The sequence below is a fragment of the Perca fluviatilis genome, chromosome 12 (assembly GCF_010015445.1).
Source record: "Perca fluviatilis chromosome 12, GENO_Pfluv_1.0, whole genome shotgun sequence".
NCBI lineage: Eukaryota > Metazoa > Chordata > Actinopteri > Perciformes > Percidae > Perca > Perca fluviatilis.
Genome location: NC_053123.1, coordinates 26261453 through 26509937, shown reverse-complemented (window position 1 = coordinate 26509937; position 248485 = coordinate 26261453). Strand labels below are relative to the sequence as shown.

The window sequence follows — 248485 nt, the reverse complement described above, 5'->3', positions numbered from 1 at the left end:
ACAAAAATATAAACATGTATGTCTGTCATATACAGTACATATAAATTAGAGGTTTGATAAAATGTGTCTATACACTGTATGTGCACATATTCTAAATATTGTGTGCGTCTCCAAAAAGTGCACGGACCTTCATCTACTGACAATTGATAAGTAGAGTTTAAATTATTTCTTTGATGCATCACTAATTATGATACATATTAGTAAGGGTCAATGCCCGAAGGGGTGTCCATTGTCAGGACTTAATGGACGACAGGGAGGCCAGAAGCGTCTGAACCGTGTTGAAAATAACATATTACGATTTAATTAAATTTTGCGCATTAATTTAGAATTTTCACCGTAACGCCTTTAGTAGGTGTCCTATATCACTTTTTAATGAACACCCTGCAGCCAATCAGAATTATATATTCACCCAGACCAGGGGTCAGCAACCTTTATTATCAAAATAGCCATTCTCGGCAAAAACATTTTTAATCTGTCTGGAGGCGCAAAACATATTTGAGCCTTATAATGAAGGTAACCGTCTATTAAGTCTAAATTAGCCTATCAACAAATCAACATTGCTAATAGTTTTAAATGAGCATTCATTAATTATGGTGATGTGTGATTTTTATGACCCTTTCTTTGATGGTTATGTAAATTGATTATGTAAGAATCACTTTAGGCCTTCAACAATGATACATGAAAATGTATATTTATTTATTTCCATATAATTTTTTTGTCAAAGCTATAGGGGGCCAGTGGAGAGGGCGTCTGGAGCTGCAGGTTGCAGACCCCTGACACAGACCATGGTATAATATAATATATATGAATCTGAAATGGGCCATTCTGCTAATGAGTACTTTTACTCTTGGTACTTTAAGAATATTTTGATGCCAAAACTTTTGTACTTGAATTAAGTGAAATTGTAAAATATTTTACTTTTACTTGTAACAGAGTATTTCTATCCTGTGGATGCTGCTACTTTTACTCATAAAAGATCTGAGTACTTCTTCCATCACTGACTGTACCTACATTTAAAAACTGTAGCTCTTATGCTCCACCACTGCGGTTTAACCCAATGAGATGTTTAATTTTTCTTATGAATACGCATACAGTTTAAAACGTATATCTGCTGTTTATGAAACTGTCTTGTCATCATGCACAACACAAAAAGAGAAAGTAGGCCTTGATGTCTCTTGGGTGTCTGGCTGGCCGCACCCCTCCCATCTCCTCCCCTCCCCTCCCCTCCCCTCCCTGTCTACAGGAGGGACGATGAAAACCCTCTGAAGACTCAGGTGCGTCTCACACTCAGCTGGAAGACGGGGCGAGACAAACGTCCCCAAACGAGCTAAACTCTGATTCTGTTGGAGCGCAAGGAACAACTTTCTTCGCATCCCAAAAATAATTAAGGATTAATTGATTTTCTCTTTATGGAAACTTATTGATTGATTTTTGTATAACCCCCAAAGAGACAGGTGAGTTATTGGTTTAGGTTTGTGAACTCGTTGCACTTTGCCCTTTTTCTTTTTTTGAAATCATCTTAAATAAACGGATGAAAACAAACAGCAACAACAACAATAGGCTACTACTACTACTACTTATACTAATTATAATAATAACAGCATTAGTTATAATGTCGGTCCTTATATAGCGTTATGTATATCTGATTCGCAAATAATGGGCGTATTTTACACTTTTCTTTCTAAAGATTGTATTGTAGGCTACATTTATTGAAAGTAAAACCCCATTCATTGTGCGCAAATTGCCTTTTAATAATCAAATGCGGAGAGTAGGCCTACTGCTCTTATTTCGATTTTCTTTTACATTGTTTTACTCATTAGGGAGTTTCATCGATATTTCGTTGTGTTGTCTTGCACACCAGTATGACAATAAGACAAGATTAGAAGACAATATTGTTCAAGATAAGGAAAAGAGACAGGGTTAATGGAAACCAAAGACGCTGGCCCTCCTCTTTTGCGATTTAATCCTGCCCAAAACACCACATCCCCTTCATTTCTTACCACTACTTTAGCAATTTCACCTCTGTATGTACTTTAAAATAAATCACTGCCATGAAGTACAAACGGGTGAAAGAAAAAAAAGTAAAGCTCATTTGAAAGTAGGCTACATCACAATGTAATACAATTTAAAGTGATAATCGTGTTCATAATGAACAAATAATATTAGCAGTGGTGATACAGAGTAGAATATGCTGACGTCTCTGTGGGGTATAACAGGGTCAGTAGGGAAATTCCCCTGCACTTTCTGACTTGGGTGCAAAAGTGCTCTATATAATAACAAATGATACATTTTCCATGTTGCCCGTATCATTATGTGGCTGCTATTAAATGAACGCACTGGGCTTATAGGCTTAATAAAGTTGGTCACACTGACCTTTTTCACTCGGTAGTGCCGCATCTATCTATCCATCCATCTATCAGCTGTAGGCCAACACGTCTGTACCTTCAGACAGTTAGAGGTTCTGTGAGAAATGCTCACTTGTTCTTTATCAACACAATGCATTTTAGGTTTTCTAGGTTGTTAACCTTCTGCTGAATTCCTTCCCTATAAAGGTGCTCTGAGCTTCTCGAGTCCTCTTCGCCACGATGAGTTGGGCTGCGCTCTATTCTCAGCTGGGCGGCGTCAACAAACACTCCACGAGTCTAGGAAAGATTTGGCTTTCCGTCCTTTTCATCTTCCGCATCACTATACTGGTTCTGGCCGCCGAGAGCGTCTGGGGGGACGAGCAGTCTGACTTCACATGCAACACGCAGCAGCCCGGCTGCAAAAACGTCTGCTATGACCACTTCTTTCCCGTGTCGCACATCCGCTTGTGGTGCCTGCAGCTGATCTTTGTATCCACGCCGGCCCTGCTGGTGGCCATGCACGTCGCCTACAGGAATCGTGGGGATAAGAGGGTCATGCTGGCCTCCAACGGCAACGAGAAGATGACGGAGAATGACCTGAGGACGCTGAAGAGGAGGCGCCTGCCGATCACAGGCCCACTGTGGTGGACCTACACCTGCAGCCTGTTCTTCCGCCTCATCTTTGAAGGTGGCTTCATGTACGCACTGTACTTTGTCTACGACGGCTTCCAGATGCCCCGGCTGGTGAAGTGCGAACAGTGGCCTTGCCCCAACAAGGTGGACTGCTTCATCTCCAGGCCAACAGAGAAGACCGTCTTCACCATATTCATGGTGTCCTCATCGGCCATCTGCATGGTGCTGAACGTGGCCGAGCTGTGCTACCTCATCGCCAAGGCGCTCGTCAGGTGCTCCTCCAGGTCAAACAAGAGGAACCTCTCTTACAGCCACGCAGACAGCGTGACCCGGGATAATGCCCATCTGCAGAACAAGAAGAACGAGATGCTGTTGTCTTCCACCACAGATTCGACCAGCAACAAGATGTGTTGAAGGACAGCCACCATGTGGTCGGGTGTCCTTAGAGAAGAAGGAAAAGCATAAACTGTAAATATCCAAGCACCTAAAATGGTCACAGTTTGTATCAGATTTTGGGATTGTGGGAAATTCAAATAGCCAACAGAGATTAATTTAGCTAGACAGCAGTGCCGGGTGGCTGAACTTCTATGCTCGTGTGAAGGGAAATCCCTGTATAGGCTATCATATGTATTTGCTCTATATTTTCCTACATGCCTCTGCCCCTAAACGCAGTCAGATGTTTTTCCCTGGTCAAGGCATTCCCATGAACAGGTTTGTATGATATCGTACGAAAACTATGCAAACCAGTTCATATGATAGGCTATAGCCTACGAAATTAAGCGACCTCCAGCCGTTCATCTGACAAATGGTATAAATTCAGCGGTCTTTGCAGTTAAATTTAACCGAAAAAGGGGTTACTGTCAGCCGGGTACCAGTCACCATGAAGTGCTGGTCTTTTCAACCTTGCAGTTTCGACGTTACAGTTGAGTTTAGCCGACAAAAGTTGATCATCATGCGTCAACAGTTACGTTTGGGCACCAAAACAACTAGTTAAAATTAGAAAAAATTGTGGTTTGACACCGGCCCCTTAAATAGTAGGCTACTCCCGGGACATGACAAGCGTTTCCTGGGTGAAAGTCTTGCGTCTTCCCCGGGACACAAACTCCGCTCCCCCGCTTGAAAGCGCTGTGTTTTTTGTGTTTTACAGTGCATTACTTTTCGCAGCTCTATGTACAAATGGTTCATGAGAACACCCTGTCCTTGTGCAAAAAAAAGAAAAAAAAAGTATGGATAATTTTACATCTGGTAGAATTCCCACCAGTGAGTGTTACTAAGAGTCTGTTTCAGGCAGCGTTTTTCATACAAACTAGTGTTTTTGTATCTGTGGATCATCCATATTATATATATAATATAATAATAATAATAATAATGTTACCTTACTTTTCACACAGTGGATGTTCAATAGCGTTAGATGGAGGGTTTTCATTTTTTTGGTCACAGTTTGAGGTTGCCTGAATGCTTTGAACCAGACAAGAATGAGTCTACACTGACATCTAGTGGTTTTAAGTGGAACCTCTAGGAGAGCAAACACCTTCCTCTAAGCCTGAAGGATTTGTTTGGTGTTGAAGAAGAGACAGGAGAACAAATTAAATCGTGAAAAGTGAAGCAATAAAAAGTGCCTTTGTCATTACGTTTTTAGTGACTACTTTACATGCAAGAGCTGAGATTTGACTTTAAATGTGGTTGTTACAGTAATTGATAAAAGCAGATGAGTTTTTATGATCCTGCTGTGTTGAATCAAGTGACTGTAGCATGAAGTTAAGTTTAAAAACCCATAGTTGAATAACTTTTTATAAATGATGCTAGAGTTTTTCATGTTTGTGTTTATATTTACTGAGAAGTGTGTTGCACAAGATTATGCTGATAGACTTTTATATAACATAATGGAATCTTACCTACCACACCACAGTGGTTTAGAAGATGTGATGCTCTTTGCTGTTCAATCAAATCACAATGTCTTTTGTCTTTTACTTGAACTGAAAGTATTTGAAGTGTTGGGAATGTGGCAAAAATATGTATGTTTGGTGTGTAAAATGTGTTTTAAGCAATATGTTTTTATTGTGCAGTCAGCAAGTGCTAGAAATCTCCCCAACTAATCATATTGCTTAATTAAACTGGTTCTCAAAGTCTAAAAAAAGAGGCAGACGAATATGATTTTGTAGAAATATGAATTCAGAAATACTGAGTGGTGTTGAAACATACAGAACATTATTTTTGACTCCAGTCGAGATGCTTGACTAGAAAAATACCAAATCTGTCACACTTTTAGTGATTTCTAGATATGAATCAATGAATATTTGACTCAATATTTTTTCATTTTGTAACATTTGTTTTTGCCCCCCCCTGAAGACGTTTTTACCCTACAAGAGTTTATTTCAAAAAGCAGGATTGTCAAGTTAGACCGACAACTACAAAACGTGTTATGGGTTTGCTTCTGAAGGACCTTTGTTATTATCATCAGCCGATTCCTTAACATTCAAGTTACGTCAATGCTCTTAATCCTGCTTTTTGAAACATCGTCCAGAAGCTGTCCTGTTCAGCCCAGACCTGGTATGTTATTTGGACTTGTGGTGTTGTTGCAGTGTGTACTGACCCCAGCTGGCTGTATCAGCTTTCAGCATGTGCCTTATTTTAGCCACCACACTAATCACTGCTCGCCCTCTTAACGTTAGGAACTACGGTCCGATCTCAATTTGAAAATGTCTTTGTCCTCCCTCCCATCCAGGAATAACTGAGTTGGATTAGTTACATCTGTGTTGTTAAAAATAATAAATCAGCTTCTGTGAACAGCGAACAGTGATTAGGAGAGATTGTAAAAGGGTATGTTGAGGCAGTTTAGACAGCAAACTCTAAAAAGAAAATCTTGAAGTCATATATTTACATTACATAACTGATGCAGTTCTGTGGAGTTACAGCATGAAGTGAACTGACATTTTTTTAAGTGGGCCACAATATTGTTGACCAAAGATCCAAAGTCATGCATCTTCGCAGACAAAGTAATCTGTATGCAGATTTAAGAACAATATTTGTGATTGTTTTGTATATCTGCTCTGCATTCACCTTTGACCTCTTGCTTTCTGTAACAGCCGAAATGACATTTTGATGCAACATTTATCATAGCAACTATGTGTTTTTAAGGGACGAGCCTGATCACTCCAGTCCCAAGATTCTTTTAAAACATTTTTCTATTCAGATTTCTTCCACAATCTAGTTTTAGTAGGATGCTTTTAACAGCAAACAACATACTAATGAACAAACAGCTTTCTGAGCAAGAAATGAAGATATTACATTTGTTGTACTTGTGTTTTGTACCTGAGATGTTTTTATCACACCCGCACTTTGATCCTTGAAGTCCTTTTGCTTTGTGAGACCTTTTTTTTCATAAATCAGTAAAAACAAAACTGTGTGGTTCTTTGTTTTGTGTAGATACAGTATGTCTGTTAGTGTTTCACACTCATTGCCTCATATAATGCCATGCCTTCCTGCAGCTACCCATTGGGTGGGTGGGGGGGGGGTGGAGGTTTTTTTTCTGTTCTTGTTTTTTCTGGGTGATGCCCTAAAATATTAGTCTGCTCAGAGAATATGTATTATGCGCACTTTGTCTTTTTTTCTCACAAAGCTCAGCATATATCAGGTTTTCATGAATCTCTCAATGTAAGGTTTTATTTGGACAGAGAGTTTAATAGTGACCCTATATGTTCTTTTTTTATTCTTTATTTCAGACCCAGAGGGGATCCATATCATATCCAAACTATGACCAATCAATGGCGCTTTCTCTTAAATTACAGTAGTTATTACTATTTTTTAAATGGACTATTGCTGGAGTTTAAGGGGATTGGGGCAGACTTTTGGGACGGTTTTCTAGTAGTTTTCACGGGATACTTTGGAGAAGTTCAGAGCATGTACATGTTTTTGGATAAGTTGCGCGAAAGTTTTGGGAATGGTTTTGGGGCACATTTTCGCCAATACAACTTTTGCGCACATTTCTGACAGGTTTTGGGGAGGTTGGCAGGGGCGTGGTGTGACACCGGACAGGCTGATGACTCTGTGGATTCACTCATGCATGGTCACACAATGTGACAGTCCAGACATGGCTGGAAACGGGAGGCAGCTCCGTTTAACAGAGCCCCATCTCCGACTCCAAGCCGCCTCCAAAAACTAACAACAACAAAAGGAAAACTTTGCCTTGCGCAAGTTAACGGGCCCGGGACAGACAGCGTGCCAGGCAGACTGAAGACGTTTGTGCATGAATGAGTTTGAGAGGCAGCATTTAAAAAAGAAAGAAAGAAGTTTGTTGGGTTGACAGAGAGGCGACAGGTTGCGGGTTTGGGATCAGGGAGACAGAGGGAGGGTCGCTGCAGCCGCGGGAGGTCTACACGCTTTTCAACGCACTCAAATGATGGCACCAATGATGGCAGATGGATTTGCTTTTCGTGTTTAAGTATGACATCTCCGGTCTAAAGGTATGACGGATAAATACTGCTGTGAATGCTTTCCTGTGCTTAACTGGGAGTAAAGTGAGATCAAGTAAATGAAGAATGCCATCAGGTAATTAAGAGTTGCTTCAGTTTTACTAAAGAAGAGTGAAAAAAAAAAAAGCCTGACAAAGCTTAAAGGGAGTCTGGGTACTCTGGCACAGTCTGTATTGTCAGCCTGGCAGGTATGGCTTTGTATTTGAACCTGGCTCTGTCTGTTACATTCATCACCAGCCGACAGAAATGCCACAAATACCTGTACAACTGAGAGACATGTATTCAAAGTTTGCCACTAATAATGAAGTCATCACAAGGTCAAATGATACACGACATTCTGACTCTCTCTGGGTTTAATTGCTGCTGTATGCCCAATACTTACACCACTTATTATACTACATATTACCTTTATTTATATCAGGTATTTCAGATGCAAACTGGTTTTGTTTGTATAGAAAACTATTCTTTTTTTGATTTTCAGCTGGTCCTAAACTTTTTTTTTATTTTAAAACAACCAAAAGTGTTATTGCTATAATCTGGATACATTTGAATTATTGATCCAAGCATGCACAGGACATTTTATGTGTTTGATTCACTAGTTTTGATCAACTAACTTCATTCAAAGTCTCAAAGAAAGGAAATTCATTATTGTTTGACTAATGTTTTTTCTCTTCCAGGTGTCATACATATTGTGAACCCTAGTCGATGGATTTATTACCTTTAATACAAGAATATTTTAGTAAGTTTGTCCTTGCTCTGTGTTTCTTGAATTAGTTGTATAACTAGTGTTTCATGTGCATAATACTGTCTAAAAGATGTGAAGAATAGCAACAAGCTCTACCTTGCTCAAAACACATTTATCACCCGTTTATCCCATAAGAGGGCAGAAGATATCTATAAAAATAAATCTGTTTTACTTAAACTAAATGTAGTTTGAAAAGCCTGTTTAAATGGCAGTTATAAACTTAGTATTAAATCTGTCCATTAAATAATAGATGCAGAGCTAATAAGATTAGTCAATCAACAGAAAATTATTATACAACTGTTATATATAATTGATAAATTAAGTCATTCATCAAGCTCTTATCTTATCTTCTCTGTTTATATAATTTGCTGTATATATTTAGGATTTTTTGAACAAATCAAGCTATTTCAAGACATCAACTCAGATTTTTATGACATTTTAAAGACTATATAATTTGAGTAATCCCCCCCCAAAAAATTGAAAGATTAATTGATAATGAATATAAAGTTTTAACGTCTTTTTTTGAAACTTAAAACCAGCTTATCTATTAAATCATAATTGTTCACACTGTTATTATATTATTATTTTTCCTTATTACAGTTAAACGTTTCCATCTGATCCCTGTGGCTTTAGTGTTACAGTTGACAGTGCGAGCGAGGAAGGGAGGGTGGCGTGTGCGTGTGTGTGTGTGTGTGTGCGCACGCACGTGCGCGCATGTGTGTGTGTGCCACACTAGAGCCCCATCTCTGCTAAATGCTGTTTTCGAACATTATAATGTTGATCTCAGCACATGCCTGCTGGGCAGTGGAGCGAGCAGGTGAGAGAGAGAGAGAGAGAGAGAGAGCGAGAGAGGGAGAGAGAGAGAGAGAGAGAAAGAGAGTGAACCAGGGTTCAGTCAAACAGGTGGCCTGTACAGTATACGAGCTTCTAAAAAGCATCAGTGTTGAAGCGAATGCTGTGTTTCGATTTGTTATCAATATCCGACGCCTACGTGGCAGTTTTCGATAAAGACCTTGTTCTGCTAAGCGTTTTATGAAAAAAGAGAAATATGTCAAAGTCTAGTCGACACCTCTACTCTCCTCCATGTCCTTGACCCTGTCTCCTTGTGTGTTCGTATGTGTTTAACCTCGGGGTAAGGCATGTCATTACATGATAAATGTTCAAACTAACTTTGAGTACAACTTCATACACATTTCTTTAACTTTCTCTTTCTGTCTGTTTCTTCTGTTTTTCTTTTGCCATTTCCTCCTTTCTTTGTCTACTCCAGCCTGTACTTTCTCCATAGGCTAGAAATCTTGAAGCATGGGCGACTGGAGCTTTCTGGGGCGGCTGTTGGAGAACGCTCAGGAGCACTCAACGGTCATCGGCAAAGTCTGGCTGACTGTCCTCTTCATCTTCAGGATCCTGGTGCTGGGGGCTGCGGCTGAAGAAGTCTGGGGAGACGAGCAGTCCGACTTCACCTGTAACACGCAGCAGCCCGGTTGCGAGAACGTCTGCTACGACGAGGCCTTCCCCATCTCGCACATCCGCTTCTGGGTGCTGCAGATCATCTTCGTGTCCACGCCGACTCTCATCTACCTGGGCCATGTGCTACACATCGTCCGCATGGAGGAGAAGCGGAAAGAGAAGGAGGAGGAGCTGCGCAAAGCAAACAGGTTCCAAGAGGAGAAAGAACTCCTTTATAAAAATGGTGGAGAAGTTGGAGGAGGAGGAGGAGGCGGCAAGAAGGAGAAGCCGCCAATCAGGGACGAGCATGGCAAAATCCGTATCAGAGGCGCATTGCTGCGGACCTATGTGTTCAACATTATTTTCAAGACTCTGTTTGAAGTGGGATTCATTTTGGGCCAGTATTTACTCTATGGCTTCCAGCTGAGGCCCCTGTACAAGTGTGCACGTTGGCCCTGCCCCAACACCGTTGACTGCTTCATATCGAGGCCCACTGAAAAGACAATTTTTATTATATTTATGCTTGTGGTGGCTTGCGTGTCTCTTTTGCTGAATTTGTTAGAGATCTATCACCTTGGATGGAAGAAAGTTAAACAGGGCATGACAAATGAGTTTGCCCCCGACCACGAGTCGCTGCGGCGTGTCAACATTGCAGAGCCTGAGTGTTTGGCCTCGGCCTCCAGAACTGCCCCATCCAGCCTCAGCTACCCTACCAACTACACAGATGTGAAGGCGGGCAGCGGGGCGTTCCTGCCGCCCATGGGGCCGGCAGCCGTGCCCTCAGCAGCGGAGTTCAAAATGGACGAACTCCAGCAGGAGGAGTCCCACCGTCGGCCCTCCCCCTCTTCCCACTACTACATAAGCAACAACAACAACCACAGGCTGGCCACGCAGCAGAACTGGGCCAACTTGGCCACCGAGCAGCAGACTCGGGAGATGAAGGCCACCTCCCCATCCCCCTCCTCCTCTTCCTCCACCAGCACCAACAAGCAGCAGCAGCAGCAGCAGCAGCAGCAACCCGTCGATGCTGCACCGCTCCAACCAACCAGCAACACCACCAGTAACACCAACATCACCAATTCAACTGCCACTGCCGCCTCCAGCAGCAGCAGCAGCAGCAGCAGCAGCCATGGCACTGCATCCAACGCAGGCAGCTGGAGTGGAGGGAGGAGCGAGCAGGAAGAAGGCCACGTCACCACCACCACTGTGGAGATGCACGAGCCTCCGGTAACGGTCAGCACAGACCCTCGGCGGCTCAGTCGGGCCAGCAAGAGCAGCAGCATCAGGGCCAGGCCGAGCGACCTGGCTGTCTAAATCTCTTCAGCCCTTTCATGTCCCTAAACCCTCCCTGACCAACACCCCGCTTCCCCCAGACCCCACCCCCAAAACACAGTGATTCTCAGACAAAACGATCTCACACATGCATAGAGCAAAAAAAAAACTAACACAAAAAAAACGCAAAAAAATCAAAAAACAAAAGAAGGCAAGATGACAAGAGACAGGAAATCAGAATAACAGAAAAGGTTTAGGCAAATGTGAAATGACTTGATCATCAGCAGTTGTTGATTTAGTGCAATCGGTGAGTTGCAGAGTATTTGAGGCAGGTTTTATTTATTTTATTTTTTTACAATTTGATCATGCAGTGCTATGAAGTCAGAAGGCTCTGCGCACAGTGATGGATGGAGAGAATGACACTGTAATGTCATAATTTTGCATCAAAATGGACACTTCTCACCAACGTGTTTGGTTTGGGGGGAAGATCTCATGGTGTTCCTCTATTTTCTTCTTTTTGTTGAGGCTAAAGGACTAACGATTACAAATGAAAATTATCATTTGTCAAAACTATGACTGAATATTTTTTTTTTATCTGGAGGAAGCACAGGTAGCTGGCATTGTTGTACAGATCAGTTATTTGATGTGTAGCCAGATGATTCGCTCATATATCTTGTTCATCAGTTCTATCTGGTTTCACAGTCAAATCGGCAGCGCAAACGTGCACTGCGTGTTGCACTACGTGTCAACAGCTTGTTCCAGCGTTTGTCCTTTGACCTGGAAGGCCTTTTGTTGCAGCACTTCCTGAATGTTACGAAACAAACACCTTTTACGTTAAACATAATTCATCCAGGAAGAAATTTCATCAACAAACATTACATGTATTGTCTTCCTTGTAGTTGTGCATGCCAGCATGTGCAGCCCTACAACTCACCGATTCACTGATCAATTTTCATGGCAAAGCTGGCTAGCTTGGTTTTACCCATGATCCATTGCAGCGCTTCTTGCACAGAGACAATGCATATTTTAATTAAGATGGAATGGACTGATGTGATACTCCCAGAGTCCTAAAAATAAACGGACAGGATATGGGTCAAAACTGCTGGTAGAAGTCATCACTGTGATGCCCAGAATGCACCTGGATCCTTACGAGCACATAGTCAATAACATAGAGATCTAAACGTTCCGACCAATGCTGTTAGTTTACAAAAGAGGAAAATAGGAGCAGGGTCCCTTGCGCCTGCGTCTGTCAGCGTCGCCTTCAGTCAACAAAAATGCTTTCCATTAAATGCACAAATGACAAGATATTGCCTTCAAATAATCTTAAAGCAAATACATGGAAGCCACCGTCTGATATAAAGAAAAAACATATTCCCTGTGTTCAGTCAGACAACCTCCCAAAGCTCCTTTGGTCAGACTTTAAACTGCTATTTCCTTTAGTTAGATTTTTGGCAGATATTTTTGCCCTCAAACGTACAATCAAACTTCATCACATCTCAAGATTAAGAGCAACTTTGGGAGTGATTTCCGCCATCACACATTTCACATGCTTCGTCATTGGTTTTATTCTTAAAAGTGCTATTTTTTTTAAATTGAATTTTACTCATAAATTGCATACTTGTAGTAGTCAGTTTGTGATTGCGAAACAGCTACGATTTATTCAAAATAGACAACATGACTTGGCGTTGCGAGTATCAAAACGCCACGGTGCAGTCTACCTTGACGGCTTCTATTTTGTTGTGTTCATCTTGATACTTAGAGATCTTTAGAAACCCAAACTTTTAACTGAATTTACGAGCAGCCGCAGTCCTCTGTCTCTGTTGTGTTACTGTGCTGTTTGGTTCGTTCACAACCCAGGCACTCACTTTCAAAAACCCCTTTTTTTTCTTTTTTTTTAGCTTTACAGCAACCAACCACTGTATTATTCTGTGAGTTCACCTCTGGGGCAAAGTTGAAAGTACAAAGTAAGACTGTGTGAAAACTCAATCATCTGCATTGGACATATTGCACTCACAGGGCATAACAGCATGATTAAGTACTAATGTTTGTGCACAGTATTTTATAGGAGCAATACTTTTCCAGCAGTTAATGTGCAGGTTAATACACTGGAGTAAGAGCAAAGTGGTACCAGCTGTTTATTTTTATTTTTAGGGGGGTGGGGGTTAAAAAATGATGGTACTGTATGGTGTAAGAGTATCTGTACCCATATAGGTATAATGTCTCATACTCTAGTTTACTTAAGTTGCTTAAATGACATTTGGTACAAACAGAAACAAAAAGAGGAGAATAAACACCCACACAACACATAGTTAAAAACAGCCTTTCCCAATCCATGTTTCTTGTTCAAAATGACAAAAAAAATAATAATCTGTGTTATCTGCATTTGTTTTTGATCCCTAAAGTTTACATTTTGGTAGTTGATAAAGATTTGCACATTTAGGAAAGAAAAATTGCTGTTCTACAATGCTAATATTGGTAGTGGTAGTAGAGAGAGAGAGAGTGTAAGAGAGAGAGAGAGAGAGAGAGAGAGAGAGAGAGAGAGAGAGTGTAAGAGAGAGAGAGAGAGAGAGAGTATGCGTGATGAGAAAACTGCCAATCTCTATGATCCTCAAAGGAAAAAATGTCTTAAAACTAAAACGCAGTGGCTCTTCCCAGAAAATATTTTTTCTCAAGCTCAGATAATGTTGAGTTTGAAGATTTAAAAAAATAAAAACAGCGAGAGAGAGAAAATGGGGTATTTTTCTGTGTGTTCACTCAGTATGTTCTCACAGACTGGTCGAGACTCTGGTTAGATGTCATATCAGAAGACTCCCCTGTTGAGAGAATGTTAGCTGGGTAGCTGGCCCTTCCCTAACCCCGCATAAGATGCCCTGGCAGGATGTTGTGTTCAAAGCCCATCGTCTGCGTGACTCCTCCAAAACTCTCTCCTCTTACGTTTCATGCAGAGCAAGATATCTCTGGCTCGTCAGGGAGTATAGGAACCATCTCACAATGCTCAGAACAGCAACCTGTTTTCAATGCTGTCTTAAACAAGAGAAGTGCCTTGTGTATGAATGATTCTTTTGTAAGAACAAGTTGATGTAAATGTTCATTTACCTCAAATGTTTACAAAACTGTTACTAAATAAATTTTTTGTACCATATTTGTTGTTCTTGCTTTCACTTTTGCTTAGTGAAATTCATCGATCCCACATACATCAACACAGAGCTGTAGACTGAAGACTTGGGTCCAGACTCCTAAAGTCCTTGTCGTTGACTTGCCCTAAGCAAAAACATTCAAGTTTTTTAAGGTTTAATAGCGTGGTAAAATTTGCGTAAAAACAAAATGCATTTTAGGCCCCAGCTAAAATGGAAAATGTTCGAACACCGTGTCATTTCAATGATCCCCAATATTTGCCTCTGAGATGCAGTGGAGTAGAAGAATAAAGTAGCAGAAAACTACTCATGTAAAGTACTCAAGTACCTCAAAATTGTACTTAAGTACAGTACTTAAGTAAATGTAGGCCTACATAGTTACTTTCCACCACTGTTGAGTTGCACTTTGCATATGAGGACATTGTGACTTTACTTTTTAATTACATTTAATTTGACATTTAGCATTTTATGTATGAGCCTACACAAGATAATGAGTTACAACTTTGTTTCTCATTTCCTGTGCATGTGAAGATAAATAATATTTGATTAATAACTTGTAGTTATAAGCTCAGTTTTGTTTTCATATATAATTCCCAGTCACATAATCTCGTCTTAATCTAATTTTGGCCGCATGTAATTCTTGATCATTTGAACTGCTGGCTTCCTGTTTGCTGCCCACATCAGCATCAGGAAAGCTTGTCTGATGTGTCTTTGGCATTACTCTCTATGTAGACTCTTTGACCTCCGACCTCCCCACCGCTCACTCCCTTGCTCTGCATTCCAACAGCCAATATCAGAATGTGACGCTGAGCTAGAAACACACACACACACACACACACACACACACACACACACACACACACCCAGGCCCACTTTATAACCACATCCAGAAATAATTGAAAGAAGACGGGAGTGTCAGTCTTGCATCAGAGATTCAAACATCTATGACCAAGTCTTAGTCTGCACCCTCTAATAATTTACAACACTGTGCAATACATGTAAGAGGTGGGTGAAATTTACAGCTGCTGGGAAAGTTCATTTAGATCTTTGGGCATGGTCGGCAACAACAAAGCAAGTATATATACAAAGAGATACCAGTGGACCGACTGCATGTTACCCTTTTGGGTCACTGTAAAGCAATGCATTTTTTTACATTACTTTTTGGGACGAGAATCTTTCTGGTGAGCATGAGCTACATTTCTTGTGAGCATCTCGTGAGTATCTCGTGCTCATGAGAAACCAATCTAAGGCTAGCAAAATGATGTTAACAAAGTACTGCTAACGCTGCGTTTTTAGGAAGATGAATACCTCCTCCTGGACAGCATTCTGACTGGTATTCAGATTGGTTTCTTGTGAGCACGAGAAAGAAAAAAATCCCCATGTCCCTTTAGGGGCTCCGTAAAAAACACCTCTAAAGCAGACAACTTCACATTGTATCTTATATCACCATAAATTTCTGAGCTGTAAAATCTAAACAATGAGCTAAAACATTATAATCAGAAAAGCTGAAGTGTTTGGTGAGTTGGTCTCCATGATTGTGGCACTAAAAGCATTTTCAGGCTTTCACATAACATTTTCTTTGACGTCAGTATATATAAATATTATTAAGGCAGGTTTAAATTAGGCTCTTTGAGTCTTTTTCGCTGTCTAAATGCTGAGGAAGTCAGTAATTGTCCTTCAATGTCAATCAAAGATAATTCCAGGATGTGATATCCTTTCTCAAATCTAAGCATGTTATGTTTTCATCCTTTAAACAGTTCATTAGTCTCAAATTTAAGTTGTCTTTTTTGTCTTTATCCTTGACTGTGATGAAATAAAAGCTACCCAGATGAACAGTAACTAAATGTCTATATAATAAGTTAGATAATGAGATAAAACAGCATAAGGCTTTGGAAGGATTACTTGGCACTGGATATTTGGCATTGAGTCTAACAACAGAGTACAGTACATGAGTGCTGGGCTCTTGGGTCCAGTGGCTGCAGAGTGATGGGAGATAGTTGATCTGTTGGCACCACTGATGGAGACCTCAGCCCGTCACTCAGTCAGTAGACTTGTTTCCACTGCAGGGCCAAACAGAGCTCAATGCTTTTCAGTGACATTTTTTAATTCATTTTCTTCATTATTGGCATTATTTGTTTATTGAAAATGTTCTAAAGTAAAATGTATTTTTTGTCCTGCACCTGATGGCTGGTCCTGGTCATTTGAACTTGGTGTTTTTGGGACGGCGACACACTGGTCTGGTTAGAAAGCTGACTGAACGTGAGGTCAAAAAGTTCGGCGGTCACAAAGTGGTGCAGACCTGTCACTGCCAGGAGTGACTTTCTTCTTTGCGGTTATTTACTAAACACCAATCAATGGAAATGAATCTGATCAAAATACTATACTTCCACATTCCAATGGCGCCCCACCCCCCCCCCCAGATGACAGCATTAGACTCATTTAAAATATGAACTGTAATTGTTACACTGCATTCACGTCTGACACCTGTTCTTCGGGTTTGACAGCATTGCATTCACTTTTTAAACTGGACTACAAAATGTGCAGCTTTTCCTGGAGAGATAATTTTCATTTGAACTTTAATTTGAAAACAGAAAGTCTTTTTCTGAGTTTGGAGTTGGGTTTTTACAGATCAAATTTAGAATAACATTTTTTATTGAAATTATTTTATCCCTGAAGACGTGTCTACATTTACTTTGTGTGAATCTCCATACATTCATCACAAATTCATCATAAAAAAAATACAACAATAAAACAATATAACATGTCGAACCATTAAGCAAGTAAAGACATTAAGTCACAAGGTCATGATAGTGGTTTCGGTGGTGTGTTTTTTTAATTCCTTTTGAATCCTGTGGCCCCTGTAAAGCCCCACTTGGCCCTGTGGTGGAAAAGCAACTACTACAGAAAGAGAAGGTCTGCTCACTGAGTCACCAGTCTTCAGCTCAGAGCAGACAGGAGGCTATATTTAGCCTTTAATCACCTCACAAATTCACACTCAGCCCACAGCACAAATACCTCAGGCCCTCTTTATGTATTTCAGGAGTGTGATGAATTTGTTTCTAGGAGGCCTGACCACTGGCTCATGGAAAGATGTTGGTTTGTTTGACAGAAACTTTTCTAGTCGTTTGGTACCAGACTGCTAAACTTTGGACGGCATTTTTTAAAGATCAGATCATGCAACCTCAAAGTTCCTTACAAAAATGATGACAAATAGTCCGAATGATAATAACTGTAATTTCCTTTTTTCAAAATCACCTTTAAGAACACAGTGGAAGAGTTGAGGTTATTGTGATTAAAGAAAGACTTTGTTTTTTTTTAGAGAGAGAAGGGTTTTTCCTTTCTTAGGAGTCCAGTGCCATCGCAAGGATTTCATAAACACTGTGGTCATGCAGCAACTCTAACCTCCTTAGTATGTTTTTAGCCTCCAAAAGAAATTAAGATTTCTGCCAGTTCAATCAAATTCAAATTATTTTCCCTGCATTATGATGTTAATGATGCGAATCTGTATTGTCGCCCAAAAATGAAAAGCTGATTGGACGAACGCGTCACGTGGGTCTGGTTTCTCCGGAAATTCAAAGACAGACTGTCATGGCGGCTTGTTCAGAATACGATCTCATATTGTTTAAGCGACAAATAGGCCGTGCAGTTGCTGAATCTCAGATCAACAAAGGTCAGTTTAAAAGATTTTCGTCAGATTTTGAGAGACTCTAGTCACATTCATCCGCTCCCTGTTTCCGGGTTAGCACTCTACCAATCAGATGGCTCATTTGAGTCCGACTCCCGGCAGTGCCCGCCCCGCCGATTACACGTCAAATCGGACAAAATGAAGGCTGACGGCCCCTCGGCGGACGACGGCACGGAACACTCCGAACAGACTTGAGTCATTGACCTCGCCAGACTGTCCAACGGCCGATTATCGGCTTGGTGTGTCTCGGGCTTTAAACAACTTTTGAACGTACACAAGTTCCACCAAAATAACTTCCTCCCTGAGGCTATTTTGTAGCGGCACCGTTGCTCTGCCCGGCGCCTAACGCCGCCCAAGACAATTGTGATTGGTTTAAATAAATGCAGATAAACCAGAGCATGTTTTAGTCCCATCCCGGAATGCTGTGTGGACTAGCCAGACCCTCCTCCGCGGCGCTGTGGAGGAAGGTCTGGCAAAGCGAGACTACTGGGAGTCTAACTTCAAGATTCAATATATCACATACAATAACTACACCGAGCAAAACAAAAAACTTAAAATGACAATAGTCAATATTGATGCCTTCATGTGCAAAATAATAATAAATGAATAAACAAGTGTTGCCATGGCCATGCTCTCAGCACTTTACAGTGTCATGGAGAGTAAAAACAGCACGTTGGTGATTCAGGAGATAACAGCCTCTGGTTAAGTGCTGTTGCAGAACCTGGCTGACCTAGTTTTAATACTTTTCAGGCTTTAAAATAGGGGAGGAAATAAAAAAGGATGGACAGCGGGGGAGAGAGGAATCTTTCAAGAAGCTTATGTCCCTTTTACCTGTAGAAGAATGGTAGAAATTTCCGCAGGGGATCGTATCTGGCCTATGATCTTTGATCTTTTTTAACCACTTTAAGTGATGAAAACAGAGAACATGCTAAAAAAAAAAGCTTTTAAAAACCTGTCATGTGTAATTTGTGTGTCATTAAAGAATGTAACTCTTTCTCAAGTCATTTAAAAACCCCAGACTCAATACAAGAGTACGTGAGCTCAATGCCCACAAAGGTAACTACTGTACAGCCCTGCATGAGCTCTTGGATTCAGCATTTGTTGGCTTTTTAGAATAAGTGCATCAACTGCAGGATTTTGTTGAAAGTGACTTGTGAACTTCAAAAATCTCAGCAGCTAATCAAATACATCATTACATGTTTTATTATTTGGTGTCACAGGACAGGAGAACCCCTTTGAAAGGTTTTTGTTTGACCATGACTTGACAAAAAGCCTAGAAAGTCCAATTAAGTAAAAGAAAACATCTAATCTAGTCAATTAACACATTTACATTTTGAATTAATTAATCAATTGAATAAAAAAAGGGCTTTCCTACATACACCATGTGGTTGTTAATAGTATAAATGATGTAATGTTGCAGCATTTGTACAGTGTGCGGTCATGTGAGGGGCGGCTTGTTTTGACTGTCTGTTCATAGAAAGAGGAGAGGGGGCCGCACGGGGAGAAAGAGCATTATGAGAGAATTATGTGAGGCGAGGTCAGCTCTACGGGGACACCTACAGGTGAGGCGAGGGTATGGACACAGTGCCCACAATGCACCTGGCTGGCTTCACCTGAATGCACCAGGGTACATTCATAAAAGGTTCTCAACTAAAGGTCTCAAACTGAAAATAAATACAATTAAATGATATCTCCACCTGTCTTTCCAGAAGTCACCTGAAGCACAAATAAACATTTATAAAAACATCTCCTCACTTTACTCTAAACCACACCGACCTTACATGACCCGAGCTCACTCACCACAGAGCTGCAAACAGACTCTGCCCTCAGTTTTCATGTTTTTGATGTTTCCATATTGCAGTCAAACTAACTCAATTTGACAATTTTGGGACGTGGTAACAGATTGTTTGACTATAGGATCATCACATTTAGGTTTCAACAACGTACATTTTTCATGATAGCTTCAACAAAGTTCTTGCACACCATTTGCAGCAACGTAATATATTACATTTATTTCCTTTTATCATAGGACAGTAGTTTGTACGTCCTGTGAATCCTAGTGAATATATTTACTACGTTTTTTTTTCCAGCTGGAAGAGCTCATTAACATTAATTTGGAAGGATGCTTTTTGGCATCACAGGCAATGTTAATTAAACTGTATATAGTGCAAGTGCTGTCTTACGTGATTAAGGTCAACCAACAGATGCTATAAAGCAGCTAAATAAAGTGAGTATACTGTAAAATAAGTGACCAACAGTGTGCAGGATTTCTGTCTCCTTCTAACACCACCCTTGATTTTGCTTCTGCATCACACTTTTTTTTTCTCATCCTAACGAGGAGCATCTTTCAGTTTTGAATCGATAAAATTACAATAAAATCACTGGATGTCGTCACTTGAAATACTTTGCAACACGCCTCTGTGCTTTAGAGGCCAAAGGTCACGGCTACGCTTCACGTCAACAACAAACCCGTAAGAGCTGTTTTAAAATGTTTTCTTCAACTTGTGGAGCAACTTTATTACTTAGGAGAGTAGCTGCTGTCAAAGATTCTGGAGAAGGGAATGTGATCCAGGCTTCAAAGTGTGTGTGTGTGTGTGTGTGTGTGTGTGTGTGTGTGTGTGTGTGTGTGTGTGTGTGTGTGTGTGTGTGTGTGTGTGTGTGGGTGTGTGTGTGTGTGTGTGTGTGTGGGTGTGTGTGTGTGTGTGGTTGTCTGTGTGTGTGTGTCGCTGATGTGTCAGCCGGTGGGCGTTTTGGAAAAAGTTGAGTTTGGTGACTGCGCTGAAGGGATTGTTGCACTCACTGCTTCGCTGTGGCTCACCAAATAGGGTCAGGCCATCCTAATTTTAACTTAATCCAAGCCCCCCACTCTTCCTCACCACAGTCAAAGCCAAGGTTAAACTCTGTGTGTGTGTGTGTGTGTGTGTGTGTGTGTGTGTGTGTGTGTGTGTGTGTGTGTGTGTGTGTGTGTGTGTGTGTGTGTAGGGGGTTAGACAGTTGTTGTGGACATGTGTGGTGCATTTTGCCAAAATAAAAGCATCCAAGAGGATGAAAGGAAGGAACATATTTGTGTTGCACTTTAACCCACATCCTGGCTGTCCCAGCTAAACCTTTTCCCGTCCTTCAGCCGGTCCTGCGCCATTGAGGCAAACAAACTGAGAAATGCAGTTGTCATCCATTCCTGCCCTCTTGTCCTCTGTGCAGCTGTACACTGCATCGACACACACATCGACATTCACTCTCTCTCTCACACACACACACACACACACACACACACACACACACACACACATGCACACACACGCACACACAAGCACACACACACGCACAAACACACGCACACGCACACGCTGGCTCGCTGTTGTTTTATCATTAAATGGTGACATTAGTTCATATCATGTGATTCGAAGAGGATTCATTGCACATTAGAGGCCTTAATCGCCACCTATAGTCTACCCCCCGGGCCTCGCCTACATGACCCTGCTGACCACAGCGCTTTCTTTATGCCCCCTGAAAGAGCTGGGGATTGAGCCCAAACAAAAAAAAAACCCACGAGGGTGAAAAAATGTTTTTACATCCAGCCCGCTCCCTCGCGGGCCTGGCTGTGAGGGTACACAGGGCCGTTTTAGCTTTAGATCAATGGGACAAGTTACTGGAGTCTGGCCAACTCTGACAGATAGAACAGAAAGAAAAAAGCTTGCCTCTTCAAAAAATTGGGTTTTGTCACCATGTTTTGTACCTCTACCGTTCCACCTCGACCAAAAAAAGTGAGGTGAACTAGTGGGAATTCTTTTTTTTTTGTTCTCCTTAAAGCCTCCAAAAGATTTGAGTTTTCATGCAATGCTTCTTTTGTGTGTGTAGGGTGACAGGGCGAGGCTGGGGTTGGGGAGGAGGAGGTGGGGGTGTGCAGAGGCTTATGGGAGGAGAGGGGAGGCCGCCGCACGTCAGCCAGGCGGCAGATGAACCTCTTGTCAGACGTGGGCCCTGACACGGAAGCTGAACAAAGCAGCAGCTCGTCCTGCGGCTAATGACGGGTGTTCTAGTTTAACAACACGTCTGGTGCTGATGATGGCTGATAAACCAGCGGCTCAGGAATACTCAGCTAGTCCCACCAGGGAGGGGTGCACAGCGAGGCCGTAGCGCCCTCCATTGGGAGAGAGAGGACATTGCCCTTTTTAGCTCAGACAAAAGCAGCCTCATTTTTGGTCGTCCCCATATTTTGTCTTCTGTGAAATGTCTTCCTTCACTACAGGATAAAGACGGGGGATATGCTGTCTTTTACGTATTGTCAACAAATCCCATAAAAAAAGACAAAATCCCCAAATGAATTTATCAATGAGTATAAGTTTTCCTCTGCACCACAGAGCTCCATTGATGTCCAAAAACTACTAAAAACACTGGGCGACATGTTCCTTCATTATCATAACCACACACACACACAGTAGTTTATTTTGACTCCCACATGCACCGTCCTGCTGCCCCAAATACTCACGAAAGCAGAAAATGTATATTAATCCGCTGCTGCAAATAGTCCCCACCAAATGTACTGTTTACTCCTGTCTGAGTAAGATTTCCTTAGAACTACAGTCACCCGCTGCTTTAGGAAAATACTGCCTAGCCTTTTTTTTTTTTTTAATACAGTAAAAAACTATATATCTCTGAGTCATTTTAAAGCTGAATGTCTTCAGCAGGAAACAATGGGCTTGGAGCCACAGACAGCATAGAGAAGCTGGAAAGCATTGAGAGATGGACTAATGCATTGTTTGTTCTCATCTGTTCAGGAGATTTGCAGACAGAAAAGTAGAATAACAACATCAACCTTATCAGTTATGAGTTCAGTCATCAGTCATGAGTGAGCTGCGTTGTTCTCTGTATTCAGCTCCCAAAAGGACTAAACTTCATAAACAAAGCGGAATTAACAGTAGACCTAATTGACAAAAAAAATGTCACAAAATGAATGTTTTTGTACATTTCTGTCACAGTGCAACCTCTTTACATTGTATGTATGAAGAAAATATCTTTGTGATCTGGTTATTTCCATTGAATAAGTAAAGATTAGCTGCGGAGACCTTCAGGAATACTTCATAGTCAGTGGTGAAAGAAGTATTCAAATCATGTACTTAAGTAAAAGTAGCAATACCGCAATATAGAAATACTCAGGTAATACTGCTTTTAGTAAAATTACAAAGGTGTTATCAGCAAAATGTACTCAAAGTATCAAAAGTAAGTATTTGTGAGTGTTGTATCATTATACTACTGGACTTTATTGATGCATTAACATGTGAACTGGACTTTAATGTTATGGCTGGTTAAGGTGAAGATAATTTTAAATACTTTTGCACTGTAAAATCTTTAACAAAGCATCATATTTTATTAACTGATCAACTCATGTTGTGTTTGTGAAATCTCAATCTGAAAAGTAACTAAAGCTGTCAGATAAATGTAGTGAAATAGATGTATAAAGTACCATAAAATGGAAATACTCACGTAAAGCACAATTAACTCAAAATTGTACTCAAGTACAGTACTTACTAAATGTATTTAGTTACATGCCACCAGTGTTCACAGTCCCCCTGGGACTCTGCAGAACTTACTTTGAGAACCACTCAGCTCCTCCCGAGTCCGGGCCTCTTTGACCTTTCCAACTCGTCTTCCTGTCTCTTGACCCTGACCCTCGCCTGTTGCACTGACCCCGGGGTGTGGACAGGCCGCGGCCCCTCCTCCTGCCCTGCTGTCCGTCACCTCCCAGATAACACTGCCTGCCTCGGTGTCATGTCTGCCTGGCACCTTGTAAAGAAGAAGAAAAAAAAATAGAAAGAAAATAAGGGGGAAATGATAGTGAGGAAGGTCAGAACACAGTGAAGAGGCCCCCATGTTGTGCCAACGTTAACACACTGTAGTAACTTCCATCTTTGTTGGGAGAATGTTTCTATAATCTTATAGTTTTACATAAGAATAGATAACAAGGTCATTGACCCACGGCCATAGTTGTTCCTTTAACACCTGCCTTTTTACAAAGTTTGACATTTTAGGAAAAATAATGGAAGAAATAATGCGTGAACAATTATTTAAATTGATATATTCAATATCAAAGAAATTAAGAATGACGTACTGCTTTGCCTCGCGTCGTGAGTGATTATGTTACACGGACCAAAAGTATCTGGACACCCATGCACATAAAGTAGTACTTTGTAAGTTGAAGTAGTAATACCACAGTGTAGCAATATTCTGTTCCAAATAAAAGTCCTGCATTCCAAACTTTACTTAAGTAAAAGCACAAAATGATTAAGATCAAAATATACTTTAAGTAACAAAAGTAAAAGTAAAAGTACTCATTATACAGGCTCATTTCAGAATAATATATATATATATATACTGTATTAATGGATTACAATTGTTGATTGATGTATGAGTGCATTAATGTGATCATTATAATGACTTTACATGCTGCTGGGTAGCTTGTGAATTTAGCTCCAAGCATATATGAGCCAGAAGGTCAAAGTTCAGGAGTTCTAAGGCGCAATGTTATGAAGTAGTAGTACAGTATGTCCCCGGTGTATGCATAGTGCATACAACAGCACGTACTTGGTAAGGGCAGCTGCAGTACATACTAAAAGTGAAAAGAAAAATGATGCAATTTGGAACTCAGCCTTACTTTCCATGACTGGCGAAGGCCTTCCTGTTTCAACATGACAACGCCATCAAGCACAGAGCCAGCTCCAAAAGTCTTTCTCAGTTTTGTTGTGGAAGAACTTGACAGTCCTGCACAGAGACCTGACCTCGACCCTGATCCAACACCTTTGAGATGAACTGGAAAGCAGCCAGGTTCCAAAATCTAGTGGAAAGCCTGAAACAATAAGAGTGAAGGCTGTTAAAGCAGCAAGTTAATGTCCGTAGTTCTGGAATGAGATGTCCTAATGGGTGCAACGTTCAGGTGTCCACATACTTGTGGCCGTGTAGTGTGCATTAACAAGTCCCAACCGGTCTTTTCTCCAGCCATTCTGGGGGATTTGCATCGTCAACCTGCTGCACACAACCCTGGTTCTTTAGATTTAAGGGCCAGTTCACCGAAATCTCAGACATTTCTCTTCTTTTACGTTCTGAGGTTTTGATTTGTGGCTTTCTGCTGTTGAACAAAACAATGCGGTGAAGGGAATTTTGTTTAGAAAATGTAATTTAAAAAAAACTCAGCAGAAATTGGTCTCAGCCGTAACAATGTCCAGGGCCCAGTTTTTCCAAAGTAATCCAGTGGGATTTCTGGTCACAGATTGGATCAAATCTTTGAAATGGGTTTTTCAAAAGCAAAAGAGGGATTCCGAACTAAGATCAGACCACGTAATCCGATCTTATTTGATCTGGATCAAACCTGCCCTTTGGGTTTTTCAAAACTTTGAACTCGGTTTGGGACTGTGTATGGGAAAAACAGGATTATCCTGATCCCATCAGAAAGGTGGATTCAGTTGTGATTTTTCGAACCAAATAAAATCAGTTTTTTCTTAAGTGAATGATCACAAAATCAATGTTTACTGATGATATATACATTTCTTCATATTTGCAGCATATGTGTAGCATGTCACATCTAAGGAGAAATGGTAAAAAAATAAAAATAAAGAATGTAAAATGTTTGTTTATTAAAGTTTTTCTGTTTCTTAAAATTAAAACAAACAATGGCTATTTGCGGCCACCGGTATTTTGGTATTTGGATCACAGTGATCCAAACCAATGTTCCTTTAAAAAACTGGCATAAAAGTAAGATGGATCAGGTGATCCTGGAGAGCAAAACATGAGATTTTCAAATATGTACCAATTTGATCCAGATAAATTTTTTTGAAAAACTGGGCCCTGGTTACTCTGGAAAGCCAACCGTTTTCATTGAAACTACGCTCTACTTTGGATGAAGTCCCACATTTTTTGTAATGCTTTGGGTCACCTCCATTATATTGGGTTAGCAGCACAGGTTTAGGGACAATCTCAAAATCTCAGCACATTAAAGTCAAACTTCACAGCTCAACCCCACAAGGGACAGGTAAGAAAATACATGCTTTTTGGTGAACTGGCCCTTTAATGGCTATGTTATTGTTTTATTGCACGGCATACCAAAAACAGCATCATAAAAGGAGTCTGGTTAGAAAATGAAATCATTTATTTAACATGACCGTATCAGCAGATCAGCCCACACACATAGCATCAGCCTCACAATCACTCACTTTCAGTATATACAGATAGGCACATTCACATTCGGCATTAAAGCCAGCCACAGCGTCTAGGTAGGTCCAAACCTGTGGGAGGTTTGGTCACTGCTTCGGGGTCCAGGAGAAAAAAAAAAAAAAAAAAATCAGCCAGGTTTACCAGTGTCCTCTGATCCGGGTTCAGTTTTGTTAACTTCCAAAGTCAAAGTTTAAAAAGATTAGAGGCTGGCGACACTGATCTGGTGCCAGAAATCCAGACCAGTGTTCTCCCTCTAAATCCACAAAACCTCTGTTCCTGAACTGTTACACTGCTAGACCGTTAAATGCACAGACAAGTGTACAAAATAAAACACCTGTCCAAGGTAAAATAAAAACCTGAAAAGGTTTTGTTCTGTGACCTTGTTAACCGCTTTAATCCACTTCAGCCGGGAGAAATCTAACTTTAATCAGTGAGAAATGTAAATGTAAGACATTGTGTTCATGGTGGGTCAAAGTCAACATCTGGAGGGTGCTCCTTATAGTTTTAGCACTGGTTTTAAAAAAGGTACATTTTGTTTGGGTGTAAGTTTGCGCCAGCTTTATAGAGAATTCTCCCTATTCAAAAGAAAAGAAAGTAGAAAAAGAAAATTCTCAAATAATGTTCACTTGATTTTAAACTTATGACACTTTTTCCAATTTATTGAAACATTTAGAAAGCAAAGTCAAATAAAACTCAAACAAAATAAAAAAGTAAAAAAAGGGACTTTAACCACAAAAAAAATTAAATAAATAAACAATGATAGTGTATAAACATAGTTCATAAAAAAAAAAATACATGTCCAACCAATTCGTTATTAGAATATAAGCTTTTGCTTTGCAGTGCTAGCACTCTAAAACAGCCTGGGAGAGATGCTTAGTTTTTAAACTAAACAGTTAAGTTTAAAAGGAGACTAACAATAACAGAAATGCCAGGAAAGTCCAAACACAGGGACAAACGTTCCAAAAAAATAGTCCGTTGAGCTCTGAATGATCCGTGTCCTTCATGTTTAGCAGGTTCCTGCACAAACACCCTTTACAAATTGACAAGAGGCTGCAGCAGGTTTTCAATGAATGACAGTTAAGGAAATGGCACCCAAAAGAATCCCATCCCAACATAAAGAGGATAGTCAAACTAATAAAAAGAAATAATCAGGCTATTTAAAAAGGCCTCACGGGAGGCAGGTTTTTTTTTTTTTTTTCTCAAGCTGAAGGTTTCAGTAGGTGTTTTTCCTTTCCCCCAAACTACACAGTGACCCTCTCTGTATTGACTCCATCTCAATAACAACCTTGTTTCAGAGATATTTACACTTCAAAAGCAACCCAATCTGGGCTTAGTACGCACATAATGCTACATCGCATGAAGGAAGGTTCCCCTAATGTCCTATAAAGAAACTCAGCATGTTGGTAGGTTGCCATTAACCTGCACCACACACAGCGAGTCAGGTCTGTAGAGGCAAGCCTTCTTTTTACTGTCCTGGGATCAGTTTTGGCTCCTGAAGTCCTCTGTGGTGCAAAACGGGTTTGCCTGAGAGTAGTACTGACAGAGGAAGAGCAGTGAGCGGGAAGGAATGAAAGCAGCGCAGTTATAATGGAGATGTGTGATAGCAGTAGGTTGCCCTGACTGAGAGGAAGAGGATGCTGGTCCTTATGCTGTGTTCAAGACATGTTGGAAAAACAGAAATTCCATCTTCAGACTCTACATGGCAAAAAAAAAAAGCTTTTCCTTATGCACTTATTAGACTTTGACACTGTTGTCAGCGGTACATAGCATCACTTAAAATACTGACAAATCAAAAACACACTCATCTAATTGAGTTTAAGTTCAGGCCCTAGACACACCCACACAGCTGATTTCAATTAATTTACCCAATTAGATCCCTTTACTACCGTTTTTAAGCACATTTTTCATTCTTATTGGTACACCGGTTTTTGGGGACCTCACAATATTACCTGCATAAAAAAAAAAAAAAAAGTGCAGTCACATAACATTTCCGTTCGACAAAATTGCCCCGAAGAGCGTGATGTAACTTTTCTGATGCAGGTAATAAGTCAATATTGACCAGAGAAATCACATACAGCGCGCAAGAGAGACACCGCAGTTTATAGTCTGTGATAATGTACTAAATATGGTGATGAAACCGACTAAAGTAACGTTTCTGTTGGCCAATAAATTTCCGGTTAAAGGATGGACTGGAGATCACACCAAAACAGGAAACGCTCATGCCGTTTGTTTACATCCTTACCCATGCCATTTTCTGTCCTGCCTGCTTTTAGCCGCGACCTGGAGCAAATTTCGCCAGCCAATATCTGGCTAAAGACCGCAAAACTTTACCTGAGCACAAGTCTAACAGTTGTGTGGGTGTGTGCACGACCTTTACATCTTCATTTTCTGAACCAAATACTTGCTTACTTAGACATTTTCAAACCCCATAAGTGGACAAGGTACATTGTTACATCACTGATGGGTGAGGTCAAAGATGTGGGCCTGAATCTTTCCAGTATAGATGTATATAGGCAATATATATTCTGCTAGTCAGTGTTTATCATCCTTTAAAATAGAAAAATAGAAAGTAGCACTTATAGTTGTATGATGAGCTGCTAAATTGGAAACAGTGGTGACTATTGGCCCAAAAACCTACCTGGCTATCTGCGTTTCTATTTTTGTACAAATTTAACTACCAATCGCATCAAAAGATAGAATTGTGACCTGCCAACTTTGTAGACACGTCATCAGCCTGGCACTGCCCTCTTCCTCCTCCGCACCACCTCTAAGGTAGAGGTTCTGGTTTCACCCAGACCTTTTGTCTGCCTTGTCCCTCGCTTATCGATTCTCTTTGTATAAAATGAAGTTACTCTCTCTTACCCCCAAGCACACTGCTATCTTTTCCATCCACAGATCGATGGTGAGGAGGACTTGAAGCTTCAAGTAGGAGAAAATAACTCCATGACTTCCTGTCCCTTCGCCTCCTGATGACCCTTGTTAAAAGTTTAAATATTGTAAAGCTGCATGTCTGTCTGAGCACTATAAGCAAGCTAGATCCTTAGCAGCACATCCAATTCAATAGATTATAACCGTCGATACACTTGGTCTGCTACCTGAATGGCAGCTCCACCTCCTTTACCCCTCATCATCCAACACATCAGGACTGATTTGTCCCTGTCCCCTTCTGGTTTAGGACCTCTTCCTCTGTTTGTGAATCTATCAACAGAAGTAAAAGTTCAGGCTGCTCTTCAAGACCAAATTCATCATCCTCTACTTTCTTAAGTTCTGTTGTGGACTCCCCTCACCTGGAGGAAACAGCAAGTCAGCGAGGAGGGTAAGACGGGAGAGGCGCACACACACATATACACACATATACACACATATACACACACACACACACACACACACACACACACACACACACACACCACTAGCTATCCTCCGCTTCCTCCTCCTCTGCTGACTGTTTAGGCTCTGCTAACAGAAGTCAAAGTGACCGCTACTCTCCCCCAACTGCTTCACCGCTGTCCTCTTCCTCCTCGTGTGGTTTGTCTGTGTAAATGTCCCTGACCAGGAGGACTCTGGTGAGGAGGCGCTCCAGGATCTGTCGCTCCAGCGGCGTGGAGCTGAACCACTGCGGGTCGTCGGGACCGCAGGTCGGACCCGGCTGAACGTAGAAGACGTCTAGACGCTCCCGCAACAACGCTGGGCTGGAAGGGGAGGGGGGTGGGGAAAGAGTAAAAGTGACAAGTGGAAGATGGGAAAGAAAGAAAAAAAAAAAGTACAGTGAGACGAGAGAAGGAGAAAAGGGGAGAAAGTGAGCCGATAAGAAAATACAAGAAAGGGGATAAGAAGAAAAAAAAAATTTATAAAAAAAAAGGAGTCATAAAAAGGAAAGAAAGCACAGGAACGTGCAAGAGAAGGAAAAGAGAAAATAATGAGGATGAGAAAATAAAAAGGATTGAAAGGATGTAAACAAAAAGGAGATATATGATTGAAGGAGGGATGTGGAGGGCAAATGGAGGTGGTGATGGTGGGGAGAGAGAATGAGAGTGTCAGTCTATTGTTCTGAACATTTGACAACAGAGTATTTCATGGTAAGTCCTCATCTTTCAATAGTCAACACTGTAGTTCAGGATGTGAACAGCAATGAGTTATAATCACAGGACAGAAAACAAACAAACAATAGAAATCAACCGGTTTAGGGATTAGGGATGCAAAATGGAGCAACTGAAGACAAACAAATTCCCTGAATTAAACTTTATACAAATAAAAACTGATAAGTCATAACATTATCTTGAGAATTATTCAGTGCAACAAAAAAAATTTTATTCCAGAAAATGTAAAATAATAAAATAAATCGAATAATTAATGTCAGGTTTTAATTAGTGATAAAAAGTGAGTGTAAATGAGTAGATTTATTAATTCATCAACAGAAATAACACATTTAAGCAAAATGTTTAGCTTTCACCATATTCCATATTCTCAAGTCTTACTGTTTTCTCAATTTTTCATCATTTTAAATTAAATACCTTTGGGTTCTGGACAGTTTGTCTCATAAAACATGCAGTCAGTATTTTCATTACGCTTTGTTTCGCTGTAATTTTGTCAAAATCATACGCTAAATGTTAAGCAGTAATCAATGGATTAGTTGATAGCAAAACAATCATTTAGTTGCAGCCCGACTAAAACTTCAAATACCTCCTGGAAATAACTTGAGCGTGAGATTAATGATGTGTGTATCTAAAAAGGGGGAATCTTTGTTTTTCCAACTGCTGCCCAATTTGATCCTCTGCAAGGCCACCAGTAAAGCTATGGAACCCACCACTTAGATCGGTAGAGGTCGTAAAGGTGACACTCGTGCTTCTTAACCGGGCAGCGGACAGCGGAGCCTCCCGAGTCATCGTCTGGTTCATAGTCCTGATCGCCTTCCTCCAACTTACGCTTCCTCGACTCGGTTTGCACTAACAGACCAAAAAGACAAAAATAATCAAACATTTAAGATTATGTGTCTGATTAAAAAAAAAAAAAAAAAAAATTAACAATTTATTTAAAAGAAAATCCATCTGAAGTATAAAGAGATGTGTCAAGATGTGATATGTCAAATCTAACCGCTCGGGTCACTGTAGATTGCACAGACAGGAAAGCTGATATTTCTAAAATGCATCAAAACTGATCCAAAAAAAGAAAATGTACATGTTGCCGGTCTCACCGTGGTGATCCTGAGAGATGGAAGGCACGCGGATGCAGACGGCGGTCTCCTTAGTGACAGGATGGACGGTGTCGGGGCCGTAGACGTTGGCGAAGGAGAGGCGGAGGTGCTGCTCCACGGTCCGCAGGCCGAAGTATTTGGTGTTCAAGTAAACCAGAGAGCGCAGCAGAGCGGCCGGACTCTGCTCCCCGAGCTGTCGGCTGCTCCACAGGCTCTGCTCCTCCACTCGACCCCACAGCGAGCCTGGAGGAAGTAAACCATCCTTAGTCTGAAGCTCACTACTCTGTATCCAAGATGGAGCCAAGTGGAGGCTATAGTAATATTTATGACCCTCAAACTGTACTTTTACTTGTTCAGGACATCTTTCTGCAGACTTTAATGACATGCATGTATTTTAAAAATTAGATTTATTACTTCTAACACTTTTTTTGGACCAAAAGTAACTAAATTCACACTAGCACTTTAGTCGTGAATCGTAACAAAAAAAATGAATACAAGCATATCCATATAAACTAATTTCTTTATTTTATTCTTTATATCTTAAAATTTTACATCTCACAAATGCATCTTCACAAGTACAACTTGTTTAACTTGTAAACTTGTTTAACCCGTGTCCTCATATAACATTATAGTGCAATCACAGCAAATCAGGATGTGAACAGCAAGAGTTATAATCATCGGACACTGATCGTAATAGAGAGAAACACTACAGCACTACGCCACCAGGTGGCGCTAAGAGCAATACACTAACTTCACTTGCAGCTATGAAAGCTACTTTCCAGCTCTGGGTTGATTGAGGTCCAATTTGACCTGTGAATTGTATTTCTCCAATTTATTTTTGCTATATTTGTGTGCATTGTGGTTGTTCGGATATTATTAACCGATCGTGTGGCGTTTTAAAATGTGGTCACTCGCTTAACTGGTAAGAAATCAGACAAAATACACTATAAGAGTCATTTGGAGCTAGACAGATGGTGATTTCAGACTCACCATCAGGAAGCACGCTGGGCTGCCAGTCCTTCAGGACCTTGTTAAGCTCCTCTCCAAACTGCTGGTAGCACGGGTCGCTAAATAGGTCATCCTTCCGGCCTTTGGCGTGAAGATGCTTTAAACACACAAAATCTCATCTTTAAAAAAAAATAGGTCAAACGAATAGCTGCAATATGCAGATATCAAAACTTTAGTGTCCTCATATTTAAACAATCATCACTGTTTATCAGGATGTGAACAGCAGAGTTAAACGAGTTATAATCACTGGACACAAATCTGCACATTTAGAACAAAAAGTTGTTTTCTGTCTTTCTGCTAAAACTATCTGAACACCATAAGCTCTCTTCTCAGCAAAAACCCACAAATTACCTATTATTTCTTTTTGTTTAAAAAGGGAGGGAAAAGTTAAAGCAGGCCCAGAAAAGGTACAATACATTTTAAAGTGTTTAAAGCCCACATTTCTTCCTCAAACATCACATAAAACAATCAAATATTTTAAACTTTGTTAGTTTTATAAACGGATAAAACAATCTTACATTTTTCTTTCAGAAAATTCACCCTCCAGTGGACTTTGGACAATCCTGTGCTCCACTCCACAGCCATGCTCCCGCTGCTAACATGTGAGAGGCTCAGGGCATGGACGTGTGAGAGAGGGAAGACTGTGCGCCAGTTATATCTGTCCTCCTGGAAACACTCACTCTAACTTTAGTTCCTACCTCTAAAATGACTACAGATGGAATTCTTATAGAACAAAAAGGAAAGTTAACAAGGTTAAATCGAAAAATGTATAGTTATTTTGTATTACTTTAAGATATTTTGTTATTTTAGTCAGTGAAACAATAATACTTATGGTGGTAGTGAAGAGGAAGTCAACAAAATTAGTATTGTGACAACCCAACTGCTAACGTAACCAAAGATACCATGCCTTTGTATAGCTTTAAAAAATATATATATAATTATTTTCTTATATATAATATGTTTATGGTATATTTGTCGTTATTTGATACTGACAAAGAGGTGACAGGAAATGAGGGGAAAACAAAGGAGGGACCGTAGTCTATGACAGGGGCATGTAACAAAGGGGCGATTAAATGCTCACATGGCCAGCAGGAAGCCCCATTCTTTTTTTCTTTTTTTTAAGTATAAACTAAGCACACTAGAAAGCTGCTCCTCTTCCTCAGTGCGTTCTTTCCCGGGTTAAGTAAAAGGTGGAATACAAAACTAACCAGACTGTAAGGATTGTGATCATTTCAATCAATAGTTTGTTAGAACCATGTTTTATGTTCAATCTCAGCTGTAAAACTTGATTACCATTTGATGCTTTTGGCATGTTATCAATGCTTCAAAAATGCCTGTCCACACATCAGCCACATGATCACCCCCCACCCCCCCCACCCCCCCCCCCCCCACACCCACACACACACACACACACACACACACACACACACACACACACACACACACACACACACACACACACACAGTTTATATTTTGTTTTATTAGAGCTATATATATATCCACTCTTTCCCACATTGTACTGCAACTGCTGCACAACAATTTCCCTCGGGATGAATAAAGTTTTATCTGATCTTAAATTATCTTATGACTGTGCGAGTAATAACCTTCAGATAATAGTTACTGGGCTTTTGCCTCTTGTTGTAGTAGACAGAAAGTGACAGAAACTACGGGAAGATGACATTCAACAAAAGGTCCCCAGCTGGATAAACTGCTGTTGTGTAGCTACCGTTACGTGCCATGCATCTTTGACCAAGGTAGATTGACATGTGAAAATAATTTGCATTAAGACTAGTGTTTTCAATAGTCAAGAAACAACTTGAAAAGAAACCTTTTAAATTGTATCAACTGACATGGGGTGCAATCTTAATGATCAGTGTTCATTTTCAATGTTCCACTTCTGTTCTTATGGCTTGCTGGAGAGGTGCTGGTGTTTCTGGGGTTTGTTTCTCTGGCTTGGTACCAACCTGCTGAATTCCTAGACAGAGGTAGAGGATGCTGTCTGGAGAGTAGCGCTCCCCGCTGGGCCTGCACACCTCCCTGACAAACCGGGACAGAGCAACGTTCAACTCCTCTGAAGTCAGCGACAACAGGTTACTTTTAGACCGAGCTGTAGGAGATGAGGAACAGACAGACTGCTTTCAGCAAACACATCCTACATGTTCTCAAATATGATAATCAACCTTTCATTTTCTGCCAAGCAACTAATACTGAGCCAAAGCAGTAAGGTCATGATCCGGTTCAGCTTACCTGGTTTGAAGCTGTCCTTTACTTTGGGGTCATCTGATTGGTCAGAAGGAGATAGTGCCCAGCGTTTCCAGGCATTGACGCCATATCGAGCTTTGAGAGGCAGCGCCCGTCCCGCTGAGTGTCTGTCTGTTGGATGGGAGGAAGAGGACGAGGCCAGATCTGAGCTCTCCTCCACCGCCAGCCTCTTGTTCCCCTGCAACACAAACACACACACACAATTACTACACAGTAAATTATAGGTTGGCCAGTGCAGTGTTTCTAATTGTTACATGTGTGTATGCGTTTGTGTGTGTGCGTACTTGTCTTCTGGGCTGTGGTCGAGGTGCAGATGCCTCCAACTCTTCCGGCTTCTCCTTCTCCTCAGCCAGGCCCTCCAACTCTTCCGGCTTCTCCTTCTCCTCAGCCAGGCCCTCCAACTCTTCCGGCTTCTCCTTCTCCTCAGCCAGGCCCTCCAACTCTTCCGGCTTCTCCTTCTCCTCAGTCAGGCCCTCCAACTCTTCCGGCTTCTCCTTCTCCTCAGCCAGGACTGGAGGTAGAGAGAAGCCCATGTCCTCGTCCATGCCCTCCACAACTGGAACAGGGTCTGAGGCTGAGACAGGAAACAACATCGGTTGAATTATTTTTATTACAAACCCCAATTCCAGTGAAGTTGGGACGTTGTGTAAAACGTAAATAAAAACAGAATAAAATGATTTCCAAATCCTTTTCAACCTACAGTATATTCAATTGAATACACTACAAAGACAAGATATTTAATGTTCAAACTGATAAACTTCATTGTTTTCTTGCAAATATTCACTCATTTTGAATTGCTGGGACAGTGGCAACAATGGAATGGGAAAAAAAACCAACTCAACTTTAGATTTAGGGGTTTATATATTGTGGCGATAACTCAGCATTCAGTGACATGACTTATTGTTAAGACAGTCAGTGTCTCTCAGCATTTTGGAGTTAAGAGCCTCAGGTACGGTAACACACGGTCAGTCGGTACATTCACATGCACTCAAGAGACCAGGTTATTCAGACAAACCAGTTAATTTAGGTTTAACAGGTTTAGTTAACATGCACTTTTGCTGTGAATCCATGTGTACCTGCAGCAGGTCTGTAATCTAACTTCTCCCTTACCCCCAACTTATTTTGGCAGCTTTACTTAATTATTTCAAACTTTATTTGGGATAGAATTGTAATAATAATAAAAAAATAAAAATAAAACAGGTTCCCACATTAATTTATAAGTCAAAGAATGCTCTTTATGACAGTATTAATCCAGTTTATTGACCAAAATATAATAGAGATAATTGTAACCTTTATCATAATTATTTAACCCTTTAGCATGATTGTAATCTTTCTGCAACCTACAGTAGAACAGGAGTGAAACAAAAGTTCAAAACACAGAGATTTGGCGATATTCAAGATATAAACAATAGAACTGAAAGCTGAATACATTGAGAGGTTTAAAAATATGACTTTGTGGAGGGAAATGCCTTCACGTTTTGGCTCTACATGGCTCAGCAAGGCCCAGCGCAGTTAAAGCGGGTTATACCAGGCCAGTGAAAACAAATACATTTGAATAAAAAAAAAGTCTTATTCCTGGCCTGGCTCATAACTTCTTTGGACAGTCAGCCAAACTTGATTCATTAAAAAGCCCCATGAAGTCAGGTGATGTTACGTAAGAGACGCTTTACTAAACATAATGAATGAGAAGGAAAAATACATAGAGTGAGAGAAAGTGTGACAACGTCAGAGTGAGCGTTTATTTGAATTTAGGAGCATTTCTTAATTTAGTTGCCATTCACAACTTTGTCTTAAAGATACAAGTTTCAGTTCTCTTTCAACTAGTCTACATGGACGACGTTCCACTTCCGGGATTCTTCAGGTGCCGCCGGAAATTCCACCAGATGCCCCTCATTTCGGCCAGATGTCTTTAATTGGTTTAAAGAAATGCCAATAAACCACCAAATTCTCCCATCCCAGAATGCTGTGTGACCTAGCCAGACCCTCCTCCACAGCACTGTGGAGGAAGGTCTGGAAATGCAAGACTATCTTTCAACATCATTCAAGCTTTGGAATGCGGAGCCTGTCAGTACTGTAGAACTATTATTAATTGGTATAGGTATTTCATGGCTTTAACATGTTTTTTTTCTGAATTACATTGCCTCACTAGCCTAGCATCAACAGGCGAAGAACTACATGTACAATAGGCGTTTACCTTGAGGGAAGTCTGCCTCCAGGTCTAGGTCGGGTGCATACTTGTCCTCCTCCTCTCCCTCCTCCTTCTCTGCCATTTCCTCCTGCTCCATTTTCTCTTCTATCTTTTCCTCGTTCTCCTTCACTTCCAATTCCTCCTGCTCCTTTTTCTCTTCCTCCTTCTCAACCTTGTCCTGCTTCTCCTGCTCCTCTTCCTCAGAGCTGCTGCTGGAGAACTTCCTTTTACTCTCCCTCTTCACCTTCACCGGCTTCACATCTGAAACACAGTCAAGTAGGTTCTCATTGTCATCACTTGCTGCAGCTTTCTTTAAATCGAACTGAACATCTTGTTAAATTGAGAATATTGTCACAAGAACACTGTTTTTGGAAGGAGACATTTGTGTTTACAAATTAAGGTTTCTTAATGGTTCATTCACCTCCACCTCAAAAGCTCAGCCAAAAAAAAAAAAAAAACACAGCTACATGGATGTCTACACAGGTAAGCCAGCTGGTTTTTAAAATTAAAGTAGTGCAGATACCCATAAGAGTACTATATTTATATCATTCACGTCACTTAATACCCATAAAATGCCACCACCACCCATCCAAATGATTGTTGTTGTTGTTACACAAATACATCTTTAAAAAACAAGTCTTTAAATGCACTCAACCTTACCAAAATACAGACTGTATGGGTTGTATAGCTGCTGCGATAGGGGGACAATCACACATAGCATTAAATCAAAGAACGCTTGTGATGATTGGCTGCGAGCAAAACCACACATTAATTTGTTTCTAGATCTGGGTACAAAAAGAATCAAATGCAGGTATTTGCAGGTGTGTTTAACTGGAGAGGTTTCGATACTACTTGGTACTTGGTTATTTCTGTCGATACCATTAAAAAAAAAAAGAAAAAAAGAGAAAAGGTACACAGCCCTATAAGTACGTAAGGGAAAAATATGACTTTTAATGTGCCAGATTTAGCAAAATGAGAACCAATCAATTGGACCATATAATATTTGATCAGCTTTAGAGACAAGAGACCAGATTTGGTTCACGAGAACGAGACAAGAAGAAAACTTAAATGATGAAATATGACTGGAAAAATAGTCTTTTATTCAATCGAAAGTCATTTATCAAATGAGCACTGTGAAAGGTTTTGCCACAAACTCAAATGGCTTCTCTCCTGTATAACTAACCTCTTCAGACCTAATAATTGTGGCATCCCTGTCTCCTCCCAAACCCACCCCTACAACCTATTAAATCAAAAGATTATTCATTTCTTACACTGTACTGTAACTTTTATTCTTGTATTTGTATCTTATTCTTTTTTAGCTCGTTCAAGTTTCATGACTGTTTTTAATTGCTCTTTAATGTAAAACACTTTAAATTGACTTGTTGCTGAAAGGTGCTATAGAAATAAAGTTGCCTTGGCTTGCCCTAGAACCACAGCCTGTCAGTCTTTCACCAGGGCAGATGAACGCTTTTTAATTGTGCCTGTCAGTCATTCACCAGGGCATAGAGAACACCTGTCTCAAATGGGTAACATTAACTGCACGGCGATCTCGCCATTATATTTCAGCTAACGCTGTTTGCGTGAAGTTTTACAAACTGTAACCACTTATGTTCGCTTTACCGGCATTGCCGTGACTCACTGTGACTTTAACAAACTGGAGAGGCAAGGCGTAACTTTCGCTCCATCTGCGTGCGTGCGTGCGTCGCAGCTGAGCCCCACTTTCTGTGAAATATGCAGAGAGGAAGCTCACTCTTACGCGCTCTCAGGTAACAGAATTTGGCACCGATTGATTTAAAAATGAATTAGTTCTCAGCAGTAACAAAGTAATTCTGCGCTTGTGTACTGATAAAGCAAGACTACTTTTAACCTCGACGAGAAATATCAAAATGTTTTGATCTCGTCACACCGCTACTATTTTATGTAGCCGATGTTTTGGGCTTTTGCAGTTCCTCTGTCTCAGAGGTGTTGATTTGAACTAAAAAAAATAAATAAACCAGCTCTGATGTTTTGAAAAATAGCTTTTTTTTAGATTAATACAATTTTAAAACTGTGCCAGTTCTCCTGGCTCTAACTGCTGTAACTCATGTAATAACTGTTAGTAATAGAAATAAGTTGTTATTTTTATCTATCTGTATCAAGATAATCCCTTATGAGCGCACCTGGCTTCTGGTCCTCTGTGATCATCTCTGCCATGGAGAGCAGGTGGGCCTCCAGATGGTCGGAGGGCACCTTGTTTTTTAGTTCGTTGATGGTCTGGACGATCTGCTCTGCCCCCTGCAGGGTGGTGGGCAGGAACACAGGCACAGGAACCTAGACAGGACAGGACACGTAGCCATTTGGTTAGTAATCAGACAACTTTAATTAATAAATGTCTCCTTACTTAGCTTTGGTAACACTAACAACACATTTTCAACGTAAAAAATGTGTACACTTAAATTGTTGCGTTTGCCTATTTGTTCATAAAAAAGAGACATTTTAAGCAGCCTGGGATTTTAACATTTATCACACCGGCTTTTAGTAATTTGTCTACTGTATGTCAAGTTTTTGCCTTTTAGCATAAATAAGCCATATGTGTTCATCGTGTCTTACCGGTACAGGCAGAGAGACTGGGGTGGGAGTGATCTGGGAATACATATTCATGGGCATGGGGATGAAGACAGGCACAGGTATGGGTACAGGAATATACTCCCTCTTCACACCATCGTCTACATCTGTGGAAACAGATATGTCAAACCATAAAATTAAATACAAAAATCAGTACGTGTAATAATGGGTCATGAAGTGATGAATTTGAAGGGTGAGTGGCAGGAATTTTGTCAACCTCCACATAATGGTTAAGTCGGACTCAAGTGAAACTGAAAAATGTCCCACTTCCTCGCTAAAGCAAACCTCATAATTTCCCTCTACAGTGTTATGTTATATATATATATATATATATATTTTTTTCCCCCACACACACACACACACACACACACACACACACACACACACACACACACACACACACACACACACACACACACACACACACACACACACACACACACACACACAAATTCAGTTTGTGGAACACTTTTAAGTAAGATTCTTTGTTTACCTGTTTGCAGATGTTTGCTCTGCATGTGTGGCTTGCAGTAGGTAGCCTTGGTCAGTGTGAGTGGCTTGCAGAGCACTGCCTTGTTCTTGACATCTCTCATCAAACCTCCACCAGCATACGCCACAGTACCCTGGTTCACCAGCTGCAACATGGTTGAGAAAAACATAAAAATGTACAGATTTAAATCGCAAAGAACAAATGTGGCTTCTCCTCTGACAAATCAATCTTTTATTAAAACAAATAATGGGGTTGTTTTTAAGGGGCAGCAGGTAAGTAAAAGTCTGACAAAAAAGGAACATTTGGTTAACAAAAAGTTAACACATTTGAATAATAGATAAAGCAACAACTAATGTTTCATAAATTCAAAGCAAACTGTATGATACAGACACCTTTTTCAAATTTTTACTTACCCCAAGTTTGGCCCCTTGCATTTCATATCCTATAAAGAGAAAAATGAAATACATCACATCTTAGCCTCATGAAGAATTGACACATAAAGTAACATAAGAAGGCAGGCATTTGTAGGAAGACCTTAGTTATTCCAAAGGAAACACACACAAAGGGTACACACACACACACACACACTCCGTTTTTTTACCCAGGGTGGTGTTCTCGGGGCCTTTCTGTGTGACCATTATGGGGTCGTTCTGCTGGCAGTAGAACTTTAACAGACACTCCTGGTCACAGAATTGCTTCATCTCGGCTCTCCACATCACAGACTCTGTCAGGTTACCCTGCACCTTACAGCAGTCACACCTCGCCGCCTAGTGGAAGAGAAACATGTCAGAATATTCACAACAACGTAATCCTGCGTACAATTACATTTGTGTTAATTTATTAAGGGATACCTTGTAGTACCAGTCGTGGAACTTCTTGGCACAGGTCTCGCTGCAGAAGTCCCGAGTCATGCCACCGAGCTGCCGGGTCAAACCTCTCTTACAGAGCTGGTTGCAGTGGTTACAGCTGACACACTTCAGACCCAATCTTTTGATAAAATCCTGCTTAAATAACAGCTTACAGCCTGTACAAAAACAAAAAGAGAAGGAAAGCAAAAGAAAATGAAATTGCAAAAGGACAAACAAGTCAAGAAACTGAAAAGCAGTCTCAACTGGAACCAACAAAGCAAAATCCTGAGTACAAATCCAAAAACAAGAACTATGCTTAAAATGGCAAACAAACAATTGAACACACATCTAGAAACAAAAGGCATTGAAAACCAATCAACAAAAGCCATCATGGGATACGATCAGTCTCTCCGACTACTTCAAAACGGTCAAGAAAATGACTCAGATTTATCAAGTGTCCTAGAGGAGAGGATGGGAGATTACTACCTTCGCTGCAAAAAGGTCTCTTGACTCCGGAGAAGTTGACCATCTCATGTAGCGTCTTCTCCTCTTGGCAGTACTCACAGAATGTCACAATGCAGTGGAGCTTCTTGTAGTCCTCGCAGCACGTCTTACTGCAGAACTGGTAGACCTTGTCCTAAACACAGACACATTTGAGAAATTAACACTCGCCAGTCGCCAAATGCGGGCCGACACGCACGCGCACACACACAAACACTAGCGCACAACCCAGACACTAGCCACTACTTTCTTGTTTACTGATAGCTAGCGTTTAACTCAATACATTTGCTAGTAAGTGGCAATTTTTGGCAGACAGCCTTCTAAAAGAAAGCACAATGAAATTAAATGTTACCCAATAATTAACTTTCATTTTGGTAAATCTTCCAATTATTTTCTTGATTAATTTATTAATCATTTGGTCTATAGTCAAATACAAAATGCCCATCACAATTGGCTAAAGCCCACTTGACCTATATAATTTAATGTTATAAGATCAAAACCCCAAATCTTACTACATTTTGTTATCACAGAGGACTGAGAAAACCAGAACATTTTCAAATTTGAGAAGCTAGAACTAGTGAATTTTGGCAGTTATCCTTGTTTAAAAACGTAACTCATTATTTAGATTTTTTTTGGGGAAAAGTATTAACTTTCTATTTTTAATTTTTTTCTTCACCTTTCTCTATTAATCTATATGCATTTATGTCCTTGTGCTGCTCCAACACCCGAAATTCCCCTCTGGGGATCCATAAAGGTTTATCTTATCTTATATTATCTTTGTGGAAGAAAAAGACCTGTGATACCTATGATATCTGAATAAAAAATTGTGCAACTACTTCTCAGGATGGTCTCACCTCCCACTCCAGAGTTTCGGGCTTCAAGCTGAACGCTGATCGACAGTAGTTACACTTGAGCTGGACGTTGTTGTTTGTGGTGGAGAGTGGCGTTTGTCCGTTGGTGGCGGTTTGAAGAGTAGCGTTCTGTAAAACAACAAGAAGGAGGAAATTAAAACTTTTGATGACTAGCAGCTGGTGAGTAACAACATCCGTGTCTAATGGCCTTCCATAAGCAACTTGATACTCGATATATCAAAACACAGCTGGTTGTACTTACAGATGTAATAAACTAAGCTAATTTAAACAGTGACTTGCAAATATTTCTTTTTTGTTTTTACACATGGGTAGTATTATATGAACGTCATAAACAACGATAGAGTCGCGATAGTTTCAAGAAAATCTGTTTTCTCATTAATATGTAAATTTATGCAACATGATGCTAAAAAAGTAATCAGGTCATGGACTCCACTGAGGAAACCTGTGGCGTTTTAGGTTTGTGTTTTTGAGCTGCTGTTTTCATGAGGAATGTGTCAAATGAGTAGATACCGGTTAATCTGGGTTTTATTTTCACAACTTTCATTCCTATCAGGTATAATACCATTTTATGTCCTTACTCATCTGCTCTGCACAACTTCACACTGGAGTACAGGGCGCATTAGAAACACCAACTATCCGAAAGCCTGGTTTGATCCAATTATCTAAAGTATTTACTGCATGAGATTAGTTTTATGTATGCTAATTTTCAACAGCATCCTCCATGCAGCTGCACAAAACAATATGGTGTTTTCAATTCAACAACATCAAAGAATTATTGTGCTAAATAATCCAGAATACATTAGAGGGACTGCGTTCACCAGTGTGACCACTTTATTACCTTTGTAAAATGTAGTTTTTTTTTGTAAAATGACCCAGATTTGTGTCTTCTGGTTTGAAATGACAAGAGTCCCCACCTGGAACTTGGTAACACACTGTGAGCTGCAGAAGTTGAGGATGTTTCCCTCTGGCAGCGTGGCCTGGTACTGCGGTAATGAATTCCTCTTACAGAAGTGACACGTGGGCTCTGTGTCTGCACACACAGACATTAAACATTAAAACTCACACAACAATGCATTTATTACACATGCTTGTGACTTTTTTGAAATGGTCCTTTTTAAGTGAATAGCTGTTTCTCTTACGTGTGCATTCAATGTTTGCTGGGATGAATACTAATCATCAAACAGGTTAACAGGAGCTTTTCTCTGCTGCTTTGTCAAGTCAGTTATCCATCATCAGAACATACAGACCTAAATGCATTAAGACAATGAAATATTTGAATTCCCAACACAAACAGTAGGCTACCGAACTCTAAAGGGCCAGACACACCGACCAGACGGGTCGACCCTCGGCAGAAAAGGCAGTTGGACTGATCAGTCTCCCCGAGTTGGTCAAAAAAAGTGCCTCTGAACACACCAAAGCGACAAAACGTAATCCGTCTCCATAACAGCAGGCGGCGCTAATCTGTATTGTTGCCCAAAAATGAAAACCGGCAGCTGATTGGACGAACGCGTCACGATCTCATATTGTACTACAATAGTTCACCGAAACGTGTTTCTGAAAACATTTTAAGCGAGAAATAGGCCGTGCGGTTGCTGAATCTGTCTTCATTTCAGATCGACAAAAGGTCAGCTTAAAAGATTTTCGTCAGATTTTGAGACACTCTAGTCTAGTCATTCCGCTTAGCACTCTACCAATCAGATGGGTCATTTGAGTCCGGCTGCCGGCAGTGCCCGCCCCGCCAATTATACATGTCAAATCAGCCAAAATGAAGGCCGACGGCCCCTCGGAAGGACGACGGCACGGAACAAACCGAACGGACTCGAGTCACTGACCTCGCCAGACTGTCCAACGGCTGATTATGGGCTTGGTGTGTCTCGGTCTTTTTCCCGCTACTGCCCACTTTCAGCCTTGACAACATGACCTTGTGTCGCTAAGATCTGCTTAACATATTATGGGACCTGTGGAACTGGGCAGAACTCTATCTGAAGGTCCATTTCTGTTCAGAAAAGCTCTGTTTTTGTGTTTTGCAGTCTGGTGACTCACTGATGAAGGAGGTCGACGCCAGCTTGCCCTTGTTCATGCAGTTGACAGAGCAGTAGGAGCCCATGGTGCCACCGGCTCCGAGGCTGTGCAGCACCTCGCCTGTCTTGATCAGCGTTTTGCAAGTCAGGCAGCTCGCAAGTTTACTGTGGGCCTGCGACAGAGAAGGAAAACCCCATGTCAAAATAATAAGTAACATTATGTTCTGCAGTGACAGCAAGGTTATATTAAAATCATTAATAAAGCTAATTGATTAAAAAATAAAAAACGTTTTAATGTCAGCTAAAAAAACAGCTTTTTTCAACTGGACTTCTATCAAGCTTTTTAAGCCCTTCTATTCATATTAGAGTCCATGCAAACACATAAACAGACAGCACCGTAATGTCAAAATATCCAAACATATTGTGAACCGTAGTGTAGGGATATTAAGATGCACCTAAGAGAAAGAAAAATGGATCATTACAAGTTATAGGAAATCCTGATGGATCCTTTTCTTTGGAGAAAGAGGTTTTAATGCGTTTGTTCTGAATTTTGTTGAGTAAACCTTAATGACATATGAGCATTAGATGAGTAAACAGCACGAATCTCCCCTGTACGGTATCTAATAGTCTATATGTTTGTTTTGTGATCCCACTGCTTAGCCACAAAAGCACAGCGATGATTCTCATTGTCCTCTTATTATCATCACAGTGACTAGCAGTAGCAGCATCAGCCCTGGAAATCTATTATTACATTGCTTGATAAAAAAACTTAATAAATATCTTCAATATGTATTGTAAGACCTGGCACCATTCTCACTTTCATTTATTTATACAAAGTACAACAAGGATGATTTGATGATACCCGAGTGAAGAATAAGGTGATTTTCCTCAAAGTGCAAAAATGAATTTATTGAATTGATTATAGTTCTTAAAAACATTATTTAAAACTAAGAGGCATTATAGAATTTAGAATGTGTCTCCTGCTAACATTAGACATAAGTTATGATGTCTTGAAGATTTCTGTACTTTTTATAGAAATGTAGACAACAGAGCTGGTCAGATATAGCAAAGATAACTTATTTAAATGTTCAAATGGAGGCAGGTAACTTCTGTCCACCAGCCAAAGATATTATACACTTAGGTTTCACTACTTAGCCAACTGAGACGGTTTATACGTGATGGCTCATTACTGGACACACTTTTGAATGCCACTGATTCGCCACTCTATAGTTTCATCCACTTATAAGTGAATATTCAATAAGCTAGTGTTGCCAAGCAACAAATACAATTCCAACCTCTAATTTCTGGCTAAAATTACACAATTCCGTCCATTATTCTGTTATCACAGAAACTATTGGGCTCTACATAAATGCTGCCATCAGCTGGGCCCTCGTCGAAAAAAAGTAAAAAAAATTCTGGGGGAAACCCTGCACTTGTCTTACTGAAACTGTACATTTATTAAAAATATATATAAAAAAATAAAAAAAACAGTAAAATGGCCTTGTTACAGTAAAATGGCCTTGTTACTCACCCTCCTAATTTTATATATATATATATATATATATATATATATTATATATATATAGAGGGTGAGTAACAAGGCCATTTTACTGGGGTTTTTTTTTACATGGCAGTTGCTGTGGGGGCAGTTTCTTGGCTATGAGGAGGAGGAGGGGTCACCACAGCTACACTAATGCAACAGAAACTTTGACAGAGCTGAGCAGAGCTGTAATTTTAAATGAATACGGTTGAATGAAATAATGATGCAAATCTAACAGGCATCAATCAGGATAGACATTACACACCTAGGGCCTGTGGTTGGGCCTACAGTACCTGCTTGTACTCCCTGACGCAGTTCTGGCAGCAGAAGCGTTTCTGTTGGCCATCTACCAGCAGGAAGTGGTTGGCTGTTGCTCGGCTGGGCAGGTAGTCGCCACATTGCTCACAGCAGTTCATGATCAACCCGTTGGCCCTGCGGTAAACGTTGAAACATGTGTCGCTGCAGATCTTATGGGTCACAGTCTTAAAGCTAACCTCGTGCCGGATCTGTAGACAGAGAGAAATGCAGAAGGGAGATTACCTAAACTTCATCAAGCTTTTTTTTAAATCTCTCCTCAATCAGAGAGCCTCTCATTATTAGAGATGGCCCGATACCATTTTTTGCTTCCCGATACCGATACCTGAACTCGCGTATCGGCCGATACCGAGTACCGATCCGATACCAGTGTGTCATACATTTTATTATGTTTTAACAACTGTATACTACTATCCCTGTATGGATGTGATTTTGAGGTCGGTCTGGCTCAGGTTAAACTCTTTGTAAAACATGAACAAACACAAACAATGAATACCACAGAACTTTATTTTGTTATCAATTATAAAACGGAAAAAGAACATAAATAAACTACTTTAACGTAGATTTTCTTTAGGGCTTTATTACGTGGTATCGGATCGGTGCATAAACTCCAGTACTTCCCGATACCGATACCAGCGTTTTAGGCAGTATCGGAGCCGATACCGATACTGGTATCGGTACATCCCTAGTCATTATGCGTCACACTTGGTTTCACTTTATTGTAAAGGAGTTCTAGCTTAGTAGAAACAAACTTTTCAGTAAATGAAACAGTGCTTCCCATTGTGAAAACAGAGGCTTCTACTTGAACAGCTGATCAACACCTCTTGCATGTATATGTAGGCTACAGTGTGCCAACTTGGCCTTCAAAGTTGTCATAGGTGTGCAAAATTAAAAAGGAAAAATCCGGCACAAAATGAACCTAGGTTTTAATTACATGTGTGTACCGAGTTGACCGTTCTCTGACACGTTTTCATGCTAATCGAATGTGACTAGTTTCATCGCAAACCGCTAATTAGCTTATAATGCTAGTCGTCGGGGCAAGGGTGAAGTACAGACAGCTTATTAAAAAGATAGTTTAGAAAGACAGTACCGTTCACATATACAGGTGGGCACCATCGTTCGACTGGTTGTGACCGGTTTCCCAAGATGGCGCCCGCCTGTATACGTGAACGGTACTGTCTTTCTAAACTATCTTTTGAGCATGAATACAAACAATAACTAAAGGGCGTGTTCAACGAGCCATTTCAATTCAATGGACAGCCCATACAAAAACTCATGACAGGCTGCAATATGCTAAAATTAAAATCATTCAAATCTAAAGCTATGGGGAATGACAGGAAAGAAAAATCATGTTAGTTAAATTTATACATAGGCGTACTGTCCATGTTGTGTACTTTGCAAATAATTTTGACGTAGCTTGGCAGGGGCATTGCTGTTGCTTTTAAATGCAAATGAAATCAAGAAGGAGACATAAATAATGCAAATGATTTTAAGATGTCACAAATGCAGATAGATGTGGTTGCTAGGTGACAGTAGTACTAGTTAGCAGACAGTGATGCAGGTAACAGAACAACCCCACAGACTAATACTGAATGTAAGTAAGAAAATAACGATACGTTCATTTAATTTGGATACTTTAAGGAGCTAGGACCATTGCCAACTGAATAAATGATATTTTTGGTGCGTGTCATGCCACTAAGTGGCCCATCCCACACGGAATTACACGACACCAATACAAAAGTAATTTCATCCACAGCTTCCGGGCCAACTAATGCTTCATTTTCATGAGGGAGGAATTCTCCAATTTTGACAAAACTGTTTTTAAACTTGGTGGCCATGGAGACTGAGCTGAAGGCTTTCTGCAAATGGGCCCTACTATGCCATACTGAAATGGACGGATGGAGAAAAGAGAGAAGGCAAGAAAGGAGAGTGAACGAGAGAACAGTAAAGGCAGACAAGGAACAAGAAAGAGATAAATATTGAATGAAAGTGGCTTGAGGAAGACAATAAAGGAGAGACAGAGGCAATGAAATGGTGGTAAGAGAACGTTCATTAAGGGATAAGAATAAGATTAAAAAAAATAGAGAACAGGGTGAGAAGATGGAAAAATCAAACACTCAAGCCAAGGATGTAAATAATAAAGAGAAGTTGAAACACAAAAATGCTAAGAGTCTACAGCTATGCTAGCCACTCTGAGGCTCTCTGTGTATTGGACTGCATTACAGCGATGTTTGTAATGTTCTCTGCACCTTGAGGGAGCCAGAGTATTAGAGATACCTCTAGGTTGTAATTAACCGTGATCATACTTCAGTACAGATGCAGACTTTCACACACTTCTATACATAATACATTTGGGTTGTTTCCCCCTTACTTTTTTTACCCATTGCCACTCAATTATTCATTCTATTATCAGTAATATAGAGGCATGTGTTGCTTTGGTTGAGAAAGACAGGTAAATGGACAAGGGAGGAGTATGCGTTGTTAGTTGTGTCAGACAGACTGACCTCTGTGAGCTTGCCGCAGACAGTACATTTTGTTTTGAGGCCTGATTTTGGAGGGTTTTGCTTGTTCTCGTATGCACCGAGGCAGCCCGTGCTGCAGAACTCCTGGAAAGACTCGCTGGAGTCGACCTGGGCCACGATGGTACCCTTCATGTTTGTGATGTCCCTGAAAAACAGAGCACAAATCAATTAACATCTACAGGAAATGTGCATCAGTTAGTAAAAATGATAACAGTTGTCCTTCTATATAAATAATGTGTTTAGGACTTGCAAATATGAGTTAACAGTGAATTAATAATTGGGACAGACAACTCAAAACTGCTGGAAATTCACTTAAAAAAAAAACAACAATACCTATTTTCCTTAATTGAAATTGAAATTTTGGTTTGTTATTACAACCCCGCTACTTTTGAATGTACCTACATGCTTCATTACAATTCTAAATTCAAGCAATAAAATGTCTCTTGTTCAATGTGCAACTTACTTTTTGCACATGGTGCAGCTCTTCTTGGGGGCGGGTTTGTGTGAGAAGGCAGAGAGACAGGTGGTGGAGCAGAACAGGTGTGTGGAGCCTTTACGCTGGTAGGCCGTCTGGCCTTTCTTCAGGGGCTTTTTACAGTTGGCACAGGTCACCTGGGATAAACAAACAAGAACAATGACTTAACTGCAGGGAAGTTTAACAACGACAGTAAGTAATTTATGAGTTTACAAGCACTGCAGATTCATTTTGGTGTAAAACATATGCCCAAAACGACTATACACTTTGGGTCTATACATTTGCACACCTTTCTTCAAAACAACAGTTGGGTCCCATGTAATTGAACAGAAACACAGCAAATAGGACAAATATGGGGTAGTGAAAGAAAAAAATGTTTCAAAGTCAATTAAATTAATTAAAACACTTAAATCTGCTCCAGTGGTGGTTGCAGGGTGTTTGGGAGAATATTTAAATGCATATATGAATTAAAGAAGAGCATATGAAGCAATTAAACAAACAGGACTGCCACAACATGCTTTATATTAAAACATAAAAATACAGATATAAAATTTGCATGTACAGCTGAACCTTTAACTTTGGATTTAAGTAGTAAAATAAAATAACATTTCCAGTTTGTCTATCCTGTTAGTATTAGACTCTCTTTGCCAGACACTCCTCCACCGCTGCGCTGCAGAGGAGGGTCTGGCTAGTCCACACAGCATTCTGCGATGGGAGAAAAACGTGCTCTGGTTTATTGGCATTTCTTTAAACCATTCACAATTGTCTTGAATGGCGCTAAGCTCCGCACGGAGCAACGGCCCCTCTGCCTAGGGAGGGAACTTGTTTTGATGGAACGTGTACGTTCAAAAGTTGTTTTAGTCGTGCAACAGTCTGTCTGTCTGGATTTACCCTGCAGAGATCTGAGGAAAGGTTAACCATAGTCCTCATAAATCGACCGAAGTTTAAAATCCAACACAAAGAAAGCCCAAGGGAATGGATATCCGGCCTAAATGAGTGAAATCCGGCGGAATTTCCGTCGGCAACGGAGCAATCCCGGAAGTGGAACGTCAAGGATATGGACTATGTTAATGTTTACTACACAGGACTTCAATATGAACAGAGTGGATCACCTTGACTGTCCTGGGCTGTGGCTGGGAGCCTGAGGAGGAAGTAGATGAGGAAGACTGGCCTGGAGGTTTTGGTAGGGAGGTGGCTGGGGATGGAGAGTCGACCCCCGTCTGTTTTTGGTTGCGGGGAACTGAAGCTGACTGGGAAATCCACGAGTCTGGAAGGAAATTAAGAAACTTGTCACATCAGTCCCAATGCTCCACTTTAACCTTTTCCTCATTTTGCAATTGCGGTCTTAAAGTTGTCCTCACTATTCCAAAATAAATTACGTGTCATAACTATGTGGACCACCCTGTAAACATAGCTTTGTGTACTTAGGGCCTAGGGCTGTTTTGCTTGGTTTGGGCTGAATCTCTTAGTTGCATGGGGTATCTTAATACTACAGCAGACTACTACTTGTAATTTCCCCACTGGGGATCGATAAAAAAGTATAAATAAAAAAATTAAATAAATACTCCCATTGTGGGCTGAATGGAAGCGATTCCCTGCAGCCAATTTCCAAAATATTGTTGAAAGTCTTCCCAGAAGAGAAGAAGCGATGAGCTCTTCAGAAATATGGATGTCAAGTATGGGTGTCCACAGAACAATCAGAAGTCTGGACATGTCTACCTTCCCTGCATTCCTTACGTGATAATTATTTTTTTAAGATGATTTGTTTAGTATGTTTTGCCTATTTTTTTTATTATTAACAGATGATGGTAGAGAGACAGCAAACAAACAGACATTTGTATGACATGCATACAGTATAAAGGTCCCCGGCTGGTATTGAACCAGGGTCATTGCAGGTATGTGGTATGCTATATGCTATTGGGCCATAACAGAACATCTTGAGTAAAACTGACAACCAGCATATATTAAAAAAAAAAAAAAAAAATCACACTTAAAGAGACACTATTATACTCTTTTTCAGCATCATATTTGAACTCATGGGGTCTACTAGAATAGGTTTAAATCATAAAAAAGGTATTCAGTGGAAATACGGCATTTACATAAAGTAATCCACCACGAATTTGCACTTTCAAGCTGTGCTTCACCAGATGACGTTGCATTATATTGCAGCAAAAGTAAAGCTAGGTTTAACTTTTTTTCAGGATGATCCTGCTTTTTAATGGAGGAGGGGGCTGTGTTTTTTCAAACAATGTGCAAGCGGAACACCTTACACGTATAGCTGTTAATCTCTTGACCCAATTAAGGATAGCTGGTTTCTTGTTGCAGTTACTCTGTTAAAGAACAACACCTAAGAAGTGTGTTTGCCACATTAATTTTACATGTTATGCTAGGTTTTTGTCTGAGGATTTTAAGGCCACGGATCATCTAATGCGGATATCAGCCAATACTGATCAACTGAGCATCCTGAAAGGAACACGCCGACTTATTGGGAATTTAGCTTATTCACCGTAACCCCCAGAGTTAGACAAGTCGATACATACCCTTCTCATCTCCGTGCGTGCTGTAACGCTGTCTGACGGCTCCAGCATTAGCTTAGCCCAGCACAGATCCTGCAGGTAACTGGTTCCAACTAGCCTACTGCTCCAAATTATGACAAAAGGGACAAAATAACTATAACTATATTCTCAGACAGGCTTGCTGCGAGCATATCACTCCGCCCAAGTACTATATTCTTCCGCCTGAGAATATAGTTCCCGGTTTGTTTACAGTTAGAAGATGGCTGTGTCTCATGTTACGTTGTTTTTTTGTACACGCTGTGACTCTACAAATCACAACATGTAAATAGGCACATGTTGGTGTTATTTTGGATATTATTGGATAATTGTTATTCGGAGCAGTAGGATTACTGGAACCATTCACCTGCCTGTTCTGTGATGAGCTGATGCCGCTGGAGACGTCAGACAGCTGTACAGCATGCACAGAGATGAGAAGGGTATGTATCGACTTTGACCGTCGGGTTACGGTGAATAAGCTAAATTCCCAATAAGTCGTAATAAGTGTATCCAGGTTAATGTGCCAGCCTACACTAGCTTTCCTTTTTAGTTAGTATAGTTAGTATGTGTAGCCCTCAATTCCAAATGAGGTGGTAAATTAAGGACAAAGCTCAACAGCGGTTTCACAGAGCGCAGTTTTAAAACAGGACACCACCTCACATGAACACAATCAGGAGGGTAAGAGTGAGGGAGGTTTCTCAAAACAAAAATATGAATATATGAAAGTAAACAGAAACATGTGGCCTGGTACCACTCATGTGATATTGTTGACTAGTCTAAGGCGACAGTGTAACAGGGGTGTAAGCAAGCAAGGGTCTATTTGTTCTGAGAGTTCTGCTTCCCCTGCAAGCCTTGCAGTGACCAAAGCCAAATGTGGCACTTCAATTTGGTCACTATCGTAATACCTGTGAGAACACGTCAAGTTAAAATTTCTTCTTGCCGCATAATTATTTTCTTTACCTGCCCTGTTGTGCGTCCCTGTGTCTCCATTCTGTACCAGCTGGCCCATGGGGGCTGAGCCCCGCCCAGGGTTGAAGGAGGCTGTTGGTCGACCAGATGGGGTGTCAGGATTCAGGCTGAACGCATTGCTAATCTGCAGACCGTTTTCCTCTGCCTGGCCCTCACCTGCCTAGACAGACAAGTTGCTTAGGTTAGTTTTTCTCCTTAGTGACAAAACATCAAAAAACAAGAGGATATGCAACCCCAAAAAAAAACAATGGTGCCATATGCTGTGCAGTCTGTAGAATTGAATCCAACCTCATCTAACTAGGAGCTCCCAGTGCAACTTGGATGAATAAATATTGAAATAAAAAAAATAAAAAGAAAGAAATCGGCCCACCGCAGCGTCATTACAAAAGATATCATTATGCTCTTTGCCAAGAACAAACATGCTACGTCACAGAGAACACCTGCTTTCACCAATGTCTATCAGCAGACAACATCAGAAGAACCAACTTTTCCTGAAACCCATTAGAAGGAATGACTTAAAACTTAAAAAAGGTACAGCGAGAGTATAGGCGAATATAAACTAGTTGAAAGAAAATATGGGGGAAAAAAAAAGTTCTGATGATTCTCACCGCTGTGACAGCCGCCGCCCCGCTCTGCAGTGATGTCACCGAGGTTATCATCAGGTTCAAGTCTTCCTGGACGTCCACTGGATGTGGTGGCGTATTCACTGCAGAAACAGTGGAGCTTCCTTTCTGGCTACTGGAGCCCAGTGTGGTGACACTGGCGATCCTGATCTCTGAATCTGGCTCAGTGCTGCTGAGTGCACCTGGCGAGTGGGATTCCGAGGACCCTGCAGGGCGCGCTGGTGAGGAGGAGGAAGTTTCTTTCTGTTCAGAGTCATCCTCATCATCAATGACAATAGGCTCTGCTTCTGTGGTTGGAGGTTTAGGAGGTGCTGCCACCGTGGATGTGCTGGAAGACGCAGGAGAACCGGGGGTCATCTCTGCCGTGGACATGTCTACAGTTGCCACGGCAGCAGCCGGCTCTAGGCAGTCTGTGCTGGGCGTGTCTTGGGAGAGGGTTGTGGCAGAAGGCTGGAGATCCTCCTCCCCTACGAGAACCACATCATCATCATCATTGTCCTCTGTGCAACCCTCATCATTGTCCTCTGTTCCCCCCTCCTTCGCGGCTTCATCTTCTTCTTCCGTTACCATGGAAAATGCCTCCCCAGCCACCTCGGAGGGGGGCGTGGTCTGTTGCTCGGGGGAGGGAGTGGCATCCATGGGCTCCACCCGCTCCCCTGCCTCTTCTGCTACGGCAGGGTTTGGTTCTGACTCCCCATCCATCGCTAAGGCAACCACCTGGCAATCAACACACAAAAGCCAGTTAGACATGGTAAAACCGATCACTGGTGCTGGCTTCACCTAATTATCTCCTGACAGCTGTACAGGTAACACAGGTATCCCCAGAGGCCAGCTTGCCCCACCACATAGACCCCTAATGCCTGCCTGGTGAAGACTCGTTGTCATTGTCTATTTCACCAAGCCTGTCCTAAATCTACGCCAAACTACGACCCATTTCCCCCAAGACGCAGCTTTAACTGGATGCTCTGCTAACAGTTGGAGCCAAAATGGACGTTGCGTTGCTGCTGGGGCAGTGATGTGACATTTCTGCTGTGTTCCTTCTAGAGCTGCAAAGAATAACCGATTAGTTATCAACTATTAAATTAATTGCCCACTATTTTGATAATTCATTAATCAGTTTGAGTCCTTTTTTTAATGGAAAAGAGGTTGAACTGATTCCAGCTTATTGAATGTGAATATTTTCTAGTTTTTTGTCCCTCCTCTGAAAGTAAACTGAATATTTTTGAGTTGTGGACAAAACAAGACGTTTGAGGATGTCATCTTGGGCTTTGTCACTGATGGACGTTTTTCACAATTTTCTGACATTTTATAGACCAAACAACTAATTGATTAATCGAGAGAATAATCGACAGATCAACTGACAATGAAAATAATTGTTAGTTGCAGCCCTAGTTACTTCGCTCAGGTCATTGCGGTCAAGTCAAACTTTGCCTTCTCAAGGTGACTTACAATGAGCACACGTTCTAGCAAGAGAAAAAAAGGTGATGGTACAAGAAACCAGGACGACACAAGGATATCTCAATATTTCCTCTACCTGGGTGAGAAGAACTCATCAAAAGTGGGTCAACCAACTCCAAAAAGAGCAGGGCCGCAAATTTTCAGACCTCTTCATTTTCGTCTGTACTTGATGACTAAGCTCAAAAGCATTGTACTTCTTTAATCAAGTTAATATGAACAAGTAACCGTAGCAGTTTAGTCATTTATGGGACATAAAACCTGATAACACTCTCAGTATTCTTACTATTACATCATAATAGTGGAACCTGAAATTTTTGTTGCAACCGTTATACAGAGCGGACTCTGAAATCTTGTAAATGAAATGCAAAACCATCTCAGAAACCTTCGGTCTTATCAAAACGGTTTTGCTGGGACAATTTTCTAAAATAATTTCAATATTGATTCAGACAAGTATTATATTACTGATAAGGTTGAAGGATGGTGGATGGCTTGTGCTGCAGAGTCAAGCCTTTCTGGAAAACACTATGAAAGGGGGCAGCTAAGGCTAAACAACAGTAGAGGCGATGTCTTCAACGTAGACCCTCAAGAACTGCTACGTGCCTGCCTAGCAATGGAAGCAACTTTGCTCCTCCTCCTCCTCCTCCTCCTCCTCCTCCTCCTCCTCCTCCATAACGTCTCATCCTTCTTTTCCTGTTCCCTGCACCTCCTTACCCATCTACCCAGCACTTTACTCCTCTCACCTGCCGTCTTTCACATCCCTCCCTCCGTACCCCTGTGTGTCGCTCGACACAGCTTCTCTTTTGTTGCCCCCGGCAACTGGTGAAGCTACACCTTGGTTGCCATGGTGACGGTAAGGCCCACCACCACCACCACAGGGACTCGTTGTCTGTGCTCTACATCTGGGTGCTGTTGAGTTGGCCAACACAATATTCAAATGGCTTATATTTCACCCCGGTGATACTGAACAAATTCATGTATGAAGTCATCAATGCATTTAACAGCTAAATGTTACTAAAACTGGGCTTCTGGATATCTCTACAATACCCAAAAGAGAAGAAATACAACAAAATATGTCTCAGGCAGATTTGGTGCCACACTCTATTAGTTACTATTACTGGTAATTACTATTTAAAGCACTTTTGGGGATGTCTGCACTCTCTACGTTGATCTGTTTCTGTCAAAAACTCCCTTTCATGTCACACAGCAGTGAGCGTGGCTGTAAGCCGCACATCAACTCACTGCTGACAGCTGCAACACACAGACACGCACACACAAACACACACACACACAGCTCTATGTTCTTTACCCCAACAGCCACCGTGACCAGAACACACCTGAATACAGCCTTTAGAGCTACAAGAAAGGACAGTCTACACTACAGAGGAAGCCACTTCACTGGCTTGACATAATTGCGGCGGCCATTTTGGCCATCCAATATAAATCACAGCACCACAGCTACGCTATCTTGGAAGAAACAGGTATGCATATTTAGGTTTTTGTCATATTTTACAACTTTTCACTTTTCCCACATTAGCTTCATGACCGAGTTGAGACTTTACTACATTTTAGTATGGTAGGAAGTCCATCCTTTACCCAGATGACCTGGACCTCCTCCTCCTCCTGATAGGGCTTAATGAACAAACTGGAAGACATCTTTCTATGACTGTCGGAGATGATTCCTCACAACTAACAGCTGTGTTAAGCCACATATAAATGAGATCTGCGATTAATTTCCACCAGTTTGCTTAAAGTATAAAAAGCAGTTCCTGTGACATCTTTGTTTATCTCCTACTTTCAAAAAATACGGAGTTTATTTGCTATTGGCGGTTGACATTTTGACCGTAATTTACTTGACACTTATGCCAAGAAAGCTACTTGGCAATCAAAAAGGAGGTGGACAAAAATACAAATACCTCAAAGACCTCAAATGTACAAGAACTTTGTCTCAATAAAAATCTGTCTAAAATGTACAAACAATACAAATATGACAAAAAAAAAAGCTTTTGATACATAACCATTTCCTATAATCAGTGTTACGGACATACTTCAGTCAGTATCAAAAAAGTATTTATATGTTACATACCAAGCACTACTAAAACAATTCCAGCCAACACATATATGCAAAACAGTAAAACAAACGTATTAAATGCAGTGATTACACTGACTGAAAGACATGTAAGGAGAGGTTTGCTCAGCAACGCTACAAACTAGACCATTAAAACATTAAACACTGGTATTTACAGCAGGGCTATTGTGTTGTAGACCTATTATCAGATGTTTCTGTTGCAGGTTAAAGGTCCAATATGTAATATATTTACTGTAATAAATCCAAAAAGGATCCCAATGAGTAATCAGATATTAAGGAAACATGCTAAGTTGAAATACTATCTTTTCTGACAACGCCGCTAATGTCAGTATTTGATGGAATGTCTGTATTGTGTTTTGTTATCTTATATACTGTCTATGGTTGTTATCAACTGCCCACTTTGACAGCCAGGCCGGGTTGCCAGATATACCTGTAAACACGTAAACCCAGCGCGCTACAGCTGTAACGTTAGTACAGCCATGGAAGCAGCAAACAAACAAACGGGATCAACGGAGATAGATTCTACCGGACCTAAAAAGAAAACAGCATGTTTCTAACAGTTGCGTGACCACAGACGTAACAAACCCCTGGTAAATATTGGAGATGTATTTGAAAGATGGAGACAGCTTAGAGCCCAGAAGGACGCCAAGTTGACTAATTTCCTCCTTAACAGGTAAGCATAGCTTCATGCTAATTTATCACGGCTACAAGGGACGGGCATTTTATGTAATTTCAACATTTGTGTACTCACATTCCATTAGCTATATAGCTAGAGTACCCGAGTTACTTAACCGACAAAATCAATTGAGACACAGCCAGTAAAGTGATCCCGACTGGTCCTGGCTAACGCCGCCTTGCTAACTGCTAGCCAACGTTACCGGAGGACCAGGCAAGCGGGCCACGGCTGTTTAGCAACGTGTAGCCTGTTCAGCGGCCGTAACCAACAACGGTGAGTTATTTGAAGCCAAGAGAGGGGGGGGCTGTAAATCGGGAAGAGAGGACCGTGTGTTTGCAGTGTGTTCAGCGACTGTCCTCTACCTTGCTGTAGAGGACAGCAAGGTAGTGTTATTTTTAGCAGTTCTCACCGTAATTCTGAGCCGAGGAAGTGTGTCTGTCCGTCGAGTGGAGAGAACGGCTAGGTTGTTGTTTTAGCGGTTCCTAGACGACTCTCTCCAGTATTTTGAATTTGTACTGCAGGAACTATTTTAAACACTAGCTGTCAGTATTACATATTGCACCTTTAAACTTCCATGTAACAACAATAAGACACTTGGACCAGGATCATACATACAAAATCCAACAAAAGTGCAATTCAGAATTTTTTTAACTGAGGCTGCATCACTACTGAAGAAACTGTCCTCTAAATGACAGTTAAAAGATATGGGTATTGGGCTACCTTAAACGTGGTTAACTAATACTAACAATTTACTAGCTTCGTCTGGACTGCAAATCTATCACTTCCTATTTTTGTTCCAGCTTTTACATATTTGATGTTTTGATGTAATTAAAGAAGCTAAAATAAATGTTTGAAAGATGTCAATATGCTAACATGTTTTGTATATTTGCTTTTTTCTATCAAAGTAAAATCATTGTTTCATGTGTAGGTTTTGTTCCGAAAATGTAGGGGAGAAATGTCAATAGCTTTTGTGAAACTGCATACATTACACAGCACCAGACAATCATACAGTATGTTTGATGATTGTTAAGATATATCTAAAACACTGAAGCTTGAACAGGAAGAGTTGGTCACGATGACCATGTGACAGGAAGTCAAAACAGCATCACATTTAAGATCAATAAGTTGTTATTGACTGTTCAAAAATAAGATGGGATTCCAAATAGTGACTGTGTAATCCAACTCAAACTTATATTTTAGAAGATATAACCTAACCCTATGTCTAGAGACCATGTGTGTGGGGTTACCTGGTGTCAAAATATTGACAGAGGGCCCAAAGGCACCCTTCTATATGTGCAACACCACCCAGAAGCCAAGCTGAGCTGCAAAGTAAATGCATCACAGCTCTGATATTACACCAACAGAGGGAATCTATGTGCAAAGCAACTCAGTAGTGCTCTGAGGGGGGAAAAATAGCCTGGTCTAGCCTCAGTTCAGACTGCAATGCAGAGCTATGAGCCAGCCTGCATTCACGTGGATGCGAGGGAAACGAGGGTCCTGCATTAATGAGCTCTGACATGCAACCTTGCTCCTAACGTCAACACCAGGTGGACAGAGAGAGGTGGGATGGGGAGGGGGGGGGGGAAAGAGACTCCCTCCTTGCAACAAAACACTCAGCAGACAAGCAGTTAAAATCTGCGCCAGAACAACCCCGGCCACATCATCACCTTACATATGTGCTCCTCTATATTTCCAACACTGTCAGTTTGCGCAAGTTGATCATCAAATGATTTTTTCCCCAGCAGGTCACAAGGTGGAGGCATAGAGCTGTTTGCGCCAGTTGCGCAGAAGACAACCGACTAATACTATATTCAAATAAAACGACTGAGATTATTATATAAGGCTTATGTCACTGAGAAGTGATGCGTAATGCGCAGCCACCAGAACATCCCCCAAGCCAGCTGATGGGCTACAATACAGTCAATTCCGGTTACCTGGCAGCTGAATGCATAACTAAACCCTGGCTATTCTGAGCTCCACACAGTTGATGAGCTCTCCTTTGAAATGTTAGAAAATCAGCACTGAAGGACAGCCTGTACCAAGCTTCCAGGGGCCGCTGAAGTCCCCCTGGCCGTGCCCTTGGTTATTAACACTGGCTAGGAGCTCAGCTCCATGACGAGGACCACCACAGCACCAAATCCGGTCCAGGCACCCGGTTACCGCGGTGACTATCACACGACCTGATCCGAGCTTCCCCTTCTTTTCCCCGTCTCTCTTTTTTTTCAGCAGTGATATTTAACAAACTATGGGAAGCAGGTCCCAAACTTTAACCAAGAACAAAAACACAACTACCTGAGCTGCGCAGCTCTTCCATAAATAACCCAGGTAAATGAGGGTGGTAGGTTGGCTTCCAAGTTGGGATCCAGAAGAAAACGTGGTTCAGGGTGTTCCGTTCCCACCCCTGCCCTTCCTGGCGCAAACAGCCATTGGATTAGCGGCGGATAGAGGGGAGGAGAGCAGGCACAGACTGACTGCGCCATTGTTATAAATAGCACTAAAAATGACCACAACTTATTCGCATTAAATAGCGCTTAATAGTGAACGAGACACACTGTCTGACACTCAAATCTTCACGGCTGGCAGCGTGTGGTTTTAATACACCCCCCCCCCCCATCTCATCCAGTTTATTTTTTCTAGTCGTGCACATGCCAGTGCCACCAAAGCAGACCGGGAAACCGAATAAAAAGCCCGATTTTTATGATACCTGTGACGCTGGGGTTTTAATTGGAAAGTTACCCCGCACAGAGCCCGACCTGGCGCAATCAGTGGCAGATATCCCCGGCCACCGCCAGGGGCGCCCTATGGTTAGTATGAACGGTCTTCATCTGTGTCATGCGGTGGTAAACAACGAGGCGCAAAGATATTTCCACACCGTGTTTACAGGAGTCCCTCGAGAGTTACCGTGACCCAAAGCCGGGTATAAACCCAATAATTTAACAACCACATAGAATAATGGCCCCGTCCTCTTCCTCCCCCAGCGGAAAACAGCACTGCCTGCCGTCCGCCATTAGGGAGCCAACTGAACAATACTGGAGACTAGAGGCGGCAGCAGCCACAGCACACACAGATCAGGGGAGAAAATCTGTTAAAATTGACTGTTTATTGTTCACTACATGTGTCTTTTCGCCCCAGCGTGACTCCTGGGGGAGTCCCTGGACACCGGCGTAACAGCCCGCGCAAGTTCCCGAAACTTTGACTAATTAGGCGTAAAACTGGAATATAAAAAAACGTCTGTGAAATTCGCTTACCGGAGTAGAGCTCGAAACGGTGTAGCGCCACTTTTGTGCCTTGACATTAATCCTGGGGAGCGCTTGCGCAGAACGTAGAACTTTCCACTTTCCGTCCAAAGATCGTGTATTGAGAAGATGACTCACTACGTGCGGGTGGCGGTTCACTTGACGTACCACGCCGGTTGGCTTTACCTTTATATTTTAGTATTGTGAAGACATAGATTGCAATTGATTGGTCTTGCTGCATTATATACACACACACATCTGAGTAGGTTTTGTTTTGGATAATTATTAGTTGACTATTTGATCAGCTAAGTATTATGATCTCAACCGTTCTCTTAATACATCCATGATCTCAACAGACCTTTTTTGTGCACAGCAGCCATTTTGAACATTCAGGATGTTTTTTTTTTAATCTAGCAGGGAAAGTTTGTTATGTAGGTTTCTAAACTAGGCTACTTATTAACTATGATAAACAGTAGGCCAAGATAACCACTTTATTGGGGTTCCTTGATAAATCTGAGAGGTGGCGAGATGATTACAGGAGAAAACGGGGGGGAGGGGATATATTTCTGCTAGCTAAAGTTAGATAGGCTATATTTTCAGACTGATCCTTGTGGGCCATTTATATTCCGGACTCTAACATTTTTTAATAAAGCATGAAAAATCACTCCATGGTTGTGCTGGTCACAGCTGCCAACATGCAACCAGAGATAGAGGGTAGGTAGAAGTTGACATTGTATGCCAAAAAAAGATTAGGAACTAGGCTACTGCAATAATGGATCACAGCTATGCATGTAGGCCTTCATGTAGGCTATGTAAAATGATATAGCCTACCCTTTTATATGCTGTGCTCCTATTAGATTTTATATATTGTTGTGCTTGTTGTGAATGTGATGTGGGTAGCAGACACGTTTATATAGGCTACATGTTTGGGTAGAAGGAGCTCACTCAGCTAAAGCTGCATTTAAACTTAACTTGTAGAAGAAGTTGAGTGAACAATATGCTTGTGAGCAGCTGTCAGGAACTGTTGCCATAAACCTCCACCTTTTTCCTAAACAACACAAGAACACAAACTGAAAACAAAGGTTTGCTTAAGTGTGCTGTAGTGATTCTGATTTTGTAATGCATTTTTTAGTAGTCCTGGCTGGCACAATATTAAAATCAAATGCCATATTTTTTTTATGATTAACATTTTCATCACAAAACACCCAGACAAATTCAAGAAAAGATGACACATAGCTACAACATTCAAGACCACACAACAGCATAATAACAAAATAGACACACTATAAACCAAATGAACATGTAGGCCTATGCATAAATGACAACACCATAAGCCCATCATACACGTCTCTCCCCAGCACAAAGCTTCTTAGGAGCCCTCCAGAAAGCTGAAGTACCTTCCCCATTTCTTAGTGTAGACATCCAATCTGGAAAAATTTTTTTATATGACATCTTTTCAAACACCGCCACCCTAGCCATCTCTCAAGCCCACTCTTGAATTGACTGCACCCATGCAATCCTCCATCCTCTTATAATAATCTGTCTGGTTATCATTAAACTAGTTTGGACCCAACTTCTTATGTGCTTATCCATCCCGTTTAGGATTGATCCATCTCAATCTCAAAATGCATAATCTTGGGATGAGGCGCCGCACCCTCACATCGCGTAACATAGTTTTAATATTACAGATTCTGTCCCACTCCTCATCATCCAGTGTAATACTCAGATCCCTTTCCCATGTCTTCTTGAAGGCTGTCCAGGCTCCATCCCCCAGGTTCTGCATAAGCATAGAATAATACCCAGAAGCCTCATGACCAAATGCCAGATTTTTTTAAAGCAATCTGCATTCAAACTGCATCACCACTTAAAAAATATGAAAATGTTCTTGTTTACTGTAATGACGTTTGAAAAAATCTGCCAATTGTTTTTTCTACTGTGCAGAAAAGCAAGGAAAGGAAATACATGACAAATGCTATCTGAAGTTATGAAGTACATTTACTCAAGCACTGTACTTTTAGTGGTAGCCTACTTGCACTCTACTTAAGTATTTCCATTTTATGCTTCTTTATACTTGAACTCCACTACATTTCAGATGCAAAATTGTAGACCTACTTTTTACTCGACTTATCTGACAGCTTTAGTTACAAATTTCTAATAAAAAAATAGCTCTACATTTACCAGCTGCAACATTAAAGTAATGAACACATTAATGCATCAATAAGTATAATCCAATAATAAAAATGTGCCAAGAGCATTCTGAAAACCTTCTGCAAAAGAAATACTTTTACTTTTGGTACTTAAAGTATATTTTATTGCTGGTACTTTTATGCTTTTATGTAAGTAAAATATCTGAATACTTCTTCCACCACTGCACTTATATACAGTTAACTACCAAAAACACTGGTCTGGTCCTTTAAGTCTTCTTTAATATATGTATGTATAGCCTCTATATGACGTTTATTGTGACCTGAAGTAGAGGCAGAGTGAGACCTCACTCATTTATTAGACTCTCTGACGGCATCCATTCGTATTTCTTTAGTTCTTTTTTCGTCGCGCAAGCGCGCGAGCAGCAATCAGGAGGTTGCATGGTTGGCAATTTAATTGCTCCATTAAGATGATTTAACCTTATCGATACATATCATGTCTCCCGTATAAACTGACTCCAGATCAGCTGGCAAATGACATACTTTGATAATGAAAGGCTTTTAAAACAAGCTCCATTGAAGTAGACACAGCTCGGGTCCAATCAGGAGGGAGGATCCAGGTTGAGAGAGTTCATGCTCAGTTCTGCCGGTGCAACATCGGGTTTCCTCACGTCATTTCATCCAAACATGCAAGGGAAACCAAAACAGCCCAGCAAATAACTAATACACCCAGAACAGTGTGAGAAAAGCAACATAGATGTCCCTGTATGATAAGAGGACGTCACAATAAAATACGTGCAAGAGCGATCAGATCATAAACTGAGCCAACAGACCAATTATCAGTCATTAGACAAACTATGAGGTAGGCCTAATCTGATGATTTTTTGTAGCAGGGAGGCAAAAAGTCGAATGAAGTCATGATCACGTTTTTAATATGGCGGATCAGGTGCGTTCAAGTCCGTGACCAACATCACAGAAACGTGCAGATCGGATTACCTTCAGGGTTTATTCCCATCTCGAGACCCTACACATATCCCCAAACGCACCAGATTAAACGATTATTTCTACACCAGTCTGATAAAGCAAACCGTCGGGTTGCCAGATCTTGTGCAAAATGTCGGAGATTTCCATCTCGGAGATCTCCATGTTCAGACCTTTTTTTTTTTTTTTTTTTTACAGTCTATGGTTCAGGCACACGCAAATTCTGCTGAAACATATTAAAACTGTGACCGTGGATCCAGATGCAGACCGATCCTGTAGCCTACATAACCACCAGTAGGCTATAGCCTTTATGAAACTACAGTGTGTGTGTGTGTGTGTGTGTGTGTGTGTGTGTGTGTGTGTGTGTGTGTGTGTGTGTGTGTGAGAGAGAGAGAGAGAGAGAGAGAGGTGTTTGCTGACTTTATTTAGTTTCCATTTCAGGGCTGCAAAACAATCAATAGGCTACATTAAATTTCAATCCAGTTAGCAGCCTCTTTATTGTAGCCTACCTTTATACATTTACTCTCAATGTAGGTGACTGGTGGCAGATAGCCTATGACATGAACACAGCCACTGTGCATAAATCCTGTTATATTTTTGACATTGTGTAGGCTATATTTTGGAATTGTACTTCATCGATAATTGTTAGTTTATAGGCTATATACTTTTTTATTTGCACTCTTTTCTACTTTGTACTGCAACTGCTGCACAGTAATTTGTAAAAGTTCTTATCTTACAATAACTACACTTTTGCAGTGGGGGAAAGTAACTAAGTACATTTAATCACGTTCTGGAAGCTACTTAAAAAGGATATTCCAGCGATTTAGTGGTGCACTTTCATAAAGTTGGGGTTCTCTCGAGCTGGAGGTATTTTCACTTTTGGGTCCCAGTGTGGGTCAAGATCTCAAAACATTGGATCATGCATTTCCAATAATTCAACGCAATAATATATTTTTGTTAGAGGCTGGTAAATTCCCATGTCTTTCTAGTTTGTAACAATATAGGCTTTCTGATAAAATACAGTATTTAGTCTCCAAAAAAAACATCTAAGCTATCTTTACAATGCGGAGTGTCCCTTTATGATTTTACATACAATATATGATCTGTTAATATATAATGCATTGTAATCAGCTATCATTAATGCTGCATACATATTAATGCCTCTATAATAATAAACAATAATCTTATTATATATACAGATTCAACACTGGCAGGCGCCTTTCTGCTTGCATAATGAACACTTTTTTGACACTTAAAGAACATGTTGCTGATAATACTTGTTAATAAAGTCCTTTTGTTTTTTGCAGCATGTTGTCATCTGGTTTCTGGTTTCCGAGGGAGATGAAACGTGTTAAAAAGCCTCGAGGGTTTTTATGACCTCACCAACCACAGAGTTTGTATTTTTCCTTTTTTTCAGTAGCAGTCTAGTGTGCAACTAAACTAAACTGGTTGATGAAACAAATCTCCATCTAGTAAGTTCTATCTTTTCTGTCATGTCAGAGTTGTCATGGAATTGCAGATGTTAAAATTTGAAACATAAATCACTTCAAGGACCTCTCATCCATGTTGATTTTGAAAGCCGATCTTCATTCTTGACCCTCAAAACAACAGTTAAAGAACTATCACTGCAAGGTCCATTTAGAAACTGATCCACAGCAATGCAACGATCGCGTGATACCTCAAAAGCACCAGAACAGCTACTGAATGCATTTTGTATAAGATTGTTTTGACATAACAAAACACTGAACATGAAGAGTGGAGTGTAGAAGAAGGAGAGGCAGTCTTGAACCCATAACACTGCAAGGCAACATAATGTCTTTTACAACATAGTGTAGTGGATTAAGGTTAAGGATATGTTCATTATCTCCCATAGGAATAAAATGGATCTTGGGTTAAGGGACTTGCTGCATCAAAATCAAACGTCACAATAAAACACATTAAATAAGAAACATTAGCTTGAGATAAAACAACTGTGCAAATTAGCCACAACGCTATTCACTCCGTTGAGAATATTTTTTTTCAAATCAACGGCATACATCTCAACACACACACCTTGGATGGATTATTGAATGTGCCTACCAGGCACAGGCCCAGGGGGTCAGGGGCTCTGACTCACAAAATGTTGATAAAAAAAAAAAAAAAAAATCACAAAGAGATACCAACTGACCACAAACATACAAAAAGTGACTACAAATGATGCAAAATGACTACAAAGAGACACAATACGATGATGCAAAACAATCGCAGAGATGCAAAATGACTACAAGGAGACACAAAATTACCACAGACACCCAAAATTGATAGACAGACACGCAAAGAGATAAAAACGACGCAAAATGAGAGAGAATGGGAGACTTTTTGAGTTTGGGTTTCTATGTAGACAGGGTGGAGGGTCTTACAGTACATGTCTGTGCCCACGGGCATCTTGTCTCATAACACATCCAAAAAATCGATACACTTGAGTATCCCGATATTTTATTTTGCAATACTGTATTGATTTTGAAAAAGGCAATTTTTGATTTGAACATTCAAAAATATTAATGTAAGACAGTGGTTCACGTTTATGTTGTGTTTAAACCCCCTACCGCTAGATGGCTATGCTGAGACGCACCACTAGTGTCCTTGCATAACAGTGCCTAACAGTGCCTAACAGTGCCTAGCAGTGCCTAATAGTGCCTAGCAGTGTCTAGCCGTGCCTAGCAGTGCCTGACTTTTTGCTAGAAGCTAACAGTGTAGCTATGGCTGAACTTTGGCCTACTTTAGCATATAAATATTAGCTCACTAAGAACCTGTGCACCACAATCCCAAACTGGCAGTTTGATTTTCTGTGTACTGAATTGTTTACCTAAAGTAAACTTCTTTGAATGTTATGCACATTGTGTCTTTTTTTTTTTTAAATATTAGTTTTTCTAAAATTATACTTTTAAAAAATCCCAATGTATCGCCTTACGCACAGTATCGAAATATATTGCAATATATTGAATCGTGACCCATGTATCGTGATACGTATCGTATCGCCAGATTCTTGCCAATACACAGCCCTACTATCCTCTAGGAGTTGTCCATTCATCAGTTTAACTAACAGAGGATGTGACTGGGATTTTCCCAAGATTAAATCAAAAGGAAAAAAAGGCAAATGGGTCGACAGTAGTAGAGGCAGCGTTGCCTGTCTATCCACATCTGGATACTGCAGTTACCAAGTCGTGTCTCAAACTCTAGATTGGACTGATGTCTGGACTCTTCAGCTCAGTGGCATTGTTTCATGTACTGCTCACTAGAATACTGTCAGGATGAAAACAAAGCTGAAATAACAACAATAAACAATTTAATGAGAAAATATTAACAGTCCACGTCCAGATAGCCTACGTAAGGAGGATAAAAAAATAAGAAAGGAAGGCCAGGGACGATGACGATGTACAGTATGTACTTATTTATGTTGGATTTTTTTTTATTTTTTTTATCTGATGTACCAAGTTGTTTTTATTGTTATTGTAAAAGTTGTTTTGACAGCTTTTACCAGGATCACAGAACGTTTACTTGTGATGAAGAGATAAGTTCATGGTTAAGAGAACAAGAATAGAAGAAAAAGAAACAATGTGCATAAAAGTAAAAAAAAAAAACTAAAGAAAACCTTTTAAGACATATTTTCTGTCTTGCTGTAAAGTCGTGACTACACCAAACTCCATGATTGTCTAACTTCTGTGAATTCTTTAGTCAATACCTTGTACATTCCTGCACAAAAGCGGTACAGCTCTTTCAATTTAAAAACAGATACTGTATATTCTAACCATTTTATATTTTTATTGCAAATCTTTCTATTTTATTTACGTTTCTTGACTATTGCAGTGCTTGTTTTAGATCTTTTATTTTCTCTTACTATGTTTATAGGGATGCACCTGTTATAGTATGTTGTGATATCCACACGTGATAATGAACACTGTCCTCCGTTAGAGGCACACTTCTTTTTCTACATGTTTTGAGCACCTGGATTAAAGATTTCCCACATGATGAAAGAATACAGGCAGAGAAACCAGCGTGGAAATATATGTAGACATTTTTATTTAGGACAGAGTCACAGCCTCAGGGTAAAGCAGTGACTGGCTGCAAACAACATGGAGACCATGCTTTCTCACACATACCGTAGGTGCACGTCTACCTGCAGGAACATTCAGAGCCAAATATTTGTGTAAGTAAAAGGTGTGTATTCTAGAGGCGAGATAGAAGAATCTTGAAGTGAAGGGGATTGGCAAAGTAGTTAGCAAACCAGTGTTAAAACTATCAGCAAACAAGGAGAATCAAGGCAAACTGTTGGTCTCTTCATACGTCATAAACCAGCTTGTTCACATTTCTCTTAAAAGGACCATACCACTGTTTTACAAGCTTTGTCTCAACTACAAATCCTACATATTGTTCCTTACTACTGACGACTTCTGAATGAATGCTTAGAAGTTTTAGATTTCTTTATTCATTTTTCCTTCTGACTTCTATTCATTTCCATGCATTGTTAAAACCAATTACCAGACTCTTGAAACTTGCTACATATTCCATCACAGTGAAAATTACATTCAATAATGCAGCTTAAAGTTCCATTACTGTAGTATAATAATTGCTTTTTGTTAAAGCATCATTATGGAGGCAGACTAAACAGTTTAAAGTCCAGATTGATTTGAAAAGTCTGCTATAATGATAATAAAAAAAAAATGAATGGCAGATTGAATGCTCACTGTGATGGTTTATACCGTAGTCTACATCTCAAACAAGTTCCAAGAGTCTGTGGTTGATTTTCGTCCCATTTGGCAAAACATGGAAACCGATTACTGCCTGGAAAGTAGGAAAAAATACATTAAAAACTATGAAACACATCAGAGTGATTTGCAAAATGGTTGGTTGCAATTAGAGCTGGGCGATATGTAAAAAATCTAATATCACGATATTGTTGACCAAATACCTCAATATCGATATTGCGGCGATATTATAGGGTTGACAATTGGTGCTTACAAACAAATATTTACACAATGAGATTTTTGATAAATAATCATCATCAATGTGTATATAATAACTAAGTGGGTAAAGGCAAATAATAGAAAAGCCAGAACTGTCTGGTAAGTTCAAAAAAACTACATCACTTTACTGTAATCCAGCCATTAAAACCAGGGACAGATAACACTTCACAGTCTCATATCACGATATTGATATAATATAAATATATTGCCCAGCCCTAGTTGTAATTGTAAAATATGTAATAAATGGGCTAAAACATGCACTGGAGTCATCTTTGTTTTTTCAGACAATCCACAGTCCTCGCAAATCCAAGAGCAGTTTCACATCTTTGTCATTTAAAGTCTAACAATGCCATCACTAATATTCCCATAGTTTCCAATCACACTGATTGATTCTGATCACAACCCCAGATGGCCCCTCAACTATAGAGCTACCCAGATCCTGCTCCTCTCCAAAAACTTACACCAAAACAAATCACAACCTTTTCCACATTCTCTGGAGGGGGGGCTTAACATACATGCATTCACGCATGCCTCCACACTGTCCACAGTGAAGTTAAATAAGTACAAAACTAAAAGTCTAAACTAAGAAACTAAAGAGTGTCAGTATGATAGAAGGTGTTGTTTGGTTAGATTTCTGGAGCATCCATGAAGCTGTTAAAACTAAACGGAGCTCAGACATCATTAGGCAAGAGGTAGGCAGCTCTACAGTGAAATGACTGACATGAATATGCTCAGAAAGTGACATAAAAACAGGATGCGGTAAGAAAAAGACAAAAGTTTGTTTTCTATCTTACATCTGAATAAAGACACAGATTCACGTAAGGAAGAGTATAATAAAACACAACTTACAGGTGCACTTTGTTCTGCCTGTGCTTTGAAAATGGATGGGACGGCCGTATCCTTCAGACGTAGTACCGTCTTTCTGGTCGCATATGCGACAAAGATATGTTGCAATTTTTCAACGTAGTCCTCCGGTGAAAAATGCTCTTCGCAAACACGATACTGGTTAATTTTGTCTTGAGGTGTTGAAGTAGAGATGTCCAGAGCAGCTAGCCATTGATTTCTCCGTACCACATTAGATGGGATTCTGTGAAACATGACATTCGTGTATGTCCTTTGCTTGTTCTCACAACCTTTTGCTATGCAGCAAATGACCATGTTTGCTGTAACTGTAGCTGTAACTTCTCAAACTCAACAATCAATTCACTATTGTCTACTGTTGGAAAAAATTTGCCAACTACTATTCACGCCAGTGTTGCGCCGAAAACAGACTGCCTGCCGAAATACGACTGCACGCCGCTAGAGGGCAATGTTGGTCATGTTGTCCTGATATCCAAACCAAGAGTTAATAACATGTTATTAAAAAAGTGACATTTTTGAGCGATGTTGACGGAAGTTGGGGGGTTTCAGGTGTTGCGTGATATCTCTACGCCCAAGTAGCAGTGCTTCACCCCAATATAGTCCCAAATCAATATCTGCCTGGGAAATCGCCTAGTCTTAATCTGCATTGCTAGCTATTTGTACTTGTTGTGAATACGCAGGCCACAAAAAGTAATACGTTTTTGTTTGTTTGTTGGCGCTCTTTTACTCATGGCATGCTATCCGGCAACAAAGGATTCCATTCACTATGCTAAGCTAAGCTAGCGGCGGCGCATGCACTAAGACGTATGCGTTTGCCCACCTCGGAGAGACGATGAATACCCCATTTCAAAAAACGGTGGCGTATTCCTTTAAAGGGAGGGTTCTTAGGAAAATTTAACTTAAGCCAGCGGTGTTAATGCGAACATGCTGTCGTTTATTCTAAGATATTATGAATAGGCTTTTGCACTATAATGCAAACACAAAAAAACTTAATCTGCATTACCTTTTCACACAAGGCCACAACCTCATTAATCTGGTTCTGCTTCAAACATTGTGTATGTTGTCACCGGGATAAATCACAAAACAGATTAAAACTTTACTGGGGTCAAGATTTACACGTGTCCTTTTGAGCGGTTAGTCATAATCTCAACAGTCAAAAATAGGAAAACTGGGGGTGCCTTAGTAGTTTACTGGGTTGAGCATTTACCAGCAAGGCTGAGTCCTTACCCTAGTGGCCCAGGATCGAGTTCAGCCCATGGCCCTTTGCTTCAGGTTTTCCCCTCCTCTCCACTTTTAATTTTGACAACAAAAAACACAATGAAAACTGTGGCTATTTAGACAGCATGGAGAGGCCTCATCAATTTAGAGTTTCTGACAAAAACAGCAGTTCATTAAACACTGCAAACGGACAATGGAGAAACATTTCAACAGAATTGTTTGAAGACACGTTGCTGTCCTGAGTTATGTTCATAGGCGATATAACACAGTTAAAATCAAGGCGTGTTCCCACAACATTTGGGTTAAAAATTTGGAACTAAAAGATTGTCAGAGAGTGAGGAGAAGCGTTCATTCAGTTTTGATTGGCAGCCTGGGATCGACAGGCTCGGTAGTATCTGTGCAAAAATGTCTGAATTCTGCAGCCATCAGTAGGTAATAAGCTTTTCAATTTAAAAAACCCTAACCTTTTTTTAGCAGGGCGGTTGATGGTAAGGTTTTAGCCCTTAAAACATCAGAGCTTTTGACTGTACACACTAAATAACTTAACCCACTCCTACAGTGGCACGAAAAAGCAACAAAAACATTATCAGTCATCAGATGACGCTATAAAACCGTATATATATATATATATATATATATGAATATGTGCAGTCCAGAAAATATAAACAGCAACTCAGTGTATGGAATTCATTAAAATGTGCAACATCTTTCTTTTCAATCACCTCATTCTGGTGTATTGACTTGTTGAAAAGTGTTTTAAAGAAGACACCGGAGCAGCAGAGGGGGATGTGTGTGTCTGTGGCCCACGAGAGTTGGTGTTTGAACTTCTACCTCTCTTCTCTAAAGTGAGTAACTCCGCTGACGACAAACTGGTCGCCGATTTTGTGAAACAGAAAGATGTTACAATCTAGGTTGGCATGCAAATAGGACAAAAAATGTAAACCTTGTTTGGGTGTAGAAATATACATAATTCTTGTCAGAGGAGCAGTGCCAGATTTAAACATCCAAAACAGATCATAAAATCCTCTGGGGGGCAACACTGGTACACAGGTTAATACACTGAAATAAGTAATAAAGTAACAAGAGCATTAGCTTGGTCCAAGAAAAATGCTAAACAGAGAAATAAAAGTGATGGAAAATCCCCTCTTTATGTTCTTTGAATGCACCCAAAAACTTTGTTAATCTACACACACACGTACAACCTAGCTAGGTCTACAGACAACACACGCATCTATCATATCCACGCTGGCGGAAGGTGGAACTCAGAGAAAGGCACGACCCAGAAGGGTTTCAAGTTTTGAAAGTTACTCCAGAGAAAGAGGAGGGAGTTTTCGGACAGCCTCCTTACACCTGGAAGCTGCGTAGCGATGGTTTAACCAGCGAATGGACGGGCTGCTCGAGGTTTAATCAACAATGTTGAGATCTGATTTGCGCTCCACATGTACGCCGACGCAGAGCAGTGGTGTGGACAGGACTCAGATGTCATCAATTTGAGAATTTGGCTTGGCGTGACCAGTGACGTGTTCATTGCAGCTGGACTCTGTATGCACAGATTAGGAGCTTGACCTGAGGAAGAATGAACAAAAAGAACCAATTAGCACACTGTCAAAGGATCCACAACCGCTTCATTACAATAATAGTAGAACTTATTAGCCTCTTATACTGACTGAGGCAACAAAATGGTAAATCTGTTTTTGAAGCCTTTACATTGGCGGGACCAAAAAGACAAATATGTGTTACATTTTCTGCTGGGAATCAACATAAGAAAACTGGAGAGCTAAATAGCAAAGCTGGTTATATTCTTCATTGTCAACAAATCCCATGAAAAGACCAAAACCAACACTAAAATGATCCCACTAACAAGTATTGTGTGTGTGTGTGTGTGTCTAAAGCCTGGTGTATCCCATTCCTCTGTGCCATAGAACTCCATTGTTGTCCAAAAACTATTAAAAACACATAAATTATGGTGACACATATATGACGATGATGTCTTAGCACTGGGTGACATGTTTCTTTAGATTATTACCATTAAACACACACACACACACACACACACACACACACACACACACACACACACACACACACACACACACACACACACACACACACACACACACACACACACACACACAATCAAATGTAATCGGAGACCATTGTTGCCTTATCTTCCTGCTGTGGTCCAACCCTACCTTCCATCTCTGCACCCACTGACACACTCTACTAGGCCCCCGTCACAAAAAAGAGGATACTGTACTGTACACCGTCCTGCTGCTGGAAATACTCACTAAATGTTTATTAATCCACAACAGAAAATAGTTCCAAACAAATGCACTTCACTCCTGTTTGAGTAACATCTGCTATAAAACTGCGTCCTGCTGTGTTAAGAAAAAAAATGCTATTTTTAAAGCTGTATGTCTTCTAAGTGCCACAGACAGAGTAGAGACATTGGAAAACCGTGAGTGACGGACTAACACAATGTTGGTTTTGGTGTTTTCATGGGATTTTTTGAAAGAAAGAAGAAACGTAGAATAATACCAGCTTCATGCTTTAACATGAGCCACCATCACTGAACAGTTAGGAGTAGAAATTAAGAGTAAAACAAACTCCCTTTTCAATTACTAGAGCTCTTTGTCTGATATGTTTCATATACTAAGAATTACTTTAAGCCCACATAGGGTTTGAGTACATTTCATTCCAGACTGGAACAATGATGTTTCCTCAGCAGTTTTTTTCTCTTTCAGCACATCTATTTATCACTGGAATGTTGCTGTAAAACTGTGGCACCTGAACAATGTCTGAGACACAGCATGAACTCAGAGGGCACACACACATTTGTGGCAGCTATATAACCTTCAAGTGATGCTCCAGCCAAACACTGAAGAAATGTTTTTTTGTTTTTGTTTTTTTTTGAGTTTGAGACTCTCAAAACCTCCAGGATTTAAAATTTGCAGGGTGCTGTGTTGGCGTTCTGCTACAGGTACAGGTAAAGAAGATGAAATACAATCCAGAAAGTCTTCTTTGAGTAATCCACCATTCATAATACTGTGAAACAGGATTATACAACTCCGTAAAGTTGCCACAGCAGAAAAAAATAAATCCTCTCTCCACAATGGCAAGATAACAAAAGTCAAAGTACATTGTTCACGTTACAAAGTGAATGGAACAAATCTACCAGGAAATGAACGCACTTGTCTGGCCAACGGGCTGTATTCTTGAATTGCATAGTGTTGAAACAGGTTTAACGCTTGAAAATGCAGTAGTCTTATTGAAATGAAAGAGGAGGCCGTTTTTTGTGTGATATTGTGATATTGTCAGTCTTAACGGGGCCTTTATGAAGCTATGGGGTCAGCTTGGATTCATGTCAGTTACATTTCAGGGAGAAAACAAAGAAAAAAAAACATTGAACCCACTTAAATTCATCACAGTACACACAGTGTTTTTACTAAAATCGGCTACACAAGTAGCTTCTTTCTCGGTCCTCACTCTACGGGCACGTCTCCTGGCCTCTCTATGATCAAGAGTGCTACTCTGTCGTAGCCATCTCATTCGGACACTTGTCTAAGGACATAGTTAGAGCACATTCATATCTTGACATTACTATTAACACACACACCTGCTGACTAAGGATTACTTATTCTTCCTTTGAAGGGCTAAACGCTAAAATGCTCAACCCCGAAAACCACTTTTAGTCTGTATGATGGCCTGACTGGCAGCAGAGACTTTTATGTTAAAAATGGACTGTTGTATTACTGCACTTGTGTCACCTTGGCTGTTGGTGCCTCTGCTAGACGTATGAAGAGTCGGTTGATGCCTGGAACCGGACTGAAGGAGTAGATGAAGTGACTATCCTGAATGTTTGAAGACAAAAATGAAAAATAAATAAGGAAAAATGAGCAAAAACTTACAGTAACTCTGAAGTACATGCATACACAGTTTCCTGCAGTGTTGGAGACAAGACCACGTCATGACCAAGACCAGTGTGTTGAGACCACACTGCATGACACACTTACGATAAAATGTGGAACAGTACAGAATGTATCAAACAATTATTCAATACTTAAGTCTTCACTTTTCTCTGTCTTTTCTTAAACAATATAGTTGTTTTTTTCTGTCGTTTTTGAATTAACACGCCTTATACAGCCGTCTCAGTCAGCCGTTGCATTGTTTTCTTGTGGACGTGGTTTTGCAGGTGAACTCTTTTATGGTTCAGGTGGCCACATTTTATTACCGAGATTTGGCTGACATCTCCTTCCAGACAGCCACAGCCTCCTCTCCTTTCTCACGCGTTCCCTTTCTTGGAGTGCGTGTGAAGGGGGGCCGGGATGGGTGACAAATTACAATGAGTCAAGGTATTTGTTGCACTTAAAGCGGGAAGTTTTAAATCCAATCCAAGTAATGGTTTTAACAAACATCAGACAATGCACAGGTAAGTTAGTGATAGCCCCACAGTTGGGGTCTTGAAATAAAATTCCAAGTCCTCTTTGTCAGAGAACAAGCCAAGAATGAGTAAAAATGCAGCCGATTCGGAGACGAGATCTTCAAAATGTGGTGGTCTCGAGACCGATCTTTAATACAACACTGGTTTCCTTTGAAACACTTGTGCAGGTCTTCGTAATTTGAATCCCGTGTGGGAATGGAAAACTCCTTCAGTAAAAGTAAAAATGAAAGATACCATATATAGAGATGTAATCAATGAAGGTAAATAACTACTGCAGAAAAAATAACCACAGTGAGTAGTATCAAAATGGGGTTTGATATAAAGAAAATCTTATGGATTGTACAATTTTTTTATTTTTATTTTTTTATGTTTCCCACTTTTGATCGGCTGCTTTTATTTTACCCATTTGTATTTTACCAGCCTTGTTTTTTATTTGTTCCGCTAAACCACTTGGTATATATTGCTTTTAGCTAAGTGCTGTGTAATCGAACTGCTGTTTTTGTTGGGAACAAACCAGGAAGATGGGCAGCTGGAACTTGTCGTTGAGCACCACGGCGTGAACGCTGCAGGGTCCGCAGAGCCTGGCTGTGATTTCATTCTGGAAGTTGGCGTGGAAGATGAAGAGAAGGATGCCCGAACCTGAAATAGGAGGGAGGGACAGAGGTATTGTGGGAGAGGAAAAGAAGGGAAGGATAAAAAAAAAAAAGGTAGAGAGAGTCTTAGAGAGTCTGATTAGGTTGTGTATCTAGAAATGCAACCAACTGTTAACAGAGTGGATGACCTCCAAATTCAAAGTTTGTGGTTTACCCTCTGGTTGTGGCTGTGACTTGAAGCCAAACTCCAGGGAGAAGTCTGGTCCCTCACAAAGCCGGTGGCAGGCAAGAGGGAAGACGGGCTCCAGCAGCACCAGACGAGACTCAAAGTACGCTCGGATGCAGTCCTCCGCCACACTGGACAGTCTGAGGGACAAAAAGAAAAACAAGTCTGAGTGACTTTATGGGCAAGATGCGTGAAAATACAGGACGGATAGAACACAAACACACACTAAAATGCAGGGAGTCAATTTTAAACTGCTGTTTAACCAAATGATTCTATTGTTAATGGTCTGTATTCGTAATAAAGTGCTGTGTGGCTTCAATAAAGTATTTTATCCATCTGTAGACTCCATCCCTTCCCCAGTATCAGTGTTGAGGGAGGCTGGAAGCTGTGGTTAGCACTCACATGCTGATGTGGTCCTTGATGAGGTCGCACACCATCAGGTTGTTGCCGAGCTTGGCAAAGTACATGGCCGCGGTCTTGTTTTTGGACACAATGTTGCAGTCAGCTCCATACTCCAGCAGGAGGCGCACTACGTCAGCGTTCCCTCTTTTGCATGCCTGAAGTGAAGAACCGGAAAACATTTACCAACACGACTTGTGTCCCATGTACCGATCCTACCACCGTAAATCACTCGGGATAAGAAGCCTGAAGGTTCATTCAATGTTCCTAAAGTAAAATAATTATTAAACAATTTAGGAAATACTACTCGCATTCTTGAAAAGAGTTAGATGAGAAGATTGATACTGCTCTCAGACTGGGAGCGTTACTGAGTGCGCCTTACCTTTCATCCCGTAACCCCAATTACCGCTTCCTGGCGTTGCTCAAAGCTCGCCACCCATTTACTCAGACGAAAGCAACAGTCGTCAGCAGATAGAAATTCTGACAGAGGATGGAAATAAAAATAAAGGTGTGAGAAGATACACAGCAGTGATGACTTGGTATGATGTTACCAATTTCAAAAAGTGTATCACTAAACACATTTGTGAAAAGTGCACGAGAAGATAAAACACCTTATTTTGGGAAATAAATGATGGTGCAACAGTAAAGTTTTATACTTTGGGGCAGAGCAACAAGCTGTACGTAACACTGACATATGATCACCTTCTCCAGATTTTATAGCTAGGGTGTTAGCAAACCGTGGCTTATTTAAACATTGAGCAGACATTTGTATTTATTTGGAGTCGTGTCTTTGGCCACCCGATGAATTTAAGTCCAATATTTACTCTCCTTTTCACTTTTGCGTCTCCTCCCAACTCCTGAGGTACACGTCTGAGACATCTATTCTAAATGAAATACAGTGGACAACATCACAGTGAAATCCTCATCTTGGGTGAGAGGCTGTTACCTTTTCAGCAGCGTGCATCAGCGCTGTGGTGCCGTTCTTCTGTCGTCCATTCACCCTCACCCCCTTCTTTATCAGCAACCTGAGAATGTCGTCCTGCCCCCCCGCTGCTGCCAGCATGCTCAGGGACATACCGCTGACATCCTGTGGACAGACAGACCGATAACAAAGCTACAATGTCACAGAAGAAGGGGGTAAAATGAGCAGCTTCTCACTGACCTACTGTTGATTGTTAATTTGCAGTTCGTATTGTATGCTGAAAAGGGAGAAGCACTAAATCTAAAACCTAACATTTCTCAAAGGGGTTTTGAATTCTTGTAATAAGACATTCCTTGTACAACGCTACAATGGCAGACAACATGCAATCAAGGTCATTATTATTTTGTATACATCAACTATAACACTTTTAAAAATCTACAATATCTCAATTTTTGTGTTAAGCTGTGTTAAAGCATGACTTTAGTTCAGCACTTGCAGATGTTAAAGTTCCCATTCCAACATGCATAATGCAGTGAAGTAATAACTCACTTCACTGTTCGAAGGCCTCATAGTTTACTACTGTATTTGAGGAAAACTTTGCGTTTATGTCAATCAGCTTCTGTACAAGATTTATGGATTCCGAAAATCCTGAAAATTCTGTCTGTATTTAAATATTTTTCCATGAGTCCCTCAGCAGAAAAGGCCTCAAGCAGTTTGTCATAGAATATAAAAGAAAACCATCGTTCTCCCATTAATCCACTTTTCTAAACTTGCTTATCCTTTGCAGGGTTGTGGGGGGCAGGATCCAATCTCATATGACATTGGGCCAGAGGCCTTTTACACCCTGGACATGTCATCAGTCTATCACAGCTGACGCTAATATAGACAAAACGACCATTCAGACACATATTTATGTCTGCAGGCAACTGTGGCACTGTGAGGTGACAGTGCTGTCAACACTGTGCAGCCCCTAACTATATATGCTTTACAAAGACAAAACACTTCAACTTTCTAACATTTGTATCTTGCCCTACAGCACAAAGTGACCACTTAATGTTTGTGATAGAAGATCAATATTAACATTGACTCAACCATTACTTGGTCAGCTGCGGAGATTTTGGTTTGTGCAGCATTTACTGATCTACAAATCAATCACTTTTAATGAGATCCCTTGGTCACCAGAGTTTCATGTCAGAATACTTAATGCCTCTTTACTGTAGCTAATATTTTGTCACACTAACGATATGTTTAGTTGAATGTGGCTTGAAAATCAATACTACAATTGCATACTGAAATCTACTAAATATAGTGTCCTTTGGCACTTCATACACGTAAAAGTCTGACGAAGCGGATAAAAAAGGTAAAAACGTTAACATCAAACCCTGTAAAAACAAATAAATAGTTTTCATCACACCAAAATCTTCACATTTGAATACAATAAGCATTTTATTGTACAAGCTGAAGTTATACGTTACTTACAATACTTGATAAGAAGCATTAACTGAAGGCAGCATAATTACAACAGGATGAAGAGTAACACGCACTGTCTGCTTATACAACAGCAATGTAAGAAAGTTATCTACAGAGAAAAAGAACTGTTGCTTTGCAACATCAAACAGCAAGGATAGTGTGTGAACTGTAGAACTTGAAGAGATTTATTTGCCAAACAAAATGAAAATCGGAACATAGATCTAACTCCTTCGCAAGGAAGCGACACTAAAAAAAAAAAACCTGTTTGCTATTGGTGTGATTGAGTTACGGTGCATTCAGACAAAAAAAAAAGAAAAGAAAAGCAATCCGGCAATTTGGGTTGGGCGGCGGTGGGGGGATTTCTATTGATCTATTGTTTATAGATCGACGTTTCCGACTTCATTTAAGGCAGCTTTATTTCACAGGAGAGAGAAAGAAAAGAAGCGAGCGAGACATAGCGAGTGCTTTGTTGTTGCAGGAAACATTCAGCTATTACACTATTAACCCTAACTCCCGGGCAGTTCACTGCTTGCGTTTTGTTTTTAACCCTCAGTGTTTTAAAACTTTCTCGTGGCAGCTATAAAGGCAGTGATGTTTCCTGTTAACTGTACGGGATTCTCACACCGCCTCAAACCACAGCTCAAAACACAGACAAGTCTGATCTCCGCTTACATCATTGGCCACTGCAGCGTGATGTTGGGTCTTCAAAAGTTGAGTTGGTCTCAACTTTTCGCCGCAGGCCCGCTGCGTTTTTTAGCGTGTCCCCCCCTGTGGCAACCCCAACGACCTCCATTAAAAATGAATGGAAAGACCTGCGTTTGTTGCCGGACAGCCGGACCGCCGACACAGGCTGTCTTAACGCGGCCTTAAAATGGGCTTTCTGATGTCTCATGTCTGACACTAATGGCTTTGTTATGAAAGGTTGAACACTGGGTATTCTAAACAGATTCAATACAGCAACCAAGGATGCCACAAAATCGTTGTCCATGACAAACCGCGGCAGTGCATAACTTCAGTTCCTTTTGATCCCAACATTTGTTTTTGTTTTATTACTGTAGACTGCATGTTCTTTCCAGGTGTCCTAATGAAGACATCTGAAGAGCCAACTGACCTGACCAAACAGATCCACACACCTTGTTGACTATCCAGTGTAAAATAAACATTGCAATGACCACGCCTTGAAGCCGAAATGTGACGACCCCGTTTAGCTAGGACTACGGTTTCAAAGCCTGTGAGCCTGTTAACACTCTACTATTGGTAAATGTAGGTTGAAATGTTGTTCAATATCCTTTAAAACCTCAAACAAGGTCTGTATGTGGGCGCCTGGGCAGCTCACCTGTATTAACTTTTGTAATAACACTTTACTTCTTAAAAACAAAAACTGCACTTACTATGCTGTGTGCTAGATGTGATCACATGAATAGGAAAAAAAAATGCAATCAAGCAAATAATCAAAATAAGGCAATCTGATCTTGGCAACTGGATATTAATGTCACAAACATCCACATCTTAAAAGCATAAAACAAAGTAATACAAATGAGACCAATGCAGTGTATTTACCTCAAATTAAAGCATATCAAATATGATAAAGTACTTAAATGTTATACACAGTTGCTGTATAGTGATACAAAAATACAACCAAACCTTTTGGAAGCTGGTTGATACACATGAAAAAAACATAAATGAAGATCATGAACATTTATTTAACAGGATTCTCAAAGAAAAAAATTGTTTTTCATAAGAGGTATACAAATGGAGCTCTTAATTGTCTAACATCAGCAAGGAAGGAATGCCATCACTGCTGCAGGCTATCAGGCGCCATCTACAATATAGGCTGCTGGCTAAAGCAAGAATACAGTACACTTGGGCCAGGCATTTGGGAATCATGTAAAGCAAGTCTATGCACATCTATGTTGGAGGGACTGGATGTAAAGATTTGCTGGTAGGTTTTCTATTGGTTTTTGATGATGATCATGATGATGATGATCATCATGATTGTCATCATGATCATCATGATCATCATCATCATTCATAAAAATGCTACTGAAGTACAGGCAGAAAGATAGATAGGTGTCTCAGTAAGTTTTAAAAAAGGTGCTCTAAGTGATGTTGGGAGACGTTATTCTTGTTGACGTTTTCAAACAAAACAAGACTAGCTCGCCCCTCCCTCCTCCTCATCCCGTCCCTCCCTCCTCCTCATCCCGTCCCTCCCCCTCCTTTCCGTGCTTCAGCGAACTAATCCCCCCCCCTCAAATCCTTCTTGTCGGTTATTGGCTGAACGCTGGAACATGGTTTGTCATGTTTTTGTGGTCCAGGTTGGTCACTTCGTTTTGTTGGCGTTTGTGGACCATGGGCGGTCTACAGAGACCGCGTTTTTTTTTACAGTGTGTTTAGGGGACAGGCAGCTCGCAGATAGTGAGGAGACGTTTGCTGTATGTGACAAAAAATGTTAAAATAAAAAAACACGTGACATCGCTTAGAGTACCTTTAAGTAATGAAGAGGAAAACTCCTTTTGGAAATGTACAGTCACTGAGGCTACCTTTTCTCAGTGCTGGTGGGAAACCACCTGGTCACACATTGGCTGAGGAGTCCCAAACAATTCAGCCATTGCTTTCACCTTTTTTTTCTTCTTTTTTTTTTAAAGAATATTGCATTTGAAATCGTGAAAGCATGTTTGGGTGCCACAGTGGCTACTTGCCACAGCCAATGACTGGTGGGAGGTTGCAAATCCTAGCACATTTACAAGATGATCACATCTAAATTAGAGTACTTTCGAGAGTGTTACATATTTGACTGTGAAACATATGTTTATATGCAATCTAACCATATAAAAACATTAATAGCCTTTTCTGAGCCAAAGCTACAATACAAATGTCCTTGGTTCCACCCATTTCATGTATATTCATGCAACAGTTTGCCAATAGCTTGGTCCGGTGGACTTGATTCCAAATACTTCAGGAACTTTTTAAAAAGTGTGATAAAAAGAATGGCAATGCAGTCTGTAATTGTCAAGATCCGTATGGCTACTGAGACCATGGTTCACTGACAGTACATTTTACAACAATTCACATCCACTGAATTCTTAAGCCCCATATAATGAGAGGTTAAAAGCGCAGCCATCGCACATCTCTAAAATCTCACAGATCACTTATTTTAACACTTATGTTTTGGAAGTCCATGACAAATATTTACAGGGACAGATAAACGGGACCATCCCAATCTGTGTTTGGATTATTATGAGTCTCTGGTTCCTGACCTCCACTTTGTTTGGTGGCGACATCATGCCCTCTTCTTTTCATTGACTGAATTGAGTTATGTACAAAATATTTGACTTCTCTCCATGTTCTGGTGTTCAAGGCAGGTTCAGCAGCTAAACATGCGTCACAATCCTTTTTGCCTGGCACTTTGACCAGTTTACAGAAGTCTCCAAACTGACGCCTCACCGCAGCCTGTTCCTCCTCACTCCACAACCTCTTGTTCCTCTTTTGAGGCTTGACAGCTGGAGTAACTCCTTTTCCTGCAGCAGACATAGTTTCCTGTACAAGAGGTGTTCTGTCAAGAACACTGGGTCTATGGATTGATGGGACAACCTGGGCAGTTGTAGGGGCCCTACATGGTGAAGGGCCTGTGGGGTAAGCTGGTGCACTTGAATGGTTCAGAGGTGTGAATGAAGAAATTATAGGCCTACTTCTGTCATTTAATGTTGAGAATTCAGGGACCATTGGTGCACTTGTAGCACTTGTGAATGTAGGAACCAGTGAGGTGCTTGGAGCAGTAAAGGTGGCAAAATTAGGAATCATTGTTGAACCTGTAGTGTCCTGGGGTATATACACAGAAGATGGTGGCATAATTGTGGCATTCTGTGTATAAGAAGGAGACAATGGCATAATGATGTTGTTCTCTGATGTGTAAGGAGGAGGCATTAGTGCATTTGTAGTGTTGTGTGGAGTAAATGTAGGAACCACTTGTGTATCCGTAGCATTCAATGGTGTGAAAGTAGAAATCAACGGTTGACCTGTATGGATCATGTTTGCACCAGTAGAACACAAGGATGCATAAGTTGAGGTGATCTCTTGAGGGAAGTTGGTTGGAGCCATTGTCATACAACAATGTGAACCTTCGCTCAGGTGATCTGGATGCACTGTTGTCAGACTACAGACGATGTTTGAGTCTTCCAAATCTTTCTCTGTGGTTTGCACTCCAGCTTTTGGATGCATTGGACTCGTATTCCCTTCAGACGGATGCTGGATATTTCTCCTCCTTATTGTCTGTAGAGTATTGTGTACATAGTTTTTGACATCCGTCCAAGATCTTCCACCAAGATCTGGTTCAGCAGCTATGCAAGCATTGCACTCCTTTTTGCCTGGAACCTTCAGCCCTGTGATAAATTCACTCAAATAACGCTTCACTGCAGCCTGCTCCCTCTCATTCCAAGGTCTTCTCTTTAAAGCGGCCTTCTGCACAGTTCCTAAAAAGATAAAGAGTGTATCATGGTTATATAAGAGAAATAAGAATGCAGTAGTCTCTCAAATTAAAATTATAATACTGTTAACGTTAGAGCTTGACAGTTCATTCCTGATCTTGGGAAAAGCAAAATTTGTTTCATCAGCTGCCGTTTCCAAGACAGTTTGATATTGTCTAAAGCTCCAAAACAAACAACTAAGTAGACCTTGAGTGGAGACTGTTTTGTCAAGTCCTGAAAGGGATTAGAAAAACTTAAGTTTGAACATCTACTGTTCCATGACAACTGAGAAACTGAATCTGCCGATGAAGACTGGGTGATACAGTTCAAAGTTCCAGAACAAGCAAGCAAGTGATCTTAGAGTGGAGATTTCTGTCACGTTACCTATACATTGAAAGCACTTAGTAATCAAAGAACAAATTCATGCAAAAGGATCTAAAGGAGCAAAAGGTACTCACCATCACTTGCAGTGCTGGGTGAACCTGATGGCAGTGTTCGATCCATCTTGAGAAGTTGTTTGCTCACTTCCTCCAGCTGTGATGCATTTTTTGAGAGGCTGTAACACTCCTCGCTGCTCTTTCCTAACAGCTTGGCCACTTGATCCACTTCGCCTTCACCGAGGCTCATTAGCTGCCAGCAGCTGGCAATTTGCTCTCTTAATGATGAGGACAAAAGTGCTTCTGGGTTTTTAACTCCACATTCCACTGCAGACCTTCGGAAACAATCCAATCCTCTGATGAAGGATGGACCTTCAGTCCGTGCAAACAGGTATGGGTTTGTTTTCGACACACCCGCCTGTTCTCGATTTTCAATGAGTAAGTCAATTGACAAAACCATCCTTTCCGTTAGCATAACCAGCATGTTCCTCCCATACTGACCCTCTAGTTCTAACCTGGTGAAACTGCTACCAAGGTCAAGCTCCAATTTTGTGCTTCTCCTTATTTGATCTGCAGAGGGCACAAATGTCCCCCTACTCTTTTTGCAAGTGTAAGTTTGCAAGAGCATTCTACCAATATTTCCTACCCTTCCTCTGTTAAACAGACACACATCTGCCAGAGTGGCCTCGCTGAGCTTTTTCCATGTTGACAAATTAGGACTCTCTTTCAACTCCTTTCTAGCTTCCTCTTCTTCCCCTGTGATAAACTTGTGGAGTTTTATCAAATCTTCCGTCACCGTTGATTTGTCTACTTCCACTTTCTTCACCTCTTGCTTTAGAGATAATGCAAGAGCTTTGCGAGAAAAACACTCACTCCATTTTGTATCAAGAAGTTGTATGAACTTTTTCACTTCACTTTCAGTTTCACTGTCCTCTGTCATGCGACTTTCCCCAAAAGCTATTTCCGCAGCTCGTTTCAAAGAGTAGCCGATCTTTGTGACAAGGGAAAAGGTTTTAAACTTACTGGAACTGGGGTCAAAACCACTAGCTTTTTTGGCCCCTTCAACGGCTAATTCAAATTTGGATGGTAGACATATTTCATGCAAGTACTTCACGCTCTTGTCTAGCTCATTTACAGCCACCACGAATCTACCCAGTTCCCTCATCTTTTGTGCAATATAAGCAAACTGGGACTTGTCATGGTCATACTTGGCAGACAACGCGTTGCCATATTTACAAATAAGTGGGTCATTTCTGATGTGCCTTGAGATGTCATCTTGATGCATGATGTGAATAATTTCCTCACAGCCTCCAGTTAAGAACTCAGACATTGGAAGCAGCCGGGAGGCAGCACTGTGGACTCTGCTTCTCTTTGTCCCGTCAGAGGGTTTCTGATCTCCTTTTCTGGCCTTACATGACCGCTCATGTCTCCATAAATCAGTTTTCCGATAAAAAGCAAAACAGTGCTGGCAGGGCAGGAAGTCACGAACCGATACGCTGGGATTTCTAACCTGTTTCTTGGTCACAATTTCCCCCTCGCCACTTTTGAGAACTTGGCAATTATGTTCATAATCTCCTTTATTACGAATTTGGTCAAGCAAAGACTGTCTAACTTTGGAACCTTTGGGAAAGTGTATTGCATGGGCAACATCTATTTCCTCTGCATGTTTCTTTTCCAAGTGCTTTGCAAGTTGGGTAAAAGCCATTTTGCAATATAAACAGAAGTGCTTTTTTCCTGTCTCTTTTCTCTCATCATCCACTGTGCTAGGTATTGTTTCAAACACTTTCTTACAGGTCCTTGAACTGGATCGTGTTGGTTGTTTGTTCTCCACAGTTTTCCTGCTGCGCCTTTTAGGAATCTCCTTTGTGCCCGACTCAGACAGAACTTGATCCGTACCATCTGACTGACCTGCCATCACATGCTCTGCCTCATCACTTGAGTCATTTGCTTCCCCAGAGGACCTTTGCTCGTTAGCTACGCCCTTTTGTTCCGTTTTGTCATTGTCCCCTGTCAGCATCCCTGCATTTCTGTTTAGACTGGAATAATCGAAGTCCAAACTCATTTTACTTGATAAACCACCATTTGTGTCGTCTGACATTGCGTTTTCCTGTCCTTGCTTCTGACCTTCTTTTCCTTGACTTTCCTGTTTGGTAGTTGAATCACAAGCAGCATTTTTGGATTCAGTTATATCCTTTCCACCTGTTTGGACCTTTTCATTTTCCCTCAGTGTCACTTGCTCAGTGTTTATACTGACAAGGCAGCTTGGCATTTTTTCGCCGTCTTTTGGACAATCCAAATCTTGTGGGATATTGTCTTTTACTCTTGGAGTACCCTCTTCATTTCTTGCACTGTCAAGGTTAGAAGTCAACCTAAGAGCATCGCTCGAACTTCTCTCTTCAATCAAGCGCCTCTCTCCTTCAAATGACCTCGTCTCACCAATAGTACAAGCCTGTAAAAGAACAAGCATATGTAAGACTCATTGCCAAATCAGGCCCCATGAATAATTTGATTGAGTGAACTTAAAACACAGACCCATTCTAATGAAAAAAATGTAGGGGAAAGAAAAAATTAAGCTAAATTTTGGTTTGAATTTTGGTTAAGTGGTGGTGAAAAGTCTTAAGACTTTTCTTTTCGTACAGCCTTTTTCAAAATTCTTTGCACATTTTTTAATTGCTTTTTAACGCATCAGCACCTTGGCAATGCCCCACCAAGATCCAAGCTCATTCAAACAGAAGTCAATGTGATGGCCACACATCACTTTTTAGCCCAACATTGATATCAAAAGACTCCTGACACCTCTCATGTCTCCAGTACAAAAACCACATGTGACCCATTCGAGAACAGTTAATGGCTTTATTGGATCAAGCAGCGTTTTGACATTATAAATGTCTAAGTATATGTAGTCATGGGGTGTAGGATGAAATGCTACATGAGAAAAACAGAATATGCACTAATACTACACCTGCATTCATGGCTTGCAATCAAAACAAATAATTATGTTACTTTTGATGCCATATACAAAATGTTTTGGCTTAGCATAGCTGTGTTTTTCCAGTAAAATCTATAAAACTTGTGACTAGGTACAGATGCAAAACATGGCAACAGTTCAATGATGTTCAGCCATTCACATAAAAATATTTAAGTAATATTATTTAGATGTCACATATGCTGTAAAATGATTAATTGATGATAAGATTAAAAAAATAGTCCTGAATACATATTATTTACTAGTGCATGCTGGCTGCACATGTGCTATGATCATGATGATGAAACATGTTCTGAAGTATGCATATGCAGTATGTACCTGCTTCAAAAGGGTTCATCTTGTCCCATTACTTCATGTGTTCTTCCATTGGCGTGTTCACTGCAAGGAAAGATGACACCAGTCTCTAATGTGCACACATTATGATGAATATACAATGATGAATGAATAATATTAGGTCCAAATGACTTAAGTGCATACATTGAAGAGCCATTTTAAACTATGTTATGGTTGATATGATAAACTAGCTTAACTTTAGCTCTTAACAGCAACGAGTTATTAGAGCAAAGAGCATTTTATGTCAGTGGAGAGTTTTCGTTAGCTTTTTACATATTCTAGAACAATACAGTTCAGGTTTAAAAGTTAGCAACATGGTCCTTTAACTTTTCAAGATATTATAGGTATAACTTTAAAACCTAACAATTACCAAACAATTGTTCCTGTTTTATAAAATACAAACAAAAGTTACTATCAAACTAAATGACTACATTAACAAAAATATTTACACTATTACAACATCGCTTAACATGTATCATATATTCGTTTCCATGAAAAATGAAAGTATTTAAGGCCACAATCTTACCTGGGTTTGTTTCAGAAGCAAAGGTGCTTTGGAGTTGTGAAAAACATCTTGAGGGGTTGAATTATTAGTAGATGTGAAACAGTTAAGTCTGTGGATGTGGAACTTGAAGGGACAGATTCCTTGGTGCACAGTTTTGAAGAAAAAAAGAATGTTTTCATCTAACAGCGCTGTATTGGTTAAATATTAAGATCCTTTGAATGTGATGGAATGAAATTATCTATGCCACATCATATAGCTTTAGTCAGGCATGTTTATGGTTCAGTATCTTCCATTCCTGATGATACTATTGTGTAACTTGAACATTTATTACAGGGTTTCCTGACATAAGAGGTTCCATAAGTCTAAAACTGAATGCAGTCAAATCGCATGATTGTATCTGAGACAGACAAATGTCTACATGCATCTGTTATGTGTCATAACAAATACCACATAAGATGTTTAAAGTTTGTGCTCAAAACAGCTACAAAAAAAAGGCTCACATGGAGACATTCTACATGGGACTAAAACAATTGCTGGACAACCGTTGTTTATGTGAAATGCTTCTCAAATATTCTATACAATGTTGCTTCTCGTTCCACAGAATTAAGTATAAGGGATAACATAGAGCGAGCAGGTCATTGTCACGAATTAAACCTCCAACAGGGTAATGCAGGACCTTGACGCAAAGCTCAACATTATCCCACTACTTACTAAAGAAATCAATGATTTGACAAAATATTTATTTAAAAGTAACTATATGTAACTTTTTTTTATGATTATTTTTTTGGGCATTTTAAGGCCTTTATTTTCACAGGACAGATGAAGACATGAAAGGGGAGAGAGATGGGGAGTGACATGCAGCAAAGGGCCGCAGGTCAGAGTCGAACCTGCGGCTGCTGCGTCAATGAGTAAACTTCTATGTATGTGTGCCTGCTCTACCAACTGAGCTAACCCGGCCACGTAACTATATGTAACTTTGAAATGTTTCTGAAACTGTAATTTTTCATCTGATGTTCATAAATGAAGTGTAACAGCAAACAAGACTTAGAGTGAAAAGAACGCTTTTTAAAAAATATAGTTTTCATTAGTGATGCCCCAATCATGCCCTTATCATTAATCTCTTCTAGCCGCCGATAAACTACTACACACAAGTTAAACACTTGGCCGAGAGCAACAACCGCGTGCCTGTGCACGTGAAGTGAAGTCCAGGAGAATCGAGCATTCAACAAAGCTGTGTAATGAGACATTTTAATGTCAGTTCATGAATTTGTAAAGCATAGGACCTGGTTGGGCAAGTATTTAACCCCATTAGTTACACACATCACACAACACACACACATGCACGCAGGGCAACCAAGGTGCAAGTTCTAAAATTTGTAAAATGTGCTTTTGTCTTGGAATTGAAGGCTCTATTTTAATATTTATTCTATTTAATTACTGTGTGTTAATCTGTGTCTTCTACATTTCCTCTTCTCCCTTGCTGCTGCACCAGTGGGAATTTCCCCATTGTGGGATTAATAAAGGATTTTGAATCTTGAATCAAGAAGCCTCGAGCTATACTGTATGTTAATCAAAAATGCTATGGAACAAAATAAGGCACAAGCTAGTCTGCAGATAAAAATAATAATGGTTTGGGTGAATGTAGGGCTGGGCGATATGGAGAAAAATCAAATATCACGATATTCTTGACCAAATACCTCGATATCGATACTGCAACGATATTGTAGTGTTGACTATTGGTGCTTTCACAAAATATTTACACAGTGAGATTTTTGATAAATAATCATCAGTAATGTGGATATAACGACTAAGTGGGTAAAGGCAAATAATAGAACATTTACAACAGTCTGGTAAGATCAGAAAATGACATCACTTTACTGTAATGCAGCCTTTAAAACCAGGAAAAAACACCACTTATGCCATATTACTATATCCAAAATCTAAGACGATATCTAGTCTCATATCACGATATCGATATAATACCGATATATTGCCCAGCTCTAGGTGAATGGTTTTATAAAATGCACATACCTCTTGGTCCAGATTGTAGTCCTCTTTGGAATTAAGTGCCAATTTTACAGCCATGTAATCTCCACTTTTCACAGCATCCCGCAACTCACCTGACAGAGACAATGTATAGTTTAAAGAAAGTATACCATGTAGATTTCACAACAAACACATACTAGACAAAATATTGAAAAAAACAAAACAAAAAAAAACACTGGTGGCATGGAGGGGTGCCATTTATCATCATGTATTGCCTGTTCTGCAGTGCAACAGATCCGGTGTTTGAAAAGTTTCCTTTAGTCAGAGCAATCGCTTAATAGCATAGCACAGGCTACATATTTTTTTTTGATTAATTGACAAAAAAGCAGGCAAGAAGCCAAACGTGTTCTGTTTCAGTATTCTACTGCACACACACTGGAATGAAAATACTCACTGGGTGATAACGGTGGACCTGACAGGATCTCATCTTCCCCGTTCAGATGTTTCTGGAAGTCGTCCAGAGTCATCCAGTCCAGGTTGAGGTCCATTCCTAGACTCAAAGTGGCTTGGCCTTTGTCTGTAAAACACAGAATGCAGAGAAAGATGCTTTATTTAGTTGGCAGGCTGAAACCTTGCATACTGCAACTCAAAGATATTGCTCATACGTGTTTTAAACCTCAGTCAGTGTTTGTTGTAGTAAAACAGTAGTAGTTGTAGTCATTTATTGTTGTAGATGTGAAAGAAGAGATAGAGGGAATGACATGCAGCAAAGGGCTGCAGGTCGGAGTTGAACCTGCAGCCGCTGCCACAAGGACTGAGTCTTTGTACGTGGGGCGCATGCTCTACCATGTGAGCTATAAAATCCGAGGTTAAACAGCTTGATATTTGGAAGCATCAAAGTTCAGCATTTGCTCAGTGGCCAATCAGAAACATACCAGATTTGTCAGCGCCCTCTGGTGGGTCCTGGGTGTCCTGACCATCATCACATGCCATGAAGAGTCTTGGCTCACTGTCCTCTCTCCTCTTCCTCCTGTCCTCTGTTGGGGTCTTCCTCTCCCAGCCGGGCCGCTGCGCCTCCTCTGGCCTCTCCTTCCTCTCCCGGGAATCCTCTCCCGGCTTCTGCATTGCCGTAGACTCTTCTGCCTCCCTCTCGTCACTGTCCAGGCTGAAGCCGTAACTCTGGCCGGGTCTGGAGACTAAAGGGGGGAGGAGACAAGTCGTCATAGTTCTTGGGAGTCAAAAAGACAGCCTTTAACAAAACATTGTTGACAAGAACATCTTGTAACAATATTCATACATTCAGGGTGAAAACATTATTTTCTTGTTGCTATAACAAAGTCAATCGCACCTAGACTCCGTTTTTACCTGGTGTTAGGTTGGCCTTTTATGTGAAGTCAGTTTAGGTTTATGTTACTATGTAAATGTTCAAACTAAGAACATCAATAACTGAATTTCTTTTCTTTTTTGTTGTATGCGATTTGTCTGTGCTTGTGTGTCATGCATACCATCTGATTGCTTGGTCTTTTCCATCTTCTCAGGTTCTGGTTTCTGAGCTGGAGACTCTTTGGTTGTCTTGGGGATCTTCTCAATCTTTCCTATTAGCTAATGTTGGAAAAAGAAAATACAATGTTAACATCTTGTAGTGGGTAGTGAGGGCAATAACATCAACCAATGTGTCCCTGAGCAAGACAATTAACCCCTAGTTGCTCCAGAGGCGTGTGACCTCTGACATATATAGCAATTGTAAGTCGCTTTGGATAAAAGCGTCAGCTAAATGACATGTAATGTAATTGTAGTATTCACTGTAAACAACTGAGCAGCAGGGTCCATCAAACAGGGCAAACATGAATTATGGCTAAGGGAAATGAGAGGTTCACCATTTGACACAAGCCTTGCTTATCTGAGAAAAAAAATAGCATGTTGTCAATGATTGAATACTTTGATACCCAAAAGCTACATAGTTTTTCCTTCTTTTTTAAAAAAAATTAAACAATATAGATACAATTTTGTATAACGCAAAAAAAAAGAAAGAAAAGAAAGTCTTCACTTCTAGTTATGTAGTCTCATGTTACTTTACACAAATCTGGATCAGTTCAACACAGAGGTTTCCAGATGCAAACATGAATGCATTTCCCAGTGTGCATAGAAGACAAAATAGGCTCCAACCAGGCCAACCAATGACATGATTTCTGCATTTTTCTCAAGTTAAATCGACATGTGTCCTATTTTCATTTCCAACATTTGACATCATATGATGGACGAATAAACACAGCATTAATACTGGACCTTTGTGGGTTTGCTGCTGATCTTCTCTGCGGCGGGCTGATGCACTGGCGGCCTGCGGGGGGCCCGGTCCTTAGCCTCGCAGTTCAACAAGAACTTTTCAAACAGATTAGTGGAGCCTGTGGCATCTTTCTGTCCCAGTACCTCCTCTTTAGCCACCTCATCCTCCTTCAGCTTGGTGCTGCTAGCTGCTGTGACGGAGGACGAGGAGGACGAAGAGGATGTGGAGGAAGACGGGACTTTGGGTGGTGCTGGCGTGCTCTCCTGCCCTTTGCTCTTGGCCTTCTTATGTAGGGTGGAGCTATCACTGGAGTCTGAGTGTAAGGCAGCGTCCTCTTTGACTTTAGAGGTGAGGTTCTTTAATTTCTGGAGGCTGCTTTCTTTCTGGGTGGCATCTGGCTTTTTGCTCTTTTTGTCATGGATGAGGTCCTTAATGCCCTGCAGCTTTACTTCCAACTTCCCTTTCTTTTGTTTGCCTTTGTCGTCCACGCGGGCTTTTTCGGCTGACTTTGCCGCAGTATCCGTTGATGCAGCATCGTCCATTGGGGACTCTGACAAGCTCAGGTCGTCTTCTAGTGGTGCAGCGGCCTCTGTTTTTTTTCCTTTTTTTTTTTTTTTTTTTTTTTTCTCTTCAGAGTTTCCCTTCTTTTTTTTCCTTCTTTCCTTCTTTGTGTTTTTGAGGGAAGCCCCCCTCTTCCCCCCCCCCCTTCAGAGTCAACCAAACGTTTTTTTGAATCAGTCTTCTTCTCCTTGAGAGGAGAGGGTGGAGTCTGGGCTTTCTCCTCTTCTTCTTCGTCTTCGTCATCTGTCTCGGGTGCCGGTAGAGGCCTGAACTCCTCCTTCCGTCTATCTTTCTTCTTCTTCTTTTTCTCTTTTGGAGGTGGTTCCTCCTCTTTTTCCCGGACCTTTGTCTTTTTCTTTTTCTTGATGGCCTCCTCAGTTGGATGGTCTTTGCCCTCACTTTCACTCTCGGAGTCGGCATCAAACACGTCACTCTTTGCAGGCAGCGGTTTCTAATAGGATAACGGAACAAACAACGTCACATTTTTAGATTACAGACTTCTAGACAATTCAGCTGTGAGTTTTGCAACCAACCAAAATACAAGTTGATCATGCCAACAAGTCATAATAAGCAAGAGTCAAGATGCAGTACCTACATCAGTATTATTACTTTGGTCAAAACAGTATCAGTAGTATTCTGTATTCTGACTGGCACTTAGACTTACCACAATCTTCTTGGCTTCTGCCTCTTTCTTGGCCTTGACCTCAGCCATGGACTTCTTAAAAGCTAAGAGGACCTCGCGACAGTCCTCTAAATGGGCCTCTGGCTCCCAAGTGTCATCATCCGAGCAGTAATTCTTCCAACGGACTCTGTAGAGCACTTCACCCTGAAAACAGAGAGAAGATATGAAGCTCGAGCATTAGCTCCATACCAACCTGACACGTTGGCTGGTAGTCCGACTGTAACTGCTGACTGTTTCACCAGGCAACAGGATCGGATGATGACTACTTGTATGCAAACATGGCTGACAGACTAGATAAAATTAATTATTATAGTATTTGGAAGAGTACATTTTTCTTTTCTTCATTCATTTGTTGTTTCATAATAATTATCTATTGTACAAGAGAGGAAGAAAAACACTAAAAGCTTTATGAAGCCTAAAAAGCAGAATTTACAAGTTTAAATGCTGAAAAAAAAGAACAACATGACTTTTATTGTATTGTAGTCACTGAGTGTGACTTACTTGGTCTAAATCTGTCTTTTAGTCTGAACATTACTTTCACACAAGGGAAAAAGTTAGTTGAAAAACTGCAAAAAGATTCCTGATGCTTGGGTGTACAAATGACCCAAAATCAAGGTAATTAAGTCAAACTATGTTTCTCCCCTTTCACGGATTTAAAGGGGAGTGTTGCTTTACACAAACTAATAGGTAAACCCTTATCTTATCACAGTCAAATGTCTCTTAAAGTTTGCAGCAATAAAAACAGGACACAACACTAGAGATGCACCGATAGACCGGCCGGTGACCGGAATTGGCCGGTTTTCACGACCGGCAGGTCAGTCTGACATATGCTAATTTCATGCTGGTCAATGCTACAATTAACGGACAACAGAAGATATACGAGTTACAGTTCTCAAAGACCCACGCACACAAGGACACGACAGCACAGTCTCTTTTTCCTTTCTCTCAACTTTTCCGTGGTGTGAAGTAGAGATGGCCCGATACCACTTTTTTGCTTCCCGATACCGATTCCGATACCTGAACTTGTGTATCGGCCGATACCGAGTACCGATCCGATACCAGTGTGTCATATATTTTATTATGTTTTAACAGCTGTATCCCTGTATGGATGTGATATTATTTCTATCAGGTTAAACTCTTTGTGAAACATGAACAAACACAAACAATGAATGCCGTAGAACTTTCTTTTATTCTCCAGTTTGACAGTCAGTTATAACGGAAAAGAACATAAATAAACTACTTTAATGTAGATTTTCTTTAGGGCTTTATTACGTGGTATCGGATCGGTGCATAAACTCCAGTACTTCCCGATACCGATACCAGCGTTTTAGGCAGTATCGGCGCCGATACCGATACTGGTATCGGTATCGGAACATCTCTAGTGTGAAGCACGTGTCCGCGCTATTCTTGCACATGTAGGGAACCTTGTGAATTAACCTGCAACATGTCAGCTGTTTGAAATTCTTCAGCGTGCGTGCAGAAGATAACAAGTTTGCAATATGCAACATCTGCAAGGAAAAACTAGGTCGTGGAGGGACGACGCCAAAAACCGAAATCAAATTTTTTTTAGTTGGATATTGGATGTGAAAAGAAGGAAATGGTTCTAACATTGCACTTTAAATGTGTGTGAATCTCACACACCAAGAGTAATTTATTTAGTTCTATTTTATAGTGATCCATTATCTGTTCAAAAATGTTCTATGTTCTGTGCAAAATGTTCTATTAAAGAAAAGATTATTTGTGTGTGCTGTGAAGTGGTTAGAAAAAATTAAATCGGAATCGGTTAAAATCGGTATCGGCTGGCCTAACGCAAAGACAATCGGAATCGGCCTAGAAAGTTGTAATTGGTGCATCTCTAGCTGCCGCTGCCCCTTACTTCAGAGATAGATATAGATTTCTGATTCGGTGCACCTTCTGCTTTTCTGGCATCCTGATTGACATACTGTGACATAACCTTTTTATTTTTGATCTATCACATTAGATTGGACCAGTGCTCACATATGTTTTGCATCATTGCACCAATATATAATCAGTTTTAATGACTGAATCTTCCTGTATAGCTGCCAGCAGGCAGATGTTCCTTCCTATGCTTTTCTACACAGGTGGTACAAACCCTGGCAGCCTCTAAGAGACTCTTTATATCTGAGGCCAGCAGACAAAGCAAACTCTGTTAATAACTCACTAAGGTTCGTATTAGCTCGGTAACCTTCTTGTAACCCTCATCTTGCACTTCGTATCGGTCCCTCGAGGCTCCCTACAAAGCAGAGACTTTTTAATCCATTATTTATCTAATATGCCTAAACTTTGTGGCTCAACAAAACTTTGAAGTTCTTGATTCACTTACTCGCACTATTTCGTTGAAGAGCCCTATTCGTCCCGAATACAATAATTATTAAGCAATACTGGCATGGTTTAGATTCATATTTTGTACAAAGAAAATTGTCATGTTTAAGAATTTGTTAAGTGATGCTGCTTTTCTTTGGATGGATTATGCAGTGAGGATAGCTCTGCAACTGGAGATCCTTTTTTTTTTGCCACTGTGATACAGCGTTTTATGGGTCGTGGAAACTGACTTATTTAACAGTTTTACTTTTGACAGTTAGATCAATACACTTTTGTTCAGTTGGGTACAACTTCTCAAAACTTTGAGTAGTGATCTGTCCTTTTTGCCAAGTTTTTTGCTTTGCTTATTCCTGTGTCTTTGTTATGCAAATGCACAGTCTTAAAAACTTTTTTTGAAATCCAGCTAAGCACAATGATAAATAATGTTTCTCCAGCATAAATCATCTTTGTTAACTCAGTTTATTATAATCCTCTAATCATAAATCAACAAGAGTATCAAAAGATTGGGGGAGCATCTGATAACTTAAACTAATGTAGCCTAAACACACCTCCACTCATAAAAACAAAAGCCATGCCTCCAGTATCACTCACAGGAAGGGCAAGTTAGTATGCAAGTGTAAAAAGCATGACTTTGTAATATGTGAAGAGTTAATAGTAATAAACTGTTCAAAAGAAGCCATTACCAGTATAATCACCAACAATCAAAAACAGAGCTGAAACATCTAATCTATAGTCTGATTTTATTCTGATCATAAATAATATGTTGATATAGTGTCAATATAAGATTTGAAGGTATTCAATCAGAACCACAACACAAACATTTTATTCCTCAAATAAATAGAGTAGGATTATAAAATTGAACTCATACTTTTGTTCTGTTCACCACTACAATCTCATCAGTGTGTCACACTGTGATGCACTTATTTGTGTGAGATACAATGCTCACATTTTTGGAAGTCTTGGTTACCAAAATCAAGAGTTGAAGTAAATTATTAATGTTAGTTACTTAAAATTGGTTATTTTTTAACGTTCAGGACCAGCAGGAACTACAGTTACTCAGCAGGATGTCTAAAGCTATTAAATATTAGTTAAGTGCATGTTGTAACATACTCATGCATGCCCCAGGTTATTTACTAGCAGTGCTGGAATGAAACTAGAAACTCAGGTGCTGTACTTAAAGGTGCTCTAAGTGATGGGACGTGTTTTTTAGGCTACAACAAACCTCTCCTCACTATCGGCTAGCTGCCTGTCCCCTGAACACACTGTAGAAAAAACACGGTCTCTGTAGACAGCTCAGGATCCACAAACGCCAACAAAAACAAGCCGCGCCAACCTGCACAACGAACCATAAACAGTGTTCCTGCCAATAACCAATAAGAAGGAGCTCATTGAGCCATCACTGCAGCAGCGTTAGCACGTAGGCTACTTTCACCATGCATATTCATGACTCAACAAACTCCTTCATGGAGGAGGAGTTCATGACTCAAGGAGTTGGTTTTTAATTTCACATCCCTTAGAGCACCTTTAAATGCAATTTTGAGGTACTTGTACTTTACTTTCTACTGCTACTCCACTACATTCTGGAGGCAAATATTGTACTTTTTACTAAACTACATTTATTTGACAGCACGAGTTGCAAGTTAATTTGCCAAGTCATCTCATTAACGCATGTAATTAGGGCTGGGCAATATATCGATATTATATTGATATTGTGATATGAGACTAGATATCTCAGATTTTGGAAATCGTAATATCGTAAATGGCTTAAGTGTTGTCTTTTCCTGGTTTCCTGGCAGGCTGCATTACAGTAAAGTGATGTCATTTTCTGTGTTACCAGACTGTTCTAGCTCTTCTATTATTTTAACTTTACCCACTTAGTCGTTATATCCACATTACTGAAGATTATTTATCTTAAATCTCATTGTGAAGATATTTTTATAAGCACCAACGGTCAACCCTATAATATCGCTACAATATTGACATCGAGATATTAGGACAAGAATATAGTGATATCTGATTTTCTCCATATCGCCCAGCCCTACATGTAATCAACAATCAATAAATTGTGTATTTTTCATAATCCAGCAGTATACAAAGTAGTTGAGATTAGCTACACCTTTACCAGCTGCAACAAGTGATGAAATATGGTACTAATATATTTTCTGCACAATGAGTACTTTCGGTACTTTGGAACGTTAGCTAGGTACTTAGCTAGCTAGCTAGTATATTTTGACGCTCGTACTTTTACTTAGCTAAGAGTTTGAATGCATGCCTTATAATTGTAACAGGGTATTTATAAACTGTAGCATTGATACATTTACTTGCGCAAAAGACCTGAATACTTCTTCGACCACTGGCTGCTTGATATCATGTGATGTCACTTGAAGCCCTGCTGAAATATTCAAGTAACTTAACGTAGCGGATCAGTTCGTTAGTCCAAGTAAGATAAAACAATCATTTGTAGTTCATTGTTATTCAGTGAGGAGTTTCTCTGTTAAAACACGTTAGTCGGTCTGTTGTTGTCATGTCAGCGGCCACGATGGTAACGTAACGTTAGCAGGCGTTGGTAAATACACGGGAATTACGCTAACTGACATTACCGCTCGGAAATCTCACCATCCAATCTGTATTATGCACAACGACACTAGCACTATTCCCATGATTTGTTTTTATCTACCTATGTTGCTGCCTGGGCAAGACCACACATAATGAGAATAATTGCTAGCTTGCAAGGCGTCCGTCCTTGGCCCCAGCAGCAAAGAGGCGAGCGGACATCATAGGAGAAGTTGTGCAAAAAAAATGATGCTATCTATGGACGAACAGTGACAAAGGAGTATCGCATTTGACTAAGTGAGACAGTTTAATGCATCAAAATACACTTGAAATATATTGTAGACAGGCGTTTATGTATCGGAAAGTGTCGGGGCACCGTTGTTGGTGGGCTATGCGTCGTGAGAGTGGAGTGAAAGCAATGCCAGCCATGTTTGCCGAACGGCTAGGTAGCTAGCTAGCTAGTTAACGTTAGGTGTACCTCTTCCACCCGCATGTCAATGATCCTCTCCACTTCGTACACATCTTCGACTTCCTCTTCTTGCTCGCTATCCGCAGGCTCTACCTTGTCAGCCTCAGCCGCCATGACTGCGGGTTTGATAAAAAATGTAGCTACTTTTAATCCAGCACTCGTAAAGGCCGCGTTGGCTGTTTTCACAGAGGCAGGACGTTAGCGTACCTGGCCGTAGTTACTTACTGCACTAGCTAGCTCTGCAGCTCTGCTCACAGCGCAGACCAGCTACCGCCCGCTGCTACAACGCCGCATTCAAATGCTGCACCTAACCGCCCCAATCTAGCATTTCTTACTATAAATATTTGAATTTCAATTTTTTAGTTGGAGCTTGTAAACTTTGCTTTGCGATACACAGCATTCATCGTTTTACAAAAAAATATGCAGAAATACCACAGAGAAATACGCGATAGTAATCATTTAAAGAAACCGATAGATTTGTTTTAACCACTCTTGTCTCTGATAGGTTTAAATTGCCTTGCAAAATGTCTTGCATACACTGATTATCGGACTACATGGGCTTTTGAATAAATAACGTTTTTCCGACATGTGGATTCCATTATCGATACTGTGTCGTTATTTCAGACGTTGAAGCCCAAAAAGCCGAGGTTTCTAAAGGCAGCATGGACATAAAGCTACCCTCTGGATTTTTATGTAGAAAGCATAATAACCAATGAAAACATGGTGGACTGCAGAAGGCCATGACCGTCAAAGCGAGACGTCAGGCGATACATCTGATACAAAACATGAGTACCTACTTATAATTTTAAAAAGTCGGGTGTATGTCATGATCTCCCACATTCTGTTATGTCTAAACACATAAAACTAACTCAAAATGAGCAGGTGACATTCAATTAAACGGTTTGTGGCCAGGATGTATTCTGAATACATTATATCCACAGAGCAAATTAAATCATATACTACCATTCTTCAGTGTCCAAAATAATTTTCAAATCAAACCATCTTCATATCATCTAATATCAAGAAATGCACATTTTAAAACATCTCTAACATATCTTAAAAAGTACAGTATGAGCAATATATGTTCATTGATTAATAATTTCAGTTAACTATGCAAAGGACTTTATTCAGTGAGCAGTCACTTTATCTTACATAATTCAAAGCACCTGCATTTAACATAACAAACATACAACAATACACAATACTTAAAAAAAGCCATTTGAAAACAGCTTTAGCAGAAATAAAATCCAACAGGTGACACAAATAGAAGTAGTTGCTTCACTACAATGAGTCGGCAACTAGAATTTAAAATACCTTTGTCCCTGTGAATAAACATTATAAAATAACTTTGAAACATATACATCTAAAAATATGACTTAATTTTTTGCCACACCTACTGTAGCATATGCCATAAACAAAAAAAGTCCTGTAAAGCATCATACTGGACCAAAAGACCAGAAGTACAAGAGTTCCTCACCTGTATGTCAGCTATGGCTTTTGCACTCAGGCCGGCAATACATACATTTGTAGCTGTGTATACAGCAGTTGCATGATGATATCAGTTGTATAAACATGTTTCAAGTTGAGGAATTTGTTTTTAACTTGTATGTTACAGTATCTGCAGTTGTAGCTGTGATCTCAGGAAACTTACTCGGTTGATTAATCTTAAAATGTTCAATCGAAAGCTCTAATCTGCGGTTTAGTGTTACCTCCACAGCAGTGGCTGTAGGACAAAGTGGCTTCCCCAACTGATAAACAGCAAAAGAAAAAAATAATTAAGATACTCAAGACTTCCTCTTCTCTTCTACAGCTTCATGTGCCTCTTAAAATGAATAAAATAAGAGAAAGTGATGGTCATCAAGTATCTAGTTTTGCATTGATGCAACAAATCAGGGCAAAAGCAGCATCTATTCAATACCAACTGAAATACTGTTATAATAAATCCATTAAAGCAGCATGTAAGAAGACGTTACGAGTACGGAGAAGTCAATAGCAGTTCTGAAATTAGGGACTAACAGTTAAGGAAAAGGAAACCTTGAAATAAAATGTTGAGGCAAATTAAGTCTAATAACAACTTGTAAAGCAGTTAGGATGCAGCTTAAACACTTATGGATTAAGCTAAGAGAGGATGCAGGTCTTATTAGGTTATTTCAAGATTTTTCAGACTTATGTCCTAAACTTTAAATATACTGTATGTATGAACAGTTGTCTGGTGGTGTAGCTATGATGTTGAAAGTGTGGCATGGTGTCCTCCGTTCTTTCCCATCTCAGACACCAAAAATGATTCTGAGATCAGCCAAGGAGAGCTTGGAGAAGGTGCTTCCCGTTCCAGACAGCACATTCTGGGCCAGCTCTTTCTTCTTCGCCTGCAGTGTGGAGATCTTGTCCTCCACTGTGCCATCACACACAAACCTAGAAACAAACACAAAACTATTTTTTAAGACGCATACACCAAATTATAATATGCTAATGACAAACAAGGCACACCACAGCCTTCAGTAAAATGTAATAACAATTAGAAAGATTCAATTAGCAGCCGTCATTTCACTCAGAATAAACCAACGAATTTTTTTTTTTTTTTCCATCTTTGGGTTTGTTGTTTTGAAGTGCAACTTTAATTGTATTTTGGCGTTGTATTTTGTCACTTTAGAGCTTGCCTTAGATGATACTGCCAATTTTCAGAATGATATAATAGTAAACAATAATATCCAAACACACATATTCAATGTCCTGCTGATTTGTTACCTGTGGATGGTGACATCTTTACTTTGTCCAACTCGGTAGATTCGGTCACAGGCCTGATCCTCCAAGGCTGGGTTCCTGTCAGAGTATTCAGGGGTCAGAGGTTTAAAAACTCAACCATTCTTATACTGATACAGCATTACACATTCATGTTTGTGATGACCTAAACACTGCAAAACAGCACAAACTGATTTTACTTCTTTTCATCTTACTGGTGTGAGCATGTTTGTGAGAGGTACTATTTCAATTCTTAAAGAAGTGCATTTGACCATATTAAATAATACAAAATTAACGAGACCAATATTATAAAATAAATAATAAAATTATCTAAACAAATTAAAATAAATAGTTGCTACTATGTAAGGAGGACACAGAGGATTAAAAAAACATGGACTCTTCAGAAGAGGTAATTATATTCACTTGAGTTTCTGCGTGTGAAAGTTACTGGACGAAAATCTTCTGAACATAGCCATACTGAGAAATCCAGATAGAGTTGTGTGGAGCTGATAGTCTTAATTAGCTTTGTAGCAACTCATTTGGCAATGGCTCGAATGTAACGGATGTTCATTAATATCAAAGTGTTATGCACTAAAGCTTTAAATGTTAAAGTTTTGCTTGTAAGATGTTCCATGGGAATAACGGTTGTAATTAAAGCACTTAAAGGGGTTGAAGTGTCGAGTTGAAGAGTGCGCATTGGACAGAGCTCAAATTTCAGTTTAACTGAAAGAGCTAAAACCAGCTTAAAAAGGGTCAGCTAAAAATATATTTCTTTTATTTATATAACATCGTTCAAGTGAAGTTCAGTTGAAGGTCAAATAAAGAGCAACAACAGGAGGTAAAGGTACGGAAAGAACAAAAGCATTAGAGGAATAAGAAACAATAATATAGACAAAAGACAATGTATTTACAACTGGTTACATAAAGCAAAGGGAAGCATACACTAGCAATTTTACTCTTGGTTTCTTATGCCTCAGTGTATGTCTCACCAGTGCATGTCAATAAGAAAGAGGTGATTGCCCCCGATGAGATTGAGTCCAACCCCTCCAGCACAAAGAGACACCAGCATCACCTTTGGCAGAAAAAAAGAAATATAAATCCATACATTTATATACAGTTACTCACAATATGTTAAATGCTACAGAAGCCCAGTTCTGAAAATTGATTCTGATTAATGTAAAAGTAGTAACAGGTTCAGGTCAAGTTTCAGGTGAGATTTACCTGTGGTCCGTCAGGGTTAGTGTTAAATTCTTCCACCAGGTCCATGCGGCGTTTGGGGTTGACAGTCCCGTCGATAACAGCGTGACTCAGGCCCATCCTCCGCAGATGAACTGCTACGATTTTGAGCATGCTGGTCCACTGGGACACGATCACGCTAAAAATGACCAGAAAGGAGACACAGTGTGCATTACACATACTGTATGACTGTGACAGTTAATGGTTCTCAGGTGTTAGCAGTTTACAGGTCAGTTTTATGTGTAGTCCTTTCAAAGATCATATATACAAGATTGTGTGACACAGTCGAAAGCTTGATTTGCCAATTATGTTCTTCTGGCTTGCCAAAAGTGTTTGTTGAATTTTTGCTGAAAGAATAAAACCTAACTCGAACTGAAGCTGATTTAGAATATACCTGGATGAAAAACTGTGTCTGAGGTGACTGTGAGACTTTAATGATTTACCTTTTCTGATCACTACTCTTCTTTCTGATTGCCTTCAGCTCAGAGACAATAGCAGCGATCTGGAAAATCAAGGTAGCAGAATTAGTTTATTTGATGAAACAACACAAGTGATACAGGAAAATTTGTTTTTTGGTACTAATAAACATGGAGTGTTTTTTCCATGTTTGATAGGACAGGGTGTGATACAACAAAGGTTTCTCACCAGGCATGTATATTTTCCCAGGGCTTTTAAAAAAGACGACTTATAAATGTAGCCAATGAAGACATGGTCATATCTCCATCAACAGTAACAGCTGAACTTTTGTCCAAAGACCTGCATGTGGTTGCAGTTACTCTAGACTTTTCAAAACGGTATAGTGGGCAGAAAAGGGATAAAACTGAAATAATCTGTGACCTTTCACTCAACGGACACCACTAAAAAAATTCTGATACAAAAATGTCTTCTTTTTGTTGCTCATGATGGCCTCTGGTTTACAAAACAATGGTCATATTCGTAACAGAGAGAGTAGTCGGTCTTATTACAGCAGATATCAAGCAGCCTGCAGGACACATTCTCACATTCAGGGGGTACATTTGAAGTTAGGATCCTGTGCACAACAACTCCTTGCCCACCTTGGTGCTCTCACTGGTGTCCTCAAAGAGCTGTGAGGAGAAGCGTGTGCCATTAAGGGCCACGGTGTCGTTGGTGGGAGTGCCCGATGCAGAGGGGCTGGAGGTGAGTGACAGAGCATTGAGCTGCTCCTCCAGAGACAAGACGATGCCATCACCCTGCAGCTCCGACGTGTCAAGAGTCTGAGCAGAGAGGGGGAGGGGGTGAGAGAAAGACGGAAACGAATGACTGTGTATACTATGCAGTTGTTTTGTGCGTGTATTTATGTTTGTAAGCTTTTTCATTTTGATACAAAAACTGGTACGCCTTGGCACCTTCTTAAGAAGCGACAGGTGACAGCAGCACTGTCGGAGGCGCAGCAGCAGGGACAGGATGTGGACGGTGCTGGACGCCTGTTGGGGCTGCTGGGAACTCGACACGGCAGGGTCAGCCTGGGACAAACCAAACTCTTGGGCCACTGGGGAGGGAAGACACACACACTTTTGATACACCAACATTTTTAATAGCAACACTGATTTCTAATCAAGTTTGATTCAAACTTACTTGGCTTACTTAAGCTCTTACTTGGTGAGGTAGAGGCCGCCCCAAACTAACTTTATTCTTAATTGTTACATCCACAGAGTACAATGTAGGGACATTTTTATTTCTGCAGTTTAACCCAATGTAATAAAGGAGCAGTGGACAGTTTATATACTGTACACAGCATCCGGGGAGCAACTTGGGGTTCAGAGTCTTGCTCAGGGACACTTGGGAGAGAGAGAGAGAGAGAGAGAGAGAGATTGAGAGAGAGAGAGAGATATCTCACCTTTGTCAAAGGGATTGGAACTGGAAGCATTTCCCTTTTTCACATCATTTCCTTCATGTCTCTTCAGGTAGTTCTGCAGAGTAGATCTGCAGATGAAGAGCAAATCATCATTCTAGTGTCAACTGATGTTTTTTTATTGCTATATCTACCGCATCCAGGCAGACTTCCCATCTCTTTTCTATGCAGTTACACATTAAGACCTCATCGATGGTAGTCAGAGATCAGTCTAACCGTGGATTTCCACCAGATGCGTAACGGCTGCGGAACGGCCGCGGAGTCATTAGGTTTCCATTAAAGTCAGCGTGTGTATTTCCACTGGCTGCATAACGGCTGCATTCCGACTCCGGCACATCTCCGGCGGTCCGCAGCAGATACACAGAGCTTCTATTTTTGCCGGACGCCGGAGAGCTCCGCAGAAATATAGCGCACGGCAGATAGTGCGGGACAGGAAGTCGAGCACAGAAACAAAATAAACATCCGGTTAATTTTCAAAATAAAATACACCGTGCTCACGGCGGATCATACTTCCCTGCACTCCACCTTGAAAACACAGCACTGAGCCGTTTCCCCTCTACTCCTCTGGATGGAAACTAACTGTTGTTGGTTTTGTGGTTATATTCTACGTGAATTCGCGAGATCTCGTGGGTCCTCCGAACTACAGCGGTCAGTCATGGCCGCAGCCGTGCCGGAACAAATCCGGACCCGGTGGGTATTGACGGACGGCGGAGCACGCAGCAGAAACGCAGCGGAGCCGGTCCGCAGCCGTTACGCAGCCGTTACGCATCTGGTGGAAATGAATGATTAGTCCCCATTTCATTCCTGGACACACAATTAAGACCCAGATTGCAAGTTATCTCTACAATATTTATTAAACAAGGAACTGGCGGGTGGTAATAGCTTCTTTCCTTCCGATCATGTTCTTCACAAAGAGTGAATCCAGTGTAAAAGACAAAAAAAAAAGGATATTTTGTTAAATAAAAAAATAAAAAATAAGGCATAAGAAATAAGTTGTTTTGTTACCTTGATTGGGCAAAGACCACATCATACACAGCCTGTTCGTCCTGGGACAGTTTGAGTTGATGCACCTCGCAGGTCCGATCCGGAAGAGACACCTGAAACATTTAACATTTCGCTTCAGCCAGGATCAAGAGTGTGTTGATGTTTTAATCAATCAACACCTCAGTTGTAGCTCCCAGAGAGTCGTATTTGTTTGTCTGAACAAAATAAACAATAAACACAATTGTCCACAATGTAATGTTTCTAGAAGGAAAGAAGTCCAAGGCGTGCTTCTGTCCCTACCAGTGGTTTCCCTGTGGAGTCCTTCTGGTCTTTGGTTCGTCGGAGCAGCAGAGTCCTCGTCAGGATGTTGAGTCTCTCTCTGCCTCGGTTAGAACCGTTGTCCACCTGAGCTTTCCACAGTTTGTACTCATCAAACGGAGAACAACGCAGAAACCTGAAAGACAGACGAAGACATAAAGGGAATAAACAGAAGCTTTTTCCAATCCACCATAGTGACGGCAGTGAAAATGAATTTAAGTTAGCAGTTTCAAAAACACTTCAGTTTCAGTGCATTATTAGTGGAAAGCATCATTTCACTCATTAAGGTTCCTTTGTGCAATGTGAGAACATGTCGACGAAGGCTGCTCATAGTGCTGGTTAATAAATAAATAAATATCTTTCAAGTTGAGCCTTTTCTTTCTTCAAGTGAAAATTGTGTTCCTGTTCCTGTATGTTTATTGTGCGTCTGAGATTTCTGTGGAATTTGAGGTAAATCTATAGCGCCACCTTGTGGTCATTTCTACAGCACTTTTCATCCATAACTCCTGAACGGTCAAGAAAAATGTATTTTTCCTGATGAAAAACAATCACATGAACATGTATTATTTGCTTCGTTTAGTGTAGCTTTAACATGCTTGCATAGTTTATTTTATACTTTTATATTTTCATTTTTGCCAGTCTACTTTGATGTACAGCGCATTTTACATGAACAACATTTGCTATATAAAACAGTGGTCACAAAAACTTGTATATATTTAAACCTTCTTTAACATACTTTAAAAAGGTAAATAAAAAAAGCTTTACACTACTAAATTAACTGGAAATAGTGCCTTCCGTTGAGAACCCCACAAAAGAAAGAAAGCATTTCTACCAGATAGGATTTTTAAAACTCTTGTATTCACTGTGTTTTGTCCTACTTGAGCAGTGAGTACATGTCCAGCAGGTTGTTCTGGATGGGGGTACCAGTCACAGCCCAGCGGGCACGAGCCCTCAGCTGACAGACAGCCATGGAGGTCTGCACTTTTGGGTTTTTGATGTTGTGGGCTTCGTCCAGAACCACCCGGGCCCAGGTCACTCGCAGAAGAGGAGCTGAGCGTAAAGACTGAGGAAAACAACGTGACGTGAAGTGTGAGTCGTTTGTTAGGTTTGGTGCCAAAGATGATTGAACACATGGAATCAAATGTCAGCTGCCAGCGTCTTTAATGAAACTATGTCCATATTTACATCTTACAGCATTGAAGCGGATGAATGTTGAAGTCAGAACGGTTGCTTTACATCATAAATATACACTACTCACCACATAATCAGCATCTTTGCTGGGTTTCTCAGCGTCCTCCTTCTGGACTGGGATCTCCTTAGAGACCAAACTGTATGTGGTCACCACCACATCATAATCTGCCAGCCTGAGAGACGGACAGAGAACACTTCATTCAGTTTGACTGTGTGTGTCCCAAAGTTGATGTCAAATTTCCAGTTTTATATTTCAACAAAACACACAACTCGCAACATGAACAAATCCCCGCCCTTCCGTCATCACCACCCACCCAGACAAAAATCAAGAACAAGATGACACAAAATGAGTTTTTGAAGTGTTAAGCGCTGAGTAAAAAAAAAAAAAAAAAAAACTGGAAATGGTCTCTGTCAACAAGTCAACAATGTACCTGTGTGCAATGTAATTGTGTTCCTGCAGTGTCTTTTTCTGGCCTCTTTACATCGACCCTTTAATTTGTACTTGTAAGCATAAAGGTAAATGAAGCCAATACAAAACTACAACAAAAGAAACTTTCATTTGATCCAGGCTGAGAAAAAAGAAAACCGGGTGTGACCTTAGTGATAGAGACAGAGAACAGAGAGTGGCGTGTACGTGTGAATTTGTGCATGGTTTCCTCACAGTTTGGCACTTTTCTCGCGGTTGGGGCCGTGGTACAGGTACACAGTCAGCTTGCCTGTCTTGACATGTCTGTCAATCTCCCTCTTCCAGTGGTGGACCAGTGAGGCCGGACAGATGATCAGAGTGCCCTTAGAAACCACGAGGCTGGAATCTGGATGATTAACAAACAAACTAATCAAAACTAGCGTAGTTCTTAATACTAAAACCTAAGATTCAAATTGAGAGTATTATCTAATTTAAATATGAATTGCATGGACAGTAGGATTGCATTGCTGTATTCTATCATACCTCCTGAAAACAGTAAGAAAAGGTTTTAGTTACCAGTTTTGGAGACCCAGCTCTCTGGCTTCTTCTCTTCCTTCTTCTCAGCTTCCTCTTTTGCTTTGATCTTCTTGGCCAGTATGAGAGCAATCATGGTCAGGGTTTTCCCCAGACCCATGTCATCCGCTGAACCCCAAAAGAGCGGGAAGAAGAAATGATGAAGACAATACTAGAGATTGACCGATACTGGTTTTTCAAGGCTGATATCGACACCGATTATTAGTAGTTAATAAAACCGATAACTGATATTTGGAACCGATATGCATTTACAGTGAAAATTAAGATTTTGGAATGTTACAAACTCCAACATTGTTTAAATTCTTTAAGCAATAATTTAATACATTAGAAACTTTCAACATAATACACAGTAAAAGATAGTCAGTCTGTGTTGTGGGCGGGACATTAGCTCACAGTCATTGGTGAGTGAAACTGAAGCAGAGGGACAGACACAGAGCTGTAGTGGAGCCAAAGTAGCAAACTTTTTACTTTTTTAACTTTATCGGTATCAGGCAAATAAAACGCTGATACAGATAATCTGCAAACTGCCCAAAATAACAACCCTAATCGATCCCTAAACAAAACATTATTGACTTGAAGTTTCTCTAACACTTCGTGAAGAAGTTCTCTGTTCAGTGGAGGTAAATGGTTTGTCACGTTCTGAAAAAATTACTTATTTAAAAAAAAAAAACTTTTGCAGAGAAAAATGTTGGCAAATTCCTGGCTAACCAAACTGATTGACTTGATGTTTTTTTGATAGTGGGGAGAAACAGTATCACTTTGCAGCTGTATTGTCTTTGTATCCCATAAAGGTTTTGAGAATGAACACATCTCACCGAGCTATTCTCACTCCTGGACAATTATTCTACCATCTCACATCTTTCATTTATTCTTTATTATAACCTCTTTAATAAAACATCATGTCAAAAATAATAACAATAATAATAATAATAACGGTGAACATACCCAGAATTCCTCCACAGGGATTCTGGGTTTCTCTCCAGAGCAGCCAGGCCAAAGCTCTCCTCTGATGGGCCAGGAGCGACACCTGAACAACCAATCACAAAAGGAAAATGTTATTATTAGAGTAACGTAATGGACCAATCCAAACAGGACATAGAGGCTAGGGCGGGGTGATATGGGAAATTAATCTAATATCACGATATTGTTGACCAAATACCTCAATATCAATACTGCGGCGATATTGGTGCTTATAAAAAAAATTTGATAGATACAAATAGATTTTTGATAAATAATCATTCTTAATGTGTATATAATAACTAAGTGGGTAAAGGCAAATAATAGAAAAGCTAGAACAGTCTGGTAAGTTCAAAAAATACATCACTTTACTGTAATCCAGCCATTAAAACCAGGGAAAGATAACACTTATGCCATATTACGTTATTACGATATCCAAAATCTAAGATGATATCTAGTCTCTTATCACGATATTAATATAATATTGATATATTGCCCAGCTCTAATAGAGGCTCTGTTATAGTAGCTAATTGCCAAGTAGGTTTTAAGCAATAGTTATTTAAGTACTTTCTAAAAATAACAAATAAACAAACATGGGATGCATGTGTGTCCACATAATTTGTGAAACATTTTATATTCCAAAACATCAAAATGCAACAATAAACACAACATTCTTGCATCTTGCACAGTACTTTGCACTATTACTTTTTGCACTTTACATCCCACTCCATGTGTACCTGTATAGATATTATGTCTTATTTGTATATTTCTACATTATGCTTATATGTGCCTATATGTATATTGTTGTCTCTATTGTACAGTATATGTCTATATTACTATTTGTCTACTGAATGTTTTCTACATGTCCATTTGTTGAATGTATGTTAACACCTACCAAAGTCAAATTCCTTGTGTATGTAAGTATACTTGGCCAATAAAACTGATTCGGATTCTCTGAAGCTTTGTCAAATTTGCATTAGTGGCGTCAGATATTCCGAGTATATGATGGAAAAACTGAAGCAGTGTGTAACCTTGATGCCCTTTGGGTCTGGAACCTCGGACTCAGCGTCGGGGCAGGACTCCAGGGATTTGTGGAGATGGTCAATGGCCTCGCAGGTGGCATTTTTCACCGCCAGCAAACGGTCGTGAGTCATCCTGCCACCATAAAGGCCACCTGCCACCTGTGGGTTTGCTGGAATCAGAGGACTGAGAGTTAGGGTGTTTGCATGAGTGATGAATTAAAGCAGTGAAAGTAAATATTCCATCCGGAGAAAAATAGTTGGTAAATAGGTGAAATGAGAAACGCAAATTACGTCAAATGTTGGAGAGGATTTATACCCATCTCTTGCCACAAGCTAGCTAAGTTTTAATGCTACAAATAAAACTGATATGGCCTGACAGAAATCCTAAAAACTAGAAATGAAATGTCTTCCACCGGTTCAGCCTACCTCCATACATCGGAGTGTATCCCTGGCTCAGCTGAAGCCCCAGGGAGCTGCCGGAGGCCTGGTGTTGGGAGGGGCCGGGGGCTGGCAGGGCAGGGAGCAGGATGGTGCCGCCCTGCCGGCTGAACGGGTTAACCTGGCTGCTACCCAGACTAGCATCACCGCGGTCACGTTCACCCTGGGACTCTGAAAGCGATTGGTAGATTTCAGTTGAATTGGTCAGGAACTGACATTAATGTAAGTTCAACTGCTCCACCATATTTATGATAATATAGAGCTTCTCGTTTTCTCTTGCAATTTGATCTTCTTGTACTTTTAGCTATTATTTATGATTTCATTGTAGGCAAGGTACAGTAAATGAACTAAAAGCCACTCGGAAACCTAAGATTTGTAGTTACAATTCACGGATTAATCTCAACAGCAGTAGAATGGAGTGGCACTGTTAAAAAGCAATATATATTATTCCTGCTGTACAGTGAGTGTGTTACCAGGCTGAGAAGCAGCAGTGAGGCTCAGAGACTCCAGCGCGTCCTCCAACTCTTTCACCTGAGTCCTCAACCTCTCCCCTTTATCTGGCAGAGCTGCCACATTCACCACAGACAGAGTCGCCTTAACAGGAGGACAAAAAAGGGGGAAGAGAGGATAGACAGACAGATAAAAATGGATACAGAGGCAGAGGCTTAGTCCTTGCCGCAGCCGTGGTTTCAATTCCAACCCACGGCCCTCTGCTGCATGTCATTCCCCCCCTCTCTCCCCCTTTCCTGTCTTCCTGGCCTAAAATGCCCCACAAAAATGGATACATAGAAAACATAACCATAATAAGAACCTCTGTTTCATTCATTTAAAAGTCAAAGAATCAAGTTCACAAACTTGACTTTTGTCTGTTGTGGTCGGTAGTACTAAAAACTGAAGTACTGAAAATGTTCTAATAATAAATCAGTATCTCTTATTCTACGTTTTTCTACGTGATTGAGAGACTGAGACTGTCTCCCTGTCTACAGAGTCAAAGAAGATGTTCAGCAATACATCACAACGTACTGTATATTGAGCATAATGCCACACAATACAATATTGGTATTAGCCTCAATAAAACAGTATTTGTCCAGCTATCAGCTATCATCTATTAGGGCTTTCAAAATGTGTCCAAACAGCCAATCATCTGTTTCAAAGTCACTCACCTTTTTCTGTTGGAGTTGAGCAGTGAGCAGGCTGTGCAGCCCTTTGGGAACTTCCTGCTGAACTTTCATCTTAGAACTTGGCTGGAATCCAGCAAAGTTGGTCAGTGTCTTTTGAACAGCAGTAACAGGAGGAGTTTTCTGAGTAGCAGGTTTCACTGACACCACCACTACATCATCATCATCATCAGCATCTTGGTGGATTTTGGTTTGACTGGACTCTGATTGTGTTGGTTTGCTAAATGCAAGGTTCCTGGTGGTATCAGAGCCTCTGGAAGCGGATTCAGATTTAGAGATACTCTTTTCTACAGTAGGGTCAGTTTGTTCCACCAGACAGGTTTTACCATTAGTTGGTTGGTGGGGCGAGTCCTTGTGAGAATTCTGTGAGGTCCAATTTATTTTCTCTGGGTGAATAGCCTTGACACTGGAGTTAGAAATCTTTTTTTCTGCTTTCTGGTTGTCTTTAGTCTTGTCTTGCGCCGTATCAGTTATTTTTTCCACAATGTTAGCTTTGATACCGTTTCTCTCCTCATCTGAAACTCTCTTCTTTAACTTCATCCCTGGTGGAAGTTGTTTACCTCTGTAAGACTCCGCTGAATTTAGCTTCCCTGCCTCCTCTTCTTCCACTCCTGCATCTACGCTCTCCACATTTTCTTTCTGACAGCCCTCTCTTGATTCAGCCTTGTGACTTGCCTCGCTGTCTTTGAACTCTGTTCTTTTCTCATCACCTCCACCACTCTGCATCCTTCTCCACTCAGAGTCCTTGTCCGTCTTGCTGGAGACTTTAAAGGGGTTTTGGACAGGCGGCAGGCAAGAGGGCTGTAGCTTTGTGTCAGATAGAGGGTTTCTCTTTTCTTTCTCTGGCTGCAATGATGGAAGTCAACAGACATTTTTTAAAATGGCTAGCAGACAGACAAAGCAAAAAGAAATGGAAGAAGACATGCAACAAAGATTCCTGGCTGGACTCAAACTATGGATGTTGTTATTGCAAGCTCAGTGACTTAAACCAAAATGTAAATTTTCTGTATGTCCAGTTATATCTCTACAGTAATTTATATATTATATGTGGTCTCTTTGGAAATGTTGGAATCATGACAAAAATTCAACATAAAGTTCTAAACATGAGTTTGTAATGATTGAGGGTTGAAGAGATAAAAGTGTTGTCTACAGCTGATGAGTCCCGGATACTTTTAGTGACAATAGTATTTGAAGTATATAAGTAGGGTGTGTATGGTGTAAGCTGTGCTGCCTTACTGCAGTCCAAGGCACGGTTCCACACCATCTTTGGCCTGCTTTTTTGCCCACAACACACCTGTAGAACAACCTGGAAAAGGAGAATGCACTTAAAGTCAAAAGGTACAATCCAACCAACCAAGCGTGCAGTCACCTAGAGACAGGCATCTTGTTCAAGTGCCTAATTTAAATGTAAAGCTGCAACAGCAATTACTTTTCATTGCTGGTTTTGTTACTTCCTGGACCATAAAACAATCCACCTGCACACCCACCTGTGGCTCTGCTGTTGTAGACTGTAGGTGAGAGCTTGGAGCTCCACCATCGAATCTTCATGTTGGAGGCAGTGGGATGGTGAGATGCTGGAGGAAATGATAATGATGATAATGCAGATAAAAAAAACAAATATAAACATCTGTCATCCGTCATCAGTGTGTGACTAAGAGACAGTTAAAGGAATACACCACCGTTTGTTGAAATAGGGCTTATCACGGTCTCCCCTAGCTGTAGATAGGTGGGCCAACGTATTTTTTGTGCATGCACTGTTTTAGTCCAGTGCAACACCGGCAGCGCCACCGCTAGTTAGCTTAGCGTAATGAATGGAATCCTGTGTTGCCGGTTAGCATGTTGTGAGTAAAAGTGAGCCAACAAAAGACAAAAAAACAACCTAATTACTTGCATTGAGAAAAAAAATGCATTGGCCCACCTATCTACAGCCAGGGTAGACCGTGATAAGAACTATTTCAATAAACGGTGGCGTATTCCTTTAAGACTAAGCTAGCAAACTGTATATAACTGATGTTTAGATATAGAAGAGTGGTCTCATGCATCTCTACTTTGAGGTACTAGCTTTTTGGACACTTCTAGGTTGGACTACAGTATTTTCTTTATTGAGGAACCTGTAGATATTCTTCACAACAATGAGGATTTATAATTATGCTGCGGTGGGTACTTGGATCCACCCTTGCCTTCCCACATCCTCTCTATAATCGTTTCACAGTGTTAGACACAGGGGATCAGTGAGGACACATCTGCCCAACGGTGATGTGAATAACGTTACCTGGCCACGTGAGTGAAATCGCAGCCTTGCTTGTCAATGCAGACGTAAAAGCTTTTGCCTTTATTTGGTCCATCTTTAACGCCCGTTTTTAACATACACACGCTGCCTGTATGGGGACATTAAGAACAAGTGATTTACCAAATGATATAGCTAAACTTTCTTTTCACTGCAAGTTAGCAACGGAATGCGTAGGGGAAAAAATGGTTTGATTAATGTTAATTCAAAAGTTACACGGCTCATCAACAGAACCTGCCTTGTCATGCACATTACAAACAGTGTAAATATGACTTCTGGAAACTTAACAACACAATATTTCTACTTTATATTTTATAACAAACAATAAACTATCATCAACTTATTAAGACTTACCGTGAACATTACATAAAATCTTCTCCATTGTCCTGACACATTCAGTTCAGTTCATAGACAGTATGGTTCAGTTTCAGTTGCTTCCCTGAGCATGAAAGTATTTTCGTATCGACCAATCGCAGCAGTCAGAAAACACATCCGGTGTGTAAATATCAGTATAAACGTTGACGTACAAAATAGTTCATCCGAATCACTTATTTTATTTGTTTTTTATAAAAGTAAAGAAGTTTAAATATAATATAACGTAAAATATCTGCAAACGTCAGTATAAAAAATAGAAAATCAACGGTACGCCAGGCTTTATTCTCTCTATAACATTTATTGTGAAATATTTTTGCGACGCTTGGTTAAACCGGATATAATTCGAAGCTAGTTTTAAAAAAAAAATTATTCGACACAAATTAAAATGTATATAGTTTTAAAACGTGTAGTTGATACATAGTTTAATTAACTTAGTCGTATATATGAAACCAAAACACAAATAAATCAACTAGCTTACGGCGATTAAAAAACACAGTTAAACTACATTACCCATAATACAACAACAGCGTTGTCGTTGTTGTTTTTTTTTTACTCTCGCGGGCTTTGTTTTGATATGGCGGCAGGCTTCAAACTTCTGTCTGTTATGTTTCTATGACGTACGTTTTCATACCGAGTTTCTCCTATGTTACAGGTAAATCACATGTGTTTTGACCTTTTTAATGTTGCTAGATTCTCTGTCTCGCCACTACGGTGTAATATGTGTAAAACACGTTTAAATCTCAAGTAAAACGTAGCCTGCTAATCACCAGGGAAACTTTTTAAATGCACCGAAAATGGATTAAAACGTACCAAAAGCAAAACTATGAGCTAAATTAAGTGATGCAGGCTGATGCACACCATGAATGTTGTTACGCTGTTAGTGATTTAGCCACTCTGTTTTTATATACTGTCTATGGTTTTCATACACAGCTGTGGTTTAGTCGCCGTTGCTAACCAAACAAACAGTCATTTTACTTTAACGTTTAAACAGACACTGTGTCGTCTTGATATGCTAGCTAACGTCACGGTGTAACGTTTAACCGGAAGCTAGATACTTAATACTTATTAAATAGCTAATATCGTTTAAACGTAAACCGGTTACTATCTTATAAATAGTTTATTGGATCTGGGCATCATCTAGAGCGTGTTGTACGATGTGTATTCGCGGTGTGATTAACACTTAACCTGTTACCATAATCTGTTGTTTAAATCCCTGATTAGCGAGCCCTGCCTGAGACACTGGGCTATCATGTCATCTCCAGCCGGGCTTCAGTACTCCCAGGCAGATTTCTTAGCCCGGTGGATGCCAAGTAGCACCAGAGCCGGGGTGATCCTTAGCCCCTGTCCGGATTTGGTTGGCTCCTTACGGCACATGTCTGCCGTGGGATCCCCTTCCCTGAAGCCAGACGACTCATTTATCTCCGATTTCGCCCCTCTGCCCGCCTCGGCAGACAGCAGCTGCCTCGGTGTGAATGGATTTTCACCTGGAGGTGAAAGGGCTGGGACTGACTGGCCAGTGAACGGAAATTCAAATGGAGAGTTGGACAGTTTGGATGAGATGGCAAGCAAATCCCAGGATCTGCCCCTAAGGATGAAGCTAGAACAGGTAAGGACATTGCATTTTCAGAATCTGGTGTCTCATACAGTTGATATTGTTTATGCTCAAGGCAGGAACACATATTAATTGCCTCTCACTGTATTAATATAATGAGTGTTTGATATTCTTAATCAGGATGCACAATCTGGTTGTCAAAATTAACATTACAAAGAATTTTCTGAATCAGATTTCTACCAGAATAATATCTGAAACACCTGACCATGGCAGCCGAAATTGAAAGCTCTTCCCACTACCATGCAATCTGATGAGATGGACATCTGCTTAACAATTTAAGTGCTGATTTTCCATACCTAAACATATATTGTTTTATATTTATTTTGATACTAATAGGGCTGATAATACTGAGGCTGATTGAACACCTTATTTTGATGTACACACAGTTTTAACAGCTCGTCAAATTAAACCAAATGGAAATAGGCCTGCAGCAACCTGTCCGCTAATAATGTTCAGGACATCTGTTGATGTCCTGCATTTTGTGTGGACTTAAATGATGATTATATCCCTCTTTCCTGTACTTATCACCCCCACCTCCATCACACACAGACCAGACACACTCTTTGACTCTCTGTGCTATAATTAGTATTTTTCCTCGAAGGCTATTTATGTCGGGAAGATCTCAAATAGTGACGGGAGTGTGTGCATGCAAGTCAGTCAGTACTTTTATTATCTTAACTTATCAGTATACATACTGCATACACACACATACTGCAAACACACACACACACACACAAACAGCAGCAACAAATACATTCTTGGAAAGCACTTACTGTAGGAGGATTAGTGTCAGTGTGTGAGGTCACAGGATTAATACACACTTTGACCAGTGAGTTAATATAAAGCCATGTGTTTAGTTGAAATGCATTTATGCCTACTGAAAAACACTGAGACCATGTGGATAAGAGTTGCTTAGCGACATGGCTAATTAAGATATAATATTGTGTGTTTGTGTAGTTGAGGAAATGGCAGCAGCACATGCAGGAGCAGCTGAAAGCCAATCAGTTGGAGGAGCTGCTTCGCCTCCAGCAGGAGCAGCAGAGGCTGCTGGGAATGATGAATGGCCCTCAGCAGTGCGCAGGAGGTAAAAAAGACAAAATGACCAGAACAACTGCAAATGTGATGATTTGCTTCACTTAAGTACTGGCTACTATCAGAACAGATCTGCAACCACTAACGACTGTGTTGCAAATTATCTGTTCTTTATATTTTGGTTTTAAATTTTATATTTCTGGATATGTATGTATTGTGATGTTTTATGTGGTGTATTTAATGTATTTATTTTATTTGTTTACCTGCCCAGGGACAGCAGATGTAAACTAGCTATTAGCTAATTCTGGTGCAATTACTTTTAATTGTGCATTGTCCCTGTAAAAATAAACAATAAAATGAAAAAAAAATAAATAAATTATGATATAAAATATGTAGGTTGGAGAGAGTGTATGTATTTTTACCTGATTTCCCCCCCACTTAGTCGTAGCTTTTAATGTGTGAACTAAGGTCTGGCTACTCCACACAGGCATTCTAGGATAGTGGGAAAGAATGCTCTGGGTTGTTTGCATCTCTTTAAACCAATCACAATAGTTGAGGGCAGCGCTGAGCTCATGACACAGCGGTGACTCTGCAAAATAGTCTTGGTAAGGAACTTGTTTTGGTTTTCTTGCCACATAAAATATTATATGAAGTTAACTGTTCACACAAAACAGTAAGGTGAGCTATTTAAATTAGCTGGATACATGGTTAAACATAATTTGCTCTTACCAGTTTGTCACTGTGTGTACTCATCCACAGAAATCCTCTCCAATCAGTCCCTAAACGTTCCGGTTAGGTACAGTAAATGCTGTAAACTTATTCCGAAAGAACCCAGTAGGGCTGACATCCGGCGTGAGCCACATGCCGGATGTCACGCAATTATCCTGAAAACGTACTTCTGTTGATCCATACTAGGGTTGCACAATATTGACAAAATGTGATATTGCGATATCAATTATGAATATTGGGATATCAATATTAACTTTGATATTTTTAAACATATGTAAAATTACAAAAGTTATGGGAAAACGCATCAAAATAGATTCATAACAAATATAACACCAGGTTTATTTCAACTGACTGTCATACTGGACTGGTACAACATGAATAAATAAAGACCATGTCTACAGAACAGAACATGTTTTACTGGTTGGACAGTATAAAAACAATACATAAAGAGAACAGGACACAACTTTTCTTTTGTTTCTCTGATTCGTTCCGTTTAGTTGTCTATCTATTTCTTCACTTACACTGTCACTCTGTCGAAATATGCACACACGTGGTACGCTCCATAGGGTTTGTCACGTAGTGGACCGGTGTGCTGATGTGCACTAACGTGCACGTGGCACAGTAACTGGCCAATGAAATGATGATCATTATAGCGTTTCAAGCGGGCTCTAAATCGAACACAACTAAGCCACACACAGCCCACGGACGGGACGCAGCGCTCCACAAAAAAACCAAAATGTTGCATAATTATTGCGACACTTCAGATATAATATTGCGCAACGTGATATCGCGATAACGATATTGAGTCGATATATCATGCACCCCTAATCCAGACTAGGGGTTCTGTGTCTTGCCTAGGAGGTGAACATACACCTCTTCATCTACCAGCCCACGCTACTTATTTGGCCCGTGAGGGACCCAAGCCAAGTCCCACTAACTGAGCTACTGCCGCCCCTAAGTGACTGTAATTTATCTTGCAGATGACACAGAAAGTTCAGCGCTGTCTGAAGCAGACTACTCACTCCTGGGAGCCTGTCACAGCCCCACCATAAACTGCCGTGAGGACCCACAGGGCTCCACCTGTGGCCTCCGGCAGGAACAAGAGCCCTCACCTGCACAGAGTCAGCAGCGGGAACCAAGAGGTCAAGATTATCAGGAGGTGGATGATAAAGAAAAGGGTGAGGAAATGTTTTTTTAAGCTTAAAGTTGTATTTGCATTTTGAGTATAGCAGCCAGCTACCCTTACTTTCATTTGATTGTTGACATGATTGTGGAGATAAATCACTTCAGGATAAAATTCTAACAGTGTGTGTTTTCTGTAGGCACGTGGAACTCCAGAGAAGATGATCAGGAACCGAGTGTCGATACTAGCCATTTTCATGAGCATGATGACACGTTAAGGCCAAGTGATGGTGTGGATTTGACTGAAGAACACAGCAGAGAAGAAGATAAAGTCTTCCATGACAGGCAAAACCTATATTCCAATATTGTATTGAAATTACACTCTCAGGCAGATATAACCCAAGCCATTCATACAGCAGAAACTGTTTTGTTTACTGTTTTCTATGATTGTTTGTTTCTGTATGCATACTCTTGCCTTGTCTGTGTGTGTGCGCCCCTCTTCAGACCTGTAAAGCTGAGTATCGGGGGTCAGAAGAAGACATTTGAGGAGTTGTTGGAGGAGCAGCTGATGCTGGAGGAACAGAGGCTGAGGTCTGTCCGGCAACAGAAGGTCAGAGAATATAACAAGGGTCTCTTTACGAACCGGAAAAATAAATCCTCAGTCAGTACTAAAACAGAGTGGACATTGTTCTGAAACTCAGGAGAGGTTTGTAAGCAAAGTTCTTCAGGTCATTTAATTATGAGCCATACATTTTGATTTGTAGCAGACTGTGGGTGACCATCTCAGTCCATACTGACTGTAATGATTTACATCTTAGGCTTTACAGTTGCTACAATACCAAATTCGTTTGCAACAAACATTCAAATTCACACATTGTCTCCCCTCACCTCAACAGAGCCAAGATGGAGCTGAAGCTGTACAAGCCCCTCCCAAGAAGGCATTTCTAAAGCGAGGCGAGGGCCTCTCAAGATTTACCAACAAACGCAAAGCCCCGTTACCAAAGGTGGAGGTGAAGAAGGTCCCCAAACCACAACTCCAGGCCAGAGTAATCTCCCGCAGCAACTCTGATCCTGTAGCTATCCAGAAAGGTGGCACAAATGGCGTCCAGCGGCTTCCTGTCCAGCGTAAAACCGCCACACTCAACAAGGAAAACCGAGTAAGAGGTATCAGTTCGCCACCTCGGGACATCAGAGTTGAGAGTAAGGTGGCTGGGAGGAGGCTTTTGGGTAGTCATCAGAGACTGAACACAGAAGGACCAGAGTCTATTCAAAGTGACCCAGAGGGTAGACCAACCAAAAGACATCAATTGGGGCAAGTACAGGAGCAGAATATTAGGAAAGTAGGTCTGTCAGCTCAGGCTGTGAGGATCCCTGGTCACAACGCACAGCCAAACCCTGTAACCAAACAGGTGGGCATGTTGAGAGGGCCAGAGAAGGCTGGAAATGACGCAGCCAGAGAGACAAGTAGTGGTATAAGGGTGGAATCAGCCAAAGGAAGAACGGGGTCAGAAGTGGGAGACGGCGTTCCACAGGAGTCCTTTGAGTTGTCGTTCCAGGAGAAGCTCCAGCGCTGGGATTGTGACCGGCAGTTGGAAAGCATGGAGCTGGGAGAGTTTGAGCTGCTGGAGCAAGCGGCAGAGGAGCTGTCCTTCTCGTCCAACTCCTCCTTTGTCATGAAGGTGCTTTCTTCAACTCAGTAGTTTTAAGTCAGGTCTTAGATTACTTGTGAATTCCCGCTCTTACACTGTAATTATTTCCAAATGTAGCCTGATGCTTCATTTGACACTTTTTTTTTCAGATTGCATGAAATGTCTTGGATGTCTTGTCTGTTACATTTTCTCTACCATAATGATCAACATTTTTATACCGAGCTTAATGGCATCTTTCAGCTCCTTGTTTTTGGTTTACTGCTTCGATTCACTCGCACCGCTCATCAGTATAGGTTGCAGCAGGCAGCTGTTTTCGGTTAAAAAGCTCTAAAACCCCACTCACATCTGTGTTGTGTTGTACAGCTTGCTTTCACTGCCCCCAATTGGCCAAACATTAATTTTTATAGTTTAAAGGTCCCATGACATGGTGCTCTTTGGATGCTTTTATATAGACCTTAGTGGTCCCCTAATACTGTATCTGAAGTCTCTTTTATATAGACCTTAGTGGTCCCCTAATACTGTATCTGAAGTCTCTTTTATATAGACCTTAGTGGTCCCCTAATACTGTATCTGAAGTCTCTTTTATATAGACCTTAGTGGTCCCCTAATACTGTATCTGAAGTCTCTTTTATATAGGCCTTAGTGGTCCCCTAATACTGTATCTGAAGTCTCTTTTATATAGACCTTAGTGGTCCCCTAATACTGTATCTGAAGTCTCTTTCCCGAAATTCAGCCTTGGTGTAGAATTACAGCCACTAGAGCCAGTCCCACAATGAGCTGTCCGGATGCGGCAATCACTGTGTCTGTAGCTATTGAGGAGGATGTGGGGGGGCAAGGTGGAGAGTGGGGGTGTGGCCTTGACCAACTGCCACTTTGCTCGTTTGAAAGCCATGATGTCTCTCTCTCATGGGTGGGCCAAATTCTCTGGGCGGGCAAAGCAGAGAAAGGGGAGGTAACCTTGCTCCTTATGACCTCATAAGGAGAAGATTCCAGATCGGCCCATCTGAGCTTTCATTTTCTCAAAGGCAGAGCAGGATACCCAGGGCTCGGTTTACACCTATCACCATTTCTAGCCACTGACCATAGGCAGGCTGGGGGAACGCATATTAATGTTAAAAAATCTCATAAAGTGAAATTTTCATGCCATGGGACCTTTTTAATACAACGTCCCCCTTTTTTTTTGTGCATCCCCTTATTTTCTGTCATCTCTTTACTGTTGGCTGTCCAATAGGCATTAAAAGTCCCTCTGGAAAATAAATGATCATTGTAGAGAAAATGTACCAAATTGTTATAAGCGTGCTAAAAATTCAATTTCAGTCCCTAGTTTATAGTTCATATGTTGGATGACTGCTTACCATTTTTAGCAACAAAACTTGATGGTATAAGACAAGTATATTCTCTTATTTGCAATGCGAGGATTGCAGCAAACAACTGCTTGGACTAGGATGGTATAAAGAAAGCTGCAAGAATGAATGTAGGCAGTAATTACAGACTTGATTGTGTGGATTTTCTTTCGATTATATTTGACCTGATGATTGTAAAGCCGTGTGATTTCAACTAGGGCTGGGCGATATAGAGAAAATCAAATATCACGATATTCTTGACCAAATACCTCGATGTCGATACTGCGATGATGTTGTATGGTTGACTATTGGTGCTTTAACAAAATGTTATTTACACAATGAGATTTTTGATAAATAAGCACCGGAAATGATTTAATGACTTAGTGGGTAAAGGTAAACAATACAACAGCTAGAACGGTCTGGTAAGTTCAGAGAATTACATCACTTTACTGTAATGCAGCTTGTAAAACCAGGGAAAGACAACACTTAACCATATTACGATATCCAAAATCTAAGACGATATCTAGTCTCATATCGCGATATCGATATAACATCGATATATTGCCCAGCGCTAATTTCAACGACTCTGTTCTGCAGGTTCTTCAGATGGACCAGCAAGACAGGGGCCTCCACCCGCGGCGGCTCTCCTCCACCCCCATCAAGTCAGCACCCAGCGGTGCACATCTGAGGTGCAGCAGTGTTGGCAGTAGTTGTGGTTTGGCATGTAAAAGCAGTTCCATGAACTCTGATGCATTTGTGGTAAAGATTAGAGACGATGCACTCAAGAACAAAGTAAGCGTTGAGGATGAGGAGGAACTGGACGGTGAGAGAGAAGACAAGCACGCAAACTCTGACGTTTCATTCAGTGGCGGCTCCGAATTTGAAGACCAGGAAGTAGCAGCCAAACCACCTTCGTTTCCCAGCACCCTTTGCTTTCCCGCCCAGTCCAAGCCGCCGTACGACAAGCGGTCGTATCAGGACGAGGACAGTTGCAGGGATTCGGCTGCAGATGTGACCGGAGTCGATGATGACAGCGTCCTCAGCAATGCCGACGAGTCCACTCTGATAGAGGACAAAGACGGGCAGCAGGGGCGAGTTGTGTTTGACGACGATGACACGTGGAACGACCTGGAGGAGACTGCCGTCGGCACAGCCAATGAACGCAGAGGAGTTAGTCCAGTTTCCAAGGCAACAGCCAATGGGATCTCACCACCCGTGCATACTCTGTTGAGGAAAGTGGCCGTGAGCAAAGTTGTTCAGGAGCCAGATCCTCCTCTTCCTCCCGCCTCCCAGCTCATGACGAGGTTGTTCCCCTCGTTGAAGCCAAAGGTCCAGAATGCACCTCTCCCGCCTCCTCCTGCTGCTGCTGCTGCTGCTTCTGTTCTGCCTGAGTCCAAAAAACCAGAGGAGGTGACCGGTGAGACAAACACTGGTGGTATTCTCACTATTTACAGTCACACAGGATGCACGTTTTTAAAACCGTTCACACATGAATTTGATTGGCATTTGATGCATGATGATAGGGTCGCAACCTATCCCTTATTATTTTTCAATTATTGGATTTAGTGTTTAGTATGTGGTCACCATAAATTAGTCCAACAGGTAAGTTATTTTAGTGGTTTCTATAGCCTATACATGCTTGTCAAAAAGAAGGAAACGTGTCTAGTTCATATTTAAAAAAAAAAAAATAAATAACAAGTCTACAATAAATGAATATGTTCTTTATTCTAGGGATTGTGAAGGCTCTCTAAATATTGGTGTATCAGAAACTTATCAATCTAAATATATATATTATTGTCCTTCACATTTTCGCATATGTAAGATTAATATTATCGTTCATCGTATCCGCATCAAGCACAAAAAAACTGATTATCAGCCCTGAAATTCCATATTGTTGCATCTCTAATAGAGATGGTCACAGATTTTAGTCTTAGTCTTTAAGGGTAATTTTGGTCACATAGGCACAGAGTTGAGGCCATTTTATGCTTCTGTGTTGAATTGACGGCGTACCCCCACAGACCCTTCTGCGTCTACGCCGGACCCTACGCCGTAGCCTGACGCGCACCTCTCGAAAGATGTAACTACACATCGCGGCGACGCACGTCGCTCGGCCGTGGCCTGGTAGCGTTGACGTTCCCCCGACTCATTTCCTGGTTCTCCTTCTCCATAAACAACATGAAATCAAGGCGAGAGTTAACTTTCCCTGCTCCAGATTTCCCACCGTGGTCAGAAAGAACAGGGGAGACACTTTGTTTCTCTCACTATGACTCTAGAGTCGCTACTCGCTCCGAAGCTAATCGCCGTCACTCTTTCACTTCTCCCTCGCTCTATCACCCACTCCACACACACGCCGGCTCGACGCACACACCAGCGCACAAGTATAAACATCAGGCCACTTACGTAGGCTACAGCGAAAGCTCTGCGTGGATCCTCCGCAGAACCATAAAACGGCCTTTACGGTTTAGATATTAAATTAGATCTTCAACAGTGGGTATTATTTTCAGTTTGTGTGTGTGTGTCCTTGTCCCCAGGCCAGCAGGTCCAGTCCAGACAGCTGAGGGAGAGACTGGTTGAGCTGGAGCTTGAGATCGAGAGATTTAAAAAGGAGAATGCTGCCGTCACCAAACTCAGACAGGAGAACGAGAAAAACCAGGAAAATCTCAGGTGATCATCACCTGATGTTTACCTTGTAAATGACCTTCCAAAACAAAGGGTTCTTTTGATTTGCTGTTCAGTTTTTCTGTATTTTCCGTTTTGTTTTATACATTTTCTTTCTTTCCTCCCATCTGCTTGACTGTGTGATTTATGTCTACTTTGTTGTTGTTTTTGTAGGAAAGAGCGTTTGGAGTTTGAACAGATAAAAGCAGAGGAGCTGGCCAAGTTTGAAGAGTATAAGAAAGAGGAGAACAGGAAGTTGCATAAGGAGCGCAAACTGTTTGAGAAACATGCGTCGGCCGCCAGAGCCATGCCCGACAAGAAGGAGCGAGAGGAAATCCAGGTGAGGTCTCAAGATAGTTAAGTTGACTTTTGTATACTTTACATGCACATTCGTTACAAACTTCAAATAAATACTGATGTTGCTGCTGCGTCTGCTGTTTGTGTAAATAGGAAACTGTTTGTGATATGAATTAAAAAAGTAGTGATATGTCATTGTTCTGTTAACAGCTTCTTTCTGCTGCCCACCAGTGGCCAAAATAAGTTATACAGGTTTAAGATAGAGATTGGAGAAATCAAATCGGTGAATTAAACTAACAACATAAAGACACGCAGTAGTGACAATTTTCGATAAGTCTTTGACTGTCACACCAAAATAAAATTCATATTATATAGCATTGCTACCAGGTATTGGCATAAACCAGAATTTAAAGTGCTCATATTATGCTTTTTGGCTTTTTCCCTTTCCTCTATTGGGTTATATATATATTTTTAGTGCATGTTATAGGTTGAGTGAAAAAGCCCAAAGTCCACCCCAAAAGGACTTACCATCTCCAACAGAAAACTCTGTTCACAAACTGCTCCAAACAGCTCTGTTGTAGTCCAGCCGTTACTTCTGTGATGAACATGCGTCACTTTGTAACACACGTTATAATGCTCACCTAGCTGCTAGCATGGCACGCCCTCAAACTCTGCTTCTGACTGGCTAGTAGTCCTTACCTAGCTACTGCGCACTGCGACTCCCAACAAAGATGGATCAGAAGTGAGATGCCTCACTCTGTAGATAAAACAGAGAGCTCAACACACAGGGTGAAAAGAGGAGCTGCAGCAATGTGCAGTACAACAAAAATATGGTGTTTTTTGACAATTAAACCATGTAAACCTATTCTGGTACAACCTCTAAATACAATTATGAACCTGAAAATGAGCATAATATGAGCACTTTAACATTGTTTAGTTGCAGTCAGGGTCCAAAATCAGCACCATCTACTAGCCAAATGCTGGTAAAATATGCAAGTGGCTGGTAGATTTGCTTCTTTCACCAGCCAAGAAACAATGGTAATCTATTGAGTGGCTGGTAAAAATATAACATTCACTAGCCATTTAGCTGGTGGACATAAAAGTTAATGTTGGACCCTGGTTACAGTTCACATAAAATGATTTAGGCTAGTAATAAGTTTCCACTCATTGACCCATTTTACACTGCAGTCGCATCACAGATTTAAGAGTGAGTGCTACGTTTGTAGATCTAGAAAAGTATGTTTCACATCCACAAGCAACTGAACTTTTTCCCTTATTCAATAAAATGATCAAATAACAATTAACCCGTTGAGCAGCCCAAGAAGAAGATACTGTGTTATGGGTGAAATGGGTGGAGCTCTGCTGTAATCAGTCCTTGTCCCCCGTGCCAGGTGTTGAAGCAGCAACTGAGCTCCCTGCAGGAGGAGCTGAGGGGGAGGGAGAGTCGCTGGGCCTCCACAAACAGCCGGCTGCGGCAGCAGATCGACTCCCTCAGCCAGGAGAACAGTTCTCTCCGGGATGAGGTACCCACCTGACCTTTGACCCTTTTTACTGACATTGAAATATCTGGATATTGTTATCGGTAAAGGAGAAACACATGTTAATGCCAGGTGTAAATGCGGAATGTCAGACCACATCTGGAGGTGGTCTGGCAGTCCATACAGCATTACCACATTCTTAACACAAGTTGAAAGGTCGCCCTACTTCTCTTCTTGCTAGTGTAAAGCAAGCCCGTAGAAGTACAAGTTGTATATGCAGCTGAAAGTCTTCTGCCTGCCCGCCAGCCCCGCTAACAAATTGAGATTTGATCACAATGCAGCCACAATCAAGATAACCGGAACACACCGGAATAACCAGCGTAAATACAAGGACCCATTCATTGGATCTCATCCAGATCACATTTTAATACCAGGTGGAAAGCGGGCCTTCGTGTATCATAGAGAAAGATATCCATGAAATATTGTTAGTAAGTGAAAAAGTTGTTAAAAAGTGTAAAAGTTATCTTTGCTGAATGTTTGTAGCTAAAGTGAGAGTGTAATAGTTTAATAATCTTTGAGTCTTTGAATAATAAAACTCTCGTTATGTGCATTTTTGTTTATTGCTGCCACGATTCGGTTGTAGTTGCAGCCTTGTTGTGCGTTTTTCTTTATTTAAAATGTGTTAAGTATACTCTCTCCTTTTTTAATTTAAGATCCGTATGTTGGAAAAGCTTCGCCTCAGCGCCTGGAAGAAAAACCCCGTCAACGCAGAGAAGGACAAAGAAACGAAAGACGGTCCCAAAATGTTTGAGAATAATGTGTCATCTGTGACCAAAGGAGTGAAATTCGCCGTAAGCATGTTTTAAACCATTTGTTATTGGTTGTACCGTATTCATGTTCTCTGGAATGTAGTGTTAATAAAAACACAAATGACATATTGTTCACAAAACAAATTCTTGATTTAGACTTAAATTTAATTACTAGGGCTGCTCCCTCTTAGTCGACTAATCGGTCGTTTTGGTCTTAGTCAACTTAGATTCTTTAGTCGATTAGTCACGTTTGATGCTTTTTTTCATGCTGAATGACTTATTTCCAAGAAACGTACGAGCACATCTCTGGTAAACGCAATAATGAAAGTGGTGCTTTTGCATGACTCTGTGCGGAGAAACTCCGATTTACAGATCTGTCGATTAAATCAACTAATCGATTAGTCGATACAATTGAATGAGTGTTAGTCGACTAAGAATTTCTTCAATCGAGCACAGCCCTATTAATTACATATTTTAAATCTGTCTGACCAAGACAATGTGGGAGAAATAGTGTCTATGATTTATCTTCACACAAAGCGACTGTTAACAAAACGAAAAGTAAATCCGGTTTTCCTTTGATAGTCCTTATACCCCTTCGGTTGTCCTTCCGTCCGGTGACCGAACGACAACAGTCGAATATACTCCGTTTACTTTGTTGAGAATTGCTCTCTAAAACCGGTTTCTTTTAAAGTAAGTAAGTAAAGTTTATTTCTAGAACACATTTAAACACAGTTTAAGCTGACCAAAATGCTGTACAAACAAGAACTAAGGTGCTGCATTAACCCTTGTTTAGAGAGCAATTCTCAACAAAGTAAACGGAAGTACATAATCCTTGTGTTGTCCTTCGGGTCACTGGGACCCGAAGGACAACACAAGGGTTATGTACTTCATGGTTAAATCTTTCATCAGTGATTGTCTCTTCAGTTTTTTTCCCTCATCTTGGCATCTCTGTCTGTGTGTCTGTGTTTTTAGAGTCCTCTTGACTCCAGAGGAAGGAGCAACAGCCCTCCACAAAGCAGCACTGCTGCAGCCACTAGAAGGGAGAGCAGTCAGGTTGTTACAGGTATGGTGAAGAGTTTCTATTCACAGGAACATAGAAACAGATTTCTGGAACATGGGCTTTGGAGTTACAGGTTTTTGCAGACCTGTAACTCCATATTCTTTTTTTGTTGTTGATGGAAATATATACACTCACCTAAAGGATTATTAGGAACACCCTAGTAATACCGTGTTCAGTGTCGCCTTCAGAACTGCCTTAATTCTTCATGGCATTGATTCAACAAGGTGCTGGAAGCATTCTTTAGAAATGTTGGCCCATATTGATAGAATAGCATCTTGCAGTTGATGGAGATTTGTGGGATGCACATCCAGGGCACGAAGCTCCCGTTCCACCACATCCCAAAGATGTTCTATTGGGTTGAGATCTGGTGACTGTGGGGGCAATTTTAGTACAGTGAACTCATTGTCATGTTCAAGAAACCAATTTGTGACATGGTGCATTATCCTGCTGGAAGTAGCCATCAGAGGATGGGTACATGGTGGTCATAAAGGGATGGACATGGTCAGAAACAATGCTCAGGTAGGCTGTGGCATTTAAACGATGCTCAGTTGGTACTAAGGGGCCTAAAGTGTGCCAAAAAAAACATTCCCCACACCATTACACCATCAGCAGCCTGCACAGTGGTAACAAGGCATGACGGATGTTCGCTCATACTGGACTGCCCCATACTGGATGTTTTTCCTTTTTCAGACCATTCTTTGTAAACCCTAGAAATGGTTGTGGGTGAGAATCCCAGTAACTGAGCAGATTGTGAAATACTCAGACCAGCCCGTCTGGCACCAACAACCATGCCACGCTCAAAGTTTCTTAGATCACCTTTCGTTCCCATTCTGACATTGTTTGGAGTTGAGGAGATTGTCTAGACCTGGACGACACCCCTGAATGCATTGAAGCAGCTGCCATGTGATTGGTTGATTAGATTAGATTAATTTCATTAAAGGGGAAATCTTACTGGTGTTCCTAATAATCCTTTAGGTGAGTGTATATACTATATATAAACTATCACATGACTACTTGTAAAAGGTGGTGTGCGTATTGATGAACCCACAGAAATCACCCAACTGTGCAGCTCCCCTCAGCTCTACGGAGCTTAACAGTAACTTTCAGCTCGTTGTTTTGGTCTTCCAGCCTGAAACTGAAACCGTTTTTGGTTCACACTCGCTGCTTTTAGAGTGGTGTGTTCAGTCGAAGCAGGCAGCTGTTCTCCACGAAAAAGACACAACCTGCTCGGCTCCAAACCCTAGAAAGATGTCTCCACATTTGATTTAATCACCCCTATTTGTATTTTTTTTTATTTGTTAAGAATGGTGAAGATTTTTTATTTTTCTGTTTTTGTGTCAAATGTCAGCAGGGATAAAGAGCAGCCTAAGGAGGCCATCAGGGCCAGGCTCCTCTTCCTCCTCGTTGCCTGGCAGGAGGACAGAGGAGAGGTCAACGCCTGCCAGCAAGAGCCAGGACAAACTGCCAAACCAACACTCAAGCTCAAACTGCTCTCCGGTAAGAGACTCTTTTCTCTGGTATAACAACCCCTCAGCTTGTTTAGAGACAGTTGACTGTCTGGTCAGTTCTTTATTTATTTTTTTTAACCTTTGTATCCTGTTCAGGATTGTGGGTCTTTTGGAGCCTACCTCGACATGCTGCTGTCTATCAGGCCGCTGGAATTATTATTTTTTTGACATCTTGTCTTTCTAGAAAAGCGATTCTCTGCCAAAAGAGCCAAAGTGCAGTGAGGTCGAAGAGCCAGAATCGGCCCAGGAGGTTATCACACACCCCGATGGGAAGGTGAGAAAGTGGAAAGATGTGCCATTTTTACATTCTATCATGCACCCCTAATAGCAGGAATTGGCTGCTTTCATTAGTTAAGTTCTCTTGTCTACAAATCCCATGAAAAGACCAAAAACAACGTGTTAAGTCCATCTCTCAATACTTTGACTTCTCAAGCCTGTCTGTTACCCCCAGCCCATGTGTTCCTACTGAAGATGTAAATCTTTAAATATGGCTTACAAATGAATAGCTTCTATAATAATTATATTTAAAATTAATAAAACAGCTGGGCACTGTAGTTTGTAGCAAATATTACTCAAACACAAATATATTGTGTTTGTTGGGGCCATTTCCAGACTTATATCTACCGGCACTTTATTTTTGGCGTTGTTTTGGCGCCTGTAATAAGCTTCCAGCATATTGTTCAAGTTGTCTGAGAGAGAACTAGACTTCTGCACCTCCGAGACTTTGGTCTCTCTCTCTCTCTCTCTCTCTCTCTCTCTCTCACACTCACACTCACACACACACAGTATATAACAGAGTTATTAGATTCTTAGAAATAGATATTAACTACATTTTGTTAATGATAGTTTGGAAAATGCCTAATATCGGCCGATAATATCGGCCCGCCGATATATCAGTCTGGCTCTATTAAAGACTTGAACAACGCATGGTGTTAATATGAAAAAGTTGTTTTGCAGTGCGATTGTTTGTCGTTATAAGCTGCTGATGGAGCTCTGCTGGGTCTGATACTTCCAGATCGAGAAGGTTCTGGCCGGTGGCGGTCGTCTCATCGTCTTCCCCAACGGGACCAAGAAGGAGGTTTCAGCAGACGGACTGTCGGCCAAAGTCACCTTTTTCAACGGAGACACCAAAGAGGTCACAGGTGACCAGAGAGTGGTGAGACATATACATCACATTCATGTGGCAGACACTTTTGACTAACAACACAGGAAAACGAGAGGCAACACACAAATAATTTACAATGCATTGAGGAGTTTGTTGAACAGTAGAAGTATCTGGGAACCGTCATCGATGAAAACCTGAAGTTTGATGTCAATTGTGATGCGGTCTGTAAGAAGGGAGAGCAACGTTTGTACTTCCTTAGGAAGTTAGACTTTTAATGTAGAAATTTTAAATGTAAAATGATGTCCTTATTTTAGATTAAGACCTTTATTGAACCTGCACCCTGCTGGGTTAGATGTGCACACCATCTACCTTCTTTTGCTCGGAAAGTAGATTACACAGTCTTACATGGACTGTATTTTACATATTCTAATGAGGCTGTGCAATTTTGAAGTTTTCGAAGATTTATTATTAATTTTCATTGTTAAGGTAAGAAGGGTAGCGTTCACAGTTGAATGTTACCAAGTTACCCGTTCTGAATTCATCTACTGGTAACTCTCTTATCACGGCGCTGCTCCTTGTGCTCAGATCTACTACTACGCTGACGCCCAGACTACACACATCACCTACCCAGATGGCATGGAGGTCCTGCACTTCCCCAACAACCAGACTGGTGAGAGCAGATGATCAGCAAAATCAATGTTCAGTTATAAAAATAAGTGCAGATCAATTTCCGTGACTTTAAATACGGCATGGTTATTGGTGCCAGACGGACTGGAGTTTACAGAGAATGGCCTGGAAAAGGGAAAATATCTGCACATCAGTGACCTAAAACCTGCATGGTTATGAACGATTACACCGTCCTGTACATTAATACATTATTTTATTCTGCTCCAGAAAAGCATTTCCCAGACGGCCGTAAGGAAATCACCTTCTCAGATCAGACGGTCAAGAACCTGTTCCCCAACGGCCGGGAGGAGAGCGTGCTGACAGACGGGACCATCATACAAGTCAACCCGTAAGTAGTCTCGCATTGCCAGACCCCTCTCCACAGCGCTGCGGAGGAAGGTCTGGCTAGTCCACACAACAGGATGGGAGAAAAACGTGCTCTGGTTTATTGGCATTTCTTTAACTGAGCGGTGGACGGCGCCTCTGCAAAATAGCCTCGGGAAGGAACTTGTTTTGGTGGAACGCGTGTACGTTCAGAAGTTGTTTTAGTCGTGCAAGAGAAAACCGATAATCCCAATTCCCAGTTTGTGCATCCCGGATTCCTCTCCTCGCTACGGGTCTCTTAGTCAAGACCCATATGGACATTTCACTGTCCCTTCATCCCTGTAGGCTGCGTTGCTTTTTAAATAATGTATTGCATTAATGTATGAGCATTTTCTATAACCATTTACTTTAACAATTAGAGAGGCTGCTTGTTAACGTTTCCATACGCACCATACGTAATGTCACTACAGTAAAACAAACTGTAGGCTAGTTATAAACTTGGGTTACACTTTACTTGAAGGTATCTACATAAGAGTGACATGACAGTCATGAACGTGTCATAAACATAAACAATTCATAAACGTTTATGACATAACGCTTTTTAAATGTCATTTTTAAGTGGTATGGATATGTTCTATATATGGTTAGGGTTCATGTGTCAGGACAGTGTCGTGACACTCTTCTGTAGATACCTTCAAGTAAAGTGTTACCTAAACTTGACCGAGGAAACAGAACTTGACCTTTTACTTCTGAAATAGTCCTAATGAAGTTGCTGCTGTTTCTTGAGTCTCTCAGACACACTTTCAAATGAAGCAGTCTGTTCGACAGCAGCTCTGAAATGTTCACATTTTAGAGAACGTTAATATTTTCCCAGTCAATTGTGTATTATTTCACCCACCTGCTATTAATCAGAATGTTAATTTGTACGATCGGACCGGCCCGAGCCATAACGTGAGATTAACCATGGAGCCGCGGATATTATCGCTCGCTCTCTCCTCCTCTCGCACGCCTCTTTGTTTACATGCCACGGGCGAAAAGAACGTCGCAGAGGATACATCGGTGTATCCTCGATTATTTCTCCTCCAAGGAGCCTCCTCGATGCTCGATCCTTGCTCTTCAATGTGCATATTAGGAGTTGGGACGTCCTTCAACATGGCGCGCTGAGAATGATTTCCAGGTCACAAGCCAGAGGACCGAGGAGGTACAAATTTGGGAAATGAGAAAGGCCCATAGTCTAGCTAGCTGTCAGAGATCTGAGGAGCAGTTAAACATAGTCCTAATAAATCGACCGTAGTTTAGAACGCCAACACAAAAAAAAGAGGAAGGTGAGGGTCCAGCGGCACCTGAACAATCCCGTAAATGAAACGTCGTTGATGAAGACTGTCCCGTAAGTGAAGAGCTGCGGCTGTTTTTACGAGTTCTAATTCAACCAAACGTCTACGGTGAAAACTTAACATCGGGTGTGGAGGAAACTTCACAGTTCTCCAGGTTTGAGACTTCCTGCAGGCAGAGATTTACTCATATAGATTTTTATTGATCCCAAAAAAAAAAATGGGAATTTCTAGTGTTGCAGCAGCAAAATATCAGACACAGCACACATACAGAATATACCTGAAATAATAGGATATAATATACATGAAATAATAATAGGATAGAATATAGGAACAAATCATTTAAAACATATATAAGTTGTATTGATAAAGCTGTAGATAAAACTGTTTTGCAAGTTGCACTTAGTGAAGTTGTGATGTCAGTGAGTCTGATCTAATACTCAGTGATGAAGAGTTAAAAAGTTGAATTGCTTGAGGTATATTATACTTCTACTCCAGATGAATTTACTAGTCTTCAAGTTATTGAAAGCTTCTAAAATATTAAAGTAGTTCAAACTGGCTCTACCTCGACCAGTTATAACAGTGAAATGATTCATACTAATGCATTGGTATTAACAATCTGTCAGTTTTTTTTTTGATACTGCGTTTAATAAGCTATTAATACTTTTGTACTTTTGCTTGGATTGTGAATGATAGTGAATGAATTTGACATTGTTGTATGTACTTTTAAAATAAGTGAAATATTAAGGCTGCAACTAGCGATTGTTTACATAATCCGATAACACTGTAGAAAGTGTAACCAGTTTATTTTTTTTTATTTTTAAAGATTATTTGTTTGGGGCTTTTCCCTTTTTATTATAGTGACAGTTAGACATGAAAGGGGGAGAGAGATGGGGGATGACACGCAGTAAAGGGCAGCAGGTCCGATTGGAACCAGCGCCGCTGCAGGACTTAGCCAACATGGGGAGAACGCTCCCACTGGGTGAGCTAGAGGCCCCCCCGGTATTTTTGCTTTAAAAAACAATAAAAATAATTGCCAATAGTTCAGTTATTTTTCGGTCCATCGACTAATCAATTCCAATTCTATGCTCATATCTAGTTTTATACTTGTATGAGACAATCAAGTAATTAATGCAGCCCTTTCACGGATTGGAGTTGAGTATTTACTCCATGATGACTCACCTCCTTCCACCTTAAAGCAGCTCTAACTGGGAGCGTGTGCTGCCTCCCTCAGGGACGGCACAAAGGAGATCCATTTCAACACCGGCCAGAAGGAGATCCACACAGCTGACTACAAGAGGAGGGAGTATCCAGACGGCACCGTGAAGACAGTCTACACCGATGGCAGGCAGGAAACCCACTACCCCACCGGGCGGCTCAGGATCAAAGACAAAGATGGCAACGTCATCGTGGACAACATGGCGTAGAAATACGCTGTCTTAAAGCAAACCTCACTTTTTCTGAGTCGGTACAGCTCGGATTCTCAGAGACATATCTGCAAAATGTCTCCACCAAATCGGACTTGTTTGAATCACTTCTTTTGTTGCTCTCTTCTTCAACATGCAGCTACAGCAGATAACAGTGAATGAGTTAAAGTCGTCGTGAGCCTTTAAAAAAAACCTGCATTTTTTTATTTATTCACCTCAAGGTTACACTCAACGAGTTTTGTAAACAGGAACTGGGTTTGCAAGAAAACTCCACATGGCAACTTTAATGTTTCAGTGATGCAAAGAATATCTTTTGTCTGTCTTGTTTGTTTGTGCCAGGATATTTTTGGGCTCATGATCTATCACCAAACTTCATTCACAGTTATAAATCTAAACATTTTAACAATAACTCAAATTGTTTACATCTTCAGTAAAGGCCTGGGCATAATGAAATGCTGTATAGAAACAAAGTGTGTGGTGTGTGAGTGAGGTGTTTTGGGTTTTAAAAGGGTTTGTTTACAACTATTATAATTTGTAAAAATGTTAAATACATATTTATTTTCTTAGCTGACTGTATATTTTTTGTAAAATAAATTTATTTTTGTTTTTAGAATCATGAATCTTTGTTTTGACAATTGTTGTCAAGGTGTAAGTGCAGGGGTCTGTTTCAGGAAGGAGGTTTAACCCTGATCCCTGAGTTGATTTACCCTGAGAGGGGAAACTCAGAGTTTTCGGTATCCGAACAGCTGATTTGAGTTGGTTCAATCAACTCGGAGTAGGTTCACTCAGGGTTACGCGAGTGCACCACCGCTATAAAAAGGCAGCATGAATGGAGCCATGATTCTACGATTCACCATGGCAACAACCACAAACAAACTGGTCGGTGTAAATACTCATGCACACAAACAGCGAGTTTGAACCTACAGTCTATGGTTTGAACCATAGACTGCTAATAATATACAGTCTATGGTTTGAACATGCATTTCGTTAAATAAGCAAGACAGCGGTTGCTGCTGCAAAAGAGAATTGGTGTGGGAGAAAATTGCTGCTCGAGTCAATGCGTACGCATTAACAGTGTATTCATTTCATATTTAATCAGTTAACTTATATTACTGGTGAAACGAAAATAATTTCCCCCTGGGATTATTCAAGTATTTCAGATTCTGATAACTGTAATTGTATTACACCTATAATTTCATTTAGGTGCAATCCTGCAGGCGAAAGAGTAAACTACTAGCCTACTAATCCCATTCTGAGGCTGCAGCACCATGATCATTAACAGAACTATAATGTATAATCATTTATTTCTTTTAATGGCTCTCACTGGTTTGTGTCCAGGGAACACTACAAAAACGTTTAAAAAACGTTTCAGAGCGATCACACTTTTCTGACGGCTCTGCATGCAGTGGCTTTACTATTACAGTGTGATCCGCTACACTGTTCTAAAGAAAACTGCTGTTTCCAAAAAACGTAATGCGACAAAGAATCTGCTTGGTTAAAGCCTGTCCATGATGGTGGATGTTAGTGATATGAGGACGAATAAGGTATCTACATATCTAATGGACTGTGATTAAAAAATACCTCTCAAATCGGTTATGTGGTAATGAAAATAAATCTATAGTCAGGACTCTATCATCTCCTGACATAAACACTCTGAATTAATAATCAACGGGATCATCGACAAAAGGACATGACATGTTTGAGAAAAAAACGTTTTATAATCTGCCTAACATAAACCAATACGTTTTTTTATTCATGCAGATAAACTGCTTTAAAATGCGTCTGATACAGACTGAATGAATGAGGAAATGAGTTTCTCTCAGTCTCCTCCCTCGAATGAGAGAAACGCAAGGTTTTTTTTCTCAGTTTCGAGGTTTCTTGAAGAAAACCTGCTCCCGATCAGGTTAGGTTCACAGACTCAGTTACCATAGTAACTGACTGAGGTTAAGTTACCTCTCTTTCTGAAACGGAAAACCCAGAGTTTCCCTCATCTCAGGGTTAACAAACTCAGTTTTCACTAAACCTGCTTTCTGGAACGGGCCTCTGGTCTGGACATCTTATTGGGGAAGAGCTTTAAGAGTTAATGAAAGAAAACAATGCAGAAAGGTTGGACAGCATTGGAAGACTTTAATCTTCACCTTCACACAGGCAAGTCTGTCTAACTTGAGTCAAATAAATAGAAAACAAAGTGCAAAGTCAACACAGCTCACTTGAACACAACAGCCAAACTTAAAATAAATCACTGCCCTGTAGGATTACTGAATGTAAAGACTACGGCAACATGTAAAAACTAAAAATGGCAGTCAAATAGCACAACAGAGTGAAATCAAGATACCAAAACAGGATATCCGTGAGTAAACCTGGAGAAAGACGAGATTGGGAATTTATTTAACAGCAGCGAAATGTTTTATACATTTTAACTTTAAATCTGAGCTTTACAAATCAGCCTCAAAAATAACATTTAAGATCAGATGAAGCAACATTTTAAAAAGCACTTTGAAATAAAGCTGAAAACGTACATGAACTGTACCCTGTGGGTTGAGGAGATGGTCTCCACTCCGCTTCACTCAAACTCAGCCAGTCCGCTGCTCACCAGAGGCAGATGGACCAACTCTTCCTTCTCGTTGTACAGCAGCACGGTGAGCTCTGGGTCCTGGGTCTGGACAGACAAAAAGGGGCTCATGGAGGCAGTAAGACACTGGAAAGTCATGTCTCGCACTCTTGACAAAAGGTCTGTGAGGTCAAAGGTGAGACAATAAACTGGGTGTTGGCAATAGAGATCCACGTATGCAGGTGCTTTGACTTCTTTCAATTAACTAGGTTTTGCAGACCGGACCGAATTGCAACGTGGATTTTGGTGCCACTGAAATGCCTGCGCTTCTCTCTGATGATCCAAAATGGACGTTCGAGGCAACCTAAACATCGCCGCATGTCACGCTAGTTAACACCACACTTGGCAGCAGGTAACGTTAGCCTACCGTTAGCTAGCAGCTGGAGTAAACAGTTAAAATGCTGACAGCTGTACGGTGTAAAAGTGTGTCTGTATTTCACTGGAGATGAACGTATAACAGGGCTCCAGACTGCGACCAAATGGTCGCAATTTAAGACCAAAATTTGAGTGTGCGACTGAATTTTACATCCAGTCGCACATGTGCGACCAGTAAATTTGCCCCCCTTTTTTACACGTTAAACGTTGAAATTTCGGTACCTGAGAGCGCGTAAACGCAAGCTTATCTGTCCTCTCTGAAAATTGACAGAGAGCAGAGCTCTGACACAAACACACATACGCAGAGCTGCAGACGATGCAAACTATGTCGGCTCTGCAGTTTTGTTGAAGTCACAGTGAGTCACGGAAATGCCGATAAAGTGGTTTCAAGTGTGGTTACCGTGTTTCATAACTTCACGCAGACAGCGTTTGCAGCGATATGATATTAATGGCGAGCCGAAAGCGGTCGCGGTGCTGTTGAGGTTACACTTCCTCGGAGACGAGCAGCCAGGCACAGCAGTGGTTTCAATGCCCTGGTGACTGACTGACAGGCTGAGGTATGAAGGCAAGGCAACTTTATTTCTACAGCACCTTTCAGCAACAACGCAATTCAAAGTGCATTACATGAAACATTAAGGAGCAGTTAAAAACGGTCATGATGAAAATAAAATATACAAATACAATAATAAACAAAATATGTATTTTTTTTACTGTCATGACAGCGATGGGGCGGTCACTTTATCTTCTATGTTGCATCTTCAAAAGTGACACTGAATTTGAAACAGCATATTGTAATTTATTTATTAGTAATACAGTGGAAATTAGTAGAAATGTGAATATTTGGTTAGCATGTTGATTTACGGTGTGTGCCCCTAAAATTTTCAGTTGGGGCCACTGTGCTCCTAGTGAAAAAAGTTAGTCTGGAGCCCTGTATAACAGCGCGCAGCGGGGGAGTGGGGGTGGTTTGATTGGCGTGTGTCTGTCACAGTATGTAGAGTGACAATGAAACGCCAGAGCTGGAAGACCCCCCCCCGCTGCATGTTCCCGGGCAGCAACAGAGAGAGAGAGTGGTGTATAGGACAAGGACCATGTGCCGCCGTTGTAGGCACGGTGTCTGTCCCCCGGCTCAGATCGGTTAAATCAAAGGTAAACGAAAGATGCGCTATACTTAACAACCTAATTGGAATTAAAACTACTGCAATAGAACAAAATAGGAAAATTAGATGTGGACTATTAAATATTAGATCTCTGTCTTCTAAAGCAGTACTGGTAAACGAGTTGATATCAGACAATAAAATTGATTTATTTTGTCTTACTGAAACCTGGCTGGGCCATGAAGACTATGTTAGTCTAAATGAAGCCACTCCTCCCAGCCATATTAATACTCAAATTCCTAGAGGCTCAGGCCGAGGAGGGGGAGTTGCAGCCATCTTTGATGCAAGCCTGCTAATTACTCCTAAACCTAAATTACATTATAACTCATTTGAAAGTCTTGTTCTTAATCTTCAACATCCAAAATGGAAAACATTACAGCCAATTATATTCATTGTTATTTACAGGGCTCCAGGTCCGTATTCTGAATTTTTATCTGAATTCTCAGAGTTTTTATCATGTTTAGTCCTTAAATCAGACCAAGTACTTCTTGTAGGTGATTTTAATATCCATGTGGACGTTGACAATGACAGCCTGAGTACTGCTTTCAACTCATTACTGGATTCAATCGGTTTCAGTCAGAGTGTGCACAAGGCGACGCACTGTTTTAACCACACCCTCGACCTTGTGCTGGCATATGGTATTGAAATTGAGGATTTAATAATATTTTCGCAGAATTCGGTATTATCAGATCATTCTTTAATCACTTTCGAATTCTTACTACCTGATTATATTAAATTAGATAAAAGCTCCTACACCAGATGCTTATCTGACAGTGCTATAGCTAAATTTAAAGAAGATATTCCAACAGCATTCGACTCTATGTCATGCCTTAACATAACAGAGGACCTGTATGTTAACCTCAGTCCCTCTCAAATTGATGCATTTGTAGACGGTGTTACGACATGCCTACGGACGACCTTAGACTCCGTCGCTCCCCTGAAAAAGAAGATGATGAAGCAAAGGAAACTAGCACCTTGGTATAACTCCCAAACTCGCAAATTAAAACAAATCTCGCGAAACCTCGAATGTAAGTGGCGTTCCACCAAGGTGGAAGAATCTCGTTTGGATTGGCAAGAAAGTCTCAAAACCTATAGGAAGGCCCTAAGAAAGGCCAGATCAGACTATTACTCATCACTAATAGAAGAAAACAAGAACAACCCAAGGTTTCTTTTCAGCACTGTCGCCAGGCTGACAGATAGCCACAGCTCTACTGAGCCATCTATTCCTCTAGCTCTGAGTAGTGATGACTTCATGAGCTTCTTCAATGATAAAATTACAACAATTAGAGATAAAATTCATCACCTTTTACACTCAACTTCTAACGGTTCACCTTTAAACGCAAGGTCGTTAGAAATAAAGACTAGTCTCGACATATACTTAGACTGCTTTTATCCTATAGATCTTCAACAATTATTGTTAAAGATATCCTCAGCTAAGCCATCTACCTGTCTCTTGGACCCCATCCAACGAGACTACTCAAAGAAGCATTACCTGTGGTTAACACCTCATTACTAGATATGATCAATATGTCTCTATTAACAGGTTATGTACCACAGTCATTTAAAGTAGCTGTGATAAAACCTCTTTTGAAAAAACCCACCCTGGATCCTGAGGTCTTAGCAAACTATAGACCTATATCTAACCTTCCTTTTCTATCCAAGATCCTTGAGAAGGTGGTTGCTAATCAGTTATGTGATTTTCTACATAGCAACAGTTTATTTGATGACTTTCAATCAGGATTTAGAAAGAATCATAGCACAGAGACGGCACTGGTGAAAATTACTAACGACCTTTTAACTGCTGCAGACAAAGGTCTTGTCTCCATTCTTGTTTTACTAGATCTTAGTGCTGCATTTGACACAATTGACCATTCAATCCTGTTACAGAGATTGGAACACTTGGTTGGCATTAAAGGAATTGCTCTGAGTTGGTTTAGGTCCTATTTCTCTGATCGATCTCAATTTGTGAATGTTAATGATAAATCCTCCAAGTGCACGCTAAAGTTAGCCATGGGGTTCCTCAAGGCTCAGTGCTTGGACCAATTCTATTCTCCTTATATATGCTTCCTCTAGGCAATATTATTAGAAAACACTCAATTAACTTTCACTGTTATGCGGATGACACCCAATTATACTTGTCAATCAAACCAGACGAAACCAGTCAGCTAGCAAAATTTCAAGAGTGCATTAAGGATATAAAATCCTGGATGACCTATAATTTTCTGATGTTAAACCCTAACAAAACTGAAGTTATTGTGCTGGGCCCTAAACACCTCCGAACTTCATTATCTAAAGATATAGCTACTCTGGATGGTGTTGCCCTGGCCTCCAGCACCACTGTCAGAAATCTAGGAGTTATTTTTGATCAGGATATATCCTTTAACGCCAATCTAAAACAAACCTCAAGAACAGCCTTTTCCATCTTCGTAACATTGCCAAAATTAGGAATATCCTGTCTCAAAACGACGCTGAAAAACTAGTCCATGCATTTGTTACTTCCAGGCTGGACTATTGTAATTCCCTACTGTCAGGTTGCTCAAATAAGTCCCTTAAGACTCTCCAGCTGATCCAGAATGCTGCCAGCGTGTTCTCACAAGAACTAAGAAAAGAGATCATATTTCTCCTGTATTAGCTTCTCTGCATTGGCTTCCTGTTGAATCCAGGATTGAGTTTAAAGTCCTTCTCTTGACCTACAAAGCTCTAAATGGTCTAGCACCATCATATCTAGAAGAGCTCCTAATACCCTATTGTCCCACTAGAGCACTGCGCTCCCAGAATGCAGAGTTACTGGTGGTACCTAGAGTCTCTAAAAGTAGAATGGGAGCCAGAGCCTTCAGTTATCAGGCTCCTCTCCTATGGAACCAGCTCCCGATCTGGGTTCGGGGGGCAGAAACTGTCACCTCATTCAAGAATGAACTTAAAACTCTCCTATTTGATAAAGCTTATAGTTAGGGAGTGAGGAGTTGCAGTGTTCACCTAACTGGCCCAACTGCTTCTCTTCATAATTGTTAGATTAATAATACATAACAAAGTAGAGGGAGGCCAGCCGAGCGAAGCCAGATTCGGCAGGGGGAGAGTTCTAAGCCCGAAAAAGCTACCTCTCCTTATGACCTGTCTCTCTTAGTTACCTGTTATAGTTACGCTGTTATAGTCCTAGACTGCCGGGGGACTTCCTTCCTTTGACACACTGAGCTGCTCTCTCCTCTCCCTTTCTATTACTGTTACTATTACTGTTACTATTACTATTACTATTTGTGTGCAGCCCATCCCAGAAATGCTTGTTACTAATCCTAGCTTCTGGGGAGTTTACTCCCCGGAGTCCTTATGCTTTTTTTTTCCCCCAGCGTATTTCCTTGGAGAACGTTGGCACCAAGACCCTGGTTGCAGCTGTCGCCGTGGTCCTGCTGCACTCCCTGCTGAGCTCAGCGATGCCCTGCAATGTCATGCTGCGTCCTGCTGAACCCTGCAGCTTCCCGCTACATCCAGTCACTGTTCCATTATTAATGTGACTACTATCGCCACTGTTCATCACACCCCACCAGTTCCGTCAGAACGCCTACCAAGAGCCTGGGTCTGTCCGAGGTTTCTTCCCAAGAGGGAGTTTTTCCTCGCCACTGTCGCACTGCTTGCTCTTGAGGGAATTACTGGAATTGTTGGAATTGTTGGGGCTTTGTAAATTATAGAGTGTGGTCTAGACCTACTCTATCTGTAAAGTGTCTCGAGATAACTTATGTTATGATTTGATACTATAAATAAAATTGAATTGAATTGAATTGAATTGAATTGAAAATTGAATTGAATTGATGTGAAAGGAGAAGTGTCGAACATGCTGACACACATTCGACGGAAAGTAAATATGACATTGGTTTACTCCATAGGGTGCCTTTAGGTCACTATCGTCCAATCCAAATGAAAATCAGTGAAACATAATGATTGCTCTTTATTTATACAACAGTGATGTTTTGGGTTTCTTACCACAACAGAGGCTGTAATGTGGCCGTGTAACATGTCGATCATCTCCATTGCCGCCTTCACGCTCCAGCCGGGGCTGTAGGGCAGCACGTCTCCATCTTTGTTCACACTCGGAGACTTGAAGCCAGCGACCTTGACCTTGAGTGCCCGCGATGGAAACCTTAGGAGTTTAGCCGGCATCTGACGCAGCCTGACAGGAAGTGACAGAACATCAGATTCTTTCATTCTCAAGCTCCCGAGTGAATTTATGGGAAAACAAATACCTCTAATAAGTTCTCCAATAATCACTTTTATGTCACTTGTAGGTCTGTGTACTGACATGTGGACTTTTAGTCTTGTTAAGTGTATATAAAATAATTAAATATGGATATTTAAATAAAACTGTACTCCTGCACTGTGTGAAGTTCATACTTGCTGGTGGGCAGAGTGTCGTCAGAGCCAAAGTCGACGTGCTGGACCAGGAGCATGAGGGGCTCAATGCTGGCGAACTTGCTCAGCTTGGCCCGGTAGTACTTCCCATCACTGTACTCTGCCAAACAGGGACTGCCTGGAAACCACAAGCATAAAATCAGGTCTGTCCAAGTTACTGAAGTCTGCACAGAAATGTCTGCGACTCCAGTGATTGTCTGCTGTGGTCTAGTAAAAGCAACAAGACAAAACCTCAGAGTTACTCTTTACAACAGAAACATTTCAGTATGTGACCATGCACATCAGTGCGTGACCTAGTATTATAGGTGTACACAAAAAAAAAAAAAGGTATTTGAGACAGCCCTAATGCTGATATTATGGTAACTACCATAATTCCTCAAATAAAAAGGACCCAAATTGCTTTGTCGCCTTTCTGGCTGTTGTTGTATATGGTGATATTTTTGCAAATGTTTCTTAAAAAATGAATCATCTCTGTCCACTGGAACGCTATGGCTTTTCATTTAAAACAGTTATACTTATCAAACAGATGGAATTAGAAATAAAGGCCTGCCTCTAACAAAAGCCTGCTTCAAATCAAAGTCTGGTACCTTCTGCTGTTAAGGTAAATAAAGGCCCTGGTTTTTATTTGAGGAATTACGGTAAGCCTTAAATATTTTTTGAACAGCTCCATCCATGCCTGGAAACACAGGCAGTGAACACAGTGAAATGTTACCATGACAGAAGTTGGTGAGTTGTTGCAGACCGTGGCGGTTTGAATTGATTCTGGCCAGAGCCTCCTCCAGAGTCTCTCCATCCACCTCCACGTCAGCTTCCCCCTCCAAAGGCCACAGGAACAGCTGCAGGACAGACAGTTTAAACTTCAGTTTAGCTTAATTTATGAAGAGTTAATAACTGACTATAGACAGTCAACAATAATAAAAAATACTTTTTAGTTGCAGTTGTAGAGCAATGTGCAATTTGTTGTCAGCTGATCAAAGTGATCTGATTTTGACAAAACTATTAAATTCTAGTGTCCAAAATTACCCTGGACGGCTCAAAAGGAACTACAGTTACAATGTTATACAAGATGGCACAATGTAGTTGGACCTATCAATCATGTTTAAGTGATTCTTACAATACACATCTATCCTTTACTCAACTGACTCAGTTTTATCACCTAAAATTATTTTAACAGTAGCCTCCTGTCATCAGTAAAAACTTGTTTGTTCATTGGTACTACTGTAAGTACATAACATTTTTAAATAGATAATGTTATCTCTGTTGTTAGTAGTTACCTCGTTGGGGGTCAACAGGTGCTTGACCCTGACTTGAAACTGCTCTCCCTCCTGTGGTAGATTTGGGTAGATAAAGGGCCCCAGCATCTGCTCCTCTGGGTCCTCTAGACCCTGGAGACATAGCATCTGCATTAAAATCACTCACCCTGCAGCGTTGTGCATGTCTGGTAAAGACAAGGATCACAACATGAGACTTTGTGAATCATCTGACTTTTATGGTTTACTTCACTGGTTTATTCATGCTGCTTAAATCTTCTTTTAGCTAAAGTGACGCCCCAAAGGGCGACAAGAGGCAACTGTTATTAGACTTAATCAATCAATAAAAACTGCACATAGCTTGCTCATTTTTACCTACCAGTCTGATGTTTCATAAAATATAATAATTCGCAATCACTGCTGGTTAGAACACAGCTTCATAAAGTGATTTTTGGCCATTTAGACGCAGGAGGACTCCAAAACAAAAAAAAGCCCAGTAACCTCCAAGTGGTTACTGCCAACTTGTTGAAAACTCTTGCCTTCTTAGACATGCAGCAGACACAGAGCAAGATGAACATCTCATGTATTTGAGTTACTGTCCACCTAATGAACAGATCATTTCTGCTTTTAGCTTGCAAGATAAATCTGTCTTAAGCTGCTAGATGTTCCACTTCCTTCACCGCTAAATTGCTTTGCCCAACTAAATCATTTAATTTGGGTAAACACAAGTATATGGGATGCACGACACCACCACTTTAGGATTCATGTTGATCATCAGATTTAAATGATCGCTGTAGACATGGTTATTGTAAGTTAAATTGAGTTGTCTCGGTTTCTTTTTCCGATCTTTATATTGTAACTACAATACCTCAGTGTTGATGTCCCAATCATCCAGGAGGAGGGCAGGAGACATCTCTGCATGTTCCTGCAGAGAAATACATATATTCTTGAGTGAATTGTGGGCAAGCACTGCTTTATCTCGGGAAACAGAAAGCAACCGAAACAGACAGACATACCTGTGTCGAGACAGTCCGGTCAATGGAGGCATGTTCGTGGTGACACAGGATCCTGCTGAGGCTCAGCCTGTCCAGGAAGAGCATAACTTTGAGGGGTCCCCTTGGGTCAGTCGGCAGCTCCTACCACGAACACACAGACACACACAGTCACCAACTACTCTACGTTGACTACCAAAACCACCTTAAGAAGGTATTGAGCGTAATCCTACCATGACTTGCATGTCCACAGAGCGGCCCAGCAACATCTCCCTCAGCAAGGCCACCGCATCCTGCTGCCACTTCCCACCAATCTGAACAGCCAAAGAGGAGATCATTCTAATAATTATTGATTTAAAAATATAAATACAACACAATTTACTAAAAATTTTTGTATACCGACACAAACTCTTACAGGGTTGATGCTGTGCAGCTGGCAGGGCATACAGAGCTGAGGAATGTCATCACACAGCAGCCTGGGGTACACATGGACCACTGGGATGCTCTCCACCAGGCCATAGTCCACATACTGTACCTGGTAACACCCAAACATTTACCAAAAAAGACAAAGCTTTTAATTTGCTTCATGTATATGCAGTTTAGCATATACTGTGTTAGTTAACATCTCTTCATTGTGCCATATTGAGGATAATTATGTCAAGGTTTTTGCAGTTCAAGGTGATTAAAAGTTTATTTTAACATCATCAGGGCTGGGCAACAAATCAATTTTATCAATTAACTCGAACGTGTAGTTAACGTCGATTTGTTTAAATGAAAATCGATTTTCACCTTAACATCCGCCGATGCTTCCCTCTGGGCTCCCGTAGCTCATATATATATAAAAATAAAATAACTAGTTGTTTCATTACTTACTTATCCGTAACCTCCGCCGAAATGACCGGCAGCTCGCGGTGCTCTGTCCCCGGCTGAGAGTCACCTATTCTCAGATAACTGAACCACCAGCTACCGCTGACCTGACGGAGCACCATGCGGGGCACCAGAAGCGGTGTTGAGGAACTCTGTTGCGGCTCAACACATCTAGCTAGCTACTAAATGCCGCTGATACAACCGAGCTGTGACGGAGGTCTGTAGCGGCTTAAACAACTTGCAATCGCCGCTCTGTAGCACGGCGCTCCTCTTCGACGTTTGTTTTTACCGTGAGTTACCATGAAGGAGCTTGCTACAGGTATGCTACATTCATGAGACCATGGGATGTTAATGTACGTTACTCAGCAACAGGTGAAAATAAGGGCAAGGTTGCGCAATAATGTTAAAATGATTTGAACTGTAAGCGAGGAACAAGAAATGAATTACCTGTATGTGTGAAAACAGCTTTATCTCACGCATCCATTTTGTTGTTGTTGAATAATAGCCCCATGTGTGTGTGCGTGTGTATATGAGTCAAAACAAAATAAAGTTAAAACTTGTTTTGAACAATTTATTTGTCTTCTGCAGATTGATTTTAAGTAGGGGGAGTACAATTTTTTTATTTTAAATCTTAAATCAGATTTTTTTTTTTTTTTTTTTTTAAAGATAGGGCTGCCCCCCCATTGCACCTTCAGATTTTCAAAGGGGGGCAGCCCTAGTTATTGAAGTGCCAGGTGTATAAGATAACATTTTAGCCAGACAAACTGTGGCTTGATTGTTACAGGTTGATGAATCTAGTTTAAATGGTCCATGAAAGGTCTCTCCAAAATAACTAGAAAATAACTTTTTGTGTTTGTGTCTTCCTGACCTTAACATGTCCTCCCAGCACCTCCAGCAGCTGTCCTCGATACCACAGCATATCAGGTCCAATGACGGAACAGCCAAGAACTGACTTCCAGGTGTAAGGCTTCTGTTTAGGCAATGTCTTCATACTCTGCTGAATCCTCTCCCGAAGCTGCTCCAGCTGATACTCTGGCTGGCGCGCGCTTACAGCTACACACACACGCATCACACACACACACACACACACACACACACACACACACACACACACACACACACACACACACACACACACACACACACACACACACACTTAAATCCTAGTTTTCATGTGCCTGTGTTTTTTCTCTGAATTAAAACACCAAAGATAATAAAAAGACAGTAACAATAATTTTAGAGCAGATACAGGTCTGTTTGGCACCATCTCAATCAAATATAAAAACACCTTCTAGGAAATACCATACACCTAGTGTTAATTTTGTCACCTATTTTTAATTTAGTCTTGGTCTTATGCCAAATGTCCTTGTTAGTTTTAGTCATATTTAGTCATTCACATATCTTTTTTTGTTAGTCAAGTTTTCGTCGACTAAAAGTCTGGTCATTTTACTCTAGTTTTAGTCAAAAGAGAACTCAATATATCTTAAGTCAAGTTTTAGTCAAAACATTTTAGTCTATTTTTTAAATAAATTATTTCTGAGATTATTTCTGATAACCATTTCAGTCAAATAGTTATATAAAAATAAATTATATAAAGTTATATAAATATCGAGCTTCTTCCTTATTTCACCAGTAAATTCCTGTTAAACGACAAAACAACCACTGAATAGGAAAATGGTATTTTACAATAACATTGAACGCAGCATGAGGCTGGCGAGGCAAGTTTGAAGTGAACGCAACATATGTGTTGTTTTTCAGACGACAGCTGCAGACTGTCGTATGTCCCCCTGTTGGAATCCTCTCCAGTGAAATACAGACAAACTGTTACACCGTTTAGCTGTCAGCATTTTAACCATGTGTTTACTTAAGCTGCTAGCTAACGGTAGGCTAACGTTACCTGCTGCCAAGTGTAGCTAGTGTTAACTAGCTAACAGTAGGCTAACATTACCTGCTGTCAAGTATAGTATTAAAGGTCCAATATGTAATATTTGTACTGTAATAAATCCAAAAATGACACCAATGCCTCATCAGATATTAAGGAAACATGTTAAACTGAAATACTATCTTTTCTGACAACAATGCTAATTTCAGTATTTTTTCTTTTTGAAATTCACATTCCGTGACGGAATTTATGAACGAACAGGATCAACGGAGATAGATTCTACCCGACCTAAAAAAAAGAAAACAGCATGTTTCTAACAGTTGCGTGACCAGAGACGTAACAACCCCCTGGTAAATATTGGAGATGTATTTGAAAGATGGAGACAGCTTAGATCCCAAAAGGACGCAGAGTTGGCTTATTTCCTCCTGAACAGGTAAGCATAGCTTCAGGCTAATTTATCACAGCCACTAGGGACGGGCATTTTATGTTATTTCAACATTTGTGTTCTCACATTGAATTATATAGCTAGAGTACCCGAGTTGGTTACTCGCAAAAACAATTGAGACATAGCCAGTAAAGTGATCCCGACTGGTCCTGGCTAACGCTGCCATGCTAACCCTGCTACCTGTTAACGTTACCGGAGAACCAGGCAAGCAGCCCACAGCTATTTACAGCGTGTAGCCTCGTCAGCGGCTGGAGCCGACAACGGTGAGTTATTTTAAGCCACTAGAGGAGGGCTGTAAATCGGGAAGAGAGGACTGTGAGTTTGCAGTGTGTTTAGCGATTTTTGCCGTAATTCTAAGCCAATGAAGTGTGTTCCGTCGGCAAGGTAGCTAGTGGTATTTTTAGCGTTTTGTATTGTAATTCTAAGCCGAGGAAGTGTGCCTGATTGGCGTGTGGCGAGGACGGTGAGGCTGTTGTGTTTTTAGCGGTTCATACTGTAATTTTAAGCCGAAAAAGTGTGTCTGTCAGTTGGTTACAGAGCTCCGCGTGAGCACGGGCTTTTATAACTGTCAATATAGCCAGCATCTACCGTTAGCTACTCCGCTGTGCTGTGGAGTAATGTCTGGCTATGTGAGACTAGCATCTAACGTTAGCTACTCTGCTGTGCTGTGGAGTAATGTCTGGCTATGTGAGACTAGCATCTAACGTTAGCTACTCTGCTGTGCTGTGGAGTAATGTCTGGCTATGTGAGACTAGCATCTAACGTTAGCTACTCTGCTGTGCTGTGGAGTAATGTCTGGCTATGTGAGACTAGCATCTAACGTTAGCTACTCTGCTGTGCTGTGGAGTAATGTCTGGCTATGGGCGTGACACTTAGCATCTAACGCTACTCTGCTGTGCTGTGGAGTAATGTCTGGCTATGTGAGAAAAGCGTCTAGCAACATTGTTGTGAATGCTGCGGTCTCAGCCTGGCAACCCCCGTGAACTTCGAGTCTGGGCAGGAGGGGGCGGGGGAAACGACTCTCCAGTATTTTGAATTGGTAGTGCAGTAACTATTTTAACCGCTAGCTGCCAGTATTACATACAATATTACATATTGCACCTTTAACTAGAGATTTTATCTTAGTTTTTATTTTATGCTAAACATTTTAGTCTTGTCTTTTATCGTCAACAATAATGCATGTTAATATAGTCTTAGTCCTAGTTTCTGGACATTGGCGCAGTTTCGTCTTAGTCATGGAAAAGAAGGTCGATGACGAACATATTTAGTCTCGTCTGACAAAATTAACACTGCATACACCTCAACCTGTTGTTGCTTTTGGTTTACACATACAGTACTATACATAATGTTACATACTTTTTGTTACATCTGCTGTGTAAAGGGCAATTATTAATCATCCTATGGACAGGTTATGTTTTGAGTCAAGTATGTACTATTAAAAAAAAAAAAAAAAAAAAAAGGTCATCTCAGTGACGATGTGCACCTGCATTCTGTGTTCTGGTGTAAATGAGACCGTCCTCTCCAATGGCAGTAACAGTTATCTGGATGTGACTGAGGCATGGAAGCTCTGGGGGTTGGTACAACTGAGTCTGCACCTGTACACAAACACACACACACACACACACACACACACACACACACACACACACACACACACACACACACACACACACACACACACACACACACACACACACACACAAAGTTTAGTCTCTTTCATCAACAAGGCAATTCAAAGTGCTTATATACACAACATGGTATCATGACTTTGCTGTGGAGTAATGTCTGGCTATGTGAGACTAGCATCTAACGTTAGCTACTCTGCTGTGCTGTGGAGTAATGTCTGGCTATGTGAGAAAAGCGTCTAGCAACATTGTTGTGAATGCTGCGGTCTCAGCCTGGCAACCCCCGTGAACTTCGAGTCTGGGCAGGAGGGGGCGGGGGAAACGACTCTCCAGTATTTTGAATTGGTAGTGCAGTAACTATTTTAACCGCTAGCTGCCAGTATTACATACAATATTACATATACACACACAAAGTTTAGTCTCTTTCATCAACAAGGCAATTCAAAGTGCTTATATACACAACATGGCATCATGACTTTGCGTAAACATACACGCCACTTTCCTAAAGCCACATGGCGTGTTATCTGTATGCATTTTGAGCTATCCACGTTTGTCTACTATGTATACAGCGTATGTAAACATACACACCACGTGGCGTTGCCACAAAATGTGACGTACTATCGCGAGATCAGTCTGTTATATAAGACATAAAAGGCATTAGGACACGGAAATATAAAAGGACACACATAAACCAAATACAAATAAGAAATAACAGAACAGAGTAAGACAGTATAGCTACATAGTTACAGTGCAAAATACTTAAAGAGATACTTCACCGATTAGCATTAAGCTTTTAGCAAGTGGAAGAGAAATTTACTTGCCCCACTGGACAAGTTAAAACTCAAACAAAATAAAATGCCATGTTACGTCACATTATGTGCCACTCATTACTTCTATGTTACTGATTTGAAACGATAATTTTTTTTTTCCCGCAATCCAGGGCAGCGGACCGCTAACGTTAGACCCATAGACAATATATAAGAAGGTTAGACCCAGCAAGCTGTTCATCTCATTCTCTGTAAGCGATGCAGCATGAAAGCACGGCAAACAGCCAGTCTTAGTTAGCCAGCGTTAGCTTGCTAACTCCACCTTAACGTTACCTCCTCGCCACATCGTTGACAGAAAACGAGAGACCCGGTGCTAATACGGCACCGGTGCCTTAACGACTTATCTACCGGACCAAATTGCAAAGTGGATTTAGGTGCCACTGAAATGCCTGCGCTTCTCTCTGATGCTCCGAAAACGGACATTAGAGGCAGCCTAAACATCGCCGCATGTCACGCTAGTAAACACTACACTTGGCAGCAGGTAACGTTAGCTAGCAGCTGGATGTTAAAATGCTGACAGCTAAACGGTGTAAAAGTTTGTCTGCATTTCACTGTAGTAGAGGAATGTATGACCGTGTGCAGGTGCTGTTGTCGGAAAAACAGATGTTGCGTTCACTTGAAATTCGCCTCGCCAGCCTCGTGCTGTGTATATATATATATATATATATATATATATATATATATATATATATATATATATATATATATATATATATATATATATATATATATATATATATATATATACACACACACACACACACACACATATTAAATATCAGGTAATAATCAACTGTAAAGTAGCTACACCTTTTAAAGTATTCCTTCGGTAAATCAGCCTCTGCCGGGTAGAAATTAGTGAAATTCTATTTAAAAAAAAACAACATTTAGTGACAAAATCCATTGTTATGTCTACAAAATTATTTTAGATATAGTATAACTTCAAGTTTAAGTCACCACTACCTCTGGTCATTCAGTGTTTCCTCTATGTTGATTTGACCGTGGCGGCCCCCCACGGCAACATTTCTGCCCCCCCACGGTATCAGAAACTAGGGCTGTGTTGTTAAAGTGCATGTCGGAGAATAGAGCGAACACACAAGGATTACTAGCCAGTTGAGATGGTGTGTGTACGTCCTTGAGAACTATAAGTGGTATAACTTATGTTGTCAGTTCATTTCAGCCTGGTCTGGTAAAAAAACGCCCACGTTTGTATTTTAGGTGCATTATTTACATGCTGAAGTAGTGACACTGCATTGAGATAATGTAATTAATAGAGGGTTTATTGTTATTTGCTACAGAATGCTTAGCCTATATGTCAAGATCAAAGTTGGCCTATATAGTAACTCCAAAAATACAGTTCAATCACAACAGAAAATATGCCTCATTGTGTGTGTGAATAGAGGTGAATAAATATATTGGTTTGTGTTGCAGCGAAGTCAGGACCGTTTCATGGGGCCCCCCCCCCCATGAAACGGTCCTGACACTTCGCTCGGGGGGGGCGGATCTGCCCCCACTGCTAAAAAAAATCCTCAGAATATAAACTAAGAATCTCAAAGTAATAAGAAAATGTAAAATATTGACTTAGAATCTCAATATATTGGCTTAGTATCTCAATATATTGGCTTAGTAACTCAGAATATTGACTAAGAATCTCAATATATTAACTTCTGCACACCGGCGTGCAAAGTGTTACTTTATATTATGGAGTCTGGAAATCCTTTTTTCTTGTTGAAAGGGAAATCTTTTTCTCTCGTTTGTTTGTACTGTTTCAACTGAATTTTATTAACGTTGATAGAGTTTGGATGCTTTCAACGGTTTGTTCGAATTCTGCATAAGCAAAACACAATTATTTTTATAAAATGATAAATCTTTACCCGGAGAAGTGACTTTTGTGCATGGACAAGTGAAACGTAAATGTACTTGTCCAAAGGACAAGTGCCTCAAAAAGTTAATGTCAAGCCCTGTTTTTTAGCCCTGACCTCCAGTCAGCCAGAACAGAGGGTCCGACCGGCTCTCCTCCGAGCTACAGAGCTACCAGCTCAGTGGGCAGGGATCAGGGTTAGTGGTTTAGAAAGGTAGGTGGGTTAAACAACCAAACCAAATAACCAAATACAGACCGATCCCCAAACAGACCCCAACCGGTCGTGGCCGATGGCCGTCCACCAAGAGTCAGATTCTGTCAGGTTTCTGCCTGTTAAAAAGCAGGTTTTCCTCACCGCTGTTGCGCCAAATGCATGCTTTTGGAGGGAAATGTTGGGTCTCTGTAAGATATAGAGTGTGGTCTAGACCTACTCTGTATGTATAGTATCCTGAGATAACTTCTGTTATGATTTGACACTATGAATAAAATTAACTTGACTTAATCAATTATTTTAAAATCATCTGATGAATGCACTTCCACAAAGCTGAAAACAGATCTGTTTTTCTAAGCTGTATATTTTTACAATATAATTTAGTTTTCATCCCTCAAAAGTAAAAAAAAAAAATAAATTAGAAAAGGTCTTACAGAGTGGAATTGCCACGGTATATGACATCACAGCATTCTATGACACATCAAAAGAACTAGATGGCCAATCAGATGTGAGTTCATGATGACGTCATGAGTGAGGTCACGAAACGTCCCCGGAGGAGTTTATAAGTAGAACCCATGTCGAGTCTTTAAGTTCAGCTGGACAGCTCTGAAGCTCGGAGCTGAGGCGGTCGGAGCTTCTGCTCCAGGCTGCTGGAGGCCAGCGGCTTCGGCAGAGACCGGGCGCTGCGAAAGCAGTTGGTCTAGGAGGCCTCCCTGTCTGAAGCCGCTGACCTCCAGTCAGCCAGAACAGAGGGTCCGACCGGCTCTCCTCCGAGCTACAGAGCTACCAGCTCAGTGGGCAGGGATCAGGGATCAGGGTTAGTGGTTTAGATAGGTAGGTGGGTTAAACAACCAAACCAAATAACCAAATACAGACCGATCCCCAAACAGACCCCAACCGGTCGTGGCCGATGGCCATCCACCGAGAGTCAGATTCTTGTCCTTCTGACATTACACAATAATAAAAGTCATAATTTTTTAAAACTAAAAAATGTTGATACATTTTTACTTCTTCCAACCATATGTTAAATAAAGAGTCAATGTGGATTTACATATTGCAATAATATCATAATCCTACAATGAATCATTGTGAAAACTAAACTTTACTACTTTGGCCAGGTCATCATCAAAAAAGCAAATTAGTACATTCAAGATTTTGTCCATGTTGATATTAGCTGCTTTATTTACATTTATTAAAAACGTTGCATTGTTTAGCTTTTCATATAGCTAGACGTCTAAACTCTGGGACAAGGCCGTTATGTTTAAATACCTGCCATGCTGAGTCCAAACAGACAGCTTTGTCAAGGCAGTTTGGGCTTCAGATAGCTTTTACAAATCATGTTCCGCTATGAACGTGCACACACTTTCTCAACTAAAGCTTCCTGTATCTACATGCTCCATTTTTTTTAGCCGTGTTACCACGGAGACCACACCGGCACAGCACTCTCACATTTCGGCAAAGACCCGCCCTACTTTGCATCTGATTGGCTAGAACTCGTTTCATTGGTAGGTGGAAGTTCGATGATTCGTTAAATCCAGCGCATCAAAACAAATCCCATGTGGACTTTTTAATTTATTTATTCTTCTAAATAGTCATACGCCAGAAATCGGGCACCAGGCCCGAGTACTTGACCCCCCCTTAAACATTTTGTCATAGAATCTACATGATTCACGTAGGTCAACTATTTTGGTTTCAAAACAGCAAATTTTGCCGAAAGGTGAGTAATTTTCATGTCTGACTGTTGATGGGTGATTTAGCAAATACAGCCACTTTAGGTTGTAGGTTTTTAGGCAAAATTAAAACTCTTTAAACTGATTTGATCTTAATATCTTCTTCACACTGTCTGGAAACAACTAATAGTGGCTAAGACCATACTATTTGAGAATATACAGATGTTTGTTGGTTTCTCCAAATACCTGAGGAAAAATGTCATTAGCACCACATAATAAAATTAACCGTTTTAGTTGAAAAGGAACATACAGAAATTGTGGCCAAGGTATTGTATATATACAATTTCACATGATGTTTTTATGAAATCTTGTGTTTTACTGTAGTTTTTTTTTTTTTTTTACTATTTGTCTTAGTCATTGTCACATGTAACCCTTATGTTGTATTGCCTTTTCCTTCCGGGTCAAAATTGAAAATTCACTTTGTTTTAGTCGCTTTTTGCGATGCTTTTGTAAAAAAATTTTTTTAAAAGGTTTTTGTCAAAAAACTTTCAAAGCTTTCTTTATTCATGGACAATAAACCGAATTTATATGACATTATACCTATTTTTTTAGGTAAAAAAGCAGAAATTATTAATTATTTTGACTAACAGTTAAGATCAGAGGATGTTGAGTGGATCACAGACTGGTGTATGTTAAAGTTTAGTCAGGATACTGTTTTAAAACCATTTAAATTTTTTTTTTTTTAAATAATATAAAATTTAATATAACAAACCAAAATTCAATGAAAGTTATCATTAATTGCATATAACGTTGTATGGAACCCATAAAGACCATGCATCCATGATAATTTTCTGCAATTTGGTTGAAACCCATATTTAATATAAAAAACTTTTTCAAAAGGGTCAAATTTGACCCGAGGACAACACAAGGGTTAAAAAGTCCATATACCTTGAGGATACTCAGAAACATGTAGCTATTTACCACTTAAAAAAAATGTATGTTGGAACGTGAGGACGCTGACGTGAATATCGCCACTTCACCATCCGCGAAATTGATAATTTGTTGTGTTTTCTAGTAAATTAAGTACCCCAAGTTTGAGATTATGTGTTGGTCATTCTCAACACCTTTCTATCCCTTGCTGTGACTTATCAATTCTGGACTCTGTGCTGCTGCCAGCCTGTGTAGCGTAGCTACGTACTCACCGTCGATCAACTGTTAGCTTCAGCTGGCTAACGTTAGCTGTCAACCTCCCGACTAACTGTTATTACCGCAAGCTTATGATCTAGCGAGGATTCTCCCTTCTGACCACAGTGGACTTCAGTGGACTCTCCATCCAAACTCCCAACTGGACCTTCGTCTGCCACGACTGCAGGACTCTTTCAAGTACATGTAGCCTACTCCCTGTCTCCGCCGATCACCTGGTAGCTTTGAGACACCTGGTCAGCTGTCAGCTTACGCCAGCTAGCTTCTGTTAGCTTACACCGATGGCTCGCCCAGCACATCTGTGTTCGCTGCGTAGAGCTCTTTTTCCCGGCTTTGAAATTACGATTCCTACGCCAAGACGCGCCCTTCAATCACTACTATTGGCCGGCGTCCATGCTTACGCAAGGTAACGTAACCCGATTTCTTTGTTCAGGTCTTGTCTTATCCCCTGACCAAATCGGCTATCCTAACACCCCCCCCTCAAAAAAAAAAAGTATCCGGAAAAATCACACTCTGATGAATAAAATTGAATTGACAATTATTTTAAAGCGCCCACATTATGCTCATTTTCAGGTTCATAATTGTATTTTAAGGTTGTACCAGAATAGGTTTTCATGGTTTAATTTTCAAAAAACACCATATTTTTGTTGTACTGCACAGCTCTCTCTCACTGCTGCAGATCCTCTTTTCACCTGGTTTCTGTTTTAGCTACAGAGTGAGACCTCTTTTCTTCTTCTGTACTATCTTTGATTGCACTCGCATCTGCGCAGTAGCTCAGATGTAGATCATGTCAGCTAGCTAACTCTAGAGACAGTAAAAGAGAGTTTCTCCAACTTTGGTTAGTTACAAGGCTGGATTAGCTGGGAGACTTCTAAATGAGGGCGCACATGTAAGTAGTTCTTTTGGTATATTATGGTATTGTGGGTAGTAGTATTGCTTTGCGCTTGCTATTGAGAACGAGGTAGCATGCTAGCGTTAGCATTAGCGTTAGCATGCTACGAGCTAACAGTTGTGGTTAGACAGCTCGTTTCGGATTGTGACGTCACAAGCCAGCCGATTTTGAACAGCTCACTCGGAGACTGAAGGCAGGACACGTTCAGAAACCGTATCTCACTCAAAACAGCATGGATGGATTTTTTACAAAGTGTGTATGTGTGTGGAAGCACCAGAGACACAATAGAACACCCCAAATCCCAGAACTTTTTCATAATTCATTGATTTTTTTCATAATATGGGCACTTTAAAATGATCTGATGAATGCACTTCTGCAAAGCTAAAAACAGGTTTGTTTTTCTAAGCTGTATATTTTGACAATATAATTTTGTTTTCATCCCTCAAAAGTTAAAAAAAAATAAATTAGAAAAGGTCTTACAGTGGAATTGCCACGGTATATGACATCACAGCATTCTATGACACATCAAAAGAACTAATGGCCAATCAGATGTGAGTTCATGATGACATCATGAGTGAGGACCAACACGGCGTCCCGGAGGAGTTTATAAGTAGAACCCATGTCGTCAGTCTTTAAGTTCAGCTGGACCAGCTCGTCGGAGCTGAGGCGGTCGGAGCTTCTGCTCCAGGCTGCGGAGGCCGGCTTCGGCAGGCCGGCGCGGCTCGAAGCAGTTGGTCCAGGAGGCCTCCCTGTCTGAAGCCGCTGACCTCCAGTCAGCCAGAACAGAGGGTCCGACCGGCTCTCCTCCGAGCTACAGAGCTACCAGCTCAGTGGGCAGGGATCAGGGATCAGGGTTAGTGGTTTAGATAGGTAGGTGGGTTAAACAACCAAACCAAACAAAACAAATACGACCGATCCCCAAACAAGACCCCTAACCGGTCGTGGCCGATGGCCGGTCCACCGAGAGTCAGATTCTGTCAGGTTTCTGCCTGTTAAAAAGCAGGTTTTCCTCACCGCAGTTGCGCCAAATGCATGCTTTTGGAGGGAAATGTTGGGTCTCTGTAAGATATAGAGTGTGGTCTAGACCTACTCTGTATGTAAAGTATCCTGAGATAACTTCTGTTATGATTTGACACTATGAATAAAATTAACGACTTAATCAATTATTTTAAAATGATCTGATGAATGCACTTCCACAAAGCTGAAAACAGATCTGTTTTTCTAAGCTGTATATTTTTACAATATAATTTAGTTTTCATCCCTCAAAAGTTAAAAAAAAAATAAATTAGAAAAGGTCTTACAGAGTGGAATTGCCACGGTATATGACATCACAGCATTCTATGACACATCAAAAGAACTAGATGGCCAATCAGATGTGAGTTCATGATGACATCATGAGTGAGGTCACGAAACGTCCCCGGAGGAGTTTATAAGTAGAACCCATGTCGAGTCTTTAAGTTCAGCTGGACAGCTCTGAAGCTCGGAGCTGAGGCGGTCGGAGCTTCTGCTCCAGGCTGCTGGACGGCGCGGCGGCCAGACGGCGCTCGCGAAAGCAGTTGGTCTAGGAGGCCTCCCCTGTCTGAAGCCGCTGACCTCCAGTCAGCCAGAACAGAGGGTCCGACCGGCTCTCCTCCGAGCTACAGAGCTACCAGCTCAGTGGGCAGGGATCAGGGATCAGGGTTAGTGGTTTAGATAGGTAGGTGGGTTAAACAACCAAACCAAATAACCAAATACAGACCGATCCCCAAACAGACCCCAACCGGTCGTGGCCGATGGCCGTCCACCGAGAGTCAGATTCTGTCAGGTTTCTGCCTGTTAAAAAGCAGGTTTTCCTCACCGCAGTTGCGCCAAATGCATGCTTTTGGAGGGAAATGTTGGGTCTCTGTAAGATATAGAGTGTGGTCTAGACCTACTCTGTATGTAAAGTATCCTGAGATAACTTCTGTTATGATTTGACACTATGAATAAAATTAACTTGACTTAATCAATTATTTTAAAATGATCTGATGAATGCACTTCTGCAAAGCTGAAAACAGATTGTTTTTCTAAGCTGTATATCTTTACAATATAATTTAGTTTTCATCCCTCAAAAAAAATGTTTAGGGCTCGACATTAAGGCTTGTCCGCTTGTCCGGGACAAGGACAAGGGAAATGTTTTTGTAGGGCAAGTGGAAGAGAAATTTACTTGTCCCACTGGACAAGTTAAAACTCAAACAAAATAAAATGCCATGTTACGTCACGTTATGTGCCACTCATTACTTCTATGTTAACGATTTGAAACGATAATTTTTTTTTTCCCCAATCCAGGGCAGCGGACCGCTAACGTTAGACCCATAGACAATATATAAGAAGGTTAGACCCAGCACGCTGTTCATCTCATTCTCTGTAAGCAATGCATCATGAAACCCCGCGAACCAGCCAGTCTTAGTTAGCTAAGGTTAGCTTACTCCACCTTAACGTTACCTCCTCGCCACATCGTTGACAGAAAACGAGAGACCCGGTGCTAATACGGCACCGGTGCCTTAACGACTCATCTACCGGACCAAATTGCAAAGCGGATTTAGGTGCCACTGAAATGCCTGCGCTTCTCTCTGATGCTCCGAAAACTGACGTTAGAGGCAACCTAAACATCGCCGCATGTCACACTAGTAAACACTACACTTGGCAGCAGGTAACGTTAGTGTGTACACACACACACACACACCAGGGCTCGACATTAAGGCTTGTCCGCTTGTCCGGGACAAGTGGATTTTTTGTAGGACAAGTGGAAGAGAAATTTACTTGCCCCACTGGACAAGTTAAAACTCAAACAAAACAAAATGCCATGTTAGTTCACGTTATGTGCCACTCATTTCGTCAATGTTACAGAATTGAAACAAATACATATTTTACACCACAATCCGCGGGAGCGGGTTGCGGGCCGCTAACGTTAGACCCAGCCCGCTGTTCAGCGGCATTCTCGAAAGCGAAGCAGCATGAAAGCGCGGCGAGCTAGCCGGTGTTAGCTTGCTAACTCCACCTACGTTACCTCCTCGCCACATTGTTCACAGAAAACAAGCTGAAAACAGAAGTCACTCGTGGCGATAGCAATGTGCTTTGTGTGGATGAAGCATTATATACGTTATTATGTGTCACTCATTCCGTTTATGTTACAGATTTTACTTTACCGATTTGAAACAAATACATTAACTAACGTTAGACCCCGCAGCAGCGGCGGAGAGCGGACCGCTGACGTTAGACCCAGCCCACTGTTCAGCTCCTTCTCTGTAAGCGATACAGCATGAAAGCACCGCGTAACCAACAAGCCAGGCAGCCGGTGTTAGTTAGCTAACGTTAGCATGCTAACTACGCTTTACGTTACCCGTACCCCACGTAATTCACAAGAAAACGAACGAATAAAGCTGTCATAAAGCTTTCGTGGCGATAAAATTGTGCTTTCCGCGGATGAAGCATGAAGTTAATTTGACTCGCCCGCGTGGCTCTCTGCCTGCATACGTTACTAGCTGCTTCCGCTACTTGTTTGTAGTGGATTAAATATCAGGTAATAATCAACTGTAAAGTAGCTACACCTTTTTAAAGGATCCCTTTGGTAAAGTGTAAATAGAAAAAGAAAAAAAAACGTTGACACCAACATTTAGTGGCAAAATCCATTGTTATGTCTACAAAATTATTTTAGATATAATATAAGTTCAAGTCACCACTACCTCTGGTCAAAATATTGAATTAGTATCTCAATATATTGTCTCAGTATCTCAGAATATAAACAAAGAATATCAAAGTAATGAGAAACTATAAAATATTGACTTAATCTCAATATATTGGCTTAGTATCGTAATATATTGACTTAGTAACTCAACATATTGGTTCAGTATCTCAATATATTGACTTAGTAACTCAGAATATTGACTAAGAATCTCAAAGCAATGAGAACATTCAAAATATTGACTTACAATCTCAATATATTGACTCAATATCTCAAAATATCTCAATATATTGACATAGTAACTTAGAATATTGACTAGGAATCTGAAAGTAATGAGAAACTTTAAAATATTCACTTAGAATCTCAATATATTAACTTCTGCACACCGGCGTGCAACATATTACTTTGTATTATGAGTCTGGAGATCCTTTTTTCTTGTTGAAGGGGAAATCTATTGTTGGGACACATTTGTTTCTACTGTTTAAACTGAATTGTATTAATGTTGATAGGGTTTGGATGCTTTCAATGGTTTCTTCAAATTCTGCATTAGCAAAACACAAATTTTTTTTATAAAATGATGAATCTTTACCCGGACAAGTGACTTTTGTTCATGGACAAGTGAAACGTAAATGTACTCAAAAAAGTTAATGTCAAGCCCTGCACACACACACACACACACACACACACACACACACACACACACACACACCTAAAGGATTATTAGGAACACCATACTAATACCGTGTTTGACCCCCTTTCGCCTTCAGAACTGCCTTAATTCTTCATGGCATTGATTCAACAAGGTGCTGGAAGCATTCTTTAGAAATGTTGGCCCATATTGATAGAATAGCATCTTGCAGTTGATGGAGATTTGTGGGATGCACATCCAGGGCACGAAGCTCCCGTTCCACTACATCCCAAAGATGTTCTATTGGGTTGAGATCTGGTGACATGAACTACTACGACTACCATTTGTAGTCATTGTTCCATTATTAATGTGACTATTATCGCCACTGTTCATCACATCCCCAACCGGCTCGTCAGACACCGCCTACCAAGAGCCTGGGTCTGTCCAAGGTTTCTTCCCAAGAGGGAGTTTTTCCTCGCCACTGTCGCACTGCTTGCTCTTGAGGGACTTATTGTAATTGTTGGGGCTTTGTAAATTATAGAGTGTGGTCTAGACCTACTCTATCTGTAAAGTGTCTCAAGATAACCTATGTTATGATTTGATACTATAAATAAAATGTAATTGAATTGACTGTGGGGGCAATTTTAGTACAGTGAACTCATTGTCATATTCAAGAAACCAATTTGAAATGATTTGAGCTTTGTGACATGGTGCATTATCCTGCTGGAAGTAGCCATCAGAGGAGTGGTACATGGTGGTCATAAAGGGATGGACATGGTCAGAAACAATGCTCAGGTAGGCTGTGGCATTTAAACGATGCCCAGTTGGTACTAAGGGGCCTAAAGTGTGCCAAAAAAAACATTCCCCACACCATTACACCACCAGCCTGCACAGAGGTAACAAGGCATGACTGATCCATGTTCTCATTCTGTTTACGCCAAATTCTGACTCTACCATCTGAATGTCTCAACAGAAATCGAGACTCATCAGACCAGACAACATTTTTACAGTCTTCAACTGTCCAATTTTGGTGTGCTCGTGCAAATTGTAGCCTCATTTTCCTATTTTTAGTGGAGATGAGTGGTACCCGGTGGGGTCTTCTGCTCGTGTAGCTCATCCGACTCAAAGTTGTGCGTGTTGTGGCTTCACAAATGCTTTGCTGCATACCTCGGTTGTAACGAGTGGTTATTTGAGTCAAAGTTGATCTTCTATCAGCTGGAATCAGTCGGCTCTGACCTCTAGCATCAATAGGGTTGGGTACCGAAACCCGGTTCCACTACGGTACCGGTTCCTACGCAAACGGTAGAATTCGGACCGGATTATAACGCAAATTTTTCCCTCCGTCGCTCTGGACAGCGGCAGACTCTTTTTTTTCTTTCTCCCTTTTCTGCCAAGTGGCGCACGTGCCCGCTCGCGGTGTGAAGCGTTTGTCCGCGCTATTCTGCGACATGCACTCTACAATCACTGCTGATAGACAGCTTTTTGTACACGCTCTGAAACGGACGTAAAAATATCCCACTATCTCTGTAGTCTACCGTTAGCTAGCTACCGTAAATGTAGGCTACTTTTAAAATGGAATATTTTCCCTCTGGGCTCACCAAAACGGACGTGAAAGCATATTAACCATTCACTGACTGCACGTGATCACTAGTAAACATGTTACACTTGCTTTGCTAGTCTATCGTTCAGGACAAGACCCTGTAGCCTGGTGGTGGGGGAGGCGAGACAGCCTCCCCAAATTGTCTGCCCTTTCAAACTCCTACCTGTGTGTGTACAGACCTCTTGGACACCATCTGAGAGAGTTTTCTCCTGTGCAGGACATGTCATAAGTCAGGAGAGGTGTCGTATCTTGCCAGAGAAGGCAAATATGGACATTTTTCTGCAAAAGAACAGCTAAAGTTTGAAGCTGGTTGGCATACCAACTCAACATTTATTTTGTTGTTACTTGTTAATAGTGTAACTGTTATTTGTTAAATTATTGTAGCTGTGTGTTAGGTGACTTAGGTTTACTTATTACATATTTAAGTACTTTAAAACATTAATATATTGTTAAATTTAAATAATTTTCACTAATAAAAAAAACTCCATAAAAAGCCTTTCTTTTATGTCATTTTTCAGTTTTTCAAGAATCGTTTAGGAATCGGAATCGTTTTAAAAGTACCGGTTCGGTTCGGCATTGGAATCATAAAAATCCAAACGGTCCCCAACCCTAAGCATCAACAAGGCATTTTCACCCACAGGACTGCAGCATACTGGTTGTGGGTGAGAATCCCAGTAACCGAGCAGATCGGGAAATACTCAGACCAGCACCAACAACCATGCCACGCTAAAACTAGCTTAGATCACCTTTCTTTCCCATTCTGACATTCAGTTTGGAGTTCAGGAGATGGTCTAGACCTGGACCACACCCCCAAATGCATTGAAGCAGCTGCAATGTGATTGGTTGATTAGATAATCGCATTAACGAGAAATCTTACAGGTGTTCCTAATAATCTTTAAGGTGAGTGTATATGTATGTATGTATGTATGTATGTATGTATGTATACACACACACACACACACACACACACACACACACACACACACACACACACCACACACACACACACACACACACACACATATTCTTTTACAGACCTTCTTGCAGGTATGCAGATTAAATATCAGGTAATAATCAACTATAAAGTAGCTACACCTTTTAAATTATTCCTTCGGTAAATCAGCCTCTGCCGGGTAGAAATTTGTGAAATTGTATTTAAAAGAAAAAGTAAGTAAGTATTACTTTATATTATGGAGTCTGGAGATCCTTTTTTCTTGTTGAAGGGGAAATCTATTCTTGGGACACGTTTGTTTCTACTGTTTCAACTGAATTTTATTAATGTTGATAGAGTTTGGATGCTTTCAACGGTTTGTTCGAACTCTGCATTAGCAAAACACAATTTTTTTTATAAAATGATAAATCTTTACCCGGACAAGTGACTTTTGTGCATGGACAAGTGAAACGTAAATGTACTTGTCCAAAGGACAAGTGCCTCAAAAAGTTAATGTCAAGCCCTGCAGTAGAAACCCGGTAGTATTTTCGAATACTGCCCGGAATCTGTGGACTAGAGCCAGCTAGTTCTGCATGTTTTCAACCCGCCCATAGGGGGTTAGACTGTCGTCTTGACCCGAAGCTTGCGAAGTGAGTCGAGTGTTAGCCATCTTGGAGCTAAGCTACAGCTAGCTCTTTTCAGCAGCAAACTTTTACAACAATTATGTGCATTCAAACTACCGCACATGTGTACCACCGGGATACATTGGTACAGATCGGAGAATATGCAAGAAACTATTACAGACTGAATACTCGACACACTACACGAGTTTCGCCTGCTACGGAGACCAGCACCTCAGCCGCGCTCAGCTTTTCTTAGACATCAGTAGGGGGGGCGCCAAGGAAAAAAGGTTGGGAACCACTGACATAAGTGACCCAATATAAAGATATATTCATCTTTCCAACGATGAAATATCCCTTTAAGCTATGATTTAAAAGAACTACGATCTTGAGCGGACCTCAAATTGTCTGTGAGATTGTTCCCAATGTGTTGCATAAAAACTGAATGCTGGTTCTCCATGTTTTGAATCAAGTAAGAAGAAAACAGATCTGTCCCAGATGACCTCAGAGGTCTGGACAGTTCATAATGTATTACAGTATTTGTGATACAGGCACTGGCATTTCTTTTAGCTGTTTCCCACACTGAATATTGTTCTTTGCTACATGTTAAACTGTTAAAAACTACAATATATTGTCAACAAGTGGCTGATTAATGGTTATTTATTAATAGTTATTAAATGGTTTCTTGCAGAGTGTTTGTGTGTGCGTGTGTTATCACCTTCTGAGCAGACATAATGGTGCGGGGGGTAGGTCTCGGTAGAGCAGGAGTGGAGACGAGGGAGGATGGGGAGGGTAAAGAAATGAGAGGAGTTGGGGGAGTGTTTTTGTTCTCGCCATCAGAGCCACCAGTTTTAGTCTCGCTCACTTCAGACTTTGGATCAGTTTCTTTGGATTTTTGAATTATAGCATCTCTGCAAAGACAAAAGAAACACTTAGGAAAAAAAAAAAAAAACAGAAAATCAGCCACTGACTATTGGCACAAAGTACTGGATATTAAATATATAGTAATAACATTCTTACATATAGCATACAAATCAGACTCTTGTGACTGCAGAAGCAGTAAGCAAAAATAGTTTAACAGCTTATTATGATAGTCAAAAGTAAATATAACACCTTTCTGCTGTCTTTGACACAGTGAACCACCCGATCCTCATTTTGACACTCCAGGATCTGGGTGTCTCCGGCTCTGCGCTCTCTTTGCTCAAATCTTACCTGGCAGACCGAACCTACCGGGTAACTTGGAGAGGATCTACTTCAGAACCTTGCCCACTCAAAACTGGGGTTCCTCAGGGATCAGTCCTGGGTCCCCTACTCTTCTCTCTGTACACCAACTCTCTCGGCTCGGTCATTCAGTCGCACGGCTTTTCTTATCACAGCTACGCAGATGACACCCAACTAATTCTCGCCTTTCCGGAGTCTGAAAGTCAAGTAGCAGCACGTATTTTGGCCTGTCTGACTGATATTTCTTCTTGGATGTCCACACACCATCTGAAACTCAACCTTGACAAGACTGAGCTCCTTTTCCTTCCAGGAAAAGGCTCTCCTACCCAGGACCTGACTATAACAATTGACAACTTTGTGGTAGTCCCCACCCAGACTGCTAGAAACCTTGGTGTGACACTTGACGACCAACTCTCCTTCACTGCCAACATCGCTGCAACTACCCGATTGTGTAGATATATGCTGTATAACATCAGAAAGATACGTGCCCTTCTAACGCAGAAGGCAGCTCAGGTTCTGGTTCAGGCACTAGTCATCTCACATCTAGACTACTGCAACTCCCTGCTGATTGGCCTGCCTGCATTTGCCGTCCGGCCCCTGCAGCTCATTCAGAACGTAGCAGCTCAACTTGTCTTCAACCTCCCCAAGTTCTCTCACACTACACCTCTCCTCCGCTCTCTCCACTGGTTACCAATTGCTGCCCGCATCTGCTTCAAGACACTAGTACTTGCACACAGGGCCACGAACGGATCAGCCCCAGCATACATCCACGACATGGTCAAACCCTACACCCCAACCCGCCCACTTCGCTCTGCATCAGCCAACCTGCTCGCTGCTCCCTCACAGCGAGGGAGAACTAATCACTCAACGAAATCCCGACTGTTTGCTGTCCTGGCTCCTAAATGGTGGAATGAGCTCCCTATTGACATCAGGATGGCCCGAAAACCTGTGCATCTTCCACCGAAGGCTAAAAACACATCTCTTCCGACTACACCTCGGATAAAGAATGTGGGGGGGGGGGGGATTATATATATATATTTGTTGATGCTGCACTTTGATATGGCTCTTTGTAGCATTACCTATTTAAAGCTAATGGACTTGCACTTACTACTTGTTGTCTGGAGTTTGCACCTTCAGGGTTGAATGCACTTAACTGTAAGACGCTTTGGATAAAAGCGTCAGCTAAATGACATGTAATTTAGCTTCTGATGTGTGATAAAGTCTGACAAAGATATGATCGAGACAAGATCATGGCTATTAATATTATTATGGATATCAAGGTTATGGCTTAAGTTATTTAAGACCTATAAATCTGGACAATCATATACACAAAAAACAAAAACTTCCATGCATATGTCACACATGCACGCACATACCTTGGTTTTCTTTCCTTGAGGGCAAGGCCTTCGCTGGCCAGAAAGTCTGCAATGTTGACCAACTTTCCCATTCTGTTGGGGCAGAACAGTGTGACGGGTACTGGACGCTCATCTGTCAACTCCTGTACAAAAAGAGAGGAGAGGGAGACACAAAGTGAAACTAGGGCAGTGCATCAACAAAGAACAGCGGTGCATAGTGGAAAGCAAAGAGTAAAATAAGTAGTGGGAGTTGAAGATGCAAATTGTCATTCAGAGACCCCTTCTGGGGACATTTCAGTTTCTTGACAGTCTTAATGAAAAAAAGGGCTGTGTGATGTGTTTATACGAACACTAAGTCTGTTTAGTAGAGGAGAAAGCAGACGGTGGTCTGCACATCCGGCTGTTGGCTTTGTTTAAATGCTGTAAAGCCGTCCACAAGCCGCACTTGCCATGCCACGCATGCGCAAACTGTCACAAATAAAACAGGCTTATGCCACAGAACAAATATTGAAATATTTGTATTTAACAGCCAAATCCAATTCGACTGACACAATTATGGGTCGGGTACAGTCCTAAAAATTTTGTAACTAAGAATAATAGAGGACCTCTGAAGCAAGCGACTTGGAGAAATTATTAGTCTTTACAAACTACTGTATGTAGATAAACTAAGTTGGAGCAACAAACTTAACCAAAAGGGAAAGGGAGCATGAGGCGAGGAAAGGAGAGAAAGACCTTGATGGTCATAACAGCCGAGGCTCCAGTGAGGTAGTTGGAGAACATGTCGCAGGCTGTAGCCGTCCAGGTGGATCTGCCTCCTGCTGGCCTGAAAGACAGAAAGGAGAGTGAAGAAAAAGTCAAAGTGAGAGAAAGTGAACCAATAAAGACAAAAAGTGGAAACCAAAGTAGCTGTCACACACTCAACTGCTATTCCAGCACCGTTTAAATCAGTCTTTGAAAATGATGAGACTAGTTATATACAGTATATTATTACTATCCAATGTTCAAAACACATAGGGACATACATTTTATATCCAACCATGCAGCCATACTTTTTCGTAACGCTGTCTTTAAAAACGTTTGCAATCAGCTATGAGATTATTAAGATAAGAGATTAAGAGATAATTACTTCAAGCTGCTACAGAGGCAGATAACATGGCTAACGTCAGCTATTTTTCTTCCTAACGTAACTTCACTAAGCAGGGAATTACACATTTTCTGCAAAGTACTGTGGTGTTAAAATAAATTGAGCTGGTGTCACTTCTGTTGTTTAAGGCCACGTCCACACGTACCAAAACGATCTTTTTTTTACCCGTCTTCCCTGGATTCGTTTCAAGAATGTTTGCGTCCAAACGAATCCATTTGTAAAAGACTCAACACGCTACTTCATATTCCAGGCCTACAGGTGGCGCTGTTTCTGCTACAGAAATTCACCAAAAACGGAGAAGAAGAGCATAGTCACTTCCACTTCCCATCATAACACGACCAGATTATAACGTTCTCTTTATACATCCATGGACTATAATAACTTTCACCACTGCTCATTTTATAAGAAGCAAGAAAACGTGTCTTTGTTTACATTGTATAATATGCTGTTGGATTGCTTTTTATTTTGCAATTCTGTCTGCTATCGGACATGATTGCAGCACGCTAGCTAGCTAACATTGGTAGCTAACATCGGCAGTCAAACAAACATCATTGATCCAATGTCTTTGGGTTATTCTACACGTTTTTCTTGCAGTAGCCTTTCTACAATAAGCCGTGGTAAAAGTTAGTATAATCCGTTCAAGGAGTTGATAAGAAGACAGATTAGCTAGCTAGTTGATAAGTTGTCTACTTCCACTTTATAAACAGCTAACCATAGCAGTTAACGTTACGTCCCTGCTGGAGCATCAGCTTCTTTTAACGTTGGCTACATAATGTTATCAATATATCTTTTGTAGAATCCGGGACCGGCAGGGAGGAGGGAAGTGTCAGGGAGCAGAGACAAAGTATTTAGATGAAGTGAGCTGGTTTGACCATGGAGATGGGATATGCTCGCTTAGCTTCACCACAGTCGTGTGTGGCCGTGCACTAGCACTAGCGCTAGTGCGGGTAAGAAGTCGAGGGGTGTGGCGATGACATCATCGATACGGACGTATAAAAGAGAGCAGTTTTCGAATTCTTTCACTCTGGGACCAGGTTTCAAAAAAGTGCATTTGCATGCTCGTTTGTTTTTCTCGTCTCTCTCTAACAAAGAGACTGGAGGACCACTCTCAGTTCCTTAGCGTAACGAGGAGTGAACCCTCTTGTCAGTCGCATGGTCTTTGTGGGGGCGGGACTCCTGGCGGAGAGAGAGACAGAGACAGAAAACGCTAGTTGAGAGTTGGGGCAGGGTTTCCCACAGCACTTTGCAGTTAAGGCGCCGTCAAAAAACTAAAAAGTATATGAGCGATATCAACCCTGTTACTCGGCGACCCGTTTTCTCCTTTCATTTCAAACCACACAGCTGACAACCTGCAGGTGGAGGCGGTGGAGACAGGCTCGGACATACAAGCGGTTTCAGGAAAGTGGCTGCATGTGTCCGACAATGCACAGAACATTAACGTCGCGTCGCCAGCTGTCCGCGGACATGGAGTGTTGAAAGTATGTCAGAGGTGTGTGTGTGTGTGTGTGTGCGTAGGTCGTCTCGCCCCTACCGAAGCTCCGACCTGCAGAGGAGCAGAAGCCGCACCGCCGCCAAAATGAAGACTGAAAAACAGAACTATTTTGGTACAAACATTTACTCGCCGTGTGGCAGATAGCCATATAGATAGATTAAATTTATTAATTATATATTATTTAAATTTAATATTTAGTGCTAAATAATTGTAAAATGTAGTACAGAGTCTGTAGTCTATCGCACAAACACTCGAGGAATGCAGCAAACTTTTGACAGCCAGTAGGCTATGAATTGCCTGGGAGAACATGCGTGTCACAAACGGCAATTCCACAACTGTAAATCAGCGTGAAAGACGACATACTAAAGGAGATCCAAGACATCTTGTGGATATTTAAAATGTCTTCCAGTTCCAGTGTTAAATATTCTTTAGAAATAAAAGTGTATTGATCTTTGAAAAAGTGTACCTGCATTATTATGCCATTATCATTAGATGCAAATTGGTCTCTCAACGACAATATTATCGTTTATCGCAATCATTTCTGGGACAATTTATCGTCCAGCAAAATTTGTTACCGTGACAGGCCTACTCTCTATATGTGTATGTGTGCATTTACACTGAGAAAAATGTAATCGTAGCATTATGTATATTATTCATAGTAGGGGTGGTTGTAGTGATATATCTTTTTACATAATAAACTATTAGATGTAATATTTTGTTTAAATTAATGTTAAATCCAGTCCTATATTACCAAAAGGACACATTTTTAGACCAGAGTTAACTGTCATTACAATTAAGGTTAAATTAACATGTCGTCTTTATTTTTCTTCTTTTTAGGGCAGCAGTAGCTCTGGCAGCGAAGTGGGATCCAGATAAAAAAATATGATTCATTAATTATTTGAACTTAATGTTACACATTTAAAAATATACCAGATATTCTATAGGCTATGCTGTTTAAAAAAATAAAATACAGTGTTCAGTGGAGGAAAACAAATTGTTGTTTACCCAGACATTTCAAAATAATACGTTTTAGAGCTGTAATTGCAATACCGCAATACCGTGAAACCGTGGTATTTTTGCTGAAGGTTATCATACCGGCCCATGCCTATATGTTGTGTCTTTGTTTTGGATGGATATACACTATGTGTCTTAGTGCGTGACTAAATACAGTGTGCGTAAGACTCTGCGCGCGTGTGTGTGTGTGTGTGTGTGTGTGTGTGTGTGTGTGTGTGTAACCTGATGTCAGTGAGAGTGCACTCCAAAGCCAGAGAACCCATCAAGGACAACGGCAGGGGACGCAGGCAGCTGACGTCGAGCTTCACCGTGTTGCCATGATCACAGCGCATCACCTGGTACCAGCCAGCAGGGAGACTTTAGAGGTTATCAATTTAAACAACATTTAAGTCACAATAACAATTAATGAATGCTTTCAACTTATGTTATCTACAGTATGAGTACATATGTAACTTTTCACAATACAGTCAAGATCCAGCATATTATCATAAAATAAGGACACAAATACCAAAACCGTAACTTTATTATTCACCTATATATCTGCAAACTCAGAAGGGCTGAAAAAGGTGACACATCATCCCCCTATACATATACACACACACACACACACACACACATACATATACACACATATATACACACATACATACATACACACACACACACACACACACACACATATACATACACACATACATACACATACATACATACATACATACATATACACACACATACATACATATACACACATACATACATACATATACACACATACATACATACATACATACATACACACTAGGGCTGGGCGATATGGACCAAAAGTCATATCCCGATATATTTTGGCTGAATATCGATATACGATATATATCCCGATATTTTTTTCCGCGAATTGAGAGCAAATGTTCAGTCAAAGCCCAAATCAAATATGACATGTCACAAGTAGTTTCATAGAAACAGTTGCAAAATCAAATAAATAATAAACCAGTTTCTTCACCTGGTTCATGATTAAATGCTCAGCTGTTCAAATAACAATAAAATGTAAACCTAAATACTGTATAACAGGAGTAACTTTTTTGAAATCAAAGCTCCATAGGCTATTTGTGATTCGTTCCAAAGGTCAATTAAGCTTTTGATATTAATATAATCTACTTTGTTCAAAATGTAATGCCTCATGCCTGTAAGCCTAGGTTATAGTCCCATTCTTCCACTTGATACTGCTTCCACTTAAGTAAACTAAAAGATGAACTATCGACTACAAAACAAAGAAACTAATTAATGTGTTAATACAAAGAATATTTATTATGATCGGTTCACAGATCTGAGTCCAAACGGAAACTTCACCCTTCTGAACTAAGAGTTTCTGCTTCAAGGTGAAGTTTAAACAGACTGAAATGTCCAGGCTCATTCCTCCACTATTTATTTCTGTATGTATTTATGCGTTACATGTAATTTTAACAGGCACTGAGCTCCAGATCCTGCAGCCGCAGACCGTTCGTCCGCGTCTTCGTTAGCTCCTTCTGCCGCCGGGCAAACTTAGTGGAACTTTTCGCCGATATCGACATACAGTTCGGTCCTGGACTACGTATAGATCCTACCGATCACCACTCTGTCTTTGGCTGGTCCGATCTGGATCAGCGGGGACCGCGCGCAGCAGCGCAGGCGAAGCTGCTGTTTTTGCTGGGAAGAGACGCTGCGGCCGCCACGGGGCTCTCCGTCTCGCTGCCGCCGGAGCTCAGATTGCTGGTCGGCGGCATATATAATCATAAAACACATTGTCACCTGTTAAATGTTATCCATTGCGGTTTGTTCTTTTCATTACTCTATCGAACATAATTAAGCAGTACAAAAGTCCGGCATCTTTAGCGTTGATCTGAATGCTTCGGACCCCTGTTCCAAGATGGCGGGGGTTTTGACGTATGTTTAGAACCTCACGCCACATATCTATGGGAGCAAGGATCACATTTGAACTATATCGTTATGTATGGTTAATTCCATATCTCATTTAAAAAAATATATCGATATATTTGTTTATATCATCCCCAACACACACACACACACACATACACACACACACATATATACACATACACACAATATATACATACACAATATAATATATAATATATATATATAATATATAATATATATATATAAATAATAATTTTTATAATATTTTTTATTTTATTTTTATATTTTTTTTTTTTTATTTTTTTTTTATATTTTTTTATCTTTTTAATATTTTTTATCTTTTTATTTTTTTCTCTTATAAAAAAAAAAAAAAATATTTTTCTCTCTCTTTTTTATATATTCTTTATATTATTAATATTTTATATTTATTATAAATAATTAATATATAATATTTATTTTTATTTATTTTTTATATAATTATATAATTAATAATATATATATAATATATTTTTTTTTTTATAAAAATATATATAATATATAATAATATAATAAATATATATAATAATAATATTAAATAATATATAATATATATATATATAATAATATATAAATAATAATATATAATAATAATAATATTTTTATATATAAATATTTTATATAATAATATATATATATATATATATTTTTAAATAAAATAATAATATATATATATAAATAATATATATAAAATAATATATATATATATATAAAATAATATATAATATAAATATAAAAATATAATATATAATATATATATATATATAAATATAAATAAAAAATATAAATATATATAAATATAAATAAATATAAATATAAATAAAATAATATATAAATAATAAAATAATATATAAAAAAAAAATATATAAAAAAAATAATAATATATAATATACAAATATAATAAATATATAAATAAATATATATAAAAATAATATAAAATAAATATATAATAAATAATATATAAATAAATTAAAATAAATAAAAATATATATATAAAAATATATAAATATATATAATTATATAAATATATAAAATAAATAAATATATATATATAAAAATAAATATATATAAATAATATATATAAAATATATATATATATAAATAATTATATATATATATAAATAAAAAAAATAAATATAAATATATATATAAATAAATATATATATATAAAAATATAAATAATAATAAATAAAATAATAATATATATAAATAAATATATATATATAAAATAATTTTTATAAATATAATAATATATAAATAAATATAATATATAAATAAATTAAATAATATAAATAATAAATAATAATAAATATAATAATATATAAATATATAAATAATTAAATATATTAATATATAAAATAATATATAAATATATAAATAATATATAAATAATATATATATAAAAAAAAATAAATATTAATATTAATAATTAAATATATATATATTTATAAAAAATATTAATATAAATAAATAATATAAATAATAAATATTAATAAATAATAATAAATAAAAAAATAATAATAAATAATAATAATATAAATAATAATAAATAATAAATAATAATATAAATTAAATAATAATAAATATAAATAAATATAAAAAAATAAAAAATAATAAATATATAAATATAAATAATAATAAATATAAATAATAAATAAAATAATAAATAAATATAAAAAATATATAAAATATTATTAATATTAATAAATAATAAATAATAAAATATTAAATAATAATAATAAATAATAATAAATAAATATATAAATAATAATAATAAATAAATAATAATAATAAATATAATAAATAATAAATAATATAAATAAATAAATATAATAATAAATAAATAAATATATATAAAATAATAATAAATATTAATATATATAAATATATAATAATAATAATAATAATATAAATATAATAAATATAAATAATAATAAATATAAATATAAATAATAAATATATAAATATAAATATAAATAATATAAAATAATATATAAATAATAATAAATATAAATATAAATAATAATATTAAATATAAATAAATAATAAATAATAAATAAATAATAAATATAAATAAATATATAAAAAATATAAATAAAAAATAATAAATAATAATACATAATATAAATAATATATAAATAATAATATAATAAATATAAATATAAATATTAATAAAAATATATAATAAATATAATAAAAAAAAAAATAATAATAATAATAATATACACATAATAAATATACAATAATAATAATAAAATAATAAATAATAATAAATAAATATTAAAAAAAATAAATAATATTAATAATATTAATAAAAAATAATAATAATAAATAATAAATAATAATAATAATAAAATACATATAATAATAAAAAATACAATAAATACATAATAAATAATAAAAAATATAATTAATATTAACAAATAAAAAAAAAAAATAAAACACATAATTAATAAATATAATACATATAATAATAATACATATATATAAATAATAAGATATTAAATATAAAAAAAATAATATAATATTAATAAATATGATATTAATAAATAAATATATAATAAATAAAAAAAATAATACATACATAAATAATAAATACATATACATAATAAAAAAAGGGATATATATATATATACACATATACACATACATACATACACACATATATACATACACATACATACACATATACATATACACATATATATATACATATATATATACACATACATACATATATATATACATATATATATACACATATACATATATATACAAAATATACACATATACACAGACACACACATACACAAGTATATACATATATATATATATGGCACATAATGTATTACAGTCAGTATGGCTGCAGACAACTAAGGAGAGACCAAGACACAACAAGAGGCAGACAAGAGACAAGGAGGAGGCAAGGCAGGCAAGACACAGGCACAAGACAGGAAGACAGGAAAAGAGAGACACACACACACACAAGACAAGACACAAGACAAAGAGAGGCAGGAAAAAAGAAAAAAAGACAAGAGGCAGGAAAGAGGCAAGAGAGAAAAAGAGAGAAAGAGAGAAAGAGGAGAGGAAAGAGAGAGAAAAAGAGAGGAGGAGAGGAGGAGGAAAGACAAGAGGAGGAAAGAGAGCAGAGAGAGGAAAGAGGAGGAGAGGAGGAGAGGAAGAGGAGGAGGAGAGAGGAAAGAGGAGAGGAGGAGACAGAGAGAGGAGGAGAGGAGGAGAGAGCAGGAGAGAGAAAAAGAGGAAAAGAGGAAAGAGAGGAGGAGAGAGGAAAGAGGAAAGAGAGGAAAGAAAGAGAAAGAAAGAGGAGGAGAGGAAAAAGGAGGAGAGGAGAGAGGAGGAGAGAGAGGAAAGAGAGAGAAAGAGAAAGAGGAGGAAAGAGGAGAGGAAAGAGAGAGAAAGAGAGAGAGAGAGGAGAGGAAAGAGGAGAGAGAGAGAGAGAGGAAGAGAGAGAGAGAGAAAGAGAGGAAAGAGGAAAGAGAGAAAGAGAGGAAAGAGGAAAGAGAGAGAGGAAAGAGAGAGAGAGAGAGAGAGGAGAGAGAGAGAAGAGAGAGAGGAGGAAAGAGAAAGAGGAGAGAGAGAGAGAGAGAGAGAGAGAGAGAGAGAGAGAGAGGAAAGAGAGAGAGAGAGAGAGAGAGAGAGAGAGAGAGAGAGAGAGAGAGAGAGGAGAGAGGAGAGAGAGAGAGAGAGGAAGAGGGAGAGAGGAGAGAGAGGAGAGGAGGAGAGAGAGAGAGAGAGAGAGAGAGAGAGAGAAAAAAAACCGCCACCGCGCCAGACGCTTTAACGCTCTGGGTGTTTGAATCCTCTACAGTGAAATACATGCACTACAGTTGAATTAACGTCAGCATTTTGAAAGTTTTTAATCCAGCAGCTACTGGCAAGAGAGGTAGTTAACTAGCTTGACATGGAGCTCGCCCACCCAAGGCATCAGCGAGCTGCCCCTACTGCCAGCAGGGTTCCCAGTAGGGCAACCGAAATGAGGCAATCGCGAATCTGCGTTCCTATTCAGTCTAGTAGATACTGGTCGACGTGATAGAACCATGGACCCCAACCCTATGTCAGATGCATTCTCACTTACTGGAAATAATGTGTTTGGTTTTGGTGAGGGGTGGTGCTCTTTATACCTCTGCAATGTTGCTGGATGTGACATCAGAGCAGATCTGTCCTCTCTCCCAAACCCCGTTAATGTGAGCAGCACAGGACATGTCTGATTTCCACACCACATCTTGGGGCTCCATATGTGCACATGCGTCCTTCACCAGCTCACACATCCTGAAAAACATAATAGTCCTAGAATTAACACTATATGCAACTATGCCTGCAAAAATAGTAAAAATATTTTCTTGCATATGAAGAAGCCATTGTCCAATTGTTGTGCATTGAGTCGTACATAGAATACTGCATTCACACATTTTTCAGATAGACATTCTCGCTTGCTCATGCGGTTGAAAAATGAGCAAAATATTGGCTTAGCAAAGCCAGCTTGAGGTAAAAAGCTGTGCACCACGATGTGTGGAAGATAAGGAGCCCCTAATGATAATTTCATTACCAACCAATCTTAAATTAGTTTTTTAATTCAATCGATTTATCTTTCGGTCTATAAAATCTCAGAAAAAAAGAGAAACATGCAAATAAGTTCCACAGTCCAAGGTGAAATGATTTGTTTATTCAAAAGATTTTTAAATTATGGTTTTGCGCTGTAACTGCTGACCTTTTGAGCTGAGAGTTGTACTGGCTGAGCTGGACGTAGAAGCTGCTCGGTGAGTTGACGTGGCTGACTGTGACTTTTAGGTCTTTGAGTTGATCAGGGAGCTTCAGCTGACACTGAACCTCCAGCAGTTCCTCATTCTGCTTTCCAGGGTTTGTTTGGTCCGAGGCATCAACGCCACATGTGTTGCCAAGCTCAAGTGGAGGGTCCCATATGGCAGACTCATCACCAGGTAAACTGGCGTCCTTGGGCTCACGTCTGCAGGACGGAAGAAGGAAGTGAAGGAGATAATGGGGGCAGTGAGATTAGAAAGAGGCGAAATGGAGATCATGTACAACAAATTATTTGGACATACAAGTTGTTGACTCACCCCTCTTTGAAGGAAGCCAGCTCCTCTTTAACCAACAGCCCAGCTATGTTGGCCAATGGCCCATTTAGGCCGCTTTCAAACAGTTTGACTGGCAGAGGCTCAGTCTTGGGGACTGTTCCTAGAGGGGTACAGCGGAGAAAATAAAAATGGTGATAAATCTCATAGACAACACAATGGGATTTGGTGACAAGTGAGTGCAATATCAAAAATACAAGGTTAGCCACCCACCCAAACCCTCTGTGTATTTGTTTTTATATAAAAAGGCAAAAAAAATAATTCACACACACCCACCCACGCACACATTACCTGTAGCCACAACAGTGACCGGTTTCTGGTGAGCCAGGCTGACGAATCGGTTGCAGCAAGCATCACTCCAAGTCTTGCCATCCAAAGGAATCACATCTGACAAAGAGCAGTGGATTGCCTGGATAGCAGAAGAGACGCTTACATGACCTTACCCTGCACTCTTCAGGAGTGTAAAGTTTAACGTGAGTAAATAAAATAATGTAATAACAGGCTTTTTGAATTTTTTTTATGTTTAAAAGCGTATGTCCAAAGTGTGTACGTGTGTAAATGTAAAAATAGTCTAAAAGTTGAATTGAAGAAATAGTAGAGGAACAACTAATCTTGTCCAATTTTAATGAAATTAACAGTCTGGTTGGAGCATACTAGATGTTATAAAAGAAAAAAAGAAAAGATTTTTCCTTGAGTTTTTATCTAAGATGGTCAAATGACTTTTCCACTGCATGGTACGGCTTGACTTTTTTTTTTTGTTTCATTTAACAAAAGTTGTGGATAGTACCTGGTATTATGCATCACCTCCATGGAGTTCCTGAGATATTGTGTTCAAAATAATGGGACAGACAACCCGAAAACATAATGCTTCGGAAAATAAAATAGATGTCAAATGTGTTCTCACCATGGAAGGAAGGGCAAAGAACTCATCCTTGATCTTCCTTAAGTCACTGACTGACAAGATATCTTTATTGCCAAAGTCAACATACTGCACCTCCACTTTTCTGCCCCCTGGATGACCTACAGAGAGAGAGAGAGAGAGAGAGAGAGAGAGAGAGAGAGAGAGAGAGAGAGAAAAATTGATACTGAAAGGGATTCTGAAAATTCTATGAAGTCTGATAAAGGTGCAGAAAAGACATTGTTCAAAACGTGAAAAAAATGATTTGCAAACCTACAACTTTGCTGACAACATATGCAACTGCAGTATCACATACTATCATTTGAACCTAAAAAGGTCAAGATGTTTTCTTGTTTTACCTAAACCCTACCAACACCTCAAACAAATAATTCCACTCAACTCGATCAAAGGCAGGTTTTTTTTTTAATCCAATTACAAGATTGCACTTTCCTGTGTGTTCAGACAAGATGTGGGGCACATTTTTAATCTGTGTGATTAGACTCAAATCCCCCAGGCAAAATAAATGACAAAGACGAATCCCTGTGCAAGTTGAAAATGTTTCAACTTCAGCAAAATATTTGAGCATTCCTCTGGTCTTTATTAAGAGTGAAATAACAAAGAACCGGTGTTTCTGGTGAGTCTGAGTTTAGTGACAGGCTGAGGTGAATACAAGCACACACAACCATAGAAACGGTTGGTGCTTCTGCTGCTGGTAAGCTACCAGCCAACGTACAAACTGTTTGGGGCAAAAAAGACAGTTTAGCCATGCCCCTTATTCTGACAAAACTGTAATGAACTGGATATAGGTTGAATCACTATTGCCTTACACTAATAAGCAATACCCACTGGTAAAACAGACATTTATTTAATCCTGAGACACACACAACCTCACCTACGACCTGAGCTCTGTACCACAACTTGTCGTCATAACGGGCAACACAGGCCTGTTCGATCACAGGGCAGTAGATGTTGAGGTCATCTTCTCCAGCCATGCTTGTCGCATTGTAACACTCTTGGAGCTTGTTTGAGAGCAACATAGACTCCATATTATCAACCTGGTAGGGCCGATGAAAAAGTGAAAAGATGGGGGAATGAAAAAGAGAGATTTTTTTCAGTAAAAATAAAAAAGGAAAACGTATTTCTATGTGGGAAAACACTGACCTTTAAAAACAGCTCTACTTTCTCTTCTAAGCACATATATTTCTCTCTAGTTTATCTAAATTATATCTCTGGCATCTAAGCCTTGTTTGAGCATTATATATATTTAGTACCAGCTGGATGTAGAAGTCAGAGGGGTTGTTGATATGGGACACCACAGCATTGAGCTCCGTGTTGAATTTGGGATAGTCACGAGGGTAGTACAGCAGGGGCCTCCTGCCCAACTTCACTGGAGAATAAAACCTACAGTATTGGCAGTATTGGAAGAGCACAGCCCAAATTAGGCCACTACAGTAGTAGGTCTCGATATTCAGAAAGTATTTATATTTAAATATTCAATTACATCAAATAAAAACTAATTTGATGATCAGAATTTTTCCTGGTAATCTGCACATGGGTACCTGGCCACTTCAATGAAAACAAGGAACTCTCTGACAGAGATGGGCACATCACTTGATTGGTCCATGGGAGCTTTCCTTAGGTCCACCAATAAAGAGTCTCTGTCCTGACCCAAAGGCCGCATCTCCACTGCTGCAGAGCCAACCACACTTTGGAATTCAACCTGCGCCTCTTTACTCCAGCCCTTTGTCTGAAAACACACACACACACACACACACACACACACACAAAAAGAAAGCACCGCAACATAAAACGTAAAACAAAAAATACATTAAAATTAACAAAAAAAGAGAATAGAAAACATTTCACAAACCAGTAAAGGTACTTGAGGTACCTTCTGTCTTTCTCACACTTACATTTGATTGTTTGTACACCCTCAGATACTGAAGCTAGAGGAAGGTGGAAATTGGCTGTTTTCCTTTCTGTGCACCTTTAACAGTTTTGAAAACAAGCCAACGATTTGATCAGCAGCGGTAGGCTAGGCCACCCTGCCTATTACCAAACTTTTACAGTAAAAAGTAACTTGAACAAGTCCCAAGTCTTTTCTGTTGCGTAGATGTTAGTGCATTTCAAACGATTAAAATATTTAATCGCGATTAATCACATTAATGTCATAGTTAACTCACGATTAATCGCAATTAATCACACATTTTTTCCTATTCTAAATGTCCCTTGATTTCTTTTTGTCCCATTATATTTTTTCGTTTTAATGCTCTTATCAACATGGAAAAGTGGATCGGGCTTGCTTTCTGCAAGTGTTTTTTTAACAAAATTGGCATATACGTAGTGTTCAATTTCACACTAACATTCTCACTTGGAACTAATAATCTGTCACATAATGTAACACTGTTACCTCCATTTTCCACTGCAGATAGTACTGCCTCATGCCTGAGGCGAGCGTGGCTGGTCGTCATAGAGACTATGGTTTCCCCCGACTCATTTCCTGGTTCTCGTTCTCCATTAACAACGTAAAATCCAGGAGAGGGTTAACTTTTCCTGCTACAGGTTTCCCACCGTGGTCAGAAAGAACAGAGGAGACACTTTGTTTCTCTCACTGACTGTAGAGTCACTACTCGCTCCGAAGCTAATCGCCGTGACGAGCCTACTAGCTACGCGGCTCGCAAGCCCAAACACGTGTGTGCGGCCGCAGCGTGTGTCTGTTTTGTTTCCGGTCTGTGAAATTACAAATCCCACTATGGCCACGCCAAGACCCGCCCTTCAATCACTACTATTGGCCAGGCGTCCAAGGTAATGTAACCCCATTTGTTCAGGTCCTATCCCCTGACAAATCGCTATCCTAACCACTCGAGGTGAAATGCCTAACTCCAACCAATCGAGCTGCTTCGTAGGGCATGTCTTGGCGTGGCCATAGTGGGATTCGTTATTTTGCTTCCGGTCTAGCTAGATCCGAAAGAACGTTAATCCTTCTTTAACTGTCTATACGTTAATCGCATGATAAAAAAATTGTCGCCGTTAAAATGGGTTTGCGTTAACGCTGTTAATAACGGGTTAAACTGACAGCCCTAGTTGTTTTTAATGTTTTTATCTCTGGATTTGTTGGTTTTTTTCTGTCTTATAAATACATCATGCACAAGATGTACATGTTGTGTTGTTGCTTTTGGTGTTGTATTTTTTTTAAACAGAGTTTGAAACTTGAGGGCCACCATATCTTGTTAATCTCCTCTTGTTAGAGAGGGGAAATGTGATTATTTTGGCAAAAACAGAAAGAAAGTGTATTATTTAAATCTCAGTGGTCTTACCAGGTCATAGGGGATCAGGTCCTTGAGTGAACATCTGATGGCCTGAGGAACAAAGTTTTGCAGCTCTACATTCACCGATTCATCCACCTTCCTCAGGCAGTTATTCACAGCATTCAGTGAAGACTCCTCACAGTTTCCCTCCTCACTGGAAAATTTGTCAGAGGATTGGAGAATGTACAACTACTGAGTACCTAAGAAAAATGCTTCACAATCAAAACATTTAAAATGGGTCAGTTAAGCATTTATGCTGTGTGTACTACAGTATATATTTGTGTGCAACTTTTCAGATATTGAAAAAAATGCAAATTATGTAGATATCATTTTTTTATTTAGGTCTACATATATTCAAGACATGTAGACCTGTGCACGGATAACAAAAGAACTGCAAAACTTGCAATGCAGGAATCATTCTTATTTTTCTTCTTTAGTAGGTCTAAACTATTATAATGAGACAAAACTATTATAATTGCTGTGTGAGAATAACAAAGGGAGACACTTTGGAAGGCTGTCATTGATTTAGCTGGAAACTAGGGAGAGAAGTCACAGTAAGGATGCAGTGGGTAGTTGACAGAATGAAAGCCATTTTTTTTTTTTCCTATCTGTGGACCATCTGGTGCTCCAGAAGAGGATTGGGGTCAATTTTTTTTGGACAGTATATGAAACATGTCACTATAAAATGGCTTAAGTCCCTGCCTGAGCTGCAAGCTTGCATTTTCAACCTATTGGAAACATGAATATGTATACCTTCGGGCAATTTTGTGTGTGTACCTCTGTATGGTGAGGATTTTGCAGAAGCCATAGTCAAGGAAGAAGACTCGGATACTGGCCAGCTGGGTGGCTGGGCAGGCTTTCACAGCCTCCACACATCCTTTCCTCAAAACTTCAGCCACACTGGCCCGGCACCAGTGATCCTTGTTACACTTTGCAAAGATTATGGAGCCTGGAGAGGAGCAGAGCAACAAACGCTGAATCATACACCCAGTAAGTTTCACTCCACTCTGAGAGACTGAGTGGTGTGTGATGCAATCTCAATATTATTTGGTGGGAAAGTCAAACATAATGAATGAACACAAATTGTTGAATACTGGTATCTCTTCATCCATTATCATGGAAAGAAAAACGTTTTTTTGGGTTATGAATCAAACAATCCAAGTCACTTAATTACCAATTCTTAATTAAGTGCACATTGGCCAACTAACTAAATCATGATGATAAAAATGTCCAGCAGCACTTATAAACGTTTTGTAAAATTAACTCAAAACCTTGCCTTTAACCAATAATGACTAAACATCATTGCAACATGGAGAATGCATAAACCTGAAATTCTGTCTGGCACGCACGCACGCTCACTCACTCACATACCGGTCTCCACCATGTGACTAGAAGTGAAGTAAGAACTGCGTTTGTTGCAGAAGTATTGGATATTCTTAGATAGGATCTCGCTGTCCCTCTTCTCGGCCATGTAGCGGACGTAGAAGTGATTTGGATTCACAATGTGGGTAACAACCACCCACTGGGTGCCTAGAAGAGAGGAACAAGGAGAATCAGAGTGGGAGGACATTTAGTAGGGGTATGAGGAATCAAGGGAATAGGGAAAGATACAAGAGAAAAAGGATGATAAAATACGAAAAGTTGGAAGTAGCTGATGGGATTACATTTCACTTGAATTGTACCTTGTACGATTTTTTGTGACAAATTAAATTGATTGAGTGAAAATCGGTCCAAGGGAGAGAAGAAGAATGCATGGAAGATGCAAAGGAATAAGAAAGAATAAGAGAAAGGATGGAAGCAGGAGAAGGGATATGAGAGGGGATGAAGAAAAGAGGAAAATACAGCAGGTAAGGCAAGAGAATAACATCTGACAAGGTTTTCAGGTTGGATGAGAGACTAGAAGGATGAGAGTGAGAGGTGGTGATGAGGAAAATAAGTTTCATATGCTGTGAAAACGTCTCATAGTCGCGTTAAATAGTTGTCCGATCAGGTGTCTTGGTAGAGTTGGTTTTAACACCTGATGCGAATATTACGGGAGTACGTATTAAAACCACAGTTGTGACCGCTTAATCAGCATTGCCCTGACTCCCTGAACAAGCTGCAGAGGCGTTGGCGTCCCGCTCCTTCTCTCTGCTGAGCCCCGTTCACGTAACAGCGGCAGTTAAACTGTATTTCACACTGTGATGGTTAAATTTGCAATTAATCTGCGGTTCACATGCATGCCGAACCATAGGGGCGATCCGTTACATAACCGACAATTTATTGATCAATAGAATGTATTTCAAAATAGGAAACATTACACTTCATGACATTTTGTATTCATAACACTGTTGAATTATTGTACAAATTAGCTACAACAATAATAAGTTACCTTATGTAAGTCACTCATCTTAGGAGCAAAATGTGGTCCTTGGGAAAAAAAGTTTCCGTTATGCCCTGTTCATACTAATGAAATAAAATGTTTGTGGTCAAGAGTAGCTGGATGCGAAAGCCCCCTTTCTGCATTATATTATATTGAGTGTTGTATTCTGGGTTGTTTGCTTTTTCCTTTTCTTTTTTACAGTAGAAATGGACAGACAGATTAATCTGGCGAGCTCGATCAAGATAGACAATGCCACAAAATGTCCAGTGAGAAGATTTGAAGCTGAAAACTTTGAGATTATAAAAATTAGATACAAAGACCAGTGCAATGCACACTGAATTTTATCTACCAGTAACAAAGAAAGAGACTGTCTTAAAATGTGGGTTTTCTCATATGCAGGCAAATATTGTATTAGGTCAAAGAGTTACAACATCTATATCATAAACAACTATATGATAACTCAGTTGACTATCCCTACCATTTCTCTTATGGCCCAACATCAGATTTTTCCTTCTCTTGTGGCTTCTCCATTTGTCATTAGCCAGCTCAGGGCCGGTGGGTGGGAGAGCTACAGAAAGAAACAAAGCATTTAATAAAAATACATTAAGGCTTCTCTTCTGCCTCTATCATAAGCAATTTAATGTTCCGATTGAACCTGACATTAAATCAAAATCAAACAGGAACATGACGAAGTCAAACACACCGTTCTCTTGTCTCTCGATGAGAAGCTCCTCAACAATAACATCTGGAGTTTCATGATCTGAGGCCGAGTTGTGGCGAGAAAGGTTGGGCCTGCGACGAAGTGTAGGGCTAGGAGAGGAGCCTCGCGATGACACACAGTTAGCTCCCGGGCTCTCCTGGTCCTGGTTTTGTGGGGTGGGGAACTTGTTGCGACTAGGTAAGATACAGTTTCTGTTACTGCCCTTTGCACTTTGCCAGGGGGGCTTTCTGTTGGAGTTGCCATGCTGGACGTCTGTGGGTGGAGACTCGGACAAGCTAAAAGGGACCAACAAGAGGACTTTGCTTTAAAACACAGATGCCACAGGAGTTAAGAGCCATATAACAGAAGGAGAATGTCATTTAAAAATATGACGCAAATTAACTTGACAGCTTTAAACTGCAGATGCAAAACTGAAAGATCTGAGGAAATTACAGGAGAGGGCACCACTTGTATCGTTACGTAATAGTAACATAAGGTACAAAACCAAGAGCATCCCCCTAACACAAAAAGCTGCATTCATTACAAAAGACATTTGAAACTTTGCCAAAATTGTGAGGTTACACAACATTATCTCAGTTGATCTAATAAATTATCAAAACTTTACTTACATTAAAAACTAATACACCAAACATAATATTTATGGACTCACTTCTTTGGGTTGCTGACTTCCATCTTCAGAGACAATGACAGACTCTGGTTCCCACCTTCTGACAGGAAAACACAGCTAGAACACAAACACACAAAATAATTACATACATTTTTATTGCAGTTTATTTGTGTCATGAACATACTGTTGCAGTGGTGAAATAACACATAAGGTCTAAGATAAAATACTGCAAACAAACATCAGGCTTAAAAATGACAAACCTCATTCCAGAATCCATAGTATTGCATTTCATATCGTAGGACTGGATATCCACAGGAGCACGCAACGTCTCCAGGACCTGTAACCCACACACAGGCAGCATAATACAAAAGCAGCCACAGTATTTTATTCATTTCGCTTGACTTAATTTCTTATATGGAGAAATTGTTGGAAAATGAACGTAACGGCTGCAGCCAGAGTTTTATAGTACCTGATCGTGCATTGTGTGCTTACTTCAAAGTATCTGTTGGGATGTAAATGAGCATAACATTTCATACCTTATCCAGAGTACAGTACTGCTCCAGGAAGGGGACACGGCGTACTTCTCTGGCCATTTGCATGGCAATGTCCAGGGCCTTTATCCTCTCCTGGACACAGCACACCTCTGCTTTGCTGGTGGAGAATTGTTCCTCCAGTTTTGGCAGCTGAATCAACTGCACATCCCTCCTGTTGACAAAGAAATTACATACAAGATAAGATAAATGTCACTTTACAGACTTTCTTCAAAAAACCTTGGAACTATCCTGAAACTAGCCTGTATTTTCAAGAGAATTGAACAATCTGAAGAGAAAAAAAAAAAAACAAGACCTGCATCAACTGTGCACAGGTTTCATGTCAATAAATATATTTTTCCTGTAGAGAACAGTTTATATCCCATACCAATTTTGAATAGCATGTAAAGCCTTGTCTGCAGCTTGCTTGATCTCAATCTCCAGCCGAGCTCTCTCTCTCTTCACCTGTTCTGCCAGACCAGTCGTCAGAGACTGCAGAGATAAAACACAGGCATGGAACACTCAAGTAACACACAAAATGTAAAACAATAAAAATAATAAAAGAGTCTAAAATCAAGTTCTCCAAGGTGTGTGCAGTTTTTTGTTGTTGATCTAGTGCAGCTTTCACCTCATGGATGTGGTCCAGAAGGGCATGATTTTCTGCAGCTCGGACCAACGCCTCATCCACCGCCTTCTCAACGTCCTTAATATCAGCTGGCTGAATTAAACATAACCAAATAATAAACAACCATTTTAAATCTGAATCATTTATGTTTACCGTAACCCTTGACTGCGTCCCCCTGTCCAATTCACTGAGGTTAACTTAAGGGTAGATGACAAATTTATGTCAATAATAATAATGCCAATTAGGCCTGTCACGATAACACATTTTGCTGGACGATAAATTGTCCCAGAAATTATATCCAATATAATGATAATGGCATAATAATGCAGGTACACCTTTTCAAAGATCAATAAACTTTTATTTCTGAAGCATATTTAACACTGGAACTGGAAGACATTTTAAAATATCCACAATAAATGAACAACCAAAAACAATAAATAAAATGGGAATTTTTCCGGCCGCGATCATTTCCATTTCAAAATTGTCAAGCTCATTTGTATTTATCATGCGATTAATTGATTTATTGCATATTGCATATTGCGACAGACCTAATGCCAATGCTCAAAGTATAATATGAGAATTAGTAACAACTTGAGATCTGATCAAAATGTTGTAACACTAATACACCTCAGTCAGCCATGGTTTTTATCTATTAACAGAGTATCCCAGGCAACCTTTTCTCGAGCTACATCCTTTAGGGAACCCAAGGCATTCCCAGGTTATATAAATATTTCAGTGCATATTAGGTCTGCCCCAGGGGTGGCTCTCCAGCTGGACATATTCAGAATATCTCAAAAGGAAGTCACTCAAGAGAATTCTCTATGCACCTGAGTGGGCAACATTTAATATTCCATTAGACTTTCTCAAGTTATATCCAGGCGTGATTAGCCACGTTATCTGGATCTGTAATTATTCTTTGTCAGAACTAAAAGCATATGACAATAAGTGAGGAGCTGCACATACATCTACTGGTAAATTAATCAAAACAGTCTGGCAAAATTGATCGGTTTAGTCACTGTGCCAATCAATTTGTTTATCACTCTCTTGGGCTGCGTTTGTACTATATGTTGTCCAACACCTCACTCCCAACACACAGGGGACATTTTACTTTTTCTCTCAGAATTGCAAGCACTGTTTTTATCCCAAACTCGTGATACTTGTACTACTGTACTTTAATGCCCGCTCACATGACTTTGATAAAAATCCATGTCTTAAGGAATAGGAGTAATGTCACAGTGCTGTGAAGTTTGAAATGTGCCAACAGGCAGTTTAATGACATGAGAACTTTTATTCCCCAACAACAACTCCTATGTTCACCCAAACATACCTGCTCCACATGCTTGGTATTGGTGTTAATGTCTTTGGACGGTGATACTTTGTTCCTTTTGCGATTCTTCGACATCTCACACCTTCAGGAGATTACAACACAAAAGCAATTATCAAAGTTAAAACATATTCCCTTTTGCAGATCCATTATACAATCTGATGACAAGAATGAGGCCAAAGATTTGTTAAACTACAGGTGTCAGTAGTGTGGCTCATGTTAACAGTGAAAATGGCATTTTACCTTTTCATCTTGTTCATTTTAGAAGTGTAGATGAGGCCAATGATTCTGCTATCTTCCTGCAGGCCAAACACCCCACCTTCAGGAAGGTTTGACTCAACCTGCAGAGAGTGAGCTTTTCAATGTCATCCTACCACATGAATATTTGCAGCCTTGAACTTGAAGCATTCCAAATCACAAATTCAACAGGCAATCCAAGAATTGAATCTCTCTAATAAATAGGGAAACCTGTGTGTGTGTGTGTGTGTGTGTGTTTGTGTCTCTCTTTGAAATATCTCATGAACCATTCATCCAATCTACTTCACACTTGGTTTCCTGAGGTTTTGAATTTGGAGCAGTTTGGACAGTATTGGATATTGGATATTAATAAACTGAATAAAACTATACGACCGCACAATAAAGGTTGAGGAAAAAAGGTTGAGAGAAAAACGGTGGCTCTTCAGTGTCTACGCTTCACAAAAAGCCCAGCTTAAATTCAATCGGATCATTTTGCTTAGAGCAAACTCAATAAAAGGCATTTTTCCGATACAAGATCGTATAGACACAATGGGCCCTATTTTAACGATCTGAAACGCAAGTATCAAACGTGAAGCGCAAGTAGCTTTGTGGGCGGATCTCGGCCACTGTTGCTATTATACCGGCGGGATAAATGACTCCTGCGCCCAACGCAAATCTAAAATGGGTTGGTCTGAAGTAGCTAGATGTGGTGTGGGCGTAACGTGCAATAAACCAATCAGAGCGTCATCTCACTCATCTCATTCCCTTTAAGAGCAGGCGCGCTTGTTCCATGGCAGATTGCTATTATAACGGTGGATTTGCCTGTCCGAGATGCGGCAAAGTAATATAGCCCGTCTTGGCCGGATGTAGATGAGAGAAACAAAGTGTATGCGCGTTGTGCACATGCTACATTATGGCCAAGCATGCGCCCCTAAAATAGCATCTGAATAACGCGCCACTGACTTTAGACCAGGTTTTTCCTGGTCAGTGGCAGAATTGTTTTCTGAAACTGCAAAATAGCACCAGGGAACGTTTGCACCTGAACACACCTCCTCTTTTCGCTGAACCGCACCCGGGAGCACAAATACTAGGGCTGCACGATTATCGTCAAAATGATAATCACGATTATTTTGATCAATATTGAGATCACGATTAATTATCACGATAATTTGTTGATTTGAACCAAAACAAATTTTATTGTCACATAGGCTAATTATAACTGCTTTTACATCCATATTGTGCTACATTCCTGCTAATACGTCCATATTGTGCTACATCCCTCCTTTATTGAAGGATACTGTGAAGGAGTATGCCATTTCAGCTGTTGTGCGACCACTTTCCACACATGCACGTTTGCCGTGAAAGATACAGGCAACGCAATTTTCTGTTCACGTTAACGGCGCATGTGGTGCCCGGTATATACCGGACGAAATAGCAACGCGGATTTCGGTACAGGAACAGTCGCAGTCTTAACGGTAGCGGTCGTTGCCGGTAACCTACTCGTATGACAGAGTGCACGGACCGAAGCTTTGTGATAGGGCTGGGAAAAAAATCGATTTGATTTAAAAATCGAGTTGGTAGGTCAAATCGATTCATTTATATTTTTTTTTCAATCCAAATACAGTATAAATAATTTGGATGTTTAACAATCTTTGTTGCACACTGCACAGTGACTTTTCAGTTAGAGCAGTGGTTCTCAAACTTTTTTGTGCCAGCGCCCCCCTATCCATTATCCAGGTCCCTAACGCCCCCCATCAAATATTATGTAGGCTAAATGCCCTGAATATTAATGATTACGCCCTAATATAGGCCTATTATTGTTGTTACTATTGTTATCAAAAATAATCAAAAAATCAAATCATTGAATGACAAACAACACATGTATTAGTTTCCCAGGTATCAAAAACGCCATGTGAATAGAAATTATATATATTTACAGGTTTTTTTTAAAATGCAACCATTTGACATTCAAATTAAATAACAGCAGCCAATCAGAACGACTAGATATGTAACATTCAAACTATAAATAGGTATTATCAAAAGACCTGCTGCATGGTGTGAACCTTAGCACCTTTAGAAGATGACTATAATTTGAAGTGACCTTTTTTGTTTGTGAAGTGACCTTGGGTGTCATGAAATGCGCTTTAAATAAAATGTATTATTATTATTATTATTATTATTATTACAAACACTAACAGTAGCCAATCAGAAACAGCTAGCACTTTAACATTCAAATCTATTTTTCATTCAAATCTAAAATCGAATTGTCGAACAAGCTGGCACTTATCAAAGGGTAAAAGCAGAAGGATCACACACACACACACACACACACACACACACACACACACACACACACACACACACACACACACACACACACACACACACACACACACACACACACACACACACACACACACACACACACACACACACGTATTTTGGTGATGACAAACGACTTGAAGAACGACACCTACTGCCGAATGGAAATAAGTTTACAACCTTTGAAAGTTAGTGAGAGGCGTTTTTTAATGCTTAGAAGAGTCTAGCTATGTTTGCTATCGCCTGTCTTGGGAGTAAATAGCAGAAAAAAACGTTTGGAGAAAACGCACCCCCACATCGCGCTCTGTTTTGTGGAGGTGTGAGATTCCGCATTGTGTAAACAGTGACATCACTGCCTCTATGGCTTCCATAAGAAAGTTTTAAAACACCAAATATAAGCCCTGAACTGCCCGCAAGTTTATGGAACAGCTGACTGTTTGCCAAACAACAAAGCACAGTCGATATCTCTCGCACGTCTCTTTTCTTTCTCTCTTTCTCCGTGAAATGAAGCTGCATTCAGGTACAGTAGGAAACGCTGTGTTTTTAATAAACCATCTGACGAAAAACTGTTACTGTGAAATATAAAGTCTACTTGTGCTGACATTGGGGTAAAGAATACAACAGGACGTCGCGATTGGTTTATTCTTATCTGAACGCAGCTTCACGTAGTAGCTACAGAGCTCATTTAAGACGATACTCTGACGGCCCGTTTCCATGAAGGCAGCACGGAGCTGCACCAAACAAAGCTGACAGAAGCACAGAGAAGATACCCGTCTGGTCCAGTCGCAGTGCTGTAAACTGGCAGCTTTTAATGTTGCAGACTACTTATTCTTTAGTAGTTTAAGTGTAAACATGTATTGTTATTGTGAATCTTTGGTTTAAACTAGCTTTCAAACAAACGCCCCCCAACGGCACCTCAACGCCCCCCTTTCCAAAATATTTGCTCCAACGCCCCCCATCATCTTCTGAACGCCCCCTGGGGGGCGGTACCGCCCCCGTTGAGAAACACTGAGTTAGAGAAAGGGTTTGCCTTTACAATTTTGTTTATGTTGATGCACTTTAATTAAATACAATAAATATATATTTTTAAAATATATTTACAGTTCGCAGTTATTTTGTTTTAAATGGAAGGGGGGGAAAATCGAATCGTAAATCGAGTTTTTTATTTAAAAAATCGCAGATTTTTTTAGGGAAAGAAATCGCCCAGCTCTACTTTGTGACTAGCATCTAATGACTAGCAAGCACTGTCTTACCGCTGCTGCCGTCCAAAACATGCGCTGCAAAAGCAAGCAGCGGGCTCCCTCAATTTGAGGCACGAAGTGCTAAACGGCGTCCCATCTCCACCCTTTTCCTCTTGTCCTCTATTCATGCCCAGCGCCATTTGTTTTTAACCACTTTCTCAACTAAAGCTGCCTGTATCTACCATGGTATCTACATGCTCCAAGTTTGATAAACTTTGCCTCCATTTTTTTTAGCCGCGTTACCACACAGCACAGCACTCTGACATTTCGGCAAAGACCCGCCCTACTTTGCATCCGATTGGCTAGAACTTGTTTCATTGGTAGGTGGAACTCGTTTCATTGGTTGGTGGAAGTTCGATGATTGGTTAAATCCATAGACAGTATGGTTAAATCCAGCGCATCAAATCAAATCCCATGTGGACTTTTTAATTTATTTATTTTTCTAAAATAGTCATACGCCAGAAATCGGGCACCAGGCCCGAGTACTTACACCCCCCCCCCTAAACATTTTATCATCATTTATCATTGAATCTACACGATTCACGCAAGTCACCTATTTTGGTTTCAAAACGGCGAATTTCGCCGAAAGGTGAGTGATTTTCATGTCTGTATGAGCTAAAAGACACAAACTAGCACTATGGTCACGGCTGTTGTCTGAAAAACAAAACGGACGGGACAAAATGTTGCATTTACTGCTAGCTGTTGTGGAATTTTCCTCCTCACGTTACTCTGTGACTGTCTACATCTAGAAACTAAGCTGCGCGGTGCAGGGAACAACTGATTGGCTCATGGAGGCACGTGGTCAGACAGTGGTTTATGGAGCGCTAGATTGGCTTTGCAAAAACTTGGATAAGGAGCGTTCTATGAACGGAATGACGCATTTTAAATATCGCTCGATCACGCAAGTTTGATCGTGGAAATCCAAAATCGTGATCGTGATTAAAATTCGATTAATTGTGCAGCCCTAGCAAATACATTCCCTAATTTACCGACGTGCGTCTGTGGAGGGAAAAGTCCGCTGTGCGTCGGGTGCAAAATAGGAATGATACATGCATCTGTGTACAAAGGCAATTGCGCTGTGTGCAAGATAGGGCCCTATATCGTATTAAGTTGCTGTGAGCTGTAAATTCACCACTTCTTCCTTCTTACGCAGATCTGCCTCTACCACCCTCGATGCTCACCCTGGGTCCGGTTGTTTTACAACACTAAGAACATTACCGTCGGAAAATACCCCCGCGAATCAAATCCATACTTCAAAGTTAACCATCAAGTCACTAAGCCTGTTTGGAAATTAACAACTCTGCAGAAGTGTAAATTCGTTAACCATATATGACGAGACAGCACCGCCGCCATTAAACGCTGACAGTGGCAAAATCAACATGCAATATCGTTTCGTCGACGAAATAGACAACACTAAAATGTAGTTAAACATAAACTCTTTATTTTCATTGCCTTACACCTTTTCTTCTGCCCCCCCGTCTCTCTCTCTCTCAAGCGACACACACAAATTCCGGAGCTGGCTGACTACGTCGTCTTTGTGAGTCCGTCTCTCTACTCGGTCCCGTTCTGATGGTTGATTAACGCAGATATTTGCTGATTGCTGTTATAACGAGCCGGATGGGTGGCATAAGGCGCACCGCCATCAGTCCATGAGGCAAATGTCTGTGATTACTCAACATTTTAAATTGTGATATAATTGAGTACATTTTGAATATGCAACATTTTCATTCAGGTAAATGTAGTAGTCCAATATGTTTTCATCCGTACACAATAAGTCAGTAGTAGGGTATAAAGTGGGGTTGCATATTAAGTGCTCCTTCTGTAAAAAAGTTTAGGGTACAATGCCCATGGTACAATGGTACTGGAGAAAGCTTCAAGCAGCAATACAACAGGCCAAGCAATCTAGGGCTGCAACAACGAATCGATAAAATTTGATTATTAAAAAAGTTGGCAACGAATTTCATTATCGATTCGTTGTGTCAGTCACGGAGATAAAAAATATTGAGTTGAGCGCAGGGCGGAGCAGCGCAGGGCGGAGCAGCGCAGGGCGGAGCAGCGCAGGGCGGAGCAGCGCAGGGCGAAAGAAAAGAAAAAAAGAGCAGAGCGGGGGTAGAGAAAATATGGAGAGAGACCGGAGAGACCCGTAACGTTGTTCTGAAACACATGGCGGAGGCAGAGAAATCAGTACGACCTAAGTCATCCAATGTGCGGGAGCATTTCACACTAAATAAATCGAAAACGTGTTAATTGCAAGATAAGCAAAAGCAACACAGCATGGCACGGGGGCACTACGGTGATGAGTAAGCACCTAAAAAGTAAACATGTTGGAGTCCTTGATCAGGAGGAAGGGTGTTCAACAGCAGGGTAAAGTCACTACGCAATCCTACTCCTGTTCCGTTTTGAAGTGAGGAACGTAACGTCCCTCCAGTAGCTCTTCTGGTGCTGGTGTGGTGTTTACTCGTTATCCAGCTGACAAGCTAGCGTTAGCTCATTAATAACAGTAGTAAAACAGGGGTGGTATAGTTTGCAAGACTAAAGACACAGTTTTATTCAATCGCCTTTTCTGGCCCATTCAGTTTTTAATCTGTTGTCATGTATATATTCTGTGCTTTGTCCCATATCAGTTACTGTTGATAAATATATTTGTGTGTGTTGTATAAATGAACTTAACTTGCACTTACTACAATGATGGTAATAATTTAATGAATAAGCTTCAAGTGTGTGTGTGTGTGTGTGTGTGTGTGTGTGTCTTGTCTGTATCTGTTCTTTGGGTTACTTACCTTTACACAACTATTAACTAAAACAAGTATGTATGTAAGTATGCATTGAGTTGATGTAAATTAATGCTTTTTCTTTTTTTTATCCGATTCATTGATTAATCGAAAAAATAATCGACAGATTAATCGATTATTAAAATAATCGTTAGTTGCAGCCCTAAAGCAATCGACCCGTTCCAAACAGGCATATTTTGAAAGGGGCACTGTTTTAGTATGAGAAACGATGTTTTAGCTTTAGTCAATACTTGAGTTTAGCCACTCTGTAGTTGCAACAGTAAGATCACTGGTACTTTTACCTCACACTCTGGACATCTAATGACACCGTCACATTGAATGGACAGCAGGCAAGATGTGCAGTAGATGTGGGCACATAAAAGCGCACGAGGTAGGTTGCCGTCAACTTCATCCTCTGAAAAAGAAAAAAAACATTTTAATATTTAGTATAATCCATGTGTGACATGTTAACAGTATTTTAAAGCGGTCCCTTGCCATCCGGAGGTTACCGCCGTAAGTTCAGCATGGTGAACTCTGGGCGGCAGAGCAAAATCTGTGCGCATTCACCTGGGCGAAAACCGCTTTACATACCCCCACCTTATATATATAATGACCCATACCGCCGTGATCAAAACCGCTTCCCATTTGCCGCCTACCTTCCATTGAAATGACTGAGAAACGGCTAGTTGGCGCGCTGCGGTGTGAGCTCCAATCGAACTGAGGTTAGCTAGCTAGCTAGCTAATGTTAACATTAATTGAATGTGAGCTTACCACAGACGAAACAACCTCTTGAAACCTTAGGAAATCAATCAATTATATTATTGGATGTTTCTAAGTCTTCGGTTCAGATAATTATACTAATGTTAAAACTATCAAGGACCTGCCAAAACACCTGCCTGTTAGCAACATTAGCTTACATTAGCTGCTACCACTGGCTTGCTAGCTAGGTGGCAGACGAAATTACGTCTTTTAGCTAACTTCAGGCAAACACGATATAACGGAGCGTTTAACTGTAAGAAAAGGGATGTAAATATCCTACCTGGCAGAGTATATGCCTCGCCACACAACGTGCAAGTGACAGCGCTGGGGTTATCGCCTCTGTCCATAATTTCGTCTTCTTTTGCGTCTTACACCCATACAGCATGCCCTGAGTGATGGCTCTGAGCATGCCCATACAGTCAATGCAAAGGTCTCGCTCACAACCAGGTCAGAACAGGTGGTGCGGTCGGTTGCACGTCACTACGTAGGTGCGTTCAGGGCCCTCAGATAGAGAGGCCGGATAGAAGAGAAAGCCAATAACTAAACTCCGGGAGTGGTGTCAGGGCCAGGCCGTCTATGGTCAAACGTTAAAGTCTATGGACTAAGTAATCAGAATCATAAGATTTATTGCCAAAGTAAGTTTTCACTTGCATGGGCCTTGTCTTGGTGCATACACATATGAAAAGGGGAAAAAGGTACAGTAAAGAGCACAAATAAATAGTAGAAATATTGCAATAAAAATATGTAAGACACTGTTACAAATATGTACAAAAACTGCACGTTTTTGTCCACAGTGTGCAAAAATATTAACCGGGGTGTACAAAAGTTTACAGTATAGTATGCGCAATAGTGAGAGGGGTCTGTCAGTGGAGGTCCAGGGCCTTGGCCCACTGCAGTCTAACTAATGTAAGTAATGTAACTAAAGTAAGTAAGTAATTATGAATAATGTGTTTTAATTACCAAACTAATTACATTGCCTTTCTGGCTTTCATAGCTCAGTCATTCACGCTTTGATGTGCCTTGCCTTATTGTATCAGGTAATATTTGCCTTGTAGCTTTATTAAAATGCTAGTGATGTCTTCATAAATATGGGCCATAGGGCATAGGGGCATGCATTGTAAAGTGTACTCAGATCTTTTGTAGTCCTGCAGAAATTGTCATATGATTAATAAATAAATAAAGGTATGCATGATTGAATGTGTTTATTGTTGTAAAATAAATATCTGTAGACAAATATAACCTACCTGACCCTCATTTTGTCCAGCCATGATCAGCTCACATCTAATCAGTGATGGAATTTACTTTATTGTATTGAGGTTTGTACAAAGTTCAGCGTTAACTTATATGCTGCATGAATAATATGTAGGATAATGTAATAATTTGAGTCCTTAATATGCATTCTTTTCTGTGGGCACTTGGGGGCGCTGAAGACTAAGGCAGACACAAGTGGTCTGTGAGACGATGGGTTCACAAAGGCCAGATGGAAAATTAAACCTTTAAGCTCTTCAAATGTGCAAATATTTACTTTAATTCTTGATATATACTGTGAGACACTCACTGGCATCAAATTTCACCCCACTGAACATTTCCACTTGTTGGAAACATCCAGGTTGACATCCTTTTGTCTTTGGCTCTCTGGTTACAGGTGGTAATGGATTTTTTGGAAGATGCTTACATATGCAAGGAAAGCTCATTAGTGTTTGATCTGTCTGAGTAGCTATAGGCTTAAACAGTATGAGCTTGCACCATTTTAACCATGTTTTAATCTGTTGTTTTTTACTTTTTACATGTTCTTTACTGTTTTATTATCTTTCATTTCTTTTATGTATCACAATATACATTCATCTTGTATTTTGCGTTGTGTGATATATTCTTTTGTTTCCTTTTGAACCAATTGCATGGCTCCACAACAGAGCTAACGTCAGCATGTCGGTCCTCACTTCCATCTGAGCGCAGCAGCCAGCAGCACCGCCGCCTGAGGACAATGGTCAGCCACCCAGCGAAGCAGAAGTAACTGGAAGTGACAGCTAATGGAGAGCAGAGAGGCACAGACATCAGATGGTAAAGGTAAATCATCTAGTATGCAACACAGCCAAAACTGTAACCTTCAGAGAGCGTTCATCCAAATCCCTGGGGGGGGGGATGAAAGTGCAGCGCATCAAAGGGGGTCTTTCCATTTGGAGCTGGCAGGATGCAGCCCCAAAGAACAACTTGAAATACATGTGTTTTAACAGTACAACCCCCACCTCTGCATACGTGTCCAAATGAATACAGCTCCTGGCATTAATCTGAAGTGAAAGAAGACCACCCTTGTGTGGGGTGTCAAAACGCCTGCAGGTATAAAATACACCTGTCTGCTAATAGGAGGCAGGAAAACATCCCAGATCAGTTAACACATTGGCCCAAGGATGTTTAACACTTCAAATGTATCTGGCAGACTTTTTCATTAGGGAAATAAAAAATACACCAGTATATACAACACAGACAATGACTACTGTTACCAATACCTCTCATATGTTTAAATCAGCAAAAAAGAAATCTGGAGCCAGAACCCCTGCTCTCCGTCTTCATTAATTGGTTACATTGTGTAACTGGGCTTTTGAGAGGCTCCCAGTTGCAGATAAAATTGGTAGAAAAACAATGAATGATGAAAATCTTGTCTTAAATTGATGAATTGCTTCCATGGATAGGTTTTTTCGATGTCTGAACAGGTTTTGTAAACTTTCTTTCAAACAAAAGAATATTTTCTCCATCCTCCAGTCTAAATTCCAGCAGATGGAGACAGTGTGGAGTTATGTTTGAATCTAATTCGGGCACTGAAGGAATCTGGCACTTGGTCTTTACCAGGCCAGTATGATTGACTGGAAGGGGGGCAGGGTGTGTGTGTGTGTGTGTGTGTGTGTGTGTGTGTATATACCAGGGTGGGGGGTAGTAGATGTGTTTACTATGGGTAATGAACCAATCAGCTGCCTGCCCAGGGGGGGATGTGGGGGTGCCAGTTAGGGGAATGGGGGTCGCCCCCATCTTCCCAAATGTGGGTCACTTCCCATCCTCGGGTGATTTCCCTCGTGCTTCCGTAGAAACAATAACCCTCCTGCACCCCCCAAAACCCTTATAAAGTCACTTACTCATTAATGATGCTTTTAATTAAGTGTGTGGTCTCGTTAGCTTCCTCCTGATGTCTCACATAGGCCTTGTACAACCATCCATCCACTTCATTGTTATTATCCAGCTATTTCCTGAATCACTTATTGTGGGTCATCTCTTGTGACAGGAGATGATGTCTATAGGAAGCCGTCTATTTGTGTGTACCTCAAATGTCTTATTAAAAACAACCACTTCCCTCCTATCTCTTTGTCTCCCTCCTACAGGTCACAAAGTATTATGGTAATATTAAATGTATTAGATTGACAGCTTGCTAGAAGTCAAATATATTGTGGGAACCTTACATTAACAAGACCATTTAAAAGGAGTTTATAAACCTTGATGTTTCTTCAGCAAACCTCTAACATATAGATTTTTTTTCTTAGGAAGCATCATGGATTTTTTTTTTTTATTCGTGTAACCTTTTAGCTTCATTTGAATTTCCTAACAAACCCCACTGACCCCTGGTGTGGTAATAACCTCTTCCATCTTTTCAGGTTGGGTCCTGACAGTTGGAAGGAAAAAAAAAAAGGTCAGTAGAAATGCAAGGCCCAAGAGGCTCATGGATTGGCTTTAAGTGGTTGCCCCCCCCCACCCACCCACCCGCAGGACACAGCTTTAAGAGAACAGGGACGATGGCAAATGACAGTCGCTTTGTACCTTCCCCAATCTCTTTGTCTAGTCAAAGAAAGTCACGCTATTACACAAAGAACAATCATACTCCAAGAGTGAATTAATTGCTTTTCCAAAAAAAAACAGTGTAACATCTAGCTGTAAGGCAAGTCAATCTAATTTATTTAATTTCGCACACATTGTTTCAGATGTTTGTACTTTTTTTTCTGTTTTACCTCTCTGGAGTCAACCTGTGTTTTTGATTGGCGGATATCTGGCCAAGAATAGTGGTTATAATTAGATCCAGGTCAGCTAACACAAACACACACAGAACTGCTCTTTTTTTTGTGAAGTGACCACATTAATACACATGATGCACAATGATGTTGATATTGGGGATGGGGGATGTTTCATATTTGTACACAATACGCTCAAAATGGACCCATTATATCCATAGGTTACAGATTGCCAATTGACAGCCTTGAGGGATTTTTTAGGCTTGAAGCCTTTTCATTAGCAACAGTTTCGGTCTTGGTCTGTCCTACCTCCTGTAGCTTTTCCCAACACGCCTTTCTTTTTCTAGATAGAAATGCATATATATATACATATAATTTGTCTTCACTATTTCGGCTCTGGAACCACAAAGTGACCAGAAAAATAGGCAGATCTGTATACCATAATGCATTGTCGTACAATACTCCTGCAATAAATACTATCTCTCAACCTATTTCCCCCTCTTTGTCCTAGTTTGAATAGCTCAGTTCCCTATGTACAGCACTCCTTGTCACTGCTAAAGCCAGATTTAGGGTGGATTCAAGGGGTTAACAGGAGTCTAACCACAGATACCTACAGTAGGTTTTAATATACATTTCCTCACATGGTACCACTGTAGCACTAGATGGTGTATCGTACATAGTCAGGCCGTATTGTGCTTTAATTATAGTCCCCACAGTAACTGTGTTTACATGTTTTTATTTACTTTGTGAAATGATTGACAGTGGGATGCTCTGCCTTGTTTCTTCATTGAATTTGAAACTATTTTGTGCGTATAGGCTCCATAGCTACATGTATGCTGTGACCCCTAATACGCAATCATAAATAAACCTTCGCACTACGTTGAGAGACATGCGCTACTTCCACGACGTGTGCTGTTGCCAGTATCATTTCATCTGCGATTAGCTTCACCTGGACCAACCAGTAGGTGTCGCTAGTGCAGCAACAAGTATGGTCCCTCACTGGCTTCCCATCGACAAACATGACCGGTTGTGTTCATTGGAATACAAAACCAGTTTGGAGAATCTGCAAACTGGAATCAAATCCTAGGTCTCTGATATGGTTGGTGAGAACTTTATCCCTGCATCACCAGATGGGTGAAATTAAAAGAAAAACCTGTGTAAATGAGTGGAGACACATAATGAATGCCTCCATTCATTGTGTCATGTGGGCTTTGCAGTCTAAATGAGGGAATATCTGTTGGAAGAATTATGTTCATCCCTCTAGTAGAGATCAATAGACATTGAAGCATTGAAGCTGCTCTGGAGGCTCATCTCCCTAATAGAAAAGTTGTTTTCTGTGTACCTAATTTACATACATGCAAATTAAATGTCACAAAGGTAGGCTATTATTTATTTCAAGACTGTTGTATTGGATTGTTTTGTTGGACTGGTTACTCAGTGTAAATTAAAGTTTTCTGGTGCCAGCGGAATACATAACACCTTAAAAGAGGGCACGAGGCCACAGGAGCTCCAACAAGCCCTCATTAAAAACAACCCAAAGTCAGGCATACTGCCTGTAAACCCGTTGTGTCCTCAGTCACCCTTCCCCCCTCCCCTCCTTTTTCACATCCACCCATACCTACAGATACATGCTCATGTGTATGATCGTGTGCACTCATTCACACATACACTTGGTCACACTTCCTTGCACCCTCAACTCTTTATCCCCTCAAAGGAATGGTTAGGGGGTGGAGGTGGCAGAGCCGCTGCATTTTTTAAGACCAGCTCTGTGACCTAATACCCGTCGAACAGCACACGGGTCCACATCAAGGGGGACGGATCGGGAGAGGGTGGGAGAGAGCGAGAGATCAGACCAATCAGGCAGCTTCTTAGCCGGGCTCACTTATCGCTCTATCGTTTTGCATTTAATGACCTGTCCACTCTAAAAATGATCAGCTCACCACCACTGCCACCCGGCCTTTTACACCAGAGAGTGTAGAGAGTGCCTTTGGAAAAGCAGGTTGTTTTGTATGTTGTGTGAGTTGAGAAGGGTTGTGTCTAAAGGGTGGCGGAGACTGGATGATTTTGGGGGGACGAGGGGGGTTGGAGGTCTTTTAATAGTAAGCCGAGAGCAGTCTCTGTTGCAATTATCTCACTTTGCTGCACTTGCAGAATGCTTGACCTGCTTCTCAGCATCGATATGGCACATTTCTCAGGGCGAGGTGGGGGTCGGCACAGAGGGTTCGGATCTACGTGGGAGTGTGTGTGGAAAATGGAGATACTTTCACCGTGTGTGAGAAAAAACATGTATAAGCGTGACACTGTGTGTGTGTGTGTGTGTGTGTGTGTGTGTGTGTGTGTGTGTGTGTGTGTGTGTGTGTGTGTGTGTGTGTGTGTGTGTGTGTGTGTGTGTGTTTAACCTGTCAGCTGCCCTGTGGTGGGACTGAGCAGTGAGAGCCTTGGCCTTCCTGGGTGGGCAATAGGACGGATGAAGAGGTTGGAAAGAAGGCAAAGTTAATGTTGGCTGATTTACTTTGTCACAAGACCCAAATACAAATCCATTCTTTTAGAAGTAGAACAAAATACACATTCATACTGTAAGAATTTTTCTTTCTTGCCAAAACATAGTAATATCTCGCCATGCAGATAGTTTTGGTTTTGAAAAGGTTTCTATCTCAGTAGATTTGAGATATCACAAAATTTGGACCAAGAATTCCCAAACTGCATAGTAAAGCTAGATATTACCACGAGTGAGTGAGGGATTTCGGGTGAACTGACCTTTTATGTATGAGCAACAGAAATATTTTATGGGATCCTCTGGTCTGTAATGACATAGTTTAGACATAGTTTAGCCTCCAAATCCACCAGGCTATTATTTGTCATTGGGAAAAGATACTTTTTTGGAGCTGCTGGTCATGGCTTTTGTTTTAATGATAGTACAGAGATACCAATTGCAAAGCAGCACTCTGTTGGTCATTTAATCCCTTTCTAACTTTTTCTTCTGCATGACAAAACACATGCACTATTCCTGCCAGCAATACAAAACTAAGGTGTTAACTACATCAAATTGTATTATTTGAAAAGAACACAACAAGTAATATCAGCAGCACCAAAAAGCTCCTGATGGATGCAGCAGGAATGATAATGTTCACTTTGAGACACAAAAGAAAAAAATATTCCCTCTCATCTCTGTTGAATGTCTATCTATGTCATATGACTGATGGTTTAAACGTACTGCTGACAGATTTCTGTTTGTCAAGAGGTGGCATCTGTCAGGAGACATGATTCGCCTGGGACGGATTCCACCATCAGGTCTTTGGCATACACTGATGAACTGCTCCCTCCCACCTTCATTATTAATGCATGAATCAGATGGAGGAACAGATGCTCGGGGGACTCAACTGGAATTTAAAACAGAAAAACTTTGGCAAAAGAAAAAACGAGGGTCAGGTGCACCATACAGTATGCTGAAGCATCGGTGTTGTTTAGTCGAAACATGACTTTGTTTTATGTTCATGTCTGATTTTATGTTGAAACACCCTTCATGGCTCATGTTCTTCATGTTCATATTTCATATAAATGTATCCTAATTAAAGGGTATTTAAATTATTTCTTAAACCATTTAAAACAAGACTAAAGGACTTCAATAAAGAATACGTTTTCTGAATGGATATTTTCAGTTACGGGTTATCTTACCATCTCAATCATCTCCCAAGGCCAAAGAAATACATTTTAATTCCCATGCAAGCATTTTAATTTGGGGGTGTAATTTGTGTGTGTACTTGTAGTTGAATCTATTTAGTCTGCAAATTTTAGACAGATTTTCAAGCGTAGCTCTCAACTAACTGTCCAAATATTCTTTCAAATATTTAAGGAAGTGAAAAATGTATTTAATTTAAGAGACTGCTAGATAGCAAATGAAGAAGCACCTCAACCGCATCCAATTTGTTGAACTGTTGGCATTTGATTACTGGAATCCAAATATGGGGACCCAAACCACAGAAAATATTGGCTACAAAAATGACACCTGATACATCATAATCCTGAATCACCTGCTTTTCTTGGGAACTGGGGCAGAAGATGCACACCTGGGCTTGTTGGCAGGAGTCAGAAGTTACTATTTCTTTCCGAGTAAAGTGGTGAGCTGCTTCAAAGTACTGCTGGGAAATTTCAAAACCTTGATAGCTTCACTAGAGGTTGTTAAAACCACAATTTGTCTCTTAAGATCTGCTTTGCTGTGAACTACAAGCACAGATACCCTGTTAATCATCAAACTGTTAGCCTGGGATTTACAGTAAACAGTCACACATGATTTACAGTGACACACACACACACACACACACACACACACACACACACACACACACACACACACACACACACACACACACACACACACACCTGGTCCAGAGGCAGGAGTATGATAGTTTCAGCCAGGATTAAGGAGACAAATGAAAGGAAAGTTGGCATCGTATATGAGCAGCAAGTCCAAAGGCTCAACAGGGATATTAAAGCTATGTCTTCTCTGGCTTCCATGCAGGCAGCATGAAAACTATTCTGTGCAGGGGGAATTGTGAAAGAGGCTTCTTGCTCCTTCATACTCATAGATTAAAAACTTGTTTTTTCCCCAATGACATTACGTTTTCTATGTAGCTTCAAGGTGACACAGACCTTTATCCACATCATTTAACAGCATTGATAGCAGACAAAACATTTTTGTATTGGGAAACAATAATGTAAATAATGTTTTTTAAGTCTTTTTGAGTCCAATTCAATTCTCAAATCTTCAGGCAAATTTCAAGTCAAGATATAGGTCTCTGAATGCCGACCAAATAGAATGAATCAACATTTCAGTTTTTTTCTTTCAAAATTGTTTTATCATTTAGTTCGACATAGCCCCTGCCATGAACCACAAATTTTCTTGTGTGTGGCCGGCCTGGGACCTTTGTTGACCCATTCCCCATTTCTCTATCCCCTAATTCCCTGTCATCCCTCTACTGTCCGCTATTAAATAAAGACATAAAATGCCCTCGAAAATAATTAAGATGGAAAGCAGATTTCTTGTAGCCTGGAAGGTGTTCCACACAAATGAATGCACTGGCCGTGAAACTGTAACTAAGGGTCCTTCCTCAGCAACTACTTGTCTGACAGCCTTCAGCAACACAGCTACCTGTGAGAGAAGAGATGTTGAAAAGGTCATGCAAGAAAAGATGTCAGTGTTATTAGAAATTATGTTTAAGTTTGTATATGACTTTACATTGACTCTGGGGAGATTAGAGCCATAGTCTGAATATTTGGGGTTTTCAGTTACATTGAGTAAAGACCAGGTGAGAGCAAGTGTTGGCACACACACACACACACACACACACACACACACACACACACACACACACACACACATACACACACACACACACACACACACTGGAATTTTGTTGTCATCTCAAACATCCTTTTGTTTTTCCTCCTCTCCCTTTATCACTTTGGCAAGCAGTGAGTCTCTATTATTGTCCTCCTTCTCTCGCTCTGTCTTTCTCTCACTCTGCTAAACCAACAGCCATAATTATACACCTTACAGAGAGCCAGACCGCCCTCTTGTCAGTCAGAACCACAATAAACCGTGACAGTGGCCGTGGAGAAACACCTGGGTGAATGTCGGAGGTGACGAAAGGCTAATGTGGTAGTGAAGTGTGGCATAGCGCCGTGAGCGCACTCATGGCCCTGTAATCTGAAGCTGGAGGAAATGTTTGACAGAATGACTTCCTTAAATGTTAGATTTGCAGTCACACAATCATAAATGGTGTTGTCTCCTCTCCCAGGGCCAGACTGTGTAAGACAGCAGCTACAGTCTGGGCAAATAGTTTTGGGTGTTAATGTTTCTATAACAGTGGTTTTGGAATTAGTTCAAAAGGCCTTCAATAATATACTGTGGTAGGAAATGCACAATGAGTATGTGCAACGCATCTTATTTGAAGCTCAACCATATTGCATTTATGCACTTTGTTTTCTCCAAATCTCCATTGATCTCAGAATTATAAAGCAGCTAAAATGAACATTTCCACAACATTAATCAACTTTTCAGTGTACCGTAACACCAGAGAAGCTGCTCCCAGTAGTTACAATGCAATGTTCATGAAAAGCATCAGTGTGTAGTATATGTAATAGTGTAGATGCCACAAGCTTGAATCATTCATCAGAGTTACGTACACATGACAGCTTGTTTTTCTTTCTTTTCCTATTCTCTCCCCAATTTTAACGTGACATAATTGTTAAATGGAAGTGCAAGAGGATTCATGGAAGTGTGTCTCTTGTTTCCTAGTTTTACATGACTCCCTTCTTTGCTTTTCCATCTTTTTCCTTTGCCTCTGATTTCTCCAGGCTCTGAGTTGACCTTCATGCCCCCTCTGTCTGTCTCTCCCAGAGCTGCTGCTCTCTGCCAGTCACATTTCATATGTTCCCATAAATGGGCCTTCTTCACCCACTGGCACGGCGTAATCGCCAACATGGCTAACATGACTCTAATAGACATCCCCACATGTTAATTTCAGCGTGCAGTTCTTGGGTTGCCAGCTTCAGGCTCTACAATTGTTTCCTGCGTTGACATTAGCTACATTAATGCTGAAGCACACAGGCGAGAAGGCACATTGTTTTGCCGTGTGACAACAACGCAAGCGCTGACGCACATGTGCACACAGTTAGACACACATTGTCAAGCATGTGTGTACTTGTATTTGACTCAGAGGGATGGATGTCAGTATAATGAAAAGATCCACACCAGGACACTCGACAAGGGAAACAGACACGGCTGTCTGTTTGATAATATTCCTGTCAGGTCACAGTCATTCCTAACTCATTAACATCACGCTGAGATCGTGTTGCTTAACAGGATATCGCTACATGAAAAGAGGTGGAAAAACGTGTGACACTTAAAGGGACACTCCACCGAAATTCTATATTTTGAGCATCAAACACATGCATCAAAATATCCAGATTACACTATAATAATTTTGAATACTGAGAATACAAATGTACAGCACAGAGGGGGAGTTTACTGCTGGTTTGAAAAGTGTCAGACATTTTGCTAGTGTCTTTGCTGTGAAAGTGACCAATAACATGTATATTTCATTCACAAGTTAGATTTTTGGTGGTGTATTCCTTTTGAGCTCCTGTTTTACCTGTGAATAAATTAAAGACAGCATTGTTAGACTTTTTTTTCGTTTCTAAGAAAAGCCCTTCATGTTTACTAGACTGTTCACGCATTTCAGATTTCAGATTTTTTATTGAGTCAAGACCATGGTGTACAAAAAAAAAATGAAACAGTGAAGCGATTTCTCTTTTTCTTGTGATTTCAAAGAAATGTTTGTTCTTGTAAATGAAAGTTAATGGAATCATTCGGACAGTGATCAGAGCCTTTTCCATTCCATGTGATTATCTGACACTAATGACACCTAATGATTCAGGCAATCCATCACCTACTGTAAAAACCTCTGTTGCAGCAGACTGATTCCTGTCATGTTACACGGGCCTAATGCCACACACATATATATATATATATATATATATATATATATATATATATATATATATATATATATAAACCATATAAACATTTAAAAAGAGACAGTAGACAAGTTTGACCAAACACTGTTTACTCAATACCACTTGATTCTTAATGAATACAGTTGTTGAGTTTGGACACAATAGGGAGCCTCGATAGCAGCGTTGTGTTATTTTTGGATTTGTGGAGTCCAGCATGGAGAATCAGCTGGAATTCTTGCATTAGTTAATCCATTCTGAATTATCCTTCATTTGCTTTCAGAGCCTTCACTATCTATTAGGCTGAGGATAAGCATGAGCCAGGCAGATTGTGCGCACACCCTCCCTGTTTACACTGACGCTAATGACTTGTCCCTCGCTACAGCACCGCCACAGCCATCCACACATGGAACAAATTCTATATGCCCAAAACATCAAGACAGCTTGCCATTCTGTTACTAAGGCAACAGGTGGTGTTGGGGAGACATACATGATTTAACCAGAAGCAGGAGTTGATTTTAAGTGGCCAATCACTGAAAAGAGAGTGTACAGTATGGGCCAAGTACAGCTTTGGAGAAGCACAGTAAAAGGATGACATCAGTGTCCACACATGCACGTGATCTAGAAATAGAGTCATTGTATTTGTCTTGGCCAGCCTATATGTAGGCCTAATTGCTATTACTGTGCTTTTGTTAAAAGCTTGTGTGAAAACGTGAGATGTTGCAGATATCATCTTGCTCGTTCCACGAAAACTGTTCTAACGAGCCTAAGGTATTATTGCGTATTAAGGTTCGTTCCTGTCAAACAAACATTACAATTATTATATTTTCCCAGCAAAGACAGCAGAAAAAAAGGAGAGCTTTGGAAAAACACTGCGTGGTAGCGTTCATAAAATCTCCCCAGCACTCTGTTAAGGGTGTTTGAATCAGACTGTAAATATTTGAGCAAAGTGTGGGTTTTTGTCATGGTGTATCTTTACTTTGCTTTACTGTGTGGAACGAGGGGCCACACGAGGATCCTGCCTGTATAATGTAACATCAGATTTTTCGTACCGTCTCGCTAAATTTAGGTCAGGCAAGGAGCAGAACCAGTTTCACAGAATGTAATATAAACACTTTGCCCCAATCGGTGCATGCCTGGCCATATTCCTTGATGCCTCACATTTCTGTAATCCCCCATTTCCACCTCAAGATGACAATAAAACCCCAAACTGTAATTCACCCATGCATGCTTGGCATATTTTACGTGCCTGTTCAAATCGTCTTTCACCCTTCATTGTGAAAGATCTTTGTACGGTAATGATGGGATGTCATGACTCGTGCATGCTACACAGTGAGGAATTTAACAAACAAAAGGAGTTGACTTTGGCTATAAGGTCTGTTGATAACAAACGTCAAGAATTGGGTCTGACTGTTGATAACCTTGGGCTACAACACACCTGATCAACAGAAAGATAATAGGCATTCCTGAGCTGACAATCGCATGCGTTTAATGCTTAACTCTTCTGTAATAGAGAGCTATAGATCGGTTTGAAAGGGGAATCTGCCGAGTCATGGCACCGTGTCGGAGCAGCAGTAGAGCCTTGTGATGTTAAGGTGAGTCGATGGTGTAGCAAACGCCACAGGATGTAGAGCTCAAGATGAGGTGGAAGTAGATTTCTGACATGGGCGACCCATCCTGGAGGGTTGGCTGGTACGGCTGACCAGACTTTAGGGGGGAGGGGGAAGAAGATGGGGAGCTGTGGGTGGACTGTTCAGTGGACTGGCACAGATTGCTTCCGGGCCTTTCTGAATGCCAGCGTCCAGACGGATGATGATTAACTAGGGATGACTGTTGCTGGCTGGAACCGACCTGAGATCACACCATGTCTCGTCCAAAACAGAACCGGACTTCCTTTTTCCTTCAAGTGTCTCCTCTTTCTCCCCTCTCTACCTTCCTTGGTCTTACCATCCCTTGAACCCTGCCCTTGAACCAACTCTTTTCTTTCTCCCTCCCCCTTTAACTCCCTTCCTCTTTCCAGGCTTGTTCCTTTCCTTCACCTCCATCCCTTCCCACCACCATTCTCACATTCCCCTCTCCCTTTCCTGTTTTCTTCTACCTTCCTTCCTCCCCTCTTCTTCCTCGACTTCTTTTTTTCTATAATCTATCCTCAAGCCCCTCTTCCTATCTTTCTTAGAACGAGACAGATCCCTTACTCAATAAAAAACAACCACTAATCCACTGCTGCTGTGCATGACTTCTGATTTTAAACCAAACCTGACAGTTCACAGTGTGTCCCTGTTCTGTTACCCTCACGTCATCTGCTCCGACTGCTGGCATCATCCTCTTCAAAAAGCCCCTGAGTGTGTAAGCCCAACATGCAACAATGAATGCTTTATTTGTATAGCACATTTCATGTAGGGTTATTCAAAGAGCTTTACATAAGACCGTAAGACAGCGACAACAGATCCAAACAATGACCTGAAATTGGAATATCATAGTTTAAAAAGGTGACTTTTTATTTTATTTTGCGGCTTTAAGTTTGTCTAGTAATTAAAAATCTTTTTCCCACTGACGGTATAATTTTTCACATTTAATGGCCTTAAATGTGGCCTTATTTCTTTTCTTCAAAAGACAGCAAATAATATCCATTGAACATTCAGAGCAAAATATAGGCTAAAAAGTTACATTTAAATATAGATCAACACTTAAATATACATTAAAAAGTAGTGTAACACACCGTATTAGACTTTTTATGATGATTGTGTTACAGTTTAACCAGCACAAAGCAGAATTTTCTTTTTGAAATTTTCCAACTGGAACATGTTACCGTAATAGGTGGCATTGAGTCTGATCTCACGATTTGTCCTAAATACAAGGTTTATAGTAAATCACAAATTGTCTGTAATGTGAGAACACATAAGGGGACCTTGCATCATTCAGCTGAGGCAGTATAATTTTGGTACCATGGCAACGTGAGCATGGGCACATGAATCAATGTACTGCATTAGAAAGTTTGAGGACATCTTTTGAAATGTGAATGATGAATTCAAGGAAGTGTTTTTGTAATGGTCTAGCTTAAAAGGTTCAAGGAAATTCTTTTGAAAACATCTGCAGTTAGGTAATGTGTAGAATGCCCAAAGACCAGACATCCTTTTAAGGGGGAGTTACATGTTTGATAAACACAGTGTGATGGCCTGTGTCTGCTGCCAACACACTCACACTGTCTTTTAAATGGTTATCTAACTCTGCAGCAGCCAAAGTTACATAATACTTATCTAACACCCATAGAGCGGGGCAGGTACACTAGATGATAATTGTGTTTAAAATAACAGATCATCTTGATATATCTTTGACATTGTCAATATTGTTGTATATTATTTAGGTAGAGGCATAACAGTAAACATAGTAAGAGAAAAGTAAAAAACAAGCAAGTCAAGAATCATGAATAGAAAAATGTACAACAACAATTCTGAAACATACAGTATATCAAAAATATGTAAATAAACAGCTGTACAGTATGAAACAAAAATAGCTTTTCCCTTTCCTCTGCATTACTTCCAATTTTTAGTTGACATTTTTTGCTGAATTAATAAAAGAATAAAAAAAAGAACTAAACGCCAGAGTAGCTGATCAGTACACAAATAACACAGCTACAAATATGGGTGACTGCCCGCCTGGTGAAGTTGGTTGGCAGACAAAACTGTTTTTAAAAAAAAATGTGTTTCCCTTGGCAGAGCTTCTTGGCCTCCATTTCACTCGAGGGAAGATGGATAGTTGTGGATTGTTTTCACATCATAGTAAAAATGATTAAAAAGGAAAGTAACTTACATCATCCTCACCAGGTGGCCAGAAGCACAGTGATTAGTACTGTTGCCTCAAAGCAAAAAGGTTGCTGGTTCAAATCAATTTACCTCTTAATCTTTGTGTGTGAGATTCTAAATTGCCTGTGTAATGCGTTTATGTTTTTATCAGTGATGGGAGTAAAGTGTAACACGTGCTGTGATCATATTAATTTTTCCAGAAACAGAGTAGTGTTACAGTTTAATTTTCTGTAATTACATTACCATCTGCTCAAAGCTATGTGTGTGTGTTGAACATACAACTTTAACATAGTTATGCTAACATATCTTCAATTAACTTCAGTCAATATTCTATCAAGAAAACCATGTCTTTGCCTTTTGCTGCTTTACTGTCAGAATGAGTTTGCGGATCTAGTCAAGTGGACACACACAGCAGTAAAATGAGTGCACTCTTACCTCCTTTATAAGAAAACATGTTCTCTGTGGCAGGAAAGAACAGATCAGAGATGCAGAAGGACTGCATAGTGAAAGAAATCCATTGAATCAGCCTCTGAGCAAGATAGCACAACTCTTGAAAATATACAAAAGCAAAGTAATTAGATTACATGCATTTTCCTCATTAAGAAATTGCTGACAGTATTGGCATTGCTGTTTTAGGAAAGTAATGAGTAATTAGTAGTGGCATCCTTTTATAGGCAACACATTGAGAACCAGTGTTGGAATGTAACTAAGGACATTAATTCATACTTTTTTTTTTTTTTTTTTAGATCAACTTTTTATTGTTTTTATATTTTTAACATACAGAACAGACAAATACAATTAAACAAGAACAAAAACCCTCTCCCACTCCCGACCCTCTGCTATCTCGAGAAAAAAAAAAAAAGTCACACCTTGCCTAGTCACTCTCCTCTACTTCTTGTGATGATCAGGTCATTAGGTCTGATACATATTGTGCTGCTGTGTTTTTCCATAGGTCTATAGTTGATTATTTGGCTTTGTTAATCCTTGCTGTAGAGAGCTCAAGCATAACTATGTCTAGAAAATACGCCAATCAAAACAATCTGGTCAGTAGGAATTCAACATCCTATCACATCAGATATTATTGATGTTGTTTTATTCCAGAACTCATGCGCCTGTTCACACTCCCAGACATACTGTACTTTTTAAGGTACTTGTAATTTACCTGAGAATTTCCATTTTATGTTACTTAATACTTCTACTTCACTACATTTTGGAAGCCAAATTACACTTTTTGCTGCACTAAATTTTTTTGACAACATTAGTTACTTTGCAGATCCAGATTATTATGTTATACAAAATATGAATAAACTAATTAATAATTATGTATTAAAAGACGCCCAATTAAAATGTATTATGGTTGTAATTTCTCTCCATGACTAATCATTGCTGTTGCTCACCACAGGACATCGGCATGGCCACGAAAACCAACCAGGTGCTGAATGTCCAGGCCCTGCTGGCATTTTCTAGCTCCTCTTTCTTTTTAGTGATGCTCCAACCCTGTTATCCAAAAACAACTACTTCTCTTCATCATCCTCCTCCTGTTACACTCTCTCCCTCTGTCCTCCAAGCCCCTCTAGAGAATAAGATGTGTCTGTGTTTGGATGAGCTCATTGGAAAAGGATGTGCCACAGCTCCACATCGTCTTTCATCTTCCTGCCTGGACAGAGACTTGGGGGGATGCACCCTGATGCTCTTGAACAAAACAAGCTGGATGTTCGTCCATGCAGCAGAATTCTGGTGCATGCTTTTAGTCCACTCTGATTGGTTTTGTGATAAAGTGAGGGAAGACTGGAAATACTCGAGCAAGTTGACAATACAAACCACACACTTAATGTCCCGGGCTCACTGCATGTCAGTAGGTTTTTGTAACCTGACCAATTTCAATCTGTTTGAGAATACGCAGCAATAAAGTTCAATGTGGTGCATTATTAGCTTTGTGGCCTTGTTTTGAAAAGGGGCCCTGTATCAAAATCTTTAAAAAAATTACATTGTGCATACTTGGTGCGTGTTCCTAAATAAAGTTGTGTTTAACCAATTTACCACAAACTAATTGACACACAGGAAACCTGTTACGAGGTAGTATTATTCCAGCCACTGCAGTACTGGTTGATATCTGGGTGTCTGGGCAAATAATGTACTATAGCTGCATAGTACACCGTATTCAGTGGGAAGTTGGAGGCTACAAGGCTACATAAATAAAATGCACAGGTACTGTAGAGTCGGGGGTTAGTAGGGGACTAACAGTAAACCTTTGCCACAGGGTCCTCTTACAAGTTTATCTGGCCTTTGGGCTGCAGCTGCAGCCAACTTGAATTCACACCAGTTTAAATGGATTTAATGGAGACCCAGAGCAACACTATCTTCTACAAAATATGATTCCTTGTGGGGGTTCAATACAGTTATGTCAATTATATCAACAATTTGTATGTCTTTTAAATACATACAACGATGGTTGCTTGAATTTACACATTACACCGATAGTATATGGGAATGTTAGCCAAAAAGCTCTCCTGGCTGAGCAGTCAACACACTGAAGTCCATCTGTTACTAGAGCACTGAGCCACCGGGCCACTGGGTTGCCAACTGACATGCATTTTTACTCTTAAATAGTAATGCGGAGCCTACAGCAAACATTCACTCACGTCGGTCAGGTGGATCCCCTAAAATCCTTATCTGAAAACATTTATGGCATGTAAAGAATAATGTGATAGTCTCTGTAGAAATGAGACCTCTTGAAACAGCCACTGTTTGACAATTTCCTGCATTAATTAGTTAAATTGAAATCATGCTCCTCCATGAAAAGATGTCAGGGGCCCCTGGGAGTCCTAGTTTGGAAACAGTAGTCCAAGAGGTTACTGAAACGGCCCTCTGAGCAATTCAAATCCCCAGACTAGCTGGGAAAATCTATGCAGGGAAAGTAAATTGGGAACAGTTCGGTAGTAGCTGCTCAGTTGCAAACTGTCCAAGACTTCTGGTTAAAAAAAGAATACATGTCACACATGCTAACTGAGATAGAGAAAGCATCAAGTATTCTGCAAAGAAGTTACACACTTTTACTATTTCAAAAAAGGGAAATTCAAAAGTCTTATTTTTTCATTATCCAAGATGAATAATTTTTTCAATCACTATTTGGACAAGGGAGACCACTGCACTGGTATCAAGAAAAAGGATACTTGATTCTAGAAAAAGTGACAATCCGTGATAATTGTAGTCTGTGTGAGGTAGAAAAGTCACTTGCTCTGACCAGAAGCTGAGACACGAGGCACTGTCAATCTGTCAGGGTTGTAATATTACTTTAGCCCTTGACATTTTTCTCACATGTCAAGCCTTTCACTTTCAGTCTAGCCAATGCTTGCCTCCAGGGCTCTACAGTAAAACAGTTGTGGCATATTCTCTCTCTTGTAATAGTTGTAACTTGTATGCCCAGGAGGCCATTTGAGGACCGCTGTGAGTAGATATTCTTCTTGTTAAAGCAAATTATGAAATGTATCCCTGTTATTACTGTAACTGCAGTATTTGGGTTAAACTGTGAAATGCACACCTATGATTACCTGCAAAAGTTAGACTAAAACATGAAATGTAACCTCACAGTTTACCATAGAATTGAGGTCAAACTATGAAACATATCCCCGTAATTAACTTCAAATGTATCAGTTAAATGAAGGCAAAAAGGCTTTACTTCCCGCCCACCAGTGTAAAATCTGACCAAATCAACCCTTTTGGAGGTGAGTGGAGGCACATAAAGCTCACTTACAGGAAAGCAACCCTGTTTGCAGGCAGATTCATGTAATCACTGGTCTAGTCTGTTATTGTGCTGATAACAACACAAAAACCTGTGTGAGGGTGCATAAAAACATGCATCTGAAAGAGAAAAATGGGTGGAGAAGAGGGAAAACTTACAGTAAAGGCAGGGAGGAAATGAATGAAGGGATGAAGATTCAGGACAGCAGAATAGAGATGTGTGCGTCTGTTTGTATGTGTGACATAAAGCAGTGATGATTGTGAAGAAAAGTGCATGCAAGACCAAAAAAAAGTTTAAAAACAACCTTATTAACATTTTTTTTTAAATAGTTTGAAGATATATTTATTTATTCAATAAGGGGGGGATCTTGAAACTCCAGTTAGTGGGGTAATTTGTATAAAAAAGCAAATTGTTTATAATTATTTATCTAAGATAAGATAAGCCTTTATTGATCCCCAAAGGGAAAATTCGGTTGTTGCAGCAGCACAATACCAGATGAATAGAAAATAAATAATACGAGGTTTATACAACTAAAATAAGAATAGAAGTAAAAATATAAACTATACAAGAGAAATTACTGTAAAGACAAAGACAGTGGTGTGTGATTACAGTAATAGCAGCAGAATCAGCAAGTCTTGTATATGTAAACAGCGTACACCAGAATAATATATATTATTTATTTCATCAATATTATATACTTTCAGTTTTTCACATCTGTAAGTCCTTTGTAAACATATATTTGAACATGTTATACATACAGTTTATTACAGCATTGTCATTGTTGTTGGATGGATACTGATTTTCAAAAGCCGTAAATCAGTCAGAGCACTGGGTAAACTAATCAATAAGGGATTGGGATTTGTTAACAACCCAAGGAGGCAAAAGCCGAATTACTGTCAGTCTACAAAACGTGTTGTTTACTTGTTTAGAGAGATAGATAGATAGATAGATAGATAGATCTTACAATAACAAAGTAATGATGGGGGATGAACTGATACGTGCTGACAACCTGTGAAGTGGCTTTAATGAAGACATCATACTGTATGTTGCCTCCTGCCTGTCTTTCTGGCTGTCTGTGTCTGTGTGTACATGTCTGCATGTGTGTAAAGGGTTACCAGGTTTAAATGTTGTCAGCATGTATTTCATCACACAGACACACATACACAGTCTTAGGAGGACATTGCAATGACTTACATTAATCCCCTTTAGACCTACCCTCTCCTTAACTATTTGTATAACCACAACATGCCCCAACCTTTTTGTCCCCAACTTGCTTGTTTTGCACATTGTGCACTTCAAGTAGTTATTTGCACTACGTTGCTATCTAATGTTTTTGTTACTGCGGCACCACTGAATGAAGCAGTACATGTCTCCCCACTGTTTAAGTACATTTGCATGTCTGACAATAAAGCTCTACTTGACTTGATTAGACCTGACATACTGCAGCTTCCGAAATAAAGAACGTGCCGATGAAGCTGGGCGCGTATCAGGTCATGTACTACGACGTTTTTTACAAGCCGAAGAGACAGAGAGTGAGAAGAAAAAAAAGAAGGCAAGGGAGGCAAAGAGGGTGAATACTATGGAGTATAATCTGCTGGAAAATGTTTGCAGGTCATTACAGCCCACTCTGCAGGGCTGAACAATTACTATAAACATCGTAATTGTAATAGTTGGGGAATTTTAGAAGTCTTTGAAAGAGCTTAATGCAAATGATTAAAACAATAAATATATATAAATCTTCATATTCATATACTGTAATTCATATACATATGTTTTATGAAACCAAAGTTGCCTTTTCCCCCTCCTCCGCATTTCCCGAGTTGATCACAGCTTCGTGAGTCAAAGATGGGCTGTTACCAAATTGATGCTAATCATTGATACAGCGGTTATACAAAGGAGTGCATCGCAGGTGTCTGAGCATCTCATGACCGTTTGAGATGAGAGGTCAGAGGTGTCAGGAGAGCTCGTTTGTTTTGGGACAAGACTGACCTGACCCCCATCTCCTGAAGCGAATGCCAAGTTTGTTAAATAAGGAAACCGGGCCTCGTGGTGAAAAGGGAGGGTTCCGGCTTCCTACAGTATCATGAAGGCGGCTGTGATCTCTGGATTTAAACCAATGGGCCTCACTAATGAAATGCTTGTATGGAAAGGTTTTATCTTTGTGTGGGACTTAGTAAAAGTAAGTAAAATACAACTGGTGTTGAGGGTTAGTACAGTTAAGGCCGTTTTACAGTCGCTGCAGCCGAGCTGGCGCGTGCCAATGTGACGTCAAAATGACGTAGATCTCGCTGGCGCGCCAGGATTTTGAGTGCGCGTCCGGAGGGCGCCACTCTATTTTTTTCAGTGGCACGCAACAAAGCTCGAGGGTTACCGGATGCCAGGACTCTCAGAGTGACTGCAAGTCTCTTTTGTAAACCTACTGGGTTAAGATGAGTTCTTTTATGGCGAATTAAAGGCGTGATCCGACGAAGCATGACGTCAATGCTGCTGCCAGTTCTGCCGTTGTTTATACTTTTCTTCTTCTTCTAGTCCGTTATCCGGTAGCCTTTCCTCATTAGCGCAACCTCTGTTCAGGAGAAGACTGCAACTAGTGTCGCGACTACCAGCGCGGGTATAAACAGTTACGGTGCTCGACACTGGCGCTCCACAGGTCGGCTGCGGCGAGTATACCCCACGTTTTAAAAACTGCATCTTATCTGCTTCACAAAACACAATAACAGTTCATGTCTCTTAACACAACTTGTCATCCCCTCTTTTGTACCTTCTACAGTTCCAAAAGTTTTATGTTCAGTGAGGGACAAGCTTATATTCATTTAAACTCTTTTTTGCAAAGAGCACTTGTTTTTGTAAAATAATTACAAAAATGTGGCTGATGTGTGCGTCTGTGTGTGTCTGCTTGTAGCAAAACTAGAGAAGATATAAATCAAATGTTTAATTAATGCTTTTGTTAATACTATAGAATTAAGCATTGCGCTAGTTCATGCAGGACACGGAAGTCAAAGGCCCACTAATTGAATTATCATTCCAGCCAGTCACAACCAATCAGCCATTCTCCTCTCTGCTTCCTGCTACTCCATTGCTGCCTCACACCGCTGATGCTGGTAAAGCTTGCCTCCACCACCCCAGCCTCCCCCTTCCTGGCTTCGGGTGTCATACTAACTATGTCTGAAATTTTTTTCCTTGGATTGGGCCTACTCTTGTGTACAGGGGGGTCTCAGCAGCGTGCTCCCTGTGTCATCTTAGCATGCAGCTTGGCTGATCCAGGGAGCATCATCAGAACAGAGCCTTCATTGCCAAGTATAACTGTATTTCCATTCGTTGCAATAAACGGTTAAATCTATGACGATGAGTGTTCCTGACTGAACTGTATAAAACCGGTTTATACATACAAATCTGTTTTCAGATACTGCATATTAGGGGTGGGGGAAAAAATCGATATAGCATAGTATCGCAATATTTTCCGTGGCAATACAGTATCGATACACAGACGCCAAGTATCGATCTTTTATTATATATGTGTTGGTCAGTTTGTCTGCTTGACAATCCCATTTTGCAGCAGTAAAATTGAAGTGAGAGGAACAAACAGAGAAATGTATCTTTTTAGATAAAACAGATGTTGACAAAGTTTTCTTTTGGGGACATCATTTGAAATCGGGAAAAATTTGAAGTTGGAAAAAAGGTAATAAATTGCAATATATCTCAGAATATTGCAATATCTTTAAAATCGCAATAATATTGTATCGTGACATAAGTATCGTGATGATATCGTATCGTGAGGCCTCTGGTGATTCCCACCCCATATGTAGAAAAAGTTGTATAAAGCCTTTTTTTGGTTTCAGGGGGAGCTGCGTGATAAATTGCCTTACATGATGTCACTTGTTTGAAAATGAAAAAAGTTAGGAAGTGGAGAAAGAAGTGATCTCACCAGACCTCTGAAGCCTTCTCCTCATCGCTGCTTGTGGCTATTGGCTCGAGGCTACTATAGGCACTATGAGCACAACACACCCCAATCTCTGACTGAACTGTTCACAGTCAAACTGCATTGTGGGTAATGGAGGCGCCAGGTTTTTACAAGGAAGAATAATATGTCTGGTTCTGCTGCATCAATTTTTATCATTTTTGAAACACTGTGAGTGCAATGTTAAATTGGTGGAGTACTCTTTTTAAGGCTCAGATTGTTTTTGCACGGTTTATTGCTGATATTCTAAGAATCACAGTACCTAAATAATGTGTTAATAAAACCTTAAATGTCTTGCACAAACACAGCACAGACACAATTTAGAACAAAACCATTAAGATACAGATAAAAACGTTTAAAACTTTAGCCAGATTAGATGTTAAAGCTTCCAGACACTTATTTCCTTGGTCCATCCCTGCCATACACAGAACTGTGTTGTTCTCTGTGTGTTTAGGAATGTGTGCTCGAATAGGTTCAACCCTCTGACCACCAACCGAGTTGCGTCCAGTGATTCTAGTATGCTGACATCCTTACTACACCATTAGCATCTAAATCAACTGTATCAAAATCTTCATGTAAATAACCATTTTAAGCCACTAAGAAGTTTAAGGCTGCAGCTCTGAACGTCTCTCTGGCTGCTTTATAAACCTCCACTGCAGTTATACCTGTATTATACAATTAAGGCTCATACAACACTTAAATATTATTCTAAGCCTCTAAACATCTTTATGTGAATTCCATTTTAGCCAACATAGTGAGACATCTTATTAACACTGTAGACATACTCCATCCTAACAAGGTATGTGGTCAGGCTACTAATGGACACTAGTGACTTTCTTTGGTGATTCATTGATTAATTGTTGTTGTTGTATTCAATTTACAGAAAAGCAGCAAATCATCACATTTGAGAAGGTGGAACCAGAAAATATGTGGCATTTTTGCTTGAGTTTAAATGATTAATTGATTATCAAAATTGTGGCTATAGTTGGCTGATTTGATCTCAATTGACTGATCGATTAATCAAGTCATTGTTAAAGCCCTAGTATTCCCTCTCTAATGATTAATTAACCAATTTAATTGTTTTACACTTTGCATTCTCTGAGCTTTAAAAATGTAACCATTTTGTTCCTTTTTTTTAAGCTGCAACATCATTGCCCTCTGCAACTGTACAGTATGTGTGTGTGTGTGTGTGTGTGTGTGTGTGTGTGTGTGTGTGTGTGTGTGTGTGTGTGTGTGTGTGTGTGTGTGTATGTGTATGTATGTGTATGTGTGTGACAAAGGCACTGAAAGAGCACGTTGCGATACACGTGTGTTTGTACCAAGGCGAAAGTACTTCATGTTTGTTTATACAAAACATGCTCCAATTAATTGTTCAATAATTACTGGCTTCATTGTATAGTTTCACTGTGTGGGTACAGTATGTGTAATGCATTTGATCTGGATGACCAGTCAGCACAAACCGAAACAACACAACAAAGGGGGCAACAACAACATGTCTGTATGTCTTTTAAGATTAGCTCCAAATAACACATCCTATACTGTATTTACGTCAAACTCAGTGCTTGTTAACACAGAACATGCAGTATACAGTTTATGGGAACTGGGCCAATTAAACTATATCTCCATTCACTCTTATTGAAGCAGAATGCTACTTGGGTTACTGAAGTTACCTAACAGAACACAACCTACAACGTATATGACATGTGGTTAAGATTAGGGTTAAAATTGGCATTCATTTTTGAATACGGGTCTGTTTAACTGTCTAATGATTATCATGTCTTGTCATTAGTGTGAATGTTTTAAAGACTACTGGAAGGTTCCAGTAGTGTTTTTAGACTTTGAAAGATATTTTTACTTTTAGATCATAGATTGCACTTTTAAAAGCAGTGGCTCTAAAAAACAAACTATTGAGGTGCTACACATTTACTTTGGCAGGTCAGTGCACAAGTGACAGCTGCTGTCAAAAAAAAAGGAATGACCAGTAGGAAGAAGCAATACCTTAAAAATCTTTAACCCACTGCACTTTGAATGGCAGAGGGATGTGATGCCCTGTAGTGCAGTCTGATGGCAACATCATGCTTTGGAAAGACACAAAAGACCATTATTCTGTTGTTGAATGTTTCAACTTTTAACATGTTGTGTTGTGGCTTAAAATGTCCACGTTAGCGCATTAAAACATCTGTACCAGTTCTGTAAATGATTCACATGTCTGTATCATTTCTTCATCTAATTTTGCAAGTGATAATAGTTTGCAAAGTGATTCACTGGATGAGTTTATATATATATATATATATATATATATATATATATATATATATATATATATATATATATATATATTTCTTTTTTACAAATTCTGATTCCTTTGTGCTCAAAGTAGTGGCTTCAGTTTCCCTCTGTAGGGCATTTAGGAAATGCGAAACATCATTGACCCAAATAGATGCCACATCCACCATCTGGTTATAGACCTAACAAACACTAACAACAAGAAACAGTTACTTACACTAACTTGCCTCTCTCATACTTTCCATCCCTCTTTTTCAGCTCTCAGTTTGCTTTGTGTATTGTTCTGCAATTTTTTGTTTTTTACCGTAAGTGTAAATATGAGATTATTTACATTAGTTTTTATGTGTATGGAGATGGAAGATTGTAATAGTAACTTTTATAAGTATAACTGCAATGGATGTTAAGCTTAATGCTGTTTTTAATGTTTTGATGTGATTGTGTGTGTGTGAGAGAGCAAGAGAAAAAAGAGAGAGCAGGCAAATAATGTGATAACATCTCCTTGGTGGAAATATAAAAACTGTTGCACAGTGAGATTATTTCAAACTCCTGTCCATTGGCATACAAATCGTACAACTTTCACATTGGAAACTGCGGCTCTTTTTCTGTCTCAGTCTCAACTTTTTATTGACCATGATGCAGCACAAAGAATAAGGAAGAGAGAAGGAAAAAGAAACATACATACTGGACAACCAGTGAAGCGGTTCACTCGTGTGTTTTGGCTCGTAGAAAAGACCTTTGCTGCCACATCTTTCTTGCAAACTGTTTTTGTAAAATATTGCTGTAAGTCACAGCCAATATTTTAGGTCTGTCTCATTTGCCCCGAGGTCTATTTTAGGAGCTTATTTGGCTGTGTATTCATTCATCATGTTTTAAAGTCAAGTCAGGACAACCTGCCACGCTCAGCCGCACCTGAGAAATTAAAACTCTCTCACACACCCCTTCACGATCTGGTGGCGGTGAAGCTTTGTAAACAACTTTTTGTATCTTTCTGTGCACGACTCATGCAGGTTAGTGTGAGATTTTTGTCTGTGTTGCTTGAGCCGCCTCTTGACCTGAATGACTTGAATATACCGTATGCCTCACCATCCCACTTATAAATAGAAGTATCTGTCTTTAAGTGAACCAGCATTTGTGGCTTGCAGAGGAGTAAGAAATATTACGATACTCTACTTATTTACGTAAAAAGCACAAGTACTGTACTACCGCACTGTGAAAATACTCCGCTACAAGTAAAAGAATGCCTTTTGTTTGCCATCCACAAGCCTTCTATAATAACATTTCACAACATGAGAAACACATAACACATGCTATTTTGTGGCCCCTTTTATCCAAGGAGCCTTACAGTACTGTGAATGGATACATTTTTTAATATGGGCGCCTCTGGTGGGAATCAAACTTAACACTGGTGATGTTATTGCAACAACTGACCCAACAATCTACACTCAAAATAACTTTAACACAAACACATTACAGCCACTGGGCTGAACCTGAAATCCCATGTTTGATCCAGAATGTCTCATCTGTTGTGAAAACAGGCTTCAACAATAGTCACTTTACCGTCAACTGATGTATTTTCAACTTTAGTTCTAATTACGTACGAAGGGCTGCTAGCATGAAGCAGTGTGCTGAATTACAGAACAATCAGATGTCTTTATAAAAGTAAAGGTTTTAATAGTGTTTTAGTTTCCTGAATGAAAAAAGAATGGGACATTTTTGGAAAAAGGCCCAATTTTAAATTGTTGCCAATATATTGTACGTTGCATTTTTGCACATAAAATGGATGAGTTACATATATACACTCACCTAAAGGATTATTAGGAACACCTGTTAAATTTCACATTAATGAAATTATCTAATCAACCAATCACATGGCAGTGGCTTCAATGCATTTAGGGGTGTGGTCCAGGTCTAGACAATCTCCTGAACTCCAAACTGAATGTCAGGATGGGAACGAAAGGTGATCTAAGCTAGTTTGAGCATGGCATGGTTGTTGGTGCCAGACGGGCTGGTCTGAGTATTTCACAATCTGCTCAGTGACTGGGATTTTCACGCACAACCATTTCTAGGGTTTACAAAGAATGGTCTGAAAAAGGAAAAACATCCAGTATGCTGCAGTCCTGTGGGTGAAAATGCCTTGTTGATGCTAGAGGTCAGAGGAGAATGGGCCGACTGATTCCAGCTGATAGAAAATCAACTTTGACTCAAATAACCACTCGTTACAACTGAGGTATGCAGCAAAGCATTTGTGAAGCCACCACATGCATTACCTTGAGGCGGATGGGCTACACCAGCAGAAGACCCCACCGGGTACCACTCATCTCCACTAAAAATAGGAAAATGAGGCTACAATTTGCACGAGCACACCAAAATTGGACAGTTGAAGACTTCGAAAAATGTTGCCTGGTCTGATGAGTCTCGATTTCTGTTGAGACATTCAGATGGTAGAGTCAGAATTTGGCGTAAACAGAATGAGAATATGGATACATCACACCTTCTTACCACTGTGCAGGCTGGTGGTGGAGGTGGTGTAATGGTGTAATGGTGTGGGGGATCCCTTTCGCCTTCAGAACTGCCCTAATTCTTTGTGTCATTGAGTCAACAAAGTGCTGGAAGCATTCTTTAGAAATGTTGGCCCATATTGATAGGATAGGGTCAAACACAATATTAGTATGGTGTTCCTAATAATCCTTTAGGTGAGTGTATATATTCTGTATATATATATGTTGTGTCTGAATATATATGACATAAAGTTTAAAAAGAATGGTTTTGTGTCTTAACTTTGTGTTTACAAAAATAACTGATGTAAACAAACAGAGTTAACTTATCAAGATCAATATAAAAGTGATTCTAGGTTTTAATCCAGTTTTTAATAATATCTAAACCAAATAATACCAAAAACATTGATTTTAGGATTACCTGTGGCAGTGATTAAGTTCTAGTTTTAATAATAAACTTGTATTAAGGTGCAGAAAGTTATTAAAAAGCTCTTACTATAACCGGGTAATCCTGATCTCATCTTTCCTCAGTTGTTGGCTGATGCTCGGAGATTCCTCCACCTTTGTGTCCTCAGTGAATAGTTTTTGTCATAGCTTTTGTTGCCAAATTAGCCACATCTTATAAATGCATACAAGGGGATCTGATGACATCATGTAATGACACATAGTATAGTCTATGGTGTTGAGGGGATGCTGTGAGATGCGGGATAGGAGGAGGTTTGAGGGCTCAGCGGACTCCTCTCCCCCAGGCGCTTAGCCTCAGCTGGTGAGCCCCGGCCTTCAGATTTCATTTAGTGAAGGAAGGAGGAAGGAGTATCTTGACATGTCTGAGCCTGGCCGAGGGCTTCTCTCAGCTGCCCCTGCCAAGCTGGACGGTTGTGTAATTGCAGGATGTACGTCTGAGCGCGATCACCATTCAGCCAACTATGGTAAGGTTTCTTGGAGGGCAAGGGCTTTATGTAACTGGGACGTGAAAGAGGGCATGGGAGGATACTGTACGCTGCATCTGTGTCTATCTTTAGCTGGATGCTGAGAGTTCTAGCAGAGACAACTACAGACAGAGGACATTGAGATATATGGGGAACATCTGTTGGTCACCGTCCAACAAGGCTCAATGGGAAAGAGATAGTAGGGTTGGCTGCCGCTGTTGCTGTGTTTGTGTGCTGCTTCTGTGTGTGGTAACGGTATACACATCCACAAATATTCTGCACGGCAATGTTTAATTTGTGATTGGACCGGTTGTGACCCATCACTGTGATGGAATACACAGTTAAAACAAGTTTCAAGTGTCTGCTAATACATTTCATACAGGGATGAATGAATACCAGTGAATACGAGGAACGTTGGAAAATGCGCATTCAGGTACATTCAAATTTCTAAAACACAGTAACATCGATTGCTTGCTTGTCTGGTTGTGACAAAAGCAGAGGTCAGAGGTAAGTGTAAAATTTGCCCTTAGAGCTAATTCATTCTCCAAGGTCTTGTTTTCCTATAGTTACCAGGCTTTATAAAGCTTCCTCAAAGCTGTGTTTCAGTTCAGGTGTTGGTTACAAGTCTAGTGTTGACACTTTGTTTTACACTTTGGCTGATTGAAGAGACTTTTGCAGACCTTAGGCCGTTTTCCCTAAGAGTTTAGTGAGAAGATTGGTCTAGTGCTTGGTGGGGCTGACGTAAAGTCTTGTCCTATATGTTTCCCACAATCCATCCATCCACAGTTCAAAGGGACTCTCATTTGTGAAAAAAGCAGCAACGCCAACTTGCAAATGATTGAAGAAATGTACCTCAGTACAGACTGAAATACCTTGCAGTTTAAACAAAAGGAAACAGCACAACTCCTGCTGTTTGCCATCCAATCCTTTCTGTTGGCCCTCACACACACACACACACACACACACACACACACACACACACACACACACACACACACACACACACACACACACACACACACACACACACACACACACACACACACACACACACACACACAATGCTATAAAAATGCAGGGAGGCATGCTTGGACGTCATAGCTCTCCTAATATTATGTTATAGTTGTTAAGTGCAGAGGCGAAAGGAACATCTGTGGAAAAGTGAACAATCTTTTGTACGCCCAGAACATTGATTCTCCTATTAATTAATTAATTAATTAATTAATCACTACAGAAACACAAACATTATAACATTATAACACAAGCACTTTTCATGACAGCAAATTACAGTGTTTATGGCTCGTAATGAGACAGAATGCAGATTCTTTCTGGCCAATCCTCTGGAAATCAAAGGTGATGAATTATATTAAGCTACAAAACAGCATGTCAGTGGGAACAAGCTAATAAATCTAGGAAAATGTTTCACTTTTACAGACTCCATTGTGCAATTGATTTTTTTCTAATTTGTATTCTTTACCATTGTATGTTGTTTACAACATTGTATTATGAGTTATTATAATAACCTAATATCCAATACATGGTGTGGCTTGTAGTGACACAGTTTTCAATACTTTAACACATGAATGTAGTCTTAATTGACTCTAGTCCTTCTGGTTGATCATCTGCAGATTGTATTTAGAAAATTGTAATTACTACCACACCCTAGCTACAGTATTAACTGTGGCCTTTAGTGTAGGTTTGTGTCATTTACTTGCTCCAGGTAGTAGGAAAGGGACATTTAAAAAAACAACAAACAAACAAACAAACAAACAAACTCAAAGAGCCTAGTAAAGATTATTTGTTATAAATTGCAGGAAATAATCCTTCTTAGGAGAATTTTTTTTAAAGATTTTTACAGTGGCACGATTAAGACGAGTTTGTCTGCGTGAAATAATGTTCCTCCAGCAGAAAACAAAAGACATGATGTTACATACTATATAGTCATTAAGGTGAATTGTCGTTTAATTGAATTGATCTCCAGGCTGCCTATGGAAAACCAGGTTTTACAACAGGGTTACTTGAGTGCATGTAAAGACACTGAATGTGTTGCTTTAGAGGGGTTAATGGATGCCTTTTTCCCATCTGCTGCTAATTAATGATGGGTGAGTATGTTCCAAGCATAGCCTCGTAGCACAGTTGAACTCAGAGAGAAGCCCGGCCTTAACCTCCCCCCTCTTACAGACCCCTTCAATAGTCAAATCCTCCCTTGTTGTGTCTGAATGATGCAGCTGTTGACCTCATCTCTGAGGCTCCAAGACAACAATGATTCATACCAAATGAGTCACACTTAAATCATCCTTAAATCATCTTACAGTGTTCATTAACTCACCCTGTGGTCCCATCTCTGTCGATGTGGCAAAAGGCTTTGTAGTGGGATGATTTTTTTGATCAACAATTCTTTTTTTTAAACAATATATTAAACAAACAACTCGCAACATGAACAACCCCCCCCCCCCATTTCATCATCACCACCCACCCAGACAAAAATCAAGAAAAGATGACAGTAACTACAATATTCCAGATCATTCAACAAAATAGTTACAAAAAATAAACCAAATAAACATATGCATAAATGAAAGCACCATAAGCCCATCATACACGTCTCTCCACAGCGCAAAGCTTCTTAGGAGCCCTCCAGAAAGCTGAGGTACTTTCCTAATTTCCTAGTGTAGACATCCAATCTGGCAAACCGTTTATATGACATTTTTTCAAACGCCGCCACCCTAGCCATCTCACAAGCCCACTCCTGGATTGACGGCACCCCTTCATTCTTCAATCCTCTTAAAAGAATCAGTCTGGCTATCATCTAACTAGTCTGGACCCAGCTTCTTATTTCGAGTGCGATGATGAACATAAAATCACAATCGTGGACTTCATTTCCGAGACTGTCCTTCCCCCAAAAACGGCCCCATAAGTTGTTGGTTCAAGCAGCAATTACGACTCATATTTACGTTCGTAGTGGTGGTGCCCTCTAGTGTCCTCCCGTAATTATTACGGGAACCGAGCAGGAAGGTGAAGAAGTATAAAAGCGCTAAATTCAGCATAAGGAGGAAGGTTTGGGTGGTGGATGGGTCAAACAAACACAGGATTTTGACGAGGTGCGACACCGAGGTTTGTGTCCAGTCTGAAAATAAAAGCAGCAGCGAGTTTTTTTTTCCCTTTACAGAACAAACAAAACTAGGTTACGTTCTGCGTCACATATGTGTAATCGGAAGTTAATTAAAGGGACCAATCAACAATCTTTTTTTAAACCTAACTAAGTAGTTTTGGTGCCTAAACATAATCAATTTGTGACTGTTTCACAACGTTAACGACATGTTTAAAACCGCAACCGTCACATTCTCTGGTTTACATATGAGGACGCAAACACTTCTGTGGGTCGTATTTCCTGCCACCGCTAGGCTAAAACATTTGGTTTCTTCTCAAATTGTTTGTTTCTCAATCCCGAATTGAACCCATAATGTTACTCAGGAGATAGCTGCTGTTCCTCACTCAAAACGTTTTCTACCAATCTGAGGGTTATTTTTATGCTCTTTTAGCCAATCAGAGATCTCTCTGTATAGCTACCACATGCTGGGCTTCCTGGAGAAGTCTGGGATTGCGGTCATGTTGATTAGTGGCTTTGAGACGTATGCAGTTATATATATATATATATATATACTTCGGAAACACACCCAAAATACAGGCCACTCTGGAAAAGTGGGGCGGGGTCGGAGAGGGAGAAAGAGATAGAAAGCTAGAAGAGAAAGAGAGAGAGAGAGAGAGAGAGAGAGAGAGAGAGAGAGAGAGAGAGAGAGAGAGAGAGAGAGAGAGAGAGAGAGAGAGAGAGAGAGAGAGAGAGAGAGATAATAAAGTCCCCAACACACCACAGATGTTTCTGCAAACCTTTTCACCCACAGAGAACTGAAAGTAGAAGTGACTTCATTATGTGCTTGAATGATGCCGTATGTGATTTGTTCCTCTGCAGCCTCAAACCTTAACCATCTTTTATCCTCTAGGGGTGCTGGTGTTCACTTTTCAAATTCTGAAACAGGAGCGGCCCATTAAGGTACTGCTTTTGGAGGCCTGAAGTACATGCCCGCTGCTTCCCAAATGAGATGGTTTACAGAGGACTCCTTACGGAGTGATTGGTCCCCCATCATGTCCTCTCACAGACTAGTGGCCCTTTGTTTGGACAGTTCTTATGAAATCATAGACACAAATGTCCAAAGCTGTAGACTTTACACTTGGACCCGAACTTAAGTCACACAAATGAGACTTGATTTGGATTTGACTGCTGTGAGACTTGACTTACTTGAGACTTGTTTTTCAGAAGGCTTGACAGAAACAAATATTCAAGTCTCAAGTTTTGAACTTGTATGAAGTTTCTTGGTGTCAAAGATTTAATTTAACTGTCAACTGTTCAAATATTTTAGTTGAAAGAAATCGAAGCAACTGTGTTGCAAGTTGCTTATGAAGACCTGACTTGTTTTTTCACCCATTCACACTGACTGGCTCCAGACACTTATTATAACAATCTGACCTGTCAGTGGCAAAACCTTTAGTGACTGTACATTGACGGTGAGCATTTGCCCTATCGGATTACATCGCAGCCCGGTTACAGCATTTTCTCTCAATACTGGACCAATTTCAAAAACAAAAACTTGTTGACAGTAGTCACCTAGACACAAATGCATGTTGAATTAGGGTTGAAAAATACTGAAATTCCCATTTAAGACTGGCTTAGTCATGATTTGAGGATCTTGGAATTGATGCAAAACACTTAAACAGCTTTGCAAATGTGTGAGTTTATCCACAGGAAGTTCTCCTTGATTGACTGACAAAGTGATAAAGTTGTTGCACTCAGTATTATTTTTTTCCCCCTGTTTTTGTGTTTTTGTTTTTATTTGTTCTGCCTGGATTTATGTTTTCCAGATGTGCATTTAATGGAACAAAGCATGAAATGCAGGAAGCATTTGTTGTGTTCACATTTTGACTGAAACTAAACATGTTTGACAATGTGGCAAACATTTCAAATAGTTTTTCAGAAGAAATATAATTATACAATATTTGACCACGTTTCCTTTTTAAAAATGACTTGTTCAAGTGTAAATACAATACTTCATAATGGATCAGACCTAGCACAACAAAACAACTGCAGGTGACATGAAGATTATATTCACAGAAAATAATGACATTAGAGTACGTTATTTACTGATAACGTAAAAAATGTGTCCAGGTTAAGGTGGCAACCAATGCCAGGAGAAAGTCGAAGTGAAACATTTCTCAAGGATAATAAACAGTGTAAGTCATTTTTGTTGTGGGATCAAATCTCCCAAGGGATCATTTCAAAGCATATTTAAAATGTGTTAGTCATCTTAGTTGTAATTTATTATTTTCTCAGAGCTGATTACTTTAACAGAAACCACCCTGAAATAGAAACCATCTGTGCATATTTTTCCATCAGTATTTGTGAGGATCAACAATTCTCTGGGAGAATGGAGGGAGAAAGAGAGAGAAATTGGTGGATGAACATGCATCATTGTCTCTTGGTTTATATAAGATAAAAGTTCATCCACATATAAACAGAACAGATAGAACTTCTACAAGTTTAGTGTTTGAAGTAACAATCGCTGGGCGCCTGGTTAGCTCACCTGGTAGAGTGGGCGCCCATACATAGAGGTTTAATCCTCAACGCAGCGGCCGCAGATTTGACTCCGCCCTGCGTCCCTTTGCTGCATGTCATTTCCCCCTCTCTCTCCCCTTTCATGTCTTCAGCTGTCCTGTATAAATACAAGCCTAAAATGAAGGCCCCACCCCCACAAAAAAAAGTAACAATTGCTGCTGCATTAAAAAATTTGTAAAAACTAAATGTTGTCATTCAATGACTTGCAGTGGAATTTGTGATGAGGTGATATATTTAGTTAGCCTGGATGCCAGCCGAACTCAGCCCCGCCCACAACATTCGAGGTCGGGAAGTTGACTAGAATCTGAGTATGATGACGTCAGGCTAATATTTAGTTATTCTTTTGCAAAATTCTGTTTTCCAAGCAAATTACACAATTAAGCTTTGATATTCTATTCCATTGTGAGGAAATAACATGCATATTTTCTGCCTGATGCACTACTCTTTTACAGCTCTTTGTGACTTTTGGATGTACACTTAGTTGCCAGTTTATTAGATACACCTAGCTAAAACTAATGCAGTCTAACAACAGTCCTGCAGAATACCCTCCCTTTATAATGGTCATCATTTTCAGTTTTTGTTGAAACTGCTGCATCATGTTGACAGGTGTCACTCTGTATGACACAATCCAATTCATGGACACTTTTCTAAAACAGTTTCAACAAAAACTGAACCTTTTGACCTTAATGAAGGTACAATCTGTTGCAGGACTAAACTGCATTCATTTTAGTTAGGTGTACCTAATAAACTGGCAACTGAGTGTATATTTATAAACTATAAATTGGTTTTGACAAGTACAGCTTTAATTTACAGTATCTATTGCTGACTCTTTTGTGTATCGATGCATTAATGCAGCCCCATCCATTCTACTAATTCATTCATTCATTCATTGAGCCCCCTCCCCTCCATTTAGCTTGATTCCATCTACTCTTTTTCACTGTTTGGATCCACTCCTGCCCCCCACAGCACTGCTGTCTTTCACATCTGTGACTTTATGGCTGTGGTGTTCTTGGAGCTGATTTGAGCTGGGCTGGGATTGTCCACACTACACTGGGCTGGCTTGGTTGACTTAAAGCTGGGCAGAGAACTGCAGAGCTCCCTCATGATTCACGTTTTTTTTTCCCCCCGTGCTAACAGGGTTGTTAACTGTGTCCAGCTGAATTGATTTCTGACTTTCTGGCTCGCGGTGAAAAACAATCCTCCCTGAGGTTTTGAAACTGTGCAGCATTGCACAAGATAAAATCAGTGTGACAGGATTGGGATTAATATTTGCACAGGACCTCATGTGATAATGTTTACCTACAGTGGGTTAAGAAAGAGGTCAAACCTGACGCAGCTGGCTCGCATGTTTCCCCTCTGAGTCACTTCTCTGGGAGCTGCATCTCTGGAAGCATCGCTCATAAATGTCATATTAACCTGACGTGTCTCTTGTAAAGTACAGCGCCTACACACCTTTACAACTCGGTGTGAATCGGGTCATGGACAAAGTCCCTGTTAGTACCTCCTCACTGAACTACACTGATAATGCACCATATACGACTTCACTTGTTCACTTTTCTGTTGCCATCAAAAGACAAAAATCTAATTTTGCCTTTCTTATTCTATTCTTCATTCTGTCTGTAAAAGATAGTGCTCATTATTATATTGTGGTGCTGGGTTGCTTAATGGGTAAAGCAGAGATTGAGATTAAAGGTGCACAACTATTTTAGACATTTTTTAGACATAATCCCTGTCGGAACAGCACATTCAAGTTCTTTGCTTGAACCACTGATGCAGAAGAAAGCCTACTCCTTGCTGTTTTAAAGTATCCCTGCCTTTATGACCCAACAGCAGACCGTTATCTTGACCAAAACGCTAGGTTTGGTCCAACAATGGCGAACGTCAAGTATTTATGTGGTAATGAGTGGCAACACCCCCCTAAATGATATATTTGGGAGGGAATGGGTTGGCATGTTTCATTATAATCATCATTAAAAATCATTTGTATAAATATAATTAAACTTTCATTGTGGAAAAAAATTTAATATAGTACTCGCTTGTCAAAATAAAGCCAAAACACTGTATTTTAACATACATTTTCTACTTTACGATTTTATTGATGGTCTGATTTCAACGCAAAATTCAACATATTAGTGATCCAATGGCCAACGGATTCTTCAGTTGGGGTTACAGTGCTGTCTACATACCATGCAGCGCTGCATCTCCCTCCTGTCATCCTCCTGTCAGCTGTCTTATAATGGCATGAAATATCCAGAAAATAAAAAAAACCCCACATCTGCTGTACATCTCACTGGCTCGGTTTCTGCCATTAGATTTACAAAGTCTATAAAGCATCTACAGAGCCTGGCCAGATAAGTGTCAGAACACTTTGGAAAGTGCAGAGCTGATTTGACGTGCCAATCCTTGAAACTCACAAAGATCCTAACAGCTACATGTGTAAGTGTGATTCTGTATTTTATGTCTCATCTCAAATGTTTGGACAAATTTGGCATTTCCAGAATGGTGTCCTTTCTGTTTTATGTTTCCAAAATATTCCCTAAATAAAACATATAAAATATAAATTCTATGCAAAACAAAACAACTAATTTTGGCTTCAAGTACAAGTTCAGCTTACGTTGAGCTTTTTCAAGGTCATGTGGATGTGTAGCGGAGCGAGCGTGACTGATACCGAAGCGCTTGTGTTTGGATAGTTTCATTGAAGTAGACGTGCAGATGGCTCAGTGCCACCGGAGCTCTGTGCCAGTCGCAGAGGGGTCTCAGCTGTGTGCCCAGTGGGATTGTCTGTGGTTCTGCTGCTGCCAGCGAGCTCTGCCCTTCATTCCTCCAAACTCCATCCACATCTGAGACTTCTGCTTTTCATTGCCTGTGTGTGGGGTTTGGCCTCTGGATGCTACAGTAAAGCAATACCACCCTAATCTGGAGTGTGAGTCAGTGTGTACGTGTGCAGTTAGGTTTCAAGCATTTGTTTGAAGCACTGCATCCGGATGTGTATGCACAAGTCAATGTGTTTACATGTGTATATGGGGGTATGCAAAAACTGCCGTCTATGTGTGCGAGTATTTACGAGATACAGAACAGGTATCTAACTATTCTGTACTATATAAAAGCCTTTTGGGAGTGTTTAAACAGAGAATTTTTTTTTTTATACAGGTCGATAGGTACGGAATAGGGATAAATAACACAGACACACACACATATACGCTGTCAGTATAATGACAGATGAGCAAGGTGATTTGTTTATAACCATATCTGGTTTAGGACGACTCCTTCTCTTCGTTCAATAAAACAGATTAAGTATTCTGGCCACAGCTGCATTGTCTTCCTCACTTGTGTGAAGAGTTATTCGACAGCTCTCCCACTGAGCTCCCCACAGGAATGCAGTATGTTTATCAGTTTTTACACCACATTTAATGATCACCAAAGCTAACGGATGTCAGGAATGTGCGACAAATGTAAATGTTGTACTTGCAGTATTGATTCCTTGAAGAGAAAATTCTGCTTCTCCAGGGGATTCAGAGGTCAGCCAGAAATTCCTTCCAGAAAAATGCGGAGTTTTTTTGTGATTGTTGCGGCCAAAAATCCTTGATTATGCAGCACGTTTTCTTAAAAAATGTGATGGAATATGCGGGATATTTATGCAATTTTATGCGATGAAATTGCGGGAACTTGCAAAAATTGCAGGAACTTGCAAAAACTGCGGTTTGATGAAAAAGAGAAAAAAAGTGATTCCCTCAACACCTGCTTTTCGATGATGTTCACGTCGCGTAATTACGTCACTTCATAACGTTCCCATGGCAACAGGGGAAAATGTCTGCTCTTGTGTGAAGTAAACGCAACATTTTTCATCTTTCTACTAAGATATATGTGACGCATATATGGGATTATGAAATCATGCATTTTTATACGGCGAAAGTGCGCCGTATTTGAAAAAAGTGTCCCCGCATAAATATGCGGACTTTGGCTGATTATGCATTGAATTATGCAATCGCATAATCGCATAAGAGCAGCAGCAGCAGCAGCAGCAGCAGCAATGACTCTGTGCCTGGCAGGAATTTAAAGTTTCTGCTCAAGAGCACTTGAGTAGTAGCCTGGTCCTACCAGACTCTGGTACGTTTCATTTGTACAGAGAGTCTGGCCACTCTCCATTGACCAGTGTTAACTTCCTTGAAGGCAGGTACTCTGTTGAAGTTTAAAACTATTGGATCTGCCCAGAGCCACTCTGGTAGCCTGGCCCCGCCCTCCTACGTACTGCCTGGTAGGACCAGACGAGAACAACTATCGGCTTAGCATCGCTAGCGTTCGCCTTAGCCAACTCCTTCACCACTAACGGAGCGAGCTGGAAAATCTAACTTTTCCCAAACCCCGTAGGGAGGAGGGCCACAACATCATGGCCACCAACAAAACTCAGCAAAGGTTGTTCTTGCTCGGGCTTTAACTTCTGGATGTTCGGACCGCATCTTTCTCCGCTGCCATTACGGAACTACAACTCAAGCTAGCGCACGTCACGACCTCAACGTCATCGTTCTCAGCCACTCCCTCTGTTCGCTGATTGGACCGCCAAAGATTTGGTCGGTGAAAACCCAAGAATATACCTCAAACCCAGACGGAGTACTGAAGGAAAATGAAAAGTTGGAGTACGTAGGAGGGCGGAGCCAGGCTACTTGAGCAGGGTAAACAAATGCATTTATAGAACCTGGAGGCCAGCTGCTGACCACACATGTTGTCGACATTTTTTTTTTCCAACGAAATCTACAAGAAATGTTCAGCTCCGACTTTGCAGCCATCCCACTTATTTCTTCCTGCTGCATCATCTCTTTACAGATGCTTTTTGAGGAAAATGTTGGCTGAGTTACATTTATTTTACAAGCTGATTATAAACTAAAACAAGTGGTGTTCTGGCTTGCCCTGTTGGGGTTTGAGATACATTTTAAAACATTTCATCAGTGATTCAAAAGTTTCACAAAGTTTTTTTTTTATCATAACACCAGCATCAATAACCACACCTAATTAGTTTCATCTCAGCGTGTCTGATTCATGGGATTCCTTCACAGAACGTAACATAAATTAATTACAGGCTACAGTCCCAGTATATAGTACATCATCGAGGCAAGTTGATTTTGGATATGTCTGTTTCAGAATGCGGTATATCACTCGATACACCATGGAGCTCTCTGCATCATTTCTCTACTTAATTATAAAACTTTACATGTTCATTTTTTGGGTTGGGCATCTAAAAACTATTACCTCGATCCATCAAAGTTTCATCCTGGTGCAAGTGTGGGCTTCCCTCCACACATGCTGCACTTGATGCAAATTCACCTGTTTTGACTGTTATTAGCTCTAAATCAGTCACTTAACTCAGATATGATCTCAGGGAAGTATCATTTTACCTTCCCTCTTGGTGAAATATTCTCTGCAGCCATATTTCACTGGGTGTGTTATTTGCTGTGGGCTGTCAGCAAGATTTAAAAGCAACAGAATTGGTTTCAATTTGTGAGTACATAGAACACAATGACCTACATATAAGCAACAGTCTATATCTTACATTTTAGTTAAAGGTCCCATGGCATGAAATTGTCACTTTATGAGGTTTTTTAACATTAATATGCGTTCCCCCAGCTAGGCTGAATTTCGGGAAAGAGACTTCAGATCCAGTATTAGGGGACCACTAAGGTCTATAAAAGCATCCAAAGAGCACCATGTTATGGGACCTTTAACCTTATAAAAAGGTCAAACACGCTTCTCCACATACTGTTTCAAACCCATCTACCAACAGGAAGTTGAATATTGTTTGACACGCAGGGCTGCATGTTGTGTCATGATTTAGGAGTTGTGCACATCAGCAAAATCTGCAATCCTCTTTGACCTATCACCCATAACACCCTTTCCAGAGTAGGTTAACAGATATTTGGTACATGCGCATCTTCACAGAATTACAGAGTCGAGTAGTGTCACTTCATTTGATGGCATAATAAGTAGTCATGGTGCAGCAGCAAGGATATGGTGAATTGGGGAGTGAATGCAATAAAACTGGCACTTTTCTGGATTTGATGTGCATTGATACTAGAGAATAGGAGAGTGGCACTCACGCATGTGTGCACACACGCACGCAGGCGATACACCGCCGCGCATGCGCACACACACACACACACACACACACACACACACACACACACACACACACACACACACACACACACACACACACACACACACACACACACAGGGAAGGGAGGAGGTGAAGAAGGAGAAGAGGATAGTTACTGACAGTCAGCGTTTCAGCAGACTTGAGTCATCGACTTCACGCCTTGCTGCAACTGTGTGTGCTGTGGTGTCCTCAGGCTGCTTACATACACACACACATATGCATCACCACAAGTATGTACACACACAAACCTGCATTTTGTCTGCTGAGGTCAAACTCAGATCCAGGTGTGGGAGTGTGAGGTCAGTACATAGATGAGATTCCAACTCCTCTTTCTCAGCCTGAACTCAGCCTTTAATCAACAACTTCAGGTTGACCTTTTCATTCACTGTTACGGTAAATATAAAGAGGGTGGACAATGTATCAATGGGAAAACCAAGGTTACTCCGTGGTTTCTGAAGAGCTGGAAGACAAAATGTGTGTGACCAGATAGGCAAACGTTTCTGCAGAAGAATTGAAATTTGCTTGCTTAAGTTTAAATGCATATCACAGAACATAAAAATCAACCAGCTCCAGCTTAAAGAGCAGTGGTCAGGGTATTTATTTTATTAACAATAACAATTAAACTTGAGTGGGGTTCAGGATAACTGCTTTACACAAGCTTGTAGTTTCCTGTCTAATTAGGTCTAATTAACCGAATCCAATACATGTGTGTGAGAAAGCCCACATTCAGAGAAAAGAATTGTAAAGTGTAACACATGGAAAGTGCTGACTGAGGGGGTGAGTAGTGTTGTTTGCTATTTTGACATACACTAGACAAAAGAATAGAAAATAAATAAAAAAGTTAGGTATCTCATATAGCAAATATGAAAAACACGAATAGAAGCACACATTTCAAAGAGGTTTCTTGGTAGAAGTATGTGGGATAAATTAGGAGACCAAGTTATGCCCAGAACTTGTAATTTGGAGAACATGCGTGTGCTTTATTGCTGAAGCCAGCACATTTGCTAAAATGTAACAGTATTATTATACAAATATTTCCAGTTCTACTCTTTATTAACCTCAGATGCTCCGTTCCACTACACTGGATTGGTATTCAGGGCTGAGTATCAGCCTGAGTTGATGGATCCACTTTAAATACGGTTTCTTATCTTGGTCAATGTAAAATTGTAACAACAAAACGGACATTTATTTATATGAAAACGATGCATATCAAAATTATTTTGAAAAAAAGTATACAGTTCAACACAGAATCATTATTTTCCAATCATTTTTCAACACCAGGAGTGTGGAATGATCAAATAAAAAAAAGGGGCAACATTCTTTCTTTTCACATCTGGATTTTCAAATTTGCATTTTCAGAAATGAGAAGAAATTACATCAGAAAGGTTTAATAAACCTATTCACCCAGAATAATAAGAAATGGATTTTCTGACTTATTTGCTTCAACACTTACTTGAAACAGCTCAATGATAAACCAGCCGAATATTAATGGCCCATGTGGGCGGATTATCGCAGCGCTGCCAAAAACAACTGCAGCTCCTCCCAGCTGCTAAACAGAGATTTACTCTGAAATGTTTTGTTATCTTTTACATTCTTTGTTTTTTCATTGTTTTGTTTTAATTTAGTCTTGCTTCTTGCCTTCAGCTCAGAGTTAATGTTAAAGTAATGGAATACTTTCCTAGAAATACCTGATAAAAGCTGCCGATTCTATCTGTCTCACCACCTAACAGCGTGCCAGCATGGCTCGACAAACACTGCTCAACTAGACAACATTTGCTAAGCAATCTCTTCTTCCTTTTTACAAATATTCTGCTGCAGTTTACATTAACCAGATCACAATTTTCAATGACCTAATTTGCAGAATAAAGTTACATTACAAAAATTATACAGATAAAACATGAAAACATAACACCTTATTATGAACAAGACATGCATACACATTTTCACTAATGATTAATCTGCTGATTGTCTTTCCTATTAAAGGTGCAGTAGGTAAGACCTATAAAACTAAATTTCTGTCATATTTGCTGAAATTGACCCTATGTTCCAGTAGAACTACATGAAGCAGGTAATAAAAAAAAAATCTGGCTCCCCTGGCACCACCTCCCTCTTCTTTGTCTGATCTTCAGTAGCTTTGCACCCTAAGCATTTAGCTGTTAGCGCACAGTGTTGTGAAAGACAATATTTAGACTGTCTGTCAGTGCAGAAAACTGGACCTCATTAGCACTCTAAACTAACTGTCCCACCCTGGATTGCTCCATTGCTGGCGAACCAGAGATTTAGCTAATGCTCACACAGTCAGAGCCAGAGTAAAGTTGCAGGGTGATGATGGCCATGGTAAATAAAACTAATGAGACTCTCAAACATGTCTCAGCTCTGTAGCGCCTGGTGTCCAACATCTATTAATCTGCTGCTCTTAAAATTAGGGCAGGACACTTGAAAATGAAAATCAAGGGCCAGACATGTTTAGTTTATTCACATGCTTTTATTTCATCGAAAAACTCAAGCATCTTTTACTGTATTATTACATTTCTCATATAGCCTTCTCACTTACAGTTTGGTCATCATAAAGCCCCCCAAAAATAACTCAGCCATCAAAGGAAAAAGCGACCAAAAAGGTCCAAAAAAGCAGCAAAAACATAGGAAAAAGCGACAAAACATTGAAAAAGCTAGAAAAACAAGGTGAGAAAAAATTTATTATGAACCTAAATTAATATGCGGGCCCCATTCAAATCTGTGAAAGGGCCAGATTTGACCCGCAGGCCTTGAATTTGACATGTGTGCATTAGTGGATAATATCTTGATATATTTGTATTAACATAGAACTTTTCATGACCACTTCTGTAAAAAACATGGATGTTTTCCAACAAGAGGTCAAACTACAGGGAAATCTTTTCAAGAGAAGAGCACCCAAAGGTGGTAGTAAGTAGTTAGTAGATAACTCTGAATTAGTAGTTTAATCTGATGCATACCATGTAATTGCAACGTTGCCGGTTATTTTCAGGACAGGGACCTGTTGTTGCGTGTCACCCCTTCTCTCTCCATATGTTTCCTTTCTGTCTTTACTGTTGCAGCCAGTAAAACATAAAATAATATAATAGAAAAATTGTAAAGCTGCTGCCCCCGCAACCAGACCCATTACATTACATGTCACTTAACTGATGCTTTTATCCAAAGTGACTTACAATTGCTATATATGTCAGATGTCCCATGCCTGTGGAGCAGGGACACCCAGGTTGATGTGTCGCAGTGGGAATCAAACCCAGGTCTCCCACACCAAAGGCAGGCGTCAAATCCACCACACCATCACCATGACCCTGGATAACTGGACGAAGATGGATGGACTTGTAAACCTTACACCACTCTTTACTGAAAAAGTAGTCCCATTACCCTAGCCTGTTACAGAGTAACTAAGTGTTGTGTTGCACTGCAACGTTGTCTCTCTGCAGCTGTCTAAAACAAATCCAGAGGATATTTCACATTGATTATAAACAGCTGTTGCAGTCTTATAGTAAATAATGGAACAATGGTCACGATTTCTGAAAATAGTCCTCTTTTGAGTCACTTCTGGGAAGACTACTAAGATGACTCTCTCTTTCATTTCCTTTCCACCTTATTTTATTCTGGTTCCAGACATCCACGACTAAGTGCAGTGCATTTTTTGTTTCAGAGTGAGAAGATACAGCGTGTATTTTTCCTAAACATGTCAAGAAAATGGTAGGGCATAAATCGAGTATAACAGCCTTCCTTGTGACATTAATCTTGCATCTGTCTTGTATCATATCTTCACTTGAAGTCACACAGCATCAAAAACTTAACTTCCTATCAACCATCTTTTTACTGGGATGTTTCTTTTAAATTCTGATGACAGAAGCTCCGTGCAATAAAAAGTCAGAGTTCTATTGTATGTAGAGGTTATTTAAAACTGAAAGATGTTTTCCATGGGATGCTGGTAGAGTTCAGGACAAGACATTATTGTTGAAGTGCAACATGACTGGTCCTTGTGGTGGAAACGTGCATTCAGGTACTGTAGCTGGTTCATCCAATTAAAAGCAACCAACTGTCCGCCTCGTCAGAAAGAAGACAATCTTACATAAAGTCAACAAACTGAATGACTGACCAACCTTTAGTCTGGGTCTGAATTTGACTAATTGGATCATGGCTCACTCAAGCTTTCATAATGCCATACAGCTGACAAAGACAAGCAGACAAAGAGTTTAAAAGTAAGCAGAGCGATACAAGAGAAGTAGCCTACTTCAATCATGTTTCCCAAAATTATACCCACATTTAAAAAACAACTAAAAACTGATCTGCGTAGCTGTCTTACAAGTTTTCTTACAAGTACATTTTAAAGCTACTTGGTAAATAGGTTAGTAAAGAGGAGGTAAAGCGATAGTGTTCCTATGAAGGTAAACCACAGTTGCACCCACCAGCAGATCTACACTCACATACTGAAGGAGAAGGCCCTGCTCAAAGATGCCCGAAGCAACAATAAGTGCAAGTTTAAGAAGCACGAGTGAGAACGCATTTTAGCTTTCGGTTACATGGCCTATGAATAGTTGCCTAGTCTCTATTTAGGGAATATCGGTCTGTTTCTCTCATCTACTATTCTTAAAATGTGCTTTAAACCAAAATATTATATTTAATAATTATATTTATTATGTTCAACAGGTCCAGTGTCGTTATAATGATCGTTTCGCAAATGCTCACTCTGATTTAAAGCAGTTTAAATCCAACACCACTGCAAAAAGGGATTCAATCCCATTTTTTTTAATTAATGTTTATATAGCCTAATAATAGTGTTTTTTGTTTCTGTCCAGCAACATAACAATAACGAGGTGGTCACCCTGAATGCATCACATCCATCCATCCATCCTCCTGTTAGCACAAATAATTAAAGAAGATTTCAAGAAGATTTATCAACCTCCCTTCCCATCACCACCTTTACTTATTCAATTTGGACCAATTACCAGCTTGGCTCATCCTGTTATCAAACAGAATGCTCTGCTCTTATAAGTGCTCAAGGCAGCGCTGACTGACAGCTGATGTCTTCACCACTTTAAGTTATTTGGTGAGCTCCAGGCTATGCAAAGGTTGTACATGAGTGATTGGACATCTGGCATGAAGCCTTAGGACCGCAATCCCTCCTCCCGCACCGTCTTCCGTCCTCTCCTGACACCCTCTTCATCTCCCTCGCTCTTCCTCTTCACATGATCTTCTTACCCTCTTCATTTACACTCTCTTTCTCTCTGTCTGTTGTATGAATGCTGGGTGGAACCCCTGTCTCCTCCACTAAGTGTTTTACCCATCTGCGATATTTTATGTCCACTCTAATGAGAACTGTAAATCATAAATATCTGCAGGGAGGGATGCTTCTTCTCCACTGACCTCAGATTACATTTTACCCCTGAATAATTTCAAATTACATGCAGTGGAAATATGTGAACTGGCCCATTCTATAACCTGAATTTACAGCAGTATACACACAGATGCAGAGGCTGACAGATACTCCCTAAAGATTTCCTTTTGATAAGTCAGTTCCAAAAAATAAATATAGTGTGAATGTTTTTCCCTGATGAAGAACAAGTGATGTGGTTCCCTGTATGTATCACACTGCTCTATCAAGTTATTACTGTAATCTTAAAGTATATCTGGGTCCTTTACACCAAACATAACTTAAACTAAATCTGTGATCTCATTCCCAATGTAACAAGGAGGTTTCTGGTCAATGTCTCAGAAAGCAGATGTACAGGTCAGAGGACAAATATGTTGATTCTGCAATAAAGCAGACTGCTCTGGGATCATGGCTGATGATACAATGATACAGTGCCAAAAGACAGTGATGAGTGCCAGTATTTAAAGCAGAAAATTCCTAAAGGTTCCTAAATATTAAAGAGATTTCTTGACCATCTGTTTTATTCTATTTAGGGAGGAGCTTAATAGAGCTATATTGACAACATTCTCATGTTCTATCCCAGTAATCATCCTTTCCCTGAAGGCAAAGTGAAACAGCTTTAACAGGTTTAGTAAAATCCTATCTTGCCCTTCCAATGTATTGTTTAATTTTAGTCATGGGCCAGGCTGTAGTTTTACTCAGTAATAAAGTCATTTTCAGGATTCAGATCATTTTCCTTGTAATAGTTGCATGTTACTCTCTATGGCAGCTCAGCAAAAAAAATCTCTGTCCATGGAAGAGCAAATAAAGAGCAAATTTTATATTTAGAATGTTTAAAGATGCTCACTTGCTTTGGCTAACTCAGGTGCAGAAGCCTCACATGTGAACTCTCAAATACATCCACAGAACAAGGACAGTGGGTTTTGATACCCCATTCCCTATATTATTATTGTGCTAGGAATGGATTTCTCCACAGCCAGTATGGATAGGAGAAATGATAACTCCGACCAATAAACATATATATATTTCAATGGACATATAGGCAAGTATTGTATTTATTATTTTTTTTAAACTTTTTTTACTTTACTTTAACTTTTTACACCAGGCTGAAAATTCATGTTTCACCGTCTTCTCTGGATGTGCAAAAAAAAGATTTTGGGTGGTGTTAAGTTCCTCTTTAACCCTTGTGTGGTCCTTCGGGTCCCAGTGACCCAAAGGACCACACGAGGATTATGTACTTCCGTTTACTTTGTTGAGAATTGCTCTCTAAACAAGGGTTAATACAGCACCTTAGTTCTTGTTTGTACAGCATTTTGGTCAGCTTAAACTGTGTTTAAATGTGTTCTAGAAATAAACTTTACTTACTTACTTTACAAGAAACAGGGTTTAGAGAGCAATTCTCAACAAAGTAAAGGGAAGTACATCATCCTTGTGTTGTCCTTCGGGTCACTGGGACCCGAAGGACAACACAAGGGTTAAAGCCAAAATTTGAACATGAACACGCAAAGACATAAGAATGCCACAGATGACGCTGTAGCATCACTGCCAACACTGCTCCAACTACTGTGTAAGATGTCCATGATGACGTGCTCTAAGACATGGGTGTCCTCTAAGCTGTTTCCTCCCCATTTGCAGCTTAATTTTAGCCTTGACACCTTTAAACATGACACATAATTATTATTTAGTCAGTTACAAATTGCCCAGCAGGATCTGTGCGTGAAAGGAAGACCAGATGATGCTGGGAAGAGTGTTGATTGTGGAGAGATTAGGGCTGAGCGGGAACAAATGTGTCACTGTCAAAGGAAGGGGGTAACTGAGTAAGAAGAAGGACAAAAGGTTAAATGGGAGTGACGCAGCACATACAGCAGATAATGGCAGACAGCAGCACAGAGAGGGACGCAGGCGGCTAAGAGGTAATCAATTGTGTGTGTGCATGAGTCAGACAGGATGATGAGAGGACGTGCACACAGCTTTTCATGTTGACGACACACCACAGAACATTCACTGTGCAGAAGACAGAAGAAGAGATTTTGAATTTTTCTCCTTTTTCACCCAATAATGCTTCCTTTTTAGGCCACACATCCTACGACAGCATGATCATTATTACTACTGTTGAGAGGCTGCATTTAGTACCTGAGTTTATTATCGCAGAGCTGATCTAAAGACCTACGTTGTAAAAAGCTGGCCATCATAGAGATTGGGGAAGTGATATCGTTTGAATATGGGAAGAACGACACACATTTTCATTTTCTGTGTTAAAAAAACGAGAGTGAGAGAGAGGAGTTCAAACCCTGGCTTCTTCCTCACCTCTTCACAGCTGGCCAATCACGGCGTGAAGTGGGTGTAAATGTTGGATTGTCAGTTTTGGAAAGTTACGGAAAAATGGCCCCCCTAATCCGAAGTCGGAAAGGTGGGGGGTTACCGAAGCTGTCCGGCCATCCGACAAGTACTTCTAATGCAGTAGACTGGCCCCTTAAGTCAACTGCAGAGCTTATTAAGTGAAATTACTCTCAACCCTGTGTTGAGCAAGAGTAAACACACCGAGAGAAAGAGGGCTTGTTTTGGGGGAGTCAGAGTTTATGGTTAGCATGTAGCCATATGTGCAGACCCTGACCACACACTGCAGCTATGCCTGGCTCATGTACGTCCTGGTTTCTGATTGGTGGATTTCATCTGGGGAGTGAATGTCTGTTAGTTAAAGATAGCAAGATCTCCCCCCAAAACAGCTATCATTGGTCATATTGAAAATAAACACTTTTCATTTTAAGTAGACTGTAGCGGAGAAACAGGAAAGCATAGGAGAGAATTATCTTATAATATCCGCATTCAGTATTGAAAGCACATAACTTGTTATTATGGGTTGCCACATGCTAAAAGAATGCAGAACAATTCTCCTTTCAGAAACATTTTTCAATCTCTGTTGAAGACTGAACCACAACAACGCTACAGCACTAATTTCCTTCTACAAGCCTTGAAAATACATTTGACCTTTCTTTTTGTGTCTTCTTCACAGATGGTATGTGAAAGTGATGGTCATCTGCCAAACAAAATAAAACAATGTTTGTTGTATTTCCAGTTCAGTGATATAATTCCAGTGCACCTTTCCTGTCTTAAGGTGTACTGGCTGGCAGCAGAATATAGGAAACATATTTGTCATTGTTCGGATGTCCTCACTGTGTACCACACCTGCAGAGCTGAGGGTGGTAGAGCAGTGTATATAAACAACATGAGAAAAGAAGAAGAAAAAGCAAGGACAGTAAATGCAGACACCAGAAAGACAAAGGTAGAAAACATGAAAATATTGACCATATTTGACCAGGAAGACAAAGAGAGAATTTTGTGCCAACGTGAAGGTTGCTTTGCTTTTACTGAACAATAAGTCATTTGATTTTCTACACATAGCACAGATAGCCATGAGCACCTGTTTGAATGGTTCCTGGGGGGATGCAGTGTGGTAAACAATGCATTACAGAAATTTGAGAATACTTACATTTTTGCCAGACATCATTCTTCTTCAGATTGCGATATCCAATCAATTTTGCACAGGTAAAGAAGATGTAGGACTGACATTGTTGTCACGCTACAGGGCCCAGACACGGACATTCCACAAGAATGCAGACTCATCTGATATTTTGCCAAATCAACGTGAAAGCTCCTTTTGGATGTGAGATGAACTCCTGGCTGCCCCGAGTTCTCAGAGTAGAGACAAGCAACAACCAAGGTTCCCCAGCAGGTAAATATTCCTGAGCTGTGATTGGGCTTGTGTGTGCGTGTGTGTGTGTGTGTGTGTGTGTGTGGAAGGGAGGGGATTGCAGGATTCAAGGGGGCATTCATCCAGGCAAGTTTGTATGCTGTCAATCAGAGGGATATTACCGCTCAAGGTGCATTGTGTAATCATATCTAAAGTTTATGTAGGTGAACCCAGAACCACAGACGTGACAGAGTTTGGCAGACTCAACAGCTCTTTTTTTGCCCCAGCAGCAGCAATGCAGACTGCTTTTGCTTGCATGCACACAATGTGTTTTACCTGTTCGTTATCTTAAGCCTTTATTCGTCTTGATTCTGTCTTTCGTTGGTTTGCTCTTAAAGCAACAATATGTAACTTTTAGCTGCAGCTGTAGTTCCAATGAGACAACCTGTAGAGGGACCGTCCCCCTACAGGTTTAATGAAGAATAAAAACCAAATGTCAAATAAAGTAGTGGTTGAATAGAATTAGTACAGTCAACAAACACAAAGAGTATGATATCAAACAACTGGAATAGATTAGCCTACTTAAAAATGCCAAATTATGATTAATACCCACATGGATTGATTACTGAATGGGCCTACCGGGCACAGAGGCCCAAAGTGTTAGGGGCCACCCCGGCCTTCACCTGCAAAACGTCAATCAAAGAGACACAAAACAGCCACCAAGAGACATTAAACCACCAAAAAAATAAATAAATAAATAAAAACAGAGACAATTACAAAGTATGGATCTTGCATCAAAAATGGTGGGGCATTTTACATATCTCTGCCCAGGTCTGTGTCAAAGTCTCATAATCTGTCCATGATTACTCAATAATACCCAATGATGTACTTACATCAAGGAAAAAAAAAGTACAATGGGGTACTTATGCTTCCTGTAGTACTTCACAGAATAAACAACAGTAAGACATGAGCCAACACACAGGTGATATGTCTAAAAAAACTGTACCGCATGCCAGTCACCATTATCACAAATCTCTTAACAAATACAAGATGATCCCTCTCCCTGAGGCGGAGCACGTTTCAAAGCACATCAGCTCTGCAGCCAAGGTTTTGTGTCTCAAAGCTGCAGCTGAGAATGGGAATCTTTTATCCGGAACACCTTACAGATGTCTTTATGAATGGGACACAGTTCAGAACACAGGCACAGTAATAATAAGCACATATTACCAGATTTGCTGTTGACAGAAAAAAAAGCAGACCATGTTTTCAGGGCACTGTTTACATTTTTACAAAGGTAAATATACAGTATTGTGCTCCAGATGCAGAGATTTAACCCTCAATATTTCCAAATAAAAAATCGAGCTGCAGGACTTGCTCATCCACATGTACCACCCGTTGCAGTGTTGATATAGTGATGAATGAAGCAGATAGTAGTGATCTGGTGTGCGTTTTGGAAATACCACACGTCTTATCAGCACATGATCGGATTTCCACTGGAAAGCCAATGCTATTCTTGGAGGTGAGTGAGGTTTGGTTGGGCTGTATAGAGTATTATATTATAAAGCTTAGATTACACTACACTCACATCTTTACTTGAGAGAAAAAGAGTGAGTTTGACAGGTTTCCTTTTTCTCTCCAAAAATAGTGGTGTTGACATACCTACGAGCGCATATGTCCATGCTTAAAACAGCGCACAAAACCCACACATCCACACTTTCCCAATGACCTACATCTCACCCTCACGTCGCTTCCAATCCCAGGATATTTATTGTTGAGAAAAAGAGTGGAATTTATTCCTTCTCTGGGGAGCTTTAAAATAAGAGGGTGGATTATGAAATATGGGTCCTCAATCAAACAAGGACAGGTGAGCTGCACAATGAAGGGACACGGTTAAAACGTCTTCCTCTGTCTGTGCTACTTACAGGGAGTGGTGGAATGTACTCAAATACTGTACTTAAGTACAAATTTGAGGTACTTGTACTTTACTTGATTATCTTCTTGTCATTCCATTTTATACGTGTACAAAGGGAAGTATTATACTTTTTACTCCACTACATTTATCTGACAACCTAAGATACTTATTTACTTTACAAATTAAAAGTTTTGCATACAAAAATATCACGCTTTATTATAAATTAAACTACTCAACAAGTAGTGTTGAAATACTGTAGTTGATATTATGGTCATCTTTTTTAATGTAAAAATGGCAAATATTTCATGGTTCCAGCTTCTCAAATGTAAAGATTTGTTGACTCCTCCAAGGAGTTTATGTTTTCCATTCGGAAAAACTACCGGCCTGATAGTTATTAAACTGGATCCGAATCGCAGGATGGATGCACCAATTATTTTTTACTTTCATTATCATTGCATTCATTTGTTGTTGGAATAATTGGTAATGAGTTCCCAAATGGTAAAATTCACACTGTATTAACATTGTGATATAGGATAGTAATTCATCAAGAAAATTAGCCTTGTGTGTCAGAGATATTAATTCTGTGTGTCTGCAATTTGGCATTATAATTCATCTTTGGGAGGATGTGAGCCACAATTCTTTGAGACATATTTAAAGGGAGACCTGAAGTTTCCCAGGAACATATTACATAATAATACATTTCATGAACAAGGTCTTTAAGGTAAGATCACACAAATATAATGTGAATCTGGACGACAGTGTGCAACACATTAAAACTGGCCAATCAGAGTTCCTGTTGATGCTCTAAAAAACTGTTTCAACGATGGCTATTGTTCTGACTTTTCAAACCATCATAGAGACTTCCTCCTGTAGCGAGCATCAGTTGCCATCACGCATATTTTTGCACAAACACGAAGTCAGAACTGCACTGAAGTTGCCTTTAAACCTCATAGAATTTCCGTCCTTTCCATTTTTGGCTGTGAGGATCAGCAAAGTAAGCAAACACAGCCCCAGGCCTGCTGATTGAAGGATGGAAGTCACACAGGAACGAGACTGTAAGTGAAGCCTGATAATCCCTCACCTGCTCTGGACTGTTATGGTTTGTCATGTTGTTTATCCCGTCTCTCTTTCTTCAGGCTTTCTTTCCCCCTCAGACAGGACTAAATCCGTTAAAACAATGTCAGACTGAAGGCTGTAATCCTTCTTTACCAGCAACAGTATCTCATGTCCTCAGCTTCCAGAAGAGGTGGAAAGATTTTGTCTGGCCTCCTTGTGTTTTGGTTTCCATGCACCAAAACCTCTGTTGTAACCACAGCTGAATGGTGATAGCGATCCTGCTCTGACAAACACAGACTGCTTTGCAAAGGCATGATGCATGCTCAATGGCTTTGAGAGTCCATGTCCGTCACTCAGAGACAGGTGCAGAGTACCCTCATAAAAATAAACCAGAGATATTTGAACATGCTATCATGATATTAAAGCTGTTCTCTTAATCATTTCATACTGCTAACATTCCTTGTGTTTGAAGCTACGACCCTCTGAGCCACATATAGACATAAGAGTGGATGGATGACAGCAACCGATGTTGGTAGGATTGGATGTAGCCGGATCCCACAGTAACAAACTACTGCTGGACTGTACACTACAGGCTGGACATAGAGAAGTCAGTTAACTGGTACAAGGACAATGTTCTGGTCCTGAACAGAAAAAAAGATTACTGAAATGATCATAGACTTCAGAAAAAAACAATCAATAAAAACACCTATCCTCATCGATAGCTAGCCAAATACAATAACTGACTCTTTTTAGTTTCTTGGCACACACATTAGCAATAACCTGAAATGGGACCTCAATGCAAACCATCAAATACAAAAAGCCCAACACAGACTTTACTTCCTGAGACAACACAAAAAACACAGAGTCATGCAGGGTCTACTGGTCCAATTTTACACATGCATAATCCAGAGCATCCTGTCACTATAGATTACTGTCTGGTATGGAAACACAACTAAGCACACAACAAAGACAATGGATAGAATCACCAGAGCATTAAAGATCATAGGCTGCAAACTCGCCACACTGGACTCCACACACACACAAGGAACCACATCCCAAGCAATCAAGATCACGGATGACCCTCTACATCTGGCTCACCATCTTTTTTTAGCATCTCCCCTCTGGCAGAATGTACAGCTCAATAGGAGGCAGGACAGAACACCTTAACTGTTGCTTCTTCCCCAAAGCTGTGCAGTTGATAAACACACAGAAGCCGGACTAATTGTAATTGT

At 40.2% G+C, this 248485-nt stretch overlaps 7 protein-coding genes across 12 annotated transcripts; 3 read left to right on the top strand and 4 right to left on the bottom strand.

Moving 5' to 3' along the window:
- Positions 1 to 1299: 1299 nt before the first annotated feature.
- Positions 1300 to 6379, top strand: gjb8 (gap junction protein beta 8). The gene is made up of 2 exons (XM_039819009.1): positions 1300 to 1454; positions 2553 to 6379. The coding sequence occupies exon 2, from the start codon at positions 2586 to 2588 to the stop codon at positions 3390 to 3392; it is 807 nt and encodes a 268-aa protein (XP_039674943.1). The 5' UTR covers positions 1300 to 1454; positions 2553 to 2585; the 3' UTR covers positions 3393 to 6379.
- Positions 6380 to 6979: 600 nt separating this feature from the next.
- gja3 (gap junction protein, alpha 3) lies at positions 6980 to 14055 on the top strand. 3 transcript variants are annotated; one of them, XM_039819026.1, is made up of 3 exons: positions 6980 to 7441; positions 8128 to 8189; positions 9463 to 14055. In XM_039819026.1, the coding sequence occupies exon 3, from the start codon at positions 9498 to 9500 to the stop codon at positions 10953 to 10955; it is 1458 nt and encodes a 485-aa protein (XP_039674960.1). In that variant the 5' UTR covers positions 6980 to 7441; positions 8128 to 8189; positions 9463 to 9497; the 3' UTR covers positions 10956 to 14055. The 3 variants fall into 3 exon arrangements, with proteins under 3 accessions (XP_039674960.1, XP_039674961.1, XP_039674962.1); XM_039819027.1 differs by having other exon boundaries at positions 6980 to 7526; XM_039819028.1 differs by lacking the exons at positions 6980 to 7441; positions 8128 to 8189 and adding an exon at positions 8824 to 9327.
- An 11794-nt stretch (positions 14056 to 25849) lies between these two features.
- Positions 25850 to 60495, bottom strand: zmym2 (zinc finger, MYM-type 2). 2 transcript variants are annotated; one of them, XM_039818026.1, is made up of 25 exons: positions 60391 to 60495; positions 52908 to 53639; positions 52291 to 52459; positions 49891 to 50045; positions 48767 to 48915; positions 48286 to 48448; positions 45760 to 45972; positions 43949 to 44099; positions 42820 to 42935; positions 41888 to 42013; positions 41019 to 41169; positions 40536 to 40708; positions 40286 to 40451; positions 40098 to 40126; positions 39688 to 39829; positions 39180 to 39301; positions 38750 to 38900; positions 36597 to 36851; positions 34687 to 34976; positions 34388 to 34580; positions 34105 to 34247; positions 32122 to 32236; positions 31132 to 31374; positions 30745 to 30883; positions 25850 to 29629 (listed from the first exon to the last, which is right to left on the bottom strand). In XM_039818026.1, exons 2-25 carry the CDS (start codon positions 53622 to 53624, stop codon positions 29419 to 29421), a joined length of 4482 nt encoding a protein of 1493 aa, XP_039673960.1. In that variant the 5' UTR covers positions 53625 to 53639; positions 60391 to 60495; the 3' UTR covers positions 25850 to 29418. The 2 variants fall into 2 exon arrangements, with proteins under 2 accessions (XP_039673960.1, XP_039673961.1); XM_039818027.1 differs by lacking the exon at positions 60391 to 60495 and adding an exon at positions 59435 to 59529.
- A 10157-nt stretch (positions 60496 to 70652) lies between these two features.
- Positions 70653 to 98461, bottom strand: mphosph8 (M-phase phosphoprotein 8). Its single transcript, XM_039818320.1, is given in 14 exon segments — positions 70653 to 72151; positions 74353 to 74436; positions 75541 to 75665; positions 75834 to 75985; positions 76248 to 76420; positions 77191 to 77331; positions 89332 to 89420; positions 89741 to 89863; positions 90222 to 90482; positions 90792 to 90888; positions 91573 to 92267; positions 92270 to 92582; positions 92796 to 92957; positions 98188 to 98461. Coding segments are annotated over 14 exon segments (2562 nt in total). The 5' UTR covers positions 98293 to 98461; the 3' UTR covers positions 70653 to 72109.
- A 715-nt stretch (positions 98462 to 99176) lies between these two features.
- Positions 99177 to 113868, bottom strand: ttf2 (transcription termination factor, RNA polymerase II). The gene is made up of 23 exons (XM_039817854.1): positions 113756 to 113868; positions 113387 to 113492; positions 112602 to 112688; positions 112351 to 112420; positions 111100 to 111960; positions 110410 to 110530; positions 109925 to 110107; positions 109508 to 109668; positions 108465 to 108546; positions 107502 to 107627; positions 107181 to 107331; positions 106587 to 106692; positions 106207 to 106391; positions 105311 to 105464; positions 105032 to 105123; positions 104012 to 104097; positions 103521 to 103663; positions 103209 to 103388; positions 102597 to 102655; positions 102139 to 102292; positions 101907 to 101989; positions 100924 to 100998; positions 99177 to 100590 (listed from the first exon to the last, which is right to left on the bottom strand). Exons 1-23 carry the CDS (start codon positions 113781 to 113783, stop codon positions 100446 to 100448), a joined length of 3438 nt encoding a protein of 1145 aa, XP_039673788.1. The 5' UTR covers positions 113784 to 113868; the 3' UTR covers positions 99177 to 100445.
- Positions 113869 to 114299: 431 nt separating this feature from the next.
- Positions 114300 to 134539, top strand: cenpj (centromere protein J). 2 transcript variants are annotated; one of them, XM_039817853.1, is made up of 19 exons: positions 114300 to 114428; positions 114998 to 115382; positions 116346 to 116472; positions 118130 to 118327; positions 118472 to 118616; positions 118776 to 118881; positions 119168 to 119950; positions 121861 to 122680; positions 123795 to 123927; positions 124096 to 124261; positions 125610 to 125741; positions 126410 to 126547; positions 127478 to 127568; positions 128917 to 129062; positions 129258 to 129347; positions 130089 to 130229; positions 130764 to 130848; positions 131073 to 131193; positions 133734 to 134539. In XM_039817853.1, the coding sequence occupies exons 2-19, from the start codon at positions 115026 to 115028 to the stop codon at positions 133924 to 133926; spliced, it is 3972 nt and encodes a 1323-aa protein (XP_039673787.1). In that variant the 5' UTR covers positions 114300 to 114428; positions 114998 to 115025; the 3' UTR covers positions 133927 to 134539. The 2 variants fall into 2 exon arrangements, with proteins under 2 accessions (XP_039673787.1, XP_039673786.1); XM_039817852.1 differs by having other exon boundaries at positions 128914 to 129062.
- A 1494-nt stretch (positions 134540 to 136033) lies between these two features.
- On the bottom strand, positions 136034 to 195152 carry rnf17 (ring finger protein 17). Of its 2 annotated transcripts, none has more exons than XM_039817850.1 (38): positions 194947 to 195152; positions 194210 to 194322; positions 187580 to 187677; positions 187340 to 187421; positions 186016 to 186105; positions 185776 to 185879; positions 185394 to 185562; positions 185118 to 185194; positions 184900 to 184974; positions 184233 to 184525; positions 184008 to 184097; positions 182539 to 182697; positions 181945 to 182116; positions 181177 to 181321; positions 179419 to 179606; positions 179131 to 179260; positions 178752 to 178914; positions 177866 to 177981; positions 177253 to 177370; positions 176947 to 177064; positions 176580 to 176834; positions 175993 to 176140; positions 170123 to 170235; positions 166983 to 167073; positions 166272 to 166393; positions 164393 to 164585; positions 149387 to 149498; positions 146445 to 146608; positions 145125 to 145244; positions 144943 to 145023; positions 144734 to 144853; positions 144586 to 144642; positions 143742 to 143852; positions 143180 to 143303; positions 142450 to 142585; positions 142042 to 142228; positions 136446 to 136585; positions 136034 to 136286 (listed from the first exon to the last, which is right to left on the bottom strand). In XM_039817850.1, exons 1-37 carry the CDS (start codon positions 195011 to 195013, stop codon positions 136490 to 136492), a joined length of 4797 nt encoding a protein of 1598 aa, XP_039673784.1. In that variant the 5' UTR covers positions 195014 to 195152; the 3' UTR covers positions 136034 to 136286; positions 136446 to 136489. The 2 variants fall into 2 exon arrangements, with proteins under 2 accessions (XP_039673784.1, XP_039673785.1); XM_039817851.1 differs by having other exon boundaries at positions 136457 to 136585.
- Between the last annotated feature and the right edge of the window lie 53333 nt (positions 195153 to 248485).

What these genes read in the sequence shown, in the direction of transcription:
- gjb8 (XM_039819009.1), top strand. Translation starts at nt 2,586, where the DNA reads ATGAGTTGGGCTGCGCTCTATTCTCAGCTGGGCGGCGTCAACAAACAC.
- gja3 (XM_039819026.1), top strand. Translation starts at nt 9,498, where the DNA reads ATGGGCGACTGGAGCTTTCTGGGGCGGCTGTTGGAGAACGCTCAGGAG.
- zmym2 (XM_039818026.1), bottom strand. Translation starts at nt 53,624, where the DNA reads ATGGATGGGGAGTCAGAACCAAACCCTGCCGTAGCAGAAGAGGCAGGG. An exon ending in GAGACCTTTTTGCAGCGAAG is followed by an intron (nt 40,709 to 41,018) that starts GTAGTAATCTCC and finishes GTTTTTGTACAG; the next exon opens with GCTGTAAGCTGTTATTTAAG. An exon ending in CCCCGAGAACACCACCCTGG is followed by an intron (nt 40,127 to 40,285) that starts GTAAAAAAACGG and finishes TTCTCTTTATAG; the next exon opens with GATATGAAATGCAAGGGGCC.
- ttf2 (XM_039817854.1), bottom strand. Translation starts at nt 113,783, where the DNA reads ATGGAGAAGATTTTATGTAATGTTCACG. An exon ending in ACTCCACAGGGAAACCACTG is followed by an intron (nt 105,124 to 105,310) that starts GTAGGGACAGAA and finishes TAAATGTTTCAG; the next exon opens with GTGTCTCTTCCGGATCGGAC. An exon ending in AAGAGTAGTGATCAGAAAAG is followed by an intron (nt 102,293 to 102,596) that starts GTAAATCATTAA and finishes GGTCATTTTTAG; the next exon opens with CGTGATCGTGTCCCAGTGGA.
- cenpj (XM_039817852.1), top strand. Translation starts at nt 115,026, where the DNA reads ATGTCATCTCCAGCCGGGCTTCAGTACTCCCAGGCAGATTTCTTAGCC. An exon ending in GATAAAGTCTTCCATGACAG is followed by an intron (nt 118,617 to 118,775) that starts GCAAAACCTATA and finishes GCCCCTCTTCAG; the next exon opens with ACCTGTAAAGCTGAGTATCG. An exon ending in AAAACCAGAGGAGGTGACCG is followed by an intron (nt 122,681 to 123,794) that starts GTGAGACAAACA and finishes CCTTGTCCCCAG; the next exon opens with GCCAGCAGGTCCAGTCCAGA.
- rnf17 (XM_039817850.1), bottom strand. Translation starts at nt 195,013, where the DNA reads ATGGACAGAGGCGATAACCCCAGCGCTGTCACTTGCACGTTGTGTGGC. An exon ending in CATCCAGCAACATTGCAGAG is followed by an intron (nt 170,236 to 175,992) that starts GTATAAAGAGCA and finishes GGCTGGTACCAG; the next exon opens with GTGATGCGCTGTGATCATGG. An exon ending in CCATTATGTCTGCTCAGAAG is followed by an intron (nt 149,499 to 164,392) that starts GTGATAACACAC and finishes GTTTGTGTACAG; the next exon opens with GTGCAGACTCAGTTGTACCA.